Below are 288358 nucleotides of genomic sequence, written 5' to 3'. Positions count from 1 at the left end.
ACCACTACCACCAATGCTTAATTCTGGCCAATAAATAATGACTAGACACTAACGCATACTTGTATAAATTATCACAGGTTTGTCTTGTGAAAGTTTTCCTGGTCCTGCAGCAGAACACAGAATTGTGGCTAATCCCATTCAGGATTTAATTGACAGTGACCAAGGTAATCGGACACATGACTTGTTCAAGTATTACAAGAAGAAATTTAATAGGGACTACGAGAAAGATGACCTGGAGCATGAGATGAGAAAAACAACATTTACTCACAACGTGAGGTAAAGTTGATTATCATTGTGTGATTGTCATCAAAACTAAGCATTGTTTCACAAAGGCTTAATTTAAACGTGGAAATAGGAGTAAGCCACTTACCCTCTCAACACTGGTGAAGGAATTTCTCTTCTTCTCAGTCCTAAATGGCCTGTGTCCCATCCTTAAACTGTGCCCCTGATTCTAGAGGATGGGTTTAACAGTTCAGTTTTTCACATCACTGTCAATCAAAACTTATACTGTTGGACATTCAAAAGCTTGTTGCATTGATCTACATCCAAGAATTCAGATTCTACCATGGCATCTGGGGATTTAATTGATGGAATGCATTTCAATTTCATTAATGGCGAATCATTAAACTATTGGATTGTCAAAAGAAACATCTAGTTCATTCATGTTCTTTAGGGAGGGAAATCTGCTGTCCTTACCTAGTCTGGCCTGTACATGGCTCCAAATTTTTGTGCTTGACCTTTGGCTACTTTCTGACTTCTGTTTGGTGGAGATCCTTCTTGTCAAATCAACAGATGTCCCAACATACAAATCAGCTGTTGTTGTCTGTCTGCTATACTGCAGTGAGACCAAGACTGTGTAACAACAAAATCTTAAATTACTAAAGAAATTCCATCACCAGCTTCTCTGCCACATCCTCCAGATTCATTAGGGAAACCATTGAACAAATACTGGTGCTTTCTTGAAAGCAGCTTCAAAAGTATTTGAGCAAAACCTCTGCAACATTGACTTTAATGACATTGGTTCTATGTCCAGATGGCTAAAGCTATCCAGCAGACCAGGTTGTGTTTTCTCAACTCTCACATGACCAATATTCCAAAAAAAGCAAGTTGGCAGCATATAACCTTGGGGTCCAACAAGGATAAATAGATAAAGTCTTTTCCCTGGGGGTGGGGGAGTCCAGAACTAGAGGGCATAGGTTTAGGGTGAGAGGGGAAAGATATAAAAGAGACCTAAGAGGCAACTTCTTCACTCAGAGGGTAGTGCGTGTATGGAATGAGCTGCCAGAGGAAGTCGTGGAGGCTAGAAATAGTGCAACATTTAAAAGGCATCTGGATGGGTTTCGAGGGATATGGGCCAGGTGCTAGCAGGTGGGACTAGATTGCGTTGGGATATCTGGTCGGCATGGACAAGTTGGACCAAAGAGTCTGTTTCTGTGCTGTATATCTCTATGACTCTATGACGTTACTGTAAATTCTTGAGCAAATTACAAGGCAAAAAATTGTCATGCATTAATATGGTACCCAGTAACCTTGCATGAGTAACCATCTGCATTCTCAGACCATTTGAAATTAGAGTCTGAGATTGTGTAGTTACAGCCTTGAAAGAAGAATATCGGTTTATGGGTAGCCAACATAAAATTATAGACTAATTGTGAGAGACATCTGATTCTTGGGATGCTATCTATGTAAAAATAATTGGACAAATTCTAAAGCCTCTAGCAAATACAAATCACTTGAATTATTATGAATAACAAGTTTGAATTTATTCTGAACCTCCAATAATTGTTTCCATTTAGTGTATGACCATTATCAATGGAAGAGGTCCAAAGTATGAATGAAGAGAAGAAAATTCAAACAATCAGCAGATGTTTTGAGATCAGTGGGGGAAGGCATAGTTTTTGAGATCAGTGGGGGAGGGCTTTAATTGATGGTGAATACATTCTGGCTTCACCAGCAACACACTCAATCTAAGGATGAATATCCAAAGTGCTATTAGAAATAGTAGGAATCCATGCACAAGGGCAATAGAAAATATGTACTATTTTGCATGTATTCTGATGTGCGGTGCTTGCTTTCTCTAAACCATTGCTGTCTTACCTGGCTGTTAAACTACAAAGATATACAAATGTAGAATTGGTCAGAATGTTAAAACAAACTGTCCAGGCCAAGATGTCAAATGGCACCAAGCTAGATCACTAGCAACTGACCTGTTCAATCCCTGTGCATTTTTTGTTCTGTGTTCTTTTGTGTTGTGTTTATGATTTTTTTTTCAGGTACATTCATTCAATGAATCGGAGAAACCTGACCTTCAAATTGGAAATTAATCACTTGGCTGACCGAACAATAAATGAGGTATCTGTACTGAATGGAAGACTGAAGAGTACCACACTGAACAATGGGCAGCCCTTTCCCACAGAGCTTTACAAATCAATTGTGCCACCTCCCAGTTTAGACTGGAGATTATATGGTATGGGACTTGCTCCCTTTTGTGTAGCTAATGCAAGTGCCTTGTTTGAAGATAATAAATGCATAAGAGCATTTTGTACATTGGATAATGTTTTCAACTGTGTCTGAATCCTTTTCCACTGATGGTCAATTCAGTTGTTACTTGCTTTTCAAGAACAAGGCCTTCTCATTAATTACTGTATTAAAAAAACATTCTTAACATACTCTGTAGATTTCCATTATGGCATTTGACCTTCTGAATTTATTTGCGAAAGTGTTTATGATTCCAGGAAGGGGTTGTGAGCCAGCTCTCCTTCATACGGCAGTCTGACTCAATCAGAATTGGGAAGGAGGCACTGAAATGCTCCATTTCTCCCGTCCCTCCTTTATGTGGAGGTGCCAGTGTTGGACTGGGGTGGGCAATGTTGACAGTCACCAGATACCATGTTATATTCCTGTAGGTTTATTTGAAAGTACAAGCTTTCCTTCATCAGGTAGCTAGTGGGGCAGGATCACAGGACACAGAATTTATAGTAAAAGATCAAAGTGTCATACAACTGATGTGATGCATTGAACAAACCTAGATTGCTGTTACGTTTTTAAGTGATTAAGTTGCTAAAGTGATTAAACCTGTTGGACTATGACCTGGTGTCGTGTGATTTTTAAGACACACATGATGGAAAGGTTAGGAGTCTACCTGTACTCTGTAAAAGTTGCTAGTGATGGGAATGCTCTTGGAACTGAGATCCCATGAACCATTTTTAAAGCATTCTGGTCCCTGTTCTGGCATGGTCATGGAGTGAAAATCCAGTCCCAAGTCCCTTCTCTGTTCTTTTGTAAGACTGCCATATCCTGATGGTTTGTGTACCTTGATGGTCCACTCTGTGTGAGTATTGCCTGGAGGACGTGGACTATGTGTCACATTTTCTACAGGTGAAGGCAGTGGACTGAGAAGCTGAAGGATTTACTGGCCTCTGGTTTCTCTGGAAGCTGAGCTTTTTGATTCTGCTCAACTCTTCAGGGTCCTTCCGAACAGGCAGTCTCCATAAGTCATTACTCACCATCCTCATTTTTTGTACATGTCTCAAGATCAATTAACAAAACATCTTATTTTTGAAAAGTGAATTTTTAGGAGGTTCTCAATTGCTTGCCCAGCATTATTTAGATACAACCAATTAATTCAATGGAATGATTTATGAACTTGACTTTGAATCTTGTATATCTTCAAGGTGCTGTGACCCCTGTAAAAGATCAAGCTCTGTGTGGATCCTGTTGGAGTTTTAGTTCAACTGGGAATATAGAAGGAGCACTCTTTCTGAAGGTGAATGATGTGTTTGCAAAGTACTACAATAGTATCCGAGAATGGTACAGCCCATGAGGACCCTTAATGCTTTTGCCAAGTCTTTGAAATCCAATTTCTCTCACTTCTCTGCTTTTTCCCCATAGCCCAGCATGTTTCTCTGTTGCTCTATTAAAATTTGGAAAACAGTAAAATATCTAAGCAATGGTTTAACCTAGGGCTAGATCCGAACTGACGGTATTGATGGTCTGAATTAGGATTTGAACTCTGTGTGACCCAGCCACAGGAATTTCATTAGCTATTGCATAATTTGGTCCAACATCAATCCCATTTAAAGCAAACAAGACTGTGATTTCATTGAATGGAAACAATTATTTTATATCCTCTAGTGATTTGGCTAGGATTCTCCTGGATTAGTTTGATTACTGTTGTTCTCTAGTCACACGCTATCGTGATAAGCCTACGGTCTCTGGAACAGAATGACCCCTAAATGCCAAGTTGGGCAGTTTTATTTGCTGTTCTCTTGGGTTGAATTTTAAAGAAGCCACGCCACTGCAGCCATAAAGAGCTAAGGGCTGCCCCCTGAGTGGAAGACAGTCCAACGCTGGGATGAGCTGGCTGCTGAATGAGCTCAGGAGTGGTCACTGCTGGGACTGCAAGGGGGCTCCTGTATCAAAATGACATGAATCCCAGAGATAAGTTATGTGTTTGGTTGGGGTGGGATTGCAGAAAGGTAGAGAAGGTTTTGGCAGCAAGATGGAAAGCCACAAAGGTGGAGGTGACGTCCAAGGTGTTGGGAGTAGGGGTTATGCTGAATATGCACCAGGCTCCTCTCAGAATAGACCATGTCACCAATTCTCCTTCCTACCAACAGTTTTTACGCTTAGGCCTACTGCCATGCCATCTGTATTATGGTCTGTACAGCGTAATGTCTGGGTTAATGGGCCTGTTAACAAGCTTAATTTCCAATTTTAAGAAGATAGTGGACTGCCTGTCTGTTGTTTTTATGGAGTTCGGATTAGGGTTAGGTGGGAAGGTATTGGATCAGGTACATGCCCCTGCCACATCACCAAACAGCTGCGTGGTGGGGGCTGGGCTGTAAACTCCAGCTTTTTTCTTTCTCAGTGTACGTGAGACTTTCATCTCATTCTGTATGCGAGCTGGTTTTGAACAACAAATAGTGAGAAGCTAGTATCTGAGACACACCAATATTTGCAAACGAAAGCAAGCAGCTGCTTTGCATGGAGGAACAGAGATGAGGATAAGGTTATCCCAATGCACAATTGATGAACATTGCCCTCAAGAGAGTTACAGAGTAAGTCTTACTGACGCCTAACACTCGAGGCACGGAAAGATTTGAACAGTTCAGCATTGCCTTGTTTGAAACAGGACACAGACGAATGACTCTCTCAACATTTCAAGAAGATCAGTGTGAAAATGTCTCCCTTAAATTTGGTGATATTATTCCAGACAGAAAATTGGCATTTGTGCTTTGGTACTATTTTTAAACTGGTCTTAGAGTAAATATTGTAGATGGACAGTGTGAAATTAAGTATAAAAGCCTTAAAATTCCTTTTCCGTTTTACAAAAAAAATGACTGCATTTTCAAACACTTTGACTGCTCCAGTTTCTTATTTTTCTGGGAGTTATTTACCATTAGTTTAACAATTAATTGAAAAGTAATAAATGGTCAGAGACTATTTTTATTGAGTAATGGTGTTCTATTAAACCCTTGCTTTTAGTTTACAGAGTAAATCAAGCCAGTGTCAGTGCTAGCTTCCTTCATGATCTTGTGATAAGTTTATTAACGTAGACAATGAGTATTTAATTGTTTTCAATCCTTAATAGCATTGTTGCTGTAAACTTAGATTATGTTTCCCTTCAGACAGGATCTTTAGTCCCGCTGTCTCAGCAAATGTTACTTGATTGTACATGGGGTTTTGGAAATGCTGCCTGTGATGGAGGGGAAGAATGGCGAGCATATGAATGGATGATCAAACATGGTGGAATTGCAACTGCAGAATCGTATGGTTCTTATCTGGGACAGGTGAGTACTGTATTAGGAATAGGAGTAGGCCATTCAGCCCATAAGAGCCTGCTACACCACTTAATATGATCATGGCAAATCCAAAGTGTCTATGCCTTTTAATTCACACTTTCTCAGAAGCCTTTACACCAATGGTATTCAAAGATTTGTCAACATCAACTTTAAATGTACTCAAAATGTTAAGCTTCCACAGTCCTCTGGAATAGAGAATTCAAGAGTTTTCTGATGAGTTTGTTTTTCTGCAATAGTATTAAAAGCAACTGTGCTTCTGAAGCAATTTGGATCCCTTGAAAATCCAGACCAGAAACTCTGTATCATAAAATTCAGATTTTTGCTTGGTCTCTGCATCTAACTGGTCCCACTTGATGCAAGTTATAAGCAGCAAGATGAGAAATCAGCTGCCCAGTTTTATGGACCTGTGTTCTCTGTGCACAAGCATCTTGGTGTGAAATGTGAATATTTTGCACAACAAAATTGGAAAAGAGGAACCTTTGAAGAACACTGCTTTATTGATTTACTGTGAGATTCTAAACATTAAGAAAGGTTTAATTTAATCTAATAGTTGTGAAACAACAATATTAAACTCACCATGTCTATGCAACTTTACTGGAGTATTTTATTGCTTTTTGAAGAGTAATATTATTTAACACTGAGAATAATGTTATAGTTTACTTTCTATGTAGTATCACTGAGTAAGGAGTGGATTGGAAGAAAAATCAGTGGTCAGTTGAATACTGGGGATCTAAAATAAAGCAGAAACTTCAGATCTGACATTTTTGTTGTTCATCTGAAACGTTAACTCTGTTTCTCTCGTCAACTGTTGAAACCCTTCTAGCATTTTGTTTTAATTTCTGTTTAACAAATATATTTGCTGAGACAGTGCTTCTGATTTCCAACAGAATTAATGACTCTTCAAGAAATAAAAACATTCAATTTTTAAGTAATTGAAAGCCCACCTTGTCTTCAGATGATGACTGCTATACCCAGAAATGTTTGAAATTGTTTTTACATTTTCAATTTGCAATCTATTTTAAACTTCCTGTTTTTACTCTGTACAGAATGGATTCTGCCACTATAACCAATCTGTCTTCACGGCCAAGCTGAAAAGCTACGTCAATGTTACATCAGGAAGAAGAGAAGCATTAAAAATGGCCCTCTTTAAAAATGGGCCAGTGGCTGTTGGGATGGATGCTTCACATAAGTCCTTTAGATTTTATAGCCATGGGGTTTATTATGAGTCAAAGTGTAGTAAGTATTTTAACTTTCTTATTATACAAGCTAAGGAAAGTAATCTACATTCATAATAATATAAAACAAAGAACGCCAGATGCTGCAAATCTGAAACAAAACAGAAAATGCTGGAGAAACTCAGCAGGTCTGGTAGAATCTGTGGACTGAAAACAGAGTTAACGTTTTGAGTTTAATGACCCTTCATCAGAACTGACAGAGTCCAGATAAATGTGGTATTTATCTTGATGACAGAATGTTGGGGGAGAAAGAATGAGAGGATAGTTGGGAATGGAGCCCAGAAAGGTAGAGAAAAAAAGTTAATTTACTTCCATGTCATAGAGTCATAGAAATATATAGCACAGAAACAGATCCTTCAGCCCAACTCATTCATGTCGACAGGTATCCGATATAAATCTAGTCCCATTTGCCAGTACTTGGTCCATGTCTCTCCTAAACCTTTCCTATTCATGTACCCATCCAGATGCATTTTAAAAGTTGTAATTGTACCAGTCTCCACCACTTCCTCTGGCAAGTCATTCCATACACATACCACCCTCTGTGTGGAAAAAGTTGACCCTTAGGTCCCTTTTTTTTAATCTTTCCCCCTCACCTTAAACCTCTGCCCTCTAGTTTTAGATTCCCCCACCCTATCCATAACCCTCATGATTTTAGAAATCTCCTTATCCTTGTAAATCTTTTCTGAAGCCTTTCAGGTTTCACAACATCTTTCCGATAGGAAGGAGACCAGAATTGCACACAATATTCCAACAGTGGCTGAATCAATGTCCTGTATGGCTACAACATGACCTCCCAATAAAGGAAAGCCTACCCAAACGCCTTCTTTACTATCCTATCTACCTGCGACTCCATGTTCAAGGAAATATGAACCTGCACTCCAATGCAACACCTCACATTTATCTAAATTAAAGTCCATTTGCCACTCATTGGTCCATTGGCCCATCTGATCAAGGTCACGTTGTATTCCAAGGTAACCTTCTTCGCTGTCCACAACACCTCCAATCTTGGTGTTATCTGCAAACTTACTAACTATACCTCTTATGTTCACATCCAAATCATTTATATAAATGATGAAAAGCAGTGGACCCAGCACCGATCCTTGTGGCACACCACTGGTCACAGGCCTCCAGTCTGAAAAACAACCCTCCACCAGCACCACTGTCTATCTTCTATCTTCAAGCCAGTTCTGTATCCAAATGGCTAGTTCTCCCTGTATTCCATGTGATCTAACCTTGCTAACCAGTCTACCATGAGGAACCTTGTTGAATGCCTTACTGAAATCCATATAAATCACGTCTACAGCTCTGCCCTCATCAATCTTTACTTTTTCAAAAAACTCAATCAAGTTAGTGAGACATAATTTCCTGTGCAAAAAGCCAAGTTAACTGTCCCTAATCAGTCCTTATCCAATTACATGTAAATCCTGTTCTTCAGGATTCCCTCCAACAACTTGCCCACCGCCAATGTCAAGCTCACTGGTCTATAGCTCCCTGGCTTTTCCTTAACACTTTAAATAGTGGCACCACATTAGCCAATGACCAGTCTTCTGGCACCTCATCTGTGGCTATCAATGATGCAAATATCTCAGCAAGGGGCCCAGCAATCACTTCTCCTATCTTTCCACAGAGCTGTAGGGTATATCTGATCAGGTCCTGGGGGTCTATCCACCTTTACACGTTTTAAGACAGCCAGCACCACCTACACTGTAATATGGATATTTTTCAAGATGTCACTATTTATTTCCCCATGTTCAATATTTTCCACATCCTCCTTCACAGTAAATGCTGATGCAAAATACTCATTTAGTATCTCCGCATCTCCTGTGGTTTCACACATCGGCTGCCTTGCTGATTTTTTTTAAGAGGCTCTATTCTCTCCCTAGTTACCTTTTTGTCCTTAATGTATTTGTAGAATCCATTTGTATTCTCCTAACTCTATCTGCCAAAGCTATTTCACATCCCCTTTTTGCTCTTCAGATTTTCCTCTTAAGTGTACTCCTACAGCCTTTATACTCTTGTAAGGATTCACTCGATCTCTGCTGTCAATACCTGACATATGCTTCCTTCTTTCTCTTCACCAAACACTCAATTTCTTTAGTCATCCAACATTCCCTACATTTACCAGCTTCACCCTTCACCCAAACAGGAATATACTGTCTTTGGACTCTCATTATTGAAGGCTTCCCTCTTTCCAGCTGTCTCTTTACTTGCGAACATGTGTGCCCAAACAACTTTTGGAAGTTCTTGTCTAATATCATCAAAATTGGCCTTCCTCCAATTTGGAACTTTAACTTTTAGATCTGATCTATTCTTTTCCATTAGTTTTTTTAAAAACTATTTGAATTATAGTCACTGGCCCCAAAGTGCTCCCCCACTGACACCACAGTCACCTGACCTGCTTTATTTCCCAAGAATAGGTCAAGTTTCTTGTGCACACTTAACAACTTCCTCTCCATCCAAGCCCTTAACACCATGGCAGTTCCAGTCTGTTTGGAAAGTTAAAATTGTACAAGTTAATGAAAGTAGAAGAGGCGTTCCTGGGTAATGTCAAATATTCAAGATTTCAAAAGAAAGGATACAGTTGAACTTATATCTTCTCAATAATTGTTTTCCATGTCCAGCCAAACTTAATACAATTTTCCATAAAATATATTAATTTTGTGATTGTACTCATAATGGAGCACTCACAATGTATTAACAGTCTGTGTTTAGCACATTTACCATATCTTGACAGGGTAGATGTGAAAGGGATATTTCCTTTTGTGGGAGAGTCAAGTGCTACTGTTTCAAAATAGTGGATTTCCCATTTAAGAGCGAAGCAGAATTACTTTTCCCACAGAGGATTGAGAGTTTTTGGAACTGTTCTCAAAGCACATGGAAGCAGAATTTTCGAATATTTTTCAGGTTAATATAAACAGATTCTTGAGCAAGGAGATGAAAGGTTATTGGATGTAGACTGATGAGACTGTGTGACAGTATTAAAATCGATCCATATGGGTCTGATAGAAAGAAAAATTGCGAGAGTTCAGCACACTATCAAACTTCTATATCTTGCAAAAGCCTGTATGAGAAGAGGATAGCAATGGTTCAGGTGAAAGAAGATAAAATATGGGCTTTATTACTTAGGAGTAAAAATGCAATTTTTCAGATTGAATCGCTTAACAAGTATATAAATATATTTGGAGAGCTTCCTGTTGCTTCCTCCATGGCAAACACTTGGCCAATCAGAATTGACTTACCAGTTGGTTTTCTGTGTGATATAAATTGTTGTGATCAAAGTTTGTGAGAAGATTTGTAGCTTGGGTGCTCGTTGTTGTGGTTCTGTTTGCCAAGCTGGGAATTTGTGTTGCAGACGTTTCGTCCCCTGTCTAGGTGACATCCTCAGTGCTTGGGAACCTCCTGTGAAGTGCTTCTGTGATGTTTCGTCCGGCATTTATAGTGGTTTGTCTTTGCCGTTTCCGGTTGTCAGTTCCAGCTGTCCGTTGCAGTGGTCGGTATATTGGGTCCAGGTCGATGTGCTTATTGACTGAATCTGTGGATGAGTGCCATACCTCTAGGAATTCCCTGGCTGTTTTCTGTTTGGCTTGCCCTATAATAGTAGTGTTGTCCCAGTCGAACTCATGGTGCTTGTCATCTGCGTGTGTGGCTACTAAGGATAGCTGGTCATGTCGTTTCATGGCTAGTTGGTGTTCATGGATGCGGATCGTTAGCTGTCTTCCTGTTGTCCTATGTAGTGTTTTGTGCAGGCCTTTGCATGGGATTTTGTACACTACATTGGTTTTGCTCATGCTGGGTATTGGGTCCTTCGTATGGGCGAGAGACGCTAAGACAGGCCAGGAAATGGGAATCCTGTGCAATATGCCTAAGCGCCACATACGAACAACTCCGGTTCCTGCATGAATGCCGAAAGAATCGAATCCTTCCACCATGTGTCAGATACAGACCACCAGTCAACAACCCACAAGCCAGAGACACAGCCAGACAGAACGGATTCAGGATGATCCAGGTAATGATTACAGACGCTCACAACAGACTTCACAAATACAGACAAGAAATTGCGCACCAAATATCGTTAATTTCAAAAACCACCAAACAGGAATGGACCCGGACCATAGAACAGGCCGTCATCATAGGACAGAACAGGACCACACACCGCAAAAAAACGGCACTAAAAGAAAAAATGGCCAAACTAACACACAACAGAGAGGACACCACAACACACACCTGAGTTAGAAACCTCTCCCACAGACAGCTCACAGACACGGAAAGAACAATACTGGCCAAGGGACTCAACTACAACCACAGGGACGCCAAGACAGCAGACTTCCTAGCAGCACTAGAATGCACACTCAGGAACAATGGACGGACAGAAGAGACACAACAAACAGTGAGACAAAGTATTGTACCTCTGATAACAAGGAAAAGACAAACCATAACCTCAACAACAAGGAGAGAGAAGCACTAAAATCACTAAGAAACGATCAGAACATAATCATACTACCAGCAGACAAAGGCAGAATGACGGTCATCCTGGACAAAGCAGAGTACATCCAAAAAGCGCAACAACTACTTGCAGATACCAACACCTACCAAAACAGGGAGTTTGACCCCACCCCACAGCTCACCGATAGGATAAACAACACACTGAGGAACCTACAAAAAAAAACAGAGAGATAACCAGGTTTGACCGACAAAGAATGAAACCTGAAAACAACAACAACCCCAGATTCTATGGACTACCTAAAGTGCACAAACCAGACATCCCACTCAGACCAATAGTATCATTACCAGGGACACCATCACACAAACTGGCTAAAGAACTACAGCAGAAGCTGAAACACCTGATCAGCGGATCCAGGCACTCTGTACAGTCAACACAGGAATTCTTGAACATCATCAGAAATATACACATAGACAAGGAAAAAACTATGGTCTCATTCGATGTAACGGCACTGTTCACCTCTATCGACAAAACCCTAGCCAGAGAAACAATAGCCAACCTGCTGGACATACAGAACAGACAACAGGATGGTGAATCTATCAACAAAGACGGCATACTCAAACTACTGGACCTGTGCCTCACAACACACTTCACATTCAACAACCAAATATATGAACAAATCAACAGCACACCCATGGGCTCACCCATCTCTGGACTCATAGCAGAAGCGCTAATGCAAAGATTAGAACAAACAGTCTTACTGCAAATTCAACCCAAACTCTGGGTCAGAAATGTGGATGACACCTTTGTAATCATTAAAAACACAGAAATAGAGAACACACACCGGATCATCAACGCCACACTCACAGGAATCCGATTCACTAGAGAGGAAGAAAAGGACAACCATCTCCCATTCCTAGACGTGATGGTACAGAGAACACCGAACGGAGAATTCACCACAAAGGTTTACAGGAAAGCCACTCACACAGACCAAGTCCTGAACTATGAAAGCAACCACCCCAACACACACAAAAGAAGTTGCATCAAGACACTGTTCAAAAGGTCCAAAACACACTGCAGTACACCAGAACTGCAAAAAGAGGAAGAAGAACACCTGTACAATGTATTCGCCAAAAACGGATACCCCTGCAATTTCATCAACAGATGCCTCAGGGAAAGACAACGGAACGAGGACATGCCGCAACCCAAAGGACTAGCCACACTACCATACACCAAGAGCATTTCCGAACTGACAGCCAGACTACTGCGACCACTAGGACTCCTAACAGCACACAAACCAGCAGCCGCGCTCAGACAACAACTCACCAGGACGAAGGACCCGATACCCAGCATGAGCAAAACCAATGTAGTGTACAAAATCCCATGCAAGGCCTGTACAAAACACTACATAGGACAAACAGGAAGACAGCTAATGATCTGCATCCATGAACATCAACTAGCCACGAAACGACACGACCAACTATCCTTAGTAGCCACACACGCAGATGACAAGCAACATAAGTTCGACTGGGACAACACTACTATTATAGGACAAGCCAAACGGAGAACAGCCAGGGAATTCCTAGAGGCATGGCACTCATCCACAGACTCCATCAATAAGCACATCGACCTGGACCCAATATACTGACCACTGCAGCGGACAGCTGGAACTGACAACCGGAAGCGGCAGATTCAAACCACTACAAATGCCGGAGGAAAGATCACAGAAGCGCTTCACAGGACGCTCCCAAACACTGAGGATGTCACCTAGACAGGGGACGAAATGTCTGCAGCACAAATTCCCAGCTCAGCGAACAGAACCACAACAGTGTTGTGATTGTTTGAAATTTAAGCATGTTTGCATGCATCCAGATAAATGCAAAATGAAAATCCTTGTCTATGTACCTTTCTTTTCAGCAATATGCAAGTTCTTTATTCCCAAGTGACAATTAGGAGGTACTGGTACTATCATGAATTTATATATTGTGGATTTTTTTATTGACTTGTTTTATTAACTGACTCCAGCTTCTTATAGATTTTGCAATTGGTTTTAGTGAGGTATCAAGTGCAATCCATTTTAGGGTGTGAGAATTGTCAAATCTCACCTGACTATGCTCACTCTCTCCCTCACAAATCATTATAGAGTGAACTTGCAGCTGAAAAGCACATTACTGAATGGAAACAGCAATGACTTTTAAAATTTTATTTTAAAAAATCTAAAATTGACTTCAAAACATTAATATTAATGTTTACGGAAGACTTTGGTTTACTGGGTGGATAGGGCAAGTAAAAGATAAAATTATCCCAAGGTCTGACTGTCGATTTATAGTCGTGAATAGATTTTATTGGATTGTCTAAATTAAGAGAAGTGGCAACCACACACTATCAACTGCGAAGTCAGTGCTGGTTCAGAGGTAACATTAATTTGTGTGACTCTTCTGAAGAAAGGTCACTGGACTCAAAACTCCATTGATGCTACCAGACCTGCTGAGTTTCTCCAGCAATTCCTTTTGTTTTCCAGATCTTCAACATATGCAGTGCTTTGTTTTATTTTACTGATGTAGATTTCATGGAAAATAGAAATAATTTACATTTTATATGATATTATTCAATGAAGAAAAACCTTCCAAAGTCAGTTCAGTCATAACCAGATAAAGATACACAGATGGATTGTATGGTCTTCCCTGCTTTACTTGATTAAACAAAAAAATTGTTTTGATGGGCATTTCTTACACTAATACTGCTTATTCAGGCACATCACACTGCCTCCTGCTGTTACTCCCAAAATCTGAAACTCCAGAGTGTCTGAATTCCTCAGCCTTTTATTGGGACACGATTTCGAGAGAACCCCTGGGTGCTGGGTTGATCCATGGAATAGGATGCTGTGCAGTTGATGTTCCCACCCGACCGTGATGTAACAAGCAACAAGAGAGGCAAGACCATAAGACATAGGAGCAGAAATTAGGCTGTTCAGCCCATCAAGTCTGCCCTGCCATTCAATCATGGCTGACAGGTTTCTCAACCCCATTCTCCTTCTTTCTCCCTGTAGCCCTCAATCCCTTTGACAATAGCAAGAGTTCAGCACACTACCAATCTTCTATATTTTGCAAAATCCTGTACGGGAAGAGAATAGCAATGGTTCAACTGAAAGAAGATGATCAGATATGGGCTTTATTATTTGAGTAAAAATGCAATCAAGTACTTATCTATCTCCAGCCTTGAATATACTCAATGACCTGGCCTCCACAGCCTTCTGTGGCAGTGAATTTATCACACTATGGTTGAAGAAGTTTCTCCTTGTCTCCATTCTAGGTATCAGGTAACTTGCCTGCTCGTGGCCAACTGAGGCCCTGAAGTGAGCCCTTTATTGCTGCTACGATTTAACAGCCAGTGGAAGAGAACTGGACCTAAATTGTAACCAGCAGGTTTTTTTTCCTATCGTTTGCTGACCAGAGAAAGGGAGCAGGGGGAGTCCCTTCTTTCTTGAATGCCAGTTCGAGGTTGCCCTTCATAAGTTTCCTGCATCCACCTTCTAATTGCCCTTCCACTCCATTCCCCTTGGCTGGGTACCACCTGCGTACTCCAGGCAAGATCCCAGACTCTCCTGGGTTTCAGAGCATCACTGATTGATCCTGTCAGGTCTCTCACAGTGGCCATCACTTCAGGCTCGGCTCGGCTCGTGACTCTGTATGCAGCAGTCCTTCCTCTTTATGATTGGTGGATATCTTGCTTGATAATAAATGCCTGTCTGCTGAAGTATTAAAATTAAACAAACAACTGAGCTCACCCCCAAGATTATAGCTTGGATGTGAGGGAGACCCCCACCTCTTTATATATAATGTTCATTTTTAGTTAATCCAGTTCCTGCTGCTGGTTACATCACATTTATTGGTATTCCCATTAGGTATATATTACCAAAGAATTCCAGGTAATAGTCAGAAAACTTGAGTGTTGCTTAAAAAAGACTTATTTTGTCAAAGCTTTTCATCTTCCACTTGTCAGCATTATTTCACAAGAATACCAATACAAAGGGAATATAGTATCTCAACATCTAGGTTGTCTTAATCAGTCCTGATGAAAGGTTCTGACCTGAAAGATCGACTCCCTTGCTTCTCTGATCCCACTCAACCTGCTGTGCTTTTTCCAGCTCCACTCTTCAGCCCCTTAATCAGTACAAGACACAAAGCTTCAGCAAGATGTATTTTTTTTTAAGCAGTGGTCAATTTCTGTACTGCCAAATAACTATATGCATTCAGAAAAAAGAATTATCCAGTTGGTTATTGCTCACGCAGAATCATCAGTTTTTCCCTTTTGTCTTGATGTCACTGAGTCACTGTTTTGGGATGCATGCTGTATTATCTTGTTCAGCCACAGTATAATCCTGTACTTAAAAGGCTTGCATCATGATTTGAAAGGTTGCTTATGGCCGTATTGGCTGGGATACAGAGGCTGGGTTATTCCAGAAAATGGGAACATTATTTAGGTTGCAGTATTTCTAAGTATGTGACCAGGAGAACAAGATACTACATGAATTGGAAGTTTTTTTTGTAACAAAAGTCTTGAACTAATAAAGCAGATTTTAATTATAAAGTAGCCCCTGATTTGGCTTTCAACAATAGGTTCAAATTTATTAGTGAATCTGTTCTTCCGAACAGTCGAAGATTCTGAAACAATTAATTGAGCAAATTCCTTTGAGTCCTGAGTAAAATTCTTTGTGGCAGAGGGGCTAAAGATGTAGAAAGTAAGCAAACTTTGTGTTTAAGATTAATTAATGTTGCAGAGCCATGTTAAGCATTATGATGTAACCATTTCAGAAAATTCACGGATAGAGCTGGATCATGCTGTGCTTGCAGTTGGTTATGGAATACTTGATGGTGAACCATATTGGCTCATTAAAAACTCTTGGTCATCATTCTGGGGTGATGATGGATATTTTCTGATATCTATGAGACACAACAACTGCGGAATTACTACAGATCCAATTTATGCCGTTCTTGAATGAGTGCACATGAAGACAACAGAATGTTTAATTTGTTACTTTTCTGCGATTACATTTCTAATATAATAACATGTTTTATTTCTTAGTCTTAATTTTGTGTTTGTATTCTGAAACAATTGGCATACACACGAAGTAAACTTTTACTACAAGTGAATAGATTTCACTCGATGCGTGCTCCTTCTGTTACAGCTTTTCTCTAGTTTTGATAAAATGATGGGGCTGTTCAATAATGTCCTGATACAGATATGTTGAATAGTTTGTGTACCTTTGTTGAAATGTTTGTAGTGATGAAACAAATACATAACAGTATTAGAATTATTAACGGGTTATTTTTTAAGTAAATAAATGTTTATGAAATTAACAACTACTTCATGTTTTGATGATATGAATGTGTTTTTTTTGTTTTAACTTTTACTGCTTAATAACATAGCCATCTTGAAGTAAATACAAGTATTCTACTACATGATGCATAATCTCAATGAATTATAATAAGTAGATCCCCCTCCCATCCTTCTGAACTCCATCGAGTATAAACCCAGAGTCCTTAAATGTTCCTTTTATGTTAAGCTTTCCAGCCTTGGGACCGTTCTGGTGAACCTCCTCTGAACTCAGTCCAGGGCGTGTACATCCTTCCTGAGATATGGGGCCCAAAAGTGCGCACAATACCACAAATGTGATCTGACCAGAGCCTTTTAGAACCTCAGAATTACGTCGCTGCTTTTATATTCAAGTCCCCTCGAAATAAATGCCATCATTGCCTTCCTAACGATTGACTCAATCCACAAGTTGATCTTGAGAGAATCCTGGGCTAGGAGAAAGTGACGACTGCAGATGTTGGAGATCAGATGGGCGGCATGGTGGCTCAGTGGTTAGCAGGGACCCGGGTTCAATTCCCACCTCGTGCGACTGTCTGTGTGGAGTTTGTACGTTCTCCCCGTGTCTGTGTGGGTTTCCTCCAGGTGCTCTGGTCTCCTCCCACAGTCCAAAGATGTGCACTTTAGGTGAATTGGCCGTGCTAAATTGCCCGTAGTGCTAGGTGCATTAGTCAGGGGTGAATGTAGGGGAATGGGTCTGGGTGAGTTGCTGTTTGGAGGGTCGGTGTGGACTTATGGGCCGATGGGCCTGTTTCCACACTGTAGGGAGTCTAATCAGAGTCGAAAAGTGTGGCGCTGGTAAAGCACAGCAGGTCAGGCAGCATCTGAAGAGCAGGAGAATTGATGTTTTGGGCATAAACCCTTCATCAGGAATGTGGGGGAAGGGGTTGGGCCTGTGGTGGAAGCTAGCTGGGAGGGTGATGGGTAGATGCAGGTGGGGGACTTTAAACTTGAGTCAGGGGGAAGAGAAAGGGAAAGCAACAGGGAGTATGGAGTCAAGTAGAAGGATAAACAGCACGTTAACGTGTGCAGGGTTTAAGTTCAAGGCAGACTAGGAATGAAGCAAAAAGGAAGGATAACTTAGGACATATTACTGGGGCTGATGGAAATCACGAGGATAAGAAAATTAGCATTAAGATGCCTCACCTGAATCCTCTTAGTATTCATAACAAAGTCTATGAATTAACAACATAAATCATCGTGAATGATTATGGTGTGGTAGGCATCACAAAGATATGGTTGCAGGGGGTTCAGGACTGGCAGTTAAACATTCAAGGATTTACAACTTATCGAAAAGACAGGGAGGTGGGCAGAGGGGGCAGGGTTGCCTTGTTAGTTAAGAATGAAATTAAATCTATGGAACTGAATGACATCGGGTCGGATGATGTGGAGTCTGTGTGGGTGGAGTTGAGGAACCACACAGGCAAAAATACCATAATGGGAGTTATGTACAGACCTCCCAGCAGTGGTCAGGACCAGGGACGCAAGATGTACCAAGAAATAGGCCATGTTGGAAAGGCAAGGTCATGGTGATCATGGGGGACTTCAATATGCAGGTGGACTGGGTGACTTATGTTGCCGGTGGATCCAAAAGAAGGGAATTCATGGAATGCTTACAGGATGGCTTTTTGGAACAGCTTGTGATGGAGCCCACAGGGGAGCAGGCTATTCTGGACTTAGTGCTATGTAATGAGCCAGGTTTATAAAAGATCTTAAGGTAAAGGAACACTTAGGAGGCAGCGATCATAATGTGGTAGAGTTCAGTACGCAGTTTGAAAGAGAGAAGACAAAATGTAATGGTGTTACAGTTAAATAAAGGTAATTACAAGGGCATGAGAGAGGAACTGACAAAAATTGACCAGAAGCAGAGCCTAGTGGGGAAGACAGAAGAGCAACAATGGCAGGAGTTTCTGGGTATAATTGAGGACACAGGACAGAGGTTCATCCCAAAGAAAAGAAAGATTACCCAGGGGAGATTAGACAACAATGGCTGACAAAGGAACTCAGGAAATGTATCATAGAAAAAGAGAGAGCCTATAAAGTGGCCAAGAGCACTGAGAAATCAGAAGATTGGGAAGACGACAAAAACAAACAAAGGATAACAAAGAGAGAAATAAGGAAGGTGAGGATCAAATATGAAGATAAGCTAGCCAGTTATATTATAAATGATAGTAAAAGGTTCTTTCAATACATAAGAAATTAGAGGCAAAGGTAGAAATTTGGCCGCTCCAAATTGATGCAGGAAGGCTCATGATGGGAGATAAGGAAATAGCTGAAGAACTTAATAAATACTTTGTGTTAGTGTTCACAGTGGGAGACATGAGTAATATCCCAATTAAGGAGAGTCGGGGGCAGAGTTGAGTGTGGTAGCCATTACAAAGGAGAAAGTGCTAGAAAAGCTAAAGGTCTAAAAATTCATAAATCTCCTGGCCCTGATGGGCTACACACTAGAGTTCTGAGGAAGGTGGCTGAAGAAATAGCAGAGGCATTGGTTGTAATAGGACAAACAGGAAGACAGCTAATGATCTGCATCCATGAACATCAACTAGCCACGAAACGACACGACCAACTATCCTTAGTAGCCACACACGCAGATGACAAGCAACATAAGTTCGACTGGGACAACACTACTATTATAGGACAAGCCAAACGGAGAACAGCCAGGGAATTCCTAGAGGCATGGCACTCATCCACAGACTCCATCAATAAGCACATCGACCTGGACCCAATATACTGACCACTGCAGCGGACAGCTGGAACTGACAACCGGAAGCGGCAGATTCAAACCACTACAAATGCCGGAGGAAAGATCACAGAAGCGCTTCACAGGACGCTCCCAAACACTGAGGATGTCACCTAGACAGGGGACGAAATGTCTGCAGCACAAATTCCCAGCTCAGCGAACAGAACCACAACAGTGTTGTGATTGTTTGAAATTTAAGCATGTTTGCATGCATCCAGATAAATGCAAAATGAAAATCCTTGTCTATGTACCTTTCTTTTCAGCAATATGCAAGTTCTTTATTCCCAAGTGACAATTAGGAGGTACTGGTACTATCATGAATTTATATATTGTGGATTTTTTTATTGACTTGTTTTATTAACTGACTCCAGCTTCTTATAGATTTTGCAATTGGTTTTAGTGAGGTATCAAGTGCAATCCATTTTAGGGTGTGAGAATTGTCAAATCTCACCTGACTATGCTCACTCTCTCCCTCACAAATCATTATAGAGTGAACTTGCAGCTGAAAAGCACATTACTGAATGGAAACAGCAATGACTTTTAAAATTTTATTTTAAAAAATCTAAAATTGACTTCAAAACATTAATATTAATGTTTACGGAAGACTTTGGTTTACTGGGTGGATAGGGCAAGTAAAAGATAAAATTATCCCAAGGTCTGACTGTCGATTTATAGTCGTGAATAGATTTTATTGGATTGTCTAAATTAAGAGAAGTGGCAACCACACACTATCAACTGCGAAGTCAGTGCTGGTTCAGAGGTAACATTAATTTGTGTGACTCTTCTGAAGAAAGGTCACTGGACTCAAAACTCCATTGATGCTACCAGACCTGCTGAGTTTCTCCAGCAATTCCTTTTGTTTTCCAGATCTTCAACATATGCAGTGCTTTGTTTTATTTTACTGATGTAGATTTCATGGAAAATAGAAATAATTTACATTTTATATGATATTATTCAATGAAGAAAAACCTTCCAAAGTCAGTTCAGTCATAACCAGATAAAGATACACAGATGGATTGTATGGTCTTCCCTGCTTTACTTGATTAAACAAAAAAATTGTTTTGATGGGCATTTCTTACACTAATACTGCTTATTCAGGCACATCACACTGCCTCCTGCTGTTACTCCCAAAATCTGAAACTCCAGAGTGTCTGAATTCCTCAGCCTTTTATTGGGACACGATTTCGAGAGAACCCCTGGGTGCTGGGTTGATCCATGGAATAGGATGCTGTGCAGTTGATGTTCCCACCCGACCGTGATGTAACAAGCAACAAGAGAGGCAAGACCATAAGACATAGGAGCAGAAATTAGGCTGTTCAGCCCATCAAGTCTGCCCTGCCATTCAATCATGGCTGACAGGTTTCTCAACCCCATTCTCCTTCTTTCTCCCTGTAGCCCTCAATCCCTTTGACAATAGCAAGAGTTCAGCACACTACCAATCTTCTATATTTTGCAAAATCCTGTACGGGAAGAGAATAGCAATGGTTCAACTGAAAGAAGATGATCAGATATGGGCTTTATTATTTGAGTAAAAATGCAATCAAGTACTTATCTATCTCCAGCCTTGAATATACTCAATGACCTGGCCTCCACAGCCTTCTGTGGCAGTGAATTTATCACACTATGGTTGAAGAAGTTTCTCCTTGTCTCCATTCTAGGTATCAGGTAACTTGCCTGCTCGTGGCCAACTGAGGCCCTGAAGTGAGCCCTTTATTGCTGCTACGATTTAACAGCCAGTGGAAGAGAACTGGACCTAAATTGTAACCAGCAGGTTTTTTTTCCTATCGTTTGCTGACCAGAGAAAGGGAGCAGGGGGAGTCCCTTCTTTCTTGAATGCCAGTTCGAGGTTGCCCTTCATAAGTTTCCTGCATCCACCTTCTAATTGCCCTTCCACTCCATTCCCCTTGGCTGGGTACCACCTGCGTACTCCAGGCAAGATCCCAGACTCTCCTGGGTTTCAGAGCATCACTGATTGATCCTGTCAGGTCTCTCACAGTGGCCATCACTTCAGGCTCGGCTCGGCTCGTGACTCTGTATGCAGCAGTCCTTCCTCTTTATGATTGGTGGATATCTTGCTTGATAATAAATGCCTGTCTGCTGAAGTATTAAAATTAAACAAACAACTGAGCTCACCCCCAAGATTATAGCTTGGATGTGAGGGAGACCCCCACCTCTTTATATATAATGTTCATTTTTAGTTAATCCAGTTCCTGCTGCTGGTTACATCACATTTATTGGTATTCCCATTAGGTATATATTACCAAAGAATTCCAGGTAATAGTCAGAAAACTTGAGTGTTGCTTAAAAAAGACTTATTTTGTCAAAGCTTTTCATCTTCCACTTGTCAGCATTATTTCACAAGAATACCAATACAAAGGGAATATAGTATCTCAACATCTAGGTTGTCTTAATCAGTCCTGATGAAAGGTTCTGACCTGAAAGATCGACTCCCTTGCTTCTCTGATCCCACTCAACCTGCTGTGCTTTTTCCAGCTCCACTCTTCAGCCCCTTAATCAGTACAAGACACAAAGCTTCAGCAAGATGTATTTTTTTTTAAGCAGTGGTCAATTTCTGTACTGCCAAATAACTATATGCATTCAGAAAAAAGAATTATCCAGTTGGTTATTGCTCACGCAGAATCATCAGTTTTTCCCTTTTGTCTTGATGTCACTGAGTCACTGTTTTGGGATGCATGCTGTATTATCTTGTTCAGCCACAGTATAATCCTGTACTTAAAAGGCTTGCATCATGATTTGAAAGGTTGCTTATGGCCGTATTGGCTGGGATACAGAGGCTGGGTTATTCCAGAAAATGGGAACATTATTTAGGTTGCAGTATTTCTAAGTATGTGACCAGGAGAACAAGATACTACATGAATTGGAAGTTTTTTTTGTAACAAAAGTCTTGAACTAATAAAGCAGATTTTAATTATAAAGTAGCCCCTGATTTGGCTTTCAACAATAGGTTCAAATTTATTAGTGAATCTGTTCTTCCGAACAGTCGAAGATTCTGAAACAATTAATTGAGCAAATTCCTTTGAGTCCTGAGTAAAATTCTTTGTGGCAGAGGGGCTAAAGATGTAGAAAGTAAGCAAACTTTGTGTTTAAGATTAATTAATGTTGCAGAGCCATGTTAAGCATTATGATGTAACCATTTCAGAAAATTCACGGATAGAGCTGGATCATGCTGTGCTTGCAGTTGGTTATGGAATACTTGATGGTGAACCATATTGGCTCATTAAAAACTCTTGGTCATCATTCTGGGGTGATGATGGATATTTTCTGATATCTATGAGACACAACAACTGCGGAATTACTACAGATCCAATTTATGCCGTTCTTGAATGAGTGCACATGAAGACAACAGAATGTTTAATTTGTTACTTTTCTGCGATTACATTTCTAATATAATAACATGTTTTATTTCTTAGTCTTAATTTTGTGTTTGTATTCTGAAACAATTGGCATACACACGAAGTAAACTTTTACTACAAGTGAATAGATTTCACTCGATGCGTGCTCCTTCTGTTACAGCTTTTCTCTAGTTTTGATAAAATGATGGGGCTGTTCAATAATGTCCTGATACAGATATGTTGAATAGTTTGTGTACCTTTGTTGAAATGTTTGTAGTGATGAAACAAATACATAACAGTATTAGAATTATTAACGGGTTATTTTTTAAGTAAATAAATGTTTATGAAATTAACAACTACTTCATGTTTTGATGATATGAATGTGTTTTTTTTGTTTTAACTTTTACTGCTTAATAACATAGCCATCTTGAAGTAAATACAAGTATTCTACTACATGATGCATAATCTCAATGAATTATAATAAGTAGATCCCCCTCCCATCCTTCTGAACTCCATCGAGTATAAACCCAGAGTCCTTAAATGTTCCTTTTATGTTAAGCTTTCCAGCCTTGGGACCGTTCTGGTGAACCTCCTCTGAACTCAGTCCAGGGCGTGTACATCCTTCCTGAGATATGGGGCCCAAAAGTGCGCACAATACCACAAATGTGATCTGACCAGAGCCTTTTAGAACCTCAGAATTACGTCGCTGCTTTTATATTCAAGTCCCCTCGAAATAAATGCCATCATTGCCTTCCTAACGATTGACTCAATCCACAAGTTGATCTTGAGAGAATCCTGGGCTAGGAGAAAGTGACGACTGCAGATGTTGGAGATCAGATGGGCGGCATGGTGGCTCAGTGGTTAGCAGGGACCCGGGTTCAATTCCCACCTCGTGCGACTGTCTGTGTGGAGTTTGTACGTTCTCCCCGTGTCTGTGTGGGTTTCCTCCAGGTGCTCTGGTCTCCTCCCACAGTCCAAAGATGTGCACTTTAGGTGAATTGGCCGTGCTAAATTGCCCGTAGTGCTAGGTGCATTAGTCAGGGGTGAATGTAGGGGAATGGGTCTGGGTGAGTTGCTGTTTGGAGGGTCGGTGTGGACTTATGGGCCGATGGGCCTGTTTCCACACTGTAGGGAGTCTAATCAGAGTCGAAAAGTGTGGCGCTGGTAAAGCACAGCAGGTCAGGCAGCATCTGAAGAGCAGGAGAATTGATGTTTTGGGCATAAACCCTTCATCAGGAATGTGGGGGAAGGGGTTGGGCCTGTGGTGGAAGCTAGCTGGGAGGGTGATGGGTAGATGCAGGTGGGGGACTTTAAACTTGAGTCAGGGGGAAGAGAAAGGGAAAGCAACAGGGAGTATGGAGTCAAGTAGAAGGATAAACAGCACGTTAACGTGTGCAGGGTTTAAGTTCAAGGCAGACTAGGAATGAAGCAAAAAGGAAGGATAACTTAGGACATATTACTGGGGCTGATGGAAATCACGAGGATAAGAAAATTAGCATTAAGATGCCTCACCTGAATCCTCTTAGTATTCATAACAAAGTCTATGAATTAACAACATAAATCATCGTGAATGATTATGGTGTGGTAGGCATCACAAAGATATGGTTGCAGGGGGTTCAGGACTGGCAGTTAAACATTCAAGGATTTACAACTTATCGAAAAGACAGGGAGGTGGGCAGAGGGGGCAGGGTTGCCTTGTTAGTTAAGAATGAAATTAAATCTATGGAACTGAATGACATCGGGTCGGATGATGTGGAGTCTGTGTGGGTGGAGTTGAGGAACCACACAGGCAAAAATACCATAATGGGAGTTATGTACAGACCTCCCAGCAGTGGTCAGGACCAGGGACGCAAGATGTACCAAGAAATAGGCCATGTTGGAAAGGCAAGGTCATGGTGATCATGGGGGACTTCAATATGCAGGTGGACTGGGTGACTTATGTTGCCGGTGGATCCAAAAGAAGGGAATTCATGGAATGCTTACAGGATGGCTTTTTGGAACAGCTTGTGATGGAGCCCACAGGGGAGCAGGCTATTCTGGACTTAGTGCTATGTAATGAGCCAGGTTTATAAAAGATCTTAAGGTAAAGGAACACTTAGGAGGCAGCGATCATAATGTGGTAGAGTTCAGTACGCAGTTTGAAAGAGAGAAGACAAAATGTAATGGTGTTACAGTTAAATAAAGGTAATTACAAGGGCATGAGAGAGGAACTGACAAAAATTGACCAGAAGCAGAGCCTAGTGGGGAAGACAGAAGAGCAACAATGGCAGGAGTTTCTGGGTATAATTGAGGACACAGGACAGAGGTTCATCCCAAAGAAAAGAAAGATTACCCAGGGGAGATTAGACAACAATGGCTGACAAAGGAACTCAGGAAATGTATCATAGAAAAAGAGAGAGCCTATAAAGTGGCCAAGAGCACTGAGAAATCAGAAGATTGGGAAGACGACAAAAACAAACAAAGGATAACAAAGAGAGAAATAAGGAAGGTGAGGATCAAATATGAAGATAAGCTAGCCAGTTATATTATAAATGATAGTAAAAGGTTCTTTCAATACATAAGAAATTAGAGGCAAAGGTAGAAATTTGGCCGCTCCAAATTGATGCAGGAAGGCTCATGATGGGAGATAAGGAAATAGCTGAAGAACTTAATAAATACTTTGTGTTAGTGTTCACAGTGGGAGACATGAGTAATATCCCAATTAAGGAGAGTCGGGGGCAGAGTTGAGTGTGGTAGCCATTACAAAGGAGAAAGTGCTAGAAAAGCTAAAGGTCTAAAAATTCATAAATCTCCTGGCCCTGATGGGCTACACACTAGAGTTCTGAGGAAGGTGGCTGAAGAAATAGCAGAGGCATTGGTTGTAATCTTTCAAAAGTCACTGGAGTCAGGGAAAGTCCCGGATGATTGGAATATCGCTGTTGTAACCCCTTGTTCAAGAAAGGATCAAGACAAAAGATGGAAAATTACAGGCTGATTAGCCCAACCTTGGTTGTAGGTAAAATTTTAGACATCATTAAGGATGAGATTTCTAAATTCTTGGAAGTGCAGAGTTGGATTAGAACAAGTCAGCATGGATTTAGTAAGGGGAGGTCGTGCCTGACAAACCTGTTAGAATTCTTTGAAGAGGTAACAAGTAGGTTAGACCAGGGAAACCCAGTGGATGTTGTGGTTCTGTTCGCCGAGTTGGGAATTTCTGGTGCAGATGTTTTGTCCCCTGTCTAGGTGACATCCTCAGTGCTTGGGAGCCTCCTGTGAAGCGCTTCTGTGATCTTTCCTCCAGCATTTGTAGTGGTTTGAATCTGCCGCTTCCGGTTGTCAGTTCCAGCTGTCCGCTGCAGTGGTCGATACATAGGGTCCAGGTCAATGTGCTTATTGATTGAATCTGTGGATGAGTGCCAAGCCTCTAGGAATTCCATGGCTGTTCTCTGTTTGGCTTGGCCTATAATAGTAGTGTTGTCCCAGTCAAACTCATGTTGCTTGTCATCTGCGTGTGTGGCTACTAAGGATAGCTGGTCGTGTCGTTTCGTGGCTAGTTGGTGTTCATGGATGCGGATCATTAGCTGTCTTCCTGCTTGTCCTATGTAGTGTTTTGTGCAGTCCTTGCATGGGATTTTGTACACTACATTGGTTTTGTTCATGCTGGGTATCGGGTCCTTCGTTCTGGTGAGTTGTTGTCTGAGTGTGGCTGTTGGTTTGTGTGCTGTTATGAGTCCTAGTGGTCACAGTAGTCTGGCTGTCAGTTCGGAAATGCTCTTGGTGTATGGTAGTGTGGCTAGTCCTTTAGGTTGTGGCATGTCCTTGTTCTGTTGTCTTTCCCTTAGGCATCTGTTGATGAAATTGCGGGGGTATCTGTTTTTGGCGAATACATTGTACAGGTGTTCTTCTTCCTCTTTTTGCAGTTCTGGTGTACTGCAGTGTGTTGTGGCCCTTTTGAACAGTGTCTTGATGAAACTTCTTTTGTGTGTGTTGGGGTGGTTGCTTTCGTAGTTCAGAACTTGGTCTGTGTGTGTGGCTTTCCTGTATACCTTTGTGGTGAATTCTCTGTTCGGTGTTCTCTGTAACATCACGTCTAGGAATGGGAGTTGGTTGTCCTTTTCTTCCTCTCTAGTGAATCGGATTCCTATGAGTGTGGCATTGATGATCCGGTGTGTGTTCTCTATTTCGCCAAAAACAGATACCCCCACAATTTCATCAACAGATGTCTTCCCAGGCGGCTCCCAAGTGCTGAGGAAGTCACCTAGACAGGGGACGAAACGTCTGCACCGGAAACTCCCAGCTCGGCGAACAGAACCACAACAACGAGCACCTGAGCTACAAATCTCGCACAGCTATGAAAACCCCGTGGATGTTATCTACCTAGATTTCCAAAAGGCCTTTGATGAGGTGCCTCACGGGACGCTGCTGAGTAAGGTGAAGGCCCATGGTGTTCAAGATGAGCTACTGGCATGGATTGAAGATTGGCTGTCTGACAGAAGGCAGACAATTGGGATAATAGGTTCTTTTTCAGAATGGCAGCCAGTGAAAGTGGTATCCAGCAGGGTTCAGTGTTGGGGCTGCAGCTGTTCACTTTATTTATTAATGATCTGGATGAAGGGACTAGGGGCATTCAGGCGAAGTTCGCCGATGATATGAAGTTAGGCGGACAGGCAGGTAGTTCTGAGGAGGTGGGGAGGCTGCAGAAAGATTTAGACAGTTTAGGAGAGTGGTCCAAGAAATGGCTGATGAAATTCAGTGTGAGCAAATGTGAGGTATTGCACTTTTGGTAAAAAGAATACAGGCATGGACTATTTCCAAAATGGTGAGAAACTTCACAAAGCCAAAGTACAAAGGGATCTGGGAGTGCTAGTGTAGGATTCTCTAAAGGTTGACTTGCAGATTGAGTTCCTGGTTAAGAAAGCAAATGTAATGTTGTCATTTATCTCAAGAGGATTGGAATGTAAAAGCAGCGATGCGCGACTGAGACTTACAAAGCTCTAGTTAGGCCCCATTTAGAATACTGTGACCAATTCTGGGCCCCACACCTCAGGAAGGACATACTGGCACTGGAGCGTGTCCAGTGGAGATTCACACGGATGATCCCTGGAGTGATAGGTCTAACATTCAATGAACAGCAGAGGATCCTGGGATTGTATTTATTAGAATTTAGAAGGTTGAGGGGAGATCTAATAGACACTTACAAAATAATGCATCACTTAGAAAGTGTGGACACTGGGAAATTGTTTCCGTCAGGCAGGGATACTAGGACCCGTGGTTACAGACTTAGAAGTAGAGGGGGTCAATTTAGAACGGAAATGAGGAGACATTTCTTCGGCCAGAGAGTGGTGGGCCTGTGGAATTCATTGCCACGGAGTGCAGTGGAGGCCAGGATGTTAAATGTCTTCAAGACAGAGATTGATAAATTCTTGATCTCGCAAGAAATTAAGGGCTACGGGGAGAGTGCGAGTAAGTGGCATTGAAATGCTCATCAGCCATGATTGAATGGTGGAGTGGACTTGATGGGCTGAATGGCCTTACTTCCACTCCTATGTCTTATGGTCTTATCACAGTACTAGGTCGGAGCAGAGGGTAGAGCAGATATATGGAAGGGAAGATTGACAGGTAGGACAATTCAAGAGGACAGTGCTGAGTTGGAGGGTTGGATGTGGGATGAGGTGGGTGGAGGGGAGATGAGGAAACTGGTGAAATTGACATTGATACCATGTGGTTGGACATTCCCAAGTCGGAAGAGGAGGCGTTCTTCCTCCAGGTGTCGGCTAACACCTTCAACATATTGTCTGGCTAACACCAATTGTTACAGTTAACCTGAGAATGTAACTCCTCATCTGAATAGAACCAGTGTATGCGTAGGGCTTATCCATAGGGGATGGCTGTTTTAATATGTTTTAGTGGAAGCTGGAGAAGTGTAGCATTGTGAGGTTGTCTGTGGGATTGCGGTACAGTGTGGTGCTGAGGTGTCCATCCTTGATGGAGATGCATGTGTCCAAGAATGAGACTGACAGTCGAGAGTAGTCCATGGTGAGTTTGATTGTGTTCAGATGAGGAGGAATGGGACGGGCACCTGGAAGTACTCAGGGATGCCCTCTTAAGAAAGGGGTACGATACTCAACTCATCGACCGCCATTTCTGACGTGCCACAGCAAGGAACCGTAATGACCTCCTCAAGAGACAGACACGTGCTGCAACTGACAGGGTACCCTTCGTTGTTCAGTACTTCTCAGGAGCTGTAAGACTATGCCATATTCTTCGTGACCTGCAACACATTATCAATGAGGATGAGCACCTCACCAAGACCTTCCCCACACCTCCACTGCTCGCCTTTAAACAACCGCCAAACCTCAAACAGATGATTGTTCGTAGCAAGCTGGCCGGCTTTCAGGACAACTCCATAAAATCATGTCACGGTAGGTGCTGCAAGACGTTACAGAGTGTGGACATGGATACCACCATTATATGTGGGGACACCTCCCACCATGTACATGGCAGGTACTCATGTGACTCAGCCAACGTTGTCTATCTTATACGTTGCTGGCAAGGATGCCCTGAGGCATGGTACATTGGGGAAACTGAGCAAAGGCTACGACAACGGATGAATGGGCACCGCACAACAATCAACAGACAGGAGGGTTCCCTCCCAGTTGGGGAACACTTCAGTGGTCCACAACATTCAACTTCGGACCTTCGGGCAACCATTCTCCAAGGTGGATTTCGGGACAGGCAGCAGCGAAAAGTGGCCGAGCAGAGGCTGATGGCTAAGTTCGCTACCCAAAAGGAGGGCCTCAACCAGGACCTTGGTTTCTGTCACATTACAGGTGACCCCACTGCACTATACACACACACTGACACAACTGTACAGACACACACACTCCCACACTCACACATGCATCCTCTCACAGACTTCGACCACTCTATACACACACACATATACTCACAACCCCCCACCCAGACACATATACATATACATTTGTGGGGTGAATTTGTACTTGCAGAGTTACAATGTACTTTGCACAAAAACTGCATGAATTCATGTTAGACTTTGTTAACTCACTTTTTTGATTAGAATCAATCTAAACATCATGGCACAGACAGAGAACACAGGGGGCTAACACCTTCAACATATTGTCCAGCTAACACCAATTGTTACAGTTAACCTGAGAATGCAACTTTAAAAAAAATGTTTGTGATTCACACATGAAAGAAGTGAAACTATCATGGTATTCGAACAGATGAAAGACTCAACAGACAATCAAGGTATTTTTCAATGTATGATTTCAGTTACATCACACTGTAAACTTTTGCTATAAATTCTGTTCCTTACAATTGTGTCCTCCATAACCACCTGATGAAGGAGCAGCGCTCTGAAGACTAGTGCTTCCAATTAAACCTGTTGGACTATAACCTGGTGTTGTGTGATTTTTAACTTTGTACACCCCAGTCCAACACCAGCATCTCCAAATCATAAAGCAACAGGTCACCGCGCTACGGAGTTGTGCAATGGGTGGGCGGGGCGGAGCAGTGAGTGGGCGGGGCTTGTGGAGGGCGGGGCGGAGCTTGTGGAGGGCGGAGCGGAGCAGTGAGCGGGCGGGGCTTGGGTGAGCGGGCGGGGCTTGGGTGGGTGAGCGGGCGGGGCTTGGGTGGGTGGGCGGGGCGGAGCGGTGAGCGGGCGGGGCTTGGGGAGGGCGGGGCGGAGCTGGGGGTTTGGCGCGGCTGTGTTGTAGTGGGCGTGGAGAGGGCGGGGCCGAGTGAGTGGTGGGCGGGGCGCGGTTGATTTGGGTTTGGCGGGGCTGAGGTGGGGGCGACCGTGGATGAGGATGGGGGTGGGCGGGGCTGAGCTCTGGGAGGAGGGGCGGAGTTGAGGTGCGGGTGGGCGTATCTGGAGCCTGGGAGCTTCAGGCTCACTGCCTTAATTCCTGATGAAGGGCTTTTGCCCGAAACGTCGATTTCGCTGCTCGTCGGATGCTGTCTGAACTGCTGTGCTCTTCCAGCACCACTAATCCAGAATCTGGTCTCCAGCATCTGCAGTCATTGTTTTTATATGGGAGAGCGGGGCTGAGCTCGGGGTGGGCGGTGCTGAGCTGAGGGGCCGATGGACGGGTCCGGTGCTTGGATGGGCGGGTCTGGTGCCTGGGTGGGCGGGGCTGAGCTGTGGAGCGGATGGGCGTGTCTACGGCCCGGGTTAGGCGGGGCTGAGCTGAGGGGCGGATGGGCGTGTCTGGGGCCTGGGTGGGCGGGGCTGAGCTGAGGGGCGGATGGGCGTGTCTGGGGCCTGGGTGGGCGGGGCTGTACTCTGGAGCGGATGGATGTATCTGGGGCCTGGGTGGGTGGGGCTGAGCTGAGGGGCGGATGGGCGTGTCTGGGGCCTGGGTGGGCGGGGCTGAGCTGAGCGGCGGATGGGCGTGTCAGGGGCCTGGGTTAGGCGGGGCTGAGCTGAGCACGTGGTCGAATTTGAGTCGGGGCGGGTGAGCAAGATGGCGGCGGTTGGAGTCTGTGGATCGTAGGGCCGCGGTTCGGCCGCTCCTGGGTACCATGGAGACGGCACCGTGCAGTGGAACAGGCCGCTTCCACATCATCCTGTACATCTTCATCACTGATGTGCTCGGTAATGTGACGGTTTAATTGTGTCCGCGGGTTCAGGGCCTAGTGTCAGCGGCGGGTTCCCGTCTTTGTTTCTCTCTATTGGAGAATATTTAAACAAAAACAGTCCGGCATTGGGTATTGAGGCCGTGACTGAGAGGTCAGGACCAGGAGGACAGGCTAAACAAGCTGGAATTCTCACAGAATAAACTTAACACCTTTACAGCTAAGATGCTGATTTAACGATGGGCCGCAGGCCTCTTCCTGCGCTGTAAAGTGGCTGTGATTCTGTGAAGAGGTTTTGATCGAGACAATAGAGAGGGAATGTTGTTTTAGACAGGCACAGGGGATGGAGAGCAGGGATGTATAACTAAGGCACAATAAAGCTCCGAGACCAAAATAAAACTGGAGATGTTGGAGTCGAGAGTGTGTTGCTGGGACAAGCACAGCAGGTCAGGCAGCATCCGAGGGACAGGAGAATCGACGCTTCGGACAAGAGCCTTCATCAGGAATGACTTTGAATTTGAAGGGCTTAGGCCCAAAACATCGATTCTCCTGCTCCTCGGGTGCTTTTCCAGCACCACTAATCCAGAATCTGATCTCCAGCATCTGCAGTCCTCACTTTCTCTTAGGAATCCAAAGTTGACAGACAGGAGCGTAGAAGAACACAGCAAGCCAGGCAGCATTAGGAGATGGAGAAGTTGATGTTTCAGGTATAACCCTTTTTCAGGACTGGGGATGGGTGCAGGGAGAGCTGCAGATAAAGGGGGTGGCGGGGACAGGTTGGTGAAATGGGGAGAGGGGAAGACAGGTTGATGGTACAAACCTTATTGGTCAATGTGAGGAATGATTCTGGTTGGTGGCAGGGAGCAGGGGAAGGAAGGGGCAGGGACTGGGAAGGGACATTATTTGAAATTTGAGAACTCTTATGTTGTGTTCTCCAGGCTGTAGGCTGCACAGGGGGAAGATGAGGTGTTATTTCTCCAATTTGTGGTTTGGTTTGTTGTGACAGTGGAGGACACCAAGGATGGTCATGACAGAAAGGGAGTGGGAAGGGGAATTAAAATGGGCGGTGACTAGGAGGTCTGATCAGCTTCTTCGGGCCTGTCTGAAGTGCTTGGCAAACCGTTCCCTAAGTTTACATTTGATCTCCCTAATGTAGAGAAGATGTATACGACTCTGGTCAGACTGCAGTTGAAATATTGAGAGCAGTTTTGAGTGCTGTATCTAAGGAAGGATGTGCTAGTCCAGAGGAGGTTTCCAAGAATGGGTTGTCCTATGAGGAGTGGTTCAAAATTCTTAAGTCAATACTCGATGGATTTTTGAAAAAATGGTGGGAGAATCTCTTTAAATATGAGAGCCTTGTACAGTATAAAGTAGATGTCTTTGCTAATCCTCCTCTTTTGCTTTGTTGAGTCTGAACACACTCATCTAGTCCATTCTTACTTATTCAAGAATCACTTGCACTGTCTTCTCTTTCTGCTCCTTTTATTGGTCAGTGTATTGAGTATAGGAGTTGGGCGTCATTTTGCAGCTGTACAGGACATTGGTTAGGCCACTTTTGGAATATTGTGTGCAGTTCTGGTCTCCTTCCTCTGAGAAGGATGTTGTGAAATTTAAAAGGCTTCAGAAAAGACTTACAAGGATATTGCCAGGGTTGGAGGATGTGAGCTATAGGGAGAAGCTGAATAGGCTGGGTCTGTTTTCTCTGGAGTGTTGGAGGCTAAGGTGTGATTTTATAGAGGTTTATAAAATCATGAGGGGCATGGATAGGATAAATAGACAAAGTCTCTTCCCTGGAGTTGGGGAGTCCAGAACTAGAGGGCATAGGTTTAGGGTGAGAGGAGAAAGATATAAAAGGAACCTAAGGGGCAACATTTTCATGCAGAGGGGTGCGTGTATGGAATGAGCTGCCAGAGGAAGTGGTGGAGGCTGGTACAATTGCAACATTTAAAAGGCATTGGAATGGGTAGATGAATAGGAAGGGTTTGGAGGGATATGAGCCAAGTACTGGCAAATGGATCTGGTCGGCATGGACGAGTTGGACCGAAGGGTCTGTTTCTGTACTGTACATCACTACGACTGTATGGCCTCCAAAGATACTCCTCTACCCAGGAATCTATTCTTGGTCCCCACCTATTTCTTATTTGTATACTGTTTGTCAGCAATATAACATGAAAGCACAGTTTTAGTGACAATGCCTAGTTCTACATTGCTGTTGCCACCTCTTTTGACTCCTCTGTTGCTGAATTACTACCTAACATTCAGTGCTAGATGAGCAGAAATTTCCACTCCATCCAGGCGACTGACTGTGTGGAGTTTGCACGTTCTCCCCGTGTCTGCGTGGGTTTCCTCCGGGTGCTCCGGTTTCCTCCCACAGTCCAAAGATGTGCAGGCCAGGTGAATTGGCCATGCTAAATTGCCCATAGTGTTAGGTAAGGGGTAAATGTAGATGTAGGGGTATGGGTGGGTTACGCTTCGGCAGGGTGGTGTGGACTTGTTGGGCCGAAAGGCCTGTTTCCACACTGTAAGTAATCTAATCTAATCTAATCCCCCTATTTGGCAACAGACTGAGATTAAACCAACTTTTTCGCAAACTTGATGCCACATCTGAAGCAAAATGATCTTCTAAAGTCATTTTTGTGCCATCAGTAAGGCCACCTGTTTCTACTTGGAAACATCTCCCTGCTTCACACATCTCCACTCCTCTGATACCAAAACAACGCGGCTTGCCACCTTTACTTCTCGATTTAAATATTCCAATGCATTCCTGGCTGATATCTCACATTCTTTCTCTTCATATACTTTGTGGGTGTAGGTTTGCTCACTGAGCTGTAGGTTTGATATCCAGACGTTTCATTACCTGGCTAGGTAACATCATCAGTGGCGACCTCCAAGTGAAGCGAAGCTGTTGTCTCCTGCTTTCTATTTATATCTTTCTCCTGGATAGGGTTCCTGGGGTTTGCGATGATGTCATTTCCTGTTCGTTTTCTGAGGGGTTGATAGATGGCATCGCGATCTATGTGCTTGTTTATGGCATTGTGGTTGGAGTGCCAGGCCTCTAGGAATTCTCTGGCATGTCTTTGCTTAGCCTGTCCCAGGATAGATGTGTTGTCCCAGTCGAAATGGTGGGTTTTTTCATCCATGTGTAGGGCTATGAGGGAGAGGGGGTCGTGTCTTTTTGTGGCTAGCTGGTGTTTGTGTATCCTGGTGGCTAACTTTCTTCCTGTTTGTCCTACGTAGTGTTTGTGGCAGTCCTTGCATGGAATTTTATAGATGACGTTGGTTTTGTCCATGGGTTGTACTGGGTCTTTTAAGTTTGTTAGTTTTTGTTTGAGAGTGTCGGTGGGTTTGTGTGCACCTAGTAGCACACGAATGAAACAAACCACCATTTCGACTGGGACAACACATCTATCCTGGGACAGGCTAAGCAAAGACATGCCAGAGAATTCCTAGAGGCCTGGCACTCCAACCACAACACCATAAACAAGGACATAGATCTAGATGCCATCTAACAACCCCTCAGAAAGCGAACAGGAAATGACATCACCACAAACCCCAGGAACCCCATCCAGGAGAAAGATATAAATAGAAAGCAGGAGACAACAGCTTCACTTCTCTTGGAGGTTGCTTCTGATGATGTTACCTCGCCAGGTAATGAAGCGTCTGGATATCAAACCTACAGCTCAACCTACACCCTAAACCTCAACCTGAGCTACAAACCTTCACAAATCATATACTTTGTGCTGAAAGGATATTGATGACCGTGGACTTCTGTGTTAATCCATGATTGTGCTTCCTAAGATACTGTGGTGGTTTACCTTTGCCTACAATAAATGGTTGATGAGCAATCTTTGGTTCATATTGCATAATAGCATATCCTAAAAGAATTTAAAAGCTGATACTTTTAATGTACATTTCAGCACATTTTGTTGCATTAAATACATGCCTTCTTTGGCCATCAAATATTAGAGTGGAACTTGAACCTGGAGCTTCTGGCTCAGACAGGGCCCACTGTGTCCCAATACTCAGTTCTCATCAATATCGTTTGGTTGTAGGAATAAGGAACTTTTCTTATGCAAAGGAAACCCCTGCACTCTTTCTAAATATCATCTTTCCTTCCTAAGTGTGCTCAGAACTGTGTGCAGTATTTTCATTGTGGGCATCAGTTTGAGATGCAAGGTTAACATAACCACCTTTTTCTTGTATTCTTTACATTTGGTGAAAAAAGAAGTGCCTGGCATCGTGTGTAAATTTCAACCTGCCCTGCTACCTTTAACAATTTTTGCAAATATGCATAGAGGCTTGTCTGCCTCTGCACTCTATTTAGAATTGTATCCTTTATTTATGTATTGTCTCTCCTTGTTCTTCCTACCAAAATGAACTACTACACACTACTTGTTTTGAATTTCATCTGCCTCCTGTTAGCTCATTTCACCCAACTTATCTGCAAATGACTTGAAGCTCTGTACTATCCTCAATTTCACAATGCTTCCAAGTTGCACGCAATCTGTAAATTTTGAAGTTGTATTTAATATATCTTGTATAGATATCAAGAAAGGGAAGGGTCCCAAATGAACACCATAATTCGGCTACAAGCTTCCTTCAGTTTGAAAAGTACTACTATTATTTCCTGTCACTAAGTCAATTTCATACGTGTTGCTGCTGTCCGACTTCCATGAGTTTTTTCTTTGAATTGATAATATCCTTGCCTTTGTTTTGTTAAGGGGAGAAAGTGAGGACTGCAGATGCTGGAGATCAGAGCTGAAAATGTGTTGCTGGAAAAGCGCAGCAGGTCAGGCAGCATCCAAGGAACAGGAGAATCGACGTTTCGGGCATAAGCCCTTCTTCAGAATTCCTGAAGAAGGGCTTATGCCCGAAACGTCGATTCTCCTGTTCCTTGAATGCTGCCTGACCTGCTGTGCTTTTCCAGCAACACATTTTCAGCTTTGTTTTGTTAACCCTCAATAGTGCATCCTTCTCTGAGATCATTTAAATTGAATGTAACAAAACAGCTCTTAAATGCAGATCACCATATCTCTACCAACCAATCCCTTACCCTATACCTCATAAGGATAACTTAGGACATATGACTTACAACATCTCTAATGATAAGGAAGTTAGCATTAAGGCACTTTACCTGAATGCTCGTAGCATTCATAACAAAGCCGATGAACTAATGGCACAGATAATAGTGAATGATTATGATGTAGTAGGCATCACAGAGACTTGGTTACAGGGGGGTCAGGACTGGCAGTTAAACCTCCATGGTTTTTCAACTTATCGAAAAGACAGAGAGGTGGGCAGAGGGGGTGGGGTTGCCTTGTTAGTTAAGAACAAAATTAAATCTATGGTATTGAATGACATAGCGTCGGATGATGTGGAGTCTGTGTGGGTGGAATTGAGGAACCACAAAGGCAAAAAAACCATAATTGGAGTTGTGTACAGACCTCCTAACAGTGGTCAGGACCAGGGACGCAACATGTACCGGGAAATAGAGAAGGCATGTCAGAAAGGCAAGGTTACATTGATCATGGGTGACTTCAATATGCAGGTGGACTGGGTAAATAATGTTGCTAGTGGATCTAAAGAAAGGGAGTTCATGGAATGCTTACAAGATGGCTTTTTGGAACAGCTTGTCATGGAGCCCACAAGAGAGCAGGCTATTCTGGACCTAGTGCTTTGCAATGAACCAGACTCTATAAAAGATCTTAAAGTAAGGGAACCCTTAGGAAGCAGCGACCATAATATGGTAGAGTTCAGTCTGGAGTTTGAAAGGGAGAAGGCAAAATCTGATGTAATGGTGTTACAGTTGAATAAAGGTAATTATGAGGGCATGAGAGAGGAACTGACTAAAATAGACTGGAAGCAGACGCTAACCGGGAAGACGCTAGAGCAAAAATGGCAGGAGTTTGTAGGTATAATTGAGGACACTGTACAGAGGTTCATTCCCAAGAAAAGAAAGATTAACCGGGGAGGGATTAGACAACCTTGGCTGACAAAGGAAGTCAGGAAATGTATTAAAGAAAAAGAGAGATCCTATAAAGTGGCTAAGAACAGTGGGAAATCAGAAGATTGGGAAGGATACAAAAGCCAACAGAGGATAACAAAGAGTGTAATAAGAAATGAGAGGATCAAATATGAAGGTAGGCTAGCCAGTAATATTAGAAATAATAGTAAAAGTTTCTTTCAGTACATAAGAAACAAACGACAGGCAAAAGTAGACATTGGGCCACTTCAAACTGATGCAGGGAGCCTAGTGATGGGAGATAAGGAAATAGCAGGAGAACTTAACAAGTACTTTGCGTCAGTTTTCACAGTGGAAGACATGAGTAATATCCCAAAAATTAAAGGGTGTCACGGGGCTGAGTTGAGTATGGTTGCCATTACGAAAGAGATAGTGCTAGAAAAGTTAAAAAGTCTTAAAATTGATAAATCTCCTGGCCCCGATGGGATACACCCTAGAGTTCTGAGAGAGGTTGCTGAGGAAATAGCAGAGGCATTGGTTGAGATCTTTCAAGAGTCACTGGAGTCAGGAAAGGTCCCGGATGATTGGAAGATGGCTGTAGTAACCCCCTTGTTCAAGAAAGGATCAAGGCAAAAGATGGAAAATTATAGGCCAATCAGCTTAACCTCAGTTGTAGGTAAAATTCTAGAATCCATCATTAAGGATGAGGTTTCTAAATTCTTGGAAGAGCAGAGTCTGATTAGAACAAGTCAACATGGATTTAGTAAAGGGAGGTCATGCCTGACAAACCTGTTGGAATTTTTTGAAGAGGTAACAAGTAGGTTAGACCAGGGAAACCCAGTGGATGTGGTCTATCTGGACTTTCAAAAGGCCTTTGATAAGGTGCCACACGGGAGGCTGCTGAGCAAGGTGAGGGCCCATGGTGTTCGAGGTGAGCTGCTGGGATGGATTGAGGATTGGCTATCTAACAGAAGGCAGAGAGTTGGGATAAAAGGTTCTTTTTCAGAATGGCAGCCGGTGACGAGCGGTGTCCCGCAGGGTTCGGTGCTGGGGCCACAGCTGTTCGCATTATATATTAATGATTTGGATGAGGGAACCGGGGGCATTCTAGCGAAGTTTGCCGATGATACGAAGTTAGGTGGACAGGCAGGTAGTACTGAGGAAGTGGGGAGGCTACAGAAGGATCTCGACAGGTTGGGAGAGTGGTCCAGGAAATGGCTGATGGAATTTAACGTGAGCAAGTGCGAGGTCTTGCACTTTGGAAAAAAGAATAAAAGCATGGACTACTTTCTAAATGGTGAGAAAATTAATAAAGCCAAAGCACAAAGGGATCTGGGAGTGCTAGTCGAGGATTCTCTAAAGGTAAACATGCAGGTTGAGTCCGTGATTAAGAAAGCGAATGCAATGTTGTCTCTTATCTCAAGAGGGTTGGAATATAAAAGCAGAGATGTACTACTAAGACTTTATAAAGCTCTGGTTAGGCCCCATTTGGAGTACTGTGTCCAGTTTTGGTCCCCACACCTCAGGAAGGACATACTGGCACTGGAACGTGTCCAGCGGAGATTCACACGGATGATCCCTGGAATGACAGGTCTAGCATATGAGGAACGGCTGAGGATACTGGGATTGTATTCGTTGGAGTTTAGAAGATTAAGGGGAGATCTAATAGAGACGTACAAAATAATACATGGCTTTGAAAAGGTGGATGCTAGAAAATTGTTTCTGTTAGGCGAGGAGACTAGGACCCGTGGACACAGCCTTAGAATTAGAGGGGGTCATTTCAGAACAGAAATGCGGAGACATTTCTTCAGCCAGAGAGTGGTGGGCCTGTGGAATTCATTGCCACGGAGTGCAGTGGAAGCCGGGACGCTAAATGTCTTCAAGGCCGAGATTGATAGGTTCTTGTTGTCTAGAGGAATTAAGGGCTACGGGGAGAATGCTGGCAAGTGGAGCTGAAATGCGCATCAGCCATGATTGAATGGCGGAGTGGACTCGATGGGCCGAATGGCCTTACTTCCACTCCTATGTCTTATGGTCTTATGGTTCTTGGAGTTGCAATGGATCCTTTCTTGTTGAACTGGAAACCTTTTTGTTGTAGAGCATTTTCCAGAACACGTTCTCGGAACCCCTGTCCCTCTATTAGCTTTACAGTATTACTATCCCAGCCTATATTTGGATGATTAAAGCCCTTCATTGTACTTTCTCTGTAATTTCCTTGCAAATCTGCTCCTTTAGGCTACCAATAAATGGGAATGATATGTAGCCTATACCAAGTAATATATCTGTACTCTTTTAATTGCTTACTATGGTATGGGCAAATAGATTCTGTAATAGAGAAATATAGCATGGAAACAGACCTTTCAGTCCAACTCATCCATGCCGACAAGATATCCTGACCTAATCTAGTCCCATTTGTCACCACTTGGCCTATATCCCTCCAAACTCTACCAGTTCAAAGATTCATAAAGATGTACAGCATGGAAACAGACCCTTCAGTCCAACTAATCCATACACCCACCCAAAAGCCTTTTAAATGTTGTAATTCTACCAGCCTCTACCACTTCCTCTTGCAGCTCATTCCACACACGCACCACTCTCTGCATGAAAAAGTTGTCCCTTAGGTCCCCCTTAAATCTTTCCTTTCTCACCCTAGTCTGGACTCCCCCACCCCAGGGAAAAGATCTTGGCTATTCATGCTCCTCATGGTTTTGTAAACCTCTATGAGGTCACCTCTCAGCCTCCAACGCTCCAAGGAAAACAACTCCAGCCTATTCAGCCTCTCTCTGTAGCTCAAACTTTCCACCTGTGGCAGCATCCTTGTAAATCTTCTCTGAACTCTTTCAAATTTCACAACATTCTTCTGATAGGAAGGAGACAAGAATTGCATGCAATATTCCAGAAGTGGTCTAACCAATGTCCTGTACACCTGCAACATGGCCTCCCAACTCCTATACTCAGTGCTCTGACCAATAAAGGAAAGCATACCAAACACCACCTTCACTATCCTATCTACCTGTGACTGTACTTCCAAGGAACTGTGTACCTCCTCAAACTCTCTGGGGTATCCTCTCATTAGCATGTACTTTTTTTTAAAATCAGTATTACCACCTCTCACTCTTTCCTATCTTTCCAGAATGCCTTCAGTTCAGGAATATTAAATACCAAGCTCTGTCCTCTTTTGAGTCACATTGTTATATCTGCACATGGCCATCTTAAAATTCAATAATCCAATTTGCCACATTGCATTCATTTATGTACGTGCATTAACATACTGTTTCCTACTCAAGTGCTGTCTATCTGCCCAAGTATTCTGTGCACGTTCCTCAATGATATTACCTCCTGGTTTCCAGACCCCTGCCAAGTTAGTTTTTGCTTTCTCCCTGGCAGTGTCGGTAAATTACTTGGCAGGGCATTCAGCCTTAGCCTTTATTTAGGTATAAACCTTTTGCTTTTGCAGGTCCCATTTCTCTGGATCTGTCCAATTATTATGGACTAGGCCAGACCACCCAAAATATTCTTAAGCAGGCAATCCAGACCATAACTTTGCAATCTGTTTCGGTAAGTGTATGGTGAAAATTACACGGAATAAGTTAGTTAGGTTGACTAACAGATTTTAAAACAAACAGAAATTTATTCACAAAATTACATAATGAAACACAAAGATCTGAATAAAGAACCCCTACAGAACTCAGCCTATCCAGATTAAACTTAATGATGCTGTTCCAAATATACACAACAGTCCCCAATAAGCAACCCTCCTTTAAAAAAACAGTAAGAATAGACCAAATGCATACAGGTTGAAGTTAAAAGGGCAGAAGGAGGGAGAGAGCTTTGCAGCCTGTTTCCACAGAGCTGAACTCCTCACTAGTTCTGGACTGAAGTGCTCATCTAGAAAGCTGACCGCTCCCCTTTCATTGTACAGGTCACTTCTAAAACATGACCACTTTGGCCTGAGGTCTCATTTATTTACATATAAACAAAAGACCTCTCAACATCCTTTTTCATCTCTATACCAAACTAGTCACCTCGGAACTGAGAAGGTTTTGTGACCCCTTTGAAAATAAACCAAGGACACCGTATCTTTGAGAAAAAGGGACCAGCTTTGAGACGCAATGTCCTTGGAATCTGAAGCCCTTATTTCTGCATAATGTTCCCAACTAGGGATTGACATAGGTTTTATCAAGAGAGAATTTGAAAATTTCTTAAGGGTTACCTTAATTTTCAGAGACTTGTTTTATTCATTCCAACTGCCACAAGGATCGGTGGTGGGATCTCTACTTTTTGTCACTTACATAATGATTTGGATGCGAGCATAAGAGGTACAGTTAGTAAGTTTGTAGATGACACCAAAATTGGAGATGTAGTGGACAGCGAAGAAGGTTACCTCAGACTACAACAGGATCTTGATGAGATGGGCCAATGGGCCGAGAAGTGGTAGAGAGATTTTAATTCCGATAAATGCGAGGTGCTGCATTTTGGGAAAGCAAATCTGAGCAGAACGTATACACTTAATGGTAAGGTCCTGTGGAGTGTTGCTGAACAAAGAGACCTTGGAGTGCAGTTTCATAGCTCCTTGAAAGTGGAGTCACAGGTAGATAGGATAGTGAAGAAGGCATTTGGTATGCTTTCCTTTATTGGTCAGAGTATTGAGTACAGGAGTTGGGAGGTCATGTTGTGGCTGTACAAGACATTGGTTAGGCCACTGTTGGAATATTGCTTGTAATTCTGGTCTCCTTCCTATCTGAAAGAGGTTGTGAAACTTGAAAGGGTTCAGAAAATATTTACAAGGATATTTCTAGGGTTGGAGGATTTGAGCTACAGGGAGAGGCTGAACAGGCTGGGGCAGTTTTCCCTGGAGCGTCGGAGGCTGAGGGGTGACCTTATAGAGGTTTACAAAATCATGAGGGGCATGAATAGGATAAATAGACGAAGTCTTTTCCCTGGGGTGGGGGAGTCCAGAACTAGAGGGCAGAGGTTTAGGGTGAGAGGGGAAAGATGTAAAAGGGTCCTAAGGAGCAACTTTTTCACGCAGGAAGTGGTACATGTATGGAATGAGCAGCCAGAGGAAGTGGTGGAGGCTGGTACAATTGCAACATTTATAAGGCATTTGGATGGGTATATGAATAGAAAGGGTTTGGAAGGATATGGGCCGGGTGCTGGCAGGTGGGACGAGATTGGGTTGGGATATCTGGTTGGATGGGCAGGTTGGTCCCAAGAGACTGTTTCCATGCTGTACATCTCTATGATTCTAAATGGTAATAATGCCTTCCATCTTTGTATTGATTGTTTAAAACTTTTTTCCCTTTAAATAGATACGTTAGCACAAATAACAAAGTTTGCTCGGTCAGCATTTGTTGCCCATCCCCTATTTCCCTTGAGGATGACATTGCAGTCCATGTGGTATAGGTACACTTGCATTGCTATTAGGGAGGGAAATCTTGTATTTTGACAGTTTTGGGCAGTGTACGGCTTGGAAGGGAACTTGCACGTGATAGTTCTCATATCGGCAAACCTTGTGCTTTTGGGTGGTAGAAGTTGTAGATTTGAAAGAAACTGTCAGAGGACGGCGTCTTGATGAGTTATTTTGGCACATCTTGTATGTAATCCATGTTGACACAGTTTACCAGTAGCAGAGGGATCGTATGCTGAGGGTGCAGGTGGTGCCAGTCAAGAAGGATGCTTTGTCCTGGAGGATCTTGAGTCGCTTCTGGTGTTGGAGCTAGGGCCTGGGACAAGAAGCTGTGTCAGCACTGATTAGCTCGGGCTGTGCCAAAACCAAGCCCACTGTGCCTGAGTCAAAGATCAGGGCGCATTCGATGTGATCATGGCTGATCATTCAACTTAGTACCATGTTTCCACTTTCTCCCCATACTCTAATCCCTTTAGCTATAAGGCCTGGTGTAAGGAAGTCCAAATGCCAGAGGGTATAGGTTTAAGGTAAGAGAGAAAACATTTGAAAAACACCCAAGGGGCAACTTTTTCTCAGAGGGTGGTACATCTATGGAACAAGTTACCAGAGGAAGTGGTAGAGACCAGTGAATTACAATATTTAAAAGACATTTGGACATGTATGTGGATAGGAAAGGTTTATGGGCCAAATGCAGGCAAATGGGACTAGTTCAGTTTAGGAAACCTGTTCGGCATGGACAAGTCTGAAGGGCCTCTTTCATGTCGTATGAATAGTCAGATAAACTAGGATCTGAGGGCACAGCCTCAGAGTGAAGGGACAACCCTTCAGAAATGAAATGAGGATGTTGAATCAGCCAGAGAATAGTGAATCTGTAGAAATCATTACCGCAGAGGGCTGTGGAGACCAAGTCATTCAGTGTCTTTCAGACAGATTCTTGATTAGTAAGAGGATTGAGGGTTATGGGGAGAAGGTAGGAGAATGAGGATATGAAACATACCAGACACGATCAAATTGCAGAGCAGATTTGGTGGGCTGAATGGTTTAATTCTGCGCCTAAATCATGTGATCTTATGGCACAGAGTAGTGGGCTAAAGGGCTTCTTTCCATGCTGATTTAAAAACTCTGTGACTCACACGTGTGTTCTCAATTAATTGGAATGAGCAAAATTTGGAGCTATCAATATAATAAGAGCAAAATATTGCGAACTGGAAATTGTCATAAGAACAAGGTCAGAGAAATTCAGCAAGTCTGTCGGGAGAGAGAAATTTTTTAAGAAAAGTCTGATATGACTCTTAGAAGCAGAGTCATACTGGAATTAAAGTGCTAACTCTGTTGCTTTTTCCACAGCTGCTTCCAGGCCTGCTCAGTTCCTCCAGTACTTTTGGTTTTTGTTTTGGCTATCGATGTAAAATATTCACGTTGAAAAATAGTCAATTTATGTAAAACCTCTTTGCCCAGAAAGTAATGAGGATGTGGAACATGCCATCACAGAGAGTGGTTGAGGTTTACGTAGATTATCGAATGGTTACAGAACAGGAGGAGGACATTTGCCTGTCAAGTCCCTGTTTGGCTCCCTGCATTGGGAACTCAGCTTGTCCCTTTCCCTGCAGCCATGCAATTTTATTTCTCTTCAGTTGCTAGTCTAATTCCCCTTTGAAAGCGCTGACTGAATCTGCCTACACCACATGCTAATCGGTGCACAAAACAATACTTCCTCATGTTGTTGTTGATTGTTTTGTCAGTCACCTCAAATTAGTGCCCTTTTGGTTTTTGATTTTTCCACCAATGAGAACAGTTACTTTCGACTCTGCACATACCTGTCATCATTTTGAACACCATCAAATCTCCTCCCAATTTTCTCTTCTTGAAAAGGTCAATTCTTGCTTCCCAATTATGCCCATATAATGAAGTAGCATGTCCTTTAAAAAGTATCTTTTTTTCCTACGTTTGGGGATGTAGGAACAGGATTAGATCATTCAGCTCTTTTTAAAAATTCTGGCGTGTGCGCTTTGCAGGCTGGGCTGCTGAGATGGTGATCGTGAACTGTCTGTGGGACATGGATGTCCCTGGTTGGCCAGATTTATTGCCCTTGACTAGATGGTAGTGAACTGTCTCCTTGAATCTGCTGCAGTCTGTTTGGTGTAGGTACACTTGCACTGCTGTTAGAGCTAGAGTTCCACAGTTTTTAACCCAGCAACAGTAAAGGAACAGCAATATATTTTCAAGTTTGATTTTCCCCAGGAACTGAAGAGAGCAGTCTTGAATTTGAATTGGACTGCGAAATGCTAATGAATAGTTCTGAAAGGCCAGACTGTCTCTTGCTTTGGTAAACTGGTGACTAGCAATATAATGATTCCAGAGGTGAGGGGTTTGTCTTATGAAAAGCCGAGCAGTTTAGATCGATATTGTCTTGTGTTTAGAAGAATGAGGGAGCTAATTGAGGTATATAAAATGCTAAAAGGGATTGACAAAGTAGATGTAGAGATGATGTTTCCTCTTTTGGGGCAATCTAGCATGGGTCATCATAGTTTTAGGCTTAGGGGTAGCAGATTTAAAGCAGAGAATAGTGGTTTTTATGTTCTGGCTAATTGTATGTGGATTTTGCTTTGCTATTTGTATTTTAGTTTTAATTTTTATTGAAATTGACTCAAATTTGAGGCAATCAGCTCTGCGGCCTGAATTGTAGATTTTTGTTGTACAATTTATCCAAAATTCATAACTGAATGGAAAAGTTCACAGACTTAAAGCAGAGAGTACTTCTAGCACAACTTGAGCTTCCATATTTTGTATATGATTAAAAGGCATTATGATTGAGGCCTCCCCATCTAAAAAAAACTGTCCCTGTCCCAGAATAAATTATTCATTTGGTTCTGTTGATGGCAGACTCCAAAAAACAAAGCTTTTAACCATAAGGAGAAAGGCAGAATTTAAAAGATTGTATTTTTTTTAATACTAAAGTACTGACTACAGCACACAAAAATAGCGAGCAAAAGTGTCTTTAATTTTAAGTCACTTTCAGAAATACGCAATGAATTACACACTGATGTAAAATGCTTTTTCTTGTGAAACACATTGTTAGTTCAGTTAAAATACATCAAAGAAATTAAATTACATTGTAAATCTGATTGCACCAGTTCCAGATAGATTTTGTACTTGAAGTTATAGAAATGAATTTGAATAGAAACTTGATTTCTTAAAAAGCCCTAAAAGCAAGTGCAAGTTGCAGCTATCATTTGCTCAGAGATAAATCTTATCTCTGAATTAAACCTTTTGCATTTGTGAGGTTTAAATCTTCTGCAGTATTTAGTGAGCTGTATCAAACAAGTGGTATTAAATAATTGTATCCATAGATTTTGAAATAGCATGGTCTTAGTGGAATGATCTAATTTTTAAAAAACTTTTCTCTCTACTTTGCTCATATTGAAGGTTTCTGAGAATGAAGATGTTGTTGCATGTCCTATTTCCTGTCACACTTGCTAAGTCATTGTGGTTAGCGGTTACATCTTTTTGTTTAAAAGCTGCCCGTCTACTACCGGCTAATCATTTTTAATCTTTTCATGAACTGGATGATTTATTCACATTAAATGAATTCGTTTACATCTTGCATTACAAGTCTGATGATGTTTCATTACAGTATTTCAATTGCATATACTTTCAGAAAAATGATGGTGGTTGAAAATATTGTTGGATTTTAGCAACAGTAACTTGTCATGCAAGTGTTTAACAAAAAAATAGCTCATTGTTAAATAGGTCACTCAACCTCTTCAGGATGACTAACTCAAATAAAAGCATATTCTCATAAATCTTTCCTCATTCAAAATACACATTTGAAGCTTGGAGGTAATTATTTACTAATGATTGAATAGAATATGAGAGTGTTTATATTGCTTTCTTTCCTTTATAGTTATTTTTTGCTTTTCTCAGGTAATGTGTTGATTCCTGCTCAAAATTTGACCTTGAGTTCAAAGAATTTCAGTGTGTTTTTGACCTGGATGCCCCCTGAAGAACATCCTCCTCAAGCCACATACAGCGTGGAAATAATGTAAATGTTGAATTAAATTATCTTTTCAAATTCTTTTCACTTTGTAAATGAACTTTCCTGTAGCACATTGTGGTGCTGATTTGTAATTCTGTAAACTTAGCTATGGCCTCATGTTGTATGCATGCAATAGGGTTTGGAGTTCTTGCAACAACACCAGGCTATTATCTCAGCTTTGTGCTCACTTTAAATCTTGAATCACCTTTGAAAAAGCACAGAATTACTTTCTACTTTCTACAGAAGCAAAATACTGCAGATTCTGTAAATTTTATTTTTAAAAATAGCAGGAAAACTGGAAATGCTCAGCATCTTGAGAAAAGTGGGGTTAGCAGATTGAAGTTGGGTCTTGTGTATTTATAAATTTTAACAGTTGAGTAGAACTGATCCTCTTGTTTTATATCAAGTGACCAACCATCCCTGCAGGTTCCCATCTTAGGGCTTTAGTGGCCTCTCACTGAGGGAAACCTAAAGCTGCAAGTACCATTCCAACTCTTCTCCAGCCACTTGATGAGGCGTTTCCAGAGGACATAATAATATCTGGTTTCTTCTCTCAGTCATTATATAGTGAGAGCAGCATGGTTTTATGGACTGAGGTGACATATTCTTTGTCAGCTTCATTTGAACCTCTTGACAACAACACATTTGTAGAGCACTGTTCTAGAGTCTTAGAGTCATTGAGATATACAGTGTGGAAACAGACTCTTCGGTCCAACCCATCCATGCTGACTAGATAGCCCAACCCAATCTAGTCCCACCTGCCAGCACCTGCCCCATATCCCTCCAAACCCATTCTATTCATATACCCATCCAAATGCATTTTAAATGTTGCAATTGTACCAACCTCCACCACTTCCTCTGGCAGCTCATTCCATACACGTACCACACAGTGTGAAACATTTCTTTTATATCTTTTCCCCCTCACCCTAAACCCAAGCCCTCTAATTCTGGACTCCCCGACCCCAAGGAAAAGACTTCTGTCTATTTATCCTATCCATGTCCCTCATAATTTTGTAAACCTCTATAAGGTCACCCCTCAACCTCCGATGTGGTGAGTGGTGAGCCTGTAAAAAGTGATTGAGGCCAAACCATTGAATGCTTTCAAGAAGGAGTTAGACATATTTCTTGGCAAAAGGAATCAAAGGAAATGCGGAGAAAACAGGAGAGGAATACTGAGTTGGATGGTAGGGAAAACAGTTCCAGCCTGTTCAGCCTCTCCCATTAGCTCAAATCCTCCAACCCTGGCAACATCCTTGTAAATCTTTTCTGGACCCTTTCAAGTTTCACATCTTTCCGACAGGAAGGAGACCAGAATTGCACGCAATATTCCAACAGTGGCCTAACCAATGTTCTGTACAGCAACGTGACCTCCTGACTCCTGTACTCAATACTTTGACCAATAAAAGAAAGCATACCAAACACCTTCTTCACTATCCTATCTACCTGATATTCCATTTCAAGGAGCTATGAACCTGCACTCCAAGGTGTCTCTGCTCAGCAAGTGTAGTAAAATTTGTCAGTGTTCGACCTGGCGACCAAAGGCTTGGAGAAAGAAGTAGAATTTCAGGATCTTATTAAGAGGACAGAGATGCTGAGAGTTTAGGATGAGAACTCTGAAATTTAGGTCCTAGGCAGATAAAATCGCAGCCAATGAGGGTGAGACAAAGGGTCTTGCAGGTTCACAAGAAACTATGAAACTATGAATAAGAAACTAGGAAATTGAGAGAAAGCTATTAATCAAAAATTAATGTGCTAAAGTGGTTCACTGTCCTTCATTATCAATACATAGGTAGGGGATGGAAGATGTACATCAACTGTGTTGGAATAAGCAGCAGAATGTTTGTCCAGTTTTGGTTCACCCCTTACTGTTGCTGTGAGGAAGGCTTTTTTCTGAGCCGTTGAGAAAGATTCAACATTCTCATGGTTACAGAACTCTTTACACTTTCATTTTCTGCTCTCTGGTTTCCTCGACTGCAAACTGCTTGGTGAGCTGGAAAATAAATTTATGTTTTGCCTATTTCACTTCTGGCTGACCACTAGATGATCTGTTTTCCTCTGTTCATCAATTTTAGCATATTAAGTAGAAGTGAATGCGAGCAAGTGTTCTTTGCTTTATAATTATCTCATTTTATTAGCTTGAGTTGATAAGCAATGCACAGACATGCATAGAGAACTGGCTGGAACAGAATGAAAGAGTAGAATGAAATGGGTCATTTTCTGAATGGCAGGCATTGACTAATGACGAACCACAGGGATCAGCATTGATTCCAGCTATTCACAATATATATTAATGATTTAGAGTGGGTTATATCTCCAAGTTTGTAGATGACAGAAAGCTGGATGGTAAGGTGAACTGTTAGGAGGATGCAGAGACGCTTCACTATAATTTGAACAAGTTGAATGGTTAAAAAAGTGATTATTCACTTTGGCAAAAACAAGCAGGCAGAATGGCGATTGTTTGGGAAAAGGGGAGATGTAATAAAACCTGGATGTCTGTCTATACCAAGGATTCAAGTTCAGGAGCAGGAATGCCTTGCTGCATTGCACTGGGCCTTGGTGGGACTGCACCTGGAGTATTGTGCGCAATTTTAGTTTCCTTACCTGAGGAAGAATGTTCTGGCTGTGAAGAGTGTGCAACAAAGATTTACCAAGCTGATTCCTGGGATGGCAGGGCTGATGTATGAAGAAAAATTGGATCAGATAGATCTATATTCACCGGGGTTAAGAAAAATGAGGAAAGATCTCATAGAAACCTATAACATTTAGCAGGCAATATGTTCCTGCTGACCAGGGAGTCCAGGACTAAGGCTCACAGTCTAAGGATATAGAGTGGGCCACTTAGGACTGAGATAAGGAGAAATTCCTTCACCCAGAGAGTGGTTAGCCTGTAAAAAGTGATTGAGGCCAAACCATTGAATGCTTTCAAGAAGGAGTTAGACATATTTCTTGGCAAAAGGAATCAAAGGAAATGTGGAGAAAGCAGGAGAGGAATACTGAGTTGGATGGTAGGTCATAACCAAATTGAATAGTACAGCAGGCTCTATTCCTGGCCAATTCCTGCTCCTACTTTCTATGGTTCAAAGGAAACTACAGCTCAAGCAGGCACATTGGAATGCCCTTGTTGAAAATCTTTGTTGCTCCTCACATGTTGAACAACAGATAAGATGAAGAACTAAGCACGAAAGCAGATCAAATCTGTACCCCTCCACCTTGGAGCATATATGAGGATAGCCTGAAGAAATTGGGAGTTCAAGGGAGTGAGATCTTTGGTAAATGGTGGTAGAATTTTATTCTGTTCTGTTTTCAAGTACTGCTGACTTAGAATGACTTTTGCTTAGAAGTTAACTATTTTTAGTTGCACTTATGTCACTTTCATTGATAGCGTGTTTTCCTCTTTTGAATCAAATTGTACTGATTGTTTTAGATCCTATATCCCCCAGAAAATACATTGCATCTTCATCAAATCTACAATAATCTTCAACTGAAAGTTCTAACATACCGAGTAAAAACTTGATGGCAAATATTTTGTCATTAAATATTGCGATGGTTAAACTCTGAAGTATGCATAATAAATAAATGAATATACATTAATGTGTATAATGTAACATAGAAAGAAATTCAAAACTATCTATTAATAAACTTTTGTTGCCATTCGTCTTTCAGGCCCAAGAACGTTTGGATTGAACCTGCCAACTGTATGTTTCCATCTGAAAAAATCTGTGATGTTACGTGTACAATTAAAAATTGCTACTCTGAGCTTAAAGCCAGAGTGAGAAGCCTTTTACCTGAAACTCCAGTTGTTTCAACTTACGGATTTATTCCCCTCTATGATGGTACAGAGTTTATTATAAATCATAGGAGCATTACGCCAGTATGTTATCTAAACAGTTGTTTTATTGGTCTCATTCTAAAACTTCAGTTGTCACTAATTATTTCCGCTGTGTACCTTTAAGTATCCTGCTGACAGGATTGTCGCCATGCCAAGGGAAATCCATTTCCTTTAAATAATTCCTGCTTTAGAATTGACTTGTATTTTAATTTTTAATTATTTTGGTTTTTATGTTAAAACTAAATGCACAGCTTTGTGTACTTATGATTCAATGGAAGGACACCACATTAATTAAAAAATACCCAGAACATGATCAAACCAGGTTTCATATTGAGATCTGACTTGTCCAATAGTAACATCACTGGAATCATAACAGTCTGTTTTATTTAAAGTGGTTTTAATTGGTTAATGGTTTGTTTGTTTAAGGTGAATAATACCAGAATGGAATATTAATTCTACCTTGATATCCAATTCGAAATTGTTAACTGCTGTGAGCGAGTTTTGAGAAGATTTGTAGCTCATGTTAAAGTTCTGGATGGAGGTTTGCTCGCTGAGCAGGAAGGTTTGTTTTCAGATGTTTCATAACGATCAGGGAGTCTCCAAATGAAGCACTGGTGGTATGACCCGCTTTCCATTTATGTGTTTAGGTTTTCTTGGGTTGGTGATGTCATTTCCTGTTCTTCTCAGGGTGGTAAATGGGCTCCAAGGCACCAGGATACATGAACATCAACTAGCTACAAAAAGACATGACCCTCTCTCACTAGTACCCTTACATACAGATAAGGAAGGGCACCACTTCGACTGGGACAACACATCCATCCTAGGACAAGCCAAACAGAGGCACGCACGAGAATTCCTAGAAGCATGGCATTCCAGCCTGGGCTCTATCAATAATCACATTGACTTGGATCTCATTTACCACCCTCTGAGAAAAAGAACAGGGAATGACATCACCAACTCAAGGAAATCTAAACACATAAATAGAGAGCGGACCGTACCACCAGTGCTTCATCGGAGGCTGACTGATGACATTATCTAGTATGGTGACAAAACGTCTGAAAACAAATCTTCCAGCTTAGCGAGAAAACTTACATGTTAATTGCTATGTGGCTAAAATGCAACTGTTTTGATAAATTGCAAAATGCTTTTTTCTTCAAAGTGGAACTAGGTCCACCTCAAATGGAAATAGTTTTTGAAGAAGAATCTTTAATGGTGCATCTCCAAGTTAAGTTAATACAATGCAAAAACGAAGTGCTGGATGCATGTCTACTAAAACAGCTCATCTATGAAGTGGTAATCTGGGATGTGAATGAACCTGTCAGGGTACGTATTAGGTTATTGAACCCTGTAATGTCTTAATATGATGCTATAGTAGTAAATTGCTTTGTCCTCCTGGTTTTTATTGTAAACTTAACTTCTTCAACATTGACATATATTGCAGTCCAGAAATTCTCAGTTGTGGAATTTGAATCCACACAGTTTTAATTTTGGAACATAATAAAGGATAACATTCTGATAACCTTAAATCATTTCCTGTACCTGCACTATAACTTCTTGTGAATCACTCACTAGAATGCCTAGATCCCACATACCTCAGAAATTCTGCAATTCTTTAAGTAATACACAGCTTTTTTTTTCTTTCTTTCTGTCAGAGTTTTGTCCACTCGTTTAACAAGATGCAGACGGATATGGATAGTTGATGTCATCTAATATACTTTCCAACTTACCTTGGTGCTGTCTGTATATTTAACCAGAATTGTTCTGATCACCTCACCTAAGACACTAATATAAATTGTTAAAAGTTGAGAGCACAACAGATTCCGAACAGGACCCCACTGATTTAATCCTGCCATTGAGAGAAAGACCCTCGTGCACACTCCATGTTTTCTGCAGATCTTTATACTGCTGTTTACTACGTAAGGTATTACTTTGTGTAATAACCTTTTGTGTGATTACTTGTCAAATGCCTTTTGGAAATCCCATTTACAGTCTGTCAGGCTCCTCTTTATCCACAGTGCATGTTACTCCTTCAAAGAATTCCAACCAATTGGTTAAGTATGATTTACCTTTCACAAAACTATGCTGACTGATTACTTTGTGTTTTTCTTATTGCCCAGTTATAACCTCATTGCTGATTGATTCTAGGAACATCCCCACAAGAGATGTCAAGTGAACTGCCCTATTGTTTCCTCTTTTCTGCTTACCTCCCTTGAATATTTACTAATTTCTAATCCGATGAATCTGTCCCAGCATTCAGTGAATTTTAGAAAGCTAACGCCAATGCTTCTATCGCCTCATTAGTCGTGGAGCATGTAGCGTAATACAGGCCCTTTGGCCCTCAGTGTTGCACCAACCTGTGAGACCAATCTAAAGCCCAGCTAACCCACACTATTCCATTATCATCCATTTGTTTATCCAATGACCATTTAAATCTCTTAAAGTTGGTGAGTCTACTACTGTTGCAGGCAGTGCGTTCACGCTTTTACTACTCTGAGTAAAGAACCTACCTCTGACATTTGTCCTATATCTATCACCCCTCAATTTAAAGGTATGTCCCCTCATGGTAACCATCACTATCTGAGGAAAAAGGCTCTCACTATCCACCTTATCTAATCCTCTGATCATCTTCTACATCTCAATTAAGTCACCTTTCAACCTTCTTCTCTCTAACCAGAATGGCCTCAAGTCCCTCAGCATTTCCTCATAAGAACTTCCCTCCATACCAGGCAATATCCTAGTAAATCTCCTCAGAACCCTTTCCAAAGCTTTCACATCCTTCTTATAATGCAGTGACCACAACTGCATGCAATACTCCAAGTGAAGCCACACCAGAGTTTTGTACAGCTGCAGCATGACCTCATGGCGCTGAAACTCAGTCCTTCTACCAATAAAATCTAACACATTGTGTGCCTTCTTAACAGCTCTATCAACCTGGGTGGCAACTTTTAAGGATCTATATACCTGGGCACTGAGACGTCTCTGCTCATCTACACTACCAAGAATCTTACCAGAAGCCCAGTACTCTGCATTCCTGTTACTCCTACCAAAATGAATCAGCTCACACTTTTCCACATTAAACTTCATTTGCCAGCTCTGCAGCATATCTGTCTCTTTGTAACCTGTAACATCCTTCCACACTATTCACAACTCCATCGACCTTAGTGTCATCTGAAAATTTACTAACCCATCCTTCTACAACCTCTTTCAGCAGTGGCCCCAAAACAAATCCTTGCAGTACACCACTAATAACTGAAACTGAGGATGAACATTTGCCATCAACCATCACCCTCTGTCTAGCGAATTACAGCTAGCCAATTTCTGATCCAAACTGCTAAATCACCCTCAATCCATGCCTCCATATTTTCTGCAATAGTCTACCATGGGGAACCTTATAAAATGCTTTACTGAAATCCATATACACCACATCAACCACTTTACCCTCATCCACCTGTTTCAACACCTTCTCAAAGAACTCAGTAAGGTTTTGAGGCATGACCTACCCTTCACAAAACTGTGTTGATTATCCCTAATCAAGTTATTTCTTTCTAGATGATTATAAATCCTATCTCTTGTAATCCTTTCCAACACTTTTTACCCACAACCGAAGTAAGACTCACTGGCCTATAATTACCAGGTTGTCTCTACTCCCCTTGAACAAGCGGACAATATTTTCTATCCTTCAGTCTTCTGGCACTATTCCTGTGGACAATGACAGCATAAAGATCAAAGCTAAAGGCTCTGCAGTCTCCTCCCCAGCTTCCCAGAGAATCCTAGGATAAATCTCATCTGGCCCCAGGGAATTAGCTATTTTCACACTTTTCAGAATTGCTTAACGCCTCCTTACTAACCTCAGTCCTGTCTTGTCTAATAGCAGGTATCTCAGTATTCTCCTCGACAACATTGTCTTTTTCCTGTGTGAATACTGGTGAAGAATATTCATTTAGCATCTTGCCTATCTCCTTGTTCTCCATGCACAACTTCCCACTACTGATCTTGACTGGCCCTAATCTTACTCTGGTCATTCTTTTATTCCTGACATACATATACGTCTCTTTTAAAAGCTTAAGCTGAAGTCCATCATGACCTTGACACTTATATGATGTAGTCTTGATTGCTTACTCACTGAGTATGTTCAAGACTGAGTTTGATTGATTTACCACAAATTCAAAACATCAAGAGATATGGTGAGTGTACATGAAATAACCTTGAGTTCTTGTATTCATACATTCAGTTTCAAGACTGAGATGTTATATGTTAATTAATATATTAAATGCATATTAACATCTGATGTATTTCTGTCCATTGCACTTCCTTACTGTAGGAATAATTGTGGCTCCTACTTCCATGTTTTTTGCAGTTACATTCTGAGCCAGCCAGTGAAAATAGGCCCAGGCGGCTCCACATTTCCTTTTGCTGTCTACCCCTTTCATACCAGTGAAGTTACCAGCATGTGCTGAGTGTTTTTGGACAATGGGCCAAGTTCAGAAGCTTACTCAACTAGAAAATGATATGTCTGATACTGTTTACCATTGTTTTGACATTGTTTGTATTGTTCTTGAGCCAAAATACAGAATAATGGATTTTTATCTGAATAATTGAAAATGATCGTAGTGCATTACTTTACAAATTTACTATTCAGCAATTGATTTATCATGATTTTTGCACCAGTGCAGAAAAGAGTGAATGGCAAAAACTCGACAGATGCTCCTCCCTTCAAAGAGATCATGACTGATTCTTGGTCGACAGATTTTTAATCAGTATGGGAGTCAAGCCTTATAAGGAAAAGGCAAGAATTTGGAATTGAAAATTATCAGATCAGCCGTGATCTCATTGAATCGTGGAGAAGACTCTGTGGCTGAACGGCCTCCTGCTGCTTCAATGTACTGTTGTCTTAGGTACTAATGTTAATCTGTTTAATGTGGAATTTGAAAAGTAAATCAAAAGATTTTAAAATTCGTATTCTTTCTTTCTGGCAGACACTAATCAAACGAAGTGAACTTGACAACTCAGTACAAATTGCCAAAAGCGAATTGCGTGGTTATAGGAATTGCATATCTGCCAAGTCCATTTACCAGAGTTTAAAGAAATCTAGCAGTTTATCCAAGCCAGTTTGTTTCACTTTGGAGGCAAAAGGTATGTTTGCCTTATTCTGATGTGTATGGATGTGATAACATTTTTCTGCATTAGCATTAGCTTTATTTTCAAATGTCTTCACGTAAGTACAGTGAAAAGTCGCCACTTATGGCACTATCTTATGTAGCAAGATATCTAGGTACAGATTTTTCAGTACAAATTCTGAGGATCAAATTAGAAAATTAAAGACATAAGTCCAGCATTACAGATCTTCACACTATCTTAGATACAAAAGTACAAAATCTTAGGAATAAATGAGAAAATTTAAAAAAAATTCAGCATAATATTCTGTTCAACTCAGTCTGCGCTTGCAACTAGCACTCTCCCACCCCCCCCCCTCCCAACCAGACCGGGCTTCAACTCAAGGCTGGGAGTGCCAGGAGTCTGCTCTGGATTCACTGCCATTTGGGTGGTTATGTTAATTTGGATCTTCTTTAGATATTAGGTCATTGAAAACTGTTCTCCTTGTCGGGTTCTTTGTTCCTCCCGATATCTGACGTGCATTGAACATCTACTCAAAGAGGATATTTTGTCTAAAAGGAATTAATAGAGTTTATGTATCTGAATTAGTTGCAATTTGACACGTCCATGTGTCCAGCAAGTCACTTGTGCCCTCAATTTCTCTCCATGATAAGGTTAGAAGTGAGGGCGTTCACCAAAGATCAGCGCCATTCACAAACTCCTCTGATATGGAAACAGTCCATGTTAAAAATGCAACAAGACTTAGATGGTATCCATGCTTGGACTGAAAAAATGGCAAGTTATGTTCGAGCCACACAAATGCCAGGCATTAACCATCTTCTAAAAGGCAGGTCAGGCAGCATCCGAGGGAACAGGAAAATCGACGTTTCAGGCAGGAGTCCTTCATCAGCCATTCCTGAGACATCGATTTTCCTGTTCCTCGGATGCTGCCTGACCTCCTGGGCATTTCCAGCACCACTCTAATCTTGACTCTAATCTCCAGCATCTGTAGTCCTCACTTTTGCCATCTTTTAAAAGGGTCAATCTAACTCCTGCCTCTTGATATTCAGTGACATTACCATTACAGAGTCTCCAACTATCAACATCCTTGGGGGTGACCATTTACCTGATATTTAACTGGACTCACTATATAAATACAGTGGTGACAAGAGCAGGCCAGAAGCTTGGAATACTCTGATGAGTAACTCACCTCTGACCCCTAAAACCTGTTCATCTGCAAGTCGGATGTGCGTTAGAATACTCCCCATTTGTCTGGATAGCTCCAACAACATCCATGAAGCTTAATTGGCGCTGCATCCACTCCCTCAACCCCCGACGCTCAGTAGCAGCAGTGTATACTATCTACAAGTATAAACTGTCGAAATTTGCCAAAGATCCTTAGACAGCACCTTCCAAACCCATGATCACTTCCATCTAGAAGGACAAGGTAAGCTGATAACGTGGGAACACCGCCACCTGCAGGTTCCCCTCCAGGCCACACACCATCCTGACTTGAAAATATGTCACATCACTTTAGTTAAAAGTCACATAACACCATTATAATCCAACAGGTTTATTTGGAGCGCTCCAAAAGCTAGTGTTTCCAAATAAACCTGTTGGACTATAACCTGGTGATGTGCGATTTTTAACTTTGTCCACTCAGTCCAACACTGGCTCCTCCACATAGAACATAGAAAAATATAGCACAGAACAGGCCCTTTGGCCACTATGTTGTGCTGCGATTTAATCCTAATGTAAAATATAGTAACTTAACCTACGCACCCCTCAACTCACTGCTATCCATGTGCATGTCCAGCAGTCGCTTAAATGTCCCCAATGACTCTGCTTCCACCACCACCGCTGGCAGCGCATTCCATGCATTCTCAACTCTCTGCATAAAGAAGCTACCTCTGATGTCTCCTTTATACCTCCCTCCTAATATCTTCAAACTATGACTCCCCGTACCAGTTAACCCTGCCCTGGGGAAAAGTCTCTGGCTATTGACTCTATCTATTCCACTCATTATTTTGTACACCTCGATCAGGTCTCCTCTTTTCCTCCTCCTCTCCAGAGAGAAAAGTCTGAGCTTATTCAACCTTTCTTCATAAGGCAAGCCCTCCAGTCCAGGCAGCATCCTGGTAAACCTTCTTTGCACATCATCGTTCCTTTAGTGTCTCTGGGCCAAAATCTTGAAATTGCCTCCACATATGGACTGCAGCGGTTCAAGAAGGCAGCTCACCACCATCTTCTCAAGAGGGTAACTAGGGGTGGGCAGCAAAGCCTGTGCTCCACAAATCTGACTGGTCACTTTGGTCAAGTTCAAATACATGAAGTGCTTTTCATTAATTTCTCTTTTGCAAAAGAAATTGAACCTTTGTCTTCTCCCAATAATAGATTATGTCCTGTCGAGATGAAATTAGTTTTAACATGAAAATAATTAACTCTTAAAATAGCAAAGATAAAGAGCTTCACGCAACTGAAAAACCCAGTTATTCAAAAATAAGAAACAATGCCCACATTCATTGCAGACCACGAAATACCAAAAAATAAATCAAAGCATCAAAATCCAATATTTTTATGGCCACCACTTGGAAAGGGAATCTTGTTTTGTTCAGCATTTGTAGTTTTTCATGTATGTTTTTCTGTTCGTTAAAAGTGAAGAATTCTTGGATATAATGTAGCTTGTTAGTTTTCAAGTGTTCTGAAACTCAGTTAGTGTTTCCTACAGTGAAAAGTACACATTAAGACTTAACTGTTTCAGTTGCTATTGACTGTTCTTACACACAAACAAATTAAGTGCGCCGTAGGCCATTTGGCCCCTCAAGCCTGCTACTCCCTTCAAAGGCTTCTGATCTAATAGTGAGCTCAACTCCAATTTCCCGCCTACTCCCATAACTAGAAATTATTGACTAACAAAGGAGTCAACCTGTCTGTACCTCAAAAGTGTTCACTGCCCCTGCTTCCACTACTGTCTGGGGAAGAAAGTTACAAAGACTCATGGCACTGAGAAAAACTTCCTTGTCATCTCCATGGGATTTTGTTTTAAATTGCTTTCCCTCATTCTTGTCCCTCTCCCAAGGAAAACAAGCTTTTAACATTCAGCCTGTCATTTTCCTTTGCACTATTTAGGTCTCAATAAGAACACCTCTCATTCTTCTAAATTCCAATGGATAGAGGCCCAATATGTTAAAGCTTACTCTGTGATTCACCACACCATTTCACCCAGGTAACAGGGGAGTGAACCTTTGCAGAACTGCATCTAACATTTACATCTTTTCTCAAATGAGAACACCAAAGAGTCTCATCGATGCTATGTACAACTGTAGCAAAGTACCTGCACTTTTTTATCCCATTTCATTTGCATGAAACAATAACATTCTCTTTAATGCCTTTATCACTTGATGTATCTGTCAACTAACCTTTTGTGATTCATGTACCAAAACACCAGACCTCTCTGAACTTTACAAATTGTGCATTCTGTGGTGTGTACATTTAAAATGTTGTTTCCTTCATTAAAGGCAAGTTAAGATATCGAGCATCATTCTGAAAAATTAATCCAGAAGCAACAACAAAACAACATATTTATTGTGATGAAGTTGCATTTTGTGTCTTTTGGCAACAGTTTGTTTCATTTAACGAACAAAAGCAATTTTGTCCATTATAAAAATAATTTCTAACTGATTTAATAAATAACATTGATAGTCTTATATTAAAAGCTGCAGGCATAAATGTTTAATTTTTTTTATAGAACACCAAACTGAGAAGTTTCTTGGGATAATAGGACCTGTGCTGGGAACATTCTTTCTAATTTTAGTGACTGCATTGATTGTGAAAAGTGTAATCTGCATTCCTTCAAACATGAAAATACCATCAGCCTTGGTTTGTATAACTAATTTGAAATACTGTGTGTTGTTTTTATATATTGCAGCAACATTTTAAATAAGAAACATGGGAAATTTAAGAAACCAGAAAAAGTAATTTTGTCCAGAAGGTTATCTCTTATTGTTTCCAATGCACATGCTCACTGTATTTCAAACAGCTCTTTTATTTCCACACTTCACACCAAGCAGGTGTAAAATGGCTGTGTCCACTGCCTGCCTGCCTTACCATTTTTGAAATTGGGCCTTGTTTGAATTTCACTAGTGAGCTGCAGGAACTGAACATACCTGCTGTTTCACCTTGCTGGATCTGAACAACTAGAGATCAGCTGGCTTTTCACTCTGATGAAGGGATCAGACTTGCTTCACTGGATCTCAAACTTTCCCTCCAAATAAATTTCCTAGGTTATGTTTTGGTGTGATCTCTTGTGTTCTACATCTGGAGAATTGTGTATTGTATTGGTCTCCTTATTTAAGAAAAGATGTAAATGTATTAATTATTTTCTTATTGGAAGAGAAGAAGTATAAGGCTAATGCTGGAATGGGTGGGTTTTCTTATGAGAAAAGGTTGGATAGTCGAGGCTTGGATCTGCTGCAGTTTGGAAGGGCAAGAGGCAATTTGACTGAAACATGAGAGTCTTGACAAAGTACATGTGCAAAGGCAGTTTTCTGTTGTTGAAGAATACAGAACAGTACATAGGTGAGTGTCACCCAGTTAAGACCAGGATAAGGAGATTTCATTTCTGAGCATTGAGAGTCTTTGGAACTTTCTTCCTCAAAAGGTGGTGAGAGCAAAGTCCTTGAATAATTTTAAAGCCGAATAGATAGATTCTTGAGAAGGAAGAGGATGAAAGTTTATCAGGGGTATGTGACAATGTGGAGAAGCTGCCGGTGAACTGCCTTATTGAATTGCTGCAATCCACCTGTCCTAAAACAGTTGTAACTTCTCAGTTATCTATTTTCTAACTTAAAATTTCCTATATAATGATATTAAAATTATATAAAGTCCCTGCTTTTTCAGGTGTGACTTATTTGTTTGAGTCAACTTTGTCATTTTCAGAATTTTATGGAGTTCAGTCAGTTTGTTGTATCCTCATCAACATTTCCTCATAACTCAATAGTCGCTGAGACACTTATTAAAAACTAAGAATAGATATTGATAGAGCAACTGGGGTCTGACTTTTGTGGAGAGACAAACAAAGTTTACATTTTGAGTCTTATTTACTCTTCTTTGGAAAAAACGGGGTTAATTTTGATATTTTTAATGTTGGTGGTGGAGATGTGAATGAAGTAGATGTGGCCCAGAGCAAAAGATAAAGGGGCTGTTAATGGTAGTAGAGGTTAGATATAGATTTGATGCAAAATAGGCATTAGTGGATGATGTGAACATTCAATGATACTTTGGCTTTGCTGAGAACGACTGCATGGAAACAGTACACGAGTTGGTGTATTCAAAATTGAGCACTGTATTTATGCTCTGTCGTTGTTGAACTCAATGTTGCGTCCTGAAGGCTGCAGTCTTCCTAAGCAGAAAATGCGATTCTGTTCCTCAAGCTTGCTCACCATCTGTTCCACTCACATCTAGTTCCTCTTGTCAACAGCAAAGAAAACCCAACATTTTCCAGCTTCTCTTTGTTCCGAAGAAGTTGTATTCGCTTCAAAGCTTTAATTTTGTTTTCCTGTCCAAAACTGCTGCTAGCTGCATTTCCCAGATAATTTCTGTTTTTATTTCTGATCTCCAACACCGGGAGTAATTTGTTCTTACACAGCTATTTGATTGCCCGGTAGTGTACCTCCCAAGAACACTGGCACTTCTTCATGAAAACAAAAAGCAGTATTGCACACATGGTCATGTAAAAGTGGATCAGAACTAAGTATGTAATGTAATTTTATTTTGCCCGTGTCTTTATTTGATATGTTGTATTAACCAGAAATTTAATTTGACTTAGATTAGATTAGATTACAGTGTGGAAACAGGCCCTTCGGCCCAACAAGTCCACACCGACCCGCCGAAGCACAACCCACCCATACCCCTACATTTACCCCTTACCTAACACTACGGGAAATTTAGCATGGCCAATTCACCTGACCTGCACATCTTTGGACTGTGGGAGGAAACCAGAGCACCCGGAGGAAACCCACGCAGACACGGGGAGAACACAGTCAGTCGCCTGAGGCAGGAATTGAACCCCGGTCTCTGGCGCTGTGAGGCAGCAGTGCTAACCACTGTGCCACCGTGCCGCCCACAACTTAGACTCAGTAAACCTAAGCAGAGATTTAGAATGTGATTTTGTTCCCACTAAATAGACCTTGCAACAAAAGCATCTGGATCAGTTTGGTATAAACATATAAGTGTAACTGTATCAAGATATTTTTGGATATTGGAACTTCACTCGATATATTATGCTTCCTTTATCTGTGAACCTACAAAAGCACTTGCTCTGTTTTCACTGAATTGAAAGAACGTAAGATGGGGATGGTGGCTCAGTGGTTAGCACTGTTGCCTCACAGCGTCAGAAACCAGATTTCAATCCCAGCCTCAGGTGACTGTCTGTGTGGAGTTTGCACATTGTTCCTGTGTCTGCATGGTTTCCACTGGTTGCTTTGGTTTCCTCCCACAGTCCAAAGATGTGATGTTAGGTGGATTAGTCTTTCTAAATTGCCCTGTAATGTCCAGAAATGTGCAGGCTAGGTAGATTAACTGTGGGAAATATGGGGTTATGGAACTACAATGAGTGCCCTGTTCTGGGTGGAATGCTCTTCTTTGGGTTTCTGGAGACTTGATAGGCCAAATGGCCTCTTTCTGCACTGTAGGTGTTCATTAACCTCCAAGAAATAGGAGCAGGAAGAAGCCATTCAGCGCTCGAGTCTGGTCCACCATTCAATAAATCATAGCTGACCTGATTGTGGCCTTAACTGCTCTTACTGCAGCCTTGAATATATTTAGTGGCTCAGTCATCGCTGCTATATTCTTAAATTTACAACTGAGTTAATAATTATTCACGATGGGAAGGAGTCTTTTACCACCTACCCTGTCAAATACCATCAAACTCTTGTCCTTTAATCAGATCACTTTTCATTCATCTATACTTCATTGTGGGGTCACCTTTGCTCAAATTTTCTTCATAAGGCATCCCTTTATCCCTGGAATCAACCCAATGAAACTTCTTTGAACTGATTTCAATTGAAGTATAACCTTTCTTACGTATGACGATCAACCCAGTAAACAGTACTGTAGATATCATCGCATCAGTCTCCTACATAGTTGTGGCAAGAATTTTGTACTTCATCTCCCTTGCAATAGAGGGCAACATTCTACTGATCTTTCTAATTACTTTCTGTTCCCACATGATAACTTTGTGATTCATCTGGATCCAGTTGTGCTGCAGCATTCTACAGTCTCCATTTAATTTATATTCTTCTTGTCAAAGTGATCTACTTCATATTTTCACACATTATACTCTACCTGCCACATTTTTGTCTAATCATTTAACTTATTTGTGTCCCTTTGTATCCTCCTCACAACTTGCTTTCTTACCTATATTTGTATAATCTACAAATAGATCACCAATAGTTGGGGCTCCAGCACTGGTCACTGTTACACTCCCTCGTAATTCCCTTGCTCACAGAAAATTATCCATTATTTTCAACACTGTTTCCTGTAAATGCTCATGTATCCCACAGCACTACCTTGACTGGCCCCTTATCAAATGTCTTTCTGGGATCATGTCAAGTGTTATTCCTTTATCCACCTGCTTGTGACGTCCTCAATTACATTTGCCAAACGTTCTCCCTTTCACAAAACCATGTTGGTTCTACCTGTTTGTATCATACTTTTCTAGCTATCTTGCTACTACCCCCTTAATAATAAGCTCCAGCATTTACCGAATAGCAGATGTTAAGCTAACTGGCCTATGTTTCTTGCTTTCTGCCCCTTCCTGAATAGAGGTGTTAGATTTGTAGCTTTCCAATCCAGTGTGTTCCATCTAGAATCAATGGGTTATGGATGTTTGCAGCTGATGTAACATCTACCTCTATGGCCACTTCTTCTTATACTCTTGGATGCAAGTCAAGGACACCTGTTAGCTTTTAGTTCTGTTAGTTTTCCCAGTAATTCTTCTCTGGTACTAATGATTATTTATGTTCCTCTCTCCTTTTTGCCTCTTGGTTTTTCTAATAGTGAAATATTTTAGAAGCTTGGGACTTATTTTGATTTTTCAGAAACTTGACTATAAGCCAATACTTTGTGTAATGTTCCAAGGTTAAAGGAATAACTTCCTTCAGGATATGTTGGCACAGTTCATCTTCTCTTTTTCCTTTTTCTCTTTTGTATTTCCCATTTTTTCTGTCTGCATTTCCTATTCTTTTCTCATTTCCTCTTTCATTTTATTAACACCTTTTTGTACTCCTGTTAATTACCTTTCTCCTTCAAGATTTAATTCTTTAGTCTGAGTACATTGTTCAATTTATCTGTGATTTTTAATTTCATATCCTGCTTTCCTTCTTTGTACAAAGGCTCTTTTCTGGAATATTTTAGATTACTTTTGCTGGTCATTCCTGAACTTACTCAAAGACACATCTGAGCTGATGTACACAGAGTATGCAGATTCTTTGCAGGATAAGTGTCACAGAGATGTACAGCATGGAAACAGACCCTTCGGTCCAACCCATCCATGCCGACCAGATATCCCAACCCAATCTAGTCCCACCTGCCAGCACCTGGCCCATATCCCTCCAAACCCTTCCTATTCATATACCCATCCAATGCCTCTTAAATGTTGCAATTGTACCAGCCTCCACCACTTCCTCTGGCAGCTCATTCCATACACGTACCACCCTCTGAGTGGAAAAAGTTGCCCTATTGGTCTCTTTTACATCTTTCTCCTCTCACCCTAAACATATGCCCTCCAGTTCAGGACTCCCCAACCCCAGGGAAAAGACATGGATTCAGCTTCTCCATTGTTCTAATTTGCACCAAGTGTGATTGACGGTTACTGCCTAAACATGTTTTATGAGTTTGTTTTCTCAAATTAGTGTTCTAATCCTCAAAAATGTCAATACTTAATTATTATTTATTGTTGATTTTTTGACATGCGACAGGTAAAATTATATGTTACTTTTATGCTTCGTTTTCCTAACAATGTTTTATAAACCCAAAGCATCCTTTGCTTTATCACTAAACTAGTTTTGCTTTTATTAGGATTTCACGTGGCCCACAACATTTACACAAAAGATGGCAGTTGCTCAACCAGATTTATGTGAGCTGTCGATCATTACTTGCTTTGAAAAAAGTGAGGCAGAAATATGTGAACAAAATATTGTTCTTGAAAGTAATCTTTTGAAAGAAGCCAATTTTTTGCATAATGGTGATGACTCAGACGAGAGCGATGGGGAAACGGAATGTTGTAATTACACAGACAGACGATGGATTCCTGATGGAGTAATGTTTGACAAAGATGAAACACCTGATGATACTGAGTACCAGGTATCTAATGCAGAAGGCTATCGGAAAGCAAATTTCTTCACTGTTTCTGCTATTGGTGCTGTTGACTTACAAAGCCAGGAATCAGACCACACTGATCACAAACTACAACATGCCCCACGGACTACATCTCACATTCTTCTTTCTAACCCAGTTAGTTTCTCTTCTGATGTACTTGATAGCAAACATTTCAGAAATGGTATTGATTCTATTGTGCTGGATCGTGATGAACAAAGGAGCAATGGTGATGTCCCATTGATGTCTGTCCAGATACTGTGTTGTGATGATGATGATGATGAGACTCTTGGTGATAATGAGGATTGTGGTCCTTTGTCTGATACTGAGCCACTTCTTGATTGTGGTTTGAACTTTCAAGCATGTAACTTCACCTATCGTCTTCCTGCACTGCTGCCTGGAGGGCGGTAATGGGAAATCAAGAAAAAAGCACTCATTTTGGTTTTGTGTAAACCTGAAGTGTTTGATCAATATACTGCATGAACACTTTGCATAATCTTAATATTGTTTTCTAATTGGAATGAATAGTTTTAACAGGACATTGAATCTATTTCAAAGGTATTCACAAGGCTGTTATAACCTTAAATGTTCAGTGTTTTAAAAGGTTTGACATTTCCAATATACTTGACGATGTAATATATATACATTTATATATTTTTACATATTTTTGGCAATTGAAGTATTCTTATTCGTGTGTTGACTGGCTTCCATCAATGAGAAGGCATTCCCCAAAAGTTTTATCTGTGTTGTCCGAAGTTCGGAGATGCTGCTGTTGGTGTATCTTCCTGTATAATTAGTTAACATTTTACAAGTTTTGAACTAAGGTCAAGGATCAGTTTGAACAGTGAGCATTTAAAGCTGCTTGAGATAGGACAAGGATGGATTATGATTAGATTCAATTAGATTACTTACAGTGTGGAAACTGGCCCTTCGGCCCAACAAGTCCACACTGATCCTCCGAAGAGCAACCCAGACCCATTCCTCTACATTTACCCCTTCACCTAACACTGCAGGCAATTCACCTGACCTGCACATTTTTGGATTGTGGGAGGAAACCGGAGCACCCGGAGGAAACCCACGCAGACACGGGGAGAACGTGCAAACTCCACACAGACAGTCGCCTGAGGCGGGAAATGAACCCGGGTCTCTGGCGCTGTGAGGCAGCAGTGCTAACCACTGTGCCACTGTGCCACCCATTATGTTGCCATGCCTCCTTAATGACAACAGTTGTGTGAGACACTACTTTGGAGTAATCATTTTGGAGCAGAATTCAGACTTTATACTGGAGGAAAGTGAGGATATTCATTTAATTGTCACTGGGAGCAATTAAATATCCTTTAAGGCGATAAAGCAGATGAACAGTGATGGAAAATTCATGAATATTGTCAAGTGATCAACTTGCATTTGTTAAATTCCTAAAAATTGAGATTATTGAAAAGAAATTAAAGTGTGATAGTGCACAACCTTGATACAGACCTAGCTGTAATTTCAAGTTACAAACAAAATTGGGAACAGAGTTAAATTTTCGTAGAAAGAACGTATTCAGTTATGATTAAGACCTGTGTTTAATGATAGCAAGAATCTTCAAGCAAAGCTGACTAGGCCTTGGTGGTCACACTAGAGAGGTCATGTTGGATAAACAGTTTGATGGAAAAGGAGGGATCACTGAAAACTTTCAGACTATTCTCAAATTTCAATTTGTAGCCCACAACCTACATGACAAGCACAACCATTATCAGATTGATGCAATTGTCATTTGGACAGCGAAGTAACAGAAGGAAAAAGTTTACAATTCTGATTTTTTGTTTACCCAAAAAATAACATTAAATAGGTAATTTCAGAGAGCACATAAATCAACATGGAGCAACACGTTCTAGATGAATCCTAAAATATTTCGATAAGTGAGGAACCAAGCATTCATCTTCTTTTTAATTTTGTTCTAAAAATATTCCACAGTATTAAAATCAATGTCATAGAATCATAGAGATGTACGGCATAGAAACAGACCATTTGGTCTAATCTGTCCATGCCGACCAGCTATCCCAACCCAGTCTAGTCCCACCTGCCAGCACCCGGCCCATATCCCTCCAAACCCTTCCTATTCATATACCCATCCAAGTACCTTATAAATGTTGCAATTGTACTAGCCTTCACCACTTCCTCTGGCAGCTCATTCCATACATATACTACCCTCTGTGTGAAAAAGATGGCCCGCAGCTCATTCCATACATATACTACCCTCTGTGTGAAAAAGATGGCCCCTAGGTCTGTTTTGTATCTTTTCCCCCCTCACCCTAAACCTCTGCCCTCTAGTTCTGGACTCCCCCACCCCAGGGAAAAGACTTTGTCTATTTATCTTATCCATGCCCCTCATAATTTTGTAAACCTCTTTAAGGTCACCCCTCAGCCTCCAACTCTCCAGGCAAAACAGCCCCAGCCTATTCAGCCTGTCCTTATAGCTCAGATCCTCCAACCCTGGTAACATCCTTGTAAATCTTTTCTGAGCCCTTTCAAATTTCACAATATCTTTCCAATAGGAAGGAGACCAGAATTGCACGCAATATTCCAATGTCCTGTATAGCTGCAACATGACCTCCCAACTCCTGTACTCCATTCTGACCAAAAAAGGAAAGCATACCAAATGCCTTCTTCACTATCCTACCTACCTGCGACTCCACTTTCAAGGAGCTATGAACTTGCACTCTTTGTTTAGCAACAGTCCCTTGGACCTTACCATTAAGGGTATAAGCTGAAAATGTGTTGCTGGAAAAGCGCAGCAGGTCAGGCAGCATCCAAGGAGCAGGAGAATCGACGTTTCGGACATGAGCCCTACTTCAGGAATCCTGAAGAAGGGCTCATGTCCGAAACATTGATTCTCCTGCTCCTTGGATGCTGCCTGACTTGCTGAGCTTTTCCAGCAACACATTTTCAGCTCTGATCTCCAGCATCTGCAGTCCTCACTTTCTCCATTAAGGGTATAAGTCTTGCAAAGATTTGCTTTTCCAGAATGCCACACCTTGCATTTATCTGAATTAAACTCCATCTGCCACTTCTCAGTCCATTGGCCCATCTGATCAAGATCCCGTTATAACCTTCTTCGTTGCCCAGTACACCTCCAATTTTGGTGTCATCTGCAAACTTACTGACTATACCTCTTATACTCACATCCAAATCATTTATTTAAACGACGAAAAGTAGTGGACCCAGCACCGATCCTTGTGGCACTCCACTGGTCACAGGCCTCCAGTCTGAAAAACAACCCTCCACCACGAACGCCTTACTGAAGTCCATATAGATCACAGCTACCGCTCTGCCCTTATCAATCCTCTTTGTTACTTATTTAGAAAAACTCAATCAAGTTTGTGAGACATGATTTCCCACACATAAAGCCATGTTGACTATCCCTAAATCAGTCCTTTCCTTTCCAAATACATGTACATCCTGTCCTTCAGGATTCCCTCCAACAACTTGCCCACCACCGACGTTAAGCTCACTGGTCTATAGTTCCCTGGCTTGTCCTTGCCACCCTTCTTAAAGAGTGGTACCATGTTTACAAACCTCCAGTCTTCCAGCACCTCACCTGTGACTATCGATGATACAAATATCTCAACAAGAGGCCCAGCAATCACTTCTATTGCTTCCCACAGGTCCTGGGGATTTATCCATTGTTATGTGTTTTAAGACATCCAGCACTTCCTCCTCTGTAATATGGACATTTTTTCAAGAAGTCACCATCTATTTCCCTACATTCTATATCTTCCATGTCCTTTTCCACAGTAAACACTGATGCAAAATACTCATTTATTATCTCCCCCATCTCCTGTGGCTCCACACAAAGGCCACCTTGCTGATCTTTGAGGGGCCCTATTCTCTCCCTAGTTACCCTTTTGTCCTTAATGTATTTGGATTCTCTCTAACTCTATTTGCTGAAGCTGTCTCATGTCCCCTTTTTGCTCTCCTGATTTCTCTCTTTATAGTACTCCTACTGCCTTATTAGGATTCATATATCTGTCTCTACCTGCTCATCCACCAATATCATCCGTTGCTCCTGATGCGATCTCCTCTAAAGTGGGGAGACCGGGCGCCTCCTAGCAGAGCGTTTTAGGGAACAGCTCCGGGACACCGTACCAATCAGCCACACTGCCCCGTGGCCCAACATTTCAACTCCCACTCCCACTTTGCCGAGGACATGGAGGTCCTGCCTCCTTCACCGCTGCTCCCTCACCACCAGACGCCTGGAGGAAGAACGCCTCATCTTCTGCATCAGAACACTTCAACCCCAGGGCATCAATGTGGACTTCAACAGTTTCCTCATTTCCCCTTCCCCCACCTCACCCTAGTTCTAAACTTACAGCTCAGCACTGTCCCCATGACTTGTCCGGACTTGTCCTACCTGCCTATCTCCTTTTCCACCTATCCACTCCACCCTCTCCTCCCTGACCTATCACCTTCATCCCCTCCCCCACTCACCCATTGTACTCTATGCTACTTTTCTCCCGAACCCCACCCTCCTCTCGCTTATCTCTCCACGCTTCAGGCTCACTGACTTTATTCCTGATGAGGGGCTTTTGTCCGAAACGTCGATTTCGAAGCTCCTCAGATGCTGCCTGAACTGCTGTGCTCTTCCAGCACCACTAATCCAGAATCTGGTTTCCAGCATCTGCAGTCATTGTTTTTACCTCATTAAATATCTCTTGTCATTCAAGTTTCCCACATCTTGCCATTCTTATCTTTCATCCTCACATGAACATACTGCTGCTGAACTCTGATCAACTGGCCTTTAAAAGCCTCCCACATGTCCAATGTGGATTTATCCTCAACAGCTAGGATTAAAGTGAAAGCTGAAAAAGTGTCAAAGAAAATGATCTAATTAATCCAATCAAAAGGTGCAGAAGGGGAAAATTTCCATGTCTTTCTACCCCACTATCTTTGAAACAAATTTGATGTTAGCATATTTGAGTGTAAATACACTCCACAGTATTTTCTGTTACTCTTAATGGTATTTTGTTTTTAGCTACTATGTTCTTATGTCACTAGACAGAGTGGCTTAGCTACATATTATTGACAAATGTGAGCCATGTTTAATGATCTATCTTTCATGTATGGTTTTGTTCTCAATGCCACAAGAGAGATAAGTACTGAGGTTCATTTAAACTTTTTTATATTTTTGTAAGTATGCAGATGTTTTCAGTTTTGTTATATTAAACTCAAAATTGAAAATGTGTTTTGGTCTGTTCCTTTCTCATTTGTGCGCTGATGATGTAAAACTGCAGGATGTCCCGTTTCCCCTCCTTATCTGTTAATTGTTTTATAAATAAGGTGACTTGAACTGTGTTCCAAGTTTATTCCTACTAAGTTTCAGTGCTATGAGTTGTCAGGGCAGAGACTATGAGGGAAAGAAACAAGGCTGAAGGATAATTTGGAGACAAACGGGGGGTATAGCTTGGAGGGCAGCAGAAAACAGTGAATTATACAAGAGTCTTCAGAGATAAGCATGGGCTGAATGGCCACCTGTCCTGGAAAATTTCCATGAGGGGGAAGAGAGACCACAGAATGTTTTAATTATGGTGTCTTCATCTACAATGAAGTTTGGCTTGGACAGATAAAGAAAAACAACTACGTTTTGGTACAGGACAAATCTGTTTTAAGTTAAAGTTAGGACATTCGTACAACCATAGAATCCCTACAGTGTGGAAGGAGACCATTCAATTAATCTAGTCCATACTAACCCTCCGAAGTGCATCGTAACCAGACCTACTCCCCTACCATATCCCTGTAATCCTGCATTCCATGGCTAACCCACCTAGCCTGTTAAAAATCACACAACACCAGGTTATAGTCCAACAGGTTTAATTGGAAGCACACTAGCTTTCGGAGTGACACTTCTTCATCAGGTGATAGTGGAGGGCTCGATTGTAACACAGAATTTATAGCAAAAATTTGCAGTGTGATGTAACTGAAATTATACATTGAAAAATTGATTGTCTGTTATGCCTTTCATCTGTTAGTTTCACTTCTTTCATGTGTAAATCACAAAACTTTTTTTTTAAGTTGCATTCTCGGATTAGCTGTTAACAATGGTGATAGCTAGACAATATGTTGAAGGTGTTAGCCCCCTGTGTTCTCTGTCTATGACCTGATGTTTAGATTGAGTCTAATCTTAAAAAGTGAGATAACAGAGTTTTACATAAATTCATGCAGTTTTTGAGCTCAGTTCTACATGAATGTATGCAGTTTTTGAGCAAAGTGTAATGTAACTCTGCAAGTACAAATTCACCCCACAAAATATATATATGTGCATGTGTGTGTGTGTGTGTCTGGGTTGGGGGTTGTGAGTGTAAGAAAGTGTGTATGTGTGTGTAGTGAGTGCAGAGTGTCTTAAGTCTATGAGGGGGTGCATGTGAGAGTGTGTGTGAGTGTCTGTGTGTACCTGTGTCCGTGTGCATGTAAGAGTGTGTGTGTGTGTGTGTGTGTGGTGCAATGGTGGTCACCTGTAATGTGACATGAACCCAAGGTCCCAGTTGAGGCCCTCCCTATGGGTACCAAACTTAGCTATCAGCCTCTGCTCGGCCACTTTCCTCTGCTGCCTGTCCCGAAGTCCACCTTGGAGGATGGTCACCCGAAGGTCCAAGGCTGAATGTCCTGGACCACTGAAGTGTTCCCCAACTGGGAGGGAACCCTCCTGTCTGTTGATTGTTGTGCGGTGCCCATTCATCCGTTGTCGTAGCCTTTGCTCGGTTTCCCCAATGTACCATGACTCAGGGCATCCTTGCCTGCAACGTATAAGATAGACAACGTTGACTGAGTCACATGAGCACCTGCCATGTACAAGGAGGGAGGTGTCCCCACGCGAAATGGCGGTACCTATGTCTACACTCTGACACGTCTTGCAGTGCCTACCATGACAGGGTTGTATGGAGTTGTCCTGAGAGCCGGGCAGTTTGCTACGAACAATGATCTGTTTGAGATTTGGCGGTTGTTTAAAGGCAAGTAGTGGAGGTGTGGGGAAGGTCTTGGTGAGGTGCTCATCCTCATAGATAATGTGTTGCAGGTCACGAAGTCTGCACATCCCTGGACACTATGTGCAATTTAGCATGATTAATCCACTTAACCTGCACATCTTTGGAAGGTGGGAGGAAACCAGAACACCTGGAGCAGGCTCCACACAGAAGGTCACCCAAGGCTGGAATCCAACTCGGGTCCCTGGTGCTGTGAGGCAGCCATGCTAACCACTGAGCCACAATGCTGCCCGTCAAAGTTATAAAGTGAATCACATGGGTTTAATTTCTAAGTGGACATTCTGAATCAAGGCACATTGAGAAGTGCTACCAGCAGAAACCAAGCAGGAAGTGGTGGGTGGGTAAACAGGGCGAGAAGCAGTTGTGGCTTGCCCTCATTGGTAAAGTGAATTAATCGGTTTTGTTCCAGCTGTTCTGGTTGAGACAGGAGTGGGTGCTTTAAGAAGACTTTTGGTCCTCTTTCTTCTCCAAAGTGAAGGGCTCAGTTGAAGAGAAATGCAACCCTGCAGAGGTGAGGAAATGGCAGATGTTAAATGGTGAAGGAAAAAAGAAAGGGACTTTGGGAGTTAACGGAAGGGTCTAGATAACTAACAAAACCTATAAAGATTCCTGAAGAAGGGCTTATGCCTGAAACGTTGGATGCTGCCTGACCTGCTGCGCTTTTCCAGTAACACATTTTTAAGCTCTAATGTAGAAAGTATGTCCATATTTAGGTAATGAGCAAGTTAGATACAGAAGAGCCAGTGGACATGATCTGTTGGGATTTCCAGAAGGCCTTTGACAAGGTGGCGCACAGGAGGCTGTTAAATAAGAGCTGTTAAAGACCAGGTACAACCATGGATAGAGGATTCACTGACTGGCAGGACACAGAGAGTGGAGATAAAGGGGTCATTTTCAGGTTGGCAGTCGGTAACTTGTGGAGTCCGTAGAGGTCAGTGCTGGGACCACAACTATTCCTGTCCAAAGGAGGTCCACGCTCATCCCTGGGATGAAGGGCTTGTTATCTTAAGGAGCAGTTGAAGTCTCTGGGTCTGTACTTGTTGCAGTTTAGAAGGATGAGCAGGGGCAATCTCACTGAAACTTAGATTACTGAAAGGCCTGAATAGAGTGGATATGGATAAGATGGTTACACTAATAGGAGAGACTAGGACCTGCAAGCACAGCCTAAGAGTAAAGGGATGACCCTTTAGAACAGACGATAAGAAATTTCTTCATCCAAAGGTTAGTGAAACTGTGGAACTCATTGCCACAGAAGGCTGTAGAGGCCACATCATTCTGAGTGTATTTAAGAAAGAGAGAGGTTGTTGATTTGTAAGGGAATCAAGGGTCAGAAGGAGTATGCAGTTGAGAAGCATCAGTCATAATCAAATGGTAGAGCCACTCAGAGGACCAAATCGCTGAAGTCTGCTGCTTTATCTTACGGTCTTTCAGGCTATTTTAAATACCGAAAGCTTATGCTTGTCGTCTTTTATCTGGAAGTGCAACACAAATTAGTTCTGATATGGTTGCAAACTGGACTTGACACAAAGTAAAGTCTTGGTAACACAGCGATCAGTATTGTCATGATGATATAAATGATAAGCGTATTGATTTATGATTTTCATTGGGCAATGTAATACCTGAGACTTGCATGGGCTGAAACTGTTGTAAAAGGAAACACAATCATTGACTTAAATACCTATATATGATGATGCAGAATTGCACTGACAGTCAATTTAGGATTGTCAGTTGGGCTCATAAGATGATGTAGCTGTGTATTACCGCTCAGTACGGTACCCTGTTCTTTTGCAGGCAGAAAAATGTCACATGTACTGTGCCTGTTTTAACTCAACAATATAGATGACAGCCATTCACTGGTTCACTTCTCAGGTCAATGTCCTGATCAGTCAGAGTTAACCATCAATCATTGTTAATTGATTGACTGCCCCGTGGCAATGTCTCTACCTTGATAAGAGAAAAAGATCCAAGCTCAAAGATGGTGAGGGGGGAGGGCTCCTGAACTGCAGCTCATCCACTCTGACTGCTTTTCTTCCTTCTCTTGCTTTTCTTTAGTTTTTCTTTTCTCTGTTTACCTTCTGGAGGGAATTTGGGCACGGACGTACCGGTGGCAGTGACTGGGACTCTGGCGGTCGAACACAAGGTGGCTGGTGTACCCAGACAGAACTCTGGTGGTAGGCAACATCACGGCTTCTTCAAGGTCTGGAAGCGAGTGCTTGTCATCTTTTATCGGGAAGTCACAGCAGGAGGTTTCCTTCAGAGATTTCATGAGGTCCATATTCAATGTTATGGAGTTGCTGTCTGCTCCAGCTCTCACCACCAGCTGGCCTGGGCTGCTTACTCCTCATTCTTACCAATCTGCCACTGCAGATGCCTCTGTCCATGACAGTATCGGTCAGAGCGACCACTGCACAGTCCTTGTGGAGATAAAGTTCCGCCTTCACATTGAGAATATCCTCCATCATGCCGTGTGGCACGATCACAGTGCCAAATGGGACAGGCTTTGAACAGATCTAGCAACTCAAGACTGGGTATCCATGGACACTGTGGGCCTTCAGCAGCAGCAGAATTGTACTCCAGCATAATCTGTAACCGCACAGATGCCAGACCTTGATGAATTCAAATCACTCAAAGTATATTCAGAATCAGTTGGAGACAGTGGATATTGAAAAGGCACAGCAGTGTGATAGAATACTTCCCACTCGCCTGGATTATCACAGTTCCCACAGCGCTCACAAAGCTTGACACCATCCACAACAAGTAGCCCAGTTAATTGACACCACATCGACAAGCATCCACCCTCTCCACCACTGACACTTGGTAGCAGTAATGTGTACGAGCTACAAGATGCATTCAGAAATTCACCGAAGATCCTCTGGTTGCACAATCAAAATCCCACAACCACTTCAATCTAGAAGGACAAGGGCAGCAGATACATGGAAATACCGCCATCTGCAAGTTCCCCTCTAAAGCCCTCACCATTCTGACTTAAAAAATATGTTACCATTCCTTCAGTGTTACTTGGAATTCCCTTCCGAAGGGCATTATGGATCTACCTATAGCACATGGGTTGCAGCAGTTCAAGAAGGCCACCACCACCTCCTCCTCCTCAACGGCAACGAGGGACAGGCTACAAATGGTGGTCCAGCCAGCAATGCCCACATCCCCTGAGTGAATGAAGAAAAAGTCAGAATCAGAGTATACTTGCCAGCTAATCAGCACTCTCCTCTCATACAATATCAATGTTGTTTTTCTTCTTGAATTGGTATTCTTGCAAAATGTCCTGCTGAGTGCAAGATGAAAAATATTGGCAAATATGACTTTGTTCAGCAATATGCAAATTCTGTATCGCCAAATAACAAGTCATTATTTTCTTGGGGTTACCATAGAATTGTCCAGCAAAGAAACATACTGACCGGACATCCTGAATTAATCCCTCCAAACCCTTCCTATTCATATATCCATCTGGATGCCTTTTGATTAGATTAGTCATAGAGTCATAGATAGAGATGTACAGCATGGAAACAGACCCTTTGGTCCAACCTGTCTATGCCAACCAGATATCCCAACTCAATCTAGTCCCACCTGCCAGCACCCGGCCCATATCCCTCCAAACCCTTCCTATTCATATAGCCATCCAAATGCCTCTTAAATGCTGCAATTGTACCAGCCTCCACCACTTCCTCTTGCAGCTCATTCCATACACGTACCACCCTCTGCGTGAAAAGGTTGCCCCTTAGGTCTCTTTTATATCTTTCCCCTCTCACCCGAAACCTACGCCTTCTAGTTCTGGATTCCCCCACCCCAGGGAAAAGACTTTGTCTATCCTATCCATGCCCCTCATAATTTTGTAAACTTCTATAAGGTCACCCTTCAACCGCCGATGCTCCAGGGAAAACAGACCCAGCCTGTTCAGCCTCTCCCCATAGCTCAAATCCTCCAACCCTGGCAATATCCTTGTAAAGTTTTTCTGAACCTTTTCAAGTTTCACAACATCTTTCTGATAGGAAGGAGACCAGAATTGCACACAGTATTCCAACAGTGGCCTAACCAATGTCGTGTACAGCCACAACATGGCATCCCAACTCCTGTACTCAGTACTCTGACCAATAAAGAAAAGCATACCAAATGCCTTCTTCACTATCCTACCTACCTGCGACTCCACTTTCAAGGAGCTATAAACTTGCACTCCAAGGTCTCTTTGTTCAGCAACACTCCCTAGGACCTTACCATTAAGTACATAAGCTAAAAATGTGTTGCTGAAAAAGCGCAGCAGGTCAGGCAGCATTCAAGGAGCAGGAGAATCGACGTTTTGGGTATGAGGCCTTCTTCAGGAATCCTGAAGAAGGGCTCATGCCCGAAACATCGATTCACCTGCTCCTTGGATGCTGCCTGACCTGCTGCGCTTTTCCAGCAACATATTTTCAGCTCTGATCTCCAGCATCTGCAGTCCTCATTTTCTCCATTTAGTGTATAAGTCCTGCTAAGATTTGCTTTCCCAAAATGCAGCACCTCGCATTTATCTGAATTAAACTCCATCTGCCACTTCTCAGCCCATTGGCCCATCTGATCAAGATCCTGTTTTAATCTAAGACAACCTTTGCTGTCCACTACACCTCCAATTTTGGTTTCATTTGCAAACTTACTAACTATACCTCTTATGCTCACATTCAAATCATTTATGTAAATGGCAAAAAGTAGAAGACCCAGCACTGATCCTTGTGGCACTCCACTGGTCACAGGCCTCCAGACTGAAAAACAACCCTCCACCATCACCCTCTGTCTTCTACCTTTGAGCCAGTTCTGTATCCAAATGGTGAGTTCTCCCTGTATTCCGTGAGATCTAACCTTGCTAATCAGTCTCCCATGGGGAACCTTGTTGAATGCCTTACTGAAGTCCATATAGATCACGTGTACCGCTCTGCCCTCATCAATCCTCTTTGTTACTTCTTTAAAAAGCTCAATCAAGTTTGTGAGACATGGTTTCCCATGTTCAAAGCCATGTTGACTATCCCTAATTAGTCCTTGCTTTTCCACATACATGTACATCCTGTCCCTCAGGATTCCCTCCAACAACCTGCCCACCACCGACGTTAGGCTCACTGGTCTATAGTTCCCTGGCTTGTCCTTACCACCCTTCTTAAACAGTGGCACTACGTTAGCCAACCTCCAGTCTTCCAGCATCTCACCTGTGACTATCGATGATACAAATATCTCAGCAAGAGGCCCAGCAATCACTTCCCTGGCTTCCCACAAAGCTATAGGGTACACCTGATCAGGTCCTGGGGATTTATCCACCTTTATGCGTTTCAAGACATCCAGCACTTCCTCCTCTGTAATCAGTAAATACTGATGCAAAATACTCATTTAGTATCTCCCCCATTTTCTGAGGCTCCATACAAAGACTGCCTTGCTGATTTTGAGGGGCCATATTCTCTCCCTCGTTATCCTTTTGTCCTTAATGTATTTGTAAAAACACTTTGGATTCTCCTTAATTCTATTTGCCAAAGCTATCTCATGTCCCCATTTTGCCCTCCTAATTTCCCTCTTAAGTATACTCCTACTTCCTTTATACTCTTCTAAGGATTCACTTGATCTATCCTGTCTGTACCTTATATACATCCTTCTTTTTCTCAACCAAACCCTCAATTTCTTTAGATGAGATTAGATTCCCTAAATGTGGAAACAAGCTCTTTGACTCAACCAGTCCACACCGGCCCTCCGAAGAGTAACCCACCCAGACCCATTTCCCTCTGACTAATGCATCTAGCACTATGGGCAATTTAGCGTGGCCAATTCACCTGACCTGCACATCTTTGGACTGTGGAAGGGAACCAAGCACCTGGAGGAAACCCACACAGATATGGGGAGAATGTGCAAACTTTTAAATGTTTTAATTGTGCGAGCCTCCACCACTTAGAGTCATAGAGTCATAGAGATGTACAGCATGGAAACAAACCCTTCGGTCTAACCTGTCCATGCCGACCAGATATCCCAACCCAATCCAGTCCCACCTGCCAGCACCCGGCCCATATCCCTCCAAACCCTTCCTATTCATAAATGTTGCAATTGTACCAGCCTCCAGCACACCCTCAGGTTGCATACACATACCACTCCCTGCATGGAAAAGTTGCCCCTTAGGTTCCTTTTATATTTTTCCCCCCTTTCACCTTTAACATATGCCATCTAGTTTTGGACTCCCCTATCCTGCCCTACCTTGTCTATTTATCCAATCCATGCCCCTCATCTTGTATAAGATCACCCCTCTGCCTCTGACACTCCAGAGAAAATAACCTCTTCAGCTTCTCCCTATAGCCCAAATCCTCCAATCCTGGCAACATCCTTGTCAATCTTTGTAAATTGTGTGGGCTCGGTGGATTAGCCACGCGAAATACAGGGTTACAAGGGCATGGGGAAGGGTTTGGGTGGAATGTGCTGCAGAAGGGTCGGTGTGGACTCGATGGGCTGAATTGCCAAATTCTATTATTTAACTCAAAACGTTATGATTGGCTACTTACCGCTGACAGTAACGATGAGTTAAGTGCATTTTAACCTGAGCGAGACCCGCCTCCTATTGTAAATAATTGAAACTTTTGCTGTGATAACCCAGGGGAGCCAGGTCACCCCCTTGTTACCTGATCTTAACAACGCCATTTCAACCAAGTTCAATGTTTCTGCTACCGAAAACTAACGTTTGCAAAACCTAAATTCTCATTTGTTAACGTTTACAAAGGATCAATTTTGACTGTACTTTCCTGAAATGAACGAATGTCAATTCCCCGGCTGCCTGCCTCCGTTCAAATTAAAGTCTTCCATTCTTATTTATCGTCTTATTTCTATGAAGCTGCTGGATTGCGTTACATACATAGGGTTTGAAAGTTCGACTAAAGTTAGGCTTCAGAGTGCTTGCTGACGAAATCCTCATCTAGCTAAGAGAAATGTACAGTAATTGAAACAGGGATTTCAACCTTTCTGTATTAATTTAGCATCTTAGTAAGAGCATTGTCAGATGTTACATGGTGCTTCAGACACTGTCCTCTGAGAATTATCCAAACCTTTGTTTCCGAATCGCAATGATCCCATGAGTAAAATCCTGCCAAGTGGATTTACCCCATGAGCCAAACGAATAGCTTGTTTCTATTGAAGAGGAAGGAGTTCCGAGACTATTGCATATTTCTTGTAAAGGGCGTATTACAGAGAAGGAAGTAATTCATTTTAATTCGAGTTCTGCTCCCGCCTCCGTGCGCCGTCCTTCCCCTTTTCATATCCTTGTGTTCTCCAGGTAAGGACTCAGCCAGGCGAAAGTCCATCCCCAACTCCTCTTCCTGCTGCCTCCGAGAGTGTGGAGGTGGCCTGTGCGTGTCCATTCAGTCCGGTTCAAGGTTCCAAGGGGGGGAGAGGCAAGTGCACAGTTTCATTTCAGGGGGAAAGCTTTGCAAATGCCACGAGGACGGTTCCATCTCTGGCTAGTTCCAGACTTGCTGCTGTGCAAAAAATGCGCTTCGACGAATGGAGCAGAACATTTAAAAGGAGCTGATCTTCTCACCTGCTGAAGTTAACGTTGGAGTGTAAAATGTGGCCCTGGGGGATCCTATTACACACCCTTTCATTTACTGGTGAGCGTCTTACATTTTAAAACATCCCGTGATAAACTTTATTCGTCATCTTATTTTAGGAGACTATTTAATGCAGTGTTTATTAGATCCGATTTTGTACATTTTCACTCGTGTCAATGTCCCGGTAAGTTTATCGATGTAACTGCGTGACAGAATTGAGTTTGTGAAGTTCATTCTTATAGGAATCCTGTGACTGAAGCGAATCTATCAAGGAGGAATCTTATGCTTTGTGAACATGAGAGGCAGTTATGTTTTTTGCTTATTATTGATTGAGTACATCCTAGAGAAATTTCATTCATGGAGTTACACTAACTCCTGATTTCTATTTTGTGTAAACTTGCTTCCTTTATTCTCAGAGGTTCCTTTTTGTGTGACTCAATGTAAAGACCTGTCTCTCTCTCTCTCTCTCTGTGTGGAAAAGTGAACCTGTGAACAGGTGACAAGCTGAGTCAGTCAGGCTGTTTCTCGGGATTACCCTGCAGGCTGAAGTCAGTTTAATTGGAAGTGGAATGGAGGCTGCCCTCTCCAGTAAACACAAAGTCCCATGGATGCTGGAAACTTGAAATAAAAATAGAAAGTGCTGGAGTAACTCAGCAGGTCTGGCAGCATTTCTGGGGAGAGAAATAAAGTTGATGTTTCAAGTTGAGTATGACTTTTCAGATCCTTACAGTGCTGAAGAAGTTAAACAGAACTCAAAATATTAAGTTGGTTTTTCTCCCTCCACAGATGCTGCTAGACCTGCTGAGTTTCTCTGGCATTTTTGGTTTTTGCTTCAGATTTCCAGCATCCTCAGGATTTTACCTTTAACCTTCACCCTGGCCTTGAGAGAAGCATTCTCCAGGGGGTTAAAGTACATTCATTCCAATTAAGTTAAGCTTCAGCACTTGGCAAACTTTAAACAATGTGGTTTCTTCTCTGAACTCCCAGAAAGGAGATGGAATTTTGGAACATTGAGTGATCTGAATTGGTTAAAACTCATGACCTTTTAAACTGTTTTGCCTTTTGTAGGGTCCTGCGCATTGATGATGTTGCCTAAACCAAGTGAGGTACAGTTTGATTCTGTCAACTTTAACAACACCCTTCGCTGGGCTCAGAAGGGATCTCCAGGAATTGTATATGACGTTGAGTATTGCATGTAAGTTCTGTTAACAACATATAGCAGCAAGACCAAGGAAGAGGAAATGCAAACAGCGGATTTGGACAGAGAACCTGAATACACTGAATTCCTGTATCTCATATGGCATCTTTTCCCCTCTTTAAAAATATATGATTTATATATTTCTTAATGCCCATTTGAAATGACATTAGGAGTAAATTACATTCCTCTCTGATCTAGCACACTGTTGTATTTCATTGACTAGTTCAGACTGCAGAGTACAGGCAGTACTGAAACCCTGCTTTATACATAACATAGTAGGAAATAGAAATGAGTGTAGGCTGTTCGGCCCCTTGAGCCTGCTCTATCATTCAATCGGACCAGTGGTTGATCCAACAGCCCTCACGTCCATTTTCCTTTTTTTCCCATAATCCTTGATTCCCCGTCTAATCAAAAGTCGATCCATCTCAGCCTTAAACATATACAAGGACTCTGCTCCCACATCTGTCTGTGGCAAGGGGTTCCAAAGACTCTCAACCCTCTGAAAGAAGAAACTCCTCCTCACCTTAGTCTTAAATTGGTGCCTTTTTTTTCTGAGACTGTGGCCACTGGCACTAGATTCTCCCATGAGGGGAAACATTCTCTCTGTATTTACCTTGGATTTTCTCCTTAAAAATCCAATATGTTTCAATGAGATCACCTCACATGCTTCTAAACTTCTAATTCCTCCCCCAATGCATACAGGTTTGATCTGCTGTTGAGTAAGATCATGATCTACTTCAAATCCACCTTCCAGCTCTCTCCCTACATTTCTTACAACCTAAAATTTATCAACCTTCATCTTGAATATGGACATTTACAGCACAGAGGAGGCTGTTTGGATCATTGTTGCAGTACCAGTCAACATGGTCCTGGGCCTCCCCATCGCCAGTCCCTAACCACCCGACACCTGGAGGAAGAATGCCTCCTATTCTGCCTTGAGACCCTCCAACCACACAGCACTAATGTGGAGTTCACCAGTTTTCTCATTTCCCCTCCCCCACCTTGTCCCAGTTCCAATCTTCCAACTCAGCACCACCCTCATGACCTGTCCTACCTGTCCATCTTCCTTCCCACCTATTCACTCCATCCTCCCCTCCAACCCATCACCATTACCCCCCTCTCCATCCACCTATTGCACTCTCAGCTACCTTCCCCCCCATCCCTACCCCACTCCCATTTATCTCACCAGCCCCTCGGCTCACAACTTCATTCCTGATGAAGGGTTTTTGCCCGAAATGTCGACTCTCCTGCTCCTCAAATGCTACCTGACTTGCTGTGCTTTTCCAGCACCACATTCTCGACAAAGATCTGACTATACCAACCCCGTTTTCCAGCTTCTGGCCCATAGCCCAGAGGCTGTGGCAATACAAATAAATAGTTTAATACTACTTAAATATATCAGTTTCAGACGCAACCACCCTTTCAGACCATGAGTTCCAGACCCCTACTACTCTCTGGGTGAAAAAAAACTACTTAACTCTCCTCCTAGCTTTCTCCCTCTTTCCTGAAATCTTTGCCCCCTGGTTAATGACAGCTTAACTGTTGGAAAACATACCCTTTCTATCTGTGCACAATCTATCAGGGCCGTTCTCAACCTTCGGTGCACCAAGGTAAATAACCTCAGCAGATCCAACCTTTCCTCATAACTTAGAGCGTCCAGCCCAGGCAGTATCCTGGTAAATCTCCTCTCTACCCGCTCAATTGAAATCACAGCCTTTCTATTATGTGGTGACTAGATTTGCATGCAGTACTCTAGTTGCGGCCTAACCAGTGTTTATACAGATCCAGCATAACCAGCACAATGAATTATGCTTAGGATTTAAAAGACTGCTTTGAACGTGAAAGTGTGGCCTGTCTGTGCAGTATATGTGGTTGATTTAGGTGGGTAGGAATTTCACATTTGTTAATTTAGCATTACAGAAGCCAAACAGATTTATGCCATTTATTGGAATAAGCAGTTTAGAATTGAGGGGAATAGGCTGGGTTTTTGCTTTCTAACACACTGCATTTTGTTTGCAGGTATGGGGAGAAAGTATGGAAAAATAAGCCTGAATGTCATCATATCACGGCCCACTATTGTGACTTAACAAATGAGATTGTGCAGGAGAATAATTGGTACTATGCAAGAGTGATGGCAATATCGAAAAATATCAATTCAAGCTGGTCCTTATCTGAAAGATTCTGTCCATTAGACAAGAGTGAGTATACAATCCTCATTGAGAGATTAGTAGCTTCAATCCTCTTCAACAGCATTTCATTAATCAGTGCTGAAGTAATAATTGGAATAAGGAACACACAAAAGCAGGAAATGTTTATTTAGCCATCAACCACCATTCAGCCACCATTAATATTTGCTCTCCCTGTTTTACTAACTTCATCAACACAGCATCCTGTCAGACAGTTATCTGCAGCAACATACCAAGGCTCATGCAACTACCTTAACTTGCCTACAGCATGAAAGCAGGCCACAACCCTTTCCAAACCCTGACCTCCAACAACATCAAGAGCAACAGGTACATGAGGACATCATCCCTTGCAAGTTCCCATCCAAGTGACTCACCATCCTGACTTAGAAACATATCTCCATTCCTTCAGTATCACTGGGTCAAAATCTGGGAACTCCCCTTCCTAACATCATTGAGATATACCTGCATCGGGTGGTCTGCAGCATACCAATTCATTCGGAATAAGTTAACATGGATAGTATATGCTACGATTCCTACATGCAGTGAATAAATATTGTCAGTCTGGAACCCTAAATATATTCAACCAAATTCTGAAATATCGATCCACCCAATATTCTCACAGTTGAACCCCGGCAGTCTGCTTCTCAAATTGCAACTTATTGCTTCATCCAACTACCTGAGAAACCTGTGCTCTATAGATTACTTGATAAACGCAGTCACTCCTTTCTAACCCAGTTTTAACACACAAACATATGACCTTGAGTAGGCCACTCAGCCCTGAAAGCAAGCTCTGCTAGCCATTAAGATCATGGCAGATCTGATTTTAAGCTCAACCCTACAGTCTTGCATATCCCAATAACATTTCAACCCCTTGGTAATCAAGAATCCATCTACCTCTGCCTTAAAACAAATTGTTTATTATATTTTCAACCATTTTGTTTGAGTTTTGAGCAAACTTAGTGGACATAGATAAATTTTTTAATATTCCCCCGCTCCAGTTGTAGAATATTTACAAATATCTTGTTTTCACTTGTTAGTTTAGGTGTAATTCAGCTAGCATTCAGAGTTGAAGTTAAATAGTCTGCTCATCTGTTTTGTCTCCTTAAAAACAAGGATTTTCTTGCAACTTATTAGTTTTGCTTGCATTTCATTACATTTTCAGCCCATAATGTAAAGCCTACATTCCTGGTATTCATCTCTGGAACTAAAACAGTAATAACTTATTCCCCAGTGCAAATGTGCCTTGTTTATAGTCTATAAACAAGGAAGCATTCTCTGATTTGATCAGTTTATTGGTCAGTTTCACTTGAATTCAAACTTATCAGTGGATGATCCATACTGTTGCCCTTTGGTGCTGGATCTTTCCATTCATGGATACCATATGCATTGTGCGTAATAAATATTTTTTGTTTTAATGTAAATTTCTCTGTCTTTCTCAGCTATTATTGGATCCCCAACAGTAGAGTACACAGCAGGTGACCGATTCATTATTATTCAGGTGCAGCCACCACATGTGCCACCCAAAGATGGAATGCAACGTTCTATCAAGGACATTTTTCCCATTATTAACTATCGAGTGCAGCTCAACCAATCACAAACAAATAAAATGGTAAAGTATGGTGCCATTTTAGTCAAACAGCAATGTTAATAGATGGCAGATAATTTAAGATAATCAGTGAGTTAGGTCAGGTGGACAGTGAAAGCCTTTTTCCTCGGATGGTGATGGCTAGCACGAGGGGGGGCTTAGTTTCAAATTGAGGGGTAATCGATATAGGACAGAGGTCAGAGGTCAGAGGTAGTTTCTTTACTCAGAGAGTAGTATGGGCATGGAATGGACTGCCTGCAACAGTTGTAGACTCACTAACTTTACTGGCATTTAAATGGTCATTGGATAGACGTATGGGCGAGAATGGATTAGTGTAGGTTAGATGGGCTTCAGATTGGTTCCATAGAGCGGCGTAACATCGAGGGCTGAAGGGCCTGTTACTGCGCTGTAATGTTCTATGTTCTATGTTCTCTGGCCTGCTGATAATCTGGGTGTGCATTGAAATGTCTTTTTATTATTTTTCAGGTATTTTTTGCATCAAGTGAAAGCTTTTATTTCAAAATCGAATCTTTAGAGCCCAATATTAACTACTGTGCAAAAGTGCAACTTAGCTTAAAACAGGGAATTTTCTTAAAAATGAGTCAACCAGCCAATTTCTGCGTCCGAACTTTGCAAGGTGAGAATGTTTGTGGAAGGATTGTGTGTGAGTTACACTTCATCTTCTCCTTTAAAACACAAAGTGTTGTTTTAAATATACCTTTGAAATGTTCTGTCTGTGTGCAGGCCAGTTGCCAATCTGTTGCAGCTCGACAAAGAGGTGACAGGAGCTTTGTTGCTAAGGTCCTGATTCAAATCACGATTTTAATCAACGTGGGTCAGAAATGTTATGACACACATCTGGGGCAGGAGGGACTGAAATCAAACCTTTTGATACACAAGACACAAAATATGGTGGTAAAGCAAAGATAACAGGAATCGCCATGGAGAGACTTCAATCAATTTCTAATCCACCACCTTATCCCAGTTCAGTCAGGATCTTACTGGAGTCCTGAATAAGTTCCCAATTTGTGTAAGTTTCCTGCATTAGATGGAGCATCTCATCTGCCTGTGTTTCATAGAAACATAAAATCCCTAAAGTGTGGAAGCAGGCCATTTAACCCATCAAGTCTATAAAGCCCCTTCAAAGACCATCCCACCCAGACCCACACCATCCAACCCTATCCCTGTAACCCTGCACTTCCCATGGCTAACCCACCTAGCCTGCATATCCCTGGACACCATGAGCAATGTCAGCATGACCAGTCCACCTAACCTGCACATCTTTGGATTGTGGGAGGAAACCAGAGCACCTTGGAGGAAACCCGTACAGACACAGGGAGGATGCACATACTCAGACAGTTGCCTGAAGGTGGAATCATAACTGGATCCCTGGTGCTGTGAGGCAGCAGTGCTAACCATTTAGAATCAGAAATTGGGAGAAGGGATTTAATGAAACAGCTTTTCATTTACACTGTTTGAGAAAGGTGGTAAGGACAAGCCAGGGAACTATAGACCGGTGAGCTTGACATGCTGGTGGGCAAGTTGTTGGATAGAATCCTAAGGGACAGGATTTACATATGTATGGAAAGGCAAGGACTGATGAAGGATAGTCAGGATGTCTTTGTGCATGGGAAATCATGTCTCACTAACTTGATTGAGTTTTTTGAAGAAGTACAATTGCAGCATTTAAAAGGCATTTGGATGGCTATATGAATAGGAAGGGTTTGGAGGGATATGGGCCAGGTGCTAGCAGGTGGGACTCGATTGGGTTGGGATATCTGGTCAGCATGGACAAAATGGGCCGAAGGATCTGTTTCTGTGCTGTACATCTCTAAGTAATGAAGAGGATTGATGAGGGCAGAGTGATGGACATGACCCACATGGGCTTCATTAAGGTGTTCAACAAAGTTCCCCTTGTGAGACTTGTTAGGAGGGTTAGATCTCATGGAATACAAGGGAAAGTAGCCATTTGGATACAGAACTGGCTCAAAGGTAGAAGACAGAGGGTGCTGGTGGAAGATTGCTTTGCAGTCTGGAGGGCTGTGACCAGTAGTGTGTCACAAGAATCAGTGTTGGGTCCATGACTTTTCATCATTTATATAAATGTTTTGGATATTAACAAAGCAGGTTTGGTTTGTAAGTTTGCAGATGACACCAGAATTGGAGGTGTAGTGGACAGCGAAGAAGGTTACCTCAGAGTACAACGAGTTCTTGATCAGATGGGCCAATGGACTGAGAAGTGGCAGATGGAGTTTAATTCAGATAAATGCGAGGTGCTACATTTTGGAAAGGCAAATCTTAGCAGGACTTATACACTTAATGGTAAGGTCCTAGGGAGTGTTGCTGAACAAAAAGACCTTGAATTGCAGGTTCATAGCTCCTTGAAAGTAGAGTCGCAGGTAGATAGGATAGTAAAGAAGGCGTTTGGTATGCTTTCCTTTATTGGTCAGAGTATTGAGTACAGGAGTTGAGAGGTCATATTGCAGCAGTACAGGATATTGGTTAGGCCACTTTTGGAATATTGTGTGCAATTCTGGTCTCCTTCCTATCAGAATGATGTGAAACATGAAATGACTCAGAAAAGGTTTACAAGAATGTTGCCAGGGTTGGAGAGTTTAAACAAAAGGGAGAGGTTGAATAGGCTGGGGCTGTTTTCCCTGGAGCGTCGGAGGCTGAGAGGTGACCTTATAGAGGTTTACAAAATTATGAGAGACATGGATAGGATAAATAGATAAGATCTTTTCCCTGGGTTGGGGGGCATACGTTTAGGGTGAAAGAGGAAAGATTTAAAAGTCATCTGAGGGGCAACATTTTCATGCAGAAGGTGGTGTGTGTATGGAATAAGCTACCAGAGAAAGTGGTGGAGGCTAGTACAATTACAACATTTAAAAGGCAATTGAATGGGTGTATGGACGAGTTGGACCGAAGGGTCTGTTTCTGTGCTGTACATCCTGTGCTGTACATCCCTTTGACTCTAATGGATAGGAAGGGTTTAGAGGGATATGGGCCAAGTGCTGGCAAATGGGACTAGATTAGTTTGGGATATCTGGTCAGCATGGATGAGTTGGACTGAAGGATCTGTTTCCATACTGTACATCTCTATGACTCTATGACTGTATAACTCTATGCTCTATGACTGTATGGCTGAATGATTGTATGACTACATGTCAAATTCCGAAGTGGAACTGATATAAGAAATGAATGTTGCAGTAGCAGCGCCAATTTCTCATTTTATCTGGATTCTGCAGTCCCTTTAGAGGAGTTGTTAAACACTTGAAAGAGACACAGTGGAAATGGGGATGAGTCAAGTGACTTTGATGAGCCTCTGTTTATTGAGGGAACACACCATAAAGACCACAAGAAATACGATCAGGAGGAGGCCATTTGGCCCCTTGAGCCTGCTCTGCCATTCAGTGAGATCATTGCTGATCCAATATTCCTCACATCCACGTTTTTGCCCTTTCCCTGTAGTCCTTGATTCCCCAATCAGTCAAGAATCTATTTATCTCAGCTTTAACCACATGATGGACCGAGATCTGTCCCTTGCCACTTTATGTGTTTCAGTGGAGAAGGACTCTTCCCCATCGAAAACTTGAAAACATGATAAAAATTAAAATTGATTGGAAAGGTATGGGAAAGAAGCCAATTGTACTCTCTTAATAAAATGCAATAAATTCAAGATCCATGCAGGTGAAGTTATAAACTGTCGAACAGATCAATTTTAAATCTCTTCCCAGAGCTGTGTGAATTTTTTTTGCTTTTCACTGAAGGAGCAAATCATCGACTGGATGAATGGACACATTGAATTTGCAAAATAGCTTCCTGTGTTGCAGAAATTCATTAAGTTTATTTTATTTTTGCAGAAAGAACACTGACCATCATTCTCTTAGTGACATTTGTGTCGTTTGGAATAATAATCACTGGGATATTTAGCTGTGTGGCATCCTGTTACATAAAGCACCATAGAACATTGCCTCAGTCTTTGGTATGTTCAGTTTATTTTTATCTAGATCTGACCAGTGTTTTTGTACTCTGGAAATAGTGACATGATAACATGGGGAAGTGGAGGAGACCATCAATTCCTTAGGGAGAAAATGAGAACTGCAGATGCTGGAGATCAGAGTCAAGAGTGTGGTGCTGGAAAAACGCAGCCGGTCAGACAGCATCTGAGGAACAGGGTAAATCAATGTTTCGGGCATAAACTCCTGATGAAGAGCTTATGCTTGAACCATCGATTCTCCTGCTGTTCGGACGCTGCCTAACCATCAATTCCTCAGGCTTGTTCCATCATTCAAAACGATCCTGGTTGTTCAGCATCATTTAACCAACTTTACTCCAGAGATAATGTCTTTCTAATACCTACTGATCTCAGTAGGGAAGGTTTCACTTGTCTTCACATTCACAGCTGCTTAGACGTTGCGTTCTAAATTTCCACCACCCTTTGTATGAAAAAATGTTTCCTGATTTCACTCACGAATGGTCTCCTTCTAAGTTCAAAACCGTTTCTTTATCCACATGATATGGGCATCATTGGCTGGGCCAGCATTTATTGCACATCCCTAATTGCCCTTGAGAAGGTGTTGGTGAGTTGCCTTTGTGAATTGCTACAGTCCCCAGCCTTTAGGGACACCCACATTATGTTCCCCAGAGGATGCCGTTTCTTTGTATCCACCCTATCAAACCTTTTATAACTTTAAACACCACAATTGGATCACCCATCAACACATATGTTAGTTATATTTGAAAGGATAGCCTTCTTGGACTCTAGCAGGAGTGATTATTTCCCAGCCTTTTGAATTCAGTGAAAGGATTTCCCACACCAGGATCAGGAAGATCTGAATTAGGTGCAGGATTACATTCACAATCCAACATAACATTTAATCGTAAAAAGCCAATAGATATCCTTTTATAGACATATAAATTGTTTGAACCACATCTCAGGTTCCAGACCATTTCAAAAGTACTCTAATTTTATCCTACTGAATGCAAAAGGAAAGAGGTTTCAATAAATAAGTACAATTAATACCAGGATGAGCTCATGAGCTATGGTTCAAGGTTAAACTAATTCCATTCTTTGAACAATAAATGGCTGAATTCTAACAGCCACCTGAAACACTCATCACCATTTTCCTATTACAATCTGTCATCTGTTGAATATCTTCACAGTTAAATCTTGCTATTTTAGTCATCTTACAGGATTGTGCATTTAGTATAAATTGCCCAGAAAGTTTTGATGAATAAAATATAAAGAGTTCTCAGGTATGTATTAGCCTTGGAAGGAGTACGATGTCAGTTTAAATTGCGGGAGAAACTCAGCAGGTCTGGCAGATTTGTGCAGAGAAGAACAGAGTTAATGTTTCAAGTCGAATATGCCTCTTCTTCAGAACTGTGATGAAGATACCGGTCACCCTGCGATAGAAAGCATGTTATTATACTGAAAGGCTACAAAAAAGATTGACAAGAGACTGGATGTTTTGAGTGATAAAGAGAGGCTGGATAAGCTGGGACTTTTTCCCTGGTGTGTAGGAGACTGAGAGGCAACCCTATGGAGGTTTATACAATCATGAAAGGCATTAATTAGGCCTTATTTGGAATGCTATGTCCGCTTAGAACATAGAACATTACAGCACAGTACAGGCCCTTCAGCCCTTGATGTTGCACCGACCTGTGGAACCAAACTGAAGCCCATCTAACCTGCACTATTCCATTATCGTCCATTTGTTTATCCAATGACCACTTAAATCCCCTTAAATTTGACAAGTCATCTTCTGTTGCAGGCAGTGCATTCCACACCCCTAGTACTCTCTGAGTGAAGAAACTACCTCTGACATCTGTCCTATACCTATCACACCTCAATTTAAAGCTATATTCCCTGGTGCTAGCCTTTACCATCCAAGGAAAAAGGCTCTCCCTGTCCACCCTATTCTAACCCTCTGATGATCTTACATTTCTCAATTAAGTCATCTCTCAACCTTCTTCTCTCTAACGAAAACAGCCTCAAGTCCCTCAGCCTTTCCTTCTAAGACCTTCCGTCCATAGCAGGCAACATCCTAGTAAATCTCCTCTCAACCCTTTCCAAAGCTTCCACATCTTTCCTATAATGCGGTGACCAGAAATGTACGCAATCCTCCAAGTGCGGCCGCACCGGAGCTTTGTACAGCTGCAGCATGGCCTCATGGCTCCGAAACTCAATCACTCCACCAATAAAGGCTAACACACTGTATGCCTTCTTAACAACCCTATCTACCTGGGTGGCAACTTTCAGGGATCTATGTACATGGACACCGAGATCTCTCTGCTCATCTACACTACCAAGAACCAGCACCACTAATTCAGTATTTGGTTTTCAGCATCTGCAGTCATTGCTTTTACACTACCAAGAATGTGACCATTAGTTCAGTACTCTTTATTCCTGTTGCTCCTTCCAAAGTGAATCACCTCAGATTTTTCTGCATTTGCCACCTCTCAGCCCAGCTCTGCAGCTTATCTATGTCCCTCTATGACCTGCATCATCCTTCCGCATTCTCCACAACTCCACCACAAATTTATTAATACACCCTCGTCCGGGTCATTTATAAAATGACAAATAGCTGTGGTCCCAAAACAGATCCTTGTGGGACACCACTAGTAACTGGACTCCAGGATGAGCATTTCCCATCAAACACTACCCTCTCTCTTCTTTCAATTAGCCAATTTCTGATCCAAACCGCTAAATCACCCACAATCCTATGCCTCCGTATTTTGTGCAATAGCCTACTGTGGGGATACCTTATCAAATGCCTTGCTGAAATCCATATACACCACATCCACCACTTTACCCTCATCTGCCTGTTTGGTCATCTTCTCAAATAACTCAATAAGGTTTGTGAGGCACGACTAACCCTTCACAAAACCATGTTGACTATCCCTAATCAACTTATTCCTTTCGAGATGATTATAAATCCTATCTCTGATAATCCTTTCCAACACTTTATCCACGACTGAAGTAAGGCACACTGGTCTATAATTATCAGGGTTTCCTCTACTCCCCTTCTTGAACAAGGAGACAACATTTGCTATCCTCCAGTCTTCTGGCACTATTCCTGTAGACAGTGACGATATAAAAAAGACTATGCAATCTCCTCCTTGGCTTCCCAGAGAATCCTAGGATAAATCCTTTCCAGCCCAGAGGACGTATTTTCACACTTTGCAGAATTGTTAACACTTCCTCCTCCATCCGATCTAGTAGCCCGTACCTCAGTATTCCCCTTGACAACATTGTCTTTTTCCAGTGTGAATACTGGCAAAAAATATTCATTTAGCACTTCCCCTATCTCCTCGGACTTTATGCATCACTTCCTACTACTGCTCTCCCTTCTCTAAGAAAGATGTTGTTAAATTTGAAAGGGTTCAGAAAAGATTGCCAGGGTTGGAGGCTGAATAGGCTGGGGTTATTTTCCCTGGAGCATCAGAGGCTGAGGGGTGACTTTATAGAGGTTTATAAGATCATGAGGGGCATGGATAGGGTAAATAGACAAGGTCTTTTCCCCAGAGTAGGGCAATCCAAAACTAGAGGGCCTAAGTTTAAGCTGAGAGGGAAAAGATATAAAAGGAACCTAAGGGGCAATGTTTTTACACAGAGGCTGATGTGTGTATGGAATAAGCTGCCAGAGGAAGAGGTGGAGGCTGGTACAATTACAATATTTAAAAGGCATCTGGATGGGTACATGAATAGGAATGGTTTAGGAGGGATATGAGCGAACCACAGGCAAATGGGATTAGTTCAGTTTAGGAGATCTGGTCGGCTTGGACAAGTTGGGCCTAAGGGCCTGTTTCCATGCTGTATGACTCTATGACTGTGATCTACTGCATTTCTCCAGCATTCTTGGTGTTTGTTTCAGATTTCCAGCATCTGCAGTATCTTGCTTCTATACAATGTTCCTCCCGCCACCCCCTCTTGCAGGCTGCAGTTTGCAGAATTAGTTGCTTTATTTTGTTCTTGGTCCAATGTCAGCATTTAGACAATGAACAAAGCTAATCCATGCTCTTGCACTGAGAGCCACTTATGTGACAGCTATGCTGCTCCTTCTAAACTCCAAGATTTGGTGTCACAGGTTTCCAGCAGAGAATATTACAGAACCAGAAGAAAGCATTGCTTTCGACAAGACATCATGTTCTGCAGGAACTTCTCCAGCATAACATTTCTCACAAATATTTGCCTACTGAACTACATTTTTCGAAACTATCAAGGGATATCCAGTTAACGTTACTTCATTTGTATTTGTCTTAATTACAGAATTTAGATCACATCCTCTCACAGAAGTGTGCCTTCCTGAAACAACCTCCACCAACATTACAGCTGGCCACTAGTTATAAGAAAGAATCATTTCGATTTGAGCAAGTTGTTCATCTGGATGAAATAAATCTTTTGAAGTATGACTCTAATGAAATGGAAGAAGTTATGAAAACAAAGCAGCACAACTTGATAACCCAGCCCAATTCCTACGCACCACAAAGTCATACCAGAATAATGAAGGCAAACCGCCCAAGCGCCACTGATTGTGAAATTCAAAATAATTCTTCCTCCAAGCCAACTGATGCTGGATGTTGTGCACCATATTGTCCCCAGGTTACTGTCAGGCTGTCAAACAGTACATGTTCCAGTCAGAATAGCTCCCAGGCGCTGACTCCAAATTATGCTACAATTGTACACTTGACACCTCAGAGTTCAGCCAAATTAAACACCGATTCAGCAATATGCAGTGCGCAGAATGTGTCTGTAAAGGCTTTACAGACAATGAATGAAGACACTGTTTATAAAAATAAGGAACTAATGTTCCAAAATGGTCAAGAATTAGAAATGCAGAAATTAAAAGTAAAGGAGGAGAAGCCATCATTTGTCTCATTGCTTCACAACAAACAACGATCATATCAAACTAAACAGAAGGAGATCCAGCCACTGGAAATACCATTGCTGCTTTCATTGAAAGATGAAAATCAAATCAACCTACCATTTTTCAAAAATGGACAATCAAACAACAGCCAGTCATTTTTATCATTGGTAAACAACAATGTAGATGTTCTGTGTTTGCCCTCTGACAGAATGGATGATCAACCAATAAAGGTTTCTTTAACAGACATGTTACAAACTGACCTGAAAGATGAACAAGTAACAAAGACTAACCCGTTGGAGAATGACACATTCACTGCAGAGCTCCTTGTCAATCCTGAATGGGACGTTGGATACAAAGGGCATCTTTTGACATACCATTCATCAAAGAGGGAAGGCCAAAAAACAGATGCATCATTTTTACAAGCATTACAAACAAATGCTATGATGGAAGGTTGTAAATTTCTTGATGACTGGGAAATCCAGGTTCACATGGATGATTAGGTACCCTTATATGGAGTTCTGATCATGTATAAATACAGAAAATAGTGAAACTCAGCTGATAGGGCAGCATCAGTGGAGAGACAAAGAGTTTAAGGGGCATGATCTTCCTTCTTTTGGTTTCATACGATCCAGTTGGAAGTGTTGTCTATAGATGAGCTATTTTTCAACTGTATGAAATATATTTGGACCAATAGGATTCCTGCTGCTAAGCAGAACGAGGAACCGATCTTTCATTTCCTGCCCCAGTTCAGCCAACTCCAGATTTAAATTTCTGGTGGCAAAGAAATATGCCTCCCATGGGTGACAACTCTTTACCCCTTACTCCCCAGACAGGGATTCTTGTCTTAGAACACAAATTACATTCAGCTGTAAACCATTCCTCTGGATGTCCATTACCAGCCCAAGAGTGTATTCATCCAGTTAACCCAGACAGGGGATGCTCTGGGCCTCAGGAATTTTCTTTTATTCTTTCACGGGGTGCAAACCTTGCTGACAAGCCCAGCGCCTGTGCCCTGGTCACCTGGTTACCCTTGAATTGCTCAATCATTTCAGAGTCAGTATAGTCACACATAGGCCACAAAGAGTAAGTAAGGATGGCATTCTTCCTTCCCTACAGGGCATTAGGAAACCAGATGCGTTTTTGTCAGAATCTGTCAGATCACTTTGTGAGACAAGTTTAGTAATTGGATATGAATCGTGCCCAGCCTTTCTGACAGGGTTTGAACCCATGTCTCCAGAGCAGTAGCTTAGCAGCTGGATGACAATTCCAGTGAATTGGCACTAGGCTACGTCTCCCTCAAATGCAGTGTGCAGTCTGATCTTTCATATAGCACAGCCTCAGGCTCCCACTCTGCAATGAGTTAATATGGAGGCCTCAATAATTCGAGGTAAAATCATCCTGTCCTTTCATATTAACTTTATTATAATGTGACAGTCTTTGAACAAACTTTCTGGTTGCTTTTAGAAATGTTTTCATCATTATTTATTATCTGTTATTACATTTGTGGAAGATATTGTCTAATGTATAATTTGCTTTTTTCATTTATAAAATCTTGAGCGCTTCATTTTTTGATGGAGTTTTATGCACCCATTCCTGTTAGTATGTCTTATACTGACATTTCATTTGTGAGATCTGTAAAGACTTGCTACACCACAACCATCTTTCGTAAGACTGGTCCATTTCACTAGTGAAGAAGCATGACTTACAAATGATCAAACAAAAGTTACCATCGGCCATCTAATAACGTGAAGGAGGGATGTTTCAGAGCTTTTGTACACTACATCGATCTGTAACACAGGTTCAGAGAGAGCAAAGAAATTTTAGAATCCATATTCATACTCGTTTGTCTGTCTCTCTCTCTCTAGTTTCTGATTTTAGCAGAGGTTCTGATTTGTCCATCAATGGGGCAATTGCGAAAGATAAATTTTTCAAAGCTCCAGATGCAAAAAACAATCACAGAACAAACCAGACAAGAAGAAATATCGAAATGGAAACAAATTGGCTCCATTTCAGGAGCTGTATTGCTGGGGCATATCATATAATTGTCATCTCCCCATTCACATTAAAGGTGTTAGGAGAGTGGTAAATAAATACAGGGAAGAATGCATTCCCTTCATAATGCATCAGGGAAATGTCCCATCTTGTACTGTGTAATTTTTCATGTTTTCAAGTATGGAGGGTAAAGTTCAATGTGAGAGACACATTGGAACAGATGCAGGAACATGTAGAAAGACACGTTGGAACAGATTACCTTCTCAATATTCCTCGCATTCATTGCCTTTTACATTCAGGTTCACCCTCAGAGTAATTGAGATTTTAAGTTCAAGAACAGACCATTTGTTCCAACGTGCCTGTGCTGGCCATTTTTACTCATTGGATAATGCAATCATGCAAATTGTTTTGTTACAGCAAAGTTCTTACATAAGCAAAATGTTCCACAGCATCAGTAATATTAATGTAAAATAACCATCTCTTTAATATTGTGAAGTTGTGGGAATCCATAATTCATATTGCCACCCAGTTTCAAATATTATCAGTCTTGTAACAAGCATATTTATGATATTGCAAGTTAGCATCTGCATAAATTCAAAGGCAAACTAGAAAATTCCAGATGGTGGAAATCTGAACTAAAAACAAATACCGGAAATTTTCAGCAGGTCTGGCAGTATCTGGAGAGGAGATTAAGCGGAGTGAACTTTCAGGTTGATGACCTGCCATCATTTGAAAAGTTCTAAAGGGTCACTGGACCTGAAACGCTAATTCTGATTTCCCTCCAGATATGCTGCCAGACCTGCTGAGTTTTTCCATCAATTTCGGGTTTTGATTCATCTTTTTTGTTTGTTTTAAGGCTCAGAGCATCTTGCTTTACCTTCACCTCTGTCAGTAAGTTAATGGCCTCGAAATTAAATGCAAAACATGTCAGAGAAACTCAGTAGGTCTGGCAGTATCTGTGGAGAGAAAACCTGAATTAACATTTCAAGATTTTATATGATATCTTCCGAAGATTTGCAGACCTGAAGAAGTCTTTTCAGGTTTAAAATGTTAATTCTGTTATTCTCTCCACAGAAGCTGCCAGACCTACTGATCTTCTCCCATATTTTCTGTTTTGATTCAAAATTTCCAGCGTATGTGGTACTTTTACCTGAATGACCTCAGAATGTTGAGCTTGAAAGTTTATTTTTATTATCATACTATGCATTTAGAAAACTCTGACGTGGATAAATGTAATTTTGTGGTGAAAGCTTTTTGCACGTATCTGATCAATTGAAATTTATATCTCCAGAATGAATAAAAACACTCTCCAAATTCCGCCTTTTCCTTTGAACTCTCAAAAATGTAGTCAAACAGAAGATGCTGAAAATAATGAGCAAGTATCGATAGAGAGATAAATAGTTTTCAGAGCAGTGTTGTCTTTATCAGAATGACAGCACAAACATGCCTGAGTCTAAATGTGGGTTTTCGGTCTGAAATTGTTCCTTTTTCTATTGTGCTGTCAATAAGATGCAAAAGGCATCTTCTGTCATTTTATATCAAGTTTAAATGCATTACAATGAAGGAAGAAACATTGTATTAAAGTGTGAGCTAGATTCCTATTAGTGGTATGCTGCCTTTAATGGAAAAATAACCAGAAAGATTAGCCACTCATCTGTTAAAATGTTTATGGTTATTACTGTTGTCTCACGGAGCATTATCACAAAAGGTTTATTTTACTACGTGCCTGCCTTTATGTGACCATTTGAATGAGCAAAAGTCTAAACTCCAAGCAGCATTTCATCAATGATGATATTGCAAAATGTTTTATTGGATCTTGTCAATGTTCAGTTTGAATGTTATTGCACTGTCAATGAGTCAATGGAACATAATTGGCCATAACCTCACCATCTATTGGGGGTTATAATCAGTTCAGTTATGTTACTTTTTCTTTCAGCCGGGATTTCTTAGCTGTTAAAGAAATGAAGTTTAAGAGACTTTTTTAAAAATTCATTCATTATAGGTAATACTGGGAAGGTTAACATGTAATTGCCTATCTCTAATTATCCTTCAGAAGGTAGTTATGAGCTCCCGTCCTAAACCACTGCAGTCCATGTGGTGTAGGGACAGCCATATTGCTGTTAGGAAGGACGTTCTAGGATTTTGATTCTGCAATATTGAAGGATCAGCAAAATAGTTTCAGGTCAACAGCTGAAAAACAATTAAATCAATTAAGGAAGGGATGGGGAGAACTGATTAAATCATGAGTCATATGTATAAGATACATTTCTTTCTTAGAAAGATGTTTACATCAAGAAAATTATATGAACGGTCAAATGATGGTGAAGTTGTCCTTAGTTTCAAATAATGATTTCTAATCCAATTGGAAACCAAAATTTATAAACCGGAACTTTTAAAACCTAGATTAAAGGTAATTTACACTTGCAGCCAAAGATGGCTGCCTCAGTCTGCCTCTCTGTACACTGCAGATTCCAGTCAATTGAAATGGAGACAGCATGTCCAAAACTCACAAAGGCAATGACATATGAGGAAAGTGAAGGACCTTTCTCTCCACACCAAGCCAATCAGCTGTTTATAAGCTTGTTCAGCTATTGCAGTCAATTAGACATGGAATCTTGGCTAAGAGAGCAACCCAGATCTGGCCTCATCTGGATTCCCTTGGAATACACATACAGGATCCCCTGGACAGTTAGAGAGAAAAAAAATGTCATGTGACAGCACTTTGCACATTTAAGCACCTGTTTTCTTTGCATTAAGAGGACAAAGAGTTGAGTCACTGAGAAAGAAGTTCCAGGTGGACTCTCTCCTCCCCCCATCTCTCTCCAACCCAATTCTCCGGCTTCAGACCCTGTTTGCTCACTGGAGTCCCTTGTTCCAGATAAAAACTTCTTTTTAAAAATTCAAACCAGCATAACCATCCCCAGGAGAATAGACCACTGCAGCGAAGTTGTGAGACCACCAAGTTTACCTGGGGTGAGCTGGACCCACAAATACACACCTAAAGAGCGGCAGATGCTAGAAATCTGAAATTAAAATAGAAGTTGCTGTAGAGAGAAAATAGAGTTAACATTTTGGTCCAGTGACCCTTCTTCAGGACATACTGTCTAGTCCTTTCACCATGGAGTCTAACTTGTCCCTCCCCACCTTCGTCTGTGTCCATCTACATTTGGATGTGTATGATCTTTGTGTATCTGAACAGCAGTCAGAGCACGTTTAATCATTTCATTCAGATCAGTTCAAATTAAACTCAAGAAAATCCATCTAAATAGTTCTTTTATGCTTTCAGTGGGGACAAAGTTAAATATTCACTACATTGGCAAGGATATCCTTTTCCAACTAAAATACCTATTGCTAACAAATAAGGAGAGGGAAAAGAGTGTGCTATCTGAGTGTTCCTCACTTGATTGTAACAAAGGAATGGACTTTATGATTTTAACAAAATCAAGCTTTTTTAAAAATTAAATAAAAGTTGTAAATGATTAAAGCTAGCCTGAGGTAGGGTACATTTGTGAAACTTGTACACAGCAATTCTCAACCTGCAGATCTTTTGGCACACATGGGCTTGGTTCTGTACTCCACTGCCCCATACTGCAGCATTGATGAGGTTTATAGACTCAGCATACTTTGTTGTGACATACCTCCCAGGCAGATGAAACTCAGACCTCCTGACCCAGAGGTAGGGACACTACCCCTGCTCCGCAAAATCTGAGGAGACACTTTTCAGATTCAGGACATAGTGCCCAGTTCATCGTCATCATGGTTTGTTTTGCCTGAATGTTCACAGAGACAGCTTCAAGAAGGACACCAGTATTTGTTTGATGTTCCTTCCAGTGAATCTGGAGACTGTGCAGGGGCATTACTGGTGGAAGTTCTCCAGCATTGTTGTATAACACTAGTACACAGCCCAGGTCTCAGTGCAGTACAGGGGCATGGTGACAGCAACTGCTCTGTACATTAGGACATCTGTTCACTTGCTGGGGTCCACCTTGTCAAATGTTCACTGCAGTTTACAGAATATGGGCCAGGCCTTGATGAGTGGTGCAGGACTACCTGGAGGGAAGCAGCTGCTAAGGTGTGGGATGACTTACTTAACAACATTCAAGGGCAAGTTGAGTTTCTGGTATGCAGAATTAAAGAGACCAAGAGTGACTTTCAAAACTAATACAGAACAACCAATGACACTGGTGTCATCTGCAAATTGTACAGCAGGTTTATCTGTAGTACATAGAGGTGACTGAATTGGAAGAGTTTTCCACTGAGATGCTGTTAATCTTTTGATGAGGTAAACAGGAACTGAAATATTGATTATTAATTGTAAGTGTCTATCACGTAGCCTTGCCTGAATCCTGTTTGGATTTTGAAGACATCTGTTTGAGATCTCCACACTCAAGACATTAATTTCATGGAGACATTATAAAACAGCATTTCTTACAGAAAAACATAAGGCAATGCTAAATGAGTTGACCACAAACTTGGAAAGAGCAGGACCTCTTAAGGAGTTTATAAGATATAGGAGAAATTAGACCATTCAGCCATCAAGTCTACTCCATCATTCAATCATGGCTGATATGTATTTCAACCCTATTTTCCTACCTGTTCCCTAAAGCCTTTGATCCCCTTACTAATCAAGAACCTATCTATCTCTGTCTCAAAGACACTCAATGGCTTGGCTTCCACAGCCCTCTGTGGCAATGAGTTCCATAGATTCCCCACCCTCTGGCTGAAGAAATTTCTCCTCATTTCAGTTCTAAAGGGCCACCCCTTCACTCTGAAGCTGTGGCCCCAGGTTCTAGTCTCTCCTACTAGTGGAGACATTTTTCTCATGTTCACTCTATCCAGGCCTCTCAGTATTCTCTCAGTTTTAATGAGATTCTGAACCCCCTCCCCCCAGCATCCTTCTAAACTCCATCATGTACAGATCCAGTGTCCTTCATCCCTGGGATCATTTTTGTAAATCTCATCTGGATCCCTCTCCAACACCATACACTGGGCCTAAAACTGCTCACAATATTTCAATAGTGGTCTGAACAGACCCTTAGCAGTATGTCTCTGCTGTTGTATTCTAGCCCTCTTGAAATGAATTCTGACACTGCATTTGCCTTCCTAACTGGCATTTGCACCTGCATGTTAAACTGAAGAGAATCTTGAACTTCTCATCCCATCATGCTTCAGATTTCTGAAGCCTTTCCCAATTTAGAAATAGTCTCTGCCTTTATTCTTCCTACCAAAGTACATAGCCTCACACCTTCGCCTGGTGTATTCCATCTGACACTTATTTGCCCATTGTCCTAACCTGTTCAAGTCTTTCTGAGGCTTCCCCACTTCCTCAGCACTAACCTGTCTCTCCACCTATCTTTGTTTCATCAGCAAATTTAGCAACAATGCCCTCTGGCTGCCATCTTGAAAAAGACCCCTTTATCCCCACTCTCTACCTTCTGCCAGTCAGCCAACCCACTATCCATGCCAGTATCATGTCTTTAAAACCAGGGGATCATCTTATTCAGCAGGCCCCTGTGCAGCACCTTGTCAAAGGCCTTCTGGAAATCCAAATGGATCACGCCCACTGACTCTCCTTTGTCTAATTTGCTTGTTACTTCCTCAAAACATTCTAACAAATTTGTCAGGCATGACATCCTCTGGACTCAGCGCTATTTTACCATGCATTTCCCAAGTACTCTGCAATCTCATCCTTAATAATGGACTCTAAAGTTTTACCATTGACTGAGGTCAGGCTAACCAGTTTATACTTTTCTATATTCTGCCTCTCTCCCTCCTTAAACAAGGGTGTTACATTACCCATTTCTTAGTAATCGAGAATCCTCCCCTGAATTATCCCCAGAAACTCCTGCCATTGCTGTTATATCATCTTCCCTGCTAGGCTCCCCTTCCAATCAATTTTGCCCAGCTCCTGTCTCATATCTTTGCAGTTACCTTTACTCAATTGTAATACCATTACACCTGACTCCAGTTTCTCCCTCTCAACCTGCAGGGTGAATTCTGTCAGATTATGGTCACTGTGCCTAAGGATTCCCTCACCTTAAACTCACTAATCAAGTCTGCCTCATTACACATCACCAAATCCAGAATTGTCTGTTCCTTAGTAGGCTCTACCACAAGCTGGTCCAAAAAAAGTCTCATAGATATTCCATGAATTCCTTCCCTTGGAATCCACTACCAACCTGATTTTCCTAGTCCAGCTGCATATTGAACTCCCTCATGATCCTTGTAATAAAGCCTTCCCTACGCACCTTTTCGACCTCCTGATTTATTTTCTTCCCCACCTTCTGATGACTGTGTCAAGGCCTGTATACAAATCCCATTAGAAGTTTCGCCCAACTCTACCCACACATATTATATGCCTCCCAATTCTATATCACTTCCTGCTATTGATTGAATTTTATTTCTTAATAACAAGCCAACCAAGTCCTTCCTGCTCATTGGCCTGTCCTTCCAATACGATGAGTATCCTTGGATATTTAGTTCCCATCCCTGATCCCCTTTGCAGCCACATTTCTGAGATACCCACAACATCGTACCCACTGATTTCAATCTGTGCTACAAGCTCATTTCCCTTGTCTCATATCCTGAGTGTATTTAAGTGCAACACACTCCATCCTGTATTGACTGTTCCCTCCTCATGGTTGTCTCCTTATCTGCTCCTCCTGAGGTTAGATTCCTGACTCTTTCCATATTGTTCGTCCTGTTAATTGTTCTGGAAAATTTGATAATCTCCAGTGAACCCTCCCCCTCTGTCTCCTTTAACGTTTTCCATAATTTTCCATGCAGCTGAACCTTCGTGGTCCACTCAACCATGACCAGCACACCAGGGGAATCAACCCTGGTTCAATGGGGAGTGCTGGTGGGAATGCCATGAGCAGCACCAGGCATATCGAAAAATGAGACCTGATAAAGCCATCAAACAGGACTATTAGATGCCAAACAGCATAAGCAGCAAATGATAGACAGAACCAAGCAATTCCGAAGCCAACAGATCCAATCTAAGTCCTGCAGTCCTGTCACATCCAGTCATCGCTGGTGGTGGAAACTAATCAACTCAAAGAAGAAAGAGCCCAACACATCAATATAAAAGATAAGGCTGAATGCTTTTGCAGCAACTCGATGACCCATCTCAACCTCCACCAGAGGTCTGCATCATCCCAAATGCTAGTTTCCAAGTAATTCACTTCACTCAAAATATTTTCAGAATCAATTGGAGGCACTGGATATTGCAAAGACAACATTCAGACAATACTGAAGGCTTGTGCTCCAGAGCTTGCTGCTCCCCTAGCCAAGTCCAGTTACAGCACTGGCATCTACCCAACAATACGGAAAATTGCCCAGAAAAAGCAGGACAAATTCAATCTGGCCAATTACTGTCAGCTCATTCTCAAGCATCAATCTTCAGCCAGAAATAGTCACCATATGGGTCCATCTTGGTCTCCTCCAGTGGTCCCCAGCATCACGGAAGTGAATCTTCAGCCAATTCAAATTATTCCATGTGATTTCACAATTTGGTTAGAGGCATTGGGTACTGCAAAGGCTATGGGCCCTGACAACATTCTGGCAATAGTAATGAAGACTTGTGCTCCAGAACTAAATGTGCATCTAACTAAATTGTTCCAGTTCAGCTAAACAATGTGGAAAGATTGCTGTATGGATAGCAAGACAAATCCAACCTAGCCAATTATTATACTCTCAATTATCAGCAAAATGATAAAATTTCAAAGAAATACTATTAAGCAACATCTCCTTAGCAATAACCTGCTCAATGACACCCAGTTTGGGTTCTGCCAGAGTCACTCAGCTCCTGACCTCATTACAGCCTTGGTTCAAACATGGACAAAAGAGCTGAATTCCAGAGGGGAGGGAAGAGGGACAGCCCATGACAGAAGGCTGCATTCGGCCAGGTGTGGCATCAAGGAGCCCTAGCAAAACTGGAATCAATGGGTATTGGGGCAATCTCTCCATTGGTTGGAGCCATACCTGGCACAAAGGAAGATGGTTGTGGTTGTTGGAGGTCAGTCATCTCTGCAGGAGTTCCTCAGGGTAGTGTCCTAGGCCCAACCATCTTCAGCTGCTTCATCAATGACCTTTTCTCCATCACATGGTCAGAAATGAGGATGTTTGCTGATGATTGCAAAATGTTCAGCACCCTGCATGACTCCTGCTTGTCCATAATCCACCAGACCTGGATAGCTTTGAGGCGTGGACTAATAACTGCCAAATACATTCTCACCATACAAAATGCTCAGCAATGACCATCCTCAACAAAACAGAGTTGAATCATGTCCCTATGACATTCAATTACTGAATACCCCAATATCAATATTCTGAAAATTTCCATTGACTTGAAATTGAACTGAGCTAGCTTTACACTACAAGAGTTGGTAAGATAGATCACCATTCTTTGGAAGTTACTGGGTCAAACTCACTGCCTGACAGCATGTGAGCACTGATACCAAATGGAATGCAGCATTTGGAGTAGGCAGCTCAGTACCAGCACCTCAAGAGCAACTCGTGTTGGGCAGTGATCCACACATTGGGAATGAGCAAATGGAGAAAAACAAATAATTCGCTCTGATATAAAACCTTTTCTGCAAATTTCACCAAAATAATCTGATTGTTGTCAGACAGTATTTGTGTACAGACATGTAAAATGTTCGAAGACAAAAATTCTTCATCTAATTTCTACAACAATAATGAAAACTTTTCATTTATTTTGTGGCTTCAATGTAACAATGTGTCTAAGGGCAATATTGACTAATTCAGAGAGCTAGTCAGCTCAGATCAGCTTTATTCATTTCACTCAGACATGCAAAGGCTTTTCTTTAGTCATGGTTTTTGACGAACAGCCGCTGTTATCATCTTACAAATATGACAAGCTGTCAAATTGACATAAATCACCTCCAAAGGTTATGGTGCAAATTCCGATTATAATCAGGCACAGTCACATTCCATGCTCTTTCTGACAAATGAAAACTCTGATTCACAGAGCAAGATTTGCATGCATAAACATGTTGCATAAACATTGGTAAACACCACACCACAGTCAGTCTGATAGCTGACACTCAAATGCAAATTCAATAAGCGGAACAAATCAAATGAACCTGATCTACCAGAATGTTCCGTGCCATTTCACAATGAAATTATAGCTACCTTTCCTCATTTCCACAGAAAAATATTGTTCGTTGCAACCACAGCTCATCGAATCAGAAAGAAAAGCTGCAACAGTCAGTATCTGGGAAAAGTGTAGACAGTAGATTTTAGAACCATTTGGCTCGCAGAGTTGCCACAAGTTAGTGACTAATTCATTATGATTCTGGTTGAACATCAGCCTGCCTAAAGAAGAACAGGGGGCCCATGCGGACGTTTGGGCTCTGCTGATGCCTCAACTAAATATATGGGCATATGATTGAGAAATGCACGGACCTGTACATAACAATGATAAATTCTGATTTGTGTATGTAAACGTTGACATATGTATGGCATGACTAAATGTACAGACCATCAAATTATTTTACGACTAAAGTATATTTTTGAAATAAAAAAAATCTGGCAATCGGGTTTGTGTAGAATATGAATGCATTCAACCTCTAATATCTAGTGTAAATTGAACAAAAAGAAACTGCAATATTTAATCTTTAGGTTCCCTGAAAAATACAATTCCACATTTGATGCTAGAGTATTAGAGTTGTGTCCTTAGCAGGACTGTCATTCATAGCATGCATTTACCTAATACATGGTACCTGTATTCCCCAATAAACTAATTATCCAGCACAAAGTGAAATGTCCAAATCATGAAAAAGCTGAGACAAATTCCTGTGCCTTTGTGTCCATTTCTTCAGACAAGAGTCTCCTCCCCATCCCAGATACCCCTTCACCTGCCTCCAATACTCTCCCTCCACCTGGACCCTTCCCTCTTGACCTTTTGCCTGACCTTAACCTGTTTATTGAGAACTGGTGATGTGAATTGGTTACCTCAATTTCTCTGCCCACCGCCCCGCAGTCATTCCAATCTATCTCCATCTGAACTGACTGCAATTTGTGCTCTCAGATCCCACCTGGTCTCCATCTCTGACTCCCCCCCTTCCCTTCTCTGACACCTCTGTTTCCACCAGATACATATTCCCCTCCCCTCCCTTCTTCTGCATTAAACCAACTTCCTCCCAGCTACCATCAGATCTGAGGAAGGGTCATTGGACCCGAAATTTTAACTCTGATTTCTCTCCACAGATGCTGCCAGACCTGCTGTGATTTTCCAGCAATTAATAGGTTTTTTTTCAGATTTCCAGCACCTGCAGTTCTTTTGGTTGGTGTTAAATGCCAAAGTCATCAGGGTAAGCAGGAGAGTGGAGTTGAGGATATAATTAGATAAACCATGATGTTATTAAATGATAGAGCAGGCTTTAGGGACCAGTAGCCTACTCTATTCCTGCTTGTAATTTCTATGTTCCTGTGAATATTAAAAAAAAATTATCCAGCTGAAAGATGTTGTTAAATCAACAACTAATTGTTAATGTCTGAATCTATGACCATTGTTTCACACGTTTCACTGACAATGGCAAAATACCTTAATTTTTCTCTTTAATGGTATTAATGGTTAAATGTCAAATATTGGCCCTATTACAAATGTTCAATGATAACTCTATAAAACATTTAACAACTCTCTTTAGACAAAGTATGTATTAAATGTAAATAATTGAAGGTAAAGAGATGAAAGACCAAGCAGCACTTAGATATAAAAGTGCCTGTGAAACAGAAGTTGAGAGCATTGGTGAGTGATTATTTATTAGACTAGAGGGAGGTGTACAGTGCTGTCCCCAGGGAATGATATTGGAATTGCTGCTCCTTCTGAAAAATATTAATGGCCTGAACTTGTTTGTAAAGACAAAACTTCACAGATTCCCAAAAATAGAGAGCTCAAAGGAAACCTCAGGAGGACATGGACAAAGTGAAGGTGAAATGGGCAAACAAATGGCAGGTGCAGTTTAACACAGAGAAGTTCACATTTTAATTTGAATTTCTTTAGACATCCAGGGAAGCCATGGTTTGGATTTGAATTCCCTTTCCTCATACAAGTCATTTCTCTGCATCCAAAGTCTCCAATCTCTGGAAGTCTGCTATCGCTTAATTATTATTTTAACTGCCTTATGTTTTATTTTTTCCAATCCAACTGGTCCAAACTTCTATTCCAAAATTCAGAAATGCGTCCTCTTCTGGTTGAGTTCTTTCATCTTCAATTTCTCTCTCTCTTTTTAGGATTATTTAATAATGTTGTGAATGTAGTTTGTCACAAAGCTGGTCCTTTTTTTCTAAAAGCTGTTCCTTTTCTCAAGAATACTGGGTCCTTGGTATTTTTTGGAGGGGTCATAAAACAGCCCCAGGCTCTGAGGCGACTGGTTTAGTGCAGAGATGAAAAGGGTATTGGGAGGCCTTTTTGTTTATATGTAAACAAATGAGACTTTAGGCCAAAACTTTCATGCTTTAGAAGTGATCTGTATCATGAAAGGGACGTGGTCAGTCCTGGAAGCTTGTTTGAGTCAGTGCAGCAGTGGGCTGTGTGGAAACAGACTGCTAGACTTTCTCTCCTTTTGCCCTTCTAACTTTGACCTGTAAACCTTTGTTTCATTTTTTGCTCTGTGTTTAAGGAGTTTGTTTATTGGGACCGTTGCACATGTTTTTTGGAACAGCATAATTAATTCTAGTTTGGATAGATTGAGTTTTGTGGGTATTCTATATTCTGTTCTTTGTGTTTCATTCCATAATTTTGTAGGTAAAGTTTTGTCTGTTTTAAAACCTGGTAGTAAACCTAGCTAACTTACTCCAGGTCATTTTCACTGTGCACTTATCGAAGCAAATTGCAAAGTTACGGTCTGGACTACCTGCTTAAGAGTGTTTTGAGTGGTCTGGCCTAATCCATAACAAGTTGCTACGAAAGAAACATGTTCCATTTGATCCACCTCATTCCCCAAAATTAAACCTAGTTCTGCTTATGGCCATAAAATGCAGGAGCAGAAGTAGGCCATTCAGCCCATCAAGTCTGGTCTGCTGTGCAGTGACATTGTGGCTGATTTGATAATCCTCAACTCCACTTTTCTGCCTTTTCCCCACAATCCTTAATTCCCTAAATATCTGTCGATTTTAGTCTTGAATATGGCCCAGCCTCAACAACCCTCTGCAGTAAAGAATTTCTCTCCTCTCTGACAGAACAAATTCTTTCTCATCTCTTCCCTTTCACTGATCAGTCAAGTTCTCCTGTGCACTTTTCAGGTATTTCTCTCCCTCATTGCCAATCACTTTGTTGCAAGATCAAATCAAATTTGCTGAAATTCCTGTTCTTGATTTTCTACAGGCTTTTCGTTTATGAATGAATGTGCTTTCCGATTGGTCCCTGTGATGGGTAAAACCAGCAGTATCACTGCTTCCTTTCTACTCCTTAAGTTGAATTAAATGTATTGTGCCTTTGTAACCATTTGTTCATCACCTTTTCCCAGGGTTGTGTTGGAATTTTGAATCAATATTGAAATGTTAAGTTTTCAATAGGAAAAATGTCATAAATGCAAAATCTTGACTGCAACATTAGGCGAAGTGTTTGGTCCACAGTTGTTTTACTGTAATGATATAGAATTTTAACATCTACAGATATATCAGGAAGAGCATATTGAGGAGCTGCTTGACTCACAGGATTAAGTTTACAAGGTTACACAGATATAATTAGAATAGCAGGACAGAGTAAAAGTAGAATTCACCAAATCGATTGGTGAGGGAATTCCAGGATTTTAATCCAAGGATACTGAAGGAATGGCAATGTATTTCTAAATCTGGATGGCATGAGACTGGGAGGGGAACTCAAAGGTTCTGATGTTCTCATGTTCCAGATAGTACTGATTTGGATGTTTTCTACAATTATGTGTTATTTTAACATGTTGCTTACATCTCTAGCACTTCCTCATTCCCATGAATAGTCTCTTTTCCACACTAACTCATCCCAGTGATTGAATATTAGCTTTTATGTTATGTTGAGTGAAATATTGCATCAGTATGGATAAGTCACTCAAAAACCTGTTTTCTAGCAATGGCGATGCCAACAGCTAATTGTTATTGGAGTGAGGTGGTCTTATAGAAAAGTAATCAGAAAATGTGTGGCAAAGACTCAACACTCAACATGACATTTTAATCCATAAATCTTTAATAAATATAAATGTTAATGTTGCTTTCCAGTTGAACAATTCTTTAACAAATTTTACAACAGAATGTGGGCAATTGTAAAATTAGATTTTCTACTGACAATTACTCAAGATATTGCTCAGATCAGTTATTTTCTTTTGAGTATAGTTGTTAAAATAGCACATTGATATACCTTGACAAATGAGAGTCATCTTGTCTATTTTAAGGTTTAAACAAATTTTGGCATAACTTTTATTCACTCACAAAATGTAGCTGGTGCTGGCTGGGCTGGCATTTATTTCCCATTCTTACTTACACCTTGAGGAGCTGGTAGGAAGCTGCCTTCTGGAACTGCCGCTCTCCTTTTGGTGTAATTAGACCCAACACTGTCAGTGAGGGGAATCCTGGATTTTGACCCAGTGACAGTGAATGAACGGTGATATATTTCCAAGTCAGGATGTTGAGTGGCTTGGAGGGGAACTTGCAGGGGGTGATGTTCCTATATACTTGCTGCCCTGGTCCTTCTAGATGGAAATGTTCAAGGGTTTGGAAGGTGCTGTCCAAAGAACCTTGGTGAATTTCACAGCTGATCTAGTAGAGGGTACATGCTGCTGCTAATGAGCATTTGAGGTGACTGTTAGTCATCTTCCACCAGTGCATTCTCTATGGCAATGCCTCTAACAATTCAGAGTCCACTTGGCAACCAATGAACTCTTTTACTGTATAAATGCTGTCTTCCCTTTACTTTGGCATTCTTGTGAATTATCCTGATGAGAGCAAGATAAAAAGCTTCAACAAAATGTATCTTTTCAGCAATACCCAAGTTCTGTGTCACTATTTTATTTCATCAAAAGTAGTGACAAGAGAGATCATACATTCACATCAAAAAGAAAAACATGTATGAATATCGCAAATTCCCCAGCCCAGATGCTGCAAAATACCTCACAATGAATACAGTACTTTGGAAATATTGTCACTAATGTAATGTAGGAGACAAAGAGTCATGCTGACCAGATATCTAAATAAAGTTCCCACAAAAAGCAAAATGATAATGATCTGTTTTTGTGATGTTGACTGGGGGGGTCATTTATTGGCTATGATACAGGGAGTAGTTCTTCTACTTAGCTGTAAATTAGAACCATGAGATTGTTTATGTCCACCTGAGAATGCAGACGTGTCTTAGTGGCACCTCCAGCAACGAAGCATTCCTTCGGTGCTGCGTTGGAGCATCAGCAACTCTCAGTATGGTCCATGACAATTCATGGGCTCATTTCTTTAGGTCCTACTCTTGTTCAAGAATAATCATTTAATGGGATGGTTTCTGGAAGGGCACATTTGCCTATCTCGCAGTGTGGTGATGGAACCTTACAGAGTTTACAGTTTGAAATTTGGATTTACGGATTGACATCACTGCAGTGTTATCATTGAAAGGTGACTCTGTTGATTTATTGCAAGCTCTAGCTACATAATCCTGTCTGCAGCGTACGTGGCATTCTTACTTTGGGTTTAGGAAAATGATCCAGGGACATAAATATCACAGAAAAATAATGATTGGATTTACACAACAAATTGCCATGAAATGCTTTCTCTTTGTTAATTTAATGCAGTACTTATATCCATCTATAAGTTAATGAACATGAGAACAATTAGCTTATTTTCTATATTTATTCAGGTGAAAAATAAAATTGCTATATATAACTCACTTAAAAGGTCACTGTAGGCAACAGTAACATATTCTTTCTCTGCTAGTCATTGCTTTTATTGTTCACTGGGAAGCAGCTGCTCATTTTGTCCTTTAGCTCTCCTCTAGACTGTGCAGTCTCTTTATTCATCACAGCTTCTGTATCCGAATGATTCGATTTTAACATCATTCGATTTTAACATTAACTTTGGTGAGTACTTAATTTATGAATTGCAGGCTCTGAATCAACAAGTGGCTTCTTAACCAGAATTCAGACCAGGAACGTACCTTGATTTGATCATGCTTTTGAGCCACAGTCCATGTAATCTCTCAGATAGCCGCAGTTAATACGAAGGCTGACTTTTCTTCATTCATAACAAAAACAGAAATTGCTGGAGAAACCCCACAGGTCTGGTGGTATCTGTGCACAGAAAACCAAGTCAATATTTTGGATCCAGTGACCCTTCTTCAGAACTGATTGTAGCTAGGAAAGGGTTAGTGTATATGCTGAAGATGGGCTGGGAAGAGGGGAAGGGGTAAATGTTTGGTGAAGACAGAGCCCAGCGAGAGGAAACAGCAGTTGGGTAACTGAAGGCATGGATAATTGTGAGCCAGGGAGAATGACTAGTGGTCTTACTCTCTGGGTTTTATTCCTACCTCTCATTTACCCCTCTCTCTCCCCCAGTCACTGTCTTTAGCATATATAACACCCTCTCAAAGCCACTATCAGTTCTGAAGAAGTTTTTGGACCTGAAATGTTAACTCTGCTTCCTCTCCACCAATGCTGGCAGACCTGTTGAGATTTTCAAGCAATTCTTATTTTTGTTTCAGTTTTCTGAATCTGCAGTCCTTTGTATTTTGTTTAGTATTACTTCTTTAAAATAGGGTTCATATTTAAATTGAACCATGATGATGAAAATTTCAATTCTTTTTACAGTGGGATCAGGGTCAGTGTTCAGTGTTTTATATACTGTGCTCAATGGGGAGGCTGTTGCTACAAACAGAAGTGTAAAAGTGGCAAGACAGGTTGAGGGGCTGGCTCATAAAGCAGACAGGCAAAAGTGAGCACTACAGATGCTGGAGATTAGAGTTAAGGGTATGGTGCTGGAAAAGCACCTAGATCAGGCTGCATCCGAGGAGCAGGGAAATCGACGATTTGAGCAAAAGCACTTTTTCTGATGAAGAGCTTTTGCCTGAAATGTCAATTTTCCTAATCCTCGGATGCTGCCTGATCTGCTGTGCTTTTCCAGCAGCACTTTCGATTCATAAAGCAGACAGCATTCTGAGCTTTATTAGTAGGAACATAGAATATAATAGTAAGGACGTTATGTTGAACTTGTGTAACAAACTGGTTCAACTTCTGCTGGAGTATTGCACCCAGTTCTGGGAGCACATTTTAAGAAGGAAGGCAATCGAGAGAGTGAAGAAAACATTAACAAGAAAGAGCCGAGGGTTGATGAACTTTAGTTTTGAACAGTTATGTAACAGTCACAATCACCAGGTAAAGGGGACTGAGAAAATTATTACATCTAAAAGTTGACAAATCTTCAGGTGGTGATGGTCTTCACCTACGTAAGACTGACTGGTCTATAATTCCCAGGGTTATCCCTATTACAAGGGAATAATATTTGCCACCCTCCAATCATCTGGTTTTACTCCAATGGACAGTGAGGATGCAAAGATCCCAAAGGCGCAGCAATATCTTCCCTCATTTCCCGTAATAACCTTGGATATGTCCCATCTGGCTCAGGGGACTTTGGGATGACATGGAGGCTCAGTGGTTAACACAGCTGCCTCACACTGCCAGGAACCTGGGTTCAATTCCAGCCTCGGGCAACTGTCTATGTAGAGTTTGCACATTCTCCCTGTGTCTGAGTGGGTTTCCTCCAGGTGATCCAGTTTCCTCCCACCAAGATGTGCATTTTGCTTTTACTGACCATGCAAAATTGCCCATCGTGTTTCAGGATGTGTAGTTTAGGTGCATTAGTCAGGGGTGAATATAGGATAATAGGGTCGGGGAATGGGTCTGGTTGGGCTACTCTTCAGAGGATCGGTATGGACTTGTTGGGCTGAATGGCCTGTTTCCAAACCGGAGGAAATCTAATTATAAATTGGGAACAGATATTCTCAGAGAAATGCATGACAGAAACGTGGAGGATGTTTAGGGAGCACTTGCTGCGAGTGCTGGGCAGGTTTGTCCCACTGAGACAAGGAAAGGATGGTAGGGTGAAGGAACCTTGGATGACAAGAGATGTGGAAGGAGGTAACATACTTAAGGTTGAGGAGGCAAGGATCAGACAGGGCTCTAGAGGGTTACATGGTAGCCAGGAAGGAACTGAAGAATGGACTAAGGAGAGCTAGAAAGGGGAATGAAAAAGCCCTGGTGGGTAGGATTAAGGAAATCCCTAAGGCATTCTACAGTTCTGTGAGGATGGCCAGAATGAGAGTAGGACCAATCAGGGATAGTGGAAGGAATTTGTGCCTGGAGTTGGAGGAGGTAGGGGAGATCCTTATTGAATATTTTGCTTCAGTATTCATTCATGAGTGTGTCCTTGTTGTTTGTGAGTACAATGTGAAACAGGCTGATACACTTGAACAGGTTGATGTTAAGAAGGAGTAAACACTGGACATTTTGAAAGACATGAGGATAGATAGGCATCTAATAGGAATGAGGTTTGTATGCCGGGGCTGAGAGACAAATGGGAGGGGTTAGGGTTGGGGTGGGGTGGGTGGGGGGTAGCTGAGAAAGCAATAGGTGCATGAAAGTGAGCGAGAAGGTGATAGGTCAGAGTGGGGAATGATGGACAGGTCCAGAGGGCGGTGCCAACTTGGAGACTTAGGACTGGGATAATGTAGGGGGAGGAGAAATGAGGAAGCTACTGAAATCCACGTTTATCCCATGTGGTTGCAGGGTCCCAAGGCGGAATAGGAGGCGTTCTTCCTCCAGGCGTTGGGTGGTAATGGTTTGGCGATGGAGGAGGCCCAAGATCTGCATGTCCTTGACAGAGTGGGAGGGGGAGTTGAAGTGTTCAGCCACAGGGAGTGGGGTTGATGGGTGTGGGTGTCCCAGAGATGTTCTCTGAAACGATCCGCAAGAAGGTGTCCTGTCCTCCCGATGTAGAGGAGACCACACCAGGTGCAACAGATGCAGTAGATGACGTTGGGAGAGGTACAGGTAAATTTCTGACGAATGTGGAAGGATCCCTTGGGGCCTTAGACGGAGGTGAGGGGAGTGGTGTGGGTGTAAGGTTTTGCACTTCCTGTGGTGGCAGGGAAAGGTGCCAGAAGTGGAGTCTGGGCTGGTGGGGGGTATGGACCTGACGAGAGAGTTGCAGAGTGAATTGTCTTTGATCTCCAGTATCTGCAGTCCTCACTTTCTACTAATCTAGTACAGCTCCTCAGAACTGTCTCCAACACACTAACGGGTAGCACGGTAGCACAGTAGTTAGTCTCGGGTGACGGTATGAAGTTTGCACATTCTCCTTGTGTCTGCATGGGTTTCCTCTGGATGCTCTGGTTTCCTCCCACATTCCAAATGATGTGCGGGTGAGGTGAATTGGTCCTGTTAAAATTGCCCATAGTGATCAGGGATGTGTAGGTTAGATGTATTAGTCTAGGGTAAATGTGGAGCAGTAGGGGAATGGGTCTGGGTGGGTTACTCTTCGGGCAGTCGATGTGGACTTGCCTGGCCAAAGGGCCTGTTTCTACATTGAAAGGGTTCTATATCATCTCCTTTCTCAAATAAAGAGACCAAAAACTGCACATAGTATTTGAGATGTGATCTCACCAGCGTCCTGTTGAATTGAAGTATAACATGTTCATTTCCATGAACAATTTCTCTAAAATAAAGGCTTAAATCATTAGCCATGTCAATGTCTTGCTGTTCTTCCAAACTAACTCTTTGTGATTTATGTATTAGATCACCTAGATCTCTCTGCATCTCAGAATTGAACAATATTCTCTCTTCCCAAACAATATTCTCCCCAAATCATCACCTTCTCCCTCTGCCTCCCCCCTCCTCACCCTCCCCCGCCCCTCCCCCGACCAGAGTCACCACAATCAACAGAACATTCCTCGATCTGCACAGTCCAGGAATCCCACAACCCTCTTTCTGACACACATGATGAGGATCTGTCTCCCATTAAACACACAGACCACCTTTTCACTGAAGCCAGTTGAACACAATGCACAACAGTTTGATTCTTTAATGGAATCTCTTTTAAGAAGAGATAGAATTAAAGCTATAAGATCTAAATGCATCCAGCACCAACAGAATTTTAAGGTAAATAGTAACAGCTGTTTTATGGATAACTCTGTTTAAATTGCAAAAGTGGAACAAGTTTATGAGCTTTTTGCTCATGATACTCGAAGTACATTTTACTGTTGTAATAAAGTGTAATTTGATCCTGCCATAATACCTAATGTAAGGATCTGAGAGCAATCAGGAGTAGGAACTATGGTGAACTTTGCTTCCTTAAACTCAGAGATGTTGAGGTCAATGATAGTACTCCACGTGCCACCTGACTGAGGTCACTTAAAGAGGTGCAATAGTTGAATCAGATTCTTCCTGAAGATATGGCAGCATTTTCCACCCACTTTATTGCATGAGTACACATTTTTTGATATGAACTATATTTGTGCGTACTTGTTGTCTGTCCCAATAAAAACTGGCTTACTTTCTTTTTTACTAAGTAAATACCTAAACCTGTTTAGTTCCTGCTGTCCCTGACAGACTAGGGATCACATTATGTACCTACCTGTATCATTGGCTTCAGCAGGTCATCATACTTACTCAAGAAGATCAAAATATTTACAAGATGCACTGTAGTACCTCACCAAGTCTCCTTTGATCCAAACCCACCACCACTTCCATCTAGAAGGCCAAGGGCAGCAGATTTATGGGAACACCACTCCCTGCAAGTTCCCCTTCAAGCCACTCACTATCCTGACTTGGAAATACATGACCACTCCTTCACTGTCGCTGGTCAAAATCCTGGAATTCTTTACCTTATGGCATTGTGGGTCTACACACAGCACATAGACCGCTGTGGTTCAAGAAGGCAACTCACCCCCACCTTCTCAAGGGGTAACTAGGGACAGATAATAAAAGCTGGTCTGAAAATGGAGATGTCAGTGTTAAACCTTCACGCACAAAGTGCAACTAAATCTACCTAATGGGAATACTACCTCAATTTGTAAATCTAATTTTTTGGTTTCTAATTGACTGACCAACGTTAATAGATGATTGGAATCCTACTCAAAGAAAAGGGTTCAACAACTGGTTGTCTTAATCTTTTAGAAAATGCAGAAATAATATTATGATACAATACCTTTGAAAGAATGTTTGAAAACAAATAAAATTGATACCAAAATTCTACCATCTTTATAGTGCTTTATTGCTTGTCTTTGAAGTTGGTAACTTCATTCCCGAGTGAGGAGAATCTCTCAGCAGCTCACTGTGGGCTCTATGACAAGGTGAAATAGGGATTGATTATTAGGGATTAGGGAGTTGTCCAAGCATGACTCATGTATGTCTTTGTGAAATTAATGATGTTGGGTAATAGCTTTCCAAACCTTCTAGTTTCTTAAAAAGTACATCGTTCTTGGAGGTTTGTATCACAAATAGACAGAGTGGCATTTAGCACACTTGCATTCATTGCTCTGACCTTTGAGTACAAGAGTTGGGACGTTACGTTAAGGTTGTACAAGACATTGATGAGGCCTCTTCTGGAGCGTTGTGTCCAGTTCGGGTCACCCTGTTATAGGAAGGATATTATTAAGCTGGAGACAGTTCAGAAGAAATTTACCAGGAAGTCGCCAGGAATGGATGGTATGAATTATAAGGAGAGGCTGGCAGTTTTTCATTGGAGTGTTGGAAGTTTTAAGGTGACCTTATAGAAGTTTATAAAATCATGAAGGGTATAGATAAATTGAATGGCAAGTGTCTTTTCCCTAGAATGGGGAATTTCAAGATTAGGGAACATATTTTTAAGGTGAGAGGAGAAAGATTTGAAAAGATATGAGGACAATTTTCCTTTATACAGGGAGTGATTCGTCTGTGGAAAGAACTTCCAGAAAAGAGTGATTGATGTGGATACAGTTAGAGCATTTAAAAGACATTTAGGTGAGTATGTGAATAATTATATGGGCCAAACGCAGGCAGGTGGGACTAGTTTTGTTTGGGATTATGGTTGGCATGAACTGGTTGGACTGAAGGGGCTGTTTCTGTGCTGTATAGCTCCATGACTCCATCCTCTGAACAATTCAAAATGTTTTTTAGTAATCCTAAGCCAACTATTTCTTCATTGCTGAGATTTCTTCATGGTACAGTATTTACTATTTTCTAGCTGATAGGATGGAGCGACTCTGAATTATTCATGAACTGACTGTTGTGATGGTCGAAAGGTCAGCATTCCCTCAGCATGTTCTCTCACTGCCTGTGTGAATCTGTTGAGCCTCTGCTCAGCAGACAGTTAGTGTGGTGACAACTGAAGTGCTGCTGTGTGGAGAATCCCAGGTGTGAATCTGCATTGTCACCATCTCCCTGCAAACAGCTCCAGAAATGGCTTATGATGATGAAGGATAGTTCTCCAACTCACACACGCCAATTAAGTATCTTTCTGTTTATGTTCTAGTCAACGTGAAACAAACATTTGTATCAAGACATGGCAACCAGACTTCTACATCATTATCACAATAAGCCTGAGCTCTTTGGCTCTTCATCTCATGCTAAAAGACATTCTGCTGAAAGGGCGATTTTAACTCCTGTTCTCAGGTAAGCTGGAGTTTATAGATTGTTGGCTTGTTGGAAGTTTGATTTAATCATTCACGCTGGCATGTTTGCCAAGTGTTTTAGTTGCTGTGACATCATTTAATTAACTTTGAATATTAGTGTTAGCTATGAATTATTACGTTTCTATTTTTTATTAAATCGAGCAAACTAATTGCATGCTTCATCCACAGAACGTTGTAGTTGTGACATGTCATTGTCTCCTAATAGTGGTGGAGAAATTATAGGGTCTGACCCAAGGAAGGTCCATTCGAGTATTCAACCCAATGTCAAGTCAGGTCGACATGATGTGGAGGTGGCTGGTGTTGGACTGGAGTAACAAAGTCAGAAGTCACACAGGTTATAGTCCCACAGGTTTATTTGAGGTCACAAACCTTTGGTGGCTTCAAATAAACCTGTTGGACTATAACCTGGTGTCGTCTGAAATCAGGTAAAGATATCAAAAGGAAGCGATCAAAAGAAAGATGGAATTAAGTCTGGGGTAAATAACAGGAATAGAAATAAAAAGCAAAAGTAAATGACAGATTCTACTACTTAAATATCCAACAATAATGGAAATCTGAATGAATGGTTCTCAACATTTGTTCAAATTAATCTTGTATCTCTAAGAGGTTGTTTGGAAGTAGGTAAGATTGACTGTTACAAATGTATTTGATCTGAAATGGTCAAGCACTAACATTTACTGATGAGTTCAGTGTGTATTTCATGTGTTTGAATGGTGAAGATACCATTCTCACACTTTTGCAGGGACTTGGCAGGTGGAACAGCAGCATCTAGATTTACATGTGTAATTATGGTTGGGAACATTGACATTTGGTGTACATATTAGTAATAACAAGTGCAGTAGGTCTCAGTACTACAGCTAAATTAAATTGTATGTTATACCTTTCTTTACCAGGAGGAAATATTGCTGCATTCCAATGTTCTCTCCTGAACTTCACTTGGCCTAGTGTGGGGTTTGAATACCCAAAATAAATGAGCAATTTGTTAGTAGAACACAACCATAGAAAATTTGTTGATTTCTGGAATTTCCATCTTGCTTGCAGCCTATTTGATATTTCACTTTTAATCTGGGCTGACTGAGCTAAAAAGATTCCTTATGTTTTTGACAAAGACACAATCACTTTTAACTCCTCCAAAATAAATCATTTCTTACAGAAGTTCTTACTGAAGGGAATTTCTACCAAATAATTGTTTGGTCGAACAGAACTGTTGATAAAAGGCACTTCCTGTTGAAACTTATTTTCTTGCACTCATCAGGACAGTTCACAAGAATACCACTGTGGAGGGAAAACATGAGAGGAGGGTGCTGATTGGTTGGCAACTGGATTCTGATTGAATACTGAATGTCTATTATTTGAATTAGTTCTCAGATGATGGTTCCTTCTTGTGGGAACACAAATGGTTAACTAGACACTGGAGTTTCAATGTCATGTCAGTGTGGAGTCGAGTGTGTTCCGAGTTAAAAGCATATGTTGATGCCTCCCACGCTCAGGAGCAGAATGACCTCTGACTATAAAACAAAAAGCACGTTGCAAATAATCCCTCTCTCTGGCATTCATCTGCTATGTCAGCTGTGCCCAATCTGTCAGCAGTGTATAGAGAGCAATGTCTCAACATTACCTTCATTACAAACCTACATTCCATGAATACATTTAAAACATCTCTGTGCCTTGAGTAAAACAATCTTACACTCAGAGGGGTTTTAAGGTTGAAAGATGTCCCAGGCCCCTCAGCCAAAGAAAGAAGCCATTGAAAGCTTTGTGGATGGCTATGATAAACCCGGCTGTTGGCTGTAACAGGTTTGTTAGGAAGAGATTGTTTAAAATTAATGCAAGTGATATTACCTGAATAAGTTAACACATTAGAATTTCCAATTAACCAAAGTTGTGTTTGAACTTAGGGGACCCCAGCTTCCTACACAAACTCAGCAGCTGTTCCCATTTGTCAGCTTTTACTCTCTGGGTCAGAGAAACATTTAAAGCAGCTTTTTCTTTCTATTTCCACACACTTGTTCTGTCTACTCATCTCAAATGAATCTAAAATATGTTTTATTCTGTAGCTAAAATTGGATCTACATCACACTTTAAATTAAGAGCAATCTATCCTCTCTCTGTGTGGGTTTTGTCACTCGTTGGAATACTCTTGCTATAGATCATCAGCCATTGAGTGCAGTATATGTGTTGCTTAGACTATATAGATAACTTTCAAGGTGAATATATACACACACCAGCTGACCACGTGTTTTTCAATCAACAATGAGTATTTATATAGCAGCTTTAATACAATAAACACATCACAAGGAACTGCATAGGAGGATTGGACAAATAAGGGAGCTGAAACCTCATTCCATTGAGACTCAAACAGAGGCACCAATCTCCATTGAGCTCACTGTACAGATTGCTTCTGAAGACCATTAGATGTAGGAGCAGAAGAAGGGCCAGCCCTTCCTGAGGGTGAACCCATGGAAAGTGACCAGGGACATGTGTGGACCAGCTGGCAGGAGTATTCGTTGACGTCTTTAACCTCTCCTATTCCTATCTGGCATGCCAACCTGCTTCAAGAAGACCACCATCATCTCAATGCCAAAGAGTACCTCAATGAGTACCATCTGGTGGCTCTGGCCGCCATCATTATTAAGTGCTTTGAGAGGTTAGTCATGGCTCACATCAACTCCAGCCTCCATAATTATAGAGTCATAGAGAAGTACAGCACGTAAACAACCCTTCGGCCCAACTCGTCCATGCTGACCAGATATCCAAAATGAATATAGTCCCATCTGCCAGCAATTAATCCATATCCCTCTAAATCCTTCCTATTCATATACCCATTGACTTGCCTTTTAAATGTTGTAATTGTACCAGCCTCCACCACTTGCTCTGGCAGCTCATTCCATACACACACCACCCATTGCTTGAAATAGTTGCTCCTTAGGTCTCTTGTATATTTTTCCCCTCTCACCTTAAACCTAAGTCATCTAGTTCTGAACTTTCCCACCCCAGGGAAAACTCCTTGGCTAGTCACTCTATCTATGCCCCTCATGATTTACTAAACCTCGATTAGGGGGTTAGATAGGGTTGACAGTGAGAACCTTTTTCCACATATGGAGTCAGCTATTACAAGGGGGCATAGCTTTAAATTAAGGGGGGGTAGATATAGGACTGATGTTAGGGGTAGGTTCTTCACTCAGCGAGTCGTAAGTTCATGGAATGCCCTGCCAGTAGCAGTAGTGGACTCTCCCTCTTTATGGGTATTTAAGCAGGCATTGGATAGGTATATGGAGGATATTGGGTTAGTGTAGGTTAGGTGTGCTTTGATCGGCGCAACATCGAGGGCCGAAGGGCCTGTACTGCGCTGTAATGTTCTATGTTCTATGTTAAGATCACTCCTCAGTATCCGACAATTCAGGAAAACAGCCCCAGCCTATTCAGCCTCTCCTTATGGCTCAAACCCTCCAACCCTGGCAACATCCTTTAAATGTTTCTGAATCCTTTCAAGTTTAACAACATCTCCGCCCAGTGTGCCTTAATCTTTGCAATTTGCCTATGTGCACTATCTTCCCAGCCTTACAATCGTCCCTGGAGCATTTGGAAACAAGGACACCTACGTCAAACTCCTACTTATTGACTACAGTTCCACCTTCAACACCATAATTCCAAACTAATTAATCTCCAAACTCCAAGACGTAGGTCTCGGCTCCCCCTTTGTAACTGGATCCTTGACATCCTGACCCATAGACCCCAATCAGTAAGGATAGGCGACCACCATAATCTTCAACACCGATGCCCCACAAGGCTGTGTACTCAGCCCCCTGTGGTACTCTTTATAAATTCATGACTGTGTGGCCTAATTCTGCTCCAACGCCATTTACAAGTTCGCTGACGACACCACCGCTGTACGTTGATCTCAAACAACAACAAGACAGAAAACAAGAAAGAGATGGAGAGCTTAGCAACCTGATGTAAAGACAACAATCTCTCCTTCAATGAGCTTGGGGAGCAGATATAAAAGTTTGAGAATGCATATTAATAGATTCAAGAACATTTCCTTCCTCGCTGTTATCATACTTTTGAACAGACCTTTCAAGTGTTAATTCTTCTCTCTCTCTCTCAGTGCACCTTCTCTGTGACTGTAACACTGTATTCTTCACTCTGTTCTGCTACCCTGATGCACTTTGCATGGTACAACCTGCCTGTGAAGCACATAAACCAACACTTTCCACTCTATCTTGGTACATGTGACACCAATAAATCAACGAATCAATCAAGTCAGCTTGATTTCGCTGCTCGTTGGATGCTGCCTGAACTGCTGTGCTCTTCCAGCACCACCAATCCATCATGCAATGGCTGATCTGATCGTCCTCATTGTACAACAATACCGCCCTGCTTCACAGCTCTTTCCACTCAATAATTCCACCGATTGGCTATTCTCTGAGAGAAGAAATTCCTCCTCATCTCTGTTTTAAATGGGCAACCTCAGAATCAGAAAATAATAAGCAGCAAGTAAATAACTTGTGATCTTGCTGGGATGTGGCTGATTACACTGTGCCCCTTTGCAGAAGGGACTCTACTGCCAGATGCTGGGCTCTCTATGCAGTCCATTTGGCCCATTTATCACAGTGCTGTAATGGCTGGCTTTGAGCTGCTTTCTGAATTGACCTAACGCGGCATTACACTTTCAAAAAGGTGGGGGGGTTTGGAGGAGCATTGGACGACCACTGCCCATCTGGAACCATGAAAGTGGAAGTTTGATTCCACACCAAGACTTGCTTGCTGCAGAAGGTGTGCTCATAATGTGGTCCCACAAAAGGTGCCCCCCTCCCAATCCTTCCAACGATCCCAGCCTGGGCAGTAAGTGTGGGAGAGTCTCCTGATCTGCCAGAACTCTGTGGGAGCTGCAGGACAACAGACTGCCCATGTTACAAATTCAAAATACTCGTCCTTGCCATGGGCTGTACGCTGTGCCAAACCTCCTGCTCACTGTGAGGACCGAGAGAGAGATTCAAGGAGCAACTCAGCACTTTCTTCACAAAGGTAACTAGGATGGAGCAATAATTACTGACCTTGCCACACCTGCATCCCGCCAATGAAAAACAACAACTTCACCACGCCAAGAAAAACAGTAGAACACCAACAACGTTGCTGTCATCTAGCAGTGCCATGTAGAAAGATACCACTGAGGATTATTAATATTAATGGAGAGTAAGAGCGACTAAATGCTAAAATAAAGATTTAGATTTTTGTTTGACCTTGTGCAGCTGACTGAGGGTGAAAGGAATTTGCTTGGTAATTAATTTGTTTCTATTCTTTGTTAAGACATAACATAATCTGGAACATCTTTCAAGCAGGCCTGAAAGAAGGAGCCAGTATAGACGAGGAAAATCAGAACCAGGCAAGGAGGTTTTATTTGGAAATGAGATGAAGACGGTTGATGAAAACTACTACAAAGCTCAGAAACTCGTGTCAACAAAGGCTGATCAAAAAGCGATTCGTCAGAAGGTAGTGGAGGGACTGTGCTGAGATGGGAGTGACTGTACTGAGACTGGAGTGACTGTACTGAGATGGGAGTGACTGTACTGAGACTGGAGTGACTGTACTGAGATGGGAGTGACTGTACTGAGACTGGAGTGACTGTGTGAGACAGGAGTGACTGTACGGAGACAGGAGTGACTGTACTGAGATGGGAGTGACTGTACTGAGACTGGAGTGACTGTGCTGACATTGGAGTGACTGTACTGAGACTGGAGTGACTGTGCTGAGATGGGAGTGACTGTACTGAGACTGGAGTGACTGTGTGAGACAGGAGTGACTGTACGGAGACAGGAGTGACTGTGCTGACATTGGAGTGACTGTACTGAGACTGGAGTGACTGTACTGAGATGGGAGTGACTGTACTGAGACTGGAGTGACTGTGCTGACATTGGAGTGACTGTACTGAGACTGGAGTGACTGTACTGAGATGGGAGTGACTGTACTGAGACTGGAGTGACTGTACTGAGATGGGAGTGACTGTACTGAGACTGGAGTGACTGTACTGAGATGGGAGTGACTGTACTGAGACTGGAGTGACTGTGTGAGACAGGAGTGACTGTACGGAGACAGGAGTGACTGTGCTGACATTGGAGTGACTGTACTGAGACTGGAGTGACTGTACTGAGATGGGAGTGACTGTACTGAGACTGGAGTGACTGTGCTGACATTGGAGTGACTGTACTGAGACTGGAGTGACTGTACTGAGATGGGAGTGACTGTACTGAGATGGGAGTGACTGTACTGAGACTGGAGTGACTGTGCTGACTTTGGAGTGACTGTATTGAGACTGGAGTGACTGTATTGAGATGGGAGTGACTGTACTGAGACTGGAGTGACTGTGCTGACATTGGAGTGACTGTACTGAGACTGGAGTGACTGTATTGAGATGGGAGTGACTGTACTGAGACTGGAGTGACTGTGCTGACATTGGAGTGACTGTACTGAGACTGGAGTGACTGTACTGAGATGGGAGTGACTGTACTGAGACTGGAGTGACTGTACTGACATTGGAGTGACTGTACTGAGACTGGAGTGACTGTATTGAGATGGGAGTGACTGTACTGAGACTGGAGTGACTGTGCTGACATTGGAGTGACTGTACTGAGACTGGAGTGACTGTATTGAGATGGGAGTGACTGTACTGAGACTGGAGTGACTGTGCTGACATTGGAGTGGCTGTACTGAGACTGGAGTGACTGTACTGAGATGGGAGTGACTGTACTGAGACTGGAGTGACTGTGCTGAGACAGGAGTGACTGTGCTGAGACAGGGGGACTGTGCTGAGACTGGAGTGACTGTACTGAGATTGGAGTGACTGTACTCAGACTGGAGCAACTGAGTGAGACTGGAGTGACTGTGCTGAGACAGGAGTGACTGTACTGAGATGGGAGTGACTGTGCTGACATTGGAGTGACTGTACTAAGACTGGAGTGACTGTACTGAGACTGCAGTGACTGTGTGAGACTGGAGTGACTGTGTGAGATGGGGGGACTGTACTGAGACTGGAGTGACTGTACTGAGACTAGAGTGACTGTACTGAGATGGGAGTGACTGTGCTGACATTGGAGTGACTGTACTAAGACTGGAGTGACTGTACTGAGACTGGAGTGACTGTACTGAGATGGGAATGACTGTGCTGACATTGGAGTGACTGTACTGAGATGGGAATGACTGTACTGAGACTGGAGTGACTGTGTGAGACAGGAGTGACTGTGTGAGACTGGAGTGACTGTACTGAGACTAGAGTGACTGTGTGAGACTGGAGTGACTGTGTGAGACTGGAGTCACTGTGTTGACATTGGAGTGACTGTGTGAGATGGAGGGACTGTGCTGAGATGGGAGTGACTGTACTGAGACTGGAGTCACTGTACTGAGACTGGAGCAACTGTGTGAAACTGGAGTGACTGTGTGAGACTGGACGACTGTACTGAGACTGGAGTGACTGTACTGAGACTGGAATGACTGTGTGAAGCTGGAGTGACTGTACTGAGACTGGAGTGACTGTACTGAGACTGGAGTGACTGTACTGAGACAGGAGTGACTGTACTGAGACTGGAGCGACTGTGTGAGACTGGAGTGACTGTGCTGAGTTTGGAGGGACTGTGTGAGACTGGAGCGACTGTGTGAGACTGGAGTGACTGTACTGAGATTGGAGTGACTGTACTGAGACAGGAGTGACTGTACTGAGACTGGAGCGACTGTGTGAGACTGGAGTGACTGTACTGAGATTGGAGGGGCTGCAGTGAGACTGGAGGGACTGTACTGTGACTGCTGTTAGGCACAAGGAGATAACTGGATTCAAATAGAATTCAAGTCCACACTTTCAGTGCACTACAGATAACTGCATTACTTAAAACGCACTTTCCACTAATTACTAATTCCCTATCTTAATGCAAGCGATTCACACCCAATTAAATCTTAACTAATATACCATCACCTATTCTCACATTCCATTCGGTCTCAGACATCCTGTACTGGAAACAAACAACTGATTTTTAAGAAGAGAATAGAATTTGAATTGCAACATGATGAGATACATTATGTTCATTAGAAACGTTAAATCTATGCATAATGATTATGACTCGTTGTGCAATTAAACAAATATGTTCAATATTACAGCTATTGGGATTGGTTAGCTCAGTTGGCCGGACGTTTGTTTTCCGATACAGAATGGTGACAACAATCACGGATACAATTCCCACACTGGTTGAGGCCACTTTGAAGGATTCTCCTTCTCAATCTTATCCCTCACCGGAGGTGTGGTGTCCCTCAGTTAAAACCTCTTTAAGACAGTAGCCCCATTGTCCGGAAGGATCATGGTGACTTTGCCTTTTATGATCCATCATTTCAATTCCTTTATGAATAATATAAGGAAATAGGCCCAACAGAATGGGAAAGGAAGGAGTTGTCCAAAGAAGTTTTTAAAACCATGTAAGAACCAAAGATACATTAACGATTGCTCCTGATATATTTCAGTTGTTTTAATTGGAACTAGTCCTACATTCTCACTTTGTGATATGCCACAATGACAATGCTCAGTTGTTACACAGACAGAGCAGAATATCCAACACATGGGACATATATGCTCCAATACATTCAAGAAATATCACATGGAGGCAGTGTCACCAACTGGTATGCCAACCACTCTCAGCATGGCAAACTCCCATCTTTCTGGGGACAGTAGAGAGTGCCAGGAATACGTGGCAAGACCCAGAGACTTGAGTGGTAAGCGCTGGTTATAAATTTCACAGAAGGAGAAATATGTGCCTTTCTTAAGAAATGTTTTTTATCTACAACTTCTCCAAGGCTTCCACTACCACAGCGTGAAAGATTGTCTCTCTTGCTGCCATACAGGAGAGACCAAAGCAGGACTGGAGTGAACTGCAGAGAATGATGAACTCCCCCAGTTTCCATCGTGATATGGGATTGTCAGACAACAGCCTCAAGTGCTGTTCATCCCTGTCCCCTCAGTGAAATCCAAGTTATCATAGAATTATACCCAGTATAATTCCTTCAGTATTGTCCCTGCATCATACCTGTCTATCTCCATGCTGTCACATCACCCTCTCAGGCAGGAAATTTAATGCACTTCTAGAGTTTTCCAAAACCCTACACTTTGTAATGATACACCCATCTTCAATATCTTAAGGAACTCATGAAATCCCTGAACATTTTCAAGTTTACAACAATATTCCCAATCTGTCTATGATTTTAATGGAGGTATTATCACTTTATTGGAATTGCATTAACACTTTAATTATAGTTAATGGACAAAGGATGTATGTATCATTATTTTGGACATATTACACAGTGTAATCTCAAGATGTGAGGAAGTAACGTTGAGAAGGTTTAACATTGAAAACAAACATTGTTTCAGGTGGAGAGAAGAGCAGAGGAGGAAAGGCAGCTTGCTGCTGACCTCGAGGCCCATGCTCCGGAGTTTGTGCTTGGACTCAGGCCGCACACAGTCTGGGAGAAGATGAGCGTTAGCCTTTCCTGCATTGTCCAGGGAGCACCTTCTCCTCAGGTTAAATGGTACTAACAAATGAAACAAAACTGGTTGAAAGAAAAATTGCAGCCACAAATAATCCAATTGCTCCAGAATATAATCTGATTAAAATATGAAAGAGGAATTATTATCTCATCCTCAGTGCTGTGGCCCGATGACAGATGACTAGAAATAGGCCAGCAATCTCCTAACCCCACAATCAGATATTCTTCTTGGCGTTACTATGTTTGGATAATGCTGGAAAAACTCATCAGGCCTGGCAGCATCTGTGGAGCGTGTGTGTCTGTGTGTGTCTGTGTGTGTGTGAGATGTTAGAAACAAAATTCAATAAAATTTAGACGAGACCACCAAAGCTGGAAACAAGACAATTTATTACGAACTTGCAAGTAAGGGCTTCCATTGCATAAGCAAATGAAAGCAGATTCGAACTTAGGTTAGTGTATAGTTATACCCTTTGAGCTGACTGAGGTTATCTCTCCAGACTCTTAATTACCCAATCTCGCTTACTATTTTGCCTCTACCTATCTATGTTCCGCACCCATTGCCCCTTTCTTTCCAAGTTGGCAATTTCCCCCTTGCACATGCTGTTATAAGGCTAAACTCTTATCTCGCTGTTCCCCTTTGTAACTTCTTTCATTGTCCACAGGTACATTCCATTCTTGTACATACATCTTAACAATGTATCTTTTTCGTGCTTTGCTTATATGTTTCAGTAATCTTAGCTTTTTGCTGAAACTGTTGTTTTAAACATTATGGTAAAAGGAATTATTTTCTTTAATAAATCTACATTAAAGTTAGTACTTAATTATCCATAATTATGCACTGAAAAGTAGAGGTACTCTTCCCTAAATATCTGCAGTTAATAGTTCTCTTGCTGTACCCCTTTTCTGTATGCTTTTTCTATATCTGCAAAAACAACACTTTTCACCATTTCTAACAGAGAGAGAGAGAGAGGGGGGACAAAGAGAGAGAGAGAGAGAGAGAGAAGCAGAGTTAGTGTTTCAGATCTGTGCCCCTTTGTCAGAGGAAGGTTCGTAATATTCTGAAGGAGGGTCACTGGACCCAAAACATTAACTCTGTTTCTGTCTCTACAGATGCTGCCAGACCTACAGAGTTTCTTAAGTAATTTCTGTTTCTGTTCGTGAGGTTCAAACTGTTTCTCTTTCCGTGGAAGCTGCCTGATCTGCTGAGAATTTCCAATTTTATTTCCAATTTCCAGATTTGCAACATTTGGCTTTCGTGATTCTATTTTAACATTCCATTTGTCACCATGAGGAAATAGAAAGGAAAACAAACCATAGACCACGGGAACAATTTGAATCTGGATCTATCTAAAAGGACAGTAGAACTGGAATTCTCTGAGATCTTCAACAAAGTGAGGATTCAGGGTTCCAAAGGCTGTTCTTACTATCACTTAAAAGCATGCACATTAACAACAATATCGCCATAAATGTTTACAAAAACAATTAATGATAATGTTAATGAAAGAATGGAATGGGTCACAGAAATAAACTGTTAAATAGTGTAGAGCTTTTAGTTTTTAAAAATCAGATCAATATTGTGCACAGCTAGCAATCAGCATTGATGCAAGTTTGCAAAAATTCCACAATGACCCTGTTTTTGTTTTAGACCCAGGCTAACAAATAGCATAGACCAGGTTTCTGCACTTAACCAGGATTACTACTGATGACATATAAATAGATTCCAGCTACAAGTACAAAAAGCTGTGAACTGTTGACATATAACGCTGGTTAAAATTCTAACCCCTTGTAAACCTCCCTTTGCACACATATACAGACTGACAAAAAAATGGCAAAATGAGTGGAGAGTAAAACTGGGATGGTATTTCACTGAGGGGATCCTTTTCTCCTGCCAGACGTTGGTACAGTCAGTTCTTCAATAATGTGATGGTTGTGTACAATCGCGATGTAATTGTGTTACTTTAAGTTCTGGTTCTAAAGTGCAATTTTTCCATAATGCAGGATTGCACAAGGACACACAATCACATTACAGCCAACACACATTTTAAAAGCTCAAGCTTTAGAAAGAGTGTCCCCAATTCGTCAATTGTGTTACAGCACATTCATGTTAACGAAATGCGTGTTATAACGGAACGACCTGTATTCTTCAATTTCCTTTCGCCAGCTACTTTTCACTTCCTTGCAAGATGCTCGGAGTGACTGGTTCACAAATTACAAAGTCTCTGACTTATTGGTTCCAAGCAACAGCTTACAAGGAGCAAACTAACCTTATTTCTTCAGACTTCAGCTGGTTTCTACTGCAGTGAGAGTCAAAACCTCCATTCCACTTCAGTCCCGTTCACCTGACAAAGGAGCAGCATTCTGAAAGCTTGTGGTTTCAGATAAACCTGTTGGACTATATTATGTGACTTCTGACCTAGGCCAGATAATGACAGCAATTTTCTTGCCTTAAAGGATATTAGTGAACCAGATGGGTTTTTCCCCAACAATCAACAGTAGGCACATGGTTATCATTATTCCAGGTAGTAAACCTGACACAAAATTCCACGGCACAGGTCACCTTGGTGCACTGCTGGGCCAAGTTAGCAGGAAACCACGTTTCTTCCATACATTAAATTAAAAGAGATAGTTGAAAACATAACCTTCTTATAAAGCCCCCTTTAACAAATGCTAGATTACAATTTATTTGTTAATCAAGAAACCTTATATTAAATATTGATTAAATAAATCGATCTTCATCACTGTCAGGTATAAGGATGGAGTTCTGATTCAACCAACAGCTGTTCCTGGCAAATACACGATTGAGAATAAAATTGGTTTACAGACTCTTGGGATTAGTAGGTAAGATATTTTTGATTTTTGAGAATTTGGAGTAATTTTTGTTTATTTCGCGTGAAGCTAACCACAAAATTGATACAGACTGGTGAAGAAATATGATGTCAAACCTTTCTACTTGTGACCATCAGCTTTCATTTACCTGTAATCTGGAAAAGGACAGTTCAAGAGCCATTCTTACAATCACCAGTAGTTAGAGATGGATTACTATCTTTGTTGGAATCAGAGCAGCACAGGCATTACATCTGAAGCATTCTCCATGTGCTAAATAAAGGGCACCCTCTTTTTACCCTTGAATTACCAGGTGATTCCAATTTACACCATTATGGTTTGTAATACTGCCAATGAAATACAGTCAAAATTAATTAGAAAGTGCGACTTCCTCCTGTTCAGGAAAGTTACCTCCAGAGTAGGGAGAATAACTTTTAATTATTTTGGTGAAAATTTCAAACACAACTCTAATTGATCTCAGATACATTAGAACAGCATTTGATTGAGCAGGACTTTCCCCTTTAGTCTTGTTCCTCATACCCTTCAGCTCAAACATTGCAGGCTGATAATTCACTGTGTTTAGGACTGAGACTCCACACTCCAAGTGAAGTGGCAGTGAGGACTTGGACCAGGTAAGCAAGGTGCTGCTCTGAGAATGTGCTTAGTCCATGAGATGGAATCCTAGTTGTTTCATTAATGATTAACGCATTTATCTCTGTCAGTCATAGAGCCATAGACTCATAGAGGTCTGTTTGGCCAAACGTGTCCATGTCACCAATTTTTGCAACTTAAACTAGTCCCATTTGCTCCATATCCCTCCATAGTTACCCCATCCATGTACTTGGCCAAATGTTTCTTAAATGATAAAATTGTACTCATTTCCATCACTACCTCTGGCAGCCCATTCCAGACATTCACCATCTTGTGTGAAAAAAAAGTCTCCTCTGGATTCTTTTGTATCTCTCCCCTCTCGTCTCAAACCCACACCCTCTAGCTTTAGACTCCCCTACCACAGAAAAAGCTGTCGACTATCTTCCTGATCTATGTCCCTCGTGATTTTATAAACTTCTATAAGGTCACCCCTCAGTCTCCAATGCTCCAGGGAAAAAAGTCCCAGCCTGTCCAACCTCTCCTTATAACTCAAACCTTCCAGTCCAGGCAGCATCCTAGTAAATCTTTCTGCAGTCTTTCTAGTTTAATAACATGCGCAGTGCACACCATCTGGAACAGGGTCAAGTTGATTGCATACACTAGCAGGCAATATCTTACAATTAGTATATCTCCAAAGGTGCACTAGAGTTTGTGGACTGTTCAGGTATTTGTTTTCAATATATATTTTGATTGGATTAAATTTTTCAAGGCCCAATCATGCAACAATTTACAAAAGCTTTATAGTTATAATGTACAGATATTATAAAATAACTTAATATTTTAGCAAGTTGCTAGAATCTAGTAGCAAGAAACTTGTTCACAATCCCTTAAAAACACATTAAATACAGTGAATTTTAAATTAATTTATTTATTTTCTCACTAGATGCAGCCCAGAAGATTCAGGCGAGTACTCTGCAATTGCTATAAATTCACATGGAGAAGCTTTATCCTATGCTACAGTCCTTGTGAATAGTAAGTCCTGTGAGATTTAGTAGTTTCAATAACTCCAAGTCGCTGAAAAGATGGAGTAGAATGCAACCTGATGAATCTTCAACATATAGTAGAGTCCAAAGGTGTGGAGCTGGAAAAGCACAGCAGGTCAGGCAGCATCCGAGGAGCAGGAGAGTCGATGTTTCAGGCATAAGCCCTTCCTCAGAAATGCGGGAAATGGGGGGAAGGGGGTTGAGAAATAAATAGGAGGGCGAGTGTGGGACTGAGGGAGAAAGTATCTGTGAAGGCGATAGGTGGATATAAATGGGGAGTAATAGTGATAGGCCAGTAGGGAAGGTGGAGCGGATATGTGGGAAGGAAAATGGACAGAGAGGACAGGTTAAGAAGGTGGTGCCAAATTGGAGGGTTTGATCTGGGATGAGGTGGGGGGAGGGGAGATTTGGAAACTGGTGAAGACGATGTTGATGCTATGTGGTTGGAGGGTCCCAAGGCAGAAGGTGAGGAGTTCTTCCTCCAGGCATTAGATGGCTAAGATTTGGCAGTGGAGGAGGCTGAGGACTTGCATGTCCTTGGGAAAGTGGGAGGGGGAGTTGAAGTGGTCGCCCACAGGGCGGTGGTGTTGTTTGGTGCACGTATCGCAGAGATGTTCCCTGAAAGACTCTGCAAGTTGGCGTCCTGTCTCCCTGATGTGAAGGAGACCACAGTGAGAGTAATGGACAATATACAACAGTGAGGCTGATAATAATTATAAGAATTTTACACAAACTACTCAATCTCTTCAGAGGTTTTGTGTGGACTTGTTGGGCTGAAGAGCCTGTTTCCACAGTGTAGGTAATCTAATCTACAGATCATTAAAAATTAAAGAACGTGAAATGGCTTTTCTCTGTAAAACCTGAGGAATACATTTTTGAGTGATCATTGGCTGTGGTTTAACAGAAATTTGCATGGTCTGAAACTTTACCTTTGTACCCAACTTCTTCTTCTTCTTATCTCTAATATTGATTCTACCTTTTGTTGTTTGGTATTTATTGTGGGGTTCTGATGTTCCTGCTTGCTTTACTGTAAAGGGAGGGGGAGAGACCTGGAGAACTTTCATGTTCAGTTGGACACATCAAATTGTCGAGGTCCCACTATGATGGTCAAAAGGGGGAAGCAGTCCTGCAGGCTGGGAAAACAGGCAGCAAAATGACAGCTTTGCAAAGCTAATGGCAAAGTGGTAAAACTAAAACAGTAACTTAATGATTTTCATATTAAAAACTTTCTGTGGAATTTGTGTGTAAAGCTTTGGGGACACACTCGCCTCTATTATTTCAACAGCAAGTTCTGGCCAATATCAAAACTCCTTTAACTTTTGGGTCAAAAGCTGAAATTGCTGGAAAAGCTCAGCAGGTCTGGCAGTATCTGTGGAGAGAAATCAGAGTTAATGTTTCGGGTTGAGTGACCCTTCTTCAGAACGCAACTAGAAACGTTAGCTCTGATTTCTCTCCACAGACACTGCCAGACCTGCTGAGGTTTTCCAGCAATTTCTGTTTCCATTTCTGGTTTACAGCATCCATACTTCTTTAGGTTTTTATTTAACTTTCCGATGTTTGATGATTTTGCAGAGCATCAAGGCTTAGATTCAGGAGGTGACTCTCTCAAGCTGGAATGTAAGTGACCAATGGATTTATTTCTGATCTGGTTAATTATAATTAACCCTTTCTAGTGTGACTATAATGATGATGCTGTACACCCAGACTTTCATGATTCAGTTTGTCTCTGGTTTGTTGAGATCGCTGAGCATCTTGTTGCTTTATTTATTCATCGTCAAAGTATAGAAAAAGCAATGTATACGCAATTTCAGACCTCGTGGATTAAATTAATCTTGTTTGATATGAGCAAGAAACATGTGTAAATATATTTGTTGCTCTCCAGTCTCACACAATGGGAAGGTGATGGCATGATGATAGTGTAAGTAGATTAATAATCTAGAACTCCAAGCTAATGCTGTGGAGATAAATATTTAAATCCCAGCATGGCAGTTGGTGAGGTTAGAACTGTGTAAAAACCTGCAATAAACCAACTCACCTAACAGTAACCAATTTAACCACTGTTGCCTATTGTGAAAACACATCTCATTCACAAATATCCTTTAGGCAAGGAAATCGGTTGTCCTTACCCAGTCTGACCTACCTGTGACTCTCCAACCACAGCAATGAGGTCAACACTTAACTGGAAATTAGGAAAATGCAAAAAAATGTAGGCCCAGCCAGCAATGACCACATCCCATCAATGACTGATTTTAAAAAACACTGCCATTTTTGAGACACATGGATAATTGTCCAGTCTGTTCTAGTTCTTCCAGAGATTGTTAATCGGCTTCTCTCCAGTCCCTGGGAGAAAAACATTTCCAGTGATGTGGGAATAAATTGCTGTATTTCTTTTTGACCTGTATCTTTTGCGTTTGGTCACCTCATGTAATGCTTCTTAAAAACTATAATCATTGAGTCTTGTAAAGTTTAGAATCATTATAACAACAATAGATAGTATTGCTGTTGCACTTCTTACATCACCAAACATTCCCAATTATTTTGCAATTTGGTTGGGAGAAAATAAAGTAGTAACTCAGTATTCTTTCTGATTGATTTTCACTTTGAATCATTAGACATCTTGCACAAATTGATATACATAAGTCAACTATTTATACAATACACAACCAAAACATCAAAATATTCTGTACGGACTAAAGCTGTATATCCCATCATGTAATGTAGCCAGGAGGTTCCCTGTGATCATGTTAACACACTCCAACAATAAGCTGCAAAGAAAAAAACAACTTAACCTCTTTCCTTAATTCGGAGAAAGTGCGGACTGCAGGTACTGGAGATCAGAGTCGAGAGTGTGGTGCTGGAAAAGCACAGGAGGTCAGGCAGCATCCGAGGAGCAGGAGAATTGACGCTTCGGGCATAAGCTCTTCATCAGGAATGACTTTGAATTTGAAGGGCTTATGCCTGAAACGTCGATTCTCCTGCACCTCGGATGCTGCTTGACTGGCTGTGCTTTTCCAGCACCACACTCTCAACTATCTCCTCAATTGTCTGATTAATGACTATTTCATCTTCAACTCACAAACAGAGGAAATTGTCGTCCCTCATCTCAATCTCAATGGGCTATATAGCCGAGCTCTGTTTGTTCTGTGATTGTGTTGCTGCATTGTCTGCTTTTCTTGGTAACGTATATTTGTAACATCGATTGAAGCTAATCACTGCACCTCTTTCCTCAGCCAGTCAGCTTGAGTTGGATGTTGATATTGTTGATGGGTTTGAAACTTCATTCGGTAAAGAAGGTGATTCCCTGGCCCTGACCTGCACCTTTTCATCGCCTTTGAGAGACAACCAGGAAGAAATCTGCTGGCTCAGGGATGGTCAGTGTTCTTTGAAATATCATTCTTCTCATGGTAGATACCTACCTATCTGGTGCTTTGTTACACTCTCCTGTGAAAATGTTTTACTAAAGCTGAATCTATTCGATTCAGCTGTGTCTAGAGCTGGAACTATGTTAAATAACTGTGAGCCTTGATTAAATTTGCATGTAAAGTTTCAAAACGTGTCAAATCAGGCTCCTAATAACATAATGAATGTATTTTGTAACTTTCAAAGTTGATCTGTTTTATACATATTTCCAAAATAATCAATGTGTCTGCAGAACACAATGTGTTGGTTTGTTTTGTGTTTTATTATAGAGTGGTTTAAAATAGAAGAGTTTATGATTCAGCTTTATACCTCATACTGTGGTGGAGTAAGGTAAACACCTAGTACATTCCATTGAATTTACAGCTCTGAAACAGACTTCGATTCAGCCCAACATGATGGTGTTTATACCCCACACAGTCTCAGCCCATCAACATATTTTTCTATTACTTCCTTTAGTCTTTATTTGACATCCACTTTAATGCCTCAATGCCATTCAACTCAAAGCACCCCACATTGCAGTGAATTCCATATGTCATCACTCTCTGAGTAAAGATGTTTATCCTGAATTCCTTAATGGACTATAATATTTATTGGCTCAACTTTTCCCTTCTCCTTTATAGTATCTTTAATATTTTGTCAGCCTTGCACATAGTTGAACAATACTTCATAACCACATTACCATGACCAGTTCAAACTATTCAGCATCAATTCAATCAGGAAACTAAGTCTGCAGGGATTAAAACATGTCAAAGAATGGCTTCCACTTTTGGGCTTAAGTGTAAAGTACTTCCTTGTGTGAAATGATTTTAGTGCTGCACCTGGTCCCATATGGGTTTGTACCTGTTCATTTAAATGACTGACAATTGGGTGAGCTTAGTTTTAGATTAGATCAGATTAGATTCCTTACAGCATGGAAACAGGCCCTTTGACCCAACAAGTCCACACCAACCCTCCGAAGAGTAACCTACCCAGACCCATTTCCGTCTGACTATGGACAATTTAGCATGGCCAACTCACCTGACCTGCACATCTTTGGTCTGTGGGAGGAAACTGGAGCACCCGGGGGAAACCCATGCAGACACGGGGCAAATATGCAAACTCCATACAGACCTGGGACCCTGGTGCTATGAGGCAACAGTGCTAACCACTGAGCCACTGTGCCAGCCCAAAGTTATGAGCATGTGACATCTTCCATTTCAAGGTTTATTCCATTCTCTCTTATGTATTCTGCTTCCTAATCTAAGAGGCAGTTGTTTCTTTCAGAAAAGCAAAGCAAAATCAGGATGTTTCTTCCAAGCAAAGTGATACAGAAATATGCAAACCCTTCACTGGAGCGCTATCTTAACATGCCTTTTACTGTTCACCATACTACAGGCATTTTCATATTTAAACACAATTTTTTTTCTTTGAAAATAGTGTGAAGCATTGGAAGGATTCACAGTCTGTAAGTGCTTCTTCCTTGTCTACCTTCAAACCCTGAGCTGGTTTGTGAGTCAAATGCTACATCACAGTCATCAGAGTTACATCACATCCAGACAGAGCTTGAACTGTTTAAGAGGCACTGCCATTATGGCAATGATGGAAATCCTGTTGGAAGCTTTGGAAAGTATCCTGACTCACTGGGATAGTACATTGGAAATCAGCTCCCACTGTTCTTGAAATCCTCACAAATGTGAAATGATTTAATCAAACAGTTCAAAGTCCCTGACTTAGCAGACAGATGAGACAAAATTAAAAGAAAACACTCACCAGGCTTCTATCCTTAATAAGAAAACAGCTGTTTTCTAGGTTGATGGTCAAATCAAACAGACTGTATTTGACTGGTGGCAGAAGAGAAACACAAATTGCTAGTTTATAACTTTAAACACTGCCACTTCTAAAAAAAATTCCCAAACACATACAAACAGGGGCACAGAGGCTATACACAAATATTAAGCGTGAGGAGGGTGAAATAACTCTACAAAGGCCAGTATCCTATTACTGAGTCAACCTTTATTTACATGTGGATTGTACATGATCCAGCTAGCTCAGAGCCAGCTCATAGAGTGAGCAGAGCCTCTGACACTCTTGTTTATATCTGTCAGCTCAGGCTCCCTGATTGGACCAGATTAACACTCCAATGAGGGCACTCATACGTTATGAGATCCACCTGGCTGATGTCATTCCAATCACTACAGAAGGAGCAACAAAACTCAGTGAAGTTCAGTCCTGGTACCAGTCTGGATTACTGTTGTCAATGAGAGGTCTTCCTTTGGTTCACTTCTGTTCCTTTTCAATTCCTTGATGAAGACAGAAGTTGTAGACACATCAATCTTCAGTTTGTCATCCATTGGTTGAACATTCACCTTCTCAACATCTCTGAATGTGGTTTTCCACCTTTTTCCTTTCAAGAGGTGAATTTGCAGAGAGAGTGACAGAGAGAGGGAGAGGTGGGTGGGGGTGGAGAGAGGGAGAGAGAGACAGGGCCAGAGAGAGAGAGAGAGAGAGAGAAGACAGAGCGAGAATAGCTAGCTGCCTGAGCTTTACTTTTACCTTCTCCATTCACAGAAGTGAGAAAGACAGGCTGGATGTTTCTTCTGTATCATCTGAATAAAAAGCTGTAGCCATTCAGTCAGAAACCTGTCAAGAAGTTATTCCTATGCTGAGTACTTCTCTACACACTCAAGTTGAAAACCAAGCAAAAGTCTATCGCTGGGCTAAACTGGAGCAAGGTATCCAAAATCCATCCCCCTACTACCCCCCCCCCCCCCCTCCACATACTCCCCAACACCCACCGCCCCCCCATCACTGCTTCAATAAGGGAATCTTGTAGGCACAGTACACAATTAGACCCAGTATCTCATTTATAAAAGAAAAAAGTGCCACTTCTTCCTCCATAATCCCTCGGTTTAAAACAATATCTTTTCCCATTTTAAGTCCACAGTCCAAGCACAATAGTGGTGTTTATATGCCTCTGCCATTAGAAGAAATGAAACCCCATTTCAAAGATGTGTTTTATCAAAAATTATATGACATGTAGACATAAAAACATGACACTCACATTTGTTCACCCTCATTCATCCGTTTTACAAACTTTATACCATCCTTATCATCTTTCCCTTAATTTTGCACTCTGGGAAATACATCTGCTATTAGATGATTTTTACCAGCATCATGAGCAATCTTTATATTGAATGGTCACATCAGTAAACGCCATCAGAATTTGTGGGGCCCAGTGGTCTGGTAAGTTCATGGGTTATTTGTGGGATGTGGGTGTCACTGGCTGGACCCGGCATTTATTGCCTGTCCCTAGTTGCCCTGAAGAAGGTGGGTGTGAGCTGTCTTCTTGAACTGCTGCATGTCCATGTTCACAAAGGGGGAGAAAAGACTCATGGAGTATAAAAGTGATAAGGTCACAGTGTTACTAACAGCTAGTGGGCTTTCAACCAGGGCAACAACTATAGGTTTCAAGTTATGATGGAGAAAGATTCTTCAGCCCATCGTGTCTATTCCAGTCATCAAATATCTATTAATTTTAAACCAATTTTCCAGCACCAGGCCCGTGGCTTTTTAAAAAATCTATGGTGTTTCAAGTTCGCTTCAAACAACTTCTTAAATATTTTAAGAATTCCTGCCTTGGTCACCCTTTCAGGCAGCGAGTTCTGGATAACTACAATCCTCTGGGTGATCTTATTTTTCCCACAAATCCCCTCTAAATCCTTTGTTCCTTACTCTAAACTGGGCCCTTTGGTTATTGATCCTTCTACTAAGGGACAAAGTTTCTCTCTGTCTGAAACAAAATCAGGAATTTCTGGAGAAACTCAGCAGATCATGTTGTGATGATACTGTCACTATAGCAAGGTTTTTATGGGTGGCACGGTGGCATAGTGGTTAGCACTATTGCCTCACAGTGCCAGAGGTCTGGGTTCAATTCCTGCTTCAGGCAACTGACTGTGTGGAGTTTGCACATTCTCCCCGTGTCTGTGTGGGTTTCCTCCGGGTGCTCTGGTTTTCTCCCACACTCCAAAAATGTGCAGGTTAGGTGAATTGGCCATGCTAAATTGCCCGTAGTGTTAGGTAAGGGGGTAAATGTAGGGGAATGGTCTAGGTGGGTTGCATTTCGGCGGGTCGGTGTGGACTTGTTTGGCTGAAGGGCCTGTTTCCACACTGTACGTAATCTAAATTTTTTTCCCTGGGTTTTTTTTAAGAGAGTTTGTAAAGGCAGAGGTGCTGAACAAACTACTGGAGAAGGCCAAAATCTATCATTTAGGAGGCCTTCAGGTTTTTTTAAAACAGTTGTAACAATGGAAGGGGAGTAGCCATGTCTCACGGACCAGGATCTCTTTTTATTTTTAGCTGTAGCAGCCAGAAGCTATTTGGGTCCCAGAAAGATTGAAAGCTTCTGGGTCTCTAGAATGATCTCGAGCTGCTATTTTCTCTGAAATCTCTCTTGATGTTGTTTCCTCCGTGATTGGAGAACTGTATATAAGCATCATAGAAACCCTACAGTATGGAAATGGGCACTTTGATCCAACAAGTCCACAAAGAACTTCTGAAGAGTATCCCACTCAAACTGATTCCCCTAACCTATTATTCTAGATTTACCCCTAACCTAAACATCCCTGAACACTACAGGCAACTTAGCATGGCCAGTTCACCCTAGCCTAAACATCTTTGGACTGTGGGAGGAAGCCGGAGCACCTGGAGGGAACCCACACAGACACGGGGAGAATTTGCAAACTCCACATAGATAGGCGCCCGAGGCTGGAATTGAACGCGGGTCCTTGGCATTGCGAGGCAGCAATGTTAACCACTGAGCCACCATGCCACCTCCCCCACCCCTCACCAAAAAAAAAGGAGGGCCTGAGTCTGAATTTACCTTTTTGCTGAGGGATGTATTTATGGGATGTTATTATATTGAAACAGTTAATTAATAATAGGTGCTGTGTCTATTATTTGATTACATTTTCCAGCTAAGTTATTCTAAATTCCTCCTTCTTTTGTTTGTATTTTAACTGTGTTGTTTAAATAAATTGTGCTTTGCTTAACCTTGAGTGGTTTGACCAGTCACATCACATCTGGAACATCTACTTCGCATCTACCTTTAAAATAAGAAAAAGTTAGGGTCTAGGCTACTTATTAAAGTATTTTGGGGTTCTGATCTGATCTGGTTTGGTCCATACCAGTATTGAGGAAGCAGAGAAGCTGCAGAAGGATTGAACAGCTAGGAGAGTTGACAACGAAATGGCAGATGGAATACAATGTGGGAAAACCTGAGGTGAAGCATTTTGCTCAGATAATAGAGGCATAGACAATTTTCAAAGTTGGGAAAGGTTTCAGAAATCTGAAGCACAAAGGGACTGGGGATTCCAAGTTCCGGATTCTCTTAAAGTTAACCTGCAAGTTCAGTTGGCTGCTAGGAAGGCAAATACAATGTAAGTATTCATTTCAGCAGGGCAAGAATACAAGAGCAGAGACATATTGCTGAGGTTGTATAAGGCTTTGGTCAAGCTGCATTTGGAATATTGTGAGCAGTTTTGGGCCCCATATTGGAGGATGTGCTGTCATTGGAGGGGTCCAGAGGAGACTTACAGGAATGATCCTGGGGATGAAGGGTTTGTCATGTGAGGAGAGGTTGAGGACTCTGGGTCTGTACTCAATAGAGTTTAGTAGAATGAGGCGGGTCTGATTGAAACTTACAGAATACTGAAAGGCCTCAGTAGAGTGGAGGTGGAGAATATATTTCCACTGGTAGGAGAGACTGGGACCTGAGGGCTTGGCCTCAAAGTGAAGGGGCAACGTTTTGGAATTGTGATGAACAAGAATATCTTCAGAGGGTGGTGAATCTGTGGAAGTCATTGCTGCAAAGGGCTGTGGAGGCTAAGTCATTAAGTGTGTTTAAGACAGAGATAGGTTCTTGATTAGTAAGGGGTCAAGGGTTACAGAGAGAAGGCAGCAGAATGGGTTGAGAAACATATCAGTCATGATTGAATGCTGGAGTAGTCTTGATGGGCCAAATGGCCTACCTTTGCTCCTAGATCTTATAGTCTGGTAGCACTTGCGGAGGGAAAAGGTTGACAAAGGGCCACTGGACACCGTTTTCTCTCCATTGATGCTCCCAGATCTGCTGAGACTTCCCAGCAATTTCTGTTCCTGTTTCAGATTTCCAGCAACTGCAATCCTTTGTTGTATTCTCCCTGTCTACCCTGCATACTCCCCTTGTGACTTTCAGCACCTCATTCAGGTCTGGCCTCAGCCTTCTATACTTTGCAGAGAACAACCCCAGCCTGTCGAGTGTCTCTCCAGAGCTGAAATACTCAGGCCCAAGCAGCATTCCGGTGAATCTCCTCAGCTGGATTTATACCAAGCTCCAGTCACCTGAAACTAAGGATTACAGAAAAGCCAGATTCAGGTTCTCTGGTCACTGTTTCCATTTTCAGTTATAATGGATGACAATAAATAACCTTTTAAAAGGAGGGAAATGAGTAAACAGAAAAATAATTGTGTTAATTATGTAAATGTTAAGGTCAAGGTTTATTTTGTGGTTATTGAATACCTTTGTAACTAAGGTCACTGATGAGAAGTTATTGTTTTTACAGGTATTTTGCTGAAGGAATCCAAGTGGTTAAAGATTGAGCACTCCGATAAATTTACCAAGCTAACTCTCCCTCACGTCCATAAGGAAGATGAGGGCCTTTATACCATGTGTCTTCTCACATGGACTGGATACAAGGAGCACAGTAGATATGTCTTTGTTAGAGGTATGAAAAATTTACAGCAATCCACGGCAACTTCACAGTCACAAAAGTTTCTGTGTGTCTTTTAAAGAAGATCACTCTCCTTTTTGATGTCCCACTTGTAAGAAACATTAATTCAGATTCTAACAGGAACCTGAGAAGCCATTGTGGATCAGTAATTAACAAAACAAGCAGCATCTAAAATCATTATGTTATTCTGATCTTGTTCATCAGGAAATATCTTCAGCAGGTGTATTTAGATTTGATTGCAAAAGCATTGGAGGAGCACGTACATGCTTAAAAAGGTGAATGGAAAGGTGACAACAGCAGCCCCTGATATTAGGAGACTGAGACGTTAAGTGAACAAATATAACATTCACTGAATGTTATCATGGTAATGTCACTGGCGCATTAATCCAGAGACTAAAACAGAAATTGCTGGAGAAACTCAGCAACTCCAGCACTATCAATAGTGAGAGAAACAGAGTTAATGTTTTGACTCTGATATGATTCTTCTTTCAAGAAAACTATTCTTCAGGTTCCAATAAAGGGTCATATTGGGCTGGAAATGGTAATTTCATATCTGTCTCCATATGTGCTGCTAGAGGTGTAAATCTTTCTAGCATTTCCTGTTTTCATTTGAGATCTGCAATAACTTGCTTTTCTGAACAGAGAATCCCAGACTAATGTTCTGGACGTACAAGTTGAAGATCCCACCAGGGTTGAAGCTGAAATTTAAATTGGAATTGCAAGTTTTAACAATGGTACCATGAGAAAAACATTGTTGAAACCCATTTGATTCATGAATGTCCTTTAGGCAAGGTAAGCTGCTGACTTTATCCAGCCTGCTGTGTGAATTCAGATCCACAATCACACATTGACTCTTCATTGCCCTCTGAAATAGCTGAGCTAGCCATTCAGCTCAAGAGCAATTAGGGTTACTGGTCTTGCTGGGAAGGTTCGCATCCCAAGGAAGAATAAAAATAATGTCAGCAGATTTAATCCTGAGCATTATTACAAGTTTTATGAATGACTCAAAGTAACAGGGATGTTTTTGTTTCTTTGTGCAAAGCAATGCTTCCACTTGAGGTTCTATTTCCAGCTCGAGCTGAAATAGTGAAATGTTGTGATGAGATGACAGGGACAGTTCCTCAGAAGGATTAGTTGGTCCCACTAAATGTTCTCGTTCGCCTTAGGGATCGAGCAACCACATATTTACAGAGGAGTGGTTTTCTACAACAATTATGATGCATTGACTATTAAATAAGATTTTTTTAAATTTTGTCTTATTTTGTAATAAATATTTCTTTAATTCAGTCATACACAATGTTAAGTCTTTTTTTCCTCCTGCAGATGGTCCAGCTGCAGAGGTCGGTGCTCCAGGTTCACCATTGGATGTCGAGTGTCACAATGTTAATAAAGACTATGTGTTTGTTACCTGGAAACCACCCAGTGCTGATGGAAAGAGTGCAGTGGTTGGCTATTTCATTGACAGGTCAGTAATGATCAGCTGGGCTGCCCACTTCCCTGAGGAACCCTTTCTCCGAGGAGAGTGGATTTAACCCTGCTGGAAACATTCAACAGCAAAGGTACAGAAACTCTGGAGGGAGACCTGGTTAACAGTGATACCCTCATTGACTGCTCAACTCCAAGCAATCTAGATCCCTCTGCCAATGAGAACAACCAGCTGCCACATCTGTTCAAAGAATCATCACAGAATCATAGAATCCTTACTTGGAAAACAGGCTATTCTGCCCATCGAGCCCACTGATCCTCCAAAGATCATCCCACCCAGAACCACTCCATCCCTGTAACCCTGCATTTCCCATTGTTACCCCACCTAGCCTGCACATTCCCGGACACTATGTATAATGTCCCATGGCTAATCCACCTAACTTGCTCAGCTTTGGACTATGGGAAGAAACTGGAGTACCCAGAGAAAAATGAATGCAAACACGAGGAGAATGTACAAACTCCACACAGACAGTCACCCGAGGCTGGAATCAAACCCAGGTCCCTGCTGCTGTGAGGCAGCAGTGTTAACCACTGAACCACTGTACCAGTGTTTAAGGTCAATGGCAAATTTGTCAGTAGTTGCCAATTACTGGCGTCAGAACCCCTTTGTGATAGGATTTATATTTGATGAGGCATCTTGGAAATGCAAATAGAACCTTTGAGCAGCTTATCTCAATAGATCAAAGGCAACTTTAGCTCCAAGAATATGTGCGATGAATTGATCTGTGACTGGTTCTGCATTCCCTGCAGGTGAGGAGATTGCAGCATGAAACATATCGGAGTTTGACAATGCTGACATCCCATAATCTCACTCAAATCAATGATTTGGATAGAAGGCTTTAAATAGAAAGTTTGCACAATACTGTTTTAACATAGTCGACAGGCATTTTTAATCCCTTGGTATTATCCCATATTCAGGGCTGTATGATTTTTTTTGCATAAAATTAGGGACCAGCTGCACTTACTATCCCAATTTTACTGAAAATACATTGTATAATTATTCACTTTGGAAATGACAACAATCCTGATTTGATTGAGAATATTCTTTTTTTTGGGGGTCTTAAGTCATTTTATTGTATGTGAAGGGGATTAACTTGGGGCTTTCTGATTTATGATTTTAGAATTGAATTAGGAAGTAATGGGTGGATTCAGTGCAATGAAGTTCCTGAGAAATTATGCAAGTTTCCCGTTGTGGGCCTATCGGAAAGCCGGACGTATCAATTCCGTGTCAGAGCCATCAATGCAGCAGGGATCAGCAGGCCTTCCCGGATCTCAGACCCAGTGACCACAACTGACCCTACAGCCGGAGACAGAGTAATGAGTGAGTGCTACCTGTCGAAGCAAAATTTAATCATCCCTGTTCAAATATTTGGCCAGAAATTAGTAGTTTGAGAGAATTGATTAATTTGACACAGTTACACTGGTGACACATTAATTACATTTTTAAAAATGATGAATGAGTTATGAAGTTCCATCCTCACAATGTTTCAATGCTTCCGTCTGTCATAGCGTCATAGAGATGTACAGCACAGCAATAGACCCTTGGTGCAACTTGTCCAACCAGATATCCCAAGACAATCTATTCCCACCTGCTAGCACCCGGCCTATGTCCCTCTAAGCTCTTCCTATTCATATACCCATCCAGGTGCCTTTGAAATGTTGCAATTGTACTATCTTCCACCACTTCCTCTGTCAGCTCATTCCACACACACACTACCCTCTGTGTGAAAAAGTTGCCCTTAGGTCTCTTTTATATCTTTCCCCTCTCACCCTAAACCCCCAATGCTCTCTAGTTCTCGACTCCCCCACCCTAGGGAAATGACCTTGTCTGTTTATCCAATCCATGCCCCTCATAATTTTATAAACCTCTCTAAGGTCACCCTTCAGCCTCCAACACTCCAGGGAAAACAGCAGCAACCTATTCAACCTCTCCCTGTAGCTCAAATCCTCCAACCCTGGCAACATCCATGTAAATCTTTTCTGAACCCTTTCAAGTTCCACAACATCCTTCCAATAGGAAGGAGATCAGAATTGCACACAATATTCCAACAGTGGCCTAAGCAATGTCCTGTACAGCCGCAACATGACCTCCCAACTCCTGTACTCAATACTCTGACCAATAAACAAAAGTATACAAAATGCCTTCTTCACTATTCTATCTACCTGCGACTCTACTTTCAAGGAGCTATGGACCTGCACTCCAAGGTCTCTTTGTTCAGCAACACTCCCTAGGATCTTACCATTAAGTGTATAAGTCCTGCTAAGATTTGCTTTCCCAAAATGCAGCACCTCACATTTATATAAATTAAGTTCCATCTGCTACTCCTCAGCTCATTGGCCCATCTGATCAAGATCCTGTTGTAATCTGAGGTAACCTTCTTTGCTGTCCACTACACATCCAATTATGGTGTCATCTGCAATCTTACTAACTGTACCTCTTATGCTCGCATCCAAAACATTTATATAAATGACAAAAAGTAGTGGACCCAGCACTGATCCTTGTGGTACTCCACTGGTCACAGGCCTCCAGGCTGAAAAGCAACCCTCCACCACCATCCTCTGTCTTCTACCTTTGAGCCAGTTCTGTATCCAAATAGTTAGTTTTCCCTGTATTCCATGATATCTAACCTTGCTAACCAGTCTCCCATAGGAAACCTTGTCGAACACCTTACTAAAGTCCAGAGAGATCACGTCCATCATTCTGCCCTCATCAATTCTTTTTGTTACTTCAAAAAAACTCAATCAAGTTTGCGAGACACGATTTCCCACACACAAAGCCATGTTGACTATTCCTTATCAGTCCTTGCAATTCGAAATACATGTACTCCCTGTCCCTCCGGACTCTCTCCAACAACTTGCCCACCACCGACGTCAGGCTCACTGGTCTATCGTTCCCTGGCATGTCCTTACCACCCTTCTTAAACAGTGGTACCATGTTAGCCAACCTCCGGTCTTCCAGCACCTCACCTGTGACTATCGATTATACAAATATCTCAGCAAGGGGCCCAGCAATCACTTCCCGAGCTTCCCACAGAGTTCTAGGGTACATCTGATCAGGTCCTGGGGATTTATCCACCTTTATGTTTTTCAAAACATCCAGCATTTCCTCCTCTGAAATATGGACATTTTTCAAGATGTCGCCATCTATTTCCCTACATTCTATATCTTCCATGTCCTTTTCCACAGTAAACACTGATGCAAAATACAGGTTTAGTATCTCCCCCATCTCTTGCGCCTCCACACAAAGGCTGCCTTGCTGATCTTTGAGGGGTCCTATTCTCTCCCTAGTTACCCTTTTGTCCTTAATGTATTTGTAAAAACCCTTTGGATTCTCCTTAACTCTATCTGCTAAAGCTATCTCATGTCCCCTTTTTGAACTCCTGATTTTCCTCTTAAGTACACTCGTACTTCCTTTATACTCTTCTAAGGATTCACTCAATCTATCCTGTCTATACCTGACTTAGTTAAAAATCACACAACACCAGGTTATAGTCCAACAGGTTTAATTGGAAGCACTAGCTTTCGGAGCGGCGCTCCTTCATCAGGTGGTTGTGGAGGGCACAAATCTAAGGCACAGAATTTATAGCAAATGTTTACAGTGTGATGTAACTTAAATTATACATTGAAAAATACCTTGATTGTCTGTTGAGTCTTTCATCTGTTTGAATACCATGATAGTTTCACTTCATTCATGTGTAAATCACAAAACCTTTTTTTTTAAAAGTTGCATTCTCAGCTTAGCTGTAACAATGGGTGATAGCTAGATAATATGTTGAAGGTGTTAGCCCCCTGTGTTCTCTGTCTGTGCCATGATGTTTAGATTGATTCTGATCTAAAAAGTGAGATAACAGAGTTTTACATGAATTCATGCAGTTTTTGCGCTCAGAGTTGCCGAGTTGCATTGTACTTTGTTCAAAAACGATCTTTCCTCACTATCTTCCTCACGTTGCTCCCGATGCAGTCTCCTCTAATTGGGGAGATTAGACGCCTCCTAGCAGAGAGCTTCAGGGAAAATCTCTGGGACACCCACACCAATCAACCACACCGCCCCGTGGCCCAACATTTCAACTCCCCTCCCACTCTGTTGAGGACATGCAGGTCCTGGGCCTCCTCCACCACCGGTCCCTCACCACCAGACGCCTGGAGGAAGGACGCCTCATCTTCCGCCTCGGAACACTTCAACCCCAGGGCATCAATGTGGACTTGACCAGTTTCCTCACTTCCCCTTCCCGCACCTCACCCTAGTTCTAAACTTCCAGCTCAGCATCGCCCTCATGACCTGTCCTACCTGCCAATCTTCCTTTCCACCTATCCGCTCCCCCCTCCCTTCTGACCTATCACCTCCATCCCCACCCCCATTCACCTATTGTACTCTTTGCTACCTTCTCCCCAGTAACCCCCCCCCCCCCACCACCCCCACCCCCCTTCCATTCATCTCTTCTGCTTCCTGCCTCTATTCCTGATGAAGGGCTTTAGCCCAAAATGTCGATTTTCCTGCTTCTCGGATGCTGCCTGACCTGCTGTGCTTTTCCAGCACCACTCTGATCTAAACTCTGGTTTCCAGCATCTGTAGTCCTCACTTTTGCCCAGATAGAAACCACAGGGAGGAAAGGGAAAGCAAAGAGTGATGTTGGCACACTGGTAATGCCACTAGATCAGTAATCCAGATGACCCAGTTTGGCATGGGTTTGACACCAGGGCAGATGATGAAATGTGAATTCAATAAAATCTGGAATAAAGAACTGACCTAATGGTGACCTAGTGGTAAGATCCTAGGGAGTGTTGCTGAACAAAGAGACCTTGGAGTGCAGGTTCATAGTTCATTAAAAGTTGAGTCGCTGGTGGATAGGATAGTGAAGGCAGCGTTTGGTATGCTTTCCTTTATTGGTCAGAGTATTGAGTACAGGAGTTGGGAGGTCATGTTGCACCTGTACAGGACATTGATTGGGCCACGTTTGGAATATTGTATGCAATTCTGGTCTCCCTCCTATAGGAAGGATGTTGTGAAACTTGAAAGGGTTCAGAAAAGATTTATAAGGATATTGCCAGGGTTGGACGATTTGATCTATAGGGAGAGGCTGAATAAACTGGGGCTGTTTTCCCTGGAGCATCAGAGGCAGAGGGGTGACCTTATAGAGGTTTATAAAATCATGAGGGGCATGGATAGGGTAAATATATCCTAGGGTGGGGGAGTCCAGAACTAGACGGCATAGGTTTAGGGTGACAAGGGAAATATATAAAAGAGACCTAAGGGGCAACGTTTTCACACAGAGGGTGGTGTATGTGCATGGAATGAGTTACCAGAGGAAGTGGTGGAGGCTGGTATAATTACAGCATTTAAAGGCATCGGGATGAGTATATGAATAGGAAGAGTTTAGAGGGATACGGGCCAAGTGCTGGCAAATGGGACTAGATTAATTTGGAATACATGGTCAGCATAGACTGAAGAGTCTGTTTCCTTGCTGTACATCTCTATGACTCTATGACCATGTAACTACTGCAGTTACAAAAAACACCCAGCTTGGTCACTAATGTCCTTCAGGGAGGGAAATCTGCTGTCTCTACCTGCTCTGGCCTCCATGTGACGCCAGACCCACAGCAATGCCCTCAGACATGCCCCGGCAAGCCACTCACATACCAGCTCACATACTGGCAATGCCCACATCCAATTAAAAAGCTCATTAATCTACCCCCAGTTGAAGAGATTCTTTCTAACATGTCCATGTGTTTATATCATAAAATGGCCTCACGCCTCACTTCCTGTATCTTCTCCAGATCCATAACCTTCAACTCAGCATCCTGGTCTTTTATGTAACCCTTCCCTTCACCCCACTGTCAGTGGATATGATTTTCTTAGTCGTGGTTCTCCCCTCTGAAACTCTCTCCCTTAAACCTCCTGCCTTCCAACTGATCTCTCCTGTTTTAAGACCACTTTAAGAGCCACCTCTCTGACCAAGACTTTTAGACACTGTGTTCTGAACCTGTTCTTGGCACCCATTTATGTTTGATTCTATCTCTGGGACATTATTTTTAAATCATTGTTTTTGAGATTAGGGGCAGCAGATTTAAAACAGAGATGAGGGTAAATTACATCTCTCAAAGGGTCATTAATCTGTGAAATCACTACCTCAGAGTGCAGTTAATGGTGGGACAAATTTAAGGAGATTTTTTAATGAGTAACAGATTGAAGGAGAGCGGGCAGAAAAATGGAGTTGAGGCCAAGATGAGATGAACCATGATTGTATTAAATAATGGAGAAGGCTTGAGGGCCTGGATGGTCTACTCCTGCTCCTAGTTCATATGTTTTCTTTAGAGAGAAGAAGGTTGAGAGGTGATTTAATTGAGACATATAAGATAATCAGAGGGTTACGTAGGGTGGACAGTGAGAACCTTTTTCCGAGGATGGTGATGGCTAGTATGAGGGGACATAGCTTAAAATTGAGGGGTGATAGACATAGGACAGAGGTCAGAGGTAGTTTCTTTACTTAGAGAGTAGTGGGGCATGGAATGCACAATAGCAGACTCGCCAACTTTAAGGGCTTTTAAATGGTCATTGGATAAACATATGGATGAAAATGGAATAGTGTAGGTTAGCTGGGCTTCAGCTGGTTCCACAGATCAGTGCAACATCGAGGGCCGAAGAGCCTGCACTGCGCTGTAATGTTCTATGCTCTATGTTCTTAATATGGAACAACATATATTTATTTATGTGGCTGTGCTCATTATTTATTGCTATGAGAAACCATGTGAATGTGTCCCAGATGGAACACCGGCCTCTGCTTGGAAAGGTTCGAATAAAAAATTCCAATTCACACTTTCATTTATAATTCAATACAATCAGTCTCAGCTGCACAAACTGCACAGAATGCGAATGATCTCTCTGAAGAAACGTGAGCTTGAGGAACAGTTTGTTGTAAAGTACTGAATGGATTGAAGCTTCCAAGATTGTGTGTAAAGTTTAAATATTAGGATCTCATCATGAATTAGTGATTTGTTTCTGTTATTCCTGTTGGTGCTCAACTGACATGATAAAAATATAAGTTGTTTACTTTTAATTGCAGATATCCAGACTGATATCGGAATCATTCCGATTACTAAAGATGAGCTTGAAGGTAAGTCTGACTTAAAGAATCCCTACTCTTTCACAGGATGTGGATATTACTGCCAAGGCCAGCATTTATTGCTTATCCCTAATTGCCCCCTTGGCTAGCTCAGCCGTTTCAAGGGGCAGTTAACAGTCAACTGCATTGCTGTGAGTCTGGAGTCACATGTGGGGTGGATCAGGTGAGAATGGTCAATTTCCCTCCCTTAAGGACATTAGTGAACCAGATGGATCTTTACAACAATCAATAGGGGTTTCCTGGTTACCGTGAGTCTCACTTTCCTCATTTATTAATTGAATTTAAATTTCACCACCTGCTGTGGTGGGATTTGAATCCCTGAGTCTCTGGGTTACTCATCCAGTGTTGATTATGTTGCCACATTTACATTACATTGTGTGACTGTCTCCTCTGGGGAAGTGTAGCTATTTTACCCTAACCACTAACCACTCCCTCTACCCCACCTGCTGGCCTTGTACCCACCCTTGGTCTCTTCATTGCTGACTGCAAATGAAATAAGCTGCCTCAATTTCTCCACGCCCCCTCACCCACTCCAACCACACACACCGCGCCCCCACACCCCCCCCCCCCCCCGAACGTGCAGCACTCCATTCGCTCTGCACCAACCTACAGTTCACCATCAAACCCCCTGACAAAGGTGGGATGGTGGTAGTCTGGGGAATGGGCCTCTATGTTGCAAAGGCTGACCACCAACTCTCCAACAGCACGTCCTACCTCTCCTTACCCATGACCCCACCACGACCTATTAGGCCATAATCACCCGCACTGTCTGTGTCCTCATTGTCTCCAGCGATCTCCCCTTCGCTGCCTCCAAACTCATAGTCCCCAGCCCTGAATTGCCCGGTTCTACCTGCTTCCCAAGATCCACAACCCAACTACCCTGGCCAACCCATCATCTCAGCATGGTCCTGCCCCACCAAACTCACCTCATCCTACCTCAACTCCATCCTCTCCCTCTTAGTTCAGACACTTCCCACCTACATCCACGACACCAACCATGCCCTCCATCTCTTCAGCAACTTCCATTTCCCCAGCCCCTAGTGCTTTATCTTCACTATGGATGTACAGTCCTTATACATGTCCATACCCCACAAAGATGGCCTCCAAGCCCTCTGCTTCTTCCTCTCCAATAGACCCAACCAGATCCCCTCCACCAATACCCTCCTCCGCCTCACCAAACTGGTTCTCACCCTTAATAACTTTTCCTTTAATTCCTCCCATTTCCTCCAAATCCAGGGGTTGGCCATGGGTACCCAGATGGGTCCCAGTTACACTTGTCTCTTTGTATGCCCCAACCTTTCTGCCATTACATCGATAACTGCATTTGTGCAGCGTCCTGCACCCAGGCTGAACTGGAGCAGTTCATCAACTTCACCCACAACTTCCACCCCTCCCTCAGATTCACTTGGTCCATCTTGGACACCTTCCTCCCCTTTCTCACCATTTCTGTCTCTGGCAACAATCTCCAGACAGATGTTTATTCCAAACCCAGACTCCCATAACTACCTGGACTACATCTCCTCCCACCCAGAATTCTGCAAGAGCCCCATCCCATTCTCCCAATTTCTCTGCCTCTGCCGCATCTGCTCAGACAAGAAGACATTCCACTTGTGAGCATCCCAGATGTCCACCTATTTTGAACAATGTACTTTTCCTCCCTCCATCATCCAGACAGCCCTCTGCTCCCGCCCCCCCCACCCATTCCACTGCTCTAAACCACCCCCTCCCAATACAATAAAGGCAGAGTCTCCCTTGTCCTCACCTCCCACTCCAACAGTCTCCACATGGTACGCATCATCCTTAAACACTTCCACCGATTCCAACTAGGCCCCACCACGAAGAACATCTTCCCCTCCCCAACCCTCTCTGCTTTCCCCAAGGACAGTTCCCTTTAACAGTCCTTGGTTTGCGCTACTCTCCCCACCAATGCCCCCGAAATCCCAGGCACCCTCCCCTGCAACCAGAAAAGATGTGAAACCTGCCGGTACACCACCCCTCTCACTTTCATCCAGGGCCCCAAACAGTCCTTGCAGGTAAGACAGAGATTCACCTGCCTCTCTTCCAACCTAGTCTATTGCATCAGGTGCTCCCGATGAGCTTTTCTCTACACCAGGGAGACCGAACATAAACTTAGGGAATAGCTCACCAAGCATCTCAGCCGGGCCTACAGGGGCTGACCGGATCTCCCAGTCTCCGCCCATTTTAATTGCACTTTCCGACTATCCTTGGCCTCCTCCATCGCCAAAATTAACCACAGCGCAAATTGGAGGAACAACTCCTCATCTTCTGCCTGGGCAGCCTACAGCCCAGAAAGTTCTCCAATTTCAAATAACATTCCTTCCCATCTCCTGACTACCTTCCCATCCTCTCCCCATCCCTTCCACTGCTCCCTCCACCAACCAGATTAATTCCTCCCACTGACCAACCAGGTTGTACCCTCTGCCTGTCTTCACCTTTCACCACTTCACTATCCTGCCCCCGCCACTCCCTTTATCTGCAGCTCCCCCTACATCCACCCCGTCCTGAAGAAGGGTTACACCTGAAATGTTGGCTGCTCCACCTTCTGATGCTGCCTGGCTCGCTGTGTTCTTCCAGCCTCCTGCCTGTCTAATTAAGTTATTGAGTCATTCAGGTAGGCCCGGGTGCAGTGAGGAGTCAATCATGAAGACAGGGAGCGATCTCCCATTACAGGCAGCCCTTGTTACCTCTGGTGATGTTAGAGGTTGACAAGATGCCCGATCAAGAATGCCACCACCTTCTCCATGCTCAGAAGGAAGATGCCGAGCACAGTTTCCACCTTGTATAGTGCCTGCCCAGTCCCATTAAAGTACCAGTGGTGCTTCAGGAGATCCTTAATTGACCTCAATGACCACTGGCAGGACAACCATCCATCAGCTTTGAGTGTCACTGATAAAGGTGCCATTTTGTACTGTTATATGAGCATGCTGTCTGAGGACCTGTAAAATGTCAGCCATAGATAATAGTCTTTGGATTGTTGTGCCGTCAAAGGCCAGAGTGTAAGTATCCTTAAAGAGTTAATAAAGTAAACGTTTGTCTGTTTTAGGAGATGTCCGTATTCCACACCCTCCGACTAATCTGCAGGTCACAGATATCGGACAAACATATGCTGCCCTCTACTGGAAGGAGCCTTGTCCCCGAGGCAGAGAACCACTGACATACATTGTGGAAAAGGTGAAATGCGAATGTGTGCAAGTATCAGTGATGTGGAGCAGAGTTGTGGTGGACTGAAAAAAATTTTAGCTCTATTTGTATATGTGTTACTTAAAAGGTAAACTTGTCAGTGTTTTTTGGTGTCATCCTCAAGATTGTGCATTCCAACAAGTGGGCAGCACGGTGGCACAGTGGTTAGCACTGCTGCCTCACAGCGCTGGAGACCTGGGTTTAATTCCTGACTCAGGCGACTGACTGTGTGGAGTTTGCACATTCTCCCCGTGTCTGTGTGGGTTTCCTCCCACGGTCCAAAGATGTGCAGGTCAGGTGAATTGGCCATGTTAAATTGCCTGTAGTATTAGGTGTAGGGGAATGGGTGGGTTGCGTGTTGGTGTGGACTTGTTGGGCCGAAGGGCCTGTTTCCACACTGTAAGTAATTCAATCTAATCTAAAAAAAACTTAGAGTCATGGAGATATATACAGCACTGAAACAGATCCTTCATGCCAACTAGATATCCTAAATAAATCTAGACCCATTTGCCAGCACCTGGCCCATATCCCTCCAAACCCTTCCTATTCATATACCCATCGAAATACCTTTTAAATGTTTTAATTGTATCAGCCTCCACCACTTCCTCTGGCAGCTCATTCCATTCACGTACCATCCTGTGTGAAAAAGTTGCCCCTTAAGTCCCTTTTAATTTTTTCCCCTCTCACCCTAAGCCTATGTCCTCTAGTTCTAGACTCCCCCACCCTGGGGAAAAGACCTTTTATATTTAACCTATCAAAGCCCTTCATGATTTTATAAAGTCATTCCTCAGCCTCCGATGCTCCAGGAAAAACAGCCTCAGCCTATTCATATTTGGCATGGATGAAGGTCCATTTCCAATTGACATTCTGGAATATACTCCGATGCTGTTGTCTGGGGCCTACTGTATTCAGCTTCAAGTCTTGACACATTTCCAACAATCCCAGAGCAGACATGTGTCAGACACTTAGAACATAAAACACAGAACATTACAGCACAGAAATGTTCTTCGGCCCTCAATGTTGCACTGAACTGTGAAACCAATCTGAAGCCCATCTAACCTACACTATTCCATTCTCGTCCATGTGCCTATCCAATGACCATTTAAATGCCTTTAAACTTGGCGAGTCTACAGTTCTTGCAGGTAATGCATTCCATACCCTTACTACTTTCTGATTAAAGAAACTATCTCTGACATCTGTCCTATATCTATCATCCCTCAGTTTAAAGCTATGTCCCCTCATGCTAGCCATCACCATCCGAGGAAAAAGGCTCTCCCTGTCCACCCAATCTAACCCTCTGATTATCTTATATGTCTCAATTAAGTCACCTCTCAACCTTCTTCTCTCCAACGAAAACAGCCTCACATCCCTCAACCTTTCCTTATAAGACCTTCCCTTCACAACAGGCAACATTCTAGTAAATCTCCTCTGAACCCTTTCCAAAGCTTCCACATCCTTCCTATAATGTGGTGACCAGAACTGTGCACAATACTCCAAATGTGTCAGACCCTTTGGTGCCATTTGGTTTAGAATGTTTTATTCCTCGTAAACATTAGAAACTGAATTAAAGAAACAAACTCTGAGAAAACTGATGAACCTGAATCAACCAAATTTAGTCAAATCTTTGTTGCTTACATCAGAACCAACTCCTCGTGATTTAAATTTTTCATTTGGGTCAACCCAATTCTTTACAGTACATAGAAAGAAAATAATTTATGATTTTTCATCATGGGTTTGCAAACAACAAGAATGTCTCAAGTGCTGCCCTCTGGTTGATTGGAAACTAATTATTGCTATTGACAGCAAAGTCTAAAAATAAAACCTATAGTCAGTGACCTTCAACTAAAGTCATAAATTCTTCATTTACAATTATGTACTATCTTCAAATATATGTTTAATCTGTATTTTTATTTTCTTTGTCCAGTCAGTAGCTGGGAGCAGCAGTTGGCAAAGAGCAAACTGTGAAATTCCAGTGAGCTGCCCAAGGTTTGCTGTCACTGACTTGGTCAAAGGCAAGTTATGTTGTTTCCGAGTCCGAGCTGTCAATAAGTACGGGATCAGTGAGCCGTCACAGCCTTCTGAAGCTGTTTCACTTGGAGAAACCCCAGGTAAAATCATTCACCTGTAACAAGATGATCAGTTATCTAATCCAATCCTGGAGCACGTAAACCTAATCCAAATCAAATGCAGAAATTAAAGTTGAACATCACAGAACTAGAAAATGCTGGAAAATTCAGCAGGTTGGTTAGCATCTTTGGAGACAAAAATTGAGTTAATATTTCGAGTCTGATGTGACTCTTCTCCAAAATGAATTCTTCACAACTCAGTATTGAACAAGAATCACACTGGACTCAAAATGTTAACTTAGTTTCTCTCTCTACAGAAGCTGTCAGAGTTGCTGAGTTTCTCCAGCATTTTCTGCTGTTATTTGTGATAAGTGAGTGCCTTACTCAGCCACTTCAAGGGGCATTCAAGAACAGTCAACCCATTCCAGTTGGTGTGCAGTCAGACCAGGAATGGGCAGCAAATTTGCTTCCCTAAACGACACTAGTGACCACATGGATTGTTTGTATACAAAGTTGCTTGTGTATGTATTTTTCTTTTTTCATTAAGAAAGGATTATGTTCTGGATGTGGGTTTGCTCGCTTAGCTGGAAGGTTCATTTTCAGATGTTTTGTCACATTACTAGGTATCATCATCAGTGAGCCTCTGGATAAAGCATTGGTGGTATGGCCCACTTTCTATTTATGTGTTTAGGTTTCCTTTGGTTGGCAATGTCATTTCCTGTGGTGATGTAATTTCCTGTTCTTCTTCTCTGGGGGTGGTAAATTGGATCCAAGTCATTCCGATTGGAATGTCATGCTTCTAGGAATTTTCATGCATGTCTCTGTTTGGCTTGTCCGAGGATGGATGTGTTGTCCCAGTTGGATCCCATTTACCACCCCCTGAGAAAAAGAACAGAAAATGATGTCACCATGGAAAATGATGTCACCACCGGAAATGACATCACCCACCCAAGGAAACCTAAACACATAAATAGAAAGTGGGCCATACCACCAATGCTTTATCCGGAGGCTCACTGATGATGATACCTAGTAATGTGACAAAACATCTGAAAATGAAGTTTCCAGCTAAGTGAGCAAACCTACATCTAGAAACTCAACCTGAACTACAAATCTTCTCAAAACGTGCAAAGAATATGTAGATTGCTAAACCTTAGTGCATTCCCTCCTTACCCCATCATCTCCCTCCCATCAATCTCTGACCAACCATAAACTACCTGCATGGTTCAAGGTTAATCATCTAAGATTGATAATTAACAGATTCTATTGTATTGTCACCTCAACCATGGTCTAACCTTCTTGAAGAAGGGCTGATGCCTGAAACGTCGATTCTCCTGCTCCTTGGATGCTGCCTGACCTGCTGCGCTTTTCCAGCAACACATTTTCAGCTCTGATCTCCAGCATCTGCAGTCCTCACTTTCTCCCTAACCAATCAGTAACCTCCTCTCATGCTGTATAAATTGGGTTTCCCTTTTGCAGTTTGGTTTCTTATTTGCCAGTCCTCATTCATATCTCTATTTGGCCATGTACAAAATATATTTAGCATTTTTGTAGTATTAGGGAAAAAAGGAAAAATGATCTCTATTTGTGATCAGTGACTTCAGACAGTAAGTATTGTCTATTGCCTCTTGAAAGTTTACACAGTTTCCTCTGCACTCCACCAGAGTACACGCCCATTGTCAGCACAAGCTGAGATCCTGCCATGCTTGGCTAAATCAGGCTGACCTCTTGGAGTTTGGAAAAGGCGAGGTGATTAGTGCTAAATGGGAAAATTGATGTGTTAATCTCTCTTCATGCAGCCCAATCAATTTCAAATTCCTGAAGCTCAATCAGACTTTGGGTCATGGGATGTTTGCAACCCACCTTCAGAGCTTTAGAGAAGGTTATGAGGTGCAGAAGTGAGAGAATGATCAAACTCATGAGCAAGTCCAGGTCTTACTGGAGACTGTACATTAATGTTTGCACATTTCACTACCAAATTGAGCAATTAGCCATGATTATTAAAGTGAGTTATCCCTCTTTTACCCAGCTGCTCTTTCTCCACCACATGATGTTATTGCCATCAGGAACACAAGGACATCTGTGATGGTCCAATGGAAAGGGCCTGAAGATGAAACTGACCTCTTGGGTTTTTATATTTATGCTTGTGAGGTTGGGACAAACAACTGGGAGACCTGCAACAATAAACCTGTCAACTCAAAAAGGTGAGAGCACTATCTCGCCAGGAGATTGAAATATTTCAGAAAGTTAATTGTAGCTGAAAATGATTGCTTAACCTGTTCCATTATCAGCAGCATGTACAGATATATATTTAATGTTTTTTCTCATATCTCTGCATATTCTGTCATTTGTTTTGTAAAATAGTGAAACATAGAAAAGATTCTGTGTTCATCTTTCACAATCTTCAGAAGATCCCAACATGCTTTGTATTTAATAAGAGAATTGAATTAAATAATCATTAACCCCCCCCCGCCCCCCCCCCCCCCCAAAACCACTTCAGTGACTTTAATCATTCACTGATGGGATGGGGCATCACTGTCTGGGGCCAGCATTTATTGACCGTCCTTATTTGCCCTGGAGAAGGTTGGGGTGAGCTGCTTTCTTGAACCGCTGCAGCTCATGAACTGTAGGTAGACCCAAAATGCCCTTAAGGAAGGTCTTTGTGGATGTTAACCCAGTGACAATGAAGGGGATGGTGATATCTTTCCAAGTCAAGATGATGAGTGATTTGAAAGGGAACATGCAGGGGTGGTGTTCCCTTATATCTGCTGCCCTTCTCCTTTTAAATGGAAGTGGTCATGGCTTTGGAAGATGCTATCGAAGGAGCTTTGGTGAGTTTCTGCGGTGTACTTTGTAGATGGTATGCAGCTACATCACAAAATCCCTAAGTGAGCTCAAACCACCAACCTTTCAATTAACAGTTAAATGTGCAAACTAATTGCACCATAAAGACTGAATGCTACAAATCCTTATTGTGTCTAAATTTCCTTGTACTGTTGAGTTGAAACTATTCTGTCAGGTCCCAGTGATGTCCCACACTTGATGCACATAAATAAGAAATAAGTGAAAGCAAGTGATTCTGATGGTTCTATGTTCCAATTTTCTTGCTATACAATGACTTCTCCACAGAGAACTGTTGGTGCCATATTCTGTTCCTGGTCTGTGCTCAGTCAACTAATCACATTTTGGGCTGCAATTCAAACTCCACAATTGATGTGTGAATCATTTGGACAGAGAGGGGGTGACTCTGATGCTGGTCACCATACAAAACTCTCGGTGTGAGGTCCAAAGTGTGACTTCTGCAAATGTCTTAGTCCTGACCAAACTCTGATCATCACTGAGTGCATTCAGAAGTGAGGGATACACCCAACCCTTGGATGGAATATTATAAAGCAGTGAAAGTAAGGGGAGATTTATTTTGTTGTTGTTGGGGTGTGAGCATCACAGCTGCCAAACCTGCTGAGCTTTTCCAGCAATTTCTGTTTTTGTTCCCTGGGGTTCTGGATGACTAGTCCAGTGACCAGACCATCACATCACCACTTCCCTCTGAGGAGAATGAAAGGGGCAAAGAACCTGAGAAACTAGTTGATTCCATTGCTACTGATTGCTTGTTTTATCAGCAGAGACATGACGGTGGTTGTGTCGAACAGAATTAAACCACAGAGATTCATTACATCTGTGTCTGTTTACATCATCCACCAGTTTTCCAGTGCATGGCCTTACTCCTGGAAAGAAATATGTGTTTCGAGTGAAATCTGTCAGTCCAGCAGGGCTCAGTGACTATTCTGCTGAATCTACACCCATAGTGGTGAACAATCCCATCTGTGAGTATTGTGTGGAAGGTTCCGGATATGTTGTTATTATTTGGAAGCTTGGGTTCTAACATGCCCTGAACCATGACTATGCTTTTTCTATATTGTGCATGTTAAGAAGGGAATGCATAGTTTTAAAAGAACAAAGAACAGTACAGCACAGGAACAGGCCCTTCCACCGCCAAGACTGTGCCTTTCTTGATGCCTTTCTGAACAAAAAACCTTTTGCCTCTGTGCTGTCCATATCCCTTTGTTCTCTGCGTATTCATCTTTTCACCAAGATACCTCTTAAACACTGATATTGTATCCATCTGTAACTGCTCCTCTGGCAGCACATTCCAGGCACTCACCACTTTCTGTGTTTAAAAAAAACCTGCCTCTCACATTTCCTTTAATGTACCCACTTTAACCTTCAACCTACATCCCCATGTAAATGACATTTGTACCCTGAGAAAAAGGCCCTGACCTCCCTTCTCTCCAGGCCTCTCATCACTTTGTAAACTTCTGTCAGGTTGCTCGTCAGCCTTCGATGCTCAAGTGAAAGCTAACCAGGTTTGTCCAATCTCACCCCATAGCTAAGACCCTCTAAACCAGGCAACGTCCTGGTAAACAGTTTCTGCACCCTCTCCAAAGACTCCACTTCCTTCTGGTAGTGTGACAACCAGAACTGTATAGAACATTCCAAATGTGGTCAAACTAAAGTTCTACACAGCTGTAACATGACTTGCCAATTTTTATATTCCATGTCCTGACTGATGAGGGCAAGCATGTTTAATGCTGCCTTTACCACCTTATCCACTTATTGGTCACTTTCAGGGAACTATGGACCTGTATGTCCATGTTGATATTGATGCTACTAAGGATTTTGCCATTAACTGTTTTAGACATTCCAAAATGCATCACCTCACATTTGTCTGGATTAAACTCCATCCGTCATTTCCCCACCCAAGTCTCCAGCTTATCTATACCCTGCTGTATCCTCTGGCAAACCTCACTACCTGCAGCTTGCCCAATCTTTGTGTCTTCCACAAACTTACTAATTTCTACATTCTCTCCAAATCATTCATACATATTGCAAACAACAGGGATCCCAGCATTGATCCCTGTGGTATACCACAGGTCACAAATCTCCAGTGGAAAAAATACCCATCCACTGCTACTCTCTATCTTCTATGACTAAGCCAGTTCTGTATCCGCTTACTAGCTCACTGTGGATTACATGTGACTTGACCTTCTGTATCAGCCTGCCATGAGGGACCTTGTCAAAGGCCTTGCTAAATTCCATGTAGACAGCATTTACCACCCTGCTCTCATCTTTGTCACTTCCTCAAAAAACTCAATCAAATTTTTGAGACATGACCTTCCCTGCACAAAGCCATGTTATCTATCGCTAATAATCTTTTAAAGGCCAGTTGATTAGAATTCAGCACCAGCATGTTCCTATGAAATCCAAGGGTAAGGATGACAAGATCTAGAAACATTTAATGATAAGAAAAGTTCTGAGCTTAGTCAAAAAGAAAAAGGAGGCATTCACAATGTTTAGGAAACCAAGGACAGACAGATCCTGATCGGACATTTACACACATAAAATATGTTTTTAAAACCCTTTAAAATGAATAGACAATGACCTCGGTTATTTGAACATCAATTATCTGAATTTCCAGTTATCCAAACATGATCTCAAAGTCCCGATGCTTGGATAAACTGTGTTATCCAAACATTCGATTATCCGAACATTTGATTATCCAAACATTAGTTTATCTGAACGTTTGATTATCCAAACAAAATGCTACCCGCCCGTGTGGTTTGGATAGTTGAGGTTGCCCTATAAGTTAAATGGCTTAGAAGCAATGGTAGATGTGAGAAAATAATTGAGCTACAGGTGTCCTATGATACAGGGAGACAGGAACAAATTATTTAGAAAGATTGAATTTCCAAAAGCTCAGAGTGCACAAGCCCCTTTCAGAGAGAGAAACTTTTCATCTGGAGAGAAAAGGTCAATAAGAGCATCTAGGTGAAAGTGAGTACTGCAGATGCTGGAGATTCTGGTTGAGAGTGTGATGCTGAAAAGCACAGCAGGTCAGGAATCATCCAAGGAGCAGGAAAATCGATGTTTCGGGCAAAAGCCCTTCATCAGGAATAAGAGCATCTGGCAGTTTAGTAGTCTCCAAACAGCAGAAGGAAAGAAGTCCTGACTGGCTTAGAAGTATGTAAAAGCTCCTAAAAGTGAATGCTTTGGAAAAGGAGTTCAAGGAACCCATTGTAAAAATATAATTGAGCTGAGTTAGCAGTTTAAGAGTCTTGGGAAGAGAAATTAAGTAAATAAATAACATTGGTGGAAGTAAGAAAATGCTGAAAAGGAACCAATTGCAACTGAACAATGAAAACTAAAGTGGAAACAAGATGACCTTTCACTGAAGTTTGAGTATCTGTAAGGTTGTTGCTGAGGGTAGAAGTGATGAATCTTTATTTATGATATTATGATCTTCAACTAGTTCTTGTGTAGTGAATGTTGTTCGTGTTTTTTCTTTAGTGTGTAATAAACTTCTTTTGTTTAAAGTATATTAGTAGCCCTTTGTGACAGACCACCACAAAGCACATTGCAAAAATTAAATGCATGATCTATCAAGCCAGGATTTATCCTGGGGTTTGACTTGTCCAGTATTACTATCAGCTGGGATTATAACACTTTCTAGTACCATATTTTGGAAATAAATGTTATCCAGTGAATAATTTGTGAATTTGTCAATTTTAGTTGCTATAGCTTTCAGCTTAGAATACCAAGTACAGAACCACATTCTACGCATTCAGATATTAAGATATTTTAAACAACATTCACTGGAAATCCACAAACAGATTGTATTGCCAAATAAGAGATTTCTCTTAAAATAAACTCTGTAAGAAAATCAGTGTCTTTTAAATTTTCAGCTCCAGAGTTTAGCTGTCAAAATAATGTCTTCGATACAATCTATGAAGCACTTTAAAGTGTAGATCATGGTGTGGAAAGCATCTGAGCATTGGTGTAAAGCTATCATATTGTTAGGAGATAAGGGATTGAAATGTTTATGTAACTTTTATGCCATTTACCTGTTTCAAGAGAAATACATGATTGTATAACAGAAATGTTGGGCACAATTTCATGCAGGTTTATCTGGCACTGCCATCTAATGTTTTGATTCTCATGCCTTGTAACGAATCCACTAGGTTTGCCCTTTAGATTTGCTGCCAGAGCAACTAATTAGTGCAATTAATCGACAAACAAGAAAAAAAAATCCCTCTTTTACTGTTCTCTGAGAAAAGTACTGAGGTCTTGTTATGTTCATGATAAAACCCATTACTGACAAGAAAATGGGAAGTATACCTGACCGTGTTTGAGACAGGTCAGTCTATCTACTCTGGACTACAGCCGTGAGAGGAACAAAATGGAGGATGGGAAACAATTCTGGCTGTAACAAGCTGTTCCTTTTTTGAGGTATTTTAGGTGCTGGAGGTGATTTCCTCAAATTGCAGGAGCAGCAATTACTGTTTCATATGATGTTGCATTGTTTTGGAACTTTGGAAAAAAAGTCAAAACAACAGCAGTTTTTAAAGGGAGAAGAACAGAAGAAGGAAGCACATGGTGAGGTCATTGTAGGAGAGAGAGAGAGAGAACCTGCACAGCTACAGCCTTTGCTGTTTGAATTCATGTTTCATTGGACATCGGAGTGCATCAGGGAAAATTAACAAACAGTGAAATTCACAACTAATCTTGGAGGAACTGTTGGGCGAAGTTCACAGCACAGAATCAGATATGTTAATTGTTGTTTTAAGTGTGGCCTACAGAGAATCTGTAGTAGTGAGTAGAGTGGGTTCTTTCTTGATTATGTTCTTTGGAGATATGTCTCTTGATTAAACTTAAAATATAAGTCATAACTATTAATTTAACCTGGGGTAGTGTTTGTAGAGGAATAAGACTGTTAATTTCTGGGTATGTAGATTGTGAAGGAGCAAAAATGGCTTTTAAGAGTGATTTGTACTTCTTGTCGGATGTGGGAGTTTAAACAGAGTTTAAGGGCTACAGTGGATTATATCTGCAATAAATGCTGTCGGATACGAATTTTATCAGATCGAATGAATCAGTTGCAGAGACAGTTAGAAGCGATGAGGAATTTGCAACAGTATGTGATAGATGGCAGTTATAGGAAGGGGGGGGAGGTCTCAGATAAGTCACATAGATGGGTTAACTGCAGGAAGGGTAAGAGAGGTAGGCACCTAGTGCAGGACTCTTTTATGGATATACCCATTTGAAACAGGTATGCTGCTATGTTGGGGGTGATGGATTCTCAGGGGAACGTAGCACAAACAGCCAAGTTTCTGGTATTGAGACTGGCTCTAATGCAACAAGGGGTATGTCGGGTTCCAAGAGATCAATTGTGTTAGGGGATTCTCTAGTCCGAGGTGCAGACAGATATTTCTGTAGCCAGCAGCGAAAAATCAGAATGATGTGTTGCTTCCCTGGACCCAGGATCAAGGATGTCTCAGAGAGGGTGCAGAATGTTCTCATGGGGAAGAGGGGTCAGCAAGAGGTCATTGTCCACATTGGAACCAAGGGCATAGGAAGGGAAAAGGTTGAGAGTCTGAAGGGAGATTACAGAGAGTTAGGCAGGAATTTAAAAAGGAGGTCCTCAAGAGTAGTAATATCAATTCCCGGTGCTATGAGCTAGTTAGGGCAGGAATAGAAGGATAGAGCAGATGAATGGATGGCTGAGGAGCTAGTGTATGGGAGAAGGATTCACATCTTTGGATCATTGGAATCTCTTTTAGGATAGAAGTGACCTGAGCAAGAAGGACAGATTGCACCTAAATTGGAAGGGGACCAATATACTGGCAGGGAAATTTGCTAGAGCTGCTCGGGAGGATTTAAACTAGTAAGGTGGGGGAATGGGACCCAGGGAGATAGAAAGGAAAGAGATCAATCTGAGACTGGTACAGTTGAGAACAGAAGCGAGTCAAACAGTCAGGGCAGGCAGGGAAAAGGTAAGACTAATAAATTAAACTGCATTTATTTCAATGCAAGGGACCTAACAGGGAAGGCAGGTGAACTCAGGGCATGATCACAGCAATTACAAAAACATGGCTCAGGGATGGGCAGGACTGGCAGCTTAATGTTCCAGGATACAAATGCTACAGGAAGGATAGAAAGGGAGGCAAGAGAGGAGAGGAGTTGGCATTTTTGATAAGGGATAGCATTACAGCTGTGCTGAGGGAGGATATTCTCAGAAATACATCCAGGGAAGTTATTTGAGTGGAACTGAGAAATAAGAAAGGAATTATAACCCTATTGGGATTGTATTATAGACCCCCTAATAGTCAGAGGGAAATTGAGAAACAAAGTTGTAAGGAGGTCTCAGCTGTCTGTAAGAATAATAGGGTGATTATGGTCGGGGAATTTAACTTTCCAAACATAGACTGGGACTGCCATAGTGTTTAGGGTTTAGATGGAGAGGAATTTCGTAAAGTGTGTACAAGACCATTTTCTGATTCAGTATGTGGATGTGCCTACTAGAAAAGGTGCAAAACTTGACCTACTCTTGGGAAATAAGGCAGGGCAGGTGACTGAGGTGTCAGTGGGGAGCACTTTGGGGCCAGTGACCATAATTCTATTAGATTTAAAATAGTGATGGAAAAGGATAGACCAGATCCAAAAGTTGAAGTTCTAAATTGGAGAAAGACCAATTTTGACGGTATTAGGCAAGAACTTTCGAAAGTTGATTGGAGGCAGATGTTTGCAGGTAAAGGGACAGTGGAAAATGGGAAGCCTTCAGAAATGAGATAACGAGAATCCAGAGAAAGTATATTCCTGTCAGGGTGAAAGGAAAGGCTGGTAGGTATAGGGAATGCTGGATGACTAAAGAAATTGAGGTTTTGGTTAAAAGAAAGAAGGAAGCATATGTCAGGTATAGACAGGAGAGATCGAGTGAATCCTTAGAAGAGTATAAAGGCAGTAAGAGTATACTTAAGAGGGAAATCAGGAGGGCAAAGACAGGACATGAGATAGTTTTGGCAAATAGAATTAAGGAGAGTCCAAGGGGTTTTTACAAATACATTAAAGACAAAAGGGTAACTAGGGAGAGAATAGGGCCCCTCAAAGATCAGCAAGGCAGCCTTTGTGTGGAGCCACAGGAAATGGGGGAGATACTAAATGAATATTTTGCATCAATATTTACTGTGGAAAAGGATATGGATGATATAGACTATAGGGAAATAGATGATGACATCTTGCAAAATGTCCAGATTACAGAGGAGGAAGTGCTAGACTCTTGAAACGGGTAAAGGTGAATAAATCCCCAAAACTTGATCAGGTGTACCCTAGAACTCTGGGAAGCTAGAGAAGTGATTGCTAGACCTCTTGCTGAGATATTTGTATCATCGATAGTCACAGTTGAGGTGCCGGAAGACTGAAAGTTGGCAAACGTGGTGCCACTGTTTAAGAAAGGTGGTAAGGACAAGCCCGGGAACTATAGACCGGTGAGCCTGACTTCGGTGGTGGGCAAGCTGTTGGAGGGAATCCTGAGGGACAGGATGTACATGTATTAACAGGACTTATACACTTAATGGTAAGGTCCTAGAGAGTGTTGCTGAACAAAGAGACCTTGGAGTTCAGGTTCATAGTTCCTTGAATGTGGAGTCACAGGTAGATAGGATGGTGAAGAAGGCGTTTGGTATACTTTCCTTCATTGGTCAGAATATTGAGTACAGGGGTTGAGAGGTCATGTTGTGGCTGTACAGGACATTGGTTTGGCCGCAGTTAGTATATTGCGTGCAATTCTGGTCTCCTTCCTATTGTTGAAAAATGTGGTGCTGGAAAAACGCAGCATGCCAGGCAGCATCCGAGGAGCAGGCGAATTGACGTTTCGGGTATAAGCCCTTCTTCAGGAATTTTCCAGCACCACATTTTTCAACTCGGGTACTCCAGCATCTGCAGTCCTCACTTTCTCCTTCCTATTGGAAAGATGTTGTGAAACTTGAAAGGGTTCAGAAAAGATTTACAAGGATATTGCCATGGTTGGAGGATTTGAGCTATAGGGAGAGGCTGAACAGACTGGGGCTGTTTTCCCTGGAGCATCAGAGGCTGAGGGGTGGTCTTATAGAGGTTTGCAAAATTATGAGGGGCATGGCTCGGGTAAATAGGCAAAGTCTATTCCCTGGGATCGGGGAGTCCAGAACTAGAGGGTATAGGTTTAGAGTGAGAGGGGAAAGATATAAAAGAGACCTACGGGGCAACTTTTTCACACAGAGGGTGGCCGTGTATGGAATGAGCTGCCAGAGGATGTGGTGAAGACTGGTACAATTGCAACATTTAAGAGTCATCTGGATGGGTATAGGAATAGGAAGGGTTTGGAGAGATATGGGTCGGGTGCTGGCAGGTGGGACTAGATTGCATTGGGATATCTGCTCGGCATGGATGGGTTGGACTGAAGGGTCAGTTTCCATGCTGTACATCTCTATGACTCTATGATTCTAAACAAATGCAAGAACAACTGGCAAGCCATTATTAAATTAGGTTAGATTAGATTCCCAACAGTGTGGAAACAGGCCCTTCGGCCCAACAAGTCCACACCAACCCTCCAAAGAGCAACCGACCCAGACCCATTCCCCTACATTTACCCCTGACTAATGCACCTACTACGGGCCAATCACCTGACCTGCACATCTTTGGACTGTGGGAGGAAACCCATGCAGACACGGGGAGAATGTGCAAACTCCACACAGACAGTTGCCCAAAGCTGGAATCGAACCGGGGACCCTGGTGCTGTGAGGCAGCAGTGCTAACCACTGAGCCACCATGCTGCCCCACCCCTGCACTACCCTGTCCGCTCTCTAAGCCCCATTGTTGAAGCAAGCCTTTGGCTTAGTGTTAGCATTCCCACCACTGAGCCAGAAGGCGCTGAGTTTGAACACCTACAACAACAATTTGTGCAGCTCCTCAAGTTTACCGGAACTTCCCAAGTCCACATGTGATACAAAGCCACTGAAGTAGAGGAGCATGGAGGAATCCTACTTGTTGTTATGATTGTCATTGATCCCCTAGTGGAGACGCTCTGAGCGAGTGGAGATCGGATTGTTAGCAATAAACAAATCAAAGAAGTCTGGAACAAAAACAGAAATTGCTGGAGAATCTCAGCAGGTTTGGCAGCATCTGTTGGGAGAGAAACAGGATTAACATTTCAAGTCCAGCGGCTCTTCATCAGAACTGAAAAGATGGTATTTATATTGATGATAGGGAATGGGGGGAGGTGGGAGGGGGGGAAGGAGTGAGAGGAATAGATGCAGACAGTTTCCAGAGAGAGAAGCAGATAAAAGGCTTGCTGATGAGAAGCCAAGAGAGAGATAAATGCTGAATGGGTGCTAACAGGAAATGTGATTAATTGGAAATGCGTTGGATATGCTGGGAGCACCCCAGAATGAGACTTGGGGGTGTTGAGTGTGTAACAAACATGGAGGAAGGTGTCCATCCTCTGAAATTGTTCAAAACAATGTTATGGATGGAATTAGTCAACTGCATTCACTTCTCATGCCGTCTCCTCTACATTGGTGAAACGAAATACAGACTGGGCAATCACTTTGCGGAACATCTCCACTCTGTACGTAAAAATTATCTCAAGCTTCCAGTTGCCTGCCATGTCATCATAACACCATGCTCCCCTGCTAACCGTTCTGTCTCTGTCTGAGCCACAGTGTTCGAACAAGGCTCAATACAAGCTGGAAGAACAGCATCTCATTTCCCAGATCTTACAGCCTTCAGGACCGAGCCCTGAGTTTCAAAATTGCACAGATCAAAGATTATCAGGCAACATTGTTGAGAATACAACTAAAGTAGTTTGTGCTGTTCTGAAAGCTACACTACGGGATAAATAAGACTTATTTGGACAAGGTACAGAACAGCTACTGGCTTATTAGGCAACTAGAGAATAAAATAAGAGGGTCGATTCAAAGTTCATGGGACTTTTCATTGGAAAGAAGAAGGCAAAAAGAAAATATTGTGTATTAATGTAGCTCAGAGGTGTAGAAGAGAAGTGAGGAATATTTGATTTGGTATTGGATAACTAAACTAGCAGACTTATGAACGCAAATCATGAAGGATAGTTTCCGGTAAGTTATAGGAAAGCAAGACTTTACTGAGAAGCAGGCTGGATTTTGGTTTAGCAGAGCAATGGAGGTTGTAGCAGGAGCAGATTGAATAACTCCCTTGAAGAGCAGCACATTGTCAGATAGAATCACTAGTACAGCAGGGGATTCCATTGGAAATATTAATCATCTTTGCTGTGCTTCTGTCTAATGTATTTATTTTCTTGTGAAGTTCTTCCATCAGCTCCTTATGGCCTGACACAGCTGTACTCTGGAAAGAATGAAATGGTTATCGGTTGGAAGGAACCGAGATTTCCAATTGGACCAGAGATTTTAGGCTATTTCCTGGATTTCTGTGATGCGGTAGATGCTGAGTGGCATGAAGTTAATATTAAACCTATCAAAACAAAACTCTACAAGGTATGTTAGATATTATGAGGCTATAGGTATAAACTCAATTTATTTCATGTCCTTGTTTTATCAAAATGAGATAAATAAATATGTGATGGCTGGGCATTTCTGACTAGTTTCTACACTTTTCCCAAGATAGTGATTTCAATAAAATGGATTAACATTAACAGCGATATTAAATGAGAAGTGAACTGTGATTGATCCAGTAAAATGCACCGACTAAACATACATTTAAACACTTGAATGCATGTGGTTTGTTCCTCATTAAGGAGTGAAACCCTTCCTTCAGCTTCACAAAGGCGTCCATATGATGCAGTGATAACCCACACCGTGAAATGGGGAGTTTACTAAAAGAGATAAAGTTTCTAAACTCTGCTCAGAAACCCACAGCCGGGGCAAAGCTAAGTTCAGACACTTTCAATCTAAGATGGACAGATGGTCACAAGGACTTCTATAAAAGAGCTCAAGTGAGAAATACTGGGACAATCCTTCATTGTATGTTATCTGTGTAGACCAGAATGATGAAAATGGCAGTGAATTGATGGAGGAATTTGTAATGATGTAATAAAGATCAGCTCCATGATTCTTTCCTTCTTTGCATACCTAATTAAAATTAAAGGGTAATTCTATCAACCTTAAAATTAAAAATCACTTCAGTTTGAACAGTCTTCATTCCAGAGTAATTGCCTGAATTTGTACCACAGAATAATGAACTCGCCATTTGGATACAGAACTGGCTCAAAGGTAGAAGACAGAGGGTGGTGGTGGAGGGTTGTTTTTCAGACTGGAGGCCTGTGACCAGTGGAGTGTCACAAGGATCAGTGCTGGGTCCACTACTTTTCATCATTTATATAAATGATTTGGATGTGAGCATAAGAGGTATAGTTAGTAAGTTTGCAGATGACACCACAATTGGAGGTGTAGTGGACAGCAAAAGTTACCTCAGATTTCAATGGGATCTTGACCAGATGGGCCAATGGGCTGAGAAGTGGCAGATGGAGTTTAATTTAGATAAATGTGAGGTGCTGCATTTTGGGAAAGCAAATCTTAACAGGACTAATACACTTAATGGTGAGGTACTAGGGAGTGTTGCTGAACAAAGAGACCTTGGAGTGCAGGTTCATAGCTCCTTGAAAGTGGAGTCACAGGTAGATAGGATAGTGGAGAAGGTGTTTTGTATGCTTTCCTTTATTGGTCGGAGTATTGAGTACAGGAGTTGAGAGGTCATGTCGCAGCTATACAGGACATTGGTTAGGCCACTGCTGGAATAGTGCGTGCAATACCTGTCTAGATTGAGTTGGGATATCTGTTCAGCATGGACGGGTTGGTCCGAAGGGTCTGTTTCCATGCTGTACACCTCTGACTCGCTGACTCTATAACACTTGATAAAAACTGTCCTGGGGAAGGATCTCCAGAGCCAAAACATTTACTCTGATTTCTCTTCACAGATGCTGTCAGACCTGCTGAGATTATCAACAAAAGTAGAAATTGTTAGAAAAGATCAGCATGTCTGGCAACATCTGTGAAGAGAAATCCGAGTTAACATTTTCGGTTCGATGACCCTTAGTCAGAACTGATGGCAGCTAGGAAAATGTCAATTTATATGCAGAAGGTAGGCTGGTGGGTATGGGGATGTTAGGGAGTAAGCAATAAGTGGGGATAGAGCCCAAAGAGAGAGAGAAAAACAGTTGGACAGGCAAAGGAGCGAATCAACTAGGCAAAAGTGAGGACTGCAGATCTGGAAACCAGCATTTAGATCAGAATGGTGCTGAAAAAGCACAGCAAGTCAGGCAGCATCCAAGGAGCAGGAGAATTGATGTTTCAGGCAAAAGCCCTTCATCAGGAATAGAGAAGTTCGGTTCCAAACTGTGTTGGGTTGAATGTAGTCTGGAGTCCATGTGGGATCAGTTGGTTACGGAGGCAGGCACTGAGGAAGCAAATGTGGCTGTGGTACAAGTCTGTTTCAGTACATGGTTGAAGAGATTCAGGGTAGAAGGGATGACCTGGGGGTTGCAGTGAGAGAGAGACTCACTGAGATTCTTGTAGAGAGAGGAGGAGAGCTTCTTCAAGGTAGGCATCCTTGCAAGAGAATTCGCAGTAAATTTAAAAGCAACTAGGCAAAAGTGAGGACTGCAGATGCCGGAAACCAGAGTTTAGGTCAGAGTGGCGCTGGAAAAGCACAGCAGGTCAGGCAGCATCCGTGGAGCAGGAAAATCGACGTTTCGGGCAAAAGCCCTTCATCAGGAATAGATGATGATGAAGGGCTTTTGTCTGAAATGTCGATTTTCCTGGTCCTCGGATGCTGCCTGACCTGCTGTGTTTTTCCAGCACCACTCTGATCTAAACCCCAGACAAAGGAATGGCTGAGTGGGTGAACAGCTGTTAATGGAGATTGTTAGTGACTGACAATAGGTAGTGTGTAATGGCAGACTATCTGGTAGCAAGGCCTGGTGTACGTGGCAGGGGGCTAGGGATATGGGGAGCTCAGGCCCTAAAATTATTGAACTTGATATTGAGCACTGCAGCATGCCTGCGAGATTAACATTTGATATTCTCTCCTCTGAAGATCCAAAACTTAACAGAAGGTTCTTTCTATCAATTCCGTGCCTTTGCAATGAACTGGGCTGGTGTTGGGCAACCGTCTGAAGCCAGTAACCAATTTAAATGTGAAGAGTGGACTATGCCAGAACCTGGTGAGTTGCTGTCTCTCTTTTTAAGCTAAACTTCAAAAAATAGAATGCTGATGCAATAAGTAGCCCAGAAAGCTCTACCTCCACATTGTACTCACCACCCCATCAGCTGGTCTTCGATAGTAACAGCATCAGAAGCAATGAACAAGTTAAAATCATTAATTAGCATTGATTAATCCTGCATTGATTCATACACCTCACAAAGAAGTGAGTGAAGATAAGAAAAATAATGTAAGATTATTTCAGCAGTATTTTAATACTATTTCAATAATCCTTAATAATTTTAGGAGGCTGTTCCAAGAAAGTTAGAACATAGAACATAGAACAATACAGCACAGAACAGGCCCTTCGGCCCACGATGTTGTGCCGAACTTCTATCCTAGATTAAGCACCCATCCATGTACCTATCCAAATGCCGCTTAAAGGTCGCCAATGAATCTGACTCTACCACTCCCTCGGGCAGCGCATTCCATGCCCCCACCACTCTCTGGGTAAAGAACCCACCCCTGACATCTCCCCTATACCTTCCACCCTTCACCTTAAATTTATGTCCCCTTGTAACACTCTGTTGTACCCGGGGAAAAAGTTTCTGACTGTCTACTCTATCTATTCCTCTGATCATCTTATAAACCTCGATCAAGTCACCCCTCATCCTTCGCCGTTCCAACGAGAAAAGGCCGAGAACTCTCAACCTATCCTCGTACGACCTACTCTCCATTCTAGGCAACATCCTGGTAAATCTTCTCTGCACCCTCTCCAAAGCTTCCACATCTTTCCTAAAGTGAGGCGACCAGAACTGCACACAGTACTCCAAATGTGGCCTAATCAAAGTCCTGTACAGCTGCAACATCACCTCACGACTCTTGAATTCAATCCCTCTGCTAATGAACGATAATACTCCATAGGCCTTCTTACAAACTCTATCCACCTGAGTGGCAACCTTCAAAGATCTATGTACATAGACCCCAAGATCCCTCTGTTCCTCCACCTGACCAAGAACCCTACCATTAACCCTGTATTCCGCATTCTTATTTGTTCTTCCAAAATGGACAACCTCACACTTGGCAGGGTTGAACTCCATCTGCCACTCCTCAGCCCAGCTCTGCATCCTATCTAAGTCCCTCTGCAGCCGACAACAGCCTTCCTCACTATCCACAACTCCACCAATCTTTGTATCATCTGCAAATTTACTGACCCACCCTTCGACTCCCTCCTCTAAGTCATTAATAAAAATTACAAACAGCAGAGGACCCAGAACTGATCCCTGCGGAACTCCACTTGTAACTGGACTCCATGCTGAATATTTACCATCTACCACCACTCTCTGACTTCGACCGGTTAGCCAGTTTTCTATCCAATTGGCCAAATTTCCCATTATCCCATGCCTCCTGACTTTCCGCATAAGCCTACCATGGGGAACCTTATCAAATGCCTTACTAAAGTTCACTTGGATGGTCCCATTGTGGGAGGTTTGACTTGTGAGCTAAGGTTAAACCGGTTGGGACTCTACTCACTTGAGTTTAGAAGGATGAGAGGTGATCCCCTCGAAACATGCAGGATTCTGAAAGGGGCTTAACAGGGTAAATGGTGAGAGGAGGTTTCCCCTCCTGGGAGAGCTTAGAACTGGGGATACAGTCTCAGAATAAAGGGGCACCAGTTTAAGACTGAGATGAGGAGGAATTTCTTCTCTGAGGACCATGAGTCTTTGGAATTCCTTTCCAAAGAGAGCTGTGAGGGCAGAGACCTTGTGTATATTTAAAGTCATTATAGATAGATTCATGTTGAGTCGGGCAATGAAGAGTTATGAGGAAAGTCAGAAAAGTGAAACTGAGAAATGTTGGATGAACTATGATCCCATCAAGACTCCAATTCCTATTACTTATGGTTTTATTGTTTTATCACTTCATACTTTATCCTAAGTGCAATCTAATTGGGCATGTGCTCACTTTTCCCTTTCGTGCTCCCTAATGCATGTTGAAGTCTAGAATAGACAGTGACGAAAGCTAATAGCATGCCCTCCTTCACAGCGACAGGATTTGAGTATCGGAGGAGGGAAGTCCAATTGCAGTTATACAGGGCCTTGGTGAGGTCACACCTTGAGTATTGTGGGCGGTTTTGGTCTCCTAGTCTGAGGAAGGACATTCCTGCTATTGACGGAGCCCAGCGGAGGTTCACCAGACTGATTCCTGGGATGGCAGGACTGACATATGAGGAAAGATTGAATCGACTGGGCTTGTACTCACTGGAATTTGGAAGAATGAGGGGGGTATCTTGCAGAAACATATAAAATTCTGATGGGACTGGTCAGGCTAGATATGGGAATAATGTTCCCAAATGTTGGAAAAGTCCAGAACTCGGAGTCACAGTCTGAGAATAAGGGGTAAACCATTCAGGATTGAGATGAGGAAGAATTTCTTCACTCAGAGTTGTGAACCTGTGGAATTCTCTCCAGCGGGAAGCTGATGGGACCAGTTCATTAGATACGTTCAAGAGGGAGCTGGATGTGGCTCTTGTGGTTAAAGGAATCAAGGAGTATGGGGAGAGGGTGGGGATGGAATTCTGAGATTGCATGATCAGCCATGATTGTATTAAATGGTAATGCAGGCTTGAAGGGCCAAATGGCCTATTCCTGTACCTGTTTCCTATGTTTCTACATTTCTATATCCAGCACTGTTACATGTGAGACTCTTGGTTAAATTTACATGAATGATATAAAATGAATGTGGTTTATCAAAGTGGAAGCACCTCTTCTTCTTGCCTGAGTTGCACATGCCATCCTGTTTGTGATCGTTAAATTGCTTTTGAAAGTTCAAAGTGAGTTTGCAGCTTGTTTCCACAGGGCCACCTTTCGATGTGGTATTTGCTGAAGTACGCAGCTCCTCGCTCATGCTTCTGTGGCAGCCTCCAGTATACACCGGGGCAGGCCCTGTCACTGGATACATTGTGCAGATGTGTGAAGCTGATTCAGAAGAGTGGAAAACCTTCAATAAAGAGCCAACGCCGAAAGCACACATGAGGGTTGGTAAATGATCTTCTGAGTCTGTTCCTTATTAAACAGAGGGACTTCTCAGTGCCACAGTGTTACTCCAGCAATGCGAATGAGATGAGTCTGGTGCCATTTTCTGTTCAAGAGACTCCATAACATTCACAGGATTTTAACCTCAGCAGTTCCATGGGATGTTAAGATGTCAGTCTCATCAACTGAAAAGAGGAGAAGGTCAGGTGATTTTCCCTGTGGTAGAATAGAGACTCAGATAACACTTGGAGTATTGTGTTCAGTTCTGGTTGCCTCATTACAGAAAGGATGTGGAAGCTTTACACAGGATACAGAGGAGATTTACCAGGATGCTGCCTGGACTGGAGGGCATGTCTTATGAAGAAAGGTTGGGGGAGCTAGAGCTTTTCTCAATGGAGTGAAGGAGGGTGAGAGCAACTTGATAGAGGTGTACAAGATGATGAGAGGCATAGATAGAGTGGATAGCCAAAGAGCTTTTCCCAGGGTGGAAATGGCTATCATGAGGGGGCATAATTTTAAAGTAATTGGAGAAAGGGTTAGGGGAGATATCAGAGGTAGGTTCTTTACACAGAGTGGTGGGTGTGTGGAATGCACTGCCAGCGGTGGGAGTAGAGTCAGAGACATTAGGGACATTTATGCGACTCTTGGATAAGCACATGGAAGATAGTACAATGAAAGGTGTGTAGGTTAGTCTGATCTTAGAGGAGGATAAAAGGCCAGCACAACATCAAGGGCCAAAGGTGCCTGTACTGTGCTGTACTGTTCTATGTTCTAACTCATTCTCAGAACGGTGTCACACACACTGTTGCACATACTGTCACACGTAATGTTAACTGTTGGTTGAATGCCAGAGCAGAGACTGAGGAACAGGGAGTCTTCTGTTAATAAGTTTCACTAACATTAATGCAACATAAATCAGTGTTTTTGAAAAATGTTAATGAGAAAAATTAACTGCCCTCTTACTCAGGAAAAGATTATGGTGCACAGCTGTGCAGGAAAGGAATAATAAATATGTAAAGTCGGGCAAGGAATGGAAGGCCCAAAGTATTCAGGACTCCTATAACTTGTCCGATTTGTAAGGAGAATAAATTGAGTCAATTTGGGGACGCTGTTTCTGTTGGTTGATGAGTCTAGGTCCAGCAGGCAGAGTTTGGGTGTGAGACCCAGATCAGGAGTAAAGTTAGGAGACATTTCTTCTCAGAAAGGGAGGTGAACATTTGGAATTTTCTTTCACAAATGACCATTGATGTTTGATCAATCGTTGAATTTAAATCTGAGACTGATCATTTTCTTACTGTCTGGTGGTATTAAGGGACATTGGGCAGAGCTGGTATAGGGAGTTTTGTTGCTTATCTATGGGGTTCATGTTGAATGGTAATACAATAAATTTGAGTCTCCTGGCCTGCCTGGGTTGCTTTAAGATTATACAAGATGATATCACAAAGCTTCTAACTCACCATTTCAGGATTGTGACCAACATTTTATATCTGTTAATTTTTCACGTGAACAGGTTCCTTGTGACTTTGGTGAGCATTTTAAAGAGTATCCCACCCTCCCAACGTCAGCCTGGTTTCCTGCTGCTGATTAGGATTCATTCACTTTCACTGAATCGAATCTGCTGCTTTTGGCAGCATTTCAGACAACAGAGAGAATTTGATTACAGTGGAGAGTTGGCTAAGAAGGTCACTGTTTCACTTCCAGAGGAGTGGAACAGGCAAACAGCTTGGAATAACATCTGATTTGACTGTATGCAGTCTGTGCCCCAATCACTGAGTATGTTAAGGAGGAAATTAGCCAGGAGGGAAACCTGAGGGAGAATATGATCTACTTACGAGAAATAATCCTCATCCACAAGCCTCCAGTCTAAGCAAGGACTGACGGGTCTAGATGCAATTACAGCATAAAAAAGAAAAGACTAATTTACTGCATTTCCAGTTTTAAAGTCTAATGTTATTTCTTTGCAAGTGTGCACTTGTGCTTAGTAGTAAAGATAAATATGACAGCTGCTTTGGAATTTGGAATACTCAGTTCCAAGACCTTCAGAGCAGGTTTTTCTGCATGCTGAGATTTTATATGTCACTGTCAAGTGCTCTGCTTCATTTTAGCTTTGGGGCTGATTACTTCTGTGTCAGTTATTCTGTCATAAATTTTCACAAAAAAAATTCTTCTGTTGGTGCTGGGATTGCAGCAATATCACAAATGAAATATGTTTTGCAATCCCTTTTAAAATATATTTTAAACCTCGTTTTCCAGCTGATTTTGCAGCAGCTGTCCAGTGACTGAGCTTTGATATGGGCAGTTGGTTAGCTCAGTTAACTGGACAGCTGCTTTGTGATGCTGCCTGACACCAGCAGTGTGGGCTAACTTCCAGCCCTACCTGAGGTTCCCATTGAGGGTCCCACATTCTCAATGTTAGCCCTTGTCTGAGGAGTGCGGGCTCACAGGTTGAACTTAAAACTGGTCATTTTTCTCTCTCTAATGAATGAACAGTACCGTAGGACTTTGCAGACTTGTATATGGGGAGTATGATAGATCTCCCAGGAACCCTGGGATCTGTGCAGAAAGGATAATATAGGTCACTCCAAGGAAGTGAGCCTTCAAGCCTTTTCCATATTTCAATTCGACCATAGCAGTTCTGAGACCTATCCTACTTTGCCCACACCCTTAACTTGATCAACAAAAACTACCAGCCACAAATTTTAAAATTAATAATCGATCTCACAATGATTGCCAAAGCCAGAAGTGAGTTACAAACTTGTACCCTCTATGTGTGTTTCCTAATTTCACCTCTGACTGTTCTGGCTGAAGGTTGGAGATGATGACCCAGAGTCCAAGACTCCTCAGCAGTTGAAATAGTTTTCCCGATTCTACCAATGGATGTAAAGTGCAATTTATGTGACTCACATGTTTGTATTTGATTTTATCAGATTTCTGACTTGGAAAAAGGCAAAACCTACACCTTCCGTGTGTTGGCATTAAATTCAGCTGGAATTGGATTACCCTCATTGCCATCTGACCCTGTTCTTACAGAAACTAGACCAGGTACAGTGTCTTTCTGAATATCCAGAGAAACTAATTTCCGTTGAAGCCTGTTTTGTTAACCAAGATGCAAAGCTGTTGATTTCTCCAACATTGGTTGTTGTACCTTTGGCTGCTGGCTCTGAAATTGCCTTCCTAAATTTCACTGACTCTGTTTCACTTTCCTCCTTTAAGATGCACCTTGAAACCTGTCTCTTTGACCAAGTTTCCAGTCACCTGCTGTGATGTATTCTACATGACTTAGTGTCATATAATGCTCCAATGAAATGCTTTAGGACATTTTATTATATTAATAGTTTTATATAAATATAAGTTGTTGTTGTTGTTATTAAACTGAGGCCTTGCCTGCCCTTTTAAGTGAATATAATTGATCCAATGGTGCTGTTGTAAAAAGACCTGTGGAGTTCTTCCTTGTGTCATAGAGCTACAATGTCATAGATTCATGCAGCATGGAAACAGACCCTTTGTTGCAACTATTCCACGCCAACCATGTTCCCAAACCAAATTAGTCCCGCTTCCCTGCACTTGGCCAATGTCCCTACAAATCTTCCCTCTTCATGTACTTGTCCAAAAGTCTTTTAAACTATGTAATTGTGCCTGTATCCACCATGTTCTCTGGCAGTTTATTCCATGCTGTGGAAAAACATTGTCTCTCAGGTCCTTTTCAAATCTTTTTCCTCTCACCTTAAAAATGTGCCTCCTAGTTTTGAACTCTCTTACCGTAGAGAAAAGACCTTTGCTGTTCACCCTATCTATGCTCCTCACGATTTTATAAACTTTTACAAGGTCGCCCCTCAATCTCCTATGCTCCAGTGAACAAAGTCCCAGCCTATCCAGCCTGTTTTTAATAACTCAAACCTGGCAATATCCTGGCAAATCTTTTCTGAACCTTCTTGAGTTTAATTATATTAATCCCTCAATCAACACCACAAAATCAGATTATCTTGACATTATCACCATATGGGATGGGATCTTGATGTACATAAATTGGTTATTGCATTTCCTACATTACGACAGTGAATACACTTCAAAAGTACATCATTAACTGTAAAGTGCTACTTGATGTCCTGTGGCAAGGTACTACGCAAATGCAAACTTTTCTTTCAATTGAGATTACTCCTAAAGTTTTCAGAAAAACTATCATGAGAATTTTAGCATTTATTCATTTGGAATAAAAGAAATTGGTATTCTGAGCCACATAATTGAAAGATTGTTGCAACCCTGTGTAGCCAGCTTGTTACTGGAACAAGGCTAGTATTAATCCACATATTTACAAGAATAACACGCCAGGCTAAATTGTAAATCACCATGTAATACACTTTTATTTGCTATTGATGGAATTTAATAAATGAATCAGTGGAACTTATATATAAACATGAAATGAGGCAGATCTGTTAACTTCCACAGGCACCACAGAGATTGATGTGGGTGTCGATGAAGATGGGAATATTTTCCTGGCTTTGCAGACCCCTGAGGCTGTTGATACATCAAAGTTTATTTGGTGCAAGGATTATGAAGAAATATCAAGCCCTGAGAGAGTGCTGATTGAAACAACTGGAGACACGTAAGAATCTGGAACATTCTGGAATTTCAGTCTCAAAATGAACAACGAGCAACAAGATAGATCCCGATTTGCAATGCAGCAATTACATCGCTCTCATTATTACCACAGTCTTGACCTCAGATCACCTGGTGGGGGATGGATACTTGAATGGGTGATAAATTATGCCTGCTCTATTCTCAATCCAGGATTAGAAACTTTTACTAAAAAATGCTAATGATAATTATTCTCACATTTTGGCAAACTGAAAAGGAAATCTTCAGCTCCAATAGTTTTATTTTCCACTTTGCAATCACCTCCTCCTTTAATTATCCATTTCCAACTTCCTCATATTTGCAGCATTCATGTTAAAGTGTGAACATTCCTTTTGGTTTAAAATAACTTTTTGCACAAGAAAAGAAAACAAAATGATGAGGAAAGAAAAATGGGGATTAAGTTTTGAAATTATTTCCCAGCGTTGTCTGGATCACTGGGTAATGGTCTCTATACTCAGAATAAAAACGTTTGTTAGAAGTGTCTAAGTTCCATTCATTTACTGTCCTAACGAGAAGAAATTCAAAGGGAAAATTTGGTTTAAATCTCACGCTAAAAAGAGAAAATTGTCTTAACAGACTGCCTTACAGTGATGGTGAGAAATGTGAACTGAAATCTCTTTTTCTAGATCTAAACTGATCTTGATTGATCCTGCAGAAGAGGATGTGGGTACTTACTCTGTCATTGTAACCGGAACTGATGGAGTTTCATCTAGTCATACTCTAACAGATGAAGGTAAACTATTATCTCCAATCTTATGAAAAACAAGCTAACCTACCTTAATACTTTTAAGTGTAAGGATTTAAAACTTTTTTTTGCAGAGTTGCAGAATCTAAAGAAACTGAGCCATCAAAAAAGAAACCCGTGTAAGTTATTTTCTGTTGTTATAAGGTTTCTCTTCTGTTGTTAAAAATTGAAAGTAATATCATCATCCCTGTAATGTGCTGCTGTTTGAGGGTTACTCATCATTGTTTATACAACAATAGCACTAAAAGGTAAGATCCAAGAACTACCTCAGCCAGCACAGGCATTGAACCTGCGCAATTGGCTTCATTAGGCACCACACTCCAGCTCTCCATCTAACCTCCTTGGCATTAGAGTTCTTAAAGCTTGGCATACACTGACACTCCAATGCAGGACAGAAGGAGTGCTACATTGTTAGAATTGTTGAATAAGGTGTAAAACTGCCCTCTCAGGTGGACCCCATAAAGGACCTCATGGCAATATCTTAAAGGTGAGCCTGGGAGTTTGCACCTGTGTCTGGACAAGTGTCCACCCCTCAGTCAACATCAAAATGTTCATTTCTGACCTGTCCAGCACACCCAGGTCTCATGTGCTCCAGAATCAGTCCCAATGGCCCAAGGGTCTGAAATCTTCCCTTTAGCCATTGGAAGTAATCTGGAGAATACTACTTTTGAGGTCCAGCTTACTAATTTTCTACCTAATTCTCAATCTTCTGACTGCAGAACCTCAGCCCTATTTCACAACCACTGACAGTTCATCCTCTGCCTTCAGGATACTCCACAGTCACTCAGTGACATGCTTGACTTGGCATCAGGGAACCAATACACTAGCCTAGAGTCACGTCTGCAGCTGCAGGCCCACTAATCTATTTCCCTAACGATTGAAACTTTTATCGCAATGACTCTTCCAGATTTCTTTGTAGCTCCTTGTGCAGCTGAACATCCCATGGAATCATGCCCTTCCCTAATTAACCATCCCTCTCCTCAGTATTCTGAACTGATTATTGTTTGGAGAGTCCATGCACTCAGTATCTTCTGTACCATTTGCCTGATCTTTCTCAACTGTCTGGTATTCAGCTGTCCCTCACTCCCCGTACTCTTTTAAGTTACAGAGTCACCTCCATAACCATCCACATAGCTCTCAGCTTCCCAATGCCCTTCATAGGGTCAACCACTGCTCACCGTTTTAACACTGGACCTCAGGCTGTTGATTTCCAATTGGCTATCCAGGAGTCGGAAAGCATCCTGGAGTTCCCATATTGCACAGATGTGAGTTCTTGGGACTGGAGCTACCCTTTGTGTATCAGTTGACCTTGATACTTACCCTGAGAAAGTGCTTTCTCCATGGGAATGCTTCCACCGATCAGAGAACACTTGCCAACATATTAACACTCTCTTTGATGTGGTATAAAAAGTTTCCCAACTTTACTTTGGCATTTCTTGCAAATTGTCCTGTTTAGTACAACACAGAAAGCTTCAGTTAAATGTGTCTTTGTTCAGCAATACAGCTGAAGTAATGTAACAGAGACCTGCTCTTCCTAGTTTAGGGACAAAAGAAGCAAAACTCATCAATTGCTGGAGATTGATAAACTGGTAGAAGCTGAAGCATACCTTCCACCCATTCACCTCTTCCCCCATTCACCCCTTTAACACATTCACCTCTTTCCCCATTCAGCCCTTTAACACATTCACTCCTTTAACACATTCAACTCTTTCCCTAATTCTCCCCTTTAACACATTCACCTCTTTCCCCATTCAGCCCTTTAACACATTCACTCCTTTAACACATTCACCTCTTTCCCCCATTCACCTCTTTCCCCCCCCTCCATTCACTCCTTCTCCCTCATGCACCTTTCTCTCCCATTGACCTCTGTTCCCCTCCCTGTTCACCTCCTTTCTCCTATGCATCAAGTTCCCACATGAACCAATTTCCACACCCCACTCAGGTCTTACTCAGGTTTAGCCTCCTAAAAATAATAAATGGTGTGCTCCTGTTATTGTATTCTGAGCAGCCTCACAGGAGCTCTGCTAGAAATAGACATGAAGATGCAACAGTGATGGACAAACAATGTAATGGCCTGACAGCTGATCTACAATAGATGGGGATATCATTATTGCCAGTAACCAAAGCCATGGTGGAAATGTCATTGATATGTGATCTAAATGTAAAAGCTGTTAACACAGTTGGCTGGTTTGTGTTATTGTCAGTAATTAAGGTGAAGTCGAATTGGGCCATTGAGCATCTGGAGAAGGGTGCTGTTCGTCTCTGGTTGCAGGTTGAGAGTTTATCACCAGCTGCACAGTTACGGTTCATCTTTAATGAGAAGGAAGTTTCAAGCACTCCAGTAAGTTTTGTTTCATAGTTTCAAGCCACAATATTTTATTTGTAATTTCATTTTACTGTGACTTTTCACTCTTAGCTCTGATAAATCATTATTTTATAAGCAAATCCACACTTTACCTGCAATACTTCATTTAAATATTTCACTACGATATACTTTGATACAGCTTTAATTATTAAAAACAGTCACCTTCTTTCTTATTAAATACTTATTCATGTTTCTGTCAATTGTTGAAGAATTGTTCCTGGAAATGTTGACACTTATGCTCTCCAAGCTGCCTTTGCAGGGATGTGATCCCCAACACCAACAACTTGCATTGAATGCACCAAAATGTCTTTTCACCTGTCATTTCCAAACCAGTTTGAATTAAACTCTCAGGGGGTTTTTCATTTTCAGCATAAGAGCCATTAAAGCTCTCTAGATGCTGGACTGAATTTTCCAGGCAGACATGGTCCATGACTTAATCAGCCACTCGACTAGTAACGTTACCTTCTGGCAAGATGGGTGGGTTTGGATTCACTGCTCCTTATCTCCCTCTCGCTTGAGACTGACTGGGTCAACTCTGCAAGTTGAGGCTCACGAGTGCTCACTGTCAGAGTCACTACTGGTGTGTGGCAGCACAGTGAGGAATGACAGTCATGAGCATTCAGAGTGCAACATACCTCCAGAACTGTAATGTAACTGTGTCAATACTCTGCATCTGTTTATCATGTTAAATACCAGAGGCTGTTTAGACAGAGTCCAGTCAGATATTTTACCAGTCAGAGTTTCATTTCAGCTCACATGCCACATCTTTGACACTTATAGATATGTTTAATCCACCTGTTCATGTGTGTTTTGACACACTGCTGTAGGAGGTGGTTCTTGAAGCTAGGCCACCTGGTTCAGAGGTAAGGACATTACCACTGCCCCACAAGAGCACCTCCTCCATTTATATACACCCAGTCAAGTACTTCCATTAATTAACATCACCATCACCTATTCCCATAATCCCTTTTGTTCCCAGAAACCCTGCTAGACCCAACTAAATGATAACACTGGAGCCCTGCCTGTAATTGCACATCATCTATTCTGATCAACTGAATGGACTGTGAGTATTCTGGGAGTGAATTAATGCAACCCTATAGAGCTACAAGCTCCCAGCTTGCTTTTAATAGCAGCTGGGAGATTGGCGATGAATCTGATAGGCTGCTGGCCATTCCAGGAGGGTTAGCATCTCCAGAGCATTTGGTTTGAGATAGAGGCAGAGAAGTTTAAAGGGAAAATTCCAGGGTTTAAGAAGCAGGCAGTTTAACACATTGCCAGTGGTGGGATGATACTGAATGGTCAACAGATCAGAATTACTGGAGTGAAGACATCTTGTTAGATCTTAGGGCTGAAGGAGTTTATAAAGGTAGAGTGAAGTCATGGAGACATCAGAAATGTGGACGAGATTTTCAAATTCACGGCATTTCTTAACTGGGGGCCAATGTAGGTCAGTGAGCACAAGTTGATTCCTGAGACTAGCCTTTTTATGTTAGATTATTTCATGAATTGATTCGAATTTGTAAATTTAGCATAGAAGAGTTCAATTCCTGCTGTGTTTTGGGATCATGAGGGTGATAGTATCTGATGGTCATATTACTGGACGAGCAAGCCTGGAGCCTGGACAAGTGCTCAAAATCCCACCGCAGCTTCCAAGAAATTTAAGTTCAATTGACTAAACACATCTGGAATTTAAAAACTAGCAATAATGACCACGGGTTTGGATTCTCATTTTAAAAAAAGTCACTGGATCCCTAATTTTCTTAATCAATCATGTCTACATGACCTTTTACTGGGAAGTGACTCACCACTTCCACATGCATAGGGCAGTTAGGAATGAGCAATGAATATTAATCTAGCCACATCACGTGAATGGTTTTTTTAAAGTGTTGATGGGTCAGCTGACCTCCGATGTAAATGAAGAAATTGAACTGATGTTCCTGTCATGATCATTCTGACAGCTGGATCAGGGTCAAGGACTCTCCATGTGTAAATAACGGGTGACCTGGTGATGGGATATTGGCCTCTGCTCTTATTTCAGTTCCTTCCTAATCCTGATATCAATCCAGCAGCTGCTTCTCCCAGTGTGCAGTGGGGTTTAGAGCAAAGACCAGATTGGGCCCAGCACTCTCATTTCAACATTGGTCAAGTGAAGGCTGACACATAGAACGGTATCCTAGTGAGAATCGACTTGGTTACAAGACAGAAAGGGATGTAAATTGGCAAAAATGGAAATAATTACAATCAAAAATACCAAGAGGGATTAAAGGTGTGCTGTAGATAAACAATGTTTACAGCTATAGGCAACTCAAAAGAGACTATTGTGGTTTTTGTAGCTGCTAACACATACAAGTAATAGAAGACATTTAAAAAAAATGATGTGAAGTTTGTAATTCAGAGAAAAGATCTGAAATTGGCAGCTTCATAAACATTAATGGTCCTTTTGGCAAATTAAGAGTGCTCTCAGTCCCTAGTTTCAGAATATGTCTGAATTCCTGAACCTAAGAGTAGCCATGAATAAACATACTGCAGCCATCATTAAGTTTTTAGTCAGTTTTGTTCCTCTAAATTGAATGTTGAGGCAATTGCATTCAGTCGTGTTTGTTATTAATGCCAGCTAATATTGGTTTTATATAAATGGGCTATAATTATCTGTAGCAGAGCATTTACTGTCATCCACTTTGAGAGAGACTTGACCGTGTATGTTTAGGCTTTATGTTTTACCTGGGAAATTGCTCTGAGGGTGAGCTAATGACAATATACTGAAGAATAGAGGCCATTGAGGTGCTGGATACAACTGTGTATCTGTTTATCTAATCAGTTTGACAAATTGTGAAATAGACATGGCTAGGGTTGAGTACTAGGAAATGTAAATTCACAGTGAACAAAAAGATAAAAAAAAAGGAAGTGAAAGATTGGAGTGTGAAAAGGAAATAATAAAAACTGGACACTTTTCTCCACAGACTCACAAGATCAATTTTGATAAAGCCAATGGGATCATAGAAATGATCATTCAGAAGTTTTCTGATGAAGATGAAGGCTCCTACACTGCCCAGCTACAGGATGGAAAGGCCAAGGGTCAGTTCACATTGGTGCTGATTGATGAAAGTAAGTTCAATTCACTTGAATGTATTCTTGAATTACACTGTTGTTTTATATCCAGAAAGATAATGGAGTCACTCAGCCAAGAGCAGGTTGAATTGACATGTCATAACACAAACTCAATGAAACAATCCCACATTGCATTGTTCCCAGGCACTAAGTTTGAGAACATTTGTTCCCATTTAACTTGGAGCTAAGCTTCAAATTCATGCCCTGCTCCTGAGCAAACCACTTATAGCTCCACAATGTTCTTCATCCTCCCCACCCTCACATTTTCTGTAACTGTCACCTTTTATTACTTTTCATTACCTCTAATCTCATCCTCTCCAGGTTTTCTACATGGGTTTTTAGATGACTTGAAGCTTGACCTCCCATGTTATGCCCATTCTCCGTCTACTCACATAATACTCCCATTCTCCATTCTCCCATTCATCTATGAACTCCAGGTCTGTTTTAAAATTCCCCAGAAGGCCTTGTTCATCCTACTTGAGTAATCCCCTCTAACTCTGTGCCTTACCCTGAATTCTTACAACTCTGGAATCTTGTGGAATTCCCTCTCTTTGCCCTCCCAGATGAAACCTGGATCTCTCTCCCTAACAATTCCATCTTTCTACTCATCATTACAAAGTTTCTCAAAATGTATGCGTTCAATCGTGTTCCTTAATTGAGCAATTCTTTTGCACGGGGCACCTTGTTTCAGATGTTTACTGTAATGAAGGCCATAATTGGGAGTTGTTGAAAAAGCAGTAAAAATACAAGCTTTTCAAACTTTATTTTTACTTGGTGAATATTGGTAAAGAAATGTGTTTCCTTTTTGTTCTTTATTGAAATGCAGCATTTAATTGGTATTTGGAAACTAGAGAGTAAAGTACACAGACTGGTTCAATCTATTCTTGTGTTTTCCAATTAAAAGTAAGAGTAGCGCTGTCCATCAGATGGATAAGTAAATGTGTATGACCACCACGGGAGTAATGACCCTCAGGTTAAAGTTCCAACTAGAGAATGGCAAATGCTAAAACTAAAGCACCAGAATTGGATTGGTGCAAATTTTAGGAACATAGGGTCAGGAGAATAGCATGAGGCCATTTAGCCTGTCCAGCATGCTGCACCATTTAATACAATCAATACTGATCAAATACTTCCATGCCTTTTACTCACTCAATCTCAACCCTTTGCACTATTCGTAATCAGAAATCCACCAACTTCTAACTTACTCAAAAGACTAAGCTTCCACCGATTCACAACCCACTGCCTACAACACCTTTTCGGAAAGAAAGGAGCAAGTTAGCTACAGAAAGCACAGGAACTGTAAAGTGTGAAAGGAGGGAACATGATGGATAGAACCAGCCTAACTCCCAATATTGAGAAATCATGAAGGAGCATGTGAGCACCTAGCCTCGGAAGCCTGTTCACACACACAGTTTAGTTCACTGATAAGATTAGTGATTGACACACAAACCCTGTCAGCATTCAAATTTAGATTAGACTGGTGAGAGAAAGGAAACATGATAAGTTAATATGAACTATTTACACATATGGAGAATACACACTGACATAGATGCACAATGGCTTGATTTTGAAGTTGTAACTTTATAGCTATTTTGCTTGTCATATAACAAAAAAGTCAGCTTGATATTGATGAAATATTAATAAATGGATTTTTTAAACTGACAAGTAGGTTCACAAATCATGTACCTATAGTCTGGCTTTGGAAAGTAGTGAAAGCAGTAAAACTCAGTTGCTTAATAAATTCAGGGTGATTACCATTTTTAAAAGTTAGTCCAAATTTTCAGGACAGTATTTTCACATCTCAGTGATAAGGAGTCTTCTCAAGAACTCCAGTATCCCACTGGATACCAATCAGAATACAACTTCCCACCTTCACTCACCAGGAATTAGGCTTCAAATATCTTACTGGGGGTTAGGGATTAACTCTCTGCTAAAAGCATATACTGGCTCATCAATTAAAAGGCACTTAAATAGAACTTAAACATGTAAAATGCATGCTTTTCTGTGTCTGATTTTTTCAGAGTTCCGAGATACTTTATCACAGTCTGATTTCCAAAGGAATGAATGGGAAAGAAAACAAGGTAACTAAGTCCAAAATGTCACTAACCTTATTTGTGTGGTTACATTGCAGGTGAAGGGCCTTTGCACAAAGCCATTGGCCCTGGTTTAGTTACTAATTTACAGTTTCATGTTGCAGCTTTATCCTTGCATGACAGGCATGCTTCGGAACTGGCTGTAATGTAGCCAGTTTTGTTTTGCAGCAGAATGATATAATATCCACTTTTATTAAATTAAACCAACCAAAGGGAAGGATGTTTCTTCCCCATATTTAGCAATAAACCGGAGAGAATTCACAAAATAAGAAACTTACTCAGCATTTAGATCGTTACAGGTTCTAGAGCAAATAATAGATATTTGTTTTGCACATGGAATATAAGAGTCAAATGAAAAGCTAGTGGAATTACAACCTTCATGTTCACAGTCTTAAACTGTCTTTCCTTCATGGGTATAAATTTATTAAAATTGACAATTCTTTACCTTAATGCACTAATTCCACACATCCAACCACACTTATCGAAGACTTAGTTTGTAATCTAACACTTTGTTATCCTTACTCTGTTCTATATGATGTGTATGGTTAGATTTTCTGTTGCTGACATTGTCATTATTTTACATTATCACAGAATGCTGCATTTTAATGATCAAATCAGTGGCATTATAATGTTGGCTTTCACATGAAGAAACATCTCAAGACATTTCATAAACAGATAAAATAATTTTGTGAAGGTTCTTTTCAACCCAACAGCAGAAAAGAGGTTCTTTAGACACATTTTCCCACAGTGAAACCTTGACACTTCACTATGATGAATTATTTTATTACCTCAATTTTAATTGTGTTTGATGTTCAAATTTATTCAATCAAAACTTTAGGGCCTTATTTTGAGAAGTACTTGCGCTGGGAAGTGACTGAAGAATGTGATCTTCTTCTCACCTGTAAGGTATGGACCTGTCCTGTCAGAATGAATTGCTTATTTTCAGTAATCATTCATGGGGTGTGGGTACTACTGCTAAGGGCAACATTTGGGGAGTGGGTCAGGTACTCAAGGGAGGTGGTGGCCTGGTGGTATTATCACTGGACTGTTAATCCAGACACCCTGGGAGTGTTCCTGGGGAGGAAACTGCCATTCCTACCTGGTCTGGCCTACATGTGACTCCAGATCTACAGCAACGTGGTTGAGTGTTAACTGCCCCCTGAGTAATTACAGATGGGTAATAAATGCTGCCTAGCCAGCAACACCCTCATCATGTGACTGAAGTTTTGTTTTAAAGTTGCCCATCACTAATTACTCTTGAGATCAAAGGTGGAAAATAAACACATAGGAGTATATGAGTTTTCAGAAGGACAAGCAGGAAGGAAACAGTGGTGTAATGACTTTGTTAGTATAAGATGTAATAAATATGATAGCAAGAAATGTTCTTGGATTGGAAAATGTGGAATCCACATGAGCAGGGATAAGAGTTAACAAAGGAAGGATAGCCTGGGTTGGACTGCTCTATAGGACTCCGAACAGTTTCTACACAGTAGGGCAGAGAATAAATCAGATGATAATCAAGGCATGTATATAAAAAAAGAGTATAGCAAACTCTGTTTTAACCAGCACCTATGAACTTGGTAAATTGGCAAAAAATATATACCTGAAATACGCGAAGAAAGGTTGGAACCGTCCCCACCTCCACCCTCCTTCACCTGACTGAGCTCATTCTCACGCTCAAATACTTCCTATTTAACTCCTCTCACTGTCTCCAGGTCAGAGAGTGACCATAGGTATCACATAGGCCCAATGTCTCTTTGTGGAGTGCATGGAACGTTCCTTGTTCCAGTCCCATCCTGGCCCCCACCGAGCATAAAAGGTACAGTTAGTAAGTTTGCAGATGACACCAAAATTGGAGGTGTAGTGGACAGCGAAGAGGGTTACCTCAGATTACAACAGGATCTTGACCAGATGGGACAATGGGCTGAGAAGTAGCAGATGGAGTTTAATTCAGATAAATGCAAGGTGCTGCATTTTGGGAAAGCAAATCTCAGCAGAAAGTATACGCTTAATGGTAAGGTCCTAGGGAGTGTTGCTGAACAAAGAGACCTTGGAGTGCAGGTTCATAGCTCCTTGAAAGTGGAGTTACAGGTAGATAGGATAGTGAAGAAGGCGTTTGGTATACTTTCTTTTATTGGTCAGAGTATTGAGTACAGGAGTTGGGAAGTCATGTTGCGGCTGTACAAGACATTGGTCAGGCCACTGTTGGAATATTGCATGCAGTTCTGGTCTCCTTCCTATTGGAAAGATGTTGTGAAACTTGAAAGGGTTCAGAAAAGATTTGCAGGGATGTTGCCAGGGTTGAAGGATCTGAGCTGTGGGGAGAGGCTGAACAGGGTGGGGCTGTTTTCCCTGGAGCATCAGAGGCTGAGGGTTGACCTTAGAGGTTTACAAAATTATGAGGGGCATGGATAGGATAAATAGACAGTCTTTTCCCTGGTGTGGGGGAGTCCAGAACTAGAGGGCATAGGTTTAGAGTGAGAGGAGAAAGATATAAAAGAGACCTAAGGGACAACTTTTTCACACAGAGGGTGGTAAGTGTATGGAATGAGCTGCCAGAGGAAGTGGTGGAGGCTGGTGCAATTACCACATTTAAGAGGCATTTGGATGTGTATATGAATAGGAAGGGTTTGGAGGGATATGGACCGGGTGCTGGCAGGTGGGACTAGATTGGGTTGGGATATCTGGTTGGTCTGGACAGGTTGGACCGAAGGGTGTGTTTCCGTGCTGTACATCTCTATGACTCTATGACTCTACAACTCTTTCTCCAATATATCAATGATGTCATCAGCACTGCTTCCCTCTCTTGTCCTGAATTAGAAAAGTTAATCAATTTTGCTTCCAATTTCCACCTCACCCTCACTTTCACGTGATCCATCTCTGACCCCTCCTTTCCATTCCCCAACATCACTGTTTACATTTCTGGGCACAAACTGGCCACTAATATCCACTATAAACCCTTCGACTCGCATAGCTACCTGGACTGTACATCCTTGCACCCTGTTTCACTCTTCCGGTTCCTCTGTCTCCATCACAAAACATTCCAGTGAGGCCAATTTTGACAAAGGAGCCTCTGAAATGTCTACCTTCTTCCTCAACTGAGGATTCCCCAGCACCATTGATGAAGGAGACACTCAGCTGGGTCTGACCCATCTCCCACACTTCCGTCCTCACCCTCTCTCTTCCCTCTCGCAACAGCAGTAGGGCCCCCCCCCCCTTGTCCTTACCAACCATCCCACCAGTATCAACATCCAGAGGATCATCAGCTGCCATTTCCACCACCTCCACCAGACACATATTCCCCTCCCCTCCCTTGTCCATCTCCTGCAGGGAGTGTTCCCTCTGGGACACCGTGGCCCACTCTTCACTCCCAACACTAACCACCCCCACCCCACACCTCCACAGCTCCATGGCACCTTCCCCTTCAAGTGCTGAAGGTGTAACACCTGCCCATTTACCCTCCCCTCCCCAGTATCCAAGGGCCCAAATACACCTTCCAGGTGAAGCAGCACTTTCCCTGCACTCACCACAATCCAGTCTACTGCATTCACTGCTCACAATGTGGTCTCCTCTACATTGGGGAAGCCAAGTGTAGACTGGGTGACTGCTTCACAGAACATCCATGTTCTGTCTGCAATAAAGACCCTGAGCTTCCAGTTGCCTGCCCCTTTAACACACCACCCTGTTCCTGGTCAACATCTCTGTCTCAGCCTTGCTGCAGTGTTCCAGTGAAGCTCAGCACAAGCTGGAAGAACAACACCTCATTTTCCACTTGGGGACCCCACAGCCTCTGGACTCAATATCGAGTTCAATAACTTTGCAGCCTGAACTCTCCAATGCCCTGGCCCCCAACCCCACACATCAGGCCTTGTTATCACATAGTCTGCTGATACACAGTACACATTATTAGCCATTGACAGTCTCCATTAACAGCTGTTCACCTTCCTAGCCAGATCATTACCCAGTCCTTTGTCTGTTCACCTGTCCTTCTCTCTCTTTGGGCTCTATCCCCACCTATCGTTTACTCCTCCCCCACTCCCCCCACTGTGTCATCTGCATATAAACCAACATTTCCTTAGCTACCATCAGTACTGAGGAAGGACCACTGGATCCGAAATATTAACCTTTCACAGATGTTGCCAGACCTGCTGAGCTTTTCCAGCAATTTCTGCTTTTGCATTATTACTTAAGTGATTTATGCTGTAAATGAAGTAAACAAGTGATGTATATACCCCCTGCATTATATTTCTATTACTTAGTGTGTTTTTTTAACATTGATTTGTTTTGCACTTCTTATGCACTTTATGCATATAATCATGTAATTTGTGCCATCCATGTCACACCTTAGTCCTGGAGGAACGCTGTCTTATTTTTACTGTATCAGTTGTATATGGTGGAAATGACAAAGCTACTCTTGACTTAATTAAGTGTACCTCTTGATCAACCAGAGTATTAGATCAATCAGCAACCTCCTGGTCTCACAGGTGCCCATTAATAAAAAAATTACTGGACATTAGTAATTGGTATTTTAATCTTCACATAGATTCAGGTAGCCAGATTAGAAGAGGTAGTAAGGAGGAAAAGTTCATTGTGTATATTTGGGACAGTTTCCTTGAACTATATGTTCTGGTTCCAACCGGGAATCAGGTTATTTCAGTCTGATGACATGAAATGAAGCAAGTTTAACAAAAGATCTCAGAAGGATTCCCCTAGGAAACAGTGACTACAAGATGGTCGAATTTAGCATTCTGTTTGAGAGTGAGAAACTTGGCCAAAAAAAACTGTGGTGAAATTAAATAAAGGCAATTGCAAATGAATAAAGGCAGAGCTGGCTGGGGTGGTTGGAGAAAGGAGTTCAACAAAATTGACAGTTATGGGACAATGACAGATTTTCAGAAAATAGTTCATAGCTCATAGCAGATACATATTCCAGAATTCTAGAATGGAATAATCCAATCATAGTTAACCAGGGAAGTTAAGGTTAGCATCAGATTAAAAGAAAAAAAAACAGATTAGTGATAAACCAGAGAATTGGGTAAGTTTTAGAAACCAACAAATGATAATTACCAAAAAAGGAGAGAATCAAGGTTTATAAAATCATAAGGGACATGGATAGGGCAAATGGACTAGGTTTTTTCCCTGGATTGAGAGAGTCCAGTCCTAGAGGGCATAGGTTAAGGGTAAGAGGGGAAAGATTTAAAAGGGCCCTAAGGGGCAACTTTTTCACACAGAAGATTGTATGTGTATGGAATGAGCTGCCAGAGGATGTGGTGGAGGCTGGTATAATTACAACATTTAAGAGGCATCTGGATGACTATATGAAAGGAAGGGTTTGGAGGGATAAGGGGCAAGTGCTGGCAAATGGGACTAGATTAATTTAGGATATCTGGTTGTCACAGACGAGTTGGACTGAAGAGTCTGTTTCCATGCTGTACAGCTTCCAGGACTCTATGACTCTAGACATTTTGAGAATAAACAAGCAAATAATATCAAAATGGATAGTCAGAGCTTCTTTAAATATACACAAAGAAAGGCTAGAGCAAATAATGACCCCTTAGCGAATGAGGCTTGATAAATAAAAATGGGGAACGAGGAAATGGCAAAGGACTTGAATAAATAATTTGCTCAAGTTCACAGTAGACGACACTAACAGCATTCCAAGAATATGAAATAATCAAGGGGCAGAAGGGAGGAGGAAATACATATAATAATTATTGGAGAAAAAGGTACTAGATAAACTAATAGGGCTAAAGTCCAATAAATCGCCTGGACCTGCTGGGATATGTCCTGGGATATTAAATGAAGGGGCTATAAATATAATGAATGCAACTGGCAGTAACCTTCCAGGAGTCCTTATATTCTGGAAAAGTCTCAGAGGATTGGGGAAATTGCCCAGTGTAACACCATTATTTAAAAAGGGAAAGACACAAAACCTGATAAATATAGGCCAGTCAGCTTAACTTCAGACAGTGGGAAAATGTTAGAATCTATTATAAAGGATGTAACATAACTGTGCATTTAGAAATAAGTGATGTGATCTAGTGGAGGAAGCTTCCCAATTGGGTGTTTGGATTCTGTAAAGAGATAACAAGCAGGATACATAAAGGGGAAGTAACAAATGTGATAGATTGTGACTTCAAAAAGGTCTTTGATAATGTATCACATATTAGACTTCTTAATAAGACAAAAACATATGGTGTTGGACACAGGAATGGACCATTAATCAATGAATGGAAGACAGAAAGTTAGCATAAGGGCAGCATTTTCAGAATGGTAATCTGTAACTAGTGGAGTGCCTCGGGGATCAGTACTGGGACCATCATTATTATACAGACAGATTACGTGCAAGGCAAAATCTTGGCAGATGGAATATAATGTGGAAAAATATAATCTTATGCACTTAGACTGGAAGAAAAGAAGAATGAGAGGAGACCTTTTTGATATATGTAAGATTATTAGACAGAGTAACTGCTGTGATTTGCTTTGGAGTGTCTAGGGCCAGAGGCATAATCTCAAAGGGGTCACATATTTAGGACAGAGATGAGGAAGAATTTCTTCTCTGAGGGTAATGAATCTCTCCAGAGGCTGGGTCATTATGAATACTCAAGGTTAGGATAGACAGAACTTTTATCAGTTATGGAATAGAGGCAAAAGGTCACGAAGAAGAGTTGAGGATTATCAGACCAACCATGATCTCATTGAATGGAAGAGTAGACTCAATGGACTGAATGGCCTTAACCTACTCCAAACTCCAATGAAATGAATAACTCACTGAGCTATTTTAGAAGGCGGTTAACAGTTAAACACTTTGCTGTGGATCTGTATGGAGGCCAGGTTATATCAGGATGGCAAATTTCCTTCTCTGAATGCAATTAGTGGATTTTTACAACAACTACTGAAGTTCACTTTTAAACCAGATTTTGAAGAAGTTGAATTTAAATCTCACCCCGATGTCCATGATAGAATTTTAACCCCGTCCCCAGAGCATCCGTTCGAACCTTTAGGTTACTAACCTTGTGATATTTCCCCAAAACCACCACAATCCCTGCTCCATTCATGGCTTCATTTATAAGTAAAACCAGAAAATCAGAAGATCTAGGAACAGAATTAGGCCATTTGGTCCATCAATTAGGCCTTGCCTTTCAATGATGACTGATATGTTTCTTAATCCCATTCTCCTGCTTTCTCTCTGTAAGCTTTGGTCCCTTTACTAATCATCATTTATTGTAGCACAACATAAAACTAAAAAGTGAGGAGTCCCGGAACAATGTCTCAATTTTTAATTCTTGTTTTACTCTGTTAAACAGGTGGCAAACACTAAGACCCAGACCAGTATTGAGTGGTGCAAAGATGGAAAACAAATCTCAAATGTGACATATGATCCTCAGACTGGTCTCAGTTCCCTTTCAATCTCACAGGTAATGTTTGGCTGTTCTTCATTCCTGGGTCTATCAGATACATTAAAATTCTCATTGTGTGTTCTCTGCTCAACAGTCCCGATCATGAAGTTTATCTGAAAAGCATGTGAAAATTATACAATAGTGCAAGAGTTAATGCTGGCTAGTGTCCCAACTCCAAAGTTTTCGTGTCATTTAGAAGCATTGAGTCAAACTGTATGGGAACAGACCCTTTGGCCCAACTCCTCCATGCCATCCAGGTTTCCCAAACTGAACTCATCTTGTTTGCCTGTTTATCCTATATCCCTCTAAACTGTTCCTCTGTGTACCTGTCCAAATGTCTTTTAAATGTTGGAATTGTACTCACTGCTACCACTTTCTGTGGTTACATATACATTCCATGTACATATCACGATCTGTGTGAAAACGTTAACCCTCCGCTCTCTTTTAAATCTTTCCACTCTCACCTTAAAATCATGCCTTCTAGTTTTGAACTCCCCTACACTGGGGAATAGATCTTTCCTATTCACTTTATCTTGCCCCTCATAATTTTATAAATCTTCAGCCTCCTACACTCCAGGGAAACAAGTCCCAGCCTATCCAGCCTCTCCTTATAAATCAAACCCTCCAGTCTCGGTAACATCCGTGTAAATCTTTATGGCAACCTTTCCAGTTTAATAACACTGAAAACAACAAATGCTGGAGATCATTGCAGATCAGACAGCATCCAGGGAGAGAGAGCAAGCTAACTTTTTGAGTCTAGATGAGTCTTCATCAGAGCTCTTCATCAGCAGTAATTTGTTCCTTAAGTTTAATAACATCCTTCTTATAGCAGGGTGACCAGAATTATATACAGTATGCCAAACATGACCTCTGCAATGCCTTGTACAGTTGAAACATGACGTCCCAACTCTTTCACTCAATGCTCTGACCAATTGAAGGCAAGCAGTCTGGCAGTTAGACACAATATTGTTCTGCCATTCTCACATTTTGATCACTTAATCTGAATTTACAATATCCTCTCTCCCCCAGCACTCCAACCATACGCCCACCCCCCCCCCCCCCCCACCCCCCCCCCACCCCCCACCATTCTATAAATGCTGCTCCCCTTCACGTTTCACTTCAGTTCTGATGAAGAGTCATCTAGACTCGAAACATTAGCTTGCTCTCTCTCCATGGATGCTGCCTGACCCGCTGTGATCTCCAGCATTTGTTCTCAGTTCAGGTTCCAGCATCTGCAGTCATTTGCTCCTGCCTTCTTCCCCACCCTATCTACCTGTGACTTCACTTTCAAGGAACAATGTATCTGCACCACTAGGTCTCTCTGTTTGACAGCACTCCTCAGGGCCTAGCATTAGCTAGCCAAGTCCTGCCCTGGTTTGTCTTATCAAAATACAATAGCACGTATTTATCTAATTTAAACTTCATCTGCCATTCCTCAGCCCATAAGCCCAGTTGATCAAGATCCCATTGTACCCTTTGATAACCTTCTCCCCTGTCCACTATGCCACTAATTTCAGTGTCATCCACAAACTTACTCACCACACCTCCTATATTCTCATCCAAATTGGTTATATAAATGATGCACAACAGTGGACAGTTTCTTAGCCTAGGTTTCATTGTAAAACAGCTTGTGTTAGTCCGAGTGATTAATGTTTAATTTTCTGTTACAACAGTGTATTAATGAACTGAGAGCCAGAGAAAGTAGGACCAGTTTTAATAAAAAGCCAGTGGCTCCTTCTGAGATCTATGTGCAAACATAGACAACTTCTTTTTATAAGTTTGCAAATGATTTATTCAAAATATTCCCATTATTTCCCACTGAGGAACAGAAAGTGCTTTACCAGAAGAGTACAGAAAGTGTTGTAAATACACAACAGCTCAGGCAGTATCGCTGGAGTGTGCTCATATTTTAGGTCAATGACCTTTCATAGGATTCTCCTGAAAGGTCCATTATTATCAATGTGAAACATTCACTTTCTCTGCCTGCACAACTGCTGACTGACCTCCTGATTACTTCCACCCTTTATGTTTTGAATGCAGGTTTCCAACATTCACCGTATTTTGTTTTGTTGAGGTGCTGTTCCAGCCATACACTGTGTTCTGCACCTCAATGCGACATTTTGGAGAGTTACCTTTTGCTAGGTCTCTCTATCTGTCACATACAAATAGAAGGTTTTCCCATCCGTAGAAAGATCCCTTCTCCCCACCCCAGCCACAAAGGTTTCCTCAGGATGCTGTTTGGAAGCTGATGGTGGGTCCACAGAGTCCCAGGAGTTGTTGGTCGGATTGTCCACAGAGACTGAAGGTCTTATAGCAGCCGCCTCATATATTGAGCAGCCTCTTGTGTCTCTTAATGGCTTAGAACATAGAACATTCCAGCACAGTACAGACCCTTTGGCCCTTGATGTTGCACCGACCTGTGGAACCAATCTGAAGCCCACCTAACCTGCACTATTCCATTTTCATCCATATGTTTATCAAAGGGCTTCCCGCTGCCTCTTCCATTGCTACACGCACATTTCCAATTCAGCACCACCAAGACTTCCCACTGTTGCTCACAGTAATCCATCAGGAATGACCAACTTCAGAATGAGCCCCACCCAGAGGATGAGATGAGGTTAGGGCAAATCCAGAGCAGTGGGCAGGAATCCCAAAGGAATCCGGCTCAGAAGAGGGCAATCTCTGTGCAGAGATCCCATTGTGTTTTCATTTGATTTTCACAGAATCACTTTTCTTCCAGGTCTCTAGGAAGGATGAAGGAGTTTATAAAGCAGTGGTGGCAGATGAAAGGGGACGAGATTCTAGTGTTCTTGAATTGCTCAATCAAGGTATGAATGTTTTGTTTTAATTAAAATGTGGAATTATTTAGAGACAAATTACCTTTAAGGTTATTTAGGAAATGGGCATCAAGTGGCAACCAGTCTGTGAAGAAATAAGAAAGAAAGTGACTCATCATCACATTGTGCTTCGATATTGAAGGACTGCAGCCAACTGAGGAAATGTAATACTTCCTGTACTGGCTGCACTGCCCAGTGTCAACCAGCTGACCTATACTAAACACTTGCCTATTGATGTGATGCTGAGTAGCGTCCATTTGTTTAATGACAGTGTCTATGGGAAAGTGCTTCAGTGCCCATGGGTGCTAGTCACCATAGTAACAGTGGAGTCACATGGCACTACAGACATCACAGGTCTGGCAGTCAGTGTAAGAATGCAACAGCAACACAGCAACAACATTCATTTATATAATGCCTTTAACAGGTTTAAATGTCCCAAGGCAATTCACAAGAGCTGTTACAGACAAATCATGGCACAGGACACATGAAGTATTAAGAAAGGTGATCAGGCCCTTGGTTAAGGATGTTTAAGAAGAATCTTGAAAAATAGTGGAGAATTGAGAAAGGAGATTGCTCCCCAGAAACAGGATGAAAGTCAAATTGAATATATAGTTGTCTATTGATTCCCCTAATACTCAATCAATGTGGAGAACAGCAATAATCATCAAATCTAATTCTCCAGGGTAATTTATATGCAAGATTGCAACAGACGTGTAATAATGTATGAAATACTGAAAGGAATGTTTTTATTCATTCACAGGATGAGGGCATTGGTGGCAACACCAACCTTTATTGCCTACCTCTAATTGCCTTTGACAAAGTGATAGTGAGCCATTCTCTTAAACCCCTCCAGTCAATATGCTGTAGGTACACCCAGTGCTGATAGGGAGGCAGTTCCAGGATTTTGACCCAGTGTTAGTGCATGAACAGTGATAAACTGTAGTTGCAAATCAGGATACTAGGTTACTTGGAAAGGAACTTTCAGTTTGTGATGTTCCCATGTGCCTGCTGCCCTTGTCCTTCTGTTTTGTAAGAGTCCTAGGTTTGCAAGCCATACAAGTTGGTCCTGTTGAAGAACCCTTACAAGTTGCTACAGTATAACTTGAAGATGTCTATTAATGTAGAAAGATTTGCATTAGATTGTAGAGTGGAATGATTTCAATGAGTACTTAGTGCTAGCTCTGAGTTCTGTCGGGAGAAATTTTCCTGTGACTAAGTTAATCTGTTAATTAGAGCAATTTATTCATCCATAGATAGAATTTTTTACAGTGCAGAATTATGGCTGGATAAATTTCTGTTACATTTGCAATTAAAATAAGAAGTATGAAATGTAACTGCATAATAAAAAGTCAAGAGTATTAGACAGAAAAATGTTTGTAAAAATTCTTGATTATCTAATACTTTCTAATTCTAATTCACAACAATTGAATCATTTCCATTACTAATCAGTCAATCTCAAGAACTGAGCATTCAGAACTATCCCATAACTGGTAGTGTGTGGTTAGATTAGATTACTTACAGTGTGGAAACAGGCCCTTCGGCCCAACAAGTCCACACCGCCCCGCCAAAGCGCAACCCACCCATACCCTTACATCTACCCCTTATCTAACACTACGGACAATTTAGCATGGCCAATTCACCTGACCTGCACATCTTTGGACTGTGGGAGGAAACCCACGCAGACACTGGGAGAATGTGCAAACTCCACACAGTCAGTCGCCTGAGGCGGAAATTGAACCCAGGTCTCTGGTGCTGTGAGGCAGCAGTGCTAACCACTGTGCCACCGTGCCGGTTGTAGAGTATGGTGTCTGGTTAGTTAAGATGATAACTACATGGTGTGAAGAATACCATGGTTATGTTTTTAATCCTCCTACTTGCTAACATTTCTGGTTTTCACAATGGTTCTTTCTTCTTGAGAGGTCTTGTAGCCAGGTGGTAGTGACCCTATCTGTGATTTAGAAGACCCGGATTCAAGTCACACCTGAGGTGTGAGGTGTGTGATAACATCTTTGAACAAGTTGATTACAAAATATTGACAATGGAATGACAGAGACTGCTCATCCTACACTGCAGGAAGAGCACCTACTGTTAGCTCAGCATAGAGTATTTGGTTTGACTGTGTTAATGCAGTGTGACCGAGTTTGTGGTATATGACCAAGATCTGGAATGTTGTGTGAGGTGGAGAATGTATTAAAAGTTCTTCCACTGATGATGAAGCAAAAACAGAGAGATAAGATTGCAAAAGTACGGCAAGGCAGATTTAGATACAATAACTTGAATTTTGAGTTTGATGTAGTGATAATGAGAATCAGCAAGACGGGGGTGAAAATGTTTATGGAATCCTGCCATTTCAGTTGGTTTCAAGAAGGTGTTTGGATGGGCAATAAATGCTGGCCTTGACAGTGTTACTCTTCGAATTAACTAAAATAAATGAAGAAGATGGATGTCAATAATGGGATTCTGGATGAGGTGGGGTTTATCGAGGGTGGGCTTGAAGTCAGGAAGGAAGATGAGCCAAGACGATGGCCTCAACTCCCTTGGTGACCAGGTGGGATGGAGAAGATCCATATTTCTAAGCTGGGGTTAGGCAGTTCTTGATGATGAACTAGCTGTGTAGTTCAGCTTGATGTCAAACAAGATACCAGATTTATGCTCTACAGTCTTATGCAGGCATCTGGGAGATACGGAACCAAGATGTGAGCGTACTGAACTGGATAGTTTCAATCTTGTTACTATCAAGTTCCCAGAAGTTCTGACTCATCCACAAGATGTTGTTAAGGAGTTGGGAAGGACAGCAACAGTTATGGAGTCAAGTGTGGTGATGCACATGTAAAACAGTGCATCCTTAGTTTAAAAACATAGTCCAACTGCATGCCTGCAAACTATTTCACCCAAGGTTGAATAAAATAATAATAAAATCCCTACAGTTTGTAAACAGGCCATTTGGCCCAACAACTCCACACTGTCCCTCCAATGAGTTTCCACCCAGACCCATTCTCCTACCCTATTACTCTATATTTCCCCTGACTAATGCACCTATTCCACACATCCCTGAACACTGTGGGCAATTTAGCATGGCCAATTCACCTAACCTGCACATCTTTGGACTGTGGGAGGGAACCAGAGCACCAGATCCATGCACACTTGGGGAGAATGTGCAAACTCCACACAGACAGCAGCCCGAGGCTGGAATTAAACCTGGGTCCTGGCACTGCAAGGCAGCTGTGCTAACCACTGAGCCACTGTGCTGGCCAATAACAAGAAGAACCTTAGATAAACTAAAGGTCAGAGAGTGAGGAGAGGTCACTGCCAGAAGTAGGATTTCTGAACTCAGTGGAGGCAGGTCATAGCAGTGAGCATGGAAGGAAACATTGGAAGTGGCTGATCCTACAGACCAACCCAGAAGAGCTGGGCCACCCTTGTCAAACAGGATGTTGTTGCTCACTTTGTTCAGGGATGTTTCAGTGCCCCAGGTGAGTTGGAAGACAGACTCTTTTCTTTATTGCTAGGTCAGCATTCATTGCCCATTCCTATTTGCCCAAAGGGCAATTAAGAGTCAACTACATTGCTGTGGGTCTGGAGTCACATGTAGGCCAGACCAGGTAAAGATAGCACTTTCCTCCCTAAAGGGTACTAGTGACCTAGTTTTTTTTCCTGACAATTATCAATGGTCATCTTTAGACTCTTAAATCCAGATTTTTATTGAATTCAAATTCCACAATGTGTTGTTGTGGGAATCCCACCAAGACCCCAGAACATTACCTGGGTGTCCAGATTAACAGCCTAGCAATAATGCCACTAGACCTCATAGGAGAGGGGCAATTGGAGAGAAAGAAACAAGTTGGTTGGCTATGGTATATTCCAGAGCTTCAAAAATCAGGGCCGATTTGGAGAGAGACCCGTTGTAACTGAGAGGTGACTTTGTCTAGAAGGAAGTTGTGGAGAAAGTGAGGACTGCTGATGCTGGAGATTAGAGTCGAGAGTGTGGTGCTGGAAAAGCACAGCAGGTCAGGCAGCATCCGAGGAGCAGGAGAATCGATGTTTTGAGCAAGAGCCCTTCATCAGGAAGGCAGTTGTGAAAACTTTGAGAGGCTGGAGAAGACTCCTTGAGGACAGGGAGCAGTTAAACAAACAATTGAGATTTCTGAAACATTTCTGATGAATACAAAGCAGCATTTTTTAAAAAAAAAAATCAACATTACTACCTGCAAACTGTTACCAATATGCTATTTGCCATAATGGCATTTGCTATGTTCTAATCTGCTATAAATCAGGAGAAGTGTCTTTGTTTTGATGGTGTGTTTGTTTTACTGCAGCATTTGATGACATTCTCCAGGAAGTCTGCAGGACTGGTGGTAAGTAACTCTATTTGGTGGAAAATTTACAATTTAATTCCTGCTGAAGTTTCCATCGTATACAAGTTTTGAAAATAAACTTGACCTTCAAAAGTAGGTATTTTCATTTCTGACTAAGATCATTGGACACAACATTCACTTTGTTTCTCTTTGGGTTTTTTTTGGCCTCGACCGCATGTTGTTTACAGAGTTAAATATTAAAGGGTGGCCAGTTTAAAGGTGTTGTCCAATATCTCACCATAGCTTTGGCAAAGGATTGGTGAAAACACCAGAGAAACAGCACAAAAAGTAATATAATTAAATAAAACGAACTGCAAATGCTGAAGGACTGAAACAAAGATAGAAATTGCTGGAGAAACTCAGCAGGTCTGGCTGTATCTGTGGATAGAAAGCAGAGTCACTGTTGTGGGTCCAGTCACCCTTTTTCAGAACTAAACAATATTTCCACTGTTTCTATAGTGTTTCACCAATCTCTCCAGTGTGAGAGCTCCCTCAGAAATTCAGATGTAAAGTTATCCATTATACTTGTCACTTTTCAGGTGTGCTATTTCAGTACAGGTTAGCAAGAGGTTAATTTTCTGAGGTGCTTCCTGCATTGCTCAATTCTAGCAATGATACTTCCATTGATCTGGTTGTTTGGAAGTATCCAATGCACAAACATGCATTTAAACATCCAGAGAAAATCCTGTCAAAGAACCTTCATTAGGAGATAAATTAAAGACTATTAGTCTGAATTGCTGTTTCGTGGATTTGCAATTTAATCTTCTGCTTGAAATTGTTTGTACTTGATCATTAATTTTGGCCATCAAAATGAAATAAAAGCACAATACCATATGAAGGATTTTGAATGGACCAGTCGATTGACACACCACTTGGGGTACCTGCAGTGTTAGGTTCTTCTGAAATTGAAATGACTTTGAAGAAAACCAACCCATCATATCTCATATATTTCTTTAGGGCTCTTGTGGCATGAGACACATTACTCTCTGTGAGCTGGGAGGTCTGGGTTCAAACCCTACCTACTCCAGAGCTGCACAATGACATCTCTGAACAGGTTGATTGAAGTATCTACCACGTAGGTTTCTGGTCAGCTCATATTTCTTATCAAACCAAGGTCAGCTCTCTCAAGATATGGAGTGACATTCGGGAGCAGGTTTCTTCCTCTCTTGAGTCTGGGAATGCTGAGGTTGATTGTAGGGATTCAGCAATTGTTGCAGCTGGGAAGGTAAATGGAATGTTGGCTTGTATTTCAAAGAGAATTGAGTATAAAAATAGGGTTGTCTTGCTAAGATGATGCAAAGCACTAGTCAGACCACAGCTGGAATAGATTAGATTCCCTAAAGTATAGAAACAGGTCCTTTGGCCCAACAAGTCCATACCGACCTTCCAAAGAGTAACCCACCCAGACCCCTTCCCCTATCCTATATTTATCCCTGACTAATGCACTTAACACACAGGGCAATTTAGCTTGGCTAATTCACCTGACATGCACATCTTTGGATTGTGGACAGAAACACACACAAAAACGGGGAGAATATGCAAACTCCACACAGACAGTCACCTGAGGCAGGAATCAAACCTGGACCCCTGGTGCTGTGAGGCAGCAGTGCTAACCACTGACCCACCGTGCCACCCATTATTGTCATAGTGGGGTTTGAATCCATGTTCTCAGGGTATTAACATAGACTAGTTACATTATTGTCACATTACCTCCTTCCAACATTCCCAGAAGGACCAACCTTTCAAACCTTCCTTGATCAGAGTAGCCTCTTGGTTCTAGATTGAGTATTGTACATCACTTTTCAGAGCTTCTATAACCTTTATTCTTTTTATGATATGAAGGCCAGAGCAGTTCACGGTTCATTCTGTGCCCGAACTAAGGTCGGGTACACAGTGAACATAACTTCACTGCTATTTCACCAGAAGAGCTTTCTCAGAATGTGAAAGATGAAGTTCTCATTAGTTCAGTGACTTCTAATTGTTTGCAGACTAAAGAAAATTGACCAGAGCATGGCCTGGAGACGCTAAGGATCACTGACAGAAACCTTTACATTTCTGCATTTAACCACACATATTCAGACTCAGTTTCACAAAGTGAATGTCTGTTGGCACTGATGGTTTCATCATTATTATTACCGTGATACCTAAGCTAATGGAAACCTTATAAGGAGCCAGAGAGATGTAATTTTATTGCTGTTGGGTATCACTAACTTATTTGTAACAACACTGTCCAGCATACTGATTTATTTCTGCAATGAGTTCACGTTAAAATTTCGATTAATACCCAGTGTTTGTTTAGTTGTATTTTCTCCTATCCACAGGCTTTTCAGCTTCAGCATTGAAAGTACAGGGCACAGCTGAAGGAATAAAGCTATATTCTTTAACAAAGTGTAACATGGAATTTATGAAAAAGACCTGGTATTTAAAGTAAGTAAAATGCTTTAAATAGATTTCAGAAAGTATTAAAAGGTAAAACTTCTGACATTTGGCAAATTGGCTACTGTTCTTTGATAGTGATCACAAATGATGTAAGTGAAATATTCAAGTAATTCAACAGAATATTTGATCCAATTCTCTTTGTTTCTGCGATGTGTGAGTGCACCTGTGCAGGATGAGACAGTCTATATAAATGTCAACAGTTGTTCCCTTGGTACAATCACCTGTTCTTGGCTTATGAACCTCCCATAAAATATGGCCCAAAACAGCCCTGGTACAGCTGATGCTCTAGATCTGTTTAAAATGATGGAATTCTGACATAATAATTAAAAACCACACACTCTTTTCAGTGAAAAAAGCCTGGAGTCTCATGAAAGAAGGAGAATGGGATTTGATAATGAACACATTTGGCTGCAGATCTTCAATCCAACTGAAGCAGACAAAGGGAAGTATACCCTGGATCTGTTTGATGGTAAAGAGACACATAAACGCATCCTTAACTTATCAGAACAAGGTATGAAACTGTGATTTTAAGTACATTCCTTCATTTCTTTTTTAAATGTTTGAGATGCATTATACCATTATTGTTTAGCATTTAATTCTTGAGACCTGATTTGTTGGATTATCTTTCAGTATTTAGTGAAGCAGTAACAGAACATCAAAGACTAAAGTAAGTTTCTCTTTCAACAATTCCTTTTCATGTATTTACATTTCAATGTAATTTCCCATCTAATTGTGGTAGTAACATATAGAAACATAGAAGATAGCAACAGGAGTAGGCCATTCAAACCCTCATGCCTGCTCCACCATTCAATATGATCATGGCTGATCATCAAACTCGACACTCTAATCCCACCCTCTCCCCATTTCACTTCATAGCTTTAACCACAAGAGCTGTATCCACCTCCTTCTTGAAAACACATAATGTTTTGGCCTCAGCTGCTTTCTGTGGCAGTGAATTCCAGAAGCCCACACTCTCTGAGTGAAGAAATGTCTCCTCATCTCAGTCCTAAAAGGTTTACCTCTTATCCTTAAACTATGATCCCTGGTCTGAACTCTACCGGTGGGAACATTCTTCCTGCATCTAACCTCCCTAGTTCAGTTAGAATTTGATAGGTTTTAATGAGATTCCAGCCTCATTCTTCTAAACTCCAGTGATAAAATCCTAACCAACTCAATCTCTTCTCATACATTAGCCCTACCATCCCAGGAATCCATTTGGTAAACCTTTGCTACACTCCCTCAGTAGCAAAAGCATCCTTCCTCAGATAAGGAGATCAAAACTGTACACAGTATTCCAGGTGTGCCCTCACCAATGTCCTGTTCCTGTACTCACATCCTCTCGCCAACATACACTTAGCTTTACTGCCTGCTGCACCTGCACACTTACTTTCAACAACTGTTGCACGAGGGCATTCCGGTCTTGTTAAACTTTTCCCTCTCTCAATTTATAGCCATTCAAATAATAATCTGTCTTTCCATTTTGCTACTAAAGTGAATAACCTCACATTTATCCAGGATCTGCCGTGCATTTGCCCAATCACACAGCCTGTCCAAATCACACTGCAACATCTCTGCATCCTCCTCACAGCTCACCCTCTCACCCAGCTTTGTGTCACCTGCACAGTTTGAAATATTACGTTTAGTTCCCTCATTTTAAATTATTAACATATATTGTCAATAGCTGGGGTCCGAGTGCTGATCCTTGTGGTACTCCACTAGTCACTAGCTGTCATTCAGAAAAAGACCTATTTATTCCTACTTTTTGTTTCCTGTCTGCTAACTAACTTTCTATCTACTTCAATACACTACTACCAGACCCATGTGCTTTAATTTTACATTAAATCTCTCTATGTTCCTGTTATCCACCTCTCAAACACACATGGTGCAAACCAATTTCTAAAGCATGACTTTCAAACATATGATTTCAAATATCATAGTTCTATTAACAAGTTGTTAATTACAGAACTGTTAAAAGAAATTCTCCAGGATTGCAAAATATAATCTGCCTTGAACGCTTTTAGTGAAGTTGTAAATGTGTCATGCTGTTCTATCCCAGCCACTGATTAGAAAGATAAAGCCTGATAAGTATTGCATTTTTTTTTAAAAATCACTTCGATTTATATAGCACCTTTCACAACTTCAAGATGCCCTGGAGTAAGTTAAACCCAATGAAACAATGAAACAATGTAGTTTAGCCACAGTAGTAGGTGAAACAAAGCAGTAATTGATGTGAGCACAGAAAGCTCACACAACCAGTATGTGATAAAGACCCTACATCTGTTTCACAGATATTGGACCAGGGCGGGGTGTTTAAAAATTGACCAGGACATTGGGAAGAACTCCTCTGCTCTTTCTAGATGAAAGATATTGTGTATTATTGTGCACCCAACTGAGACAATAAGCAAGGCCTTGGTTTTACATTGCATCCAACAAAATATGGAGCACTCTCTCGGTAATCTAGGGGGAGTTAACATGCATTTTGTGTTAATTTCCCTGGAGGAGGACTTGAACTCATAACTTTCCAGCTCAGAGCTGAGACTGGGCCACAGTTGAACCCTCATGGGTAGCCAATAGCTTGCTCTTCCTGATAAGTCTAAAAGAAACTGTCTAGACATATATGTGCTTCCGACAATAAATTATTAAGTGTTTCCTGATTTTGATATATCTATTTTTCAGGCAGGCAGCGATTGCAGAAAAAAGTAAGTAACTTCAATCAGATATGACTCGCTCAAATACAGAAGAGCTTTCAAATCATTTTCTATCACTGGGATAAAGAAGGTTCAAAATTAAAGAGAGAAAATTTCCATATCTCAACTAATTCCAATTACAAACTTCTAAATGTTTGTTATTTCCTTTTCAAGCCTTTTTCTCCCAGTGAATATCGACTCCCCTGGAGTGAGAGGTTTTAATAAGCACGTGGAAAATTTAAGGATGGGTTAGAAGTGGAGAGGTAAAAGGTAACATGATAACTGCAATAACTGAGTCTGATTCTTCCCTCACAACATCCCTGATAGCCTCTGGACAACCCCACTATTGACCAGTGTCAGTAGAGAAATAAAACAAGGAAATGTGAGCAATCGTATGATGCTGCAAGTTTTAAAATCTCAGATTTTGTAAAACCAGTTTCAGGAGCAGGGGTGCTGCGGCATTCATAACTCGGAAGACCTGAGAAAGAATGTTTGAGTAGGAGATATTTTAATAAGTTTTGAATACAACAAGGGACAGTGTTAAGTTTGGAATGACTGCAGTTTTAGAGGAACAGCTAAACAATTGTTTCCCTCCTAAGGAGCAAAGAAATGCACTGCTCAGATCGATAGCAGCTGTTCTGGTCAGAAGCTGCATAACAGCAAGGTGACCAACTAGCCTGTATTTAAATTGCCTCTTATTTTCGCCCTTTGTCTAACGTCCCTAAAAGTGCACCTTATATGCCTTATTTCTCAAAATGCTATGTGGGTCTGAGTCTGGGGATCACCAGCCACACATCGCCGCCTCCCCGCCACCACCCCTTTGTCCATTTCACAAGGTCAAGCTGTTCTTTATTTTATTTCTGAGGGGTTGGTCACCCTGCCCAAGAGGACATATTGGAGTGAATGCACGTCCACCTCCAAGAGTTGTAGTGAAACGCTGTGTCCTTCTAAACTGTCCACCTGCACAACAGCGAGCAACTCGAGGCTTTGGATCTTCAATACTCAAGGGGCTTGGAACCTGGCAGCAAAGTGTTTCGACAGTTACAAAGGGTTTTGTCAATGAGAAGGTCCAAACTTTATTTGAGGAACACAGGAGTGAACTCTGTACCATTCAGAAGGGATGCTTAAGGGCTATTGTATTCCGACTGTATCTCCCAGTTTGAGTGTGGATAACAGCCACAAATAACAGAATTGTTATGTACAAAAGGAGGCCATTTGGCCCATCATGCTTGCACTAGTTCAATTTCCAGGAGCCAATCTCCTGCCTTTCTTCCATATCTATGTACACCAATTCAACCAAAATTCATCCCATTCCCTCTTAAATAGTTCAGGATTAATGTTAGTTTTATGTTGTTTTTGTAAGCTCCAGGTTGAGTCTGATTGATCCATCAGTTCCATTAGAAATCATGGGCATTGAAGGAATGACAAGGTAAAACAAGCAGTCATTGCACACAGGTGAACTTTAATTCCTATTCTCTTTGGCTTCCTCCAGCTAGACTGCATGAAGTCTCCTTATAGGCGTTCTCATCGTTGTCTGAATCATCCTTGGATCAATGCCACTTGGGAGGTATTCATTTCCGATCTCAGTAGGGAGTATTATTGCTGAGGTGGAAATTCCATTCACCTGAATATCAGGAAGGAAAGTGGGTGGGACCTCTTGCTTTGACTCTATTTCAGCACTGAATCTACCATTCATCATCAGAGAGGCAGCCAAAATTAGTGGGTGGCATGTAGCCAGTAACTTGAGTTAAAGAAGCAATTTTTCACTCAAAGGGTTTCCACTTTTGGGAAAAGGTGTTCCAGGGCTCACTTAAAATAGAACTTGTCTTATCTTATCTTTGTTTTTTTTCCATTCACCCATGGGAGGTGGGTGTCACTGGCTGGTCCAGTATTTATTGCCCCTCCTTAGTTGCCCTGGAGAAGGTGGGGGTGAGCTGCCTTCTTAAATTGCTGTAGTCCATGTGCTGCAGTAAACTCACAATGTTATAAGGGGGAGAAGTCCAGGTTTTGACCTAGTGACACTGAAGGAATGGAGATATATTTCCAAGTCAGGATGGTGAGTGGCTTGGAGGGGAATGTGGACATTCCCATGTATCTGCTGCCCTTGGCCTTCTAGATGGAAGTGGTTGTTGGTTTGGAAGGTGCTGTTTAAGGATCTTTAGTGGTTTTCTGCTCTGCATCTTATAGATGGTATTCACTGTGGTGACTAAGCATTGGCAGTGGGAGGAGTGGATGGTTGTGGATGTGGTCAACCGAGCAAGCTGATCTAATGTCAAGTTTCTTGAATGTAGTTGGAGCTGCACCCATCCAGACCCGTGAGGAGTATTTCATCACGTTCCTGATTTGTGCCTTGTGTATGGTGGACAGGTTTTGGGGAGTCAAGAGATGAATTACTCACCGCAGAAATCTGAGCCTTTGACCTGTTCTTGTAGCCAATGTATTTATGTGGCCGGTCCAATCAAGTCTTGGTTCAATGGTAAAGCTCCAAGATGTTGATAATGCAAGATTCAGTGATGGCAATGCCACTGAAAATCAAGGAGCAATGGTTAGAATCTCTCTTATTGGACATGATCAATGCCTGGCACTTGTGTAATGTGAACGTTACTTTCAATTTGTTAGTCCAAGCCTGCATATTGTCAAGGTCTGGCTGCATTTGGACATGGACTTCTTCAATATCCGATGGGTTCTGAATACTGGTGATCCTCACTTCTGACCTTATGATGGAGGGAAGGTAATTGATGAGGCAGTTGAAGATGGATCAGTCTAAGACACTACCCTAAGGCATTCCTACACAGAATAAAGGTTAAAAATGTGTTGCTGGAAAAGTGCAGCAAATCAGGCAGCAGTCCTCACTTATTCCTACAGAGAACCCCTGTCCTGGAGCTGAAATGATTGTCCTCTAACAGCTACAACCATCTTCCTATGTGCTAGGCATTTCTCCAAAGAGCAGAGAGCTTTTCCTCTGATTCCTATTGATTCCATTCTTGCTCGGGCTTCTTGAAGCCTCAGTCAGTCAATTGTTGCCTTGATATCAAAAGCTGTCCCTCTCCCCTCCCCTCTAGAATTCAGCTCTTTTGTCCATGTTTGAACCAAGGCTGTAATGAGGTCAGGAGCTGGGTGACCTTGGTGAGCAGGTTATTTCTGAGCAGATGATGTGTGGTAGCACCATTGATGACCACACTTGACTGATTACGTCCACAAACATCCACTTCCCCCACACCAATGCACAGCCGCAGTAGTGTATACCATCTACAAGATGCACTGCAAAAATTCACCAAAGATCCTTAAACAGCACCTTCCAAACCCACAACCACTTCCACCTAGAAGGCCAATGGGATACTTGGGAACGGCTATGTTCCCCTCCACGATACTTACCATCGTTTTACTGGCTGGGTTATATTTGTTCTGCTTTTTTGCATACAGAACATATCTTGGCAATTTTCCACACTATGTAGATGCCAGTGTTTTAGCTGTACTGAAAGTTTTGATTTGGAGATACCAGTTTTGGACTGGGGTGTACAAAGTTAAAAATCACACAACACCAGGTTGTAGTCCAACAGGTTTATTTGGAAGCACTAGCTTTCGGTGCGCTGCTCCTTCATCAGGTGGTTGTGGAGATGAAGGAGCAGCACTCTGAAAGCTAGTACTTCCAAATAAATCTGTTGGACTAAACCTGGTGTTGTGATTTTTAACTTTTACACCTCAGTCCAACACCAACATCTCCAAATCATATACTGTTTGATAGCTTCATCAAGTTGACACCTCATTTTTCGGCATGTCTGATGCTGTTCCTGGCTTGCCCTCCTGCACTCTCCATTGAACCAGGGTTGGTCCCTTGGTTTGGTGGTAATGGTTGAGTGGGGCATATGCCGGGCCATGAGTTTACAGATTGTGCTGGAGGAGAATTCTGCTGCTGTTGATGGTCCACAGCGCCTGCTGGATGTCCAGTCTTGAGTTGCCAGATCTGTTTGAAATCTATCCCATTTAGCATGGTGCTAGTACCACACAACAGGGTGACACTTATCCATAATGTGAAAACAGGACTACATGTCTGTGACGATTTCAGATTTCCTTCCAGAATAAGCATTAGTGCACCTGATGGATTTTTCAACAACTGACAGTGGGTGTGAGGTCATTATTAGACTTATGATTCTTGATTTCTTTTTCAAATATCAAGCTGTACCTCCCTGAGCCCCGGTCCGAGGAACATTTCCCTTATCTCTGGATTGTTAGTCCAGTGACAATGCCACCTGTCCATCACCTGCATTGAGGTCTCCCATCTTCCTATCATGTCACAAATAAAAGGAAAAGAGCAATCTGGCCTCTATCAGTAGCTTTGAACAAAAACAGGCATCTGAGGGAAGGGGCCATCCACCCAAACTGTCTCCACTTCCCCCTTACACATTTTTGGCAGAATAAACACAGGACTTTCAAGGAGCTTCTTTTCACTAGGATTCTAATTCAGTCACTTGTTGGACTTCCACCTAATTTTCTATTTTCTTTCTTTCAGATAGAGCTAAAGTGGTCAAGGGTCCACCGGATGTTGTTAACATCATGGAGGATAAGGTAAAGAATAGAAATATAAGCTTAGAACAATCAAATTTCATGCAGTATTTTATAGTGCCTGTTTTAATCACATGCTCAATGCTCAGTGTTTCTTTAAAATTCATTTAGTATTGTTACTTCCGTACATTACAGTATTTGCTGCCAATAAAAGCATGTCAGCTTTTGTAGTTATTGGAAGACAAGTTTCCAGTTAGTGTTTAATATTTTGTACACAATTTCTGCTTGTGCAGTAAACTAATGGCTCAATTTTCAGAACCATTAGAGTCATAGAGATGCACAGCACGGAAACAAACCCTTCAGTCCAACCCATCCATCCGACCAGATATCCCAACTCCATCTAGTCCCACCTGCCAGCACCCGGCCCATATCCCTCCAAACCCTTCTTGTTCAAATCAGAATCTGAGGAGTCACGAATGGTACAGAACATTATGTAATCATCAGTGAACCTTCCCACTTTTGGCATAGGTAGAGGAAATGTCATTGATGGAGCAGAGGAAGGTGGGTTGGTCCTAATCATTCCTTGCCTCTCCAAGTACATATAAATCCTAGCTTTCATATGTCAGACTCCTAGGTCTTTAGTTTCCAGGCTTCTCTTTACATCAATTCTTATTAAAGGCTAATCCATTCATTATTGATTCAAACTGATTAATTTGATGCCTAATTGTTCACACATAGCTGGAATGCCTGCTGTTCATTGAATGCAGCAGCAGATTCAGGGAAGGACAGCTGTTAATACAGATTTCCAGCCATTTTCATACCCAGTCCATTGGTCAGTGTTCATTTCAGTGGAAATTTGCAGTATGCCTGTCATGTTATCTTGTTTCTGCTATGTGCCTAATTTTACCATCCGTCTCGATGGTTGTACTTTTGGCAAAATGTTTGTATTCCGTGAGTCTGTGGGACCAGTTTCCCTGATAATCTACTAATTTTGATTATGTGCTAATTACATGCAGCAGCCATAGCCCTGAGCAAACTTAAAGCCATTTGTTGTCCCTGTCTCAGAAAAGGAATTGACCATCACCGCAGGAAGGATTCCTGATGAAGGGCTTTTTCCCGAAACATTGATTTTCCTGCTACTCGGATGCTGCCTGACCTGCTGTGTTTTTCCAGCACCACTCTAATCTTGACCATCACCATAGCCCTTTGCCATGAATGATTTTGCTAACCTGATCAACAAGAGTTTTTCTCAACAATATCTTGTTCAAAGCAACAAATTCAAATCGTCGTTATCCCAATGGTAATTGTAAAATTACAGCTGGGCCCAGTACTGAGATGGTTGGGTCTTAATTATTCTTTAACCTGTTGAATATAGATGTATCTAATATTCCGGGGTGGCGGTTGGGGGGGGGGGGATGGTGGCGGGAGGAGGGGAGAGAGAGAAAACAAATTGGACTTGCCACAGTCTCACCTCAATCACATTTATACCAAGGAGATAGTGAGCAAAAGGCGGCTAGGTAGCCCCTCCAATGAAATTTGGCAAAATCCCAATAAAATGTAACCCAGCCCAATTCCAATTCATTCTTTACTTCACTTGGAGCGGTGGAGGAATTCCAGTGTTAGTGTATATTCATTTCATTCTTGATCTATGGATCACTGTGTCTATAATTTGACTGACAGTCTCTAATCAAAACAATGATTGCTAGCCACACTCTAATCTGTTGTTTGCAATTTGCCTGCAATTCAATTTTTTTTACTTTAATACAACCTGAGTACTTAATGGGACATGGTCATTTTCAGACGTCAGATTATTTTGTATATTTAAGGCAATCTTTAGAAAACATAGCTATAGCAGAAGCCTCAGGGATGTTCCAAGTTCTATCATTAAAGGATATATGTTTGTTTTTCTAAATAATACATAAGCAGTATGATGATTCACAATCAATTCCTCATGCTAAAGCAAACCTTTAGTTATTTTAGTCATTCCACAGCATCAAATCCTTATTTGTCAAAGGCACTTGAATGCGACTGGCTCTTATTACTGAAGGACATATGAATGGCGTGGTATGCTGGAATTCCCTCCCTAATGACATTGAGGGTCAACCCACAGCAGGTGGCCGCTCACCACCACCTTCTCAAGCGCACAGACAATAAATGCTGGCCCAGCCAGCGACACCCACATCCCACTAATGAATACGTTTAAAAAGAAATTGGTCTCATCTACCTGCCATTACAACGTTATCACAAGCACTTGGAGAAAAAGATTGTAAATCCCTCATCACTTCTATCATTCAAACTGAGGTGACTGCAAGATGATTACTTTAGTATCTGTGGTATAGAACATAGAACATAGAAAGGTACAGCACAGAACAGGCCCTTTGGCCCACGATGTTGTGCCGAGATTTAATCCTAATGTAAAATATAGTAATTTAACCTATGCACCCCTCAACTCACTGCTCTCCATGTGCATGTCCAGCAGTCGCTTAAATGTCCCCAATGACTCTGCTTCCACCACCACCGCTGGCAACGCATTCCATGCATTCTCAACTCTCTGCATAAAGAACCTACCTCTGATGTCTCCTTTATACCTCCCTCCTAATATCTTCAAACTATGACCCCTCGTACCAGTTAACCCTGCCCTGGGGAAAAGTCTCTGGCTATTGACTCTATCTATTCCACTCATTATTTTGTACATCTCGATCAGGTCTCCTCTTTTCCTCCTCCTCTCCAGAGAGAAAAGTCTGAGCTTATTCAACCTTCCTTCGTAAGGCAAGCCCTCCAGTCCAGGCAGCATCCTGGTAAACCTTCTTTGCACCCTCTCCAAAGCCTCTGTATCTTTCCTATAATAGGGCAACCAGAACTGGACACAATATTCCAAATGTGGTCTCACCAAGGACTTGTAGAGCTCAAAACCTCACGGCTCTTAAACTCGATCCCCCTGTTAATGGAAGCCAAAACACCATATGCTTTCTTAACAACCCTATCCATTTGGGTGGCAACTTTGAGGGATCTTAGTACTTGCATACCCAAATCCATCTGTTCCTCCAAACTGCCAAGAATCCTGTCTTTAATCCTATATTCAGCATTCGAGTTTGACCTTCCAAAATGCACCACTTCTCATTTATCCAGGTTGAACTCCATCTGCCATTTCTCAGCCCAGCTCTGCATCCTGTCTATGTCACGCTGCAGCCTGCAGTAGCCCTCTATACTATCGACAACACCTCCAACCTTTGTGTCATCTGCAATTTTACTAACCCACCCCTCAACCTCCTCATCCAAGTCATTTATAAAAACTACAAAGAGCAGACACCCAAGAACAGAGCCCTGCAGGACCCCACTCAACACTGACCTCCAGGCAGAATACTTTCCATCTACACCTACTCTCTGCCTTCTGTCAGAAAGCCACTTCTGAATCCAGATAGCCAAATCTCCCTGTATCCCATACTTACTGACTTTATGAATGAGCCTATCATGGGGAACCCTATCAAATGCCTTGCTGAAGTCCATATACATCACATCCACTGCTTGACCTTTGTTGACCTGTCTTGACACTTCCTTAAAGAACTCAATAAGATTTGTGAGGCATGACCTGCCCCTCACAAAACCATGCTGACTGCCTTTAATCACACTATGCTTTGCCAAATAGACATAAATCCTATCCCTCAGAATTCTTTCCAAAACTTTGCTGACCACAGACGTAAGACTGACTGGTCTGTAATTGCCAGGGATTTCCCTATTACCCTTCTTGAAAAGAGGAGCAACATTTGCCTCCTTCCAATCTTCCAGTACGACTCTTGTGCTGAGTGAGGTGGCAAATATTCTCGCCAGCGGCTTAGCAACCTCCTTTTTCACTTCCCAGAGCAGCCTAGGATAAATCTGGTCTGGCCCTGGGGACTTATCAATCTTAATGTTTTCCAAAATTTCTAGCACATCAACTTCATCAATCTTGATCTGGTCCAACTCCTCTAATGGTGAGATGCAGCACAGGAGTTCCTATTTGAAACAACGATTATACCTGCATTATGTAGCTGGTTGATGGAAAGGTGAAATAATGTAGTGTGAAAACAAGACATTCAATTAGGAATACTGGACATGTGGAGGGTTATTAGCAACATTGACACAGGAGGCTAAATGGTCTATTTCCACGCCTTGATTTCTATAAAATGTGACAGGAAAGCAAGAGCCCCCAAAGAGTATTCAATACATTCAATGTGATACTGTGGAGTTTATCTATATGTGAAATCCTGCCTTAACAGTCCAATTTATTTAATGCAATTCGTGAAAGGGATAAAAGAATTTGTGAGGAAAGAGGGACTGTGAGGGAATCAAATAAACATAAAAAGGAATAATTAGAGGTAGAACCAAATAGTTATTAAAAAGGAGAAAGCAAAACATTATTACAACTATCAACATCCTTTCTCCCCCACCAGCACCACCTCCAAACACCCACCACCAATTATAGTATAAGTGCTGACCTTCTGCAGACATCACATCAGTTCTGATGAATCGTCATCTTGACTCAAAACTTGCTCTCTCTCCATGGACGCTGCCTGACCCACTGTGATCTCCAGCATTAGTTGTTTTCAGTGCAACTGTTTTGAGGGCAATCTCCAAATTTCAGTTTCTTTAATATTCCAGTGGAAACCTTTAGTCCTGGGGTGGCACAATGGCTCAATGGCACAGTGCCAGAAACCTGGGTTCAAATCCCTCACCAGGCATCTGTCTGTGTGGAGTTTGCACATCCTCCCTGTGTCTGTGTGGGTTTCCTCCAGGTGCTCTGGTTTCCTCCCACAATCCAAAGATATGCAGGTTAGGTGAATTGCCCATGCTAAATTGCCCATAGTGTTAAGTGCATTAGTCAGGGGTGAATGTAGGGGAATGGGTCTGGGTGGGTTACTCTTTGGAGGGTTGGTGTGGACTTGTTGGGCCGAAGGGCCTGTTTCCATACTGTAGGGGAATCTAATCTAATATCCTTCACAGATATTAGATACAGCAACAATGGTGGTGTGACAAATTATTTAAAGAGAATGTTGACTAGATTCATGCTAAAATCTTTTTTGCTGTGAAATAATATACAGCTGAATTATGCTACAGTAACCAAAAAGTAAAATTAAAAGATTTTATTGTTTTGAACAGGCTCTGTGTTTGTCCTGCACCATTTCGGGAGATCCCATTCCAGAGGTATTCTGGATGAAAAATGATCGTGCAATCACTTCTGGAGAGCACTATCAGGTGGCTGTTGACAAGATGACTGTTAACTTCACCATCCAACAAGTCACCTCTGAAGACTCTGGAAAGTACAGCATATTTGTAAAGAACAAATATGGTTCTGAGACAGCTACTGTAACAGTAGGTGTCTATAAACATGGGGAAGAGTGAGTAATTTTGAAATGAAATCTCTAGTTCAGGATTTAGAATAGTCGAGCATTTAAGATAAAAGGCTCACTGGCAAAAAAACATTTTTGTGAAATATTGAATTCCAGAATGTTATAGTTTGTGGTGTTTTTAGTGCTTTGGTTCTGAAAGTAACATGGAAATTTACAGCTAGGTATCGAGTGAGCGAGAAATCATTTTGATGAAATGATGGAGATCAGTATCTCTCAAAGTGACAGAGAGGGACAGCATTTCAGAAAATCTAGGAAATTGGGAGCAAAGACAGAGCCTGGGGAAGATAAATTTTGGGATTAAAGAAATTCTTCAGCATCAATGAAACTAAGTTCGAAAGAAAATTGGATGCACTTCAGAAAAGAGAAGAAACTGAGATTTGATGAGAATGCAACAACTGGGCTTCGATGGGAAATGTGTCAAAGGCTCTTTCTCGATGCTAACAACTTCTACAATCCTAGCTACCTTCTCATTTTCCAAATTGTGGGAGTTGGATTTTCATTTTAACAATCTCAGCATTAAAAAATATTCGTCCATGAAGCAAAAGAGAAAATCTGATGAAAAGGATCATGTGCTCTTTAAGAACCTGTCCTAGATTCACCTGCACCTGTTCCTGTGAAAGTGGTGATGATGGAGAGGAATAGGGTGAGGGTTAGGATTAGAGTTGGGTTTAAGATTAGAATCAGGGGTAGGGTTAGGGTTAAGATCAGGTTTGCAGTTAGAGTTAAGAGCAGCATAGATGTGTGTTGCTAAACCCAAGAACTGAAATTGGCCACAGTCTTTGCTGTCAGTTGTAGCTCAGGAATCCTGAGTGGGAGTGCAGGGATTTTGAAAGGACATCATGAATTTTTCTCAAGTGTGTTGAATGCTTACCAATAACTTACTTTCCAAACTGTGATTCACTGCTTTTAATAAACCGATCACTTCCACTGTACAAATTTATGGCACATGTAGGAAATTTGTCCTGATCAAATATGCTCCATGCATTCAAAAGCTCTCAAATATTGGCATAGTGGATTAGACTCAGACCTTTCTCTTTAGGATCTAGATTAACATCCAGCCCAGATTAGTAGGATGACAATACACTTTACTGATTGTTTGAATCCTACAATAAGTATGTTTGAATGCTATCATTCCAATTCAAGTGTAAAAACAAATTACTGCAGAGGCTGGAAATCAAATAAAAACTGAAGGGGCTGCTTTCAAAAGCTCAGCCACTCAGGTAGCTTCTGTAGAGAGAGAAAAACAGAACGTTGTAAGTTCAATGAGACTCTTTCAAAGAAGAGTCCTTTTCTGCTTCTGCCACCATCGATGTTGCCAGAGCTGCTGTTTATGTTTACTTGGGTTTTTTTGTCTGCTTGGGTATGGCCCCATATTATCCATTTCCAGCTAACACTGATTTAGAGAATGGAAAAAAAATTGCACTAATTTAGTGTGGCGTGTTCCATGGGGCTGGAGTTTGCTTTTAGAGTCATGGAGTCATAGAGATGTACAGCACAGAAACAGTATGCTGTTATGACAGGTTCAGGGAAACTAGTCTGCAGCAAAGCCCGCAATATCTAATCTGGGATTGTCAAGTACTGAATGTAGGTGTCTGAAACAGTCAGTGTTCCATTCTCCAAGATTAACATTTTTACATCTTTCTGAGGACAACCCACGCTTAACATATTAGAAATTTTCAAATTGCAATCCAGCTTAAATATCCATGGTGTTGTGCCAAATGAGTACTGAATAAAATTTGTTTCCCTACCTCAGAGGTTGAAGGTAGTGATAGCACTCAACTGTGAACAGACTTTAAACTGAGCAGCTTTACCTCAGCAATTCTGGATAAGTAGGCAAAAGTGAAGACTGCAGATGCTGGAAACCAGAGTTTAAATTAGAGTGGTGCTGGAAAAGCACAGCAGGTCAGCAGCATCTGAGGAGCAGGAAAATTGACGTTTTGGGCTAAAGCCATTCCTGATGAAGGGTTTTTGTCCGAAACGTCAATTTTCCTGCTCCTCAGATGCTGCCTGACCTGCTGTGCTTTTCCAGCACCACTCTAATTTAAATTCTGGACAAGTATCCAACGAGAGCTCTCTAGAAATGGCCAAATGTTTGTGGGGCAAGTTTGATATGGATGTTGTACAATTACAGAGATAATCAAACAGTGGCTTTCACCATCATTACAGCAGCTCCTACTTCTGCCACTAACTTCTGTTTACACATGAGCATCATACAATTAAATTAAAACAATTTAATTTGTTATTATTTGAACAGGGTTGTTGCTGATTTGTTATGCATCGCAGTAATAAAGCTGGAAATGATTTCTGTTCCATCATTAATTATTGAGAATATTAATCTGTTTTAGTAAACACCCTTCCTGTGGCATGTTTACAGAATGTTTTTTTTGTGTGACACGGATGACCAATGATTAAAAGACATTTACCAGAGATTTTCTCTCATTGGGTATTGTTAGAGAGAGCCACCACATTACTGCCTCAACCACATTGCTGTAGGTCTGGAGTCACATGTTGTTCAGACCAGGTAAGGATGGTGGATTTCCTTCACTACAGGGGTATTAGTGAACCATATGAGTTATAGAGTCATTGAGTCTTAGAGATGTACAGCTCCTTCAGAACCTTCAGTCCAACATATCCAAGCCAACCAGATATTCTAAACTAATTGAGTCCCATTTGCCAGCACTTGGCCCATTTCCTTCTAAACCCTTCCTTTTCACATTCTTCCAACAATTGGCAAAGATTATTATTGGACTCCATATTCCATATTTCTTTTTTCATTAAATTCAAATTCCACCAATTGCCATGGCAGGATTCAAACCCAGATTGCTTGCACAGTACCTGGAACACTGGATTAATCATCCAGTGCTCTTACCAATAGGCCATGCCCTCCTGTAATAGTCGTGAGTGATTGTGAGGGGACTGGAGTTAGTTGCAGAGGGAATTGGAGAACAGTGCTTTATTCCAAAGATGATCAAAAGAGAGGACAAACCCACCATCAGACCAAGGGGCAACATTGTTCCTGACCCATCAGCAGTTCCAATATGTTGTGAAACCTACCTTGGTTCCTCCCAGCCCATCAGATTCCAAACAGTGCCCAACTCTCCCAGACTTAGCATTTTGGTCTGGATTTTGCTGGAAATCAGTTAAGTGTCATTTCTTGAAGAGATTCATACACTCTTTCTCTCCATGAACCCTGGCAAGTGATCCCCCACTCTCTTCCCAAGCCAATTTATTAGCTCTGCACCACCCCACTGTAGCACCTGGTTCATCATCTTCACTCATTCACCACAGGCAGAAACATTGTTCACTGCTGAGATCTCCCGGTATTCCTGGCACCATCTCTAAAGTCCAACTGGGCACCTGGTCAAGTCTTGGCCATCCACAGCTGCCCCTACGCAATCCCTGTCAATTGCACCAGCTGTGTTGGGCAGAGGGGAGTTGGCACTCACTCTGCGGATGGGCACCTGGGCTTCCTGGTGGATGGGGGTGTATGTGCTGTCACTACCTATGGAGTGTACCATGAGCTGATGGTGATTGATGGAGATCCAGAAGGGCAAGAGGTGAACTGGAGTCTCCAGCAACACACTTGGACTTTTATGTCGGGAATTGTCTCTGTCTGAATTCTATCTGGGGGAGGGGGAGGAGGAAACTTTTCATTTTCTTTATTCATGCAAAGGATGATGGTGTCACTGATTAAGCCAGCATTTATTACCCATCCCTAATTGCCCAGAGGGCAATTAAGAGTCAACCACATTGCTGTGAATCTGAAGTCACATATAGGCTAAACCAGGTAAGGATGGCAGTTTCCTTCCCTAAACAACATGAGTGAACCAGATGAGTTTTTCCAACAATCAACAAGGGATTCATGGCAATCATTACATTCTTAATTACAGATATTTATTGAATTCAAATTCCACTATCTGCTGTGGTGGGATTCAAACCCAGGTCCCCAGAATGCAATCTGGGTCTCTGGATTAATAGTGCAGTGATAATGCCACCAGGCTATTGCCTTCCCTGTATAAAACAGTATCTTGAATTGTAATGAGATGTTAATGTATGTAAATAGTCCTCTCGCCAGTTCCCAATGAGACTGCAGTTAAGAAAGCATACCAAAAAAACGACAAATAAGAAATGAACAGTACAGTCAGAGGTTCTGTTCACTGAGAGCTGCCTCTGAGGGAGCCTAGGGGGAAAAGCACACCAATACCTCTGCTTCTTCAGGAGATTAAGGACGTTCAGTATGTCCAATCTTTATAGATGCCCCACAGGAAGCATCACAGCTTGGTACAGCAACTGCTCAGCCCAAGACTGCAAGAAATTATAGAGAGTCATGAACACAGCCCAGTCCATCACACAAACCAGCTTTCCATCCATTGACTCTTGGCCATTAAGGCGCTTTATCTAAGTGATTGTAGTATTTGTAACAAAACAGATGAATTAACAACATAAATCATAAAGAATGATTATAATGTGGTAGGCATCACCAAGACATGGTTGCAGGGGGTTCAGGACTGACAGTTAAACATCCAAGGATTTACAACTTATCGAAAAGACAGGGAGGTGGGCAGAGGGGGTAGGGTTGCCTTGTTAGTTAAGAACAAAATTAAATCTATGGAACTGAATGACATTGGGTCGGATGATGTGGAGTTTGTGTGGGTGGAGTTGAGGAACCACAAAGGCAAAAAAATCCATAATGGGAGTTATGTACAGACCTCCCAGCAGTGGTCAGGACCAGGGGCGCAAGATGTACCGGGAAATAGATAGGCCATGTTGGAAAGGCAAGGTCATGGTGATCATGGGGGACTTCAATATGCAGGTGGACTGGGTGACTTATGTTGCCGGTGGATCCAAAAGAAGGGAATTCATGGAATGCTTACAGGATGGCTTTTTGGAACAGCTTGTGATGGAGCCCACAGGGGAGCAGGCTATTCTGGACTTAGTGCTATGTAATGAGCCAGACTTTATAAAAGATCTTAAAGTAAGGGAACACTTAGGAAGCTGCGATCATAATATGGTAGAGTTCAGTCTACAGTTTGAAAGAGAGAAGGCAAAATCGGATGTAATGGTGTTACAGTTAAATAAAGGTAATTACAGGGACATGAGAGAGGAACTGATGAAAATCGACTGGAAGCAGAGCCTAGTGGGGAAAACAGTAGAGCAACAATGGCAGGAGTTTCTGGGTATAATTGAGGACACAGTACAGAGGTTCATCCCAAAGAAAAGAAAGATTATCCAGGGTGGGGGTTGGGGTGGGAATTAGACAACCATGACTGAGAAAGGAAGTCAGGAAATGTATCAAAGGAAAAGAGAGAGCCTATAAAGTGGCCAAGAACACTGGGAAATCAGAAGATTGGGAAGACTACAAAAACAAACAGAGGATAACAAAGAGAGAAATACGGAAGGAGAGGATCAAATATGAAGGTAGGCTAGCCAGTAATATTAAAAATAACAGTAAAAGTTTCTTTCAATACATAAGAAACAAATGAGAGGCAAAAATAGAAATTGAGCCGCTCCAAATTGGTGCAGGAAGGCTATTGCTGGGAGATAAGAAAATAGCTGAAGAAGTTAATAAATACTTTGTGTTAGTCTTCACAGTGGAAGACGTGAGTAATATCCCAACAATTAAGGAGAGTTAGAGTTGCATTTGATAGTCATTACAAAAGAGAAAGTTCTAGAAAAGCTGAAAGGTCTAAAAATTGATAAATCTCCTGCCTCCGATGGGCTACATCCTAGAGTTCTGAGGAAAGTGGCTGAGGAAATAGTGGAGACGTTGGTTGTAATCTTTCAAAAGTCACTGGAGTCAGGGAAAGTCCATTTGATTGGAAAATTGCTGTTGTAACCCCCTTGTTCAAGAAAGGATCAAGACAAAAGATGGAAAATTATAGGCCGATGAGCCTAACCTCGGTTGTAGGTAAGATTCTAGAACCCATCATTAAGGATGAGATTTTTAAATTCTTAGAAGTGCAGGGTCAGATTAGAACAAGTCAGCATGGTTTTAGTAAGAGGAGGTCGTGCCTGACAAACCTATTAGAATTCTTTGAAGAGGTAATAAGTAGGTTAGACCAGGGAAACCCAGTAGATGTTATCTATCTAGACTCCCAAAAGGCCTTTGATAAGGTGCCTCACGAGAGGCTGCTGAGTAAGGTGAGGGCCCATGGTGTTCGAGGTGAGCTAGTGGCATGGATTGGGGATTGGCTGTCTGACAGAAGGCAGAGAGTTGGGATAAAAGGTTCTTTTTCAAAATGGCAGCTAATGACAAGTGGTGTCCCACAGTGGGGTTCGGTGTTGGGGCCACAGCTGTTCACTTTATGTATTAATGATCTGGATGAAGGGACTGGGGGCATTCTGGTGAAGTTTGCCGATGATACCAAGTTAGGTGGGCAAGCAGGTAGTTCTGAGGAGGTGGGGAGGCTGCAGAAAGATTTAGACAGTTTAGGAGAGTGGTCCAGGAAATGGCTGATGAAATTCAATGCGAGCAAGTGCGAGGTCTTGCACTTTGGAAAAAAGAATACAGGTATGGACTACTTTTTAAACGGTAAGAAAATTCCTCAAGCCAAAGTACAAAGGGATCTGGGAGTGATAGTACAGGATTCTCTAAAGATTGACTTGCAAGTTGAGTTCGTGGTTAAGAAAACAAATGTAATGTTGTCATTTATCGCAAGAGGGTTGGAATGTAAAAGCAGCAATGTGCTACTGAGACTTATAAAGCTCTGGTTAGGCCCCATTTAGAATACTGTGTCCAATTCTGGGCCCCACACCTCAGGAAGGACATACTGGCACTGGAGCGTGTCCAGTGGATATTCACACGGATGATCCCTGGAATGGTAGGCCTAACATATGATGAACGGCTGAAGATCATAGGATTGTATTCATTAGAGATTAGGAGGTTAAAGGGAGATCTAATAGAAACTTAAAAGATAATGCATGGGTTAGAAAGGGTGGACGCTGGGAAGTTGTTTCCATTAGGTGGGGAGATTAGGACCCCTGGGTACAGCCTTAGAATTAGAGGGGGTCAGTTTGGAATGGAAATGAGGAGACATTTCTTCAGCCAGAGAGTGGTGGGCCTGTGGAATTCATTACCACAGAGCGCAGTGGAGGCCGGGACGCTAAATGTCTTCTAGGCAGAGATTGATAGATTCTTAATGTCACAATGAATTAGGGGATAAGAGGAGAGTGCGGGTAAGTGGCATAGAAATGCACATCAGCCATGATTGAATGGCGGAGTGGACTCGATAGGCCAAATGGCCTTGTTTCCACTCCTATGTCTTATGGTCTTATGGACTCCATTGATACTTCCCACTGCCTCAGGAAAGCAGCCAATATAATCAAAGACCCCTCCCACCCTGGGTATACACTTTTCCACCTCTTCCATTGGGCAGAAGATACAAAAGTTTGAAAACATGTCCCAACAGATTCAAGGACAGCTTCTTCCCTGCTGTTACCAGAATTATGAACGGACATCTTGTATAGTAGAGTTGATTTTTCTCTGCACCCTCTCTGTAGCTGTAACATTATACAGAGGAACCTCAACTATCGAAAGGACATGGGCAGGGAGTATTTTGTTCTGTTAATCGAATTCTGGATAATCGAATGCCGGATTACATAGTTTAGCCAAGCATCATGACCTTGCCATCTTGCCAGATATTCCGATAGTCGGATAACCAAATGCCGGATAATCGAGGTTCCACTATATTCTGCATTCTGTTACATTACCCTGATGTACTTATGTAAGGTATGATTAGTCTTAAATCACATACCATTCTCACTGGCAATCGAGTCACTCTCACTTCAGCCATAACTGTCGATAAACCCACAAGGACTAAATTTTTAAAAACACATTAGTCACATGGTTTGTTAAACAATGCCAGAGGTACGTTCAGATTCACTTTTTGTACCTATTATTTTAACAGCATGCTCTAGAATCTTCACTGAATCCACACTGTAGAATATTTGAGTAAAACACTACAATTCCCTTATAGGGATCCCATTTATTTAGTTTCTTGTTAAATATTACACATTTCATAAATCTGCAACAGAATTGAACACTACTCTGATTGATATTGGCTGACAAGCCAAACCTTTCAGAAATCAAACTGGTAAATTTCCCCCGGCACATTACCAAACCTTTCATCCAATGGTCCTGGACTGTGAGAGTTTAAATCCTGTAATGTTTTGAAAAGCTCTTCACCAGAGCATTTTCTAAAAGTCAGTGTTGTGTAGCTAAATTTGGGAGATTTAAAACACACAAAAGGTGTTTTGTTGAGGAGCAAATGTGATCAAAAATTTCCAAGCTTGAATGAAACAAAACTACAATGTGAACAGCTGGGTGTAGCATTTAACAAAAACATTTTATTGCATGACAGGGCTAATCCTGATTTGATAATTCACAAGGAAAGTGGCAGATGGAGTTCAACTCTGATAAATGTGAGGTAATGCATTTATGGAGATCAAACAGTAAAAGGGAATATATAGTAAACGGGAATAAACTGAGCGGGAATGATGAAGTGAGAGATCTTAGTATACAAGTGCACAGGCCCCTAAATGTAGCAATATGGGCAGACACGGTTATAAAGAAGGCAAATGGAATATTCTCCTTCATTGGCAGAGGTACGAAATATAAAAGTAGGGATATAATGATGAACACACTGTGTAACACATGGTGAGGCTATAACTGGTGTAGTGTTCTGGTCACCACATTCCAGGATGGATGGAAATATTCTGGAGAGAGGGCGGAGAAGATATGCTGGAATGTTGTCAGGGCTGGAGAATTGTAGCTACAAGGAGAGATTGGAGAGGTGGGGGTTGTTTATCTTGGAACAGAGAAGGCAGAGGATGACATGATTGAAGTATACAAAATGGTGTGGGGTAGAGAGAGAGTAGACAGGAGGAACCAGTTTCCCTTCACAGAGAATTCAAAACCCAGGAGTCATAGATTCACGCAAAGTGGCAGAAGGATTAGAGGGATATGAGGGAATCCTTTTTTTTTACGCAGACGACGGTGAGAGTCTGGAAATCGCTGCCTGAGTTGGTGGAGGCAGAAACCCTAAAGGCTTTCAAAACGTACCTGGTGCTAGACCTTAAGAGATTTAAGCTGTAGGGCAATGGACCGTGTGCAGGTGGATGGGATTAGAAAGGGCATCTGAGTGTCTTTGGGTTGGCATGGATAAGATGGCTGAATGGCCCCCTTTCATGCTGTCTCATTTCTATGGTTCTATTTATTATCTATTTCTATGCAACTGGGTTGTCACTTCAGTTCAGAGGGCAGTTAAGATTAAATAACATTGCTATGTAGGTCAGAATGGATATTGATGGTGGATTTCTTTCCCTGAGGGATATCAATGTACCAGGTGGGTTTTTATGATAAACTGGGCACCCTTATATTTTTCAATTGGAAATGAAATGTTGGTGTAAGCCAGGGTTTATTCCCATCCCTAACTGCTGCAAGATGGCTAATATTAATCCTTTTGTATTCCAGATCTGTTAAACTAAATTGAATTCCACTAATTCCAGGAGCAGCAATTACTGTTTTATATGCTGTTGCATTGTTTTGGAACTTGGGGAAAAATATCAAAACCACAGCAGTTTTAAAAGGGAGAAGAACAAACAAAGGAAGCACATGGTGAGGTCAGTGCAGGAGAGAGAGAGAGAGAAAGAAAGAAACTGACACTGCCTTTGCTGTTTGAATTCAAGTATCATTGGACATCGGAGTGCATCTGGGAAAATTAACAAACAGTGAAATTCACAACTAATCTTGGAGGAACTGTTGGGTAAAGTTCACAGCACAGAATCAGATAAGTGTATTGCTGTTTTAAGTGTGACCTACAGAAAGTCTGCATAGTGAGTAGAGTGGGTTCTTTCTTGATTATATGTTTTTGGAGATATGCATCTTGATTAAATTTAAAATATAAACCATAACTATTAATTTAACCTGGGGCAGTTTTTGTAGAGGAATAGGACGGTGTTATTTTCTGGGTCTATATATTATGAAGAAGCAAAAATGGCCTTTAGTAGAATGATATATGCTTCTTGTCAGGTGTGGGAGTTTACAGAGAGTTTAAGGGTTACTGCAGATTATATCTGCAATAAATGCAGTTGTTTGCAAATCTTATCAGATTGAATGGATTGGTTGGAGAGACAGTTAGAAGCAATGAGGAATTTGCAATAGCAATAGTATGTGATGGAGGGAAGTTATAGGAAGGGGGGAAAGGCTCAGATACAGTCACATAGATGGGTTAACTTCAGGAAAGGTAAAAGTGGTAGGCAGCTAGTGGAGGAGTCTTTTGTGGCTATACCCATTTCAAACAAGTATGCTGTTTTGGAAAATGTAGGAGGGGATGGATTCTCAGGGGAACATAGCACAAACAGCCAAGTTTCTGGCATTGAGACTGGCTCTAATGCAATGAGGGGTACGTTGGCTTCCAAGAGATCAATTGTGTTAGGGGATTCTCTAGTCTGAGGTATAGACAGACATTTCTGTGGCCAGCAGCGAAAAATCAGAATGGTGTGTTGCTTCCCTGGTGCCAGGATCAAGGATGTCTCAGAGAGGGTACAGAATGTTCTCACAGGGGAGAGTGGCCAGCAAGAGGTCATTGTCCACATTGGAACCAACGACATAGGAAGGGAAAAGGTTGAGAGTCTGAAGGGAGATTACAGAGAGTTAGGCAGGAATTTAAAGAGGAGGTCCTTGAGAGTAGTGATGTCTGAATTACTCCCAGTGCTACGAGCTAGTGAGGGCAGGAATAGGAGGATAGAGCAGATGAATGCATGGCTGAGGAGTTGGTGTATGGGAGAAGGATTCACATTTTTAGATCATTGGAATCTCTTTTGGGGCAGAAGTAACCTGTGCAAGAAGGACAGATTGGAAGGGGACTAATATACTGGCAGGGAAATTCACTAGAGCGACTCGGGAGGATTTAAACTTGCAAGGTAGGGGTGTGGGACCCAGGGAGATAGTGAGGAAAGAGATCGATCTGAGACGGGTACAGCTGAGAACAGAAGTGAGTCAAACAGTCAGGGCAGGCAGGGACAAGGTAGGACTAATAAATTAAACTGCATTTATTTCAATGAAAGGGGCCTAACAGGGAAAGCAGATGAACTCAGGGCATGGTTAGGAACATGGGATTGGGATATCATAGCAATTACAGAAACGTGGCTCAGGGAATGGCATGACTTGCAGCTTAATGTTCCAGGATACAAATGCTACAGGAAGGATAGAAAGGGAGGCAAGAGAGGAGGGGGAGTGGCATTTTTGATCAGGGATAGCATTACAGCTGTGCTGAGGGAGGATATTCCCGGAAATACATCCAAGGAAGTTATTTGGGTGGAGCTGCGAAATAAGAAAGGGATGATCACCTTATTGAGATTGTATTATAGACCCCCCAATAGTCAGAGGGAAATTGAGAAACAAAGTTGTAAGGAGGTCTCAGCTATCTGTAAGAATAATAGGGTGGTTATGGTCGGCGATTTTAATTTTCCAAACATCGACTGGGACTGCCATAGTGTTAAGGGTATAGATGGAGAAGAATTTGTTAAGTGTGTACAAGAAAATTTTCTGATTCAGTATGTGGATGTACCTACTGGAGAAGGTGCAAAACTTGGCCTACTCTTGGGAAATAAGGCAGGGCAGGTGACTGAGGTGTCAGTGGGGGAGCACTTTGGGGCCAGCGACCATAATTCTATTAGATGTTGTGAGTGTTGTTTTTCAGACTGGAGGCCTGTGACCAGTGGAGTGCCACAAGGATCGGTGCTGGGTCCTCTACTTTTTGTCATTTACATAAATGATTTAGATGCGAGCATAAGAGGTACAGTTAGTAAGTTTGCAGATGACACCGAAACTGGAGGTGTAGTAGACAGCGAAGAGGGTTACCTCAGATTACAACAGGATCTTGACCAGATGGACAAAGGGCAGAGAAGTGACAGATGGAGTTTAATTCAGATAAATGTGAGGTGCTGCATTTTGGGAGAGCAAATCTCAGCAGAAAGTATACACTTAATGGTAAGGTCCTAGGGAATGTTGCTGAACAAAGAGACCTTGGAGTGCAGGTTCATAGCTCCTTGAAAGTGAAGTCACACATAGATAGGATAGTGAAGATGGTATTTGGTATGCTTTCCTTTATTGGTCAGAGTATTGAGTACAGGAGTTGGGAGGTCATGTTGCGGCTGTACAGGACATTGGTTCGGCCACTGTTGGAATGTTGCATGCAATTCTGGTCTCCTTCCTATCGGAAAGATGTTGTGAAATTTGTAAGGGTTTAGAAAAGATTTACAAGGATGTTGCCAGGGTTGGAGGATTTGAGCTATTGGGAGAGGCTGAACGGGCTAGGGCTGTTTTCCCTGGAGCGTTGGAGGCTGAGGGGTGACCTTATAGAGGTTTACAAAATCATGACGGGCACGGATAGGGTAAATAGACAAAGTCTTTTCCCTGGGGTCAGGGAGTCCAGAGCTTGTAGGGCATAGGTTTAGGGTGAGAGGGGAAAGATAGAAAAGAGACCTAAGGGGCAACTTCTTCACACAGAGGGTGGTGCATGTATGGAATGAGCTGCCAGAGGAAGTGGTGGAGGCTGGTATAATTACAACATTTAAGAGGCATTTGGATGGATATATGAATAGGAAGGGTTAGGGGGGAAATGGGCTGGGTGCTGGGCAGTGGGACTAGATTGGGTTAGGATATTAAGTCGGCATGGATGGGTTGGACCGAAGGGTCTGTTTCCATGCTGTATATCTCTATGACTCTATAATTACCATAGTGGGTTTCAAATTTGTATGTTGTGAATTACCAGTCCCATAGAGTGCTTACACTACAACATAATTCCCTAAAAGTGAGTGTGAAAACCTCTAGTTTTATGCCAATGTAATTTAAGGCAGTAAACGGGGGAGGGAAAGGGGATTTGACTCAGAATGGGTGGATAACAATGGGTGTTCATCGAGAATCTGTTTATTTTAACCTCACTGTATTAATTTGTTTGAGTGCTGACTCCTTATGTTGATGTCACTTCTGGACAACTAGAAGAACAAGATGAAGTAAAAACAGAGGAAACCAAATGAAGAAAAAGTCAAAGTGAAAATGTGGCAATATTTCTCTCTCAGCTCTTTTTCAATAGGTCCCACCATGCAGCATCTGACTCTATGTTCAGGGTTGGAACGTTACCTCATTTCTGTCAACATTTTGTACTTAACCACTAGGATTTTGACTCATAAGGTTATTTGCCCAGAATACAGGTTAGATTGAGTAAATAGAGACCTTCATTACATATGTTTTATTTAAACTTGGCTTCATATCAGGTAAAAGACCTTTTATTTCAGTTTCCGAGGGAAATACAAAGTATTAACTTCAATGATACAGAATTTAATTGATTAAGTCCCAGTGTCAGCACAATCCATTAAAATTTAAATAGTCTTTTGGCATATTATGTTTGCAGCTGATGGTAAAACTGGTTAAGTCAGATCTCAGAATGAAACCTGGATTGATAGATTTGTTAAAAATTTGAGTTAGCATGTTGATTGTTTAAGGGTGGCACAGTGACTCAGTGGTTAACACTGCTGCCTCACCGCTCCAGGGTGCCAGGTTTGATTCTGGCCTCGGGCGACTGTCTGTGTAGAGTTTGCACATTCTCCCCGTGTCTGCATGGGTTTCCTCCGAGTGCTCTGGTTTCCTCCCACAGTTCAAAGATGTGCGGGTTAGCTGAATTGGCCATGCTAAATTTCCCATAGTGTTAGGTGCATTAGTCAGGGGTAAATGTCAGTTCAGGTAATGGGTCTGGGTGGGTTACTTTTTGGAGGGTCGGTGTGGACTTCTTGGGCCGAAGGGCCTGTTTCCACACTGTAAGGAATCTAATCTATAATCAACTTGCTGAAACGTAGTCACACAAGGTTGCAGCATTCCTTTACCAACAGAATAGAAGGTTATTACACAAATGGTGAGAGCAAACAAATGAATCCATGCTATTCAGATATAAACCATCTTACAGCACACAACAAAGCATAGTTTCATCCTTTTTCTTAACACTATCTGCTGTTAACCAAATTCAAAAAAGAGAAACTGTCCCGCTAAATCAAATCAGAAGTTCAACTCAATTAATTTTTGATAGTTTCTACATGTGAATTTTGAAATCTCCTACATAGAGTCCTGGAGATGTACAGTACGGAAACAGACGCTTCGGTCCAACTCGTCCATGCCAACCAGATATCCTAAACTAGGCCCATTTAACAGCACTTGGCACATATCCCTCTAAACTCTTCCTATTCATATACCCATCCAAATGTCTTTTACAAGTTATAATTGTACCAGCCTCCACTACTTCCTCTGGCAGCTTATTCCATACACCCTCTGTGTCAAAAATGTGTCCCCTTGGTCGCTTTTAAATCTTTCCCCCCTTACACTAAACCTATGCCCTCAAGTTCTGGACTCCCCTACCCTGGGGAAAAGACCTTGTCTATTTATCCTATTCATGCCCCTCATGATCTTATAAATGTTTATAAGGTCACCCCTCAGCCTCCAATGCAGGGAAAATAGCCCCAGTGTATTCAGCCTCTCCCAATAGCTCAAACCCTCCAACCCTGGCTACATCCTTGTAAATCTTTTCTGAACCCCTTCAAGTTTCACAACATCTTTCCGATAGGAAGGAGACCAGAATTGCACACAATATTCTAACAGTGGCCTTACCAAGGTCCTGTACAGCTGCAATATGACTTTCCAGCTCCTGTACTCAATGCACTGACCAATAAAGGCAAGCAAACCAAACGCATTCTTCACTATCTTATCTACCTGTGACTCCACTTTCAAGGAAGTATGAACCTGCACTCCAAGGTTTCTTTGTTCAGCAGCACTCCCCAGGACCTTCCCATGAAGTCTATAAGTCCTGCCCTAATTTGCTTTCCCAAAATGCAGCACCTCACACTATCTAAATTAAACTCCATCTGCCACTTCTCAGCCCATTGGCCCATCTGATCAAGATCCTGTTGTAATCTGAGGTAACCCTCTTCGCTGTCCACTACACCTCCAGTTTTGGTGTCATCTGCAAACTTACTAACTTATGTAAATGACAAACTTACTGTTTTTTGAAGGACATTGTCCCTGAAGAACAAACTGTGGGCTCATGACTGGATCCAGCAGACCACGTGTACTGAGATCTGCTTTTATCAAAAATGTAATTCAGTAAAACTTTGAAAGCCAGTTCCTGACTGTTTTATTGTAATAGAAACATAGGAACTTAGGAAATTGGTGCGGGAGTAGGCCATTTGGCCCTTCAAAGCTGCACCACCATTCAATACGATAATGCTGATCATGCAATCTCAGTATCCCACTCCCACTTTCTCTCTGTACCTCTTGTGGAAACATAGAAAATAGATAGATAATACTTATAGACATTTTGATTAGAAATAGCTCCATGTAGCATTTTGAATCAGTAGAATCCCTAAATGTCCAACCTCTTGCCTGCCAAGGAGATGTGCATATAACTGCAGTTATAACACCAGTCTCACATTCAAATGACATGCCACTTGAAATTTGAGACAGGGTCAGGGTTGCAACTGATTGGCCATTCAAACCATTCCTCTCTGCAGGTTCAGATTCAATGCTTTTGTGATTGTGACATTTCACTTTCTGCTTACTGCTGCTGGCTTACAGTAAACATTAAGATAATTTGCACATATAATTTTGCAGAGTTATAGTCAGTGATTTTGTTTTCCCAATAAATAAACCAATTAAAAAGTTATCAGTAATTCTTTGGCCAAAGCATCATAGTGAGTTGTGGTAAGGAAAGTTTTATTTCATGGAAATTTGTTTACTTTTCTACATTAGCCAGATGATTCATGTTTTTAAACTGTAGCCATTTTTTAAAAATTCAATCATGGGATGAAGGCATCACTGGCTAGGCCAGCCTTAATTGCCCAGAGGGCAGTTAAGAGTCAACCACATTGCTGTGACAATAGACAATAGACAATAGACAATAGATGCAGGAGTAGGCCATTCTGCCCTTCGAGCCTGCACCGCCATTCAATATGATCATGGCTGATCATTCCTAATTAGTATCCTGTTCCAGCCTTATCTCCATACCCCTTGACTCCACTATCTTTAAGAGCTCTATCCAATTCTTTCTTAAAAGAATCCAGAGACTGGGCCTCCACTGCCCTCTGGGGCAGAGCATTCCACACAGCCACCACTCTCTGGGTGAAGTAGTTTCTCCTCATCTCTGTCCTAAATGGTCTACCCCGTATTTTTAAGTTGTGTCCTCTGGTTCGGCACTCCCCCATCAACGGAAATATGTTCCCTCCTGCCAGAATGTCCAGTCCTTTCATAAGCCTATACGTTTCAATCAGATCCCCTCTCAGTCTTCTAAACTCAAGGGTATACAAGCCCAGTCGCTTCAGTCTTTCCGTGTAAGGCAATCCTGCCATTCCAGGAATTGACCTCGTGAACCTACGCTGCACTCCCTCAATAGGGTCTGGAGTCACATGTAGGCTGGACCAGGTAAGGGTGGCAGTCTTTAGGATGACCCTGAATCATGGTGAACACTAAACTCTTAATTCCAGTGTTTTATTGAATACAACTTCCACCACCTGCCTCGGCAGGATTCAAACCCAGATTCCCAGGACGTTACTGAAGTTGCTTGATTAACAGTCCAGCAGTAATACCATTAGTCCATCAGCTGCTCTTAGGGACATTAATTCTGGGAATAGAACCATTTTTCACTTTCAACATCCAAAACCTTCCTCACAGCACCGGGGAGCTGGGTAGAGTTCCACCCTCATGCAACTGTGTGGAGTTTACACATTCTCTCCATGTTTCTGTGGGTTTCCTCTGAGTCCTCTGGTTTCCTCACACAGTCCAAAGATGTGCAGGTTAGATGGAGTGGCCATGCTAAATGGCCCAGGGTGTGCAGGCTAGGTGAATTAGCTATGGGAAATGTAGGGTTTACAGGCACAGGATTGGGGGTGTGATGCTCTTCAGAGGGTCAGTGTGGATTTGATGGGCCAAATGGCCTGTTTCCACAATGTAGAGATTCTAAATTCACAATGAGCCATTTGCTACTGCCCGTCAGCAATATTTCTTACGCTGCCTCAAAAACATTTTGTAGTGAGTCAGAATATATTTAACCATGTTCTCTCCAGGTTTCTTTACAGTTGTCTGAGAAAGGCTGACACATGACTGTTAGTTTGTAGCACTTTTGTGCAGTTGAGGTGTTCCTGATTGAGGCAGACAAACCAATTTGACCCCAAAAAAATTGTTGGTGGAGATTTCTATTCAAGCTCTTTTCTTATGAGTAAAACAAAGTGTAAGGTCAAGCACTCAACATAGTCTCCCAACATGAGGAATGCTTTATTTTTGCTCCAAGTGGTTGTGCTGCAAAGATTCCAAAATGTGACTAGTTTCTTTTCATCATCAGACCAGTTGAGAAGGAAGCTGTTAGTTGACATTGCTGATGATCACAATGTGGAGGAGCCGGTGTTGGATTGGGTGGAGGAGCCGGTGTTGGATTGGGTGGAGGAGCCGGTGTTGGATTGGGTGGAGGAGCCGGTGTTGGATTGGGTGGAGGAGCCGGATTTGGACTGAGTGGAGGAGCTGGTGTTGGATTGGGTGGAGGAGCTGGTGTTGGATTGGGTGGAGGAGCCGGTGTTGGATTGGGGTGGAGGAGCCGGTGTTGGATTGGGTGGAGGAGCCGGTGTTGGATTGGGTGGAGGAGCCGGTTTTGGACTGGGTGGAGGAGCTGGTGTTGGATTGGGTGGAGGAGCTGGTGTTGGATTGGGTGGAGGAGCCGGTGTTGGATTGGGTGGAGGAGCTGGTGTTGGATTGGGTGGAGGAGCCGGTGTTGGACTGGGGTGAAGGAGCCGGTGTTGGATTGGGTGGAGGAGCCGGTGTTGGATTGGGGTGGAGGAGCTGGTGTTGGATTGGGTGGAGGAGCCGGTGTTGGATTGGGTGGAGGAGCCGGTGTTGGATTGGGGTGGAGGAGCCGGTGTTGGATTGGGTGGAGGAGCCGGTGTTGGATTGGGTGGAGGAGCCGGTTTTGGACTGGGTGGAGGAGCTGGTGTTGGATTGGGTGGAGGAGCTGGTGTTGGATTGGGTGGAGGAGCCGGTGTTGGATTGGGTGGAGGAGCTGGTGTTGGATTGGGTGGAGGAGCCGGTGTTGGACTGGGGTGAAGGAGCCGGTGTTGGATTGGGTGGAGGAGCCGGTGTTGGATTGGGGTGGAGGAGCTGGTGTTGGATTGGGTGGAGGAGCCGGTGTTGGATGGGTGGAGGAGCCGGTGTTGGATTGGGGTGGAGGAGCTGGTGTTGGATTGGGTGGAGGAGCCGGTGTTGGATTGGGTGGAGGAGCCGGTGTTGGATTGGGTGGAGGAGCCGGTGTTGGATTGGGTGGAGGAGCCGGTGTTGGACTGGGGTGAAGGAGCCGGTGTTGGATTGGGCGGAGGAGCTGGTGTTGGATTGGGTGGAGGAGCCGGTGTTGGATTGGGTGGAGGAGCTGGTGTTGGATTGGGTGGAGGAGCCAGTGTTGGACTGGGGTGAAGGAGCCGGTGTTGGATTGGGTGGAGGAGCTGGTGTTGGATTGGGGTGGAGGAGCTGGTGTTGGATTGGGTGGAGGAGCCGGTGTTGGATTGGGTGGAGGAGACGGTGTTGGATTGGGGTGGAGGAGCCGGTGTTGGATTGGGTGGAGGAGCCGGTGTTGGATTGGGTGGAGGAGCCGGTTTTGGACTGGGTGGAGGAGCTGGTGTTGGATTGGGTGGAGGAGCTGGTGTTGGATTGGGTGGAGGAGCCGGTGTTGGATTGGGTGGAGGAGCTGGTGTTGGATTGGGTGGAGGAGCCGGTGTTGGACTGGGGTGAAGGAGCCGGTGTTGGATTGGGTGGAGGAGCCGGTGTTGGATTGGGGTGGAGGAGCTGGTGTTGGATTGGGTGGAGGAGCCGGTGTTGGATTGGGTGGAGGAGCCGGTGTTGGATTGGGGTGGAGGAGCTGGTGTTGGATTGGGTGGAGGAGCCGGTGTTGGATTGGGTGGAGGAGCCGGTGTTGGATTGGGTGGAGGAGCCGGTGTTGGATTGGGTGGAGGAGCCGGTGTTGGACTGGGGTGAAGGAGCCGGTGTTGGATTGGGCGGAGGAGCCGGTGTTGGATTGGGTGGAGGAGCCGGTGTTGGATTGGGTGGAGGAGCTGGTGTTGGATTGGGTGGAGGAGCCGGTGTTGGATTGGGTGGAGGAGCTGGTGTTGGATTGGGTGGAGGAGCCGGTGTTGGATTGGGTGGAGGAGCCGGTGTTGGATTGGGGTGAAGGAGCCGGTGTTGGATTGGGTGGAGGAGCCGGTGTTGGATTGGGTGGAGGAGCCGGTGTTGGATTGGGTGGAGGAGCTGGTGTTGGATTGGGTGGAGGAGCCGGTGTTGGATTGGGTGGAGGAGCCGGTGTTGGATTGGGGTGAAGGAGCCGGTGTTGGATTGGGGTGGACAAAGCTAAAAATCTCACAACACCAGTTTATAGTCCAACAGGTTTATTTGAAAGTACAAGCTTTTGGAGCGCTGTTCCTTCATCAGGTAACTAGTGGGGCAGGATCACAGGACACGGGCTTTGGAGTAAAAAAATCATAGTGTCATACAACCGATACAATGTATTAAACAAACCTAGATTGCTGTTAAGTCTTCCATCTTTTAGAATGGGTTGTAGGTTTCAATTGTCTGAACTGAGATGTCACTTTTTTTTTAATAAAACCTTAAGTTATCTCAGAAATGTATCTTGAAAGAAGTTCTGGGATTGATATATTAATGAATCAAAACCTGCAACCCATTCTAAACGATAACATATCAATCCCAAAACTTCTCTTCAAGTCACATTTCTGAGATAACTTAAGGTTTTATAAAAAAAAGGTAACATCTCAGTTTAGACAATCGAAACCTGTAACCCATTCTAAAAGATTGAAGACTTAACAGCAATCTAGGTTTGTCAACATATCGTATCAGTGTGTGAAACTGATTTTTTTGCTCTAAATTCTGTGTCCTATGATCCTGCCCCACTAGTTACCTGATGAAGGAGCAGTGCTCCAAAAGCTAGTGCTTCCAAATAAACCTCTTGGACTACAACCTGGTGTTGTGTGATTTTAACATCGCTGATGCACTTTTGAACAGATCCCTGCAGCAAGGAAACCCTATTTACTCAACTTGCCTAAACTGGTGTGACAGGCAGAGCTGGTATTTACAGCTTAAAGGGCACCAACTTCAATGGTGTGCAACAAGACTATCATTAAATCTTGATAGAAGTTACCACTTGCATAACACCTAAATCCCGATGTTATCCTTGAGTTAGTTGCACATCATATGGTCTTTTCTGTAATGATACATTATGCAAGACATTAACTGTCTTGAATCCTGCATGCCTATAAAAAAGAACATTGACTTTGAAAAATGAACAACTTACATGGCTTTCAGTATTGATTGCAAGGTTATCTACACAAAGAACAATTTTTTTGGTTTGCTCAGACAGACCTTACATTGGGTATTTTTCAGTTAATGATTAGATGAATTGTTAACAAATCTGAGTTTACCAATATGCACTCTCTGGCATAAATACTGGTTAAAAAAAACAAACTCTACTTTGCCAATTGTCTTAAACCAAGGGGAAGCTCATCCCAAAAAAATGGCATTCTCTGGAACATGGCATGTCTACTCCCAGGAGAACATTGAAGATTTTATGCGCGCTCTCTGTAAGTTTACGGAATGACTGTGAGTAATAGTGGAAGAAGAAGATCTGGTAATTGGGGATCTGGTCACAAATTGTTTTGAAAATGCTGCTGATTTTCTGATATGATCTTATTTCCTCTCAAATCTATTTACCAATCACCAAATCTGCCATAATAATCTGCAGTTTAATCCAGTAGCTTTTTAGGGGTTAATTTTAATTAAATTTCATTAAAAATGCTTTAAAAACATATTTAAGAGTCAACCTGATGGAACTTAATGACAGCTGAGAACATTATTGCAGAAATAAGCATTTTAATCAGTGTCCTGTGCTGTTCCAAGTCACCCAATATTAAATGACAACATGACTTTAAAATAATTGTATGGAGACAGTTATTAGTTATATTGGAATGAAGTTGTCAAATTCTTAGCAAATTTAAGAAAAAACAGAAAGCTTTAAATATTTAAAAGGTGCCTATAGTGTCCCAGCACCTCAAAGAAAAGCTTCATTTTATGAATCTCTTGGAAGAGGTACAGGCTGGTACAATTAGTGGAAGCATACTGTCATGATTAATTCCATCCAGGGACATTGGCCCAAAGCTTGTTTTTTTGTGACTAAGGTTTTTAGGATTAGAGTAAGGGTTAGGCTGTTTTTTGTTTTTTAGAGGGTTTTTCAGTTACAGGCCTAATGAGATTTCTCACCGTGTCTCACCATATTCACCTGACTGACTACCTACATACACCACACCTCGCATCTGATTCTAGCACTGTCTTACCACAGCCTATTCCTGGAACAGCTCACCTGGATATTCATGGAGAGACCAGCATTTATGGCACTTGCACTATCTTTGGAAGGCTGCTGTGCATCTGGGAAATGTTAGCATTCTGGCGTTACCCCTCACCAGCAATATCACGACACAGCAGCCAGAAAGCCACATTGCCCACGGCACAAGCTGACATTCCTTCACACAAACAGCCTCATTCTCACACCCTTGTCAGGCCACACAGTTAACCTGTCTCACACCCTTGCCAGGCCACACAGTGTATCTGTCTTAGCTACAGCCTGTATCAACACCCTCTCAAGTCACCGCTACTCTGTCCCCACTGCCCACTGGAGACCTGCAGCTTGTCACTGTCCAGTCAGGGAACATCACAACAGATAAATAATTAGACAATTCCAAGCACATGCTTTCATTTACAGTTGGTGCATCTATAAAAATTGGTGATAGTCCTTTTGAACATTGGTGACAGTCCTTTAGAACATTGGTGAGAGTCCTTTTGAACATGCCGAATTGCCTTATCCTCCTGAGGAAGTAGAAACATTGTTGTGCTTTCATGACCATTGCATTGACATGGATGAACCAGGACAGTTTATTGGCAATTACACTCCCAGTGACTTGATTCTATCGACCACCTCCACCTCAGCATCATTGATACAGATAGGGGCACACCCTCCTCTCTGTTTCCTGAAGTCAATGACCAGCTCCTTAATTTTACTAATGTTGAAGGACAGATTGTTATCTTTACACCATCCACTGGGCACTCAATCTCTTTCCAGTAGTCTGTCTCGTTAATGATTGAGATCAGACCTACCACGGTGGGGTTGTCAGTAAACTTGTAAATGGAGCTGGGGAAGGATTTGGCCACAAAGTTAAGAGTGAATAAGAGTGTAGTAGGGGACTGAGTCCGCAGCCTTGTGGGATGTTGGTGTTGAGGACTATGGTGGAGGAGGGGTTGGCACCCATCCTTACTAATTGTAGTTTATGAGTCAGGGAGCTGAGGATCCAGTTACAGATGTGGGAGCCTAGACTTAGGTCTCAGAGTTTGGAGATGAGTTTATTTGAAATTACTGTGTTGAAGGTGGAGTTTTAATTAATACGTAGGAGCCTGACATAGGTATCCTTGTTGTCCAGATGTTCAAGAGGTGAGTGTAGGGCCAGGGAGGTGGTGTCGCAGTGGTCAGTGAATTGTAAAGAATCAAGGCAGTCTGGGAGTCTGGAGTTGATGTGAGCCATGACTAACTGCTTGAAGCACGTCGTAATGCTGGAGGTCAGAGCCGCCGGGCGGTACTCATTGAGGCACGCTGGGATGGTGGTCTTCCTGAAGCAGGTGTGGATTTCGAAATGGAGTAAGGAGAGGTGAAAGAAACCAGCAAATACTCCCAACAACTGATCTGTACAGGATCTGAATGCACAGCCGGGGATTCCATCTGTTCCGGTCGCTTCACCTGGGTTCACCCTCAAGAGACCGATCTGACATCTGTGGTGATGACTGTGGGTACAGATTCATCTGAGGCTGCTGGGACAAGTGACATTGTTTCACTGACCTTCTGTTGAAAGTGAGAGTAGAAAGCAATGAGCTCCTTGGGTAGGAGTGTCCTGTTGCCTGCGATTCTGTTCAACTTTGCTTTGTGCATTGTTATATCGTGTAGGCCTTGCCACAAATGGCAGGTATCTGGGTGAATGGTCCAGGTCTCAGGCTGAGTCCAGCAGATACGGACGCTGCAAATTCTCCCTCAAACTGACACCGCTTGGCCCCTTTCTGGGTGTGATCCTGATTGTTTTTCAGTTGTATTTCTCATCTAGAGAACAGGAGGTGAGGGCAGGGAGCAGAGCTCACGGTGAACACCATCAGCACTGGGTGCCACGCGTCACCAGCCAACAACATACCCGGTCTCCCCCATCCCCTTCTCCCCCAGACCCTGATGTTGCTCTGACCCGGCAGTTCATCCCTACCACCCACACGCCCACATAGAGAGCCAGCTACCTCCAAGTGCCCCCTCCGTGCCCCCGAAATCCAACATCACACCTGAATGATATCTATCTTGCTCTTCTACACTACCCCTCGCACCCCTATTGGAGATCCGGTGGCAATGAGTGCTCGTTACCCACCTCCCGGCGCCTGCCATACCCTCCGATGCCGCTCTGCATTCCCCCCCCCCCCATCTCCTTGAGAGACTCCGATCACTTTCCTCATTCCCAGATCCAGATATGTCACTGGCACCCTCCCCCTCCACCTTGAATGTCTCACCCTTTGGTAGTGATTCCCTAGAATCCCCCATAGCCGCACCGTACACCATCCTCCCTGCTTAGCACGCAGAACCCCCACCACCACCCCCACCCTGCAGCCCCCACCGCCGGGAGAGTAGTTATCCCAAACCCTTCCTGATGCGATCCAGCAAACCATAGAGCTGATAGAGCAGAGCCCTGCTCACTGTGTCTGCTGCTCCCTGACTGACAACACCACTGCTGACCATCCAGCACTGACCACTGCCCTCTCCCTACCTGCCACTGACCATCCAGCACTGACCACTGCCCTCTCCCTACCTGCCACTGACCATCCAACACTGACCACTGCCCTCTCCCTGCCTGCTGCCACTGACCATCCAACTCTGACCGCTGCCCTCTCCCTACCTGCCACTGACCATCCAACACTGACCACTGCCCTCTCCCTGCCTGCTGCCACTGACCATCCAACTCTGACCGCTGCCCTCTCCCTGCCTGCTGCCAGTGACTTTCCTGCACTGACCACTGCCCTCTCCCTACCTGCCACTGACCATCCAACACTGATCACTGCCCTCTCCCTACCTGCCACTGACCATCCAACTCTGACCACTGCCCTCTCCCTGCCTGCTGCCACTGACCATCCAACTCTGACCGCTGCCCTCTCCCTGCCTGCTGCCAGTGACTTTCCTGCACTGACCACTGCCCTCTCCCTACCTGCCACTGACCATCCAACACTGATCACTGCCCTCTCCCTACCTGCCACTGACCATCCAACACTGACCACTGCCCTCTCCCTGCCTGCTGCCACTGACCATCCAACACTGATCACTGCCCTCTCCCTGCCTGCTGCCACTGACCATTCTGCATTGACCACTGCCCTCTCCCTGCCTGCTGCCACTGACCATTCTGCATTGACCACTGCCCTCTCCCTACCTGCTGCCACTGACCATTCTGCATTGACCACTGCCCTCTCCCTACCTGCCACTGACCATCCAACACTGACCACTGCCCTCTCCCTGCCTGCTGCCACTGACCATTCTGCATTGACCACTGCCCTCTCCCTGTCTGCTGCCACTGACCATCCAACACTGACCACTGCCCTCTCCCTGCCTGCTGCCACTGACCATTCTGCATTGACCACTGCCCTCTCCCTGCCTGCTGCCACTGACCATCCAACACTGTCCGCTGCCCTCTCCCTGCCTGCTGCCACTGACCATCCAGCACTGATCACTGCCCTCTCCCTGCCTGCTGCCACTGACCATCCAACACTGTCCGCTGCCCTCTCCCTGCCTGCTGCCACTGACCATCCAACACTGTCCGCTGCCCTCTCCATGCCTGCTGCCACTGACCATCCAATACTGATCACTGCCCTCTCCCTGCCTGCTGCCACTGACCATCCAGCACTGACCACTGCCCTCTCCATGCCTGCTGCCACTGACCATCCAGCACTGACCACTGCCCTCTCCATGCCTGCTGCCACTGACCATCCAGCACTGACCACTGCCCTCTCCCTGCCTGCTGCCACTGACCATCCAATACTGACCGCTGCCCTCTCCATGCCTGCTGCCACTGACCATCCAGCACTGACCACTGCCCTCTCCCTGCCTGCTGCCACTGACCATCCAACACTGTCCGCTGCCCTCTCCCTGCCTGCTGCCACTGACCATCCAATACTGACCGCTGCCCTCTCCCTGCCTGCTGCAACTGACCATCCAACACTGACCACTGCCCTCTCCCTACCTGCCACTGACCATCCAATACTGACCGCTGCCCTCTCCCTGCCTGCTGCTGACCATCCAACACTGACTGCTGCCCATCACCTGGGCTGTAGTCAGAAATATCCCCTGACCGTGAGCACCCCAATTGGACACTCTCACCAGGCACCAGAACTGTGTGCAGACCAGGCCTGTCACTGGTGGTTAAGGCTCCTTGGGCCTCCTCTTGTCTGGACTGAGAATCAGGTCCCACTCAGATTCGGATGTGACCATTTTATTAAATAAACGTGCAATGTGTTTCCCATGATGGCAGCTGGTACATACTGTCGGTGTTAGATTGGCAATTCATGTCCCCTCCAACACAGCGTTCCCCAGCTGCCCACCTGGGCAGATCATGAATGACAAGTGGATCTGAGAGATGCCTTGGGTTGACAATGTCAAATGCAAATGCCCATTGGCAAGGGGTGTGCGTGACTGGTGGCCAAGGAGGCCTACAATCCTGGTTGGTGCTGAACAACATGAAGTCTCCTCCCAGCCAACAGAAACTGAAGGTTCCTGCTCTGACTTTCCATCGCGAGAGTTCCCTAGTTTGCTTAATGCACTCGGTGAAATTGGAAGTTGAATATAAATGAGGTGAGTTAGACCATTAATAAAGCATTTAACAAGCAAGTGAGAAACATCATCTTATCATGAGACAGACACAGACAAGTTGCAGTGAGTTGTTCCTGATGATGGCTTTGCCGAACTTCACAGGTTATTCTGCCAGAAGTCTCACTGCTTGCCCGCTCTGTTCAGCCCAATGTAAGATTCTTTCATCAGTTTTGATGATGGGGCGAGTTTTTCATGCTTTTTTACAGAAAAATGCAAAAGATCGAGGAGTCTGCATGGTGGCTCAGTGGTTAGCACAGCTGCCTCAAAGCGCCAGCGACCCGGGTTCGATCCCAGCCTTGGGCGACTGTCTGTGTGGAGTCTGCACATTCTCCCCATGTCTGCATGGGTTTTCTTTGTGTGCTTCAGTTTCCTCCTAAAATCCCAAAATGTGCAGGTTAGGAGAACTGGCCATGCTAAATTGCCCATAGTGTTTAAGGATGTGCAGGTTAGGTTTATTAGTCAGGGGTAAATGTATAGTAAGAGGGGAATGGGTCTGGGTGGGTTACTCTTCAGAGGGTCAGTATGGACTTGTTGAGCCAACTAGCCTGTTTTCATACTTAGATTAGATTACTTACAGTGTGGAAACAGGCCCTTTGGCCCGACCAGTCCACACCGACCCGCCGAAGAGCAACCCACCAGACCCATTCCCCTACATTTACCCCTTCACTTAACACTACGGGCAATTTAGCCTGGCCAATCCACCCTGACCTGCACATTTTTGGACTGTGGGAGGAAACAGAGCACCCGGAGGAAACCCACGCAGACGTGGGGATTCAATGATTTGATTGAGTGGAACATAACTGGAGCAGGAAATTCAATCATTTGCAAGCTGCTTCTTTGGGAATGAGCAGAACACAAGCTTGTTTCAGCTTAACATGAAGACGTTGCTCATCTTTTTCCAGTGATAAATGTGCAAAGACGTTTTGATTTTAATTAAGACACAAAAACATTGAGCTAAAGGAGGGACTAGCAAGTTTCTTTAAGTCCAGGTGGATTCAGCTGCAATGGAGTTGGATGAGCTTTGTTGAAACTGACACAAAAAGATATCCAAATGCACATGTCCATCATTACATCAGCTAACAAGGCCAACACTGGCTACCCATCCCTAACTTGGAAGGTGATAGCTGCCTTCATGGCCCATTGCAGCTCCTACCCAACAGATACACCCGATGCTGGTTGGAAGGATAATGAAGAACTGGTAACACATTGCCAAGTCAGGATGATGGGTGGCTTGGAGGGGAATGTGCAAGTGGCATCGTCTGCCTGTGTTCACAATACACAATCTAGAATTAATCTTCAAATACTTTGACAATATAAAATTTAATTCAAACCCAGTTTCCTCTCATACCTTGAGAATTTTGATCAAATCAACATTCTAGACCATAGACATATCGAACATAGAAAAGTACAGCATAGAACAGGTCCTTTGGCCCACAATGTTGTGTTGAGGATTATTCCTATTCTAAAACAAAATAACCTAACCTACAACCCCTCACTTCACTACTGTCCATGTGCTTATCCAGCAGGCACTTACATGTCCCTAATGACTCTGCTTCCACCACTACCGCTGGCAACACACTCCATGCATTCACAATTCTCTGCGTAAAAACCTCCCTCTGACGTTTCCTCTTACCTTCCTCCTAATATCTTAAAACTATGACTCCTCGTACCAGTCAATCCTGACCTGGAGAAAAGTCTCTGGCTATTGACTCTATTCTTGCCTCTCATTAACTTGTATACCTCGATCAGGTCACCTCTCTTCCTTCTTCTCTCCAGAGAGAAAAGTCCAAGATTAGTCAACCTCTCTTTGTAAGACAAACCCTCCAGTCTAAGCAGCATCCTGGTAAACCTTTGTTACACCCTCTCCAAAGCCTCTGTATCTTTCCTAGAATTGGGTGACCAGAACTGGATACAATATTCCAAATGGGGCTCACCAGGGACTTGTAGAGCTGCAGCAAAACCACGTGGCACTTAAACTCGATCCCCCTGTTAATGGAAGCCAAAAACACCATATGCTTTCTTAACAACTATCCACTTGAGAGGCAACTTTAAGGGATCTATGCACTTGAACACCCAGATCCCTCTGTTCCTCCACACCATCAAGAATCCTGTCTTTAATCCTATATTCAGCATTCGAGTTCGACCTTCCAAAATGCATCACTTCTCATTTATCCAGGTTGAACTCCATCTGCCATTTCTCAGCCCAGCTCTGCATCCTGTCTATGTCACGCTGCAGCCTGCAGTAGCCCTCTATACTATCGACAACACCTCCAACCTTTGTGTCATCTGCAAATTTACTAACCCACCCCTCAACCTCCTCATCCAAGTCATTTATAAAAACTACAAAGAGCAGAGGCCCAAGAACAGAGCCCTGCGGGACCCCACTCAACACTCACCTCCAGGCAGAATACTTTCCATCTACATCTACTCTCTGCCTTCTGTCAGATAGCCACTTCTGAATCCAGATAGCCAAATCTCCCTGTATCCCATACCTCCTGACTTTATGAATGAGCCTACCATGGGGAACCCTATCAAATGCCTTGCTGAAGTCCATATACATCACATCCACTGCTTGACCTTTGTTGACCTGTCTTGACACTTCCTTAAAGAACTCAATAAGATTTGTGAGGCATGACCTGCCCCTCACAAAACCATGCTGACTGCCTTTAATCACACTATCTTTGCCAAATAGACATAAATCCTATCCCTCAGAATTCTTTCCAAAACTTTGCTGACCACAGGCATAAGACTGACTGGTCTGTAATTACCAGGGATTTCCCTATTACCCTTCTTGAAAAGAGGAACAACATTCGCCTCCTTCCAATCTTCCGGTATGACTCCCGTGGAGAGTGAGGAGGCAAATATCCTCTCCAGCGGCTTAGCAACCTCCTCTCTCGCTTCCCAGAGGAACCTAGGATATATCTGGTCCAGCCCTGGGGACTTATCAATTTTAAAGTTTTCCAAAATTTTCAGCACATCAACTTCCTCAATCTTGATCTATTTAAGTCTTTATCCCAGCTCCTCAAAGTTCTCATTCACAACAAGGTCCCTTTCCTTAGTGAAAACTAAAGCAAAATATTCATTTAGGGCTTCCCTTATCTGCTCAGACTCCAAGCACAAGTTCCCTACGCTATCCCTGACTGGCCCTACCTTCTCCCTGATCATTCTCTTATTCTTCACGTATGAGTAAAATGCCTTTGGGTTCTCCCTAATCCTTCCTGCCAAGCCCTTTTCGTGCCCCATCCTGGCTCTCCTCAGTCCATTTCTGAGCTCCTTTCTAGTAAGCCTCTAAAGCTATGCTAGACCCTTCCTTCCTCCATCTGACATAAGCTGCCTTCTTCCTTTTGATGAGAAGCTCCTCTGTTTCCGTCATTCCAAGGCTCCTTAATCTTACCCCTTCTTGCCTGTCTCAGAGGAACAAATTTGTGCATCACTCACAACAACTGCTCCTTAAACAATCTGCACAGAAATAATTTCACAGAAATAATTTGCATTATCCTTCTTTGGAAATTAACCTTTGGAGTCCAGTAATCATTCCAATGAACGCATCTTCTCGAAAGTCAAAGTATTTCTTCCTGCGTTGTTATGCTCGGAACTGAACCCAGTATTCCCAAGGTGGATGAGCTAGCATTTGGTACCCCTGCAGCTTTAACATAGACATGAAGAGCAGGAGGAGACCACTCAGATGCTCCAGTCTGCTCCGCCATTCAACAAACCCATGACTGTTCTGCTCACTCCACACTTCCACCTACTCCCTGATAACCTACCAACCCTTCACATATCAAGAACCTGCCAAGCTCTGCTTTAATAGTATCTGTAAGTAGCACTCTGCTTCCATCATCTTCTAAGGAAGAGAATTTCAAAGACTGACAAGCCCGTTTTTGACCTCTAACTTCTTACTCTCTCATCTATGAAACATGGGCGGCACGGTGGCACAGTGGTTAGCACTGCTGCCTCACAGCGCCAGAGACCCGGGTTCAATTCCTGCCTCAGGCGACTGACTGTGTGGAGTTTGCACGTTCTCCCAGTGTCTGCGTGGGTTTCCTCCGGGTGCTCCGGTTTCCTCCCACAGTCCAAAGATGCGCAGGTTAGGTGAATTGGCCATGCTAAATTGCATGTAGTGGTAGATGTAGGGGTATGGGTGGGTTGCGCTTCGGCGGGGCGGTGTGGACTTGTTGGGCCGAAGGGCCTGTTTCCACACTGTAAGTAAACTAATCTAGTAATAAATGCCAGCATTCCATAACCTATTTCCATCCTATTTTTACCAGTCCATGCCATTTGTGTACTTGGAATGGTCAGTTCAGCACAGAATGGCTATGGTAAGGGGAAATCTAATTCTTAGTCTGTATTAATCAGCTCCTCGTTGAATAAACTTGCTGAGCGTTTGTTGTTGGATGTTACTAGTAGCACTTTGATTTAAAATGCTGATTCGTACATAGACGAATGAGAAGTTACTGCTCCCCCCACAGAAACTGGTCTATGAGAGCAGAGGGTAGGTACTAACTGATAAATGTAAATGTTTATGTAATTCAACCTGTAACCTCAGCTAACTTGAAAGCCTCAGCTACCTGCACAAACCCCTTCATGTTGTATTTTCCATGTGCCTGGACATTAGTCCATTTCAGTAACAATCATTCTATTCTATTTCAGCTCTTCCAGAAGACGTGATAAAAGTTGGAAAAGATATCAAGCCAACCATTGAAATCAAACAAACTGGAGACGACTTTGTCATTACGACAAAAAATCCACGTCATTCAGTAACAAATCAATTTACTCTTGGTAAAGAGGCTGAGATTACCTCCATGGATGGGAAAAAGCTAAAGGTATTTTCAGTTTCTATTTGTTTACTCTCCCCTGTGCGGCTGCTTATTATCAGACACCACACAGTACCTTATGTGCCCACAAAGTATTTCAAATTTTGCCCCAGGATAGAAAATGCATTTCAAAATTTTTTTCTATAAACCATACACTGGGAAAATATCAAATTTGTCAACATGCACAGCTTTAAATTACAGAGCTTCTTTTTCTCAGTGAGTGCAGGTACTTAGTTCACCTGTCCCTCAGTATACCCGTAAGTGAATCCAATAATGAGTCTACAGCTCCCTGCTCTCATCGTAAACAACATTTTTAACTCCTCATTTTCTTTTTGGTTTAAAATATCAAACTTTTGAACATAAATTCACAATAATTTTATTTCACACAGTGTACTGTCAACATGGAAGATGGGAAACTAGTATGCAGGTTGAAAAACTTTGTTCATGTGCAGGAGGTACATGGCTCTGAAATGATTGAAGTAAGTACTTGATTATATTGTTTCTTTTGTAGCTTTTGATCCATACAGGTGACCAGCTACATCCCGGTATGCATAATAGCCAAAAGTTAAAAGGAAATAGCTATATAAAATGTACACATAAATGATTTAGAGTAAATCATAATTGAAATAAAGATATTTTACCAACATCGTCAAGTGGCTTCAGGAAAACTCTGGAAAATATTTGGCATTGCCTATTAATTTTTGCTTGTCTTACACTGATGTGAATATTGTGTGGCTTCACTAACTAGAAAAATTGGTCTGGATGTGTCAGCCCTGTAATCCACTGGAGCCATGAACCTCATAAACTAATGTGAATGCATACAACACAAGTTCCCTGTATTTCTTTCTCAGCGAAGGTGAGGTCAAACATTGGAAACATAACCCTGATGGTCTTTCTAAAAATTAAACTCTTTTCTAAAATTTACTCTGAACCAATTGACTGGATTCCAGCAAATGGGCCCATAATTTTTTTTTGCAAAAGCAAAAACTTCTTAAACTTATCTCAAAACTCTCCTGAGAAATTATATTTGGTAAAACTCAATTCATGATGGACTCTGGATCACACCAAACATGAAATGCATGTTAAACTCATAATCAGCTGAGCTAAAAGCAATATTTTCAGAACTTAGGCTATAACTGATGTACTTCACTCCTTCACCAACATACCCTGGAAAACCTCAGCAAGTCACTGCAGCCCAGATTGAAAAATAACACCCAAATAGTGAACTGCTTGAGGCAGCTAGTGATAAAGGGTTGCTGATCATGCAAAAGAAAATGATTACAGAAGCTGGATGTAAAGCACATTGGCTCTGAAATTCCTGGTTGGATCCAGTATGAGATTTGGAATGAAGCAGGCCATCTAGGGCTTTTGCCTGAAACGTCGATTTGCCTGCTCCTCAGATGCTGCCTGACCTGCTGTGCTTTTCCAGCACCAATTTAATCTAGACTCTGATTTCCAGCATCTGCAGTCCTCACCTTTGCCCTGCAGGCCTTCTGATACCCAGTATCAAAATCCAGGATCAGTCCCGAATCCCAGGGCGAGGAGCAGTGATTGCACAATCTGTAATGTACCTAGGACCCCTATCTAATTACATTGAGATTGTGTGGTGGGTGGGTGAGACGTTTGATGCTATGGGAGAGTGGCGAATAAATTATTTAAAGACTAATTTGTTTTGTTCATAGTAGAATTCTTCAATAGCTGAAATCAGTTTGATAGTCTTTAAAGGCATTCTCTCTTCCCCAGGGATCGAGCAAGTCTTGATGCCTGAGACTCATGTGTCATTCAGTGTTAGAAAGGGCTTAAAATAAATGCATCAAATGATTGATGTTTCTCATTTCTATTATGTTGTGATAAATTAATCTTCATTGTCACCAAGTGGCTCTGTTCTATTTTAAGGTATGATAACACTGTGTTGCCACTTTGTCACTCAGTTGACTCATCTCTTTCCTGTCTTTTAACAGAAACTTACTGCAGGCACCACCACTATGATTCGGAAAAGCCGACGATCTTAACCAGAATGGAATAATATTCTGCAATTTATCACAATAAATGAAATACAACCTGTTGTACTTTGCATGTGCCTGTATGAATACAATATCTGCTATTCTGCCTGAGTCAGAAGACTGGGTAATCTTGACAAAGTTCTTGCCTATAAGTCAGAGACTGTGGGTTCAAGTCACATCCAAGAACCCAAGCACAAAATCTTCCTTCTTAACCATACACTGGCTGTCTTCACCCCCAAAGGACTGCAGCGGTTCAGGAAGGCAGTTCACCATGACTTTATCAAGGGCTTCTAGGATAGACAAAAAGACCATAAGAACAGGAACAGAATGGTCCATTCAGCCCTTTAAGCCTGTTCTGCCATTCAGTAGGATCATGGCTGGTTCAACATTTCTTGCTGCCTTGAACATACTTAATAACCCAGCATTGACAGCCCTCTGTGGTAAAGAATTCTACAAATTCTATGTTGTCTGAGAGAAGAAATTCCTCCTCATTTCTGACTTAACTGTGTGACCCTTATTCTGAGACAATGTCCCCTGGTCCTAGACTCTTCTGCAATTGGAAACAACCTTTCTGCATTTACCCTGTCAAGTCCCCGAAGAATCCTACTAGTTTCAATGCTGTGGACAATATGAGATCATGCCTCATTCTTCTAAGTTCCAATGAGTAGAGTCCCAACCCTGTTTAACCTTTGATCATAATAAATACTAGCCTGTAAAAGAATATACAAAAATAGACTGACACTCCCCTGCTGCATTGTATCAAATACCATCTTTCAGATGAGTTTAATTGTGGTCCTTCCTGTTCTGTAAGAGACCCCATGCCGGTGTGTTGTAGAAGAGTGGAGGAGTTCCCCGTGATGTCTTGGGGTCATTGTTATTCCTTAATCAACATCACCAAACAGATTCTCTAGTCATTATGCTCCTTGTGGGAGCTTGCTGTGCACAACTCTGTGTTTCCAGGATGACAACAGTGATAGCTCTTCATGAATGGGAGAGTGCTGTGGAACATGTGATGGTTGTGAGAGAGGTTTTATAAATACAAAGTCTTCATTTTCTTTCCCCACAGCCACAATAAATTCAGTTAATTTTCTTATTGCTCTTCCTCTAGTGAGGGCACTTGCTTTTGCATTTCCACCAACCAGTGCTCTCTCTCACTCAACATAAAAATCATTCTGGTGTGGCCTTTTCCCACTGTGAGACTCACATTCCCCACTCACTGACCTTACACCTTCTCACGCCTCAACTTATCCCAAAGTGCAGCACCTCCATGTTCACCTACACAGAGTTCTCAATTACATCACCCCACCTTCTCCAAATTCCACAAATCCTAGTGAGTTAACATTAAAGCCTATCCTCATTTTCATTCAAAGATACAAATATATGATTTGGAACAGAAGTAGGCCATTCAGCCCCTCTGGCCTGCTCTACCTTTCAATAATGGCCAACCTGGTTCCTCCACTTTAACACCTATTTCAGATGACCTTTCACCTCTCTTTTCTTATCAAGAAATGATTCACTTCTGCCTGTGATAAAATTCAAAGTCTCTGCTTCCACTGCCTTTTGAGGAAATATATTGCACAACTGGGGTTCTCTATTCAGGCACACAGTTGTATTGGTAGTGCCTGATCCCTCTATGTTTACAACGGGATGACTCGCCCAGGAAATAGCTGCATGTTGCCAGAAAATCAATGTCAGCAGAGCTCTCTGGGAATAGTTAAAGATACAGGGTGGAATCTTCTCAGATCCTGAACAACAGGGGCCAAAGCAAGAAGGTCGGAAAATGTCCAGCGAGAACCCTCTTGACATTGAGATCGAAACGCTCTGTTTTTTAACCAAGTGTTGGGATGGTGAGACCAGATTCTCACCAGTGACAGTGAGATGTCTGTTGCAGGGATCATTGCTTGCTATCATTCTCACTGCGATGACCTCATATCACCTCATTGATAGGCTGCTTCCATTCTGTGCTTTCCTCTATCTAGAAGGAGTGAATATCATCTTAAATGATCCAACCTCTCTCCATATGTCAGTTTTGCCATGCCAAGGATTAGGCTAAGAAACCTTTGCACTCTCTCCGTAGTCAGAACATCCTTCATTGCTTGAGGAGACTAAACATGTACACAATACACTTGTGTGGTGTCACCAAGGCCCTGGACAGAAACCAGATGCCAAGAATTCCCAACATGAAAGTCTGAGTGGAGAGCTGATGACTCTCTGCTTGCCCCCCTAAACCTCCATCTCAGACACTCAGCGCCAACATCTCAGTGCAAGTTCAATGGGCAGGGCACGCACCCACCATTCATTCACAGACCATGGCAGTTTTTTAAAACTCACTCTTGAGGCATGTGTATTACTGGCATTTATTGTCTGTCCCTAGTTGCCCCTTGAGAAGGTGGGGCTGGGCTGTCTTCTTGAACCGCTATAGTCCATGCACTCTAGGTAGGACCACAATGCCCTTAGGGTGGGAATTACAGGATTTTGACCCAGCAACAGTGAAAGAATAACAATATATTTCCAAGTCAGGATGGTGAGTGGCTTAGAGGGAAACTTGTAGGTGGTAGTGTTCCCATGTATCTGCTGCCCTTATCGTTCTGGATGGAAGAGGTCCTGGGTTTGGAAGGTGCTGTCTGAGGATCTTTGGGGAATTTCTGCAGTGTATCTTGTAGATGGTACACACTGCTGTGACTGAGTGTTGGTGTTGGAAGGAGTGGATTTTATGGAACATTGGACATATATCAACCTCACTGTCCCCATGATACATCTGCACTCCAATTACAGCACACTTCTACATTTAAAGTACACTGATACTCACTGATACCTTTCATTGTAATGCTACTGCAAGGACACTTTGTGCAGGGATATGCACCGAGCTCATGGACTGAACCATTCCATGGCTTCCCTTAGAACTCACTCACCTTGTAACCACTTCAATGCTGACAGTGTCTCTGCATTGCCCTTTTTGTATTTTACCCACTCAGCCAGAGTTAATGGGTTCACAGTCCGTCTGTCTTGCCTTCGCTTTTAGCACAGACGTGAAGCCAGGCAGCTTGTCCTGGCTGTTAGCTGTGATTGGTCCAGGGGGTGAACATGTTGCAATATGGCTCCATGCTACATTAATCTCGCACTAACACTGAGCATCAGCCACATAATCACCAATGTTGCGAAATCACGGAGAGTCGTCCTCAGTAAAGAAATATTTTCCAAATTGGAAGTGATTTGGGGACACTCTTATTGCAGTCATTCATCCAGACTCAACAATAAGCTGCAGGAGCCCAAAGCTAATGTCATTTGCTTTATTGAAATTTGTTTTAGATTGATTATTCCTTCATGATTATACTTATGGAATATTAAGTGCAGTTTTGGTCTCCCTACTTGAAAAAGTATAAACTTGCATAGAGGGTATGTGTCACTTATATCAGTGATGGCAGAACTGTCATGTGAAGAAAGATTGCTTCAACTGGCTTGAATTCACTAGAGTCAAGAAGTGTAGCACTGAAAAAGTACAGCCAGTCAGGCAGAATCCGAGGAGCAGGAGAATCGATGTTTTGGCCATAAGCCCTTCACCAGGAATGATGAAGAGATTATGCTCGAAACGTCAACTCTCCTGCTCCTCGGATGCTGCCTGACCTGCTGTGCTTTTCCAGCACCACACTCTTGACTCTGATCTCCAGCATCTGCAGTCCTCACTTTCTCCTAGCTGAATTCAGTAGAGTTCAGAAGGATGAGAGAGGATCTGATTGAAATGTATAAAACTCTAACAGGACTGGACAGATGTGATGCATGCAGGATGTCTCCCCTGGTTGTGGAGGCCACAATCTCAGGATACAGGGTTAACTATTTGGGACTGAGATGAGGAAACATTCAACTAAATCAAAAATCTGCAAATGCTGGAACTTTTAAACAAAAGCAGAAACTCCTGTTGAGTTTTTCCAGCAATTTCCAGTTTTGTATGAGGAAACATTTCTTCACTCAGAAAATGGTCAACCTGTAGAATTCTCTAATATAAAAAGCTGTGGAGGGTGGGTCACATTCAAGAAAGATATTGCTAAGTTTTTATATCTAAACAGCACTGAGTTGTGTGGAGAGAAACAGGACTATGGCACTGAGATCGAGGATCAGCCATGATCATAGTGAATGGTGAAGCAGGCTGGAAGGGCTGAAAGGCCTACTCCTGCTCCTAGTTTCTATGTATTAATGTTTTAATCTTCATGGCACTGGAGCACACAATGAATGCTTATAAAACATGAACTTTAGCTTCTTGTCAAACCTGACAAACAAATGTCTCTTTATTAGTGACTTTGCTCAGTCCATAATTGTGTCAGTTGGAGACAATGGAGTAAAATATTTCTGGGTGAGGTCAGATCACATTCATCTTCTCAATTGTCCACATTCCACTCATGGCAGAAAATGACAAGTACTTTACACTAATCAACAATTAGTTCTTCTTGAATTTGCATCTAATTACCTGAAGCTCTATTTATAAGTCTGGTATTTGAAATATTAGACTTAGTAACACACAAATCTAAATTCTAGCAAAAGCATGAGAACTTAATTGTTCTTGAATTGTGGATGAACCACTTGTGAAGAAGTTCCTGTAGCAACCAGATTGGGTTGGTTTGTTTGGTTTATTTGGAAAGTAGCAATGTCATATGGATTATGCAATATCTGAGCAGTGGCATGTAATGTTAGCTGATCTCAGCCAGATTGGTAATAAAGGGCATGGAGATGAAAAAAATAGTCCCGAAAATTGTTCACATTCACCCATTAGTAAGTAAACCTTGCGTTGTTTGCTCATGAGATGAGCACAGATCAGACATTCTGAGGCAGCTCAAAAAGTCTACCATCATGCACCCTGGTGAATAATGCTAAACGTGTGGATAAGGTACACTGGACAATCACAGACGTGAAGCCCAAGGAATTCAAATGTGCAACAGAGACAGGAGGAAAAGAAATTGGTGGAGAAAAATATCAGGAAGACAAATCAAATTTCTTTTTTTCTCAACGTAATATTCCTATATTCATACCCCCATTCAAATTTTGAAGAATGCTTTTACAGATTGAATGAATTTGATATTTTGTGGAAATGTTCACTGATGGTTCGTGTCTGAATCCATACCAATCACAAACCATTCAGATACCAGTTAGCTTCATTCAAGCTTTTATCAATTTTTGAAAAAAGTCAGTTTTATTTTTGTTATTGGTTTTTGTTGGAAATCCACAGGTTGTACCAAAAAACAGAGTATTTTACAATTAAGTAGCAAAGTTCAGTAACATTCAGCAACATGCAGACAGCTGAAGTCACTAACATGAAAATCGTACAGATCGTTTTCTCGGTTGGTCTAGAAATGAAACAGTCCACAGTATTGGGACAGGGATATTCACTGCATTTGACAAGTCTGAGCATCTTATAGCCTTCATAAATCCAATAGAATAAGAACATAAAGACGCCTTCAAACAGCAACTTAAACAAAATGCTGACCAAGTAAGTTCGAAAAAGAGGGGCATCGATTTTTACTTTCTGCAAATCTGCATTCTGATTAAAGATTTTTATGTTCTTCCTGGATTTTTTCCTTTGATGAACATGCATGCCGATGAGAAATGATGGAATGGACACAAAGAGGAGCTGGAAAACCCACAGCCTGATGTGAGAGATGGGGAAGAAACGGTCGTAGCACACGTTCCTACAACCAGGCTGCTGTGTGTTGCACACAAAGTCACTCTGTTCATCTCCCCATACAGTCTCAGCTGCCACCACTAAGACCAGGACACGGAAGATGAAAATGACCGAGAACCACACCTTCCCCAGGGATGTGGAATACTTGTTCACTCCACCCAACAAAGATTGAAGGGAATGCCAATCCATTTTTGTTCACCCTAGAAATAAACAGAACCAGTTACAAGTTAGGATCTGGCAAGACCATAGAAATTACTTTTAAAAAGGTGCCTTCAGTTTGCCTGGTTCCATCTTGTTAGTTGTAAGGGTACACTGACTCAGCACCATAATCAATTTTTATCTCGGTGCCTCTCTGAGAAATTAGAATGTGTAAGTAGCTACATTCCAATTAGACCCAAAACATTAATTTGTTTTTTTCTCTGTAGATGCTGCCAGACCTACTGAGTTTCTCCAGCTGTTTCCATTTTTATTTCAGATCTCCAGCATCTGCAGTATTTTGCTTGTATTCTCAACTAATTTCCCTGTTTCTGCTAAGCTAGGAACACTTGTGTCTGTTCCGCCACAATTTGCTCATAAATTACACCCAAAATATTTGCTTCCCAAATTGTTATAATTATACTTTGTGATTCTATGAGATGTGGCATTTATTAACTATCCCTAGAAGCCCTTGAGCCCCCATTTTGAACTGCTGCAGTCCATGTGCTGTGGGTTGATCAACAATGCTATTAGTGAGGGAATCCCACCATTTTAACCCAGTGACAGTGAAGGAACGGTGATATATTTCCACGTCAGGATGATAAGTGGCTTGAAGGCCACCTTGTAGCTGGTGATGTTCCCATGTACCTGTTCCCCATGTCCTTCTGGATGGAAATGGCTGTGGGTTTGGAAGTTGCTGTCGAAGGAGCTTTGTTGAATTTCATTGCATCTTTGTAGATCGTACACACTGCTGCTACTGAGCATCGGTGTTGGAGGGAATAGATGCTGCTGGATATAATGTCAATCAATGGGCTGCTTTCCCTTGGATAGTGTAGAGCATTATTGAGTGGTGGTGGTGCTGTAACTTTGGAGAGGTGAGTAGGGGGAGTTCCATCACAATCCTGACTTGTGCCTTGTAGATGCTGACTTTGAGGAGTCATGAGAGGAGCTACTTGCTGCAAGGTTCCTAGCCTCTGACCTACTCTTGTAGCTAGTGTGTTTGTCTGATAACTCCAGTGATCTGGTCAATGGTTACTCTAGGATGTTGATAATGGGGGATTCAGTGATGACAACATCATTGAAAGTCATGGGTGGCGGTTAGATTGTCTCTTGTTGGAGATGGTCATTGCCTGGCAATATTGGCATTAATTATAGAAATTAACATAAAATTGCACTAGCAGGTGATTTGTACACTAATTGAAATACTTGCAAAAATTTTAATTTAACGTAACTCATCTCCACCCAGACACTAATTTACTGGTAAAATATCTACCTTGTTACTTTGAAATGCCAATAATAAACAATGATTTACATGATTAGTTATCATCATCTCATACTTTTCCAAATTAATTAGCCTGAAGTCTATTTTTCTGATTGGTCCTATTGGTCAGTTATTGGTGCATAGTTGTAGCTATAAGGTTAAGGTGTAAAATTTGCCACCATGTGAGTTCCTAGTCTTGGCAGGAGGTGGTATGAAATAAAGGTCAGATGCTTTACATAACTGGGAGATAGAACATCAGCAGAACTGTTGTGATTCTATTCTAGTTGTTTGGCTGTGGTTATGGAGATCAGGTAACAGACTGGTCGTTCCATCAATTCTAAATCAGAGGGTTAACATTCTGATCCTTTCAGTTGGAAGCTATAATTCAGTCAAACCAAGAAGAACCTTACCAGGAATCACGTCCAACTGCTTGCACTGGATAGAATTAAGCAGGTAACTACCACACCAGACTTCCAGAAAAATGCCCTCTATTAGAATATTAATTTTATATCCAATACTGCAAAAGAAAATAGCTACCTACCTATCAAACCAGCACCAAAAGTAATGCAATAAATTTGCAACTTAAACATTGGTACAAGTACCATAAATAACCCATATAAGTGATCCACTGTCTCACCAATATTGTAAAAGGAGAAAATGTACACCTATATCTGCACTTACATGGTAAAGACTGACTTTTGTGTCAAACAATTAAACTCCATTACAGGTACAGGATGATGATTTTTTTTAAAAATGGGAGGCATCATAGTTGAATTCGACAAACGCAACTTTAAAGAAATCTGAATCAAACTGAACTAATTCAGGTCATTCCTACAAAGTTCACCTTAATCCCTTAGCCACACCTGGCACCTGACTATTGACTAACTCCTTGTATACGAGTTGAATCAGCCAAACATTGACCTGTATTTTGCTTTTAGGAAGTTTACAAAGCCAATGACCTTTGCGTTGTAGATATCCTACATGGTAACCAATGAATCTTCGTGTCAGAAAATATTCCAACCATGACCCAACAATTAAACTGAGCTTTACTTGTCTTTGGATACCCAGTAATGTCTGTCCCAGCTCATACTTATCCTCAGTGCTCCCCTGATTGCTTGGATGATATTTAATTAAGACAATGGGGACTTGTCTGTCAGAGGACCCCAGCTCTCCCTGAGTTATCTCTTTGGGGAAGGTTCAGCAGGACAAAGTGACAAACTGACAGAAATGGTTAGCAGTGAATTTTCCCCCAGACTGCAGAGGAAGACAAACCATCAATCAACATCCACAAGAGCTACCAGCCAACTGGAGTCCAGCAATTGACTCGTGCAGGCAGCGCCATCAGGACAGGTGGCAGCTGCTGGTATTGCACCTGGAGGAGGCCAAGGTTCAAGAAGGACCCCAGACTCACACGTTGTTGAAGGTGGGATTGGGGTAATAGGAGGGTCCTGAAGGAGGTCAGTGGTGACGTACTACCCAGCCCAACTCCGGGATGTCCAATAATTTAGAGAGACCCTTTGGATGAAAGACCCCTCCCTGGGAGCCAGCAAACAAGCCAGATTGGATTCTTCTTCTTGGGCTCCGTGGACAGCTAGTTCCCTGTTTGCTGCTAATGGGATGAGGTCATTTAAGGCCTCCACTTGACGGTGGGGTCGGTAGGCCTTCACAAGCCCCATGTTTGCAGACAAAATAGGGAAGTGACAGTAAGCAAGTGTAGATGTCACCCAAAAGCTTCAAGGCTATTTCCATGTTCTCCACCTCCAAATTCACCTGAGGGCAGGGCATTGAAATCAGTGCCTTCATTTTTGTTCAAATTTAACCCAAGACACAGCTTAGTTCAAACATAAGTGATTTATTGTAACATATAATCAAGTTTTATATCATGAGGTACATTTTTTATATTCCAAAACAGTCATTGTGCTGCCATTATCCTAACAAACATAACAAATGAATTGCACATTCCAGTTATACCTTAAGCTAGGAGTTAGTCATTCAGTTTCTTAGTTCAATATCCAGGCAACTGGACTACCTGAATGTGCTACAGCATCATGGGGCGAAGACATTATGGATCCATTCTCCAGGAATAAGAAAGAAAGGGCATGGGATATGAAAATCCATTCTTAAATATGGTTCTAAGATTTCTTTAGACATCCTCAAAAAATAACAGTTGACAGTTTATATTCAAACAGTGACAAAGAGAACATGTAACCATTGAGACACAATGCTTCAGTCTTCTGCACAGTTTTGCATTGAGTCAGTAAAATAATAAAGATTAGATTCGATTCCCTACAGTGTGGAAACAGGCCCTTCGGCCCAACCAGTCCACACCGACCCTCCGAAGAGTAACCCACACAGACCCATTTCCCCCTGACTAATGACCTAACACTATGGGACAATTTAGCATGGCCAATTCACCTGACCTGCACATCTTTTGGAACGTGGGAGGAAACCGGAGCACCCGGAGGAAACCCACGCAGACACAGGGAGAATGCGCAAACTCCACACAGACAGTTGCCCGAGGCTGGGATCGAACCTGGGACCCTGGCGCTGTGAGGCAGTAGTGCTAACCACTGAGCCACCGTGCCGTACCTGGCTGAAAGTAAAATTTGTCATTTCATAACATGCTATGTTAAAGACTGCCCTTTCATCTGTTGTTCACTCTTCCACAATCAGTCAGTGCTGTTGAAAATAAGCAGCATGACAACATACCAAGGAGAAACCAAGCCCAAATTACACTGCACCTTGTGAACATTCCAAACAGCAATTCACACCATTGGCAGCACCTTTAAAATAAAAGACCTGAAGCTCTGAAAATCTAAAAGTCACGCAGATCAGATTTCCAGCAGGTAGCTTAGTACAAGTTACTCTCAGCAGCCAGATTCCCACAAAAACTATGGGTTTTAACCTCTGATAGTTTTATGCGAAGTAGCATCAGGATATCTCACAAACAGGAGATTGTAGTGAAATAATAACAGAGAAACTCAGTCGTCTGACAGCAGTTGTGGGAGGAAAGCAGAGTTAATGTTTTTAGTCTAGTGACTCGAAATGTTAACTCTGTTTTCTATCCATAGGTGCTGCCAGAACTGCTGAGTTTCTCCAGCAATTTCTGTTTTTGTTTCAGATCTCCAGCATCCACAATGCTTTATTCTATTTTAGGAGACAGTGGTGCATTGAGATCATGGGCTTCTTGGCAAGCATGGCTCATGACAAGGTCCACTCCTTGGTATTTTAAGTCTTGCCCATTTACAGAAGTATTAGCCAACTCTTACCTTATTGGGTATTTTAGGCACCGTTATCTTGTTTTGAATAAAATATTGCACTTAATCCAATTCTTTGATATTCTGATATTCAGCTTCTATTCAAAACACAGTGTACAGCTTATGTGATAATGCTTATAATGTATGTCAGATCCATTCCTTCTAAGAATGTGTCACTTTATTCATATTCCTTCTATGTTTGATCTTATTGAGGCTTTATTCATGGAGGTTTACAATTGTCTTCAACAAAAGGCAGTGATTATGTGTTCATAAGGAACCCAGGAATGAGTAAATTAAAGTGGCAGTAATGTATAACAGTGACAAACAGAATACTCAGAAATCAAAATAAATAGATTGCACATAAATTGATATGTCATCTCTTCTGATAGTATCTCGTTGCAAAGTCACAAGATAACTGAGGGGCCCAGAATCACATGCATATTGTGTATCTATAAATAATTTGGGACGATTGTCTTTTTTAAAATACAGAAGTGATATCAGAACTGCTCTTTTGCTCATTGTCAAATTTTGCTGTGCTGATATTCGATGAACTGTGAGCAACCGCTAATTTTTTGTTTTCATTGCTCCTTGCTGCTGCAAAAAGATTTTTCTTCCATTGCATAATGCAATACTTTACAATTAAGTAGCAAAGTTCAGCAACATTCAACAAGATGCAGATAGCTGATATCACTAACATGAAAAGGGTGAAAATTGTTTTCTCGGTTGGTCTAGAAATGAAACAGTCCACAGTATTGGGACAGGGATATTCACTGCATTTGACAAGTCTGAGCATCTTATAGCCTTCATAAATCCAATAGAATAAGAACATAAAGACGCCTTCAAACAACATTTTAAACAAAATGCTGACCAAGTAAGTTCGTAAAAGAGGGGCATCGATTTTTACTTTCTGCAAATCTGCATTCTGATTAAAGATTTTTATGTTCTTCCTGGATTTTTTCCTTTGATGAACATGCATGCCGATGAGAAATGATGGAATGGACACAAAGAGGAGCTGGAAAACCCACAGCCTGATGTGAGAGATGGGGAAGAAACGGTCGTAGCACACGTTCCTACAACCAGGCTGCTGTGTGTTGCACACAAAGTCACTCTGTTCATCTCCCCATACAGTCTCAGCTGCTACCACCAAGACCAGGAGGCGGAAGATGAAAATGACCGAGAGCCACACCTTCCCCAGGGATGTGGAATACTTGTTGACCCCATTCAGCAGAGAATGAAGGAAATACCATCCCATTCTTGATTACTCTAGAAATAAATAGCACCAGTTACTTTACTGCAACAGAAAATCTATTTATCTACTAATTACTGTTAAAAATTGGGCATGCATGCGCTTCTTGTAAATTTCTCATGAAGACGTCTAGCCACACTTACATGTCAGAATCCAGTAATGAAGTTGCCCACAGTCTAACATTTACAATAGAAATTCTGTATGTAAACAGTTTTCTGTCACAGTGTTGATACAGAGTGTGACTGATAGGGGGCACTGTGGAACACATTCCTAGCTGGGCTCATGTTAACTGTTCCCACCTCCTTAGGAAACCAGGAATTCCCACTGTAAGTTGGGCAATTTCATTTTATATAACAGTGGAGAGGAAAACGTAGCAGTGAGAAGAGAACCCTATCTTCAGATGTGCTGCCTCATCATGTCCTGCTGTACAATCTCATTGACAAACCATCTTAGTAAGAACTGCTCACTTTCTCAATGAGAGGTTGGAGCACAAAAATATGAGAAACAAAATAAAAGGTGATAATCTCTGTAAGTAACACAATGTCTTTAATTATCTTTTTAATATTAGCATATCTCCTTTCTTCTTTCAGGAATTTGTAAATTTTTATTTTGTTATTTTCTTCCATATCTTCCAAACTTATTTGCTTCCAACTTCTTTGCTCATTTGGAATATTGTGAGCAGTTTTGGGCCTTATATCTAAGGAAGGATGTGCTGGCATTGGAGGGATGGGACTTGTCATATGAGGAGTGGTTGAGGACTCTAGGTCTGTACTCAATGGAGTTTAGAAGATGAGGGGTGCTCTGATTGAAACTGACAGAATAATGTGGGGCCTGGATAGAGTGGACATGGAGAAGATGTTTCCACTAGTAGGCGAAACTAGTACACAACAGCATAGCCTCAGACTGAATGGACAACCCTTTAGACTTGAGATGAGGAGGAATTTATTCAGCCAGAGGGTGGGGCAACTGTGGAACTCATTACTGCAGAAGACTATGGAGACCAAGTCACTGAGTGTATATAAGATAGAGATAGACAGGTTCTTGATTGTTATGGGATCAAAGATTATAGAGAGAAGGCAGGAGAATAGAATTGAGAAGTATATCAGCCGTGATGGAATGGCGAAACAGACTTGATGGGCCAAATGGCCCAATTCTGTGACTATATCTTATGGTTTTTATGGTTTTTTGGCCGTGAAGCTGATGGATTTTGCTGGGTATGGGGCTGTAGGTGTTAGTAACCCTCCATTTCTGTGCCCAAAGGATCATCTTGTATGTATGTGACAGCAATCTATTTGAGAAATTCTAAGGGTAAAAAGACCCTCAAAGTTTGGGAGAAGATTTGTAGCTCGGGTGCTCGTTGTTGTGGTTCTGTTCGCCGAGCTGGGAATTTGTCTTGCAAATGTTTCGTCCCCTGTCTAGGTGACATCTTCAGTGCTTGGGAGCTTCCTGTGAAGTGCTTCTGTGCTGTTTCCTCTGGCCACTACAGTGGACAGCTCGAACTGACAACCGGAAGTGGCAGAGACAGGCCACTATAAATGCCGGAGGAAACAGCACAGAAGCGCTTCACAGGAGGCTCCCAAGCACTGAAGATGTCACCTAGACAGGGGACGAAACGTTTGCAAGACAAATTCCCAGCTCGGCGAACAGAACCACAACAGTAAAAAGACCCTCTTGGGAGTTATGTACAGGCCCCCAAACAGTAGTCTGGATGTCAAATGTAAGTTGAATCAGGAGCTGAAATTGGCCTGTCGCAAAGATGTTACTACATTGTTATGGGGGATTTCAACATGCAGGTAGACTGGGAGAATCAGGGTGGTATTGGTCTTCAAGAAAGAGACTTTGTGGAGTGCCTCTGAGATGGATTCTTAGAACAGCTGGTGCTGGAGCCTACCAGGGAGAAGGCAATCCTGGATCTGGTATTGTGCAACGAACCAGAATTGATCAGGGACTTCAAAGTGAAGGAGCCATTGGGAAGTAGTGACCATAATACAATAAGCTTCAATCTGCAATTTGAGAGGGAGAGGGTACAATCGGAAGTGACAATATTTCAGTAGAATAAAGGGAACTATGGAGCTATGAGGGAGGAGCTGGCCAAAGTTCAATGGTGCAATACCTTAGCAGGGATGACAGTGGAGGAACAATGGCAGATATTTCTGTGTATAATGGATATCACCTGATGAAGGAGTGTCGCTCCAAAAGCTAGTGTGCTTCCAATGAAACCTGTTGGACTATAACCTGGTGTTGTGTGATTTTTAACTTTGTACACCCCAGTCCAACACCGACATCTCCAAATCATAAGAAGGAAATACGCAGAGAAAAAATGAGGTACGAAGGTAAACTGGCCAAAAATATAAAGGAGGATAGTAAAAGTTTTTTTAGGTATGTGAAAGGCAAAAAAAATGGTTAAGACTAAAATTGGGCCCTTGAAGACAGAAACAGGGGAATATATTACGGGGAACAAAGAAATGGCAGAAGTGTTTAATTGGTACTTCAGATCTGTGTTCACTGGGGAAGACACAAGCAATCTCCCTGAGGTAACAGTGGTTGAAGGACCTGAACTGAAAGGAATTTATATTTGCCAGGAATTGGTGTTGGAGAGACTGTTAGGTCTGAAGGTTGATAAGTCCCTGGCGCCTGATGGTCTACATCCCAGGGTACTGAAGGAGGTGGCTCGAGAAATCGTGGATGCGTTGGTGATTATTTTCCAGAGTTCGATAGATTCGGGATCAGTTCCTGTGGATTGGAGGGTGGCTAGTGTTATACCACTTTTTAAGAAAGGTGGGAGAGAGAAAGCAGGAAATTATAGACCAGTTAGTCTGACCTCAGTGGTGGGAAAGATGCTGGAGTCTATTATAAAGGATGAAATTACAAAACATCTGGATAGTAGTAATAGGATAGGTCAGAGTCAGCATGGATTTATGAAGGAGAATTCATGCTTGACTAATCTTCTGGAATTTTTTGAAGATGTAATTCTGAAGATGGACGAGGGAGATCCAGTAGATGTAGTGTACCTGGACTTTCAGAAAGCTTTTGACGAAGTCCCACATAGGAGGTTAGTGAGTAAAATTAGGGCGCATGGTATTGGGGGCAAACTACTAACTTGGATTGAAAGTTGGTTGGCTGACAGGAAACAAAGAGTAGTGATAAACGGCTCCATTTCGGAATGGCAAGCAGTGACCAGTGGGATACCGCAGGGATCAGTGCTGGGACTGCAGCTTTTTACAATATATATTAATGATACAGAAGATGGTATTAGTAATAACATTAGCAAATTTGCTGATGAAACTGAGCTGGGTGGAAGGATGAAATGTGAGGAGGATGTTAGGAGATTACAGGGTGACCTGGACAGGTTAGGTGAGTGGTCAGATGCATGGCAGATGCAGTTTAATGTGGATAAATGTATGGTTATCCACTTTGGTGGAAAGAACAGGAAGGCAGATTACTACCTAAATGGAATCAATTTAGGTAAAGGGGCAGTACAAAGAGATCTGGGTGCTCTTGGACACCAGTCAATGAAGGTAAGCATGCAGGTACAGCAGGTAGTGAAGAAGGCTAATAGCATGCTGGCCTTCATAACAAGAAGGATTGAGTATAGAAGTAAAGAGGTTCTTCTGCAGCTGTACAGGGCCCTGGTGAGACCACACCTGGAGCATTGTGTGCAGTTCTGGTCTCCAAATTTGAGGAAAGACATTCTGGCTATTGAGGGAGTGCAGCGTAGGTTCACGAGGTCAATTCCTGGAATGGTGGGACTACCTTACACTGAAAGACTGGAGCAACTGGGCTTGTATACCCTTGAGTTTAGAAGACTGAGAGGGGATCAGAATGAGACATATAAGATTATTAAAGGATTGGACACTCTGGTGGCAGGAAACATGTTTCTGCTGATGGGTGAGTGTCGAACCAGAGGACACAGCTTAAAAATACGGGGTAGATTACTTAGGACAGAGATGAGGAGAAACTTCTTCACCCAGAGAGTGGTGGGTGTGTGGAATGCTCTGCCTCAGAGGGCAGTGGAGGCTCAGTCTCTGGATTCATTTAAGAAAGAGTTGGATAGAGCTCTCAAGGATAGTGGAATCAAGGGTTATGGAGATAAGGCAGGAACAGGATACTGATTAAGGATGATCAGCCATGATCATATTGAATGGTGGTGATCATAGCGAAGGGCAAATGGCCTACTCCTGCACCTATTGTCTATTGTCTATTGTCTATTGATTGCAGTCAGATGCACAAAAACCTACTAACATTCTTGAAGATTTATATTAATATTCATGATATTTAACTTAAAGGAATAATACAACTTGCAATAAGTTTACTATGATGTTCCTTATTTTAAAAGGTGGTATCATAAGACAAAACAAAAACTGAAAGAACTGCGGATTCTGGAAATCAGAAACAAAACAAAAATTGCTGGAAAAGCTCAGCAGATCAGGTAGCATCTGTGGAGGGAAATCACAGCTAACGTTTCAGGTTCTGGTGATCCTTCCTCAGAACTGAAGGTAGTTAGGAAAATGCTGGTTTGAGTTCAGAAGAGAGAGTGGGGGAAAGCAGATAGGAGTAAATGACAGGTGGAGACAGAGCCCAAAGGGAGACAACGAAGTGGATAGTGATCAGCGCAGGACGATGAATAGCCAATAATGGGGACTGTCAGTGGCTAACACAGAATAAGACAAAAGATTTTTGTCAACAATCGTTAACATGTTGATGTGAGGTGTGAACAACATCTCTACGTTAACTACTGCAGCACCAACAAATTCATTATTTACGTTGGTTCAGGGCAGAGGGGTGGCCGTGTGTAACTGCATAGGTCCCAGTAATGTGGTACATCGGGTACATGAAACATTTCTTTTTCTAGCCCCACTCCGGCCCCCACCTACAACTCTCTCTCTGGCATGCCAGTAACATCATCGGTGCTGATTCCCTCCTTCGTCCGGAACGGGAAAGGTTGATCAATTTCCACCTCGCTTTGACCTTCACCTGATCCATCTCTGACTCCCCCTTTCCCTTCCTCAACACCTTTTGTTTTCCATTTCTGGGGATAGCTGGTCACCAGTAACCATTACAAACCCAACGACTCTCACAGTTACCTTGACTATACATCCTCACACCCTGCTTCCTGTAAAGACTCCATTCCATTCTCCCAATTCCTCTGTCTCTGTCACATCTGTTTAGATAAGGCCAACTTCAACAAGGGGGCTTCTGAAGCGTCCAGCTTCTTCCTCTTCAGAGGATTCCCCAGCACCAATATTGACAGGGCCGTCAGCCAGGTCTGACCCCTCTCCTGCACTTCCACACTCACCGCCACTCACCCCTTCCAAAGCAGTGATAGGCTCTTCTTCATCTTCTCCTACCCACCAACCAGCATCTCCAGGGGAGGTGATGGCCGACAGACATTATCACCTAACCGTTAATCCAGAGACCCCAGTCATGTTCTGGGGACTCAGGTTGGAAACCCACCATGGCAGATGGTGCAATTTGAATTCAATAAATATCTGGAATTAAGAGTCTAATCATGACCATGAATCCATTGTTGATTGTTGGAAAATCCCTTCTGGTTTACTAATGTCGTTCAGGGAAGGAAACTGCCATCCTTACCTACTTGTGACTCCTGACTGTGTAATGTGGTTGAACTTGAACTGTCCTCTGGACAATTAGGGATGGGCATTAAATGCTGGTCTAGCCAGCATCATCCACGTTCTGAGAGTGAATTTTTAAGAAATCCACAACCAGCAGATGATCAGTTGCCATTCCTGTCACCTCCAATGAGATGCCACTAGCAGGCACATACTCCCCTCCCCTCCCTTGTCAGTATTCTGCAGGGACCGTTCCCTCTGGGACACACTGGTCAACTCCTCCTCACTCCCAATATCGCCCCACAGCCCATGGCACTTGCCCCTATAACTGCAGAAGGTGTAACATCTGCCCATCTACTTCCTCCCTCCTCTGTATCCATGGGCCCAAACACACTTCCCAGGTGAAGCAGCACTTCCCCTGCACTTCCCACAATCTAGCTGACTGTATTCACTGCTCACAATGTGGAGCATTGAGGAGTCAAAGCATGGAACTGGGTGACTGCTTCACAGACCATCTACATTCTGTTCCACGAAAAGACCCTAATCTTCCAGTTGCCTGCCACTTTAACATCCCACCCTGTTCCCTGGCCAATATCTCTGTCTCAGGATTGCTGCAGTGCTCCAGTGAAGCTTAGCGTAAGATGGAAGAATAGGACCTCATTTTCTGCTTGGGGTCCCTGCAGCCTTCTGGACTCAATATCAAGTTCAACCTTCTCCCAACCCCCACACACCAGGCCTTGTTATCATGTGGTCTGCTATTACACACAGACGAAAGTGGGTACTGCAGATGCTGGAGATTAGAGTCAAGCTTAGAGTAGTGCTGGAAAAGCACAGCAGGTCAGGCAGCATTTGAGGAGCAAGAAAAATGACATCAGGGTTTTGGTCCGAGGAGTTGATTTTCCTGCTCCTCGGATGTTGCCTGATCTACTATGCTTTTCCCGCACTGCTCTAATCCTGCTATTACACACAGCCCATTGGTAGCCATGAATACTCCCCATTAGTAGCTGTTCATTCTCCCAAGATGATCATTATCCAATCGTTTTTCTATCCACCTGTCCTTGCTCTCTACCTCCACATATCATTTAGTCCTTACCCCTCTACCCCCATCCTATCTTCTTCAGAAAAAAAACAACTTTTTTTCTCGCTACCATTACACCTGAAGAAGAGTCAATTGGACCCAAAACGTTAATTCTGATTTCTCTCCACAGATGCTTCCAGACCTGCTGAGATTTTTCTAGCAATTTCTGTTTTGGTTTCAGATTTTCAGATTTTGGTTTTCTTAACCCATAGAAGGGCATCCTTCCCCCATCTCATCACACTGATCACAAAGTGGGGGTGGGGTATTTGGCATTGCCAAGACTGCACTGAAAGCTGTAGTTTGAGAACAATATAATGAGAGGTAACAAACAATAATCACCTCTGAACCTAAAAACCTCTGAATTAAGAAAAACAAAGAAAAAATCAGATGACTGACAATAATCAGTTAAATAAAACAAATACTAGAACATCTTTTAACTGTATTTTGTCTATTAAAGCTCTCTTCTAAATGTCTTTCCATATTTTGATAACTTTAATGGAAAAAGTTCTGTGGTGGTGAGTTTCACATTCTCCCCACTCTCTGGGTAAAAGTGTTTCCTTTGAATTCCCTATTGGATTTATTACTGATTTTTTTTTATTTATAATTCCCACTGTTGGGTTGCCAACAAATGGTGTCATGTTTTCTGTGTCTACCCTATCAAACTACCTTCATTTTCAAGACCTCACTCAAGCCATCCCTCAGTCTACCCTTCCCTGGTGATTTGATTTGACTTATTGTCATCAGATGTGCCTAAGTACAGTGAAAAACTTTGTTTTGTGAGCAATGCAAGCAGATCTTACCAAAAAAGGACATACAGATCTAAGGGTGCTTAGACAGAGTGAGGCATACAAGCTTGCAGCTGCACAGGAAGATCAATGTTAGATTTGAAATTAGAGAGAAAAGAAATCTGACTTGTTCCTGAGTGAAACCAAAGATGCTGCCTGACCTGTTGTATATTCTCGGCAATTCTGTTTTTATCTCAGATCAGTGAATCTGGTTATAAACTCTCCCTACCGATACAAACATGCAAATCTTTTCTAACAGGTAATTAAAAGCAAAATACATGAGAAATATCTCTTTCTAAAACAAGATGAAATGTATCTTGAATCTATAAAACACACAGAACATAAAATAAATTCTGCTTACCTTGTTATATATTTAGAATTATACATTCACTGTTGAAGGTGAAGTGCTGTCTGCGATATCCCAGATTGATAATTAGACCACAACCAGGCAGTTTTTCTCTAATGTGCCTATAATCAGAGGCAGAAACAGTTTGAAATAAAACACAATGTGGCAAGGACAAATGAAGAATGTAGGTGGACTGGCTATAAAGGGACATTGTTTCACTAAATGGTCTTCTATTGTTCCTCTAGAGTGACAAAGACATCATTCTACACTAACTTCCTCTTCCCTGCATTCCCACTGTATAAACTCCAAATTTGTCTCTGACACCAATGCTTACACAAAAGCTTGATGTTACAGAATTCTTTATATTCCTCCACTATTCATGTATCTCGCATACATATTTTCAACAATCAAACCTATGACATCTCTTTGCTTAGATCTCTCAATTTCAATTCAGTTTAACTGACCGAGGTGAGCGTTTATACTACACATGAGTCTCCTCCCACAAATCTTTACCTAATCCTATCAGCTGTTCCTTTCTCCCTTTTGTGTCTATCCAGCTTTCCTTTAAATAATTCCACACAATTTGCCTTAACTGCTCCCTGTGATGGTGCATTCCATAGTTTCACTATTCCCCCGGGGGAATACCTCCAGCCCTGAGTTCATCCTCGGGTGATTGTCTGTATGGAGCTTGCACATTCCCCACTGGTGTCTGCATGGGTTGACTCCAGGTGGACTGGTTTCCTCCCACAGTCCAAAGATGTGCAGGTTGGGTGGATTGGCCATGATAAATTGCCCAAATGTGTAGACTAGATGGATTAGCCGTAGGAAGTGCAGGGTTACAGGGATGTGGTAGGGGGCTGGGTCTGGGTGGGATGCTCTTCAGAGGGTCAGAGTGAACTCGATGGGCCAAATAGCGTACTTCCAGACTATAGGGATTCTGTGATTCTACAATTCCTTTTCTAAAGAATTTCTTTTTGATTTATTAGTAACTATCTTATATTTTCGATTCATAAATTTGGTCAGTCTCTAAGTAACTTCTCCATATTTATAAGAAACATTTCCTTAACTTTAAATATCCTTCGCTTCCATTTTACTCAGGTTAAGAACACCAGCTGTTCAAACAGATGCAAAATATATGGATGCTGGAACTCTGAAACAAAAACAGAAACTCAGCAGGTCTGGCAGCCTCTGTCTAGAGAGAAAGAGAGTTAATGTTTCTTGTCCAGTGAAGAGTTAAATCAGACTCAGAAGTTAACTCAGTTTCTCTCTCCACAGATGCTACCAGACCCTGCTGAGTTCCTCCAACACTTTCTGTTGCTATGCCAGTGTATTCAATCCTTCCTTATAGTTTTAACCTCTCAGTTCTGATGGCACCCTTGCAGACCTTCTTTCAAAGATAATTAAAGGCAAAATTTTGTGGGAAAATCAATTTTCCTTCAACTATGAATTGCATTTTTAATCCAGAAAGCACAAAGGATGTAAGATAAATTCAGCTTACCTTGTTCTATGTTTAGAATGACAATTTCACTGTGGAAAGTAATACATGGAAACCCTGTCTAAATTATCCCAGGCTGATATCTAGACTGAAACTAGAGAGATTTTCATCTTGTGGCTGTAATCAGCAGCAGATCCAGGTGAAATAAAAACAAAAAGAGGCATCCACAAAGGAAGAATGTAGATTGACCAGCTATGAACAATTCAATTTCTTCTTCTGATGTTGTGGTAGATTTTGAACTTGGCTCAGAATAAATTTGAAAAAGCATCAGTACCTTTGATATCATAAACACATCTTTGTGATATTTTGATACTGGAGTGTAAATATTACTAAGATGTTTGGATGCATTGCACATCCTTTTAAATGCAGAGTAAGGAATGACCAGGATTGCTGATGTAAGAACATTTTTGGGAGTGGCGTAGCAACCCCACACTGTACCCAATAATGTGAATGGAAAATTTCCTGTTGGCAACTTCAAAGTTTCTGTTTTGACATGGATGAAAATAGACTATCAGGATACTGTGATATTCAATCACAATAATTATTAATAAAGACATAGAACTTTATTGTTTGACTCCTGGCAGCCAGTTGGAGAAGGAAGAGACCAGTCGTCAATTTTTAACTGTTTTTGATTGTATTCACGAAGTGGAAACATCACGAGTGTGGAGCTCCTATTTCGACTTGCGAATACCATTGTCCATAAGTGCCCCTTTATACTTCTTTGCGTAAACAAGGATAAAATTAACCAATTGACAGCCACTCAAAGGGCGCTAGAACAAAAACAAGCTTTAAAGAAAACCTATCAAATTAAAATACCATTTTGGGGAGTGTGCTCAAGTAATTATCCAATAAATACCATCTCGCTGTATTGTTAAGATTAACTTGTACAGTTCATATTTATCCTATCAAGTGAGTTCAACTGTTCAAATTCATTATTTAAATACAAGTAGTTCTTCTATAACACGACGGTTGTATTCTTGTGCAACCCCATGTTATAGAAAAATCACACTTTAGAAACAGCACTTAAAGCGTTGGCGGTGTATTCATGTTACAGCAAATATGCGTTAATAAAGTATGCGTTATTGCGTGCAGTTCTGGTCTCCTTCCTAGCAGAAGGATGTTGTGAAACTTGAAAGGGTTCAGAAAAGATTTACAAGGATGTTGCCAAGGTTGGAGGATTAGAGCTATCGGGAGAGGTTGAATAGGCTGGGGCTGGTTTCCCTGGAGCGTCGGAGGCTGAGGGGTGACCTTTTAGAGGTTTATAAAATCATGAGGAGCATGGATAGGATAAATAGACAAGGTCTTTTCCCTGGGATGGGGGAGTCCACAATTAGAGGGCATAGGTTTAGGGTGAGATTAGGATATCTGGTTAGCATGAACAAGTTGGACCAAAGGGTCTGTTTCTGTGCTGTACATCTCTGTGACCCTATGACCTGTACCTACATTGAGAGATTTCTGCTGCTGTCCAAATGGAAAAGGACGGACACCTGGAAAATCAAACTGATGTGTGTCCGGATTTCACCTCCCATTTGGTGCAACAGCAGGTATTTCTGGCATACAGGAACATAATTTTGATTCATACATCGAAAGGTGAACAGTAAGTTCTGCTTAAATAGACTGCTGACTTAAAACAGGGCAATGGTAGAAGGAAAGAAATACTAGAATGATGGAAACAAATGGTGCAATTCCTAAAATTCTTATTTTAAGCTTGTGAAATGCTTGTGCTAAACAGTGAATCACCCGCAGGACTTGTCAAACCAGAAAGGTTTGCCAGACTTTGACTGAAGCAATTAGAAAAATATTTCTTCAGTTGCGTAACCAAGAAGGTTAAATATCCAAAAGTCTTTCATCAATCTCAGACAGGAAACTCCTCATCTCCACCCTCCTTTAACCATGTGTATATTGTAGGGCTGTGAATCAATGTTCTCACGCATGTTGGGAGGATAGTGGTGGGGTGGGGGGGGGGGTGGTCACAGAAATATGAAGAAGAGAAAATGAGAGCTACAATAATAAAGAAAGTCACCATTACAGAAACCCTTCCTTCTGAAACCACAGACTTTCCCTGGATAATGTCTCAGAAGCCAATGGTTCAGATAATAGGAACCTAGTACCCAATCACAAACCAACCTCCAAACATCTGTTGAATACACTTCAAAACACAAAATTACTTGATTTAGCATATATCTATTTATGAGATTCAACTTCCTACAGAGCTTGGTACTGGTGCCGTGCTGTGTGATGCATTAACCTCTCCTGATACGAGACCAAGATAATACCCCATGGTGATATTAGAGGTTTTTGGGGGGAACTGGAAGACAAACAGTGACCTTTAGTGGATTTTAAGACAAAGACTGATGCATTTCAAGGTTTAGACACATTGAGGTGGTTTCCCTAGAAAATCAGAACCAGAATAATGTAAGGTACAAAATTGTTTTAATGGAGAGTTTCACTAAAGTGAGCAAATTATTCACCTTAGATCAGTTATGCCTGTGTTGATGGTCACAGATGCTTTAGCTTAAAGATCATGGTGCTCAATGGAAAGACAAGCGACATCCAAACGATGAGTCTTGAAGACCTCTCTAATGCCTATCAAAGTAACAAATTTTACGGATTCTACTTTGCCTGGGGTCAGACCCTGTCTACTGTTCATACCTTTTGCTGTGATTAGCACTGATTCTTACAGGATGACACAGTAATATACAAATCTAAATTTCCTTTAACATCGAAAAACATCACACGGCTCTCCAGAGGCGTAATCACTAGTAAGATCAGTAACCAGGGCAAAGGACTCCCGGCCAAAAGTTCATCACAGAGGTGGATTTTGAATAGAATTTTGCTTGCCAGCTCATGTGATCAGCCACGAGACTTGCCCTGCTCACTGTATAACCTTTATAGCTTTCTGGGCATTCTGAAGTCCTCTGTCGGCTGATCCTTTATGAGCCAAGCCTCAGTGTCAAGTGCAAATGATATACTGGACGGTGTTGCATTTGTTCATGTGAGATAATTATGGGAAGGATATTTTCATGCGATTTCACTCATCTGAGATGAACAGGCTGCAAACCTCAACATAGATTGCAATGGAGGTCCTGGGTGATCGTTTGTTTACAGGTTCCTAAATGTTAATGTAGTGGATTAAAAAGGACCTGTAGCCTAACTGCAGCATGCACCAAGATTCAATCATATAGCTGAAGAGAAAGAAAATGTTCTTCATCTCTTGGTCAGGTACCACAGCAAACCAAACATCATTGCTATTAACGCACAAACATTATCAGTTAGTGATTATTGCAGTATCATACAACTTTAGTGCATAGCAGATTAAAATTACCAAAAGGTACGTTTTCACATCAACTTTATAGGCTTGAGTTTTGACAAAAATCAGCTGAGTGTCAGTTTCGGGCATCTCCATGGAGGGTTTCTCTCTGTGAGTTCTAGTGAGTTCTCTCACACGGAACTCCATTGCCCACCTCTGAAGGAATGCTCCATGGTCATATCATAGGACATTAGAGTTCAGGATCAGGCCCTTCGGCCCACTATGTCCATGCCGAGCATGACACCCATTGTTAACTAATCCTATCTGCCTGCATATGGTCTGTATCCCTCTATTCCCTGCCTGATCACATGCCTGTCTAAAACTTAGCTATCATCTTTGCTTCTATCACCTCCCCTGGTAGCAGACTCCAGGCACCTACCATCCTCTGTGGAAAAATCACTTGCCTCATATATCTCCTTTAAACTTTCTACCTCTCACCTTAAACCTTAGTATTTGACATTTTCACCCTGGGAAAAAGACTCCAACTATCCATGTCCCTCATAGTTTTACTTCTATAAGTTTGCCCTCAGCCTCTGACACTAGTGAAAACTAGAAAGTTTAGAAATAGAAATTGAAACATGGGGGAGGGCTATTTTACACATATCTATGAAGATATTAGCTCCTAGCAAAATCTCATTACCTTGTCTTTTATTTTAATATATATCATTTAAACACCTCCTTGGAAGACAGAATTTCCCAGTTCTCCAGGGTCAATCAGATCATCCTTTTTTTCTGATGTCGATGTGCAATGAATGTTTACAATGAGCATCAGTTGACTTGCTTTGAAAACATTTGACAACCCTTGTTTTTAGAGGTCATTTTCTCATTTCAATCACAACTAAAAATACAGGAAAAAGTATTTTTTACACAATTCTAAATCGTAATTGTCTGGTTAGGCATAGTAATACAAAGGAGATAAAGAGGAAGGGTATTATACCCAGAGAGGAGGAACAAAGGGGATGCCATTCCTCAGTAAAGAGATGGATAAGAGCAGTAATGAGAGACAAACAGAATATTACAGATGAACACAATTTAAAAAGGAACAGAACAAACAGAGGTGAGAACAACACTCACAGAGTGTTGTTCTCACCTCTCACAAATTTATTCATTTGCGGGATGTGGGTGTTGCTGGCTGGGCCAACATTGATTGCCCATCCCTAGTTGCCCTTGAGAAGGTGGAGTGAGCTGCCTTCTTGAACTGCTGCAGTTCCCCTGCTGTGGGTTGATTCCCTTACGGAGGGAATTCTGGGATTTTGACCCAGCAACAGTGAAGGAACAGCAATATATTTCCAAGTCAGGATGGTGTGTGGCTCAGAGGCGAACTTGAAGACGGTGGTGTTCCAATATGTCTGCTGTCCTGCTTTACAGAAGTAGTCGTGGGTTTGGAAAGTGCTGTCTCAGGATCCTTGGTGAATTTCCACAAATACATATAAACAAACCGACAGTACAAATGCAAACACAGAAATGGACACACATACAGAAACACAGATGCAGTCAGATCCTCTCAAACAGATACATACATGAACACAAGCTCACAAACACACACATGGATGTCACTCAGACCTGAACGCACAGAAGGACTCACATGCACACATATACACAAACACAGCACAAAGAAATATTCATATGGACACAGTACACATGGTCACACATGTATACAGAAAACATATCTCAAAAATATACACACACGAATGGAAACACAGAGCAAATATATAGAGTCATAGAGATGTACAGCACGGAAACAAACCCTTCAGTCCAACCCGTCATGCCAACCAGATATCCCAACCCAATCTAGTCCCACCTGCCAGCACCCGGCCCATATCCCTCCAAACCCATCCTATTCATATACCCATCCAAATGCCTTTTAAATGTTGCAATTATACCAGCCTCCACCACATCCTCTGACAGCTCATTCCATACACGTACCATCCTCTGTGTGAAAAAGTTGCCCCTTAGGTCTCTTTTATATCTTTCCCCTCTCACCCTAAACCTATGCCCTCTAGTTCTAGAATCCCCGATCCCAGGGAAAAGATTTTGTCTATTTATGCTATTCATGCCCCTCATAATTTTATAAACCTCTATAAGGTCACCCCTCAGCCTCCGAGGTCACTCCTCGGCCAACGACACTCCAGGGAAAACAGCCCCAGCCTGTTCAGCCTCTCCCTGTAGCTCAGATCCTCCAACCCTGGCAACATCCTTGAAAATCTTTTCTGAACACTTTCAAGTTTCCAACATCTTTCCGATGGGAAGGAGACCAGAATTGCACGCAATATTCCAAAAGTGGCCTGACCAATGTCCTGTACAGCCACAACATGACCTCCCAACTCCTATACTCAATACTCTGACCAATAACGGAAAGTATACCAAATGCCTTCTTCACTATCCTATCTACCTTCGACTCCACTTTCAAGGAGCTATGAACCTGCACTCCAAGGTCTCTTTGTTCAGCAACACTCTCTAGGAACTTACCATTAAGTCTATAAGTCCTGCTAAGATTTGCTTTCCCAAAATGCAGCACCTCACATTTATCTGAATTAAACTCCATCTGCCACTTCTCAGCCCATTGGCCCATCTGCTCCAGATCCTGTTGTAATCTGAGGTAACCCTCTTCGCTGTCCACTACACCTCCAATTTTGGTGTCATCTGCAAACTTACTAACTGTACCTCTTATGCTCGCATCCAAATCATTTATGTAAATGACAAAAAGTAGAGGGCCCAGCACCGATCCTTGTGGCATTGGTCACAGGCCTCCAGTCTGAAAAACAACCCTCCACCACCACCCTCTGTCTTCTACCTTTGAGCCAGTTCTGTAACCAAATGGCTAGTTCTCCCTGTATTCCATGAGATCTAACCTTGCTAATCAGTCTCCCATGGGGAACCTTGTTGAACGCCTTACTGAAGTCCATATAGGTCATATCTACTGTTCTGCCCTCATCAATCTTCTTTGTTACTTCTTCAAAAAACTCAATCAAGTTTGTGAGACATGATTTCCCACACACAAAGCCATGTTGACTATCCCTAATCAGTCCTTGCCTTTCCAAATACATGTACATCCTGTCCCTCAGGATTCCCTCCAATAACTTGCCCACCACTGAGGTCAGACTCACCGGTCTATAGTTCCCTGGCTTGTCCTTACCACATTTCTTAAACAGTGGCACCACATTAGTCAACCTCCAGTCTTCCGGCACCTCACTTGTGACTATCGATGATACAAATATCTCAGCAAGAGGCCCAGCAGTCACTTCTCTAGCTTCCCACAGAGTTCTCAGGTACACCTGTTCAGGTCCTGGGAATTTATTCACCTTTAACCGTTTCAAGACATCCAGCACTTCCTCCTCTGTAATCTGGACATTTTGCAAGATGTCACCATCTATTTCCCTACAGTCTATATCTTCCATATCCTTTTCCACATTAAATACTGATGCAAAATATTCATTTAGTATCTCCCCCATTTTCTGTGGCTCCACACAAAGGCCGCCTTGCTGATCTTTGAGGGGCCCTATTCTCTCCTGAGTTACCCTTTTTTTCTTAATATATTTGTAAAAACCCTTTGGATTCTCCTTAATTCTATTTGCCAAAGCTATCTCATGTGCCCGTTTTGCCCTCCTGATTTCCCTCTTAAGTTTACTTCTACTGCCTTTATACTCTTCTAAGGATACACTCGATCTCTCCTGTCTATTCGTGACATATGCTTCCTTCTTTTTCTTAACCAAACCCTCAATTTCTTTCGTCATCCAGCATTCCCTATACCTAGCAGCCTTCCCTTTCACTCTGACAGGAATATACTTTCTCTGGATTTTTGTTATCTCATTTCTGAAGGCTTCCCATTTTCCACTGTCCCTTTACCTGCGAACATCTGCCTCCAATCAGCTTTTGAGAGTTCTTGCCTAATACCGTCAAAATTGGCCTTTCTCCAATTTAGAACTTCAACTTTTAGATCTGGTCTATCCTTTTCCATCACTATTATAAAATGAATAGAATTATGGTCGCTGGCCCCAAAGTGCTCCCCGACTGATACCTCAGTCACCTGCCCTGCCTTGTTTCCCAAGAGTAGGTCAGGTTTTGCACCTTCTCTGAATCAGAAAATTGTCTTGTATGCACTTAACAAATTCCTCTCCATCTAAACCTTTAACACTTTGGCAGTGCGCAAGACTAGAAACAGAGTATTGTTAAATGTCAGAAATGATAACAATATAAAATAATAGGATAAAGAATCATTAATATGTCACCATGGTGGAAGCCACTTTTATAAATTGAAGGAAGTTATTCTGTCTGGGAACGGTAATGATAGATGAGAGCAGTTTTGGATGGATGTTGCACAAAATAACAAGTGACACAAATTACATCACCATATGTAATTTCTTTCAATTTTTATTTTAACCGAAAAAAAAGTGGGCGGCACGGTGGCACAGTGGTTAGCACTGCTGCCTCACAACACCAGAGACCTGGGTTCAATTCCCACTTCAGGCGACTGACTGTATGGAGTTTGCACATTCTCCCTGTGTCTGCGTGGGTTGCCTCCCACAGTCCAAAAATATGCAGGCTAGGTGAATTGGCCATGCTAAATTGCCCATAGTGTTGGTGTAGGGGTAAATGTTGGAGAATGGGGCCTGGGTGGGTTGCGCTTCAGCGGGTCAGTGTGGACTTGTTGGGTTGAAGGGTCTGCTTCCACACTGTATCTAATCTAAAAATAATGTTGTGTTTTGTAAATAAATGTAAAGTGTTGTTGAACACCTACCTGTAATAATAATGCTCCCTTCTGGCATTGGCTATGATATAAATAGTTATTACATTCAGACTTATTGGTCTGGATGTTAACTGCAATGGCTGTTGGACAGTCACTTTTAGACACAACCTAAGACAATACAACAGAGACAAGTGTTTGTTATAAAGTGGGCATTCGGTGCTCATTATCAAAGTAAAGGCAGAGGAAACGGTATCCAGGGCCCAATCCTGAAACAGAAGCAAATTCCTGCAGATGCTGGAATCTGTACTGAAAACAAAAAATGCTGGAGATCTCAGCAGGTCAGGCAGCATCCATGGGGAGAGAGCAAGCTAATGTTTCAAGTCTAGATGACTCTTTAGAGCTGGTAATAAGTGTGGAGGGAGCAGCATTTGTGCTACAGTGGCTGGGGGTGGCAGGTGTGGAGGCTGGGAGAGAAAGACTGCTGGCTGTGTAGATTGAGTGATCAGAATGTGAGAATGACAGAACAATGGTGTGTTTAACTACCGGATAGGTGGTTGAAACCTGAAGGGTAAAACTTGAGGTGAAATTCACGTGGACTACATCTGAGTTGCAGAGAAAGGAAATATGGCTATGAAAGCAAGTTTTGGCAAACACCTTGTTGAATACCAGCAGTGAAATGGTAAGCCAACTGATTCACCCAGGACAACCTTCTGGACTCTATACTGAGTTCAACACCTTCAGATTGTGAACCCACTCCTGTTCCTCCCCTTTCTTTTAGCTTTACTTGTTGAATTCTCTGTCACTATTTCCACTCTCCCCTCCCCACCCCCCTCCAATGGGAGTAACTAATCTGTTTGTCAGTTGGACACGCCATTATTCTGCTATTCTCACATTCTGATCATTTAGTCTCTCAGCAGCCTTCCTCTCCCAGCACTCCATCCCCCCGCCCACTATAACATAAATGCTGCCCCCTCCCCACTTCACTTCAGTTCTGATGAAGAGTCATCTAGACTCGATACGTTAGCTTGCTCTCTCTCCATGGATGCTGCCTGACCCGCTGTGATCTCCAGCATTTGTTGCTTTCAGTAACCATTCCTGAAACAAATGTATGGAGATATTTGCATACACAAATAGGGGGACCTAACATCTAGTCATCAGCCTTTTTGTAAAATTGGACATGACTTGAATACAGCAAATGTGAAAACTATCGGAGGGGATCCATCTAAAAATAACCTGAATGTAGATGACTGAAGACCATTCACTGCACATAGAATCCCTCCAGTGTGAAAACAGACCATTCAGCTCAACAAGTCCACACTAAGCATTCTACCCAGACTCACCTCCCCAACCTAACCTCTGTATTTTGCATGGCTAATCCACCTACCTTACACAACTTTGGACTGTGGGAGGAGAGTGGACCACCCAAAAAAACCCCACACAGACACGGGGAGAATGTCAAACCCAGGGCCCTGATGCTGTAAGGCAGCAGTGCTAACCACTGAGCCACCATGCCACACCATTATCTCAACACTGTCTTAACCTTCATAGTTACTTCCACCACCTCTCACTCTTAACCATCCCAATTCCTCCTTGTCACACCCAAAAGACGCTCTGGCAATGCAGTGGCCTGACATCTCAATCTTTTTGTCAGTGAGTTACTTGAGTATCTGTAGTTTGGTGTCATAAGTTTCAGATATACCTCAGGGCTACCTGTTCCAGTGCAGGGATTCAGCCCAGGCCTACTTTGTATCACCCATGTAAGGCAATTTCTAGATGGTTGAATGCATTAATATGTACTCAGATTTACATACTGGGTCACGTTGCAGTCAAACATTGTCTGAGGAGCAGGAAAATTGATGCTTGTCGAGCAAAAGCCCTTCATCATGAAGGGCTTTTGTCCGAAACGACGATTTTTCTGCTCCTCGGATGTTGCCTGACCTACTGTGCTTTTCCAGCACCACTCTAATCAAAACTCTGGTTTCAAGCATTTGCAGTCCTCACTTTTGCCTTGCAATCAAACATGTCAATTTGAAAAGAAATTTAATATTAGTATCAGCTGTGCCTGAAAGATATTTACCACATTTTTTTTGCTGTACTAACATTCTAACAAAGCAAGTTTGTCTTCTTATAAGAGAAGTTATTTTTCAGCAGTAAAGCATGCATATAGTTTAAAGGTGACTTTATCCATTTTTATCTTGTAATCATTAATCATTACATGACTATGGCCCATAGTCATGTAACAAAAGTCTGTCAATACGCTAACAATAGCTTACTCATAAAAGGTATCTGTGCCAGAGGAATGAATATAAACATTGCATTGTTGCTTATCACCACAAGAAAGAAGTAATTCTATTTAAAGGAATTGCTCACTCAGTGTTTCCCTCTTCCACGGGCTTAAAACTTTTACTAAAGTTTAATCTACCTAGATTCGCACAGTACAGAAGGAGGCCATTTGGCCCATCAGGTCTGTATGGACTTGCTGAAGATCATCCCACTGTGACCTACCACCTCCCACCCTATCCCCATAACCCTGACCACATTTGCTAACCCACTTAGCCTACACATCCTGAACATTATGGATAATTTTGCATGGCCAATCCACCCTAACCTGCACATCTTTGGACTGTGGGAGGAAACCCACACAGACACAGGGAGAATTGCAGACCTCAACACTATTTCCTGATGGAAAACAACAATTGCTGGAGATCACAGCAGGTCAGGCAGCATCCGTGGAGAGAGAGCAAGATAACATTTTAAGTCTAATGTTAGGTGTAGGGGTAAATGTAGGAGAATGGGGCCTGGGTGGGTTGTGCTTCGGCAGGTCGGTGTGGACTTGTTGGGCCGAAGGGCCTGCTTCCACACTGTATCTAATCTAAAAAAAAAATGTATTTTGTAAATAAATGTAAAGTGTTGTTGAACACCTACCTGTAATAACAATGCTCCCTTCTGGCATTGGCTATGATTCTTTATCATAGTAATCTAGACTCAAAACGTTAGCTTGTTCTCTCTCCATGAATACTGCCTGACCCGCTGTGATCTTCAGCAATTGTTGTCTTCAGTCCAGATTCCAACATCTGAAGTAATTTGCTCTAATTTCCTGATTTATCTTTCAGTTTTTATTCTTGTTGAATTGGATGACATCCTGTATGAGTGCCCTTGCCTCATCACAGATTTCTTACTAAAATAGTTCTGAAGCAATGGGTAACAACATTTATGATGGTGAGAGAATGAGCTATATTTTTCCTGTCTGCCATTCATCCATTGGAACCCGTGATGTGGAGATGCTGGTGTTGGACTGGGGTGGACAAAATCAGAAGTCACACAACACCAGGTTATAGTCCAACAGGTGTTTTTAAAATCACAAGCTTTCGGAGCACTGCTCCTTCTTCAGGTGCAGTGCACTTTAAATAAACCTGCTGGACTATAACCTGGTTGTGCGACTTCTGGCTTCATCCATTGGAGCCATTGCATAATAATGATTTTATTTGAATTGTCTTTCTCGAGGATTGACCTCAGGAAATGAAAGTCAATCTCCTGGACCCTGCTGTAGGTAACCCTGGAGGAAAATCACAGGGATATTCAAAAAGACCTTTTTGTCATCTTCCTTGAAAATTTCTCCTTGCCAGATGTAAACATATTGGAAAATGGGTGAATGGGTTGTTTTGCTAACAGTCAGATGTTGTGCAATTAGATAATGACACTTTCTGCTTTCCAATTTTTGTAACAAAATACAAGTGGCTATAAATAAACAAATCAAACCTGAAATAACTCCACGAAGGTCGGTATCCTGTCACTAAATCACATAGTACATGACACTGACCCAGCCAGCTCCAAGTGTGAACAGAACCCCTGACACTCCTGTTTCTATCTGTCAGCCTGGGCTCCCTAATTGGATCAGGTTAACAGCCCCAATCAGGGAACTCATATTCTATGAAATCCACCTGGCTGACATCGGTCCAATCACTGCGAAATCAAATCAGTTGGAGTAGGAAGGTCATGAATCACAAGAGTGGATGTGTTGGCCAACTAATGGTTAGAGCATGGAAACAGGTCATGAGGTGAAACCTTTGGAAATAGATTCCATCCCCAGTTGACAACCTCACTGTTATGACTCGGGAAGGTGCTGACATTGTAATGATGTCACTGAGGCCAGTGTCATACACAGAACCTGCCAGACAACTAGTTTCAATAAAGCAGATCCATTGTTGTAAAACCCATCTGGTTCAGTAATAAACTTGAGGGAAGGAAATCTGCCATCCTTATCTGGTCTTGCCCAGACTTGACTTGAGATTTATAGCAATGTGGCTGACTCTTAACTGCCCTGGGGAATGGAAATTTGGAATTTATGTAAATAATGCTGGCCTTTCCAGTGATGGCCCCATTCCATGAAAGAATAAATAAAACTTAACCTTTATGGTCTGTTGATCTTTCTTGATTAGCACGATTTATGTCACTGGGGTGTACAATCCATGTCTGCAAGAAAATATCGATTGCCTGAAACAAGTCCATCCCCCACATCGAGACAATGTGTAGCTCTCTACAACCCAAATTTGCAGTACAGTATTTGTTGTTAATTTGTCAAGGGAGGGAGAGAGGAATGAGAGAGGTCGTTGTCGAAACTGCAGTAACCAATTTGCACTTATCAAGATCCCAGAATCAGCAATCATGGTGTTTGTTGGTGAACCGTGTTAACCTAGTAACCTGCAACTCTCTGCAGGCTGCACTATGATTGATACAGTGTTCAAATCAATGCAAGGATAGGAAGGTAGAGACTTATCCAATAAACATGCAAAACATTTAGATTTAAGGTAACAGGCAGGGGGTTTAGAAGGGATGTGAGAAAAATGTTGTTCACCCAGAAGATGGTGGGAATCTGGAACTCTCTATCTGTAATGGCAGAGGCACAACAGCACATAACATTTAAGAAACACTTCAATGTGCACTTGTCACACCAATGCAGACAAGATTATGGAATAGGTGATGGAAACATAGATTAGAATAGTTGGCTGCTTGTTTTTGATCAGTTTGGAAACGATGGGTGAAAGGGCCATTGTTTTCTGTGCTGTATTTCTCTATGGATCTATCAGAGCTTTTGTATTCAGGTGTAAGTAAATATATAGCAATGTGATGTGTTATACCTTTTGCCAAACATTGGCCTAAATTGTAAGAACAATCCAGGTAATTTCCACTCTGGAGGTGGTAGTCTCTACCATCAGCTAACAAAAGTCAGGAGCAAACTCAGACCATTATTTTCAGTCCTCAGTCATAAGTTGCCTGAGATCATGGTGTTCACCATCTCAAGGCAAAGTATTCTGTCTTCAAGAGCTGCTCGCCAATCAGGGGTCTGGCAGCTTTTGCAGCACCGCACTTTCGACTGCCTCATTCAGAGTCAGCTCTCAAAGTGTCAACATCTTTGACAATTTCCTTTTTAAATATTAGCCAGGACTTCCTGATTGGACCAGATTAATAGCCCCAATCAGGGAACTCATATTCTACAAGGTCCAGCTAGCTGACCTCGTTACAATCACTACAAGCTGCATCACAGTGTTGGAGTGTCAGGGCAAGGGGAAGTAGACATCTCACTCTCATTGTAATATGCTATTGTAAGGAAAGTGGAAGTGTCCATTTTGAATGTTAGTGACTGCATGAGTATGGTGGGCAAGAGATGAAGTAAGTGGGTAGGTGGGTGTGGAAGGAAGATAGATGAGAGAGTGGAGGGGGGATTAATCAGGTCAGGTCAGTGGTGGAGGGGGTAGTTAGCATAGTTATGAGAGGTAGTTAGGTTGGGTTGGGGGCAGCCAGGTCAGATTGGGTCAGAGAATAAGTGCTGGTGGTGGAGTTGTGATGTTCAGTGTGTGCAAATATCCATATGCATTCTGCAGTAACCCAAGAGTTACACCAGGTTGTCACCTGACCAACATTTCCATGGTAATTATTCAGGCCAATAATGAAACTGCCCAGTCTTCAGCATTAGCTCAAAGTGAAATACTTTGGGAAGCTGAGGAATGACTTGTCTTGAAGTTCAAACTTCACCAACAATGCCCACAGAGTATAGCATTTTGCAAGGTCCTGACCCACATCGTGAGGCATACATTCTGTCTCCAACAATCCCAGATAACCAGACGATCTGGGCAATTTAATGCTCCATGTTGCTTTTGACTCTTATCTGCATAAACAGGGGAAGTAATTGACTGGAAGTTAAATACTTCCTACTTATAAGGAAGGAAATATCAAAGGGGAAATTACCTGGATTGCTCTTACGATTTAGGAAACTCCCAAAATTAAGGCAACAACCATTTTTACCAAGTAATGATATATCAAGAAGGAAATGGATAGAAATATATAAGTAATAGTGCGGACATTGTAAAAACTTTAGTTGCATAAGCTGGTCCATTGATCTCATTAACTTTTCTCAGTTGCATGTAACTATCAAAGAAAAGAGGCTTGGTGGGGTTCAGGTGCATTGATCTTTAAAATGCTATGAACAGAAAATAATGAGGAAAGCTAATGGAGTGCTGGCCTTTACCTACAGAGGACTGGAGTTATAGAAAACCCTGGTTAGACCCCACTGGGAGCAGATCCGGGTACCACCCCTTAGGAAGGATAGGTTAGCCTTGGAGGGAATACAACGTTGGTTTTCAAGAAAAATACCTGGACTTCTGTGTTTACATTATGGGAGAGATTATCCAGATTAGGCCTATCTTCTCTAGAATTTAGAAGGTTGCAGGGGTGATCTGACTGAAATCTTCAAAATATGAACAGGAAAAGCAGGGTATATAAAGATAAACTTATTTCCACTGGTTAGAGATTCTAGAACTAGAGATATAGTCCAAGAATTAGGGCCAGACGATTCAGGAGAGATGCTAGGAAGCTCTTCCACACACAAAGAGTGGGAGAGGTTTGGAACTCTCTTCCACAAATAACCATGGATGCTGGATCTGTATTTTAAATCTTAGACATTTTTTGTTAAGCAAAGGTATTAAGGGATGTGGGCCAAAGGTATGTATATAGAGTTTGACCACAGATCATCCATGATCTCATTGAGTGGCAGAGCAGGCTCAAGGGACTGAATGGCCTCCTCCTGCTCCTAATGTTCTATAAAAGGGACAGTACTCAAAAACACCAATTTTATTGGCATAATATTCAATAGTATTCGTCAGTAGTTTATACTATTCCTGTAAACAGTTGGTGAACTTAAATGGAATGGAGAAATAATAGCTTTAGGAAATATATATGCAAATATGAATTCTCAAAAATCCAATAGAATATACAAATGGAATATCAAAGATCAGGAAAACAAAACACAATTAAATAAGACTATCATTGTTACTCATAGAACGACCTTGTCATTGTTCCAATCACCTCAAAAATATTATTTCTCCATAAGTTCAATTCATTTTCGGCATCTTTACTCTCAATTTATGACCATTGTCCTCCTTCTCCTCTTTCAACTGGCACGTAACAAAGTTGGCTCTCCTGACAAATATTCCATCTCCTAAGAGTTAGGCAAGCACACCCATTGAGGCATGTGAGCTTCCTCTTTAAAATGTGCGCATTAATTTTTTGATTCTTGTTGTGGCATTTGTGCCAACTATAAATCAGTTACCTAGTAAATACATGCCCGTCTCTAATTCAGAATTTAGGCAGTAGGTTCATTCAATATCTTGGCTCTATCCCCCTTAACCCTCTCAGACTCTGTTTAGTTTTGCCATTTTCAACAACCCATTAGTGACACCTCCTGGTAGGAAGTTTCCCCTATGAAGCTGCCTCACTCCCCTGACAACCAGCACTTCTTGCTAATTGTCCTCCTTGACTCCCCAGATAGAACAAGTATCATGGCTTTCCAAAGGAGTTGGCCATTATACATTGAACCATGGCAGGTTCGTGTTCATCTCCTGGAGTCCTGTTCTCATGTACCCAAGGGGAAGCTTTATAGCCAACTGCTTTAACATTATATTCCCGAACAATCAGAGTAAATATAAACTTCAACTTGCTTCTCAAAAGACACTGACAGGATAACATGAATTTATTCAAAGGCAAGTTGTCCTGGGTTCTTTCCTTATCAGTGCATTTATTAATGGATAAATTTTACAATCAGATCACAGGGAATTACAGAATTCTTACAGCACAGTGTGTTCACAGCAGATCTCTGAATGAGTAATTCACCAAGCACAATTCTTCCAGATGCTCCTCACAAAGCATAAATAATTTGAAGGTGAAGCAGTCTAGACCATTAGCCTAGATGAGAGCTGATCCAATATTGTTGTTCAGGTCTCAGTGTGTTTGTTTAACCAAAATGTTTTAGACATACTCAGACATGGCCAAAGCATTGGATAATATTGAATCACAACAAAAAAGTTAGAATGTTTGTTTACAGCATTTGTGAGTCATAAGTATTCAATTTATGAATGTCAGCAAAATGAAGTCTCTGCCACAGTGTTGTCATTCAAAAGTTACCAAACAGCATTATAACCCCGGACTGAAATTCCTTGTCACTTCAAAGCTATTTGTCTCAAATAGCCGATTAAGTGTTTTGGAAGTATAGTCCCTGTTGTAATTTGACATGTTTTACATCAATCTGCTGATCTTTAACATACATAATGAGAAACATAGAAAATGGGAGCAGGAATGCAGGGTTACAGGGATAGTGTAGGGGATTGAGTCTGGGTGGGATACTCTTTGGAGGGTTGATTTGGACTTGATGGGCTAAATGACTTGCTTCCATACTGTAGAGGTTCTATGATTCTATGACTAGTCCATTTGGCCCTTCGAGCCTGTTTGTCATTCAACATGATCATGGCTTATCCTCTAACTAGGTCCCCTGTCCCTGCTTTCTTCCATACCCTTTGATCCCTTTCATCCTAAGAACAATATCTCGCTTCTCCTTGAAAACACTCAATGCTTTGGCACTAACTTCATTCAATGGCAGAGAATTTCTCAAGCTCATTGCGCTTTGTGTGAAGAAAGTCCTCCCTATTTCAGTCTTAAATGGCCTACCCCTTATCCTTAAACTCTGCCCCTGGTAGAGCCCTGTTGGAATGTTATCATTTTAATAAGATTTCCCTCATTCTTCTAAACTCTAAACAGGGAATATAATGTTAACCAACCCAGTCTCTCTTCATATGCTAGTCTTGACAGGAATCAGTCTGGCAAGCCTTCATTGCAGTCATTCCAAAACCAGAACATCCTTCCTTCGATAAGGAGATCAAAACTGTACACAATACTCCAGGTGTGGTCTCATTAAGGTCCTGTGCAGTTGCAGCAAGACATCCCTGCTCCTCTACACAAATCCTCTCACTATGAAGGACTGCATACCATTTGCATTCTTTGCCACCTACTGCAGTGCATGCTTACTTTCAAAGACTGGTGTAAAAGGACACCTCCCCCTTTCCTGATAATATTCAGCCTTCCCTTTTTTGCTACTCAAATAGATAACCTCACATTTATCTACATTATACTGCAACTGCCATGTGTTTGCTCACTCATTAAACTTGTCCAAATCAGATTGAAGCTTCTCTGTCTCCTCACCACAGCTCATCTTCCCACCCAGCTTTGTGGTGTCTGCAAGATGAGAATGTTTACTTTCCATGAATATATATCACACTGATATTGCCTTCATAGCTCTTTCTCTCCAAGGACTGAAAACAATGCAAAGGCACCATGGGAATTCTTGGCTGTACCAAGGACTGGGACTATACCCTGCGGCCTCCCAATTCCCGATGCTGTGTTCCTCAAACAGATATT

General features: G+C 42.1%; 7 protein-coding genes across 10 annotated transcripts in view; 5 read left to right on the top strand and 2 right to left on the bottom strand.

Moving 5' to 3' along the window:
* The window catches only part of LOC140453727 (digestive cysteine proteinase 2-like), a 25340-nt gene extending 8548 nt beyond the window's left edge, over nt 1-16792 (top strand). The window contains exons 6-11 of the mRNA XM_072548688.1: nt 78-276; nt 2274-2467; nt 3675-3766; nt 5631-5792; nt 6851-7040; nt 16295-16792. Coding sequence (XP_072404789.1) covers nt 78-276; nt 2274-2467; nt 3675-3766; nt 5631-5792; nt 6851-7040; nt 16295-16482 — 1025 coding nt within the window. The 3' untranslated portion in view covers nt 16483-16792. The remainder of the gene's footprint in view (nt 1-77; nt 277-2273; nt 2468-3674; nt 3767-5630; nt 5793-6850; nt 7041-16294) is intronic.
* Nucleotides 16793-31387: 14595 nt separating this feature from the next.
* Nucleotides 31388-68048, top strand: LOC140453372 (interferon lambda receptor 1-like). 2 transcript variants are annotated; one of them, XM_072547944.1, is made up of 7 exons: nt 31388-31545; nt 46823-46940; nt 50598-50767; nt 51923-52086; nt 55740-55896; nt 59606-59736; nt 64936-68048. In XM_072547944.1, exons 1-7 carry the CDS (start codon nt 31473-31475, stop codon nt 65641-65643), a joined length of 1521 nt encoding a protein of 506 aa, XP_072404045.1. In that variant the 5' UTR covers nt 31388-31472; the 3' UTR covers nt 65644-68048. The 2 variants fall into 2 exon arrangements, with proteins under 2 accessions (XP_072404045.1, XP_072404046.1); XM_072547945.1 differs by lacking the exon at nt 46823-46940 and having other exon boundaries at nt 31410-31545.
* Nucleotides 68049-79443: 11395 nt separating this feature from the next.
* Nucleotides 79444-96938, top strand: LOC140453371 (uncharacterized). The gene is made up of 7 exons (XM_072547943.1): nt 79444-79864; nt 80873-80999; nt 83022-83200; nt 84628-84797; nt 85260-85410; nt 88637-88758; nt 93049-96938. Exons 1-7 carry the CDS (start codon nt 79822-79824, stop codon nt 94144-94146), a joined length of 1890 nt encoding a protein of 629 aa, XP_072404044.1. The 5' UTR covers nt 79444-79821; the 3' UTR covers nt 94147-96938.
* Nucleotides 96939-110579: 13641 nt separating this feature from the next.
* Nucleotides 110580-219185, top strand: myom3 (myomesin 3). Of its 3 annotated transcripts, none has more exons than XM_072547942.1 (36): nt 110580-110697; nt 117122-117261; nt 122624-122774; nt 126685-126842; nt 129546-129638; nt 131158-131246; nt 132830-132874; nt 134488-134628; nt 141256-141417; nt 142747-142888; nt 144030-144229; nt 149970-150020; nt 153094-153221; nt 155155-155338; nt 157323-157497; nt 158996-159117; nt 168446-168633; nt 171191-171317; nt 174154-174332; nt 177258-177372; nt 178777-178933; nt 179592-179698; nt 179785-179829; nt 181915-182051; nt 185036-185180; nt 187205-187264; nt 188115-188182; nt 194584-194694; nt 197417-197504; nt 201830-201868; nt 204190-204295; nt 204655-204818; nt 204938-204974; nt 206984-207006; nt 211505-211560; nt 216634-219185. In XM_072547942.1, exons 2-36 carry the CDS (start codon nt 117152-117154, stop codon nt 216874-216876), a joined length of 4146 nt encoding a protein of 1381 aa, XP_072404043.1. In that variant the 5' UTR covers nt 110580-110697; nt 117122-117151; the 3' UTR covers nt 216877-219185. The 3 variants fall into 3 exon arrangements, with proteins under 3 accessions (XP_072404043.1, XP_072404041.1, XP_072404042.1); XM_072547940.1 differs by having other exon boundaries at nt 122621-122774; XM_072547941.1 differs by lacking the exon at nt 110580-110697 and adding an exon at nt 116919-117003 and having other exon boundaries at nt 122621-122774.
* An 18237-nt stretch (nt 219186-237422) lies between these two features.
* On the top strand, nt 237423-249784 carry fabp10a (fatty acid binding protein 10a, liver basic). The gene is made up of 4 exons (XM_072547938.1): nt 237423-237551; nt 247547-247719; nt 248100-248189; nt 249672-249784. Exons 1-4 carry the CDS (start codon nt 237485-237487, stop codon nt 249720-249722), a joined length of 381 nt encoding a protein of 126 aa, XP_072404039.1. The 5' UTR covers nt 237423-237484; the 3' UTR covers nt 249723-249784.
* Nucleotides 249785-254894: 5110 nt separating this feature from the next.
* LOC140453368 (gap junction beta-2 protein-like) lies at nt 254895-269213 on the bottom strand. The gene is made up of 2 exons (XM_072547937.1): nt 269138-269213; nt 254895-255584 (listed from the first exon to the last, which is right to left on the bottom strand). Exon 2 carries the CDS (start codon nt 255571-255573, stop codon nt 254905-254907), a length of 669 nt encoding a protein of 222 aa, XP_072404038.1. The 5' UTR covers nt 255574-255584; nt 269138-269213; the 3' UTR covers nt 254895-254904.
* Nucleotides 258673-269244, bottom strand: LOC140453367 (gap junction beta-2 protein-like). The gene is made up of 2 exons (XM_072547936.1): nt 269138-269244; nt 258673-261360 (listed from the first exon to the last, which is right to left on the bottom strand). Exon 2 carries the CDS (start codon nt 261347-261349, stop codon nt 260576-260578), a length of 774 nt encoding a protein of 257 aa, XP_072404037.1. The 5' UTR covers nt 261350-261360; nt 269138-269244; the 3' UTR covers nt 258673-260575.
* Between the last annotated feature and the right edge of the window lie 19114 nt (nt 269245-288358).

Source organism: Chiloscyllium punctatum, chromosome 27, assembly GCF_047496795.1.
Source record: "Chiloscyllium punctatum isolate Juve2018m chromosome 27, sChiPun1.3, whole genome shotgun sequence".
NCBI classification, from domain to species: Eukaryota; Metazoa; Chordata; class Chondrichthyes; order Orectolobiformes; family Hemiscylliidae; genus Chiloscyllium; species Chiloscyllium punctatum.
The sequence above is the reverse complement of the archived record's forward strand: the minus strand, read 5'-3'. Positions and strand labels throughout refer to the sequence as shown.

What these genes read in the sequence shown, in the direction of transcription:
- fabp10a (XM_072547938.1), top strand. Translation starts at nt 237,485, where the DNA reads ATGGCATTCTCTGGAACATGGCATGTCTACTCCCAGGAGAACATTGAA. An exon ending in AGATTTTATGCGCGCTCTCT is followed by an intron (nt 237,552 to 247,546) that starts GTAAGTTTACGG and finishes ATTCTATTTCAG; the next exon opens with CTCTTCCAGAAGACGTGATA. An exon ending in ATGGCTCTGAAATGATTGAA is followed by an intron (nt 248,190 to 249,671) that starts GTAAGTACTTGA and finishes GTCTTTTAACAG; the next exon opens with AAACTTACTGCAGGCACCAC.
- myom3 (XM_072547940.1), top strand. Translation starts at nt 117,152, where the DNA reads ATGGCAACCAGACTTCTACATCATTATCACAATAAGCCTGAGCTCTTT. An exon ending in GGCAGCGATTGCAGAAAAAA is followed by an intron (nt 207,007 to 211,504) that starts GTAAGTAACTTC and finishes TCTTTCTTTCAG; the next exon opens with ATAGAGCTAAAGTGGTCAAG. An exon ending in TTAACATCATGGAGGATAAG is followed by an intron (nt 211,561 to 216,633) that starts GTAAAGAATAGA and finishes TGTTTTGAACAG; the next exon opens with GCTCTGTGTTTGTCCTGCAC.
- LOC140453368 (XM_072547937.1), bottom strand. Translation starts at nt 255,573, where the DNA reads ATGGATTGGCATTCCCTTCAATCTTTGTTGGGTGGAGTGAACAAGTAT.
- LOC140453371 (XM_072547943.1), top strand. Translation starts at nt 79,822, where the DNA reads ATGTGGCCCTGGGGGATCCTATTACACACCCTTTCATTTACTG. An exon ending in TATGACGTTGAGTATTGCAT is followed by an intron (nt 81,000 to 83,021) that starts GTAAGTTCTGTT and finishes TTTTGTTTGCAG; the next exon opens with GTATGGGGAGAAAGTATGGA. An exon ending in GAACATTGCCTCAGTCTTTG is followed by an intron (nt 88,759 to 93,048) that starts GTATGTTCAGTT and finishes TCTTAATTACAG; the next exon opens with AATTTAGATCACATCCTCTC.
- LOC140453367 (XM_072547936.1), bottom strand. Translation starts at nt 261,349, where the DNA reads ATGGGATGGTATTTCCTTCATTCTCTGCTGAATGGGGTCAACAAGTAT.
- LOC140453372 (XM_072547944.1), top strand. Translation starts at nt 31,473, where the DNA reads ATGGAGACGGCACCGTGCAGTGGAACAGGCCGCTTCCACATCATCCTG. An exon ending in ATGTGAATGAACCTGTCAGG is followed by an intron (nt 52,087 to 55,739) that starts GTACGTATTAGG and finishes TCTTTCTGGCAG; the next exon opens with ACACTAATCAAACGAAGTGA. An exon ending in TGAAAATACCATCAGCCTTG is followed by an intron (nt 59,737 to 64,935) that starts GTTTGTATAACT and finishes TGCTTTTATTAG; the next exon opens with GATTTCACGTGGCCCACAAC.